The following is a 288,358-nucleotide window of genomic DNA, read 5'->3' as shown; positions in this document are numbered from 1 at the left end:
ATGTTTAGTTGTACTTTTACTGTAAAACGAAAAGATAAAGCTATCTTATTGGTTTCTTTGAATAATAGTAAAATTATATACTTAATTGTTCTTATATCGCTAGTAATAAATTAAATATCGTTTTCAGATCAAAATGAGTATCATTTTGAAAACCGGTTTTGTGAGTATCACTCAATATAAATTTCAACCACAAACCGTTTCATAAGGAAAATTGTTGCTGGACATGTCCGAGATGTAGAGGAATTAAGAACAAAAAAAACTTAGATGAAAATTTTTAAAAACCCCGACATAAAAAAAGCCGCCAAAAATAATAATAATAAAATAATTATGCACTATAGTATACCTAGCTGTTGCCCGCGACTTCATCTGCGAAGAATTCGTTTATCCTATCCCTATCCTATGATTTCCCGCAAAATTAGCCTAAGTTAATTTAGTGTACCTAGTAATATTTTTTTACCTAAGCGTCGTCGGAGTCGGGGGGAGCGCTAAGGTTAACAGGAAACTAATGTACATATGTTGTATTTTTAAAGTATTAACCTTAGCGGTCCCGCGACACCAACTGACTGTCCGTCTGTCTCTGTTTACTCGAAAACTACAAGATGTATATCAATGAAATTTGGAGTACAGATGTCTTGTCAAAGCTGCTATTTAGTTTGGTAGGTAAATTACAAAAATAAATATTTATAGGGGGGGCACTCCATACACGTAACAGAAATTGAAAAAAAATATTTAACTCGCATCAACGTGTGGCACAGTTCGACAGCTCTTTTGAAAAGATAGTAAGGTTTCTCAAAAACTTTTTTGATTAAGTGAAGATTTCCGGAAATAATCGCTCCCAAAGTAGCAAAAATTGTGCCCCCTCCTCTACCTTGTAAACCGTTTGTCCAAAAAATATGCAAAAAATATGGAAAGGTAACGATTAATAAATACTTTCAACGAAAATTGGTTTCAACATGATCGGACGTACCGTTTTTGAGTTATTGCCGAAAAACTGCGCTTCTCAACAAAAGGACGTAGGTAAGTGCCGTGAAGATACGCTCTTTTCTGGTAATAGATTTTAAGACTGTAGTAAGTGTTTTAATTGTGTTATAACGCACATAATATTACTTGATTTTTTTCGTAATGGCTACGGAACCCTATCTTGCGTGTCCGACACGCTCTTGGCCGGTTTTTATTTTTTCACCGTGGGTCTGCTGTTTTACATAGTAGGTATCTTTTGTTCGTGGTTTATTGTTGTTGTTTGCCATCCCGCTAACACTAATGTTAATTAATACGAGAGTGAAAGGGACGGCACGGAACTTCGATTTTCAAATTTCGTAGCCCCGCATCTCTCGATATTTCAAGTATTTCAACGCATTTACCAGAGTCATTGAAGGTTATCGTGTTCTATATCCTGTAGGTTATAAGTATAATTTAATTGGGCCAATCAACTTTTTTACCCACACTTATCTGTCCGCGACATTTTTCAAACAATTGCAGATTTTCGTAAGTAAACATGTTTTTTCTGTAATTTAATAGATGGTGTACATGATGGAATACATGCCATTCTACGTAAATTTAAGCTATTAAACCGTGAAATATCTTGTTGGAGGTACGATTTTTTGGTAACGCCAGAAACAATTTTGGTAACGCAGGAGACGCCCAAAGTGTCGGTAAAATAGCTGATTGACCCATTTAACTGTGAATCACGGTAAATCATTACAAACTGTTATGCTTAACACATTTGTGACACCTAAACCCGTATCTCCAGTTGGCAGCCTATATCGTTATCTCCTCGTAGCTCATAAGCAATATCTTTGACATCAGCACAATCTGCGTCGATAAAAAAAACAACGCACGATAAGATTGGGAGTAATAGGAGATTACCTACAACAGAAACAATCATTAAAATGAGAATAGAATTTTTGGTAATTAAGGTAGGTACAGTCGAGAGCATAAATATATATACAGCCATAGCGTCAAATACCTTTGCAGGTGGTAGGTATCGTGAAGCAGCAGTGCTTGATTACTGGCACTTGAGGTATCCCATCTTAGACCTTTAGGTTAGCAACGCACCTGCAATACCCCTGGTGTTGCAGATATTTATGGGCGGTGGTGATCTCTTACCATCAGGAGACCCACTTGCTCGTTTGCCATCCAGTCGAGTAAAAAAAATAAAAAACCTATATGTGGTTAGTGCCATAAAGATATAATAATAATGTAGATAGATATTTTTTTAGAGTTGGAGAGTTGGATCTTTGCTTAGACAATTAAACAGACGAACCACGAAGGTACTTTACGTATTCCTAAAGTTTTCTGATTTCCGTTTTAAGTATTGGAAAAAATATCCTTGGCCTGCTCCATATACTCGTATTGTTACAATTACAAAGGTTAGGTGTCATTGGGGCAAGATAAATTACTGTAGGTTAGGTACCTCTACATCGACAGTTGTACAACGTAATAGTTATAAGCGAGCCTATAAAGCAGGATGGCTAAGAAGCAAGATGTCCTTTAAACAAGTGTCTCAAAAGCATGACGTCTAAAAATAATTTTTCATCTCTCCTGTTCGCAAAGTTTAATTTTCATGGGTAGATAGTCGGGTGGAAAATTGCGTTTTCATCTCTTACTATTTTTTTTTTAAATTTTTCGATTAGCCACGGAGTAAAAGAAGGTTGAGTTACGTCAGTGATACTTTTTTTTCACGTTTCGGCATGGCCATCTAGATGCACGTCGTCGTGACCAAGAAGCTTATATACAAAACAAGAAATTTGATCTTTATTACGTCACGAACATATTCCATCTCATTCTTTAGTTAGGTTAAGAAAGAGATGGATGTCATTCGTGAAATGTGAAAGAAAGAGATGGAATATATAAATAAGTAATAAAGGTCAACCTTCTTCATTCGGCGTTCAACCTCCAGTTTTGTAGGTATATAAACTCCTTGGTCGTGACCAACTCAATTTTTTTTTATACTCGGCCGAGGCAAGTGGCCATGTCGAAAAAGTACCGTTGGAGGTTCGGTATCAGTAAATTCAATTTACTGAATTATTATGTACACTTCTACAACTATACAGTAAGAATTGTACTTTTAACTCAAAAAATGCACTTACAGCAACTGCTTTAAATTTAAAATTTTAGAAACTCATTTTCTCGGTTTCAACTCATTGTCGCTTGGTCGGTTATTGCATAACGCTGTCCAATTATATGTCACGCGAATATATGTGTTAGCACTTATGATTGAGGATATCCTGGTATAAATATAATTGGTAGATTAAGTGACCTAATAAAAACTATTTTTAATAGGTGACTACCTAATTGGACAGAAGCTTTCGTGTCTCAACGAACTAGTATAAGTAGTAGCCCTATTTAGATTTAGTTTACTTTTAGGTAGGTAATTAGTTTTTTATTACTTACCATAGTTTGATTGCGGTGCGTAACAAAGGATATATGCAACAATTGATATAATTTTCATTTGATATACTTAATGCAATATATCTTAAAAACCAAACTTATTTCTATTGTTATTAATTCGATTTCATGTACTTTGGGTAAGGTCAGGTTTATTTTATAAAAAAGTTCTGTGAAGTTCCTATCCTTTGAAATTATATCAAAGGTTGTTATATCCTTTGAAATTATATAAATGTTGTTATACCTATGATTACACCCGTTTGATTGCGTCAATTTAGATTTCAGTTAGGTCTTAGGTACGTAGGTACCATCTGCCAAATAAGTGGTCTATCCATTTTTAAACAAGTTCATATTCCTATCAAATGAATGTGTCGCTAAAGTCGAACTTTCAAGTTGACAGACGCGTCTATTGGCATTATTATTTTATGACATGCAAAAGATTATCAACTTTGGGGTGGTAGACCACATATTTGGCTGATGGTACAGTAGATCGAGTCGATAAAGATATCGATGCAGGATGCAGCCATATTTACAAAACTAAATATAAGTTTGGCAGGTGGTAGGACCTTGTGCAAGGTCCGCCCGGATTGCTACCACCATCTTGCTCGCTAATCCTGCCGTGAAGCAGCAGTGCTTGCACTGTTGTGTTTCGGCGTGGAGAGTAAGACAGCCGGTGAAATAACTGGCACTTGAGGTATTCCATCTTAGGCCTCTAGGTTGGCAACGCATCTGCAATACCCTGGTGTTGCAGTTGTCTATGGGCGGCGGTGATCTCTTACCATCAGGAGACCCACTTGCTCGTTTTCCATCCAGTCGTATAAAAAAAAACTGCCTTCAATAACTCTTCTGGTACATGCGTTGAAATACTTGAAATATCGAGAGATGCGGGGTTACGAAATTTGATTTCAATCAATCAATGCGTGTGAGGTGGCAACGCAACCTAAAATTAATAATAATAATAATAATAATAAATATCATGGGACACTTGACACCAATTGACCTAGTCCCAAACTAAGCAAAGCTTGTACTATGGATACTAGGCAACGGATAAACATACTTATATAGATAAATACATACTTAAATACATATTAAACATCCAAGACCCGAGAACAAACATTCGTGTTATTCACACAAATACCTATCTGCCCCGGCCGGGATTCGAACCCAGGACCTCAAGCTTCATAGTCAGGTTCTCTAACCACTTAGCCATCCGGTTGCATAATTTTAAACATAAAAACGCTTCTCATTAGTAGCTAAGGCCTGAGACCAGGCGCACTGCATAAAGGTCATCATACTGCAGCGTTGCTACGGTGAACAGGTTCGTATAGCTCCGAAGTAGGGTTGTGATCAAAGATATTAGTTGTAATGTAGCGGAGATCTTAGCGAAAGCGGAGGTTAACTGATGCCGAGGCGGAGGTGAAAGTGGAAGTGGAAAAAAATTCTAAGTGTTAACATATCGTTCCTTTGGGCAGTAGGGTAAAAACGGGCCAACGCTCGATTGAGATAATTTGTCCATAAAAGAGTAGTGAAATTTCATAAACATTAACCAAGTTCAGGAAGTAGATGATCTTTTGTGGGCTTCCATTAGGTACGAGAAAGTTTATATACGAGTTACTATTAGGTACGAGTACGTTTATATACGAGTTACTATTAGGAACGAGTATGATTATATACGAGTTACTATTAGGAACGAGTATGATTATATACGAGTTACTATAAGGTACGAGTACGTTTATATACGAGTTACTATTAGGAACGAGTACGTTTATATACGAGTTACTATAAGGTACGAGTACATTTATATACGAGTTACTATAAGGTACGAGTACGTTTATATACGAGTTACTATTAGGAACGAGTACGTTTATATACGAGTTACTATTAGGTACGAGTACGTTTTTCCTCTTTTCTCGAGTAAGAGTTAGTAGCAATATCGGCCAAGTCATGTAGAATCCCACAAAAAGGCAGATTTTTACCGTAGGTAGGTGTATTTTCACGTAGTACGTCGAAATGGTTTGAGTAAACCCCCATCAAACGTAGCAGTTTGGCGAGAATATATACTAATGTGTAGTACCTAAGTTGTAATTTGAATATATAAATAAATTAATTATAAAGATGTACGGCAGTTTGCCTAGCTCTCGAGTTGTCAGATAAACCAAAAATAAGAAAAGATTAATTTTATGAAAAAAAAACAAATAATTATATATATATTAAGAAAAGACAAATATATGTATTTAACAATAAACGTACTTTGAATTTCAACTTACTCGTAAATATCCGTTGCAACTCCACGCATATTTTACGACGTAGATGCGGAGGTGTAGGGACTTTTTATTTATTTATTTTTTATTCGACTGGATGGCAAACGAGCAAGTGAGTCTCCTGATGGTAAGAGATCACCACCGCCCATAGACACCTGCAACACCAGGGGATTGCAGATGCGTTGCCAACCTAGAGGCCTAAGATGGAATACCTCAAGTGCCAGTAATTTCACCGGCTGTCTTACTCTCCACGCCGAAACACAACAGTGCAAGCACTGCTGCTTCACGGCAGGATTAGCGAGCAAGATGGTGGTAGCAATCCGGGCGGACCTTGCACAAGGTCCTACCACCTGGACTTTCCGTAGTTAAGAAAATGGAGGTGATGTTTTATTTACAACCCTAGTTCATAGCCTCATATGGTAGCAAAAACGACGCGTGCACATTGCAAAGCTCGTGCCGCTTCGCCTATCTTCGGTTAATAACCTACCTAAGTTAAAAAAGTTCCTTGAGTTTGAATTGAATTTGAATTAACCCTTTGACCATTATTTTTTTAAAGCAATGAATCGAGAACTTTAACGATACGCACAGCATGAATGATTTTTTTTATGATTTTTGAGAAAGAGAAATGTATATATTATTGCAGGGTTTCCGAATTATGAGACGGCAATATGTTTGCCGCTATCAGCCAAGGGCATTAAGTGACAAGACCGTCATGTCAGTTTGCCGGGGGAACTACGGGTGGCACGACGTATCTAAAATAAATAAATTAAAAACCAATAGATGATAAGAAATAATTAAAACCTTTATTGAACTTAAAACTGAGTTCTTTCAAATAAATAACCGGGCAAGAGCATATCGGGCCATGCTATAGTCAGGGTCTCGTAGCTGCCCGACCTTCAGCAATAAAGGTAAAAGGCAAATTTGAAGTATTGAATTAAGCTATTGCTCCATATATAAATCAATAACAATTGTAGCCTAACCCACCCTTTCCTTTAATCAACACTTAACGGATAGTGGCAAATATATTGCAGTCTTCATTTATTAAAATTATCAAATAACAGATTTTTTTTCTTTAAACTTTATATCGCCAATCTTGTCTCTGAAAGTAGAGAATTGTGACTATCGGATAAATCCAGCAAACAAAATTTTATTTACAAACATTTTTGTTCAATTGTAAGGAATAGTTAAAAATTTAAGTTCAGGCCTAAGAATCATCATTTAACATGGGTTGGAATAACGTTTATCTGCTATTCTTTTTTTCGTAAATTGGTACGAGTATGTTCTCTTATGCGAACCAAAAGTTATATTAACTAACAACACGTTCATTGAGAAAAAAATAAAATATCTGAGTCGTATGACGGCAAATATCTTGCCGTTACCCACTAAAGGGTTAAATCATGAATATATTAGAAAGTTATTAAACTAGCCTAAGTATTAAAAACTTAATACCAACTAAATTATGTCTAAAAACGGCCAAGAGCGTGTCGGACACGCCCAAAATAGGGTTCCGTAGCCATTACGAAAAAAATAAGTTATATTTTTCTAAGGATTTCGTATTTTATACGGAATCTTCCAAGTTTAGGTATATTTTATACCTTAGATTGCTATTTACTCTTAAACTACTAATAATTCTCAAGCAAACTTAGCCGTTATAGTTTTTATTGAAAGTTTGATATGCTTACTACAATACTGATTTTTTTCAAATTTTTCCATCTACCGGTTAAGATTTTAGAGGGGGGGGGCGCTCGATTTTAATGAAAATTTGCACTTTAAAGTTGTATATTTTGCAAACAAATCACTGAATCGAAAAATCGTTTTTGCAACCCCCTAATGATTTTAAAAGACCTATCCAACAATACTCCACACTACAAGGTTGGATGAGAAAAAAAATCACCCCCACTTTACGTCTATGGGAGGTACACTAAAAAAATTTTTTTTTAAATTTTTACTGTACCCTTTTGTTGGCATAGTTTACATATATATTCGTGCAAAATTACAGCTTTCTAGCATTGATAGTCCCTGAGCAAAGCCGCGGACGGACAGACAGACAGACAGACAGACATGGCGAAACTATAAGGGTTCCGTTTTGGCCATTTTGGCTCCGGAACCCTAAAAAGGCCCCCGTGGCATGGTGCCCAAAAGGAATTTGTAAAATTTGAATTTGGACCAAGTGAGTAGGTACTTTGCCATTTTTAGAGTTCCGTACCGGAAGAATCTCAGCCCTATTGCTAGGTATCATTCACGTGTCTGTCTGTCGTCTGTCAACACATGTTTTACAAACAAACGGTTCGACAAGAATGTCGTTAAGCCAAGGCCATACAAATTGACAAAAAATATTTATAAATGTATTTAAGGAGGGCTCCTATGTATAAAGGGGGGGTGCGAAAAGGTACTTTTTTGAATGAGAGGTGTGAGAATACCTATATTTATATTCATACTTTCGAAAAAACAATTTCTAGTAAATTCGTAGTAACAATTACTAGTAAACACTTACTACTTCATTCGTTTATCGTTATCCCGCGGGAATTATGCAATTTTCCGGGAATAAAAAACTATCCTATGTCCTTTCCCGGGATTCAAACTATCTGTATACCGAATTTCACCTAAATAGGTTTTGTGGTTTAGACATGAAGATGTTACAAACATTATATGACTTAATGACTTAGTTATTCTAACTATTCTAAATCATTATTTCTATCCAACTTGTTAAATTTTCAGGCCCAAAAATTAACCCATTCAGCGTTCGACGTAGAACGACCGTAAAATTTTCGACATGATTTAAAAAAAACCTGTGTTTTAACAGGTGTTATTATTGTATTTGGAAAAATGCGATACTTTAATAGTAGTTTTGTCTGAGAAAATAAAATCTAGTTCACTAACCTCTTCCCCCGGTGCCGATCGGAGTCAATTTCTCCACCTTGGCATTTATCCTATGCTGATGCGACTCCATTCTTTTTTTGTGAAACAAAGTAAACACCACAAAAGTCACCAACAGTGTCGTATACACTATAAAACAGTGATTCTCTAACGTCCATATTGACATCGATATAAGGTTCATTTTATGAACAAACAAAACACAAGCGCCCCGCACGAAGACAACCGGCTAACTACAGTTCAGTTGGTTTGTGGATTATTTATTTCATTTACCACTCAGTATACGGCTGATAAACATAAGTTTGATCCAAACTGAACTTTACTCCCCCGTGATAAGAGTTACAGTGATTGTGGACAGGTGCAAATAGTCGGCTGTTGGTTTTATTTCTAGTGCTTTTGTAGTGACCTTGGTTTTTTTTTGTTTTTTTTTTCTGTACGCGCCAATAAAGCGCAAAAAAGTTAGCGTGCGAGTTTATCGCACTTTGTGATGTGTTATGGGGTTCCGTAAAACCCTTCAATTGTTAAGTGTGTACTTTCTTATTAAACAGCCCTTCTGGGGTTGCTTTGCGTTAATCTGTCATGGTAGCAGAAGGTTGATTATTATTTGCATGCAATAAAACATTACGAACATTTTACAAGCTTTTATTTAACTTGCCCTGTTCGTTTATTTATTAAGGTCAAATCTTGCAAGTTAAATTTGACCCACTTCCAGTAGTCCGATCGACTTGAAATTTGGTAAACTTATGTAAATCTGGTGACGATACAATAATCTGATAGTGACATCCTGGTCCGGCCAGGATCGTCTCCACAGGACAGAACTCTTCAACGGTTCATGGCATCGATTTGAATTTTGGTATTCAAATGTAGTTTGGGTGACAATACAAGTACAGTCAGCAAAAAAGCTCCTATTAAAAATGGTTTTTTTTAACCAAAAACTTCTTAATATAGGTATTTAAAAAAAACAACCGAGCACGACCCGGACTCGCCCACTAAGTTTGCACTAAGCAAAACTAATTTTGCATTAACTTTATTTTTAATAATATATTTTTTTTAACCATATAGGGTGAAAGTGACCTAGTTGGTCACCTGATGGTAAGTAAGCACGACCGCCCATGGACACCCGCAACACCAGAGTGTTACAAGTGCATTGCTACTGACATAGCTCGAAGAGCAAGTTGAAGAGGTAATGGGCGTTTTAAAAAAAAGTTTACCCGTTCTTTTTTGAAATTTTGGAAAAAATGTGGTTTTTCCTACTCAGAATCAAGAGCACAATCGATTCCGATAATTTAAAAAAAATCCCCACAAAATGAGTTTTGAGTTTTGCGAAGTTTTTTTCATACATTCAGTATTGGCATGACAAAACTGATTCATATAAATTTGTATACAAAAATGGGGATATTTTTTTAAACGATCGGAATCGATTGTGCACGGGTGTGCGCACAGGGCGCTTGACGGGTTAATAAATAATGTCATTTATTCGAAGTATTTAACTGTAACATAAAAAGATTTAAAGTAAAAAAAAGAACTATATACAAAAAATAAAATTAAAATAAAATAAATAAATAATTAGTCCGCATCATCCAATATTAATCTACTGAACCCTGGTCAAAGGAGGACATCGCGCACTTGTCGTTGTCTTTAATAATAGGTGCATCATACGCGTCGTTATTATTATCTGCTCAAACTGTTTTTGGACGGGAGAAGTAGCGGTCTAGACAGATAAAATGTCTAAGCTATTAATAAAATGCCGTGGTGGCCTGGCGGTTAGATCTATGGCCTCTCAAGCGGAAGATCGTGGGTTCAAACACGGGCCCGCAACTCTTAGTTTTTTTTTCACTTCTCGCATGCTCTTGAAATGTTACTTTAGTCTGCATATCGGGACTAAGGCTTAAGAAATCTCTAGGGATTAAAGTATTTTTTTAATTTACTCTAGAAACCCCTAAACAGCCAGTCACGGTCTCACGGTGTTTGTGAATGGAGGATTTTTACAAAAATAATTGCAAAAATACTTAAAAAAACACGATTTAATTTCGTGAAACACAATTAATGATTACGAATATGAATCTTTTCAAGTATATTCTAGTATTTTATGCAACAGTTGTATAATAGGGGACAAAGAAGGCGAGTGACGTGAGTTACGATGTGAGCGTAGCGAACATCGTAAGAAGAGACGCCACGAGCTTTTTTTGACTTATATATACAACGTTGCATACAATTTTTTTTCTACGACTACTCGTATGTACTTATTAAATAAAATACAAAATTAGAAAAAAAGTGAACAAACATTTTCATAATTTTCTATAAAGTAAGGCAAACGTAAATATAAAAATAAACAATAACAAACGAGTGGGAGATATAAAAATTACAAAATTTGTCTAAGATAAATTCTGTTTTTATTTGATGTTTACTTGCCAGTGACCATGTTAAAAAATACGTATTTTGTTTACTTATATTGGCAGCCATGAACCATGTACGGAAAATTTTTGTTATGTATAAAACCATATGAATTAAGTAAGTGGCTGCACCTTAGCCTGTCCGAACGAACATATCAAGAAAAAAAAACCGGCCATGAGCGTGTCGGACACGCCCGAAATAGGGTTCCGTAGCCATTACGAAAAATTACACACACAAACATCACGCCTGTATTTCCAAATGGGTAGGCAGAGCACACGAAACGTTACCGCTTCGGAGCCACTTTTAGCAATTTTATGCTTTAAGTTTGACAAAAACGGTACAATAGTGGCAGGTTGCTTGCCTGTCGCCTACGGTATACCTTAACCTATACTCAGTCGCCTCTTACGACATCCACGGAAGAAACGGAGAGGTGTAATTCTAACCCGACACCACACGAAAAATTAAGTAATATTTTTCCAAGGATTTAGTATTTTATAGGGAGTTTAGGTGTATTTTATACCTTAGGCTGCTATTTACTCTTAAACTACTAATAATTCTCAAGCAAACTTAGCCGTTATAGTTTTCCTTGAAAGTTTGATATACTTACTACCATCCTGATTTTTTTAAATTTTTCCACCCACCGGTTTAGATTTTAGAGGGGGGGGACCCTCGATTTTAATGAAACTTTTCACTTTAAAGTTGAATAGTTCGCAAAAAAATCAATGAACCGAAAAATCGTAATAGCAAACCCCTAATTGTTTTAAAAGACCTATCCAACGATACCCCACACTATAGGGTTGGATGAGAAAAAAAAAACACCCTCACTTTACGTATATGGGAGGTACCCTAAAAAAATGTTTTTTTTTTTTTAATTTTTATTGTATCATTTTGTTGGCATAGTTTACATATATTTTAGTGCAAAATTACAGCTTTTTGGTATTGATAGTCTCTGAGCAAAGCCGCGGACGGACGGAGAGACAGACAGACAGACAGACAGACAGACAGACATGGCGAAACTATAAGGGTTCCGTTTTTGCCATTTTGGCTCCGGAACCTTAAAAAGTAAGTGGTTACAGTAGCGTTTTAGCAACATTATGATACAGTGCTGTTATGGGGAATAGACAATAATATATCGTCCCATGCGACGAAAAAGGTTGTATGATAATAAATGACTAAATTGATTTTATTGTTTTGTTTTATTAAGCTATTCTCCAGCTTCATTTCTGTATATCAATTATTTCTCAAATCCAAGTAATTTTTGAGATTTCAACCCTAAAAAAGTTCCATGTGATATGAGCTCGACGTAGAAAGTTATACATCTCGATAGAACTTTACACGCCGGTCGCCTCGCCCCGCGGAGGGGCGCGTGCGGGGTTCTATCGTCAGTCGTCACCGTCTTCGCGGGAGATGACACGCTTTATTACTTTATGTTATTTTGTCACGTTTTCTTTGGTGTGGGTTTCTTTATAATTTTATGTTAATTTTGTGGGGCTTGAATTTAACTCCTAATAAAACGAATCGTCGCTCGAGACGACTTATAAACTTGGCACTAGACCAACGAATCAACGAAGTACAAGTGAAATTAATGATTTAATTACAAATAGTCCAACAGAGGATAGTCATCATGGTTCAGAAAGACGTAATTAGCTATTTCTTCTATTTAAAAAATAATAGTGAGTGTGTTTTTATGTTTTTACGGTTTAAGTGCTTCTGCCGTTAGATTCCGGAGTAAAAGGTAGCATATTACCTCTTAGAACTTTATTTATAGTAAATCAATATAAACCGGAAAAAAAATATTCGTAACGTATTATGATCTTAGCAATAAAAGTTTTATATAGATTTCACGATCAGAAAAAGTTTTAATAAGCACGATGTATATAGTTATGTACCATTAATCGATGGAAACTAGATAGAATTTCAGAGTTGTAAGAGCACTTGTAACCATTTACGCCGGAACAGACACGCGTTGTCGAGTTCACTTGTGCATATGTCACCTTCTTCTACGGAACTCATTTAAGTTAACACCGTTTACGTCTCAAATTTTATTTTCTATTTATTTTTATGGAATAAAATATCATACATACATACATATACGTGACGCTTTATTCCCTGTATGGTAGGAAAAGACAATAGAGCGCCATACGCTTCTATTCTGACATAGTTCTCTCGCTTCATCCACATTCATCACTCCTCATACATGCTCGACGCTTTCGGGTACTTCTAACCTATATAGCCTCTCTTCAATATGCCGCCGATCTGGTCGGTGTACGTTTTACGAGGATAATATAATAAACTAATGCCCCAGTCATATCTTCTGCAAATGTAGAAACATCACACAGTACGGAATCATGTTTGTATGTATGTAAACTCTTTATTGCACATAAAAATAAAAATACAAATACACAGAGGGGAGAAAAAAGGCGAGCTATTGATCTAGATCGTGATGCGATCTAAAATCTAGGTAAAGAAAGTAGTGTCACCGTTCAACCCGTCACTTTCTGTAGGCACATCGCCAATATTGGAACCATCGCCTACAAAGGAACTGACGCCTATAAATGAAATTTCTGATACCGAAACGGTTACTCTAACTCTAATTATGTCGCAAGTATCGTCTCGAACGCAGGCTCGATGACTTCCAGCCACCTGAATAAGCCGGGTTCCAAAAAGGCTTATAGTACCGTAGACCGCATACATACGCTGCGGCAAGTCATACAGAATACCGAAGAGTATAACTTGCCACTATGTCTAGCGTTTGTGGATTACGAGAAAGCCTTTAATTCGGTCGAAACGTGAGCGGTGCTTGAGTTTCTCCAGCGATACCGTTGACTATTGGTATATCGAAGTGTTAAAGTGTTTGTATAACAACGCCACTATGTCGGTCCGAGTACACGAACAGAATTCGAATGCGATTCCTTTGAAAACAGGCGTAAGATACGTAGATGTCATATCTCTGAAACTGTTTACTGCCGCTTTCGGAAGACGCCTTCAAGCTTCTGGAATGAAAAGGACTAGTCATCTCATCGGCGAATACATCACTCACCTTCGGTTTGCCGACGATATCGTGGTTATGGCAAAGTCGATGGAAGAACTCAGTACGCTACTCGAAAACCTCAATCGAGTGTCAAGAACAGGTGTCTACTCCTATTTTGGTTGAGAATTCGGTTCTTGAAGTTGTTGACGCATATGTATACATAGGAAAAACCGTCAACAGAGGTAAGTTCAACTTCGAGAAGATTAACCAATCGTCGAATCCAACACAGATGGGCACCGTTTGGAAAACTCAGCAATGTCTTTTCGTTCAAAATTCCTCAGTGCCTTAAGACGAAAGTCTTTTTAAACCAATGTGTATTGCCAGTGATGACAATACATATGGATCGGAGACGTGGTGCTTCACTATAGCCCTTATAAATAGGCTCAGAGTTGCTCAGCGAGCTATGGAGAGAGCTATGCTCGGAATTTCTCTACGAGATCGAATTAGAAATGAGAAGATATGTAGAAGAACAAGGGTCACCATTATCGACATGGCCAAACAAATTAGCTCGTTGCAGTCGTGGCAATAGGCAGGCCATATAGGATGGAGAACGTATGGCTGTTGGGGCCGAAAAGTTCCAACGAGATGGAAGGATGACCTAGTTAAAGCGGCGGGTTCGCGGTGGATGCAACTAGAGGGCTATGGGGGAGGCCTATGTCCAAGAGTGGACATTCTGCGGATGTGATGATCACGATGATGATGAAATACATTACTTTTAAAACTTTTTATATAATTTTCATGTGCGATCATGACAAACAAGCACAAGGAACAAGTGTCATATTGTGAGTACCTAATGGGCAATGTCGTTTGTAATAAACATTAATTATTATTTATTTCGTCATTGCGAATAATCACGTACAGTCGAGTTCATAAACATGTGAGCAAAAATTTGATAAAAAATATCTGAACATGACTCTATTGCTAACGGCGAAGAAGATAGATAGATAGATAGTCACATGTTGTTGAAAAAATTATCAAAATATCCGAGGAATAAAGTTTCATATGCCTATAGACCTCGGTTCACAAAGTCAAACTCCGACGAAGATAGTTCTATATTCTCTTAACACCGTATTTTTGGCTGTCCGTTCCCACGAAAACAGTTACATATTACTTTAAGACCCAGAATTCCTTGAAAGCCTTAACATTTAAAAAAGATTGCTACTAAAAAGTAATCCTGACAACTCTAGTAAAAACTATACTTAATTGCATTGACGAATTCCTATTACTTACAAAGCTATAATCAAATTAAACTAAGCGAAAATTCAAATGCCCCTAGTGAAAAGTAACAATTTTGCAGAAGTGACTTTATTCGTCGGATGGGACGATATAGACTTTTCCAGAATCTTGTTATGACGTATGTTTTTATATTTGATTTTAAATTGAGACTTCCCTTAAAGAAGTTTCAGAATGGGGTCGACTTAATTTAGTCCGTTTTAACCCCACAAAGACACAGGTTTGCGCGTTTACCACAAAAAAGTCTGCGTTTGTCGCATCACCTCTTTTCGAAAGCACTTCCTAGCTATCACAGCCAGTATCGGAATCCTTGGTATCGACATCTCGAGTGAAGTCCAGTTCCGCGGCCATTTAGAGGGTAAGGCTAAATTAGCCTCAAAGAAGCTCGGCGTGCTCAACAGATCGAGACAGTATTTCACTTCGGCCCACCGCCTCCAGCTTTATAAGGCGCAGGTTCGCCCACATATGGAATACTGCTCTCATCTGTGGGCAGGGGCTCCCCAGTACCAGCTTCTCCCTCTGGACCGCATACAACGGAGAGCGACTCGAATAGTCGGCTGCCAACGAGTTTCCGATCGACTTGACTCTTTGGCGCTGCGTAGAGATGTAGCTTCACTGTGCATCCTCTATCGCATGTACAACGGGGAGTGCTCCGAGGAGTTATTCGGGTTGATCCCTGCCGCATCCTTTCGCCACCGACCTACGCGACAACACTTCCATCCTCACCATTTAGATGGTTGGCGGTCCTCTACTGTGCGTTTTTCCAGAAATTTCCTGCCTCGCACAGCAAAACTCTGGAATGAGCTATCGCCCGCGGTATTCCCGGACCGCTATGACCTTCAAGTTTTCAAAAAAAGAGCGTACTCCTACCTTAAAGGCCGGCAACGCACTTGTGACTCTTCTGGTGTTGCAGGTGTCCATGGGCGACGGTAATCGCTTACCATCAGGCGATCCGCCTGCTCGTTTGCCCCCTATACCATAAAAAAATATATATATATTACTGTTCGTGATTAAGTACATCACAGAGTATTGGAGTAGAAAAAGGATTATTTCATGTTATTTAGTTTTAAAATAGATATTAATTTTGAAACTGTTGGCTAATGCAGCATTTAAAGCGTCACTTCAAAAACAATAAAAGAAAGGAAAAAACCGCGTAACATTTTTTTTACTATTTGAATTTTGAACAGATCTCCATTAGTCGAGCGTACGTCTTTAAAAAGTTATATTTTAATTTTAACAGAACGTTCTTGATCTACACCCATATAGTAAATCCTCCATTATGCGTTCAAAAACCATAGATAATGACCAGCATTACGACATTGGATTCTTTTATTAACATGGCTATATCGTAATGGTCATTACGCTACAGATATGAGATTTCATACATCACTACAGCACGGGGCGCGCCGCGCCGCGCGCACGAGCAGCAGCAGAGCAGGTCGTCGCGGGCGCAGCTCGTGGGGCAGACTTACCTACCTAGTTCTCGTTAATGCAGGTCATTCTCAATGGTTCTTGAACACATGATAGAGGATTTAATAATATGGATATTTAATATATTATGGGTACTTAGGCCAATACACTCGTGTGACCCTATTATGAATCACAGTCGTGTTTTAAAGACCGCTATTACGATACAGTTGCATAAATAACTATTTTTTCCTCGCATTCAAAGTGAAAAGTAGAACTCGAACTATAGCCACCCTTGCTCTGCTCAGGTAGCTAAGCATCTCGTGTCATTATGGCTTGTTTTACTCCCTTGTTGAACAATCTTCTATAAATTATGAGCGTTTATACCTGCCGAGCTGGCAACGTTGTATTTTTGTTAGTTTTTTTTTGTTTATTCTATATTTTTTTTATGAAAATTAATAATGTGGTCTGTTAAAACTGTTTTTAATGTATAAGTTAATGTCTACTCCAATAATTATGCGTGGTAGACTTTTGTTTTCTTTAAAAACCGTTAATAAACATTTTGTTCGTTTTGTAGTATGGCAATTGGCCACTTTCAGTGTTTAGGAGTAACACATAGTTTACTGCCACATAAACGCATATTGCTTGTATCAGCGACAATCATAGTGTATATAAGTTAAGTTAGTTTCGTCTATTCGAAGAAAACAAATAGAGACGGCATCACATTTAACCGCCAGTTAGCACTAATCAATGTATGGTGAAATAGCCCCTTAATAAATATAATCTATCTATCTATCTAATCGAATATCTTTAAACGAGCAATTCTTGTATATATATTATATTTCGGTGATCTTGGAAACGGCTCCAACGATTTCGATGTATTTTGGTACGTCGTAGGGGTTTTCGGGGTTGAAAAATCAATTTAGCTTGGTCTCATCTCTTGGAAAACGCTTGATAACGAGTTTTAGCCTGAGCGAAGCTCGGTCGCCCAGGTACCTACTATAGGTAAATATTTAAATAAATTGGACCCGCTAGATGGCGCTATGTGTTTTTTCGGGCAGGACAACGTCTGCCGGGGCCGCTATACCTTCCGCCGCCTAACTTTGCCTAAAAGTTCATTGCCCCGAGTAGTACCACTAAAACTATAAAGGTATAATTTATTCAATCAGGCGTTACTTTGCGGAGGTCCATATTAATGAACTAAAATAATTTCCTTGCTCACCCGCGACCTTACGATAGCTAAGCTTATGCAAAATATGGGTGTTCATGCAGTTCCTCCACCTCCACACTGTAAGAACACACACAAATCACACAAACCCATCTATCACCACCATCACACTACACTGACGCGTTTCGAACTCAACCAGAGCTCATCTTCAGAGTGACACACACAACCGTACACCATGCTACCAGTTGTTAGACTAACGAACCACAACCACTGTTTTAACTTGTCACTGTAACTCCCCAAGTACCCACATACGTTTTATGAAACAAAACAAAACAACCCACAAATTTTTTTTTTTTTTTTAAACCATCCTTCAAAACTACCTTGATTTTTATTTATTTACTGTCAAGGCATGTTTTATTAACTACCATTGCTGAAATTAGATCCAAGCCGTAGCAAATCATTCTTTATCGGACTCAGATTCGTATGAAGTGTTACATTATTGTGGCAAGGGGTTTCGTCTCGATGTTTTAGAATGCATGGAGATAATTAGATACAACAGTATGGGGTCTATTATTAATGAGCAGGTAAATTTAGTTTCATCTCCCTTGCTACGGCTTGGATCTAATTTCAGCAATGGTAGTTAATAAAACATGCCTTGACAGTAAATAAATAAAAATCAAGGTAGTTTTGAAGGACGGTTTAAAAAACTTATTAATATTTTGTGGGTTGTTTTGTTTTGTTTCATAAAACGTACGTGGGTACTTGGGGAGTTACAGTGACAAGTTAAAACGGTGGTTGTGGTTCGTTAGTCTTACAACTGGTAGCATGGTGTACGGTTGTGTCACTCTGAAGATGAGCTCTGGTTGAGTTCGAAACGCGTCAGTGTAGTGTGGTGGTGGTGATAGGTGGGTTTGTGTGATTTGTGTGTGTTCTTACAGTGTGGAGGTGGAGGAACTGCATGAACACGCATATTTTGCATAAGCTTAGCTATCGTAAGGTCGCGGGTGAGCAAGGAAATTATTTTAGTTCATTTATAAAGGTATAATTCCAATAATTGAATAGGCACTATACCGTTAAGCGATTCGAACACAATCCGGGAGTAACGTAAAGACGTCGCATAAAAAATGTATCTAAAAATGCGTCAAAACTGAGTATTAAGTAGGTAATGAACTTTTAGGCAGATTTATATGGCGCGTGGTATATAATAAATATATATCATAGGACACTTGACACCAATTGACCTAGTCCCAAACTAAGCAAACCTTGTATTATGGATACAAGGCAACAGATAAACATACTTATATAGATACATACATACTTAAATACATATTAAACATCCAAGATCTGAGAACAAACATTCGTATTTATATTATTCATACAAATATATGCCCCGACCGGGGATTGAGCCCGGGACCTCAAGCTTCATAGTCAGGTTCTCTAACCACTCGGCCATCCGGTCGTCAACAATTAGTGGGATTGCAAACTTTCCTCATTTAATATTCATAGAAACATCATGCAATAGCAAAAGTGGTCTAGTCTAAGGACTTGTTTGTTGACGTCCTTGACCAAGTTTTAAGTTTCCACATACATCGCCTTGCAAAAAAAGCCGCAAAAAGCCTTGGTGGCCGAGTGGTTACCTATGGCCTCTCAAGCAGAGGATCGTGGGTTCGAACCCCGGCTCGCACCTCTGAGCTTTTCGAAATTCATGTGCGAAATTATATTTGTAATTTTACCACGAGCTTTACGGTGAAGGAAAACATCGTGAGGAAACCTGCACAAACCTGCGAAGCAATTCAATGGTGTGTGCGAAGTTCCCAATCCGCACTGGGCCCGCGTGGGAACTATGGCCCAAGCCCTCTTGTTCTGAGAGGAGGCCTGTGCCCAGCAGTGGGACGTATATAGACTGGGATGGATGTATGGAAGTGGTTAGAGAACCCGACTACGAAGCTTGAGGTTCCGGGTTCGATTCCCGGCTGGGGCAGATATTTGTATGATTAATACGAATGTTTGTTCTCGGGTCTTGGATGTTCAATATGTATTTAAGTATGTATTCATCTATATAAGTATACCCAGCAGCAGCAGCAGTTGTCCAGCAGTGGTGTAGCGGTATAGCACACGGCACGGAATGCCGAGGACCTGGGTTCGATTCCCAGTGCTTGTCTTATTTCAGTTTGTATTTTCAATTTAGGTTTTACGGGATGACCGTAAAAATAAAAATTTGGAATTGAAATAAAAAATACAAATAGATTCCAAAAAACCAATCTTATATAAGTATGTTTATCCGTTGCCTAGTATCCATAGTACAAGCTTTGCTTAGTTAGGGACTAGGTCAATTGGTATAATATTGAAGCCTGCACAAACCTGCGATGTGTGTGAAGTTCCCAATCCGCACTGGGCCCGCGTGGGAACTACGGCCCAAGCCCTCTCATTCTGAGAGGAGGCCTGTGACCAGCAGTGGGAGGTATTGTACTATGTAAAACTCCTTGCGTTCGCTTAGAACTGGCAACCTATTTCTATTTTGCGAAAGGCCGCAATGGAGTTTTAGAGACTTGTTTGCGAGCCGCCAACGAAGTCAGTCGATTTACAATACACTTGAAGAATATCAAACACGCGTGGTTTTAATTTAAAATAGGGCTTTGTTAGAATTGTGGGCCGTCTGCCCACTACAGTATATAGGCTGGGGTGGTGATAATGATGATATAATCCGCCATCAAAAACGGTGTGGACTTCAAGAAAAAACAGAAGTCTTTTCGTTTGAAAGGGAAAAAGCTGTCAAGAGCGTGTCGGACACGTCCAAAATAGGGTTCCGTAGTCATTACGAAAAAATTAAGTAATGTTTTTTAAGGATTTCGTATTTTATATGGAATCTTCCAAGTTTACATTTAAAAAAAAAAATATTATTGTACTATTTTGTCGGCATAGTTTACATATATATTCGTGCAAAATTACAGCTCTCTATAGCGACTCTAGCATTGATAGTCCCTGAGCAAAGCCGCGGACAGACAGGCAGACAGACAGACATGGCGAAACTATAAGGGTTCCGTTTTTGCCATTTTGGCTCCGGAACCCTAAAAACTAGCGTAAGTTAATCAGACATGATATATTATCGAACGCGCAATATTGCAGGTGCATACCTCAGTCCTGTTGCAGCCGAGGAATGCGACTAGTTTATATGTCGTCAGAACTTTAAACCCTATCTGCAGGATAACTGTTTGCTTACATATGTACATACAACATATAGCGCTCCGCCCCGGCTTCGCACGGTCACAATTTTTAGACTAGCTAGCAGGTCCCATACTTCGAAGTGCGAAATTCGAAGTTCGTGAATTGCCGTCCCGCTTCCGCTAATATTAAATAATATATACGAGAGTGAGAGGCATAGTAAGATATGAACTTCGAATTTCTTAGTAGCTCACAGGTACCTATTAATACATAATTAGGTATTACGAAATAAATAAATTCATTATACCTACTTTCCATCGATTGTTTAATAAATTTAAGTCACACTTTGTTTTGAAAATCCTTTGTTCTATTGTTTATTTAGTTATGTAGGTTATTCTGAATTGATTGGGTTTATACTTTTGACCTCATGAAGAAATGCAAATAACAACCTCTTTAAGTATGAGTACCTAGGTAATAACTCCTTCGGGCAGTCGGGTAAATTAATAATAAAAAACACTGTGTTTGATTAGTAAGTCAAACACGGTATTAGTACCTAAGGAAATTCTTTAAAGTATTAGAAGTTCTTTAGGTAGTACAAAGTGTTTTTCAGGGCCGTCTTTAACCTAACCTCACCTCAGTAGCCAACCGGTCCCAACCGGCCACCATTTTGGATGACAATTTCCTCTAAGTCCATTCCAAACGACGCGCAACGTCGCTGAGCTGACTGAAGAGTGGTCAAGAGTAACCAGAGGTGCACAGTTGCGTAGCTATCGTAGGTTCAGGTGGTGCAGTGCACCAGGGCCCCCGAGCTCAGGGGGCCTCTAACCTAAGCTTTGAAAAGAAAGGAGCGCAAAAGAAATAGGAAAAAAAACTTGTGAGCAGGCTCAAAATTCAAATTCAAATTCAAACCATTTATTCAGTAAAAAGGCCGCAATGGGCACTTTTACACGTCATTTTTTAAACTACCAGCGCTTTCGGAAAGAACATCATTGCCAAGAAGAATGCGCCGCAAGAAACTTGGCAGAAAGTCATTTTTTCAACATTTACCAATAAAATACTTAAAAACTACAGTATACAATTAAATAAAAAAAATACAAAATAATAATATGGGGTCCCTTAGTTACAAAACTAAACACTAACTATTATCTACGTTCAGTGGAAGTGTAGACTGCTTCCACCGTCATAAATAAAAAAATATATAATAATAATTTAATTCTGAAATTTACATTTCAGGTCAAGTAACCATTAAGCTTTTGGATTACGAAGGCAAGCTCACGTCTGCTCGAATTTTTTTGGGTACCTCCCAAAGACGTAAAGTAGGGGTAATTTTTTTTTCGACTAACCCAATTGTGTGGGTATCGTTGGTTAGGCCTTTTAAAACCATGGGGGTTGCAAGGACAATTTTTCGAATAAGTGATCTGTTTGCGAAATATTAAACTTTAAAGTGTAAGTATATTTTCATTAAAACCGAAATTTGAAAAACTTAGGAGGAAAATTATAACGGCTAAGATTGTTTGAGAATTATTGGTAGTTTAAGAGTAAATAGCAGCCCAAGGTATAAAATATACCGAAACTTGGAAGATTCCGTACACAATTTCTGCGAAATCGTTAGAAAAATATTACTTGATTTTTTCATAATGGCTACAAAACCCTGGGCGTGTACGACACGCTCTTGTTTTTGCTTAAATCCAAAGAAACACTAGATTTATTGTTCACTCCCGATAACCCTTCCAATAGCGAATTCCATCGGAATTATTAGAACAGCTTCCGTGATTCCCGAAATAAATAATTTTTCCTATAAAAAAAATTGCTCATTTATAGGTATGTATGACACAGACATGTCATTATGTACGTCAAAAATGTGAGCATATACAACGTCAAATGGCCGATCACATATTAAATGAGTACTGGCACGTGCTGTGGTTGCGTCAGGATGTCAATGCTCACGTTTGCCATAAGTGTAAAAACAGTAGGCCATCTACAGTGTGTTACCGGCAGGCAGACTTGTTATAGGAGTTTAAAGTAACGTATTTCTGTAACATACGAGTAACAATACAGAGTGTTAACTTTCTAACAAAATTACAATTGCTAGCAATGTACAGTAAAGTAAATTGACAAGTAAGTGTAAATGACAGCCGACAGATACTTTGATTATTACTTACCTTGTCAATTTGCTTTGCTGTAGGTACATTGCTGGCAATTATAATTTTGTTAGAAAGTCAACAAAGTCTGAATTTTAGTTTATTAATTAAATTAATGTCATGGTTAAATTATAGAAATACGTTACTTTAACCTCCCTTTAGGTTTATTTGACGTTACGGTCTTCCTTGCAATTGGCTAAATAACTAAATGAACCAATCGCAAGCAAACGTCAAACGAACCTCACGATACTAACGCCATCTAGCGATAATTCACCTCTGTGAAAACCCTCATTGCAAGCAAGACCGTAACGTCAAACCGTAACGTTGAACCTAACCGCTCCTCCTCGCTGCGCTCGTCGTCGCACCTAATTTTTAGTTTAGATTACTTAGTACCTAAAATTTAAAACGGAAGTCTTATTAATTCAACCCAAAAGTTTAGGCGCGACGACGAGCGCAGCGAGGACGAGCGTGTTAGGTTAAACTGTGGGCAAAAAAAAAAGCGGTTAAATTTCTTATCAGTAATCGACTATTGTACCCTTCGGTATTATAGACATACGATATTTAGAATTTCGACCTTAGAATCATTCGAAATTTCAATTTTCGATATTTTATCCGTCGATATTAGGATTTTCGAAATTTTAGCATTCGATAATTGTACCGTTCGATAATTTATACTTTCGACATTTTGAATTTCGACCTTATGATCGTTCGACATTCTGATTTTCGATATTTTGACCGTCGACGTTTTAACTTTAGATATTTTAAATTTCGATATTCAAATACGTGCCCAACTAGGATCCATCAGTTGTTAGTATTACTTATAAATATGTTAGGTACATGGTGTTAGTTAAATGTACGATTTACTCTTAAACTACTAATAATTCTCAAGCAAACTTAACCGTTATAGTTTTCCTTAAAAGTTTGATATACTTACTACCATCCTGAATTTTTTCAATTTTTCCACCCACCGGTTTAGATTTTAGAGGGGGGGGACGCTCGATTTTCATGAAAATTTGCACTTTAAAGTTGAATATTTCGCAAACATATCACTGAATCGCAAAATCGTCTTAGCAAACCCCTAATGGTTTAAAACACTTATCACTCACTATAGAGTTGGATGAGAAAAAAAACACCCCCACTTTACGTCTATGGGAGGTACCATAAAAAATATATTTTTTTAGTTTTTTATTGTACCATTTTTCGGCATAGATTACATTAATATCCGTGCAAAATTACAGCTTTCTAGCATTGATAGTCCCTGAGCAAAGCCGCGGACGGACGGACAGACAGACATGGCGAAACTATAAGGGTTCCTTTTTTGCCATTTTGGCTCCGGAACCCTAAAAAGGGCGGCTGAAAGTGAAATCCAAAAATAGCCGGAAATTATTGGATACTACAAGCGCAAAGCAGCGAAGCATAGAAACACCAGAACGGGGACATGTCTTAAATTGTTATATCTGTTTGGTAAATAATAGTTATTTGTGTCACAAGGGAGCAAAATGGTGTATTTACGGCGAGGGCGTACATTGAATCCAGAAAAGTAGAATCCTGAGCGTAATGAGGGATTCAAGTGTTAACGCCCAAGATGAAAATAATTTTGCTCCCGAGTCGCTCATACAACTTTTCACACCGAGCATTAAGAAACTTGAAAAAAATAAATTCTAAATATTAATAAAGAACAACCAGCATAGAAAACGACGTGGCTTTCCAATTATCAACTTAAAAAAATGCATTTGCAATAAAACACTTAGAAAAGCCTTGAACAGAAAAGTTGCACTTTGCTCCCTCTCGTCAGGGACGAAAAGTTACTTTTCTGAAGGAGAGGTGTGAAAATTGTATTTTTAAGTGCATGGAAATTTATTATTATTATGTTCTTTATTTTTCTTTCATTCTTAGGTTTAGATTTTTATAATAGTTATAAAAAGTAAAATACAGAAAAGTACATACAAAATAAAAATATTATAAAAACCTAACCTAGTTAGAGTATGGTACTTCTCATTTGTTATTTGTTTTATTGTTGTTATTTGGAAGATCACCCTATGCACTGGATCAACAAAAGTCGCGCTAGGAAACCGCGTATCTAACCGTGCCAAAGAATCTGCCAGCGGGAAGATATTGGCAGGAGATCGAGCGGTGAGCTGTGGCCTCTAACACTGACCACTACGGCTCTGCTAAGGGTGAAATGACAAAGAAAAATATTTTTCTATCTCAGTCTAAAATATACATAGAATATTATCAACCTCATGCGCCAATGACTCTATACATGTTTCGGCAAGTTTTTTGTGACATACTGAAACTTTTGTATTGTGGTGAAGGTCAGGTATGAGGTTATAAACTACATGTATTTTAACACGGTCGCTGGGGTTTCCACTGACGCAGGTTAACAACAAGAACGATGTCTCGAAATTTGCATGTTGTTTTCAACAAATTGACAATTAACTAATTGTTTTTAAGACGTAAGGGCCGGCGTTTGAAATAAGATCCATAGATTGATCTCTATCTATACCTTTAACCAATATGAAGTCAAGAATAAAGTTAAAAGTTGGTTGCTAAAATTGACGTACAGTGATACTGAGAATCTTCTTGTATCTGTAATATAGGTCATCCCTGATTGTTTACCATTTTATAGTGCATATTCCACTTGGTGTATGTCTAATCTAGTTTTTTTTCTTTTCTGATAAGGGCTGTCCAGCAGCAGTAGGCTGATGATGATGGCTGGCCTATTTATATATTATATAAAAAAAATACGTATGAATTTAAATCGCTTTATGCACATTAAAAGCGCCATAGCTTCAAAAACTTTTATTAGGTACTCAAGTACTTTTATTTTCGCTATCGAATGACTTCTGAGATACTTACATCATATTTTGTACTTTGGGATACTTATCGATAAATTTTCAAAGAATTAGCATAAGCGCTGAACCATGGTTCGCTACTTAGTTATTTAGACCCCCTAAGACCAAATTTAATCGAAATCGTTGGAGCCATTTCCGAGATCCCTGAAATATAATTATATACAAGAATTGCTCGTTTAAAGGTATTAAATAGATAGATAATAGATTAGATTACAGAAGTGAAACGCCTACACGTTTGTTGTTGGCAAAATCTTGCGTAATTATTGTAGTTGTTGATATTTTATCAGGCGCTTGAATATCTATTGATTTGATTTATGAGTGACGATGATGATTAGGTAGGTACAGCAGTTGAGCAAAAATATAAGAACAAATTCTTTATTTCCATCTTACAAAAACATACAATTTTATTTAGAATTGATTCTTAACAAGAAACTGAACGATTTTGTAAAATCGTGCCAATTTAGTACGATAGCACAAGGGGAGGGGGAGGGACGAGGGGATATGAACATTGCTTAACTTGGCTGAAAAAGAGGTAGGGGATCAAAAAACGCAAACTTTTTGCTTTTGAATAGGTATACGTACCTACATTCAACTACAAAAAGATCGATGCGGCCAAACCCCTCACCTACGTACTCACGCGTATACTTATTGGGCTTCAACCACTACTGCTGGCTCGTGCTGAGGCACCGACTTCAGACTGGTAGAAAATTATTTTCATGGTTTTTTGTAGTCGGTTCATTATTTTGTTATAATTTTTTTTTCACGCTTTTTAGTGTACAATAAGATACAATAGTTTAATATCAACTGCTCGTCACCTTTTACGAAATATTGCTTTTTATTATTTAGGAGTCCTGGTGCTTCGTCACCCGTTCCATTTCACCATAATTATGCATTACGATGAGCTTAAATTGCTTGGCAACTGTGTTACAGTAATTGAAATTCAACCCGTGAGGTATTGTTATTGAGTAATAGCTCAGTTGGTCAAATGTGGTCTTCATCATCAGTTCCATCAGTTCCACTTCACCAAATGATGATTTTCAAGAGCAAATGCATGAGCTACTACGTACTATTAGTTATTCTGTGCTACTACTAAATCAAAATTACTATATGTCCCTACAATATTTGCAGAGTTCCCTCGATTTCCTTAGGATCCAATCATCAGATCCTGATTTGGTGCTAATGGGACCTAATTGAAAGCATTCCTAGACGAACGAAAAAAATAATGTTGAAATCGGTTCATAAATGGTGGAGTTCTAGGAGGTAACAAAAATAAAAAATAGACACTCAAAAAGTAAATAATAATTATGCACTACCTAGCTGTTGCCCGCGACTTCATCTGCGAAGAATTCGTTTATCCCTATCCCGCGGGGACTATGCTGATTTCCCACAAAATTTGGCTAAGTTAATTTAGTATAAGTACCTAGTAATATTTTTTTTATCTAAGCGTCGTCGGTGTCGGGGGACCGCTAAGGTTAACCGGAAATTAAAATAAATATGTTGTATTTTTTATACTAAATTAACTTAGGCTAATTTTGCGGGAAATCGGCATAGTCGGTACCGCTCTGCTTTTAGAGCATGACATGAGTTCGTGTGAGCTAACTTTGGGGGCGGCAGACGTGAGCTTGCCTTCGGAATCCAAAAGTTTAATGGTTACTTGACCTAAAATGTAAATTTCAGAATTAAATTATTATTATTATATAAATATATACATTTTAATTTATGACGGTGGAAGCAGTCTACACTTCCACTGAACGTAGATTATAGTTAGTGTTTAGTTTTGTAACTAAGGGACCCCATACATCCCTGTATTATTATTATTATTTTTTGTATTTTCTTTTATTTCATTGTATACTGTAGTTTTTAAGTATTTTATTTGTAATTATTTTATGTTGAAAAAATGACTTTCTGCCAAGTTTCTTGCGGCCCATTCTTCTTGGGCAATGATGGTCTTTCCGAAAGCGCTGGTAGTTTTAAAAAATGACGTGTAAAAGTGCCCATTGCGGCCTATTTACTGAATAAATGATTTTGATTTTGATTTTTTTGATTTTGAGTCCCCGCGGGATAGGGATAAATGAATTCTCCGCAGATGAAGTCGCGGGCAACAGCTAGGTAGTGCATAATTATTATTTACTTTTTATCTAGAGTCTTTTTGGCGGCGTTTTTTTTTATTTTTGCTGGCGTTGTTTTGTGTCAGGGGATTTTTAAATTTTAAATTTAAGTTTTTTTATTTCATGTTTTATAAACTGGTATATTATTTTTTCAAAAGTGTACTAGTGTGTTGGATATCCTGGCTGCAGCATCAGCTCATCCTGTTGCCACCATTGCATTGTATGTAGAATCAAATACTGATCAAAAGGAATCAAACAAGACATATCTGCTATTATTTTTTCAAGAGTATACTGGTGTTCTGGATATCTTGGCTGCAGCATCAGGCCGAGAATTCCATAATCTTGCATAGTTATATAGCATACATTCATGGGTGTTTCAAATTTTAGATCCCAAATATGTTTGAAAGTAAAGTAAATACCCATTATGCGTCTAAGATTCCTACCGCCGCGAACAAAAGAGCTGATGATCTTGAAACGGCTGAACCGATTTTGATAAAACATCCATCAAACAAACGTCTAAGATCCATCGCTGGAAAACCTGCTTTCAAATAAAAAAAACCGCATTCAAATCGGTCCACCCGTTTAGGAGCTACGGTGCCACAGACAGACACACACAAACACCCCTTTTTTTGCGTCGGGGGTTAAAAATACAACCGAATTGATAACCTCCTCCTTTTTTTGAAGTCAGTTAAAAAACCATATGTGCGGTATACCGTTTTGTCATCCTATCGCACATACTTGTTAATGCAAATTGGAATTTGCGCACGTAGGTTTTGATTGAGTGTGTAACTTGACCCATAAGTAAGTATAAGTATTTCCAGTACACAGTGCAAGCTGACGTATCACCAAAAATTCTCAAAAAAATAATCCCATGTCCGAACTTCATAAAATTCATACGAAAACCGTGACTCAATACAAAGTCCACATACACGAAACCACAAAACCATTTAGGCGGTGGACAAATTGGGAACTAAAAGTATGCGTTCCAATTTTTGCCCTTTCGAAGACAGTGGCTCCAGTGTTATGGTGAATGGATATGTTGTTCCCCTTGGTGTTTCCCCGGCTTAACATAAAGGTGTTACCACACTGTTTGTATAGTAGCCAGTCATATCAGTTAGTTTATCTATGATCATTGAGGCTTACTCACATGTTTAATATGTGGGTGCTTAATCATGCTAATCTGCATGTATGTCTGTTATGTAACTGGTAGTACGAATCAGAACTATAAATACCATGGTAACTGTTATCCGATTATTCTAAATACATGAAGGAGTTCAATTGTATAACAAACTACCAAAAGATGTAAAGGATGCCAAGTCAATGTTAATTTTCAAAAAAGCGCTAAAATAACATTTATTAAATAATAAATCTAGTTAGGCTGTCTTCTTATTTGCCACATAATAATAATGATAGTAATAATAAAACAATAACAATGAAGTATGATAATAAAATAATAGCAATAAAAAGGATAATAATAAAATAATATTAAGCAATAAAAAATGCATCTTCAAAAGCTTTTTTAACCGACTTCAAAAAAAAGGAGGAGGTTATCAGTTCCGTTGTTTTTTTTTTTTTAAATGTTTGTTACCTCAGAACTCCGTCATTTATGAACCGATTTGAATTTTTTTTTTGAGTTCGTCTAGGAATGCTTTCAATTAGGTCCCATAAGCAGCAAATTAGGATCTGATGATCGGATCTTAAGGAAATCGAGGGAACTTCAAATATTGTAGGGACACCTATGGTAATTTGGATATATTTAGCAGTAACTCGTGCATTTGCTCTTGCAAATCATAATTTGGTGAAGTGGAACTGATGATGAAGACCAGATTTGACCAACGGAACTACTACTATCAATAACAAGTATTTCATGGGTTAAATTTAAATTATCATGATTAATATACTTACCTAGATAAGCGACTAAGAAGAAGCTTTAAGTTAATGATTCTTTCGAACTGATTTGATGCTGAAGCCAGAAGGTAGGCAACGGAACTCTGTTATAAAACAACGTAACTGAGTCGTGTTTAGGCTTAATGGAATCGTTGTGAGATGGCTACGAATCACTAAAAAGTGAGAAATAAAGAAAATTTTTAACAAAAAAGTAAAATCGATTAAAAAAAAATAAAAAATAACAAAAAATGGAATCGACTACAAAACCCTTGAAAATATTTTTCTAGGTAAGTAGGTACGTACTAGCTCGAAGTCGGTGACTCAGCACGACCCAGCAGGAGGGATTTCAATACCCATAGTATGTAGGTGAGGTAGACGACTATTGTGAATTGTCCCACTCCAGTCGGTTCCATTTTTTGTTATTTTTTTATTTTTTTGGAGTCGGTTTAATTTTTTTGTTAAAAATTTTCTTTATTTGTAGTCGGTTAAATTTTTTGTTATTTTTTTTTATCACTACTGTTTACGACACTTGATTTCCTGACATAACTACGTAATACCTATTATAGTGATCAATACTTTCCAATTATAGGATAGCTAAATGAAACGTTTCTATTGGTTCATGAAAAGAAAATTCCGCGCTACACATCCTCGGCTCCTCGCACATCTTGGTGGAGACGCAACCTTAAACGTGACGCACATTTTAAATCTAAGTTGCTAGCAGTGTTGCCAGGTGTTCGGTATTCTACCGAATCGTTCGGTATTTTAGCACTGTGTTCGGTGTTCGGTACAACAAAATCAGCAGGTGGTTTGCAGGTGGTCGGACCTTGTGCAAGGTCCGCCCGGATTGCTACCACCATCTTGCTCGCTAATCCTGCCGTGAAGCAGCAGTGCTTGCACTGTTGTGTTTCGGCGTGGAGAGTAAGACAGCCGGTGAAATAACTGGCACTCAAGGTATCCCATCTTAGGCCTCTAGGTTGGCAACGCATCTGCAATACCCCTGGTGTTGCAGATGTTTATGGGCGGTGGTGATCTCTTACCATCAGGGGACCCACTTGCTCGTTTGCCATACAGTCAAATAAAAAAAAAACCGAAGTATGGGCGGTTCGGTACTTTTTTTCTAAAAATTCTTATCGACAATCGATGTTTCCGCTTCGTGCGCGCTGGAAGCGTTTTCTTTTTGCTCATTGTTCGGTATTACTCGAAAAAGACCTGGCAACTCTGGCTGCTAGATGTGAAGAGGAAACCTCAAGAATTTTCCACGCACAGACAAACAAACGTATTCTCGGTAATTTCACACATTTTAGCTAATTATTTCGTGATGCGTTCAATAATCTAAGTAAATCTACGGTTTGGAAGTTAATGTCTATTGTGATATTTTAAAAGCGTTCGAGAAAGAGATTAAAATGGAAAATTTAATATACTTAATGGATATTTATTACATATTTAACAAATACGGGATATATTTTATTACCTCATATTAAATAATAGTACCTGAGCGACCGAGCTTTGCTCAGGCTAACACTCGATAATAAGCGTTTTCCCAGAGATAAGACTAAGCTAGATCGATTTGTCATCCCCGAAAACCCCTATCGTTGAAGCCGTTGGAGCCGTTTCCGAGATCCCCGAAATATATACATATATACGAGTACAAGAATTGCTCATTTAAAGGTAGGTATTATATTATCCCGGATAAACTCACGTCTTAAATCGAGTTTAGCTGCGCGTGTTGCAGCAGCCGCCGAGTCGCGTTGCTCCTAAGAAGGGCTACGGATTAGCCCGAAACATGTCGATCTAAACTCGATTTAAGACGTGTGTTATCCGCGACAATATTATTTAATATGAGTGAGTCTCACGGTAGTTTAATGTTCAAATATTTTATTACCTACTGACTAAATGATTTGTGCAGCCAGAGGTTCCGGTATTAGTTTGGACACCGGGATAGTTGTGTCAGGTCCCTCACGGGGCGAGTCTTTGCTCATTTACATTGCGTGGTTGTTATATGTTTTAATAGTTAAGGCCTGTTTATTGATAAAAGTTCCACAATAAAAAAACATTGAAAAACAAAACAGTGAACAATAAAAATTAGCTCTTACAGCAAACGTTGTACCAAAAGGCAATGTAGACATTCAGTACGGTAAGCTGAAATGCCCATTTACTGTACATTGGAAGACGGCCAGATTTTAGTATTAGGGGAACATAGACTCAGGTTGAAATTCCTCTCTTTATCGGTTCGGACAATAGTTATAATATGTAATGATATATCTAATGACAATAGGTATATCTACTGACTCGTGCATTGAGCGGATGAGAGATCTTTTTGACACTGCAGTCGTCGACATACCCAAAAAATATCGGTTTGTAAACAGGTCGTTAATATGCAGCAAGAAGAGAGTGGAAGAAAATACTGATCCTTGAGGAACACCAGCGCTTATGTCTAGCGGGCCGTTTTCGGTCGGCCTGCTAAACATCGCCCACAACCTTAATGGACGTACCTCACAGGACGTGAGTCATTTATACATACACGTCAGCAGAAATCCCGTAAGAAGACACTTTGCCCACAAGTCCATAGTTCTTTACCCTGTTGAAAGCTTTGAAGACGTCGAGAAAAACAGCAAATGCATATTCTGTATAAATATAACGCCCAGAGCAGCATGCAATAGCGAATTAACTAGTGCAGCGCCGTGAATAATATGTTAACTATAGATAGTTTGTTTTTAAGATATTGACGCCAAGTGGCAGCTACCGAAAACTAAACCCAAGCTTATAACTCTTCAGGATAGCTACCGCGCCGCACATTTAAAGCAACGTTTGGAATCGCGTCTCATACTCCTAACATGAGAGAAACATTCCTTTCTACTTTGTAGATGGGATCACTGTCAACGGATTACGTCGTGAAGTACATCATCACTGTCATCATCTTCAAACAAAACAACTACTATAACCTGAAATGTGTTGAAAGATGGTGGTACATTTTTTCTAACAAATACATATAATGATAAATAGTAGACCACCATGTAATTTTATAATATACTACAGACAAACTAAAATTATAAATAAAAAAATGCCCAAAATCACTGCCAGGTGGTAAGGTGCCCAGAAGGCTGGCAGCATTACCACGCTGTATGGCAATGCTTAATCTTTGTGCTAAGAGCCAGCCCTCTGGTCACCAGAAGCCGTAATCAATTTGGACGACAATGATTTACAAATAATCAAAGCACTCAAACCCCAAGGACAATACAATACAATACAAAGACTCTTTATTTTACACCAGACATAGTAAGCGATACAGAAAACAGATACACAGAGAAAAAATTACAAGGTGAGCAATAGGCGCTTAAGAGCAACCTTTCAAGGACCCATAGTTACTACCCCAAACGGCTCATAAATATAGGCACTACTGATGCCTACATATTTGCGCACCGGCCCTGTTAGCTGTAGATGGAAGGTGGGACGGCGCGAGTGTGTCGACGCAAGTGGCGTCCCAAACCAACGGCCATCCCATTTTCCATGGCATGAGCTGAAACCGTCGCATGACGCTCATGCCGTCGGGCCTCTTGCCGTCATCGCTACCAAATTATTAAACTACGCTTTTTTTTATTGTTTGCACTACTACTTAACTAAGTAGCTACATGTCCTTAGGCCTGTGTCAATAATAAAAAAACAGAATTTGGCGATGGTTTGACGCTAAATAGGTGATAACTACTGTATGTAGTAATAGAATCTCGATAATTTAACTAAAACATGATTATAATATACAGACTATCGTATAAAGGTGTAAATCTACAGTAGGTATATTCGCCAAAAGTCGGTCAGTATTACAATAGTCTCGGAATAGCGACTGTCGCTTAATTATCGCAAACAATAAAAAAAAAATATTCATTCGGTATTAACTAATGCTACACAATATTTACGTTCAGCCCCTCCTTATATCCCTGTATCCCTGTTGTCATCGCGACAACTGAGTTTCATGGTACCAGACATTCAGTTGTTGTCAAACATGCGGCCCGTCGAGCGACCATTTTGCCATTTCATTTTGGAGTAGGCTTCGAATATATCGTGTGGGCGTCTACCTACGTGTTATTTTTTCAGTTTTATGATTACGAGTATGTGTTGATGAATTAGGATGGTGGTTGGTGGTATAGTAATGTCGACAAACCGACAGTAGAATATTACGTATATGAGTATCAGAAAATAGAATGTTAATGTTTGTTTGTTTTAGCAATTGCGTGTCGGTTTTACTGCTTGTTGATTTTTATATGTTAAATGTATAAATCCTGATGGTCCCAAAGGAAAACCATCACCGTTCGCAACGGCAGCATTATGCTGATTTGAGATCGTTCCATGACAGCGATACGTATTTTTATTTGTTAATTTTATTTTTTGTAATGCAAATGTTCTTAGGCAAAAGAAAAAAAAGATTAATATAACTATTAATAGTTAATATTTTAATTAGGTATGCTCATAAGAAAATACAAAATATCCATAGGACTAAAACTACTATTAAATTAAAATAACTAAAACTAAAACTTTAATTAAAAAAGAGAGGTGGGCCTCTTGGCATGGTGCCCATCACGCAGGCAGCATTCCCGCGTTGAACTGCGATTGGGATTCTTTGCGCGAGAAAGCTGCCGGCGCGAGGGTTGCCTGTTGCCTCCCTTAACCTATTGCTGAGCTCCCTGTGTAGCTCCAGCGCACCCTTACCCCAAGGACCTAGAGTCTCGACGCCGAAAGCAAAGATGATATTGGGCCCCGAGACAGCTATATTTTGTGACCTTGAGGCGTTAATAGTTAGTAGCTTTAAAGATCTTGCGGTAGATATCTTTTTTTGGTCAAAACATAGTTTGTTAAAATTGTTTGTTGAAATGATGATATCCGCAGTAGAACTAAGGTTACCGATATAGCTCGAAGAATTGCGAAACTGAAGTGGCAATGGGCGGGGCACATTGCTCGCAGGACTGATGGCCGATGGGGTCAAAAGGTTCTCGAATGGCGTCCGCGGACCGGGAGACGAGCTGTCGGTAGACCTCCAACAAGATGGAGCGACGACCTGGTTAAGATCGCGGGATCGCGGTGGATGCGGAAAGCACAAGACCGGTCTGAGTGGAGAGCCTTGGGGGAGGCCTATGTCCAGCAGTGGACGTCTTTCGGCTGACATGATGATGATGATGATTGATGATAGTTTGTTAAAACATTAACTTGCGCAAATAATAATTACGGTTTTTGTTGATGTCAAATGTGACGTGAGGTTTTTTAAGACAAATACGCCTCCATTGTGATTTAGTTCCCCGTTACACTCAGGCGGTTATTGTAAAGATTTGCTGTCAACCATTTTTTGGGTTAGTTGGTTTGACAACAGTATTTTGCAGACGTAACACAGTTAAACATTAATAAAGAATCAAAACTACTTTCTAACAAAGTAACATTGTATCAGAGTAAACAGTTATATTGTCAAATTGACATGTACAAAATTACTATTAATACAACGACAGACGAGTGTAAGTATATTTTTATTGTATGTGCGTAGTAGCACAACCAATAAAAATATACACTCGTCTGTTTTACTTTTTTCATTACACTTGCTCGTAAACAGTGTCCTAACATGCATGTTACCTTGGTTGCAACCCCCCCAAATAAAACCCTCGACCTTAATGTGCTCCTCATGAAACCCGCGTGGTCATTAAATGAGTCAGAGCCCGTACTGATGGTGCTGCGCGCGCTGCTGCTGCAGGACCACACGCACACGCACGCTGCGGCGCATGCTGAGGGAGATAGAGGGCGGCGCTGCCAAAAGCGCAGCCTAAGGTATCGCCAATATTTGGAAAAAATATATTTTTTCTTTTACAAATATAAAATTTTACTCGCAAATGTGATGAAAAACATTGTATGTCGCACGGGCGGTACTAGAATTACGAACATCGACTCATTAAAGCCCTCAGTCTTCGACTTCGAGCTTCTAATAGACTCTCGTTCGTAATTCCTTATTCACCGCCCTTAAGACACAATGTACTACTAGCGATCCGCGCAGCCGTAGGTATAAACTTCAAGAATACTGTCGGTCTACTGCCAGTTACTTGTATTGTGCTAACGGTCTCTGAGTTTACCCGCAGGCAGGCAGACGAGCAGACAGACAGATTCGAAAATCAAAATGTCGTATCGTACCGTCCCGCTGACGTTTATGTTATTTAATGCGAGAGTGAGAGGGACAGTACGATACAAACTTCGATTTTCTAATTTAGTAGTAGCCCTCCTGGCATCACTGCGCGCAACGGCTGTCTTCTCTACATGGTCCTGACTCGCGTTGAATCACGACTTCGATTCGTGAGGATTTTGTATACTTAATCAAGACACGATTTATGTATAAAGCGATGTACCGACTATCTTCTTGGTTTAATTGACACTAAAGGATTGTTTCACTATACTCAACTAATCCAATTTAAGTCTTGAAAATATAGCCCCATCTATATCGATGATTGGATTCGATTTGTAGCATTCGAACATGGCGGATGTAGACAATATCTAATTTTGCTATTTCTGTTTCTTTGGCTAGTTGAAGTATAATTTTGATAGTGTTGTATGCGGCGATTAACCTTAACAGTGAACAGTGATCACAAAATTCTATATTGCTCTCGTGTCTGGCATTTTTTAATGCGCAAGTGGTCTCCACGTGGTTTCTGGAATTTTACTATCAAGTTGCAAAAACTACAATCCCCGTACAACGTCCCTCTCAAAGAGAGTTTACCTTGACACTGGCAAAATTTTCCTATTAATTAGGATAGAAAAGCCATATCTTAAAAGAGAAGAAGAAGAAGATATCGATGATTCCGTCAATGTCGAGGTTGGAAAAGGCAATGTGAGTTAGCCGTTGTTTTTTAGCTTCAGTGCGTGGTACTCTGATGAGAACCTACAATAAGACAACACAAATTTAATATCGTTGTAGTGTTTCCTTAAATGATTGATGTTTAATTAAAGTCAGGGTCTTTTCAAATTATCCAGCCATTTACATTAAGAATTTAAACACAGTAATTATTTGGAAAAACGCACAATTATTCTTTTGACAGCGTCCAAATTTGCACGGTGCTATAAAATTCATCATACTCGAAAAAAATACAAAACGTTTATTCTGAAAGTAGGCCGACGTACAGGGTTTTTGTTTATACTACCAGCGCTTTCGGAAATACCATCATTGCCAAGAAGAATGCGCCGTAAAGGGTAACGAATAAGATGCCATAACATGTATAATTTTAAAGCAACCTTAGTCCCCTATACATATACATACATAATATTATGCAAACAATCAATAAGAATAATAATAAGAATGGTTTCTAAGTAGGGATGAACCGAAATTCGTTTTCGTAAGCCGTGGTGGCCTAGTGGTTTGACCTATCGCCTCTCAAGTAGAGGTTGGGTTCAAACTCCGGCTCGCACCTCGTGAGTTTTTCGAAATTCATGTGCGGAATTACATTTTATATTTACCACGAGCTTTGCGGTGAAGGAAAACATCGTGAGGAAACCTGCACAAAACTGCTAAGCAATTCAATTGTGCGTGTGAAGTTCCCAATCCGTACTGGGCCCGCGTGGGAACTATGGCCCAAGCCCTCTTGTTATGAGAGGAGGCCTGTGCTCAGCAGTGGGATGTATATAGGCTGGGATGATGGGATGATGATAATGAAATTCGTTTTAAATTCGATTTAATCGAAATTCGGCAGCTTGAGCCGAACTTCGGCATTCGGCCAAAATTCGGTTTGACTGTCGAACATTCTTCACTAGAAAAAAAGAACCTACTTATACTATTTTGATTGATTAAAAGATAGCATGTCTGTCATATCAGTAAAATATGCAACAAAAATTCAATAAACTTAGTAGGTACCTACTTACCTATTTTTTTAATAAACATCTTGATTACAATTCGTAAATTGAATTAAAAAAGTTTTTGGTTTTCAATTTTCACAAACTAAACATTGAGAAACATTAAGTTTTTTTAATCATTAAAGGGTGTACAAGCAAATTGTACATAACGTTAACAAATAACATTTATGCTTAGATAACGCTATTGCGTGTGTGTCTCTATTACATTATTTCATTTTTATACAATATATTTTTTAGTGTCAATAAATCACTTAAACAATACATAAGTCTTATCAGTTATCAAAAGTTCACATCATCCACAAACTACGTTCTTCCACGGGCAAACAGCTCGTTCAAAGGGTATTTTCAACAATCAAATTTAATAATCTATGTACTCATATTTAAAATTCGCTAGAGGCAGTTTATTGAACCGAAGTTCGTTTTCGGTTCAAACCACATTCGGCCCATCATTATTTCTTAGCTGATAGAATAGATACACATACAGTAACACTAGCTTCATAGGGTACACTCTTTACCGGTCCGGATAACACCGACATGGATGGGTAATTCTCTCATTTCGTACCAATCGCATGCCCATCTAAATTAAAACAAAATTACGTACTCTACAACAACCAAATATTTTTTTACGTTTTAGCTGAGTATCAAAGTGCCTACTTAAACTTTTTACTTAATATGTTAATTAGTAAGTAATTTTTTTTTATAGCCTAAATCTCAATTACCATCACCGTGCAAGGGGCGAATTTTAGTAATAAAATAACCTGATGTTTCACGGAGTTCTGTTCTTCTAGTATGTTTAAAGTATATATCAAGGATTAAAATTGTAAAGTTAAAAAATACAGCGTTTGTTTTTTACATACACTGAACACAGATAATTTTGGTACAAAAAAAATTGTCATTACCATAAGTTCTATTTGATTTAAGAAAAACAGCTCGTGTACACTTGAAGTGTTATGCCTCGCCCCTTCCGCGCGTGTGCGAATTTGACTCCTAGTCCTAGTTGACCAGTAGACAGCAAATAGAGCAGACGCTGGCAGATTTTGGAAAAAATAATGTTGACTGTCGGAATTTCACCTTTGGTACGCATTTTGTTTCATTACCATTTGCGCTTTTTGGTGCTAAGTGTTGAAGATGTCATTGTATTATAAATACTAAAATGATTACCATTAGGTTTGAATACTTTCAATGGTGACACTAAGTACGTATTGTCTTTACTAAAGAAGTAAATCGATGAAAACCAATAAAATATCATTACCATTCCTCTCATTACCATCATTTACCATTTACCACCAGGAAAATGGTAATGATAATAAAAAATGGTAATTTTTTTTCAAACAATATAAAACGTTTGTTTATTGGAGTAAATTAAGGTTGATTTAACTTTAAATGATTTTGTTTTGTTTAGTTAATTGCGTTTTAGAGTTGTGTTTTTTTAAGTAAAAAAAAACCTTGATTTGACGTGGATTTTTATTTGTTTCTGACAGAAATTTTTCATTACCGACATATGGTAATGAAACATTTCATTTGTCATTACCATACTTTAAAGAAATTAAAAATATCACATTTCTGCTAATTTTAAGTACAATTAACTGGGAAATTAATTACATATGTTCTTTTATCGCAAAACTTCTAACAAAGCGCAAATAAAAGGAATAAATATTTTCTCGCAAATTTTTGCGTTTTGCACGAAATGAGAGAAATGCCCGGATATACCGGCTCTGTTTTTGTGTACACGCCCATAGAAACTGACAGGAGCTTCTATTGGCGTATGTACACGAAAAACAGGGACGGTATTTCCATCCCGGTATTATCCGGACCGGGGAAGACTGTCACCCGCTTAATATACATGTGCATGCCTATCCCAAGAAGTCAAAATGGCCGCCAGCCCGCCACTCAGCAACTTGTCGCAGCATCTATACGTATGAAAAATGCAGGGGGGCTACTACGAAATCCGAAAATCGAAGTTCGTATCGTACCGTCCCTCTCACTCTCGTATTAAATAATATAAGCGTCAGCGGAACGGCAAGATACAGTTTGATTAATTCGAGTTAACACTTGCCAGATGGGCGTGCCTTCAGTCAATTTTCAACTTTGGCGTCATACAAATAAAGCCAGTTTTAGTATACCGCTACCCACGTTTACAGATTATATAAAAACGATTTTATTTGTATGACCTCAAAGTTGAAAATTGACTGAAGGCACGCCCATCTGTCAAGTGTTAACTCCAAGTAATTGTACGGTACGAAGTTTGAATTTTGCACTGCCTGGGGATAATTTCGTGACGCTGATTTTCAGTGACAGCAGTTACAGATAGTCTAAGATCCGAACTTGAAAAGATCTTCACCGGTCTGATAATAGAATGAAATGTATTTTATAATAAATTTAGTATTTTAGAAAATATATTAGAAATGGATTTTCTAAAAATATCCTGGACAGGCTATTTTAATTATTAAAAAAAAATGATTTTTTATTAAATTTTTGTTGCATCATCGAGATAATAAGAAAATTTTATATTAACTTAAAGTATAACACCTATAAAATATGTAGACGTTGGGTTTGCTATTGTTTACCTGGACGAACTACTGGGTTGCCAGGTATAAATTCAAATAGTTATATCGATGCCCGTTACTTTCACTTGATTAGATAATAGAATAAATTGTATATCAACGTAAGCGCTGTTTAACTGTGAACACGTTGATATAGGGTTGTCTGCATTTAATTAAAAATCATAAAAAAAAAAATTGCCTGTAGGATTTTTTAGCAAAATCATTTCTAATATATTTTCTAAAATACTAAATTTATTATAAAAATACATTTCATCCTATTATCAGACCGGTGAAGATCTTTTCAAGTTCGGATCTTCTACTAAGAGGTGGCTGTCACAAGCAGACAGCTTACTGGGTCTAAACGCGATGGAAAAATTGCAGTGCACTTGTTCATAAAGATAAGAATGACAATAGCTACTTAAAATTTCGGGAGTATTTTTAGAGGTTGAGAACCACTGCAGTAAATAGCCCAATGAAGCAAACTTATGTAACGATTGATCAATGATAGCATAAAATTGGGCACCGTCGATCGATGGTTTTTACTACGCGAGGCGTGGCGAGGGTGTGGTTTATTTAGATTAATTATTTAGAGCTTTGAATGTCTAATTATATAATGGCTAAATCTGAATTAAAATCAATATTTTGTCAATTGTATTTTGTTTCTTTTCTTTTGTATATAAAATTTACATACATACATATTTAGGTCCAATTGTGAGTTTTTAAAAGTACGTACATCGCATCAAAAACGTAACGTCATTTTATTTGAAACTTGAGTACAAAGATCTTGGTTACATTATGTCAAACAATATCTGGTATGTCGACACGAAAACGTGGTTGCTATAATGTATTTAACCTCTACATGATTTTGCGTTGTTTAAAATTATTTCATACGTAAATGGTTCTAGGCAAGATGCTGCCTACGTAAACACTGCGATAGAATTACTTCGTATTTCTTTGGTATATTTTTATACTTACTTAAATACAAAATATAAATATTTACATGTAAAAACCCAAGCAAGTACAATAGCCTACATTAATATCTGTCACAGTGGAGCGTGCAAAAATCTGACACGCCCTAGTATACTAGTAGATTCGCTGTTTGAAGTAAGGGATTGCTAATGCGGATCGGAATTATTTCCTTCTTTGTATATACGTAGAGGCACAAAGATTGACAACGTGACAAAACAGAAAAACATCAAACATTCACCATCAATTACCGTTGTCATAAAACTCATCAGAAATTCTGCATCAATTCTCAGAAAATAAAAAAAAACCTGATTTATGAGACCTGCGTCAATCGCCAATATGCAAATACGACATAGTTCAACTTTACTTTTTCTACCTTGTATGGAACTGCCAATATGTATTTGCTGCTGATAAAAAAATCATTTCGAACATAAAATAAGAATTAAATTTTTCGGCAACACATTCAGATACATTTGTGACGCTCATACTACATCCAGTTTTGACTTTTCGATGACATATTTGACGTGCTCTATCACCTCGACCACTACGAGTATGTACGTTACTGCATTTTAAATGGAAGGGAGACTTAGCGTTTATAACTGCTGAGCTGGCAACGTTGCATTTTTGTTAGTTTTTCTCGATTATTCCATAAAAATTGAATGAAAATTAAAAATGTGGTCTGATAGAACTCTTAATATAAAAGTAATGTGTCTGCTCCAATAATTATTCGTTATAGACTTTTATTTTCTTTAAAAACCGTTAATAAACATTAATTCGTTTTTAAAGAATATAAAAGTCTATCACGAATAATTATTGGAGTAGACACATTAACTTATATTATATTGATGGGTCCTACGTACAAGGGCTTAAGTGTAAAATCCTTACTTTACAGGACGGGCTTTCAAAGTCAAAAACTGTCGTAGTCTTAACTCAGAGATGGTGTATCCGAGACTTCTACAATTTGACACACTAGCTAATAGTACTCTGTCCTTCAACCACAAAGAATAAATTTTAATAAAATATTTTTTCATTAAAAGTTATTTTACATACGCCCATATTACGTGAATTTCCGGGAAATAAACTTTTGTTCAAAAAGACAGTAAAAAGATCTATGTGGTACTTTGGCTCATATACGTGTTCAACTTTAAAATCTTTGGTAAAAAATACGTTACCCAAGATACTTGGAGAAATTAAAAAAAAAGTAATACAATCACACTCCGATGTAACATCAGGATAGCGGCGTTCCGCTTGACGTACAAGTACCTAAATGGCAGTTATGCCTATAGATTAAAACCGATTAAGTCCGTAGAACCACAAAACAGATGTTACAGAAATCAATCTACATACAAAGTGCGCTCGAGCAACGCACACATAGACACTCCGTTCACGGACACGATATCTCGGACCGGTTGGGACCAGTGCGAGTGCGAGTACCATCCGCTTGAGACACGCGTCTGTGAACTTTTTTGTGCAATAATGGAGAATTTACACTTTAAAATATAATAATCGTGCAATTCGCCAATGTCGAAATCTTGTAATTATAACAATGATAAACATTTAAATATTTTAGTTATTATTAATTTATATTTCCATACCTCCCGTTTCATTCTCAACAATAAAACAAACAACTATACTTACGTGTGCTACTACCACAATAGTTTTTTGTGCATAAGCCATAGTTGACAACCCTAGAGCGACCGCCGAGCGTATGAAAAGTAAAGAGCATACATGAGATTGACTTCTGTACTTATCTGTTATGTGGTAGAACGTTCTTAATTCCCTTGACAAGCAATGCGATGTCACTATGACTTTTCTACGAAAAGTTTCCACAGTGGGTCACGATTCAATGAGGGCTATCGCGTATGAATTCGCCACTAGAGGCGCTAGTGTAGCGTGAGGTCTCCGAAATGTCAAATCTCATAGTTTTTGGGTGAGCTACGCGGGTTTTTTTATAATTAGAATAATTTTGTGAATATTTTGCAATATCTGAAATTAATTATGGCTAATATGCGTTCTGGGGCAATGAATGTCTGTGTTTTGAGACAGTTTTGTCTTTCGGAAACCTTTGTCCTCCCTTTTTTCCGAACAAAACGGGGACTATGCAACACTGTGGCATGCTCGATATTTTTATGGTACGGTTTTATGATTATTAAATATGATTTTAATCTAAACTTTGTTTTCACGCCCGTAATAACAGACTTTGAAAGCCATACTTAAAAACCTCACGCAACAGTGCGCCATCTAGTGAGACAAAAAACGATAGCCCTCATTGGTTCGAGTGTACATTGGCGTGCCATAACTCCTCTTCTCAGCAGTGGCCAGGAGGCAGCTGGGGCCACTGCGCACGTGCTTCGCGACGTCACGCGCTTGCGCATGGTGGCATGATACTTAACAATCTGCGTCTCCGCGATCATTGGCGACGCATTATGGCGCGGTAGCCCCAACGACCTTTTTAGGGTTCCGTTGCCCTACATCCGTTGGCAGCTTTAGGCAGCCATGCCATGTTACCATGTGGCCTAACATCTGTTGTCATGGCGAACGGTTGTGTTGCTCTGAAGATGAACTCTGGCTGAATTCGAAACGCGTCAGTGTAGTGTGGTGGTGGTAACAAGTTAACTTCCACTTGGATGGTAAACATATATATATGGGGCTTTCTTTTATGAGTGGGATGGATTAAGTATAACTTAGGGCAGCAATGAATTAAAATAATTACTTTGCTCACCCGCAACCTTATGATATTTACGTTTGTGCAAGAAATGTGTGTTCATGCAGTTCCTCCAGCTCCACGCTCTAAGAACACACACATAAATGTAACTATCATAAGGTCGCGGGTAATTGTTTCAGTTCATAAAATTAATGATGTGGATATTTGAATAAGAGTATAATGAAACGCTAATCTGGATGAACGAGGATGGGCTTATTGTACTACATAATCTTCTTCATCATAAATGAAAGGGTCGTAGTTCCCAAGTAGGCCCGTGCGGGTTGGGAACTTCGCACACCACTGAATTCGCAGCTTTGTGAAGGTCTATTTTGGATAAACATCCAACCTTCACCTTACAGCTCATGGTAAATTTCAAATGAAAAACTTAGATGTGCAACTCGGATTCGAAACCCACGATCTTAAAACGTTATTAATCCTCATAATTTATTGAATCAGGCGTTACTTTGCGGAGGTCCATAATAATGAACTAAAACAATTACTTTTCTCACCCGCGACCCTCATAATATCAAAGATAAATATTTTCTTTACATTAATCGTAAACAATAATTTGAATACAACGCCGGCAGTGTTTTTAACAGGCGAGTGTTAAAATTAGGGTACTAAGGGGCTGTTTCACCATCCATTGATTAGCGTTAACCGACGGTTAAATGTGATGCCGTCTCCGTCTATTCGAACAAAACAAATAGAGACGGCATCACACCTAACCGCCAGTTAACACTAATCAATGGATGGTGAAACAGCCCCTAAAAGTTAGGGTGCCCGGACCATATTTTTAATAAAGATCGAGAGTTAAAAAAAAGTTTATGCATATAAAAAGGTGAGGTGTCGGTTTCACTAATAGTACATTACTGCAGAGGCCATGAAGTAAGGGATTGATGGACGAGTTTGGGGTAGGCATGGCATCGCATCGCATCGCATCGCATCGCAGTATCGCAAATGCTTACAGAGTAGTGGTGGTTGGCTGTTCGTAATTTTTCCTTTGTCAGTTTAATGTTAGTAAGCAAATTTAAAAAGTTAGAGCAGCGGACAATAATGGATTTTCATACATACTTCATGGCCTAGGCCAAGAAGTTATGTAGGGTGGTGGTAGGGAGTCATAAATGAGAAACTTCATGTCTCCATTTCGTGACATTAACGCATACATTTCCGAGCATGTTTGAGAAAAATTTATGTTTATGTTATGATGATTGCAACAAAACCTGTATGGCCGCTTGTAGACGTCCTTTTTTTTCACCGGACAACGGAACTTTTTTTTTGCCGGACTTGCGGTGTTGTATGGCTTACAATGAATATGTGTACATGCACCGGACACTTGTCCGGCGACTTAGCCATACAACACCGCAAGTCTGGTAAAAAAAACGTTGCGTTGTCCGGTGAAACAACGGACGTCTAAAAGCGGCCTAAGGGTGGGATTCCCTATGTTTTTTCTGTGAGATTTTCCATTAACTCTCGTAATTCATATAATCTCGGGGCTTGATCCCGACTACTATTTTACTTATTATATTTTAATCCACTTATATTAAAAGTAATTTTAGCAATAAATGGTGGTTTTGTATTTATTGTTTTATTTATAAACCAATGATACAGTACTTATTACAATTTATACCAATGCGCTGTAAATTTAAAAACATGCAAATAATCACATATAATTAAACACAAAAGAAAATAATAATACAAAGTTAATATTTAGGAATTTTCATACTTGCTTCCCCAAAGCGAGGGAAGTCCACAGCCTCCGGCCAGAAGTCGGAGTGCAGGAACATCTGCTGGTGCTTAGCCGGCACTTGGAGTCTAAAAGAGCGAAAATTGTTGGCTATGATAGACTCGAGCGTGTAGATAAACAACTAAGCTCTCTTTAATGATGATCAAAGTCAAAGTCAAAGTCAAAATATCTTTATTCAATTTAGGCTATAACAAGCACTAATGAATGTCAAAAAAAAAATCTACCACCGGTTCGGAAAAACCTCTGCTGAGAAGAATCCGGCAAGAAACTCAACGAGGTATATATATATATATATATATATTTTTTTTTTTTTTTGATCTGCTCGAAGACCTTCTCTTCCGTCGTCTTCTTGTCCAACCGCGATAGATAAAGATGTCCACCAACGATACTGCAGCTTGGATACAGTACCACTACCATGAGTTTACAGTGACCGTACTCGATAGCGACGGCGTAAATTATTTGTATGGAGAATTGTACAGCGCCTCTACAAATAATTTACGCCGTCGCTATCGAGTACGGTCACTGTAAACTCATGGTAGTGGTACAGGACGACAATGCGGGAATGGTCCAACGCTGATTGCGATTGCGCTTTATACGGCATTTATTTTATTGTATTGTATTGTATAATTCTTTTCATCACACTTGCTCGTAAACAGTGTCATAACAATGCAGGCTACCTTGGTTGCAACCCCCTAAATAAAACCCTCGACCTTAATGTGCTTGTCATGAAACCCGTGATCGGTAAATGAGTTTGTTACTGCATGGTGTGCTGCTGCTCCGTGCGCGCGCTGCTGCAGGTCGAGCACATGCTGCGTAGGGGGATGGCGGCGGGGAGCTGGCGCTGCCAAGAGCGTAGTCAGCGGTATCGGCAATTTTTGAAAAAATATTAGTTTTTCTTTTACAAATATACAATTTTACTCGCAAATGTGATGAAAAACATTGTATGTCGCACGGGCGGTACTAGAATTACGAACATCGACTCATTAAAGCCCTCAGTCTTCGACTTCGGGCTTCTAATAGACCCTCGTTCGTAATTCCTTGTTTACCGCCCTTAAGACACAATGTACTATTATTGAAAATACTCGTAAAACGCATGAATTTAACAGTAATCGCGAATAAGTTCCAAGATCAGCGGCACAAAACTTGGCCCATTCTACATGTACCTATTAGGTACTGTATACATTTGAGAGCGATATTTTTTCCTTTAAAAAAGCCGTGGTGGCCTAGTGGTTTGACCTATCGCCTCTCAAGCAGAGGGTCGTGGGTTCAAACCCCGGCTCGCACCTCTGAGTTTTTCGGAATTCATGTGCGAAATTACATTTGAAATTTACCACGAGCTTTGCGGTGAAGGAAAACATCGTGAGGAAACCTGCACAAATCTGCGAAGCAATTCAATGGTGTGTGTGAAGTTCCAAGCCCTCTTGTTCTGAGAGGAGGCCTGTGCCCAGCAGTGGGACGTATATAGGCTGGGATGATGAGTATAAATTAGTTATAAGTGAGAATCACAAAAGTTTAAAACATTACGAGTATAAACTCCCGTAATGTCGCGGATTGTTTGCTTCACAAGCATCCCCGCGTTTTGACTCTTTTGACTAGGCTGCCGGAATTGCTGCATTTGTGCAATGTCTTCGCACATCAAGCTAATTGTTTTATAGATCATGCAGGAAAAAACGCGATGTAAGCAAAGCTATTCATATAAGTTGGAACTATATATGTTCGTGTATCTTTCCTTTACAATCAAGGAAAAAATCCCGTAAGCTACCAGCAAAAAATTTTTCGTTCATATACGTAAAAAGCATAGCACTTACATCACCTATGTGAATTGTAGTAATCTCAAAAACAAAGACTATAAAAATAACAATTAGATATTGACGTTAATGATGTTCACACCTTGGCGTCACACGTGGAGATAAAATACAAATAGATTTAATCGTTGAAGTCACTGCATGGCATGCTACGAGCACATTTAGGCTTACTTATATGACAAAAAGTTCAAAGGCAGTTTAAGTTGTACCTAAGCTATTTCATAAATATAAAATGAACGAGAGAGAGAGAGAGAGACAGACATTATTCATACATTTTTGACTGGATGGCAAACGAGCAAGTGGGTCTGCAGGATTGCAGATGCGTTGCCAACCTACAGGCCTAAGATGGGATACTTCAAGTGCCAGTAATTTCACCGGCTGTCTTACTCTCCACACCGAAACACAACAGTGCAAGCACTGCTGCTTCACGGCAGGATTAGCGAGCAAGATGGTGGTAGCAATCCGGGCGGACCTTGCACAAGGTCCTACCACCTGCAACACATGTACAAACAAAAATAACATAAAATAAGAGTGAAAAGGTAAGAAAATAAAACAACTGTTATAATAACCCGCCACTTACCATTCCCAGCGCAAAATTGTCCATAGCGCTGGCGGCATTACTATATACGTTGGACAGCTAAAAAAATGTGAAAATATGAAATTAAAATTATAATGAAAAAAAAAAAAGAATTATTATTATGAAATTAGACCAGGGGGCCTACCACGCTCCCTTAATACAATTCAGTTTAGGCTCTAAACTGAACTGCATCGCTATTTCGTACCACGACGTTACTTTTGCGATTCAGTTCAAGCACGGTTCAGCGACAGCGATACAGACATTTTCATTCACTCACTTCAAGCGGTTTTCGTACCATGACGCTTAACTTGAGTAGGAATTGAATCGCTTCAGTGTCAAATTTAGCGATTCAGTATAAGTTACTCATTCTGACAATCCTTTTGGATCGCTTTTTTTCAACTAATGAATTTCAAGAACTTTAAAACTTTTATTCAAGTTCAATAACTTTACCATAGGTACTCACGACATATTGTGCTTCTTAACTCCTCATTCATAAAACTAATTTTTCAGTGAGAAAAGAGACTCGTGGATTAGTGACAGCGTAAACATTTTATTTGTAATCAACACAACGGTTGCTAAGAACACGGAATGACATAGAGTTATGGTTTTTCAAAATAAAGCGGTTTTAGTATACAATATTTGGTTTGCATATAGCGGCATCCCTTTCGCGACTTAGCGTTTCAGTTTCGGACCAGAGACAATATCGGTCTTTCATTCACTTGTAAACCATTGAGACTCAGCTCTGAGAAATGAACGTCGTGGTACCAATTTCGACGATTCAGTTTAGGTGCCTAAATGAGGGCTATCGTTTTTTGTCTCACTAGATGGCGCACTGTTGCGTAAGGTTTTTAAGTATGGCTTTCAAAGTCTGTTATTACGGGCGTGAAAACAAAGTTTAGATTAAAATCATATTTAATACACCTTAAAACCGTACCATAAAAATTTCGAGCATGTCACAGTGTTGTATAGTCCCCGTTTTGTTCGGAAAAAAGGGAGGACAAAGGTTTCTGAAAGACAAAACTGTCTCAAAACACAGACAATCATTGCCCCGGAACGCATATTTGCCATAATTAATTTCAGATATTGCAAAATATTCACAAAATTATTCTAATTATAAATAAACCCGCGTAGTTCATCCAAAAACTATGAGATTTGACATTTCGGAGACCTCACGCTACACTAGCGCCTCTAGTGGCGAATTCATTCGCGATAGCCCTCATTGAACTGCTCTGCGTTTGGATCGTTTATGAAAAGATCATGGTAGGCCCCCAGTGCTGGTTTTCAACCAGCGATATGCTGAGCCGGGACCTTTTTATAGCGGCAACACTTCTTATTGATATTTTTCCTAATTATGTGTCATTGCTGTTATAAATAAATTATTTTCTTTCTTCTTTCAAATACAAAAAAAATATATAAGTTTCTACCTAATTTAGTTAGTGCACGTTAGGGATAGTGCAAAAGTTAAGCTAAATATCATAAATGTTTCATTCAATATATTTTGGTAATAAAGCTTGGAGTAGGTATTTGGAAATATTATGGAGTTCATTTCTAGTGCTGTGAAAAAAAAACATCCAAAAAAAAGTTAATTATCATAAATAGACTTTTTTGTGGCGGCAAAGGGGTGCCGCAGCCAGTTTTTCGTACCCTGGCTCCAATATCGTTAAGATGACCATGGTTTTTAGGGTTCCGGAGCCAAAATGGCAAAAACGGAAACCTTATAATTTCGCCATGTCTGTCTGTCTGTCCGTCCGCGGCTTTGCTCAGGGACTATCAGTGCTAGAAAGCTGTAATTTTGCACGGATATATAACTAATAAAAATACAAAAAAAAATTTTTTTGCGTACCTCCCATATACGTAAAGTGGGGGTGATTTTTTTTCTCATCCAACCCTATAGTGTGGACAAACGGACAGACTTACAAACTTTCGTATTTATAACATTAGGTACCTACTAGCCGTTACCAGCGACTCTAATTCTCTAATTAATGTCTCTAATTTTTCTCTCTTCTCCTATTTATGTTTTTACTGTGTTTTTGTTGTGATGTAGTGTGTTTTTGTTGTCAATAAATGTTGTGAGTTTGAGTTTGACTCCGTTCGCGCAAAATTCGTTTATCGCTATCCCGCGGTAACTATGAAATTTTTCGGGATTAAAAACTATCTTATATCCTTGCCCGGGACTCAAACTATCAGTTTCAGTGGTTTAGATGTGATGAAGTAACAAACAAACAAACAAAAAAAAACAACAAACAGACACAAGCTTTCGCATTTATAATATTAGTAGGATAGTTAAGCAAGTGGGATGTGGAAGTGATTTTGTTTGTTTGAACTATCAATGGATTGTCATGAAATTTTGCTTACATTATATTGGAGTACTGGAATAACTGGTGGGCGATAATAGTTATTTTTGTGGCGGGTGCATAATGAGAGGCATTAAAGTACGAGTGTGGTTTTATGAAACGAGCCGAAGGCGAGTTTCATAATAAGATCACACGAATGTTTTAATGCCTAATTATGTATAGCCGCATACATAACTTTATCTACATGCATATCATAAGTTTTCTATAATATGTTCAGATATGGCCTGTATTTTTAAGTTAGTGTTACTGATAACTAGTTTGAAGTACCTACCAAAGCTTAAATAAAACAGATAATAAAAAACTAAAGTTTTATTTATAATAATAATTATTATCCATGCATGTCATAAGTTTTCTACAATATGTACAGATATGCATTGTTAAAAAAAGTATTACCGATACTTTAATGTAAACATTAAGATGCACTGTACTTTAATGTGAACATTAAGATGCACCCGCAGATACCAGGTTTCTTAATAAAGGCCATTTGATAGTCGTTTCTGAACATATAATAGGGAAGTTATGATATGCATGTAGATAAACATTTTTTTTTATTTTTTCTAAAATCAAGGTAAGCGGAACAAAACCCGAATTTAAATCATAATATTAGTACCTAATGACCGCGAGTCGAGTATAGTACCTATCGGAAATTTTATTTCGGAATTTGATTTCAACGCATTTTTGATTTTGATTACAATTGAATATCAATCTTTTATAGAAATATTTGCTAACCACAGTGAAAAAATTGGATTAGATTGGATTGGATTGAATTACCTACTGGCACTTGAGGTATCCCATCTTAGGCCTCTAGGCTGGCAACGCATCTGCAATACCCCTGGAGATGCAGATGTTTATGGGCGGTGGTGATCTCTTACCATCAGGAGACCCACTTGCTCGTTTGCCATGCAGTCAAATAAAAAAAAATCTGAAAAAAAACAAGAATGTAATATTAAATTTCTCAAAAATGTCCGTAAAAGTTGACATTATTCTTTACATATTAGAAGGTGAAGTGCATAGTTGATGGTCAGCGAAAAATTAAAAAGTTAAAAAGATTGCAGGCGCGCTAGCTCGACAATAATGAATTAGCGCGCCTGCAATCAGTCACATTTTTTTTAAGTTAAGAAAGCCATGGAAATGTTGGCACAAGTCGTATACAGCCAAGTCTAATGGCCGGTATCATTTATTTTGTTGGAACTCCGGACTTTTTCTATTGGGTCTGAAATAGCTTGTGGTGTTCTCGGTGGAAAAATACACCTGCAGTTTATTTTTAATGAAAAAAGGCGGGAAAGCATAAGAAAAATATTGGAATAAAATTAAATTTTATAATATACTTTGAGAAAAAGTTTATTCTATTTCAGAATTATTCACCATTTTTGAGAAAAGCTTTATATTAGTCTCGGCTGGAATAGCAATTGCTGGCTTCGTATTAGTTAAACGGACTCGCAAGCTCGTCCGTTTAATACTCATACTCAGCCAGCAATTGCCTACTTCCAGGCCACGACAATAATCTACTATTATTGCTGTTGGTTTTTAACGGTAACAGTCATATCTGTATCTTCTCATCACTATAGGGCATTGATCAGATAAAATTACTCTCATAACCATAATTTGTCAGGTTACGCTTTACCACAAGTTTTTTTTTTTACACTTGTTAGATTGACGAGCAGAGTGGTCTGATGACAGTAGGTACTCAAGACGTACCGGATTATTTTATCTACATTACTAGTATCTTTATTTTCAATAAAACCGTGGAAGCCGTGGTGGCCTAGTGGTTTGATCTATCGCATCTCAAGCAGAGGGTCGTGGGTTCGAATCCCGGCTCGCACCTCTGAGTTTTTCGAAATTCATATGCGGAATTACATTTGAAATTTACCACGAGCTTTGCGGTGAAGGAAAACATCGTGAGGAAACCTGCACAAACCTGCGAAGCGATTCAATGGTGCGTGCGAAGTTCCCAATCCGCACTGGGCCCGCGCGGGATCTATGGCCCAAGCCCTCTTGCTCTGAGAGGAGGCCTGTGCCCAGCAGTGGGACGTATATAGGCTGGGATGATGATGATGATGATGATTTTCTTACTTTCTACAGTACGAAAACTGGTAAAGCCCACTTTAACGCGGTGAAACTGAAAATATAACATTGTATTGTTATTCAACTTTTAGCACACGTCAACGAAACGTGTTTTCTTTGACCATTTTCGTCGGAAAAACATGAATTAATATGACTTTAATGACGAACATCGTGCGTTGTTTAACTCAAAGTTCAAGCCTTGAGTTCACCAACATGTAACGCCGCGTGTCAAAATTCCAATTTTATGCAAGTAAGCAAAAGTTTGTGAATGACACCAACACACAGGTTTACAATCTTTAAACCCAGATTTTTTAGTTCCTTAGTTAATTTTCCACGAGCTCGGTTAAGGTGAAGGAAAACAAACCTGCATAAACCTATGAATACAGAATAAAATACCTCGTTGAGTTTCTTGCCGGATTCTTCTCTACACAGGTTTTTCCGAACCGGTGAATTTTTTTTACATTCATAAGTGCTTGTGCCTAAATTGAATAAAGATATCTTGACTTTGACAGATGTGCTAGTTGCAGAAAGTCTCCAAAAAGTTGGGAAAGTTCACGGAAATTTCTGGAAAGTTTCAATCCATCACATACAAAATTGTGAGGAATTTCCGAAATTTTCCTGTATGAAAAATCCCGCAATTTTAGAATGTTTCCTTTGGCATATCAGTAATTACGAAGCAATTCAATGGTGTGTGTGAGGTTCGCAATCCACACTGGGCCCGCGTGGGAATTACGGCGCAAGCCTTGATGGGACGTATAATACGTATATAAGCTGTCATGATGATTTAGACCATGCCGAGCAGATATCCTTGACGTTTATTGATGTGAAATGATTTTCACGGTACAGTTCTGTACAATTAGGTATATGTTTGGACGTTACGACGTCAACATAAACGTATTCGACGGTTTTCCTCTTTGCATGTCGAATGCTGATACAAGGAACGAAGAATCTCCAATTCCTTTTTTTATTCGCTGTAATCGATGTCAACTACTACCAAAATTACTTTCGAATAGGCAAGGAGCTTGATTTAAAAAATACTGAATAAAAGCTAAAAGGCAAAATCGGCCTAGTACGACTCAGACTCGCCCACCGAGGATTCCATACAAATTGGGAAGTATATTAATATATAAACGCTATTATATTATTTTTTATACCTAGTGAATATTATAAGATACAATTAGAAAACTAAAACTGAATATTAAGCTAAAACTACAAAGTAAAAATGAAAAATAAAAAATCGCTATAAATCCGTTCCTGTAAAAATCCCGGGTTTGCAGATCACTGCGTCTAAGCAAGATGTCCGCAGTGTATGGCAGTGTGGAGTAATTTTATATTTGGGTGGTAGGACCGTAGATGTTTTTTTTTATTAATTTTTATTATTTGCTGTTGTAGCGGCACTAAAAATACAGATTATGTGTTAATTTCAGCGGTCTATCTATTACGGTTCAAAAGAAATAGCTCCGTAACGGACAGACATACAGTTCTGCAATCATTCTGCTTCGGGCACGGAATCCAAAAATGGCGATGACCTAATGCCGCTATAATGCCACTATGTTTTTTATATTATAGCTTAAAAGTTACATCAATAGTTGAGACTCGTGCATTAGAAGGCATGCACAATATCCAGTCAAAAAAAACTCATTTAAACCTCGCTAGAAGCGGTTCGCTTCATCTTTTATAATCCAACCGAAAGGAATGGAACAACCTAGTACTCTTCAAGGCTAGAGCAAATAGACTGTTACTAAACTAGTATATACCGGGTGTGGCCTGTAATATGAGCAAATAATTAAAACATAGATCATACTCGTCAAACCGAACAACATTAGTTCAGCGACTTTTAAAAATAATTAGTTTTTCATTTTTTATTACACTTTTAAGTTTATTCGAAGAAGCAATGTAAAGCGAAATGTTTGATGTTTGTAGCGTGACAGGCGAAGTCAGTTGAGTTCTAGGATGGCGTGTAAACGTGGGTTCAAACCCCAGCTTGCACCTTTGAGTTTTTCGAAATTCATGTGCGGAATTACATTTGAAATTTACCACGAGCTTTGCGGTGAAGGAAAACATAGTAAGGAAACCTGCGCAAACCTGGAAAGCAATTCAATGGTGCGTGTGAAGTTCCCAATCCGCACTGGGCTCGCGTGGGAACTATGGCCCAAGCCCTCTTGTTCTGAGAGCAGGCCTGTGCCCAGCAGTGGGACGTATATAGGCTGGGACGATGATGATGATGATGATGAACTAATGTTGTTCAGTTTGACGAGGACGGTCTGTTTTAATTTTTTGCTCGTATTACAGGCCACACCCGGTATGAATACTCTGTATGGGATATTTTGATCTCATCTGCACTTTTTCATCAGGTGAGATAGGGGGTACGGGTCAGTTTAATGTATGAAAAAAAGAACCCTAGCTCTTCGCTTCGTTATTGTTAATGACTGAATCGTCTCGTCCGCATGAACGATTTAATGACAAGGATAATTTGTTTGGCTATCAGTTTGAGCCTTAAACGGTTGTGAACGTTTCGTGAAGGAGGTTGCCCCACAAAATGTAGTTTTATTTATTTATTTAAAAGTCAGAAATAGGCTAGTACCTATCTTAAAAAAATCCAATCAGTTCGTCAGCTGGATTATTAAAAAATATTGGACACGGATTTCCGATTTTCCCCTCCGGCCACGTGGTACGACAACGTTGTCCGACATCTCAAGGTGTTTTGATTCCTTCCAGTTCGACATGTCGGACTATCAGGAATTTTATGTTCCACTTAATTCGACCATTGGACTAAGAGGGTTGTAAAAATTCCTCTTGGTTTGACCCTCGAACTACGAATGATTGTTAAATTCAAGTTTGAACTCAAAAATACGGTATTTGACAACTCCTGATTTTGCCATATCTTAATTTTATTATGAAAATATATACAGATAGTGTTTAGCGAAGAGAAAATTTAAATCGGTCCGAAATTAGATTTATAGTGATTTTTTGAAAAATCTTTATACCTGTCTCTTTCACAAACGCTTTTCTCTATGCAGCAAGGTCTTTCTCTGTCTAATCTTGTATTTAAAACCTGTATAACTTTGTTATTTGTAAAGGTAGCTTAAAAATTGTTTTTCTATTCGATAACAGGCATTGTGTAGTTTTAAGTTATAAAACATATACAAAATAGTCAAATACCGTATTATAATAAACACCAAGTACTTGGTGTCCTCTTAGTTCGATGGTCGAACTATATGGAACATAAAATTCCTGATATATTATATAGCGATATATAATATCGCTACTTTAATTTGATAGTGACACTACTCAAAATTGTGGGGCAGTACATTTTGAAATATGTCACTATTCAACCAAAGTTCCGTTTTAACACACACACAACACAAACATCACGCCTGTATTCCCAAATGGGTAGGCAGAGCACACGAAACGTTACCGCTTCGGAGCCACTTTTAGCAATTTTAGGTTTTAAGTTTGACAAAAACGGTACAATAGTGAGAGGTTGCTAGCCTGTCGCCTACGGTATACCTTAACCTATATTCTCAGTCGCCTCTTACGACATCCACGGAAGAAATGGAGAGGTGTAATTCTAACCCGACACCACAAGGGGCTCTGTTTTAACACTCCTTTTATTTTGGATTGTGTCACTATCAAATTAAGGAGCGGCCATACCGCTGATGCTTAAATAACTGTGACGGTACGAAATTGCAGTGACGCGTCGTATGCGCACTGTTTTTTTGCATGCTTTCCACACCGCTGCTTAAAATACGCAAACGGTGCGGAATCCCAGTGACGTGCCGTAAACGTCACAAGTTTTGTTTGGTAAAGTCCAGACGTTTACGGCACGTCACTTCGATTCTGTGTTTTAAGCAGCGGTGTGGAGAGCATGCGATAAAAACGGTGCGTCAATGTTTCGTACCGTCACCGTTTTTTTAGCAGCGGTGTGGCCGCTCCTTAAAAGCAACGATATGTATACTTATCTAATTCGTCTCCGTGGTATAATTTCGGAAATCAATATTCCATCAACAATGATGACGATTATAGCCAGTTAGAGTTCCGCGTGAAGTCATGTTGTGGGACACGCTGTGTTAGCACGGCGTAACGTCACGCTCCTCCACTCCTGAACTTTGACGTGTTTCATCTTCATCTTTGGCATTTTTTGCTTGATTGACAAAAGGAAAATGAGGTAAACGTACGAGTGCTCGTCACTGTTCCAATAGTTGGCATCTTTAATTGTATGTCATTAGCAATAGAGATGACAGTAGGGTGTCGTTTATAAGGCTTTAGCGTGTCACGCACTCGGACATTTACCTTACTTCAATATTTTCTGAAAATCAAACTGATGGACTAAATAATTAGACATATTAAATATAATGACCCGGATAACTCACGTCTTAAATCGAGTTACCGGGATAGTGGTTGGACGGTACCTCCGAGTTGGAAAACGGTGTTAAATACTCGTGCTGCGTCATCGGTGTGTGTGAACGTACCTTTACAGAGCGATGTTGTTAGTGTTGTGTGCTACCCTACATTTGACAGTTGTAATGATGATGAAAACGCGGGTAGTTGTGTGCCGGTGTCAGTTTCGTCGGGTAGTCGCGCGAGCAGAGCGGCGGCGCGCAGTGCGCGTGTTGCAGCAGCCGCTGAGTCGCGTTGCTCCGAAGACGAAGGGCTACGGATTAGCCCGAAACATGTCGAGCTAAACTCGATTTAATACGTGAGTTATCCGGGTCAGAATAATCTCATTGATTATTTTCTTAAGTTTTTTTTCTATATTGTACCGTTTTTTGCCCAAATAAACATTAAACATTTGTTTTCATGATACATTTATTAAACCGTTTTTATGAGAAAATTAATACTACTTCTTTCAAAGCAATTCAACATAGGGTAAATTTAATTACAGCTAAAGAGATCTCAATAAGAAATAGCGAGCAAGAAATGTCAGAATTTTTTCATATGGCAGCCCTAACTTGTTAAGACCGGTCCTGTGCGGTCCGCATCCGACGGACTCCTACGACCGTTACCAGAAGTTTAGTCTAATGCACTCACATCCCAACCGTTTTCACTACTTCTTTCTGTCACCTGGCAATTAAAATGAGAGTAAAAAGAAATGGCGAATGACAAATTAGACAATTCGGCCACATAACAACAATCTATATTGTGAAGATTTCACCCACCCTGTGGTCGCCATTCAAACACTTATATTGACTGGAAATTGATGGGTAACATCATACCATGCCAACTATTGACTCCAAATTCAAGGACCTTTGATAGACACTAGCAGCTTGACTCAAACTGTAAACTATGACCTTATAAAGCCAGCCGGTTCATTGACTACATATTTGCATAATTAGATCGTTTATATCATTATTGGCCTTCTTAAATGTTGAGATGTAGGAAAGTTGTGGGAATCATTGAGTTTTTGTACCACTTGAATGGTAAACAGACATGGGGCTTTCTTTTTGAGCAGTGTGGATTGAGTGTGACTTTGGGCAGCGGTTTTTAAGCCCAGAAATCCGTAGCGTAATAAATAAATATCATAGGACAATAAATACCTACTATGGATACTAGACAATGGATAAACATCCTTATATAGTAAATACATATTAAACACCCAAGACCCGAGAACAAACCTATTATTCATACAAATATCTGCCCCGGCCGGGAATCGAACCCGGGAGCTCAAGCTTCGTAGTCAGGCTTTCTAACCACTTGGCCATCCGGTCGTCCACTATTTACTATTTGTTATATGTATTAATTAGCAAGGAATTTAAAACAAGGAGGAAATATGCGCTTCTCGCAAAATTTGTGTGGCAGCCGGCGTGCGCGCAGTACTACGCTGACCCTGACCGAGTTCCGGCAGGACGTCTTGTTTTTAAAACTCGAATGTTCTCAAAACTTAATTATCCGCGGTGATTCGGGACGACGTCGGCCTTTACCTCTGTACCATGATCTTTGGCAAGTACAGTGCTCCTGAGTCGATCCCCGCAATGCTGAATTGTGAGCACACAAACAGATGGAACAGTATCGAAAATACAAACTGAGACATGGATGCACAGAAAAACCAGAAAAAGAGACCAGCACTGGGAATCGAACCCAGGTCCTCAGCAATCCGTGCTGCGTGCTATAACCCCTACACCACTGCTGGACAGGAATCTAGACACGATTTTTTCCTATGCATATATATACTTCAGGTTGCTTATTTCTACTATGCTACTTAAGCAGCAGCACTAAAAGTAAAAAAAAAAACAAAAAAATACCGTAAAAGTAACAAATTTGGAGTTGAAATTAAAAATACAAAAAGACTCCAAAAAAACCATCATAATAAGATGGAACAGTCTTTTTTGGGATATACCCACTCCGTGCCAATTTAATCCAATTTTTTAATACAAACTACTGGGAGGTTTTTCCCTGTTCTTCGCACTACGGTAAAGTGGAGAAAAAATCCCAGAGCTTGCGCTGGCTGGCTCATAGTTCGCAACCGCCGTAATAAGTGCAGCTTACTGGGAATATTTTTCCCACTTGTCTGTAGTGCGAGTAATCGGAAAAAATTGCCCAAGTCGTGTGGGGCCACGCGCAATAATTTAGGGTATTAACCCTAATGCAAATATTGCCTGTGGCAAATATTAAAATTAATTTTTGATAGACTCGTTAACTCGTGTAGTCTAAGCTGTGATAGCACAAAAAATAGCACAGCTTAATATTTTGCAAATGGATCCCTAAACTGAAAAATTATCGTAGAAAAATTATAAACGATCTATCCAACGATACCCTGCTCTATGAATTTAGACGAGAAACAAACCAGCTGCACACTTTTTGTATATGGTGGATAGATATCTTAAAATGTTTCAACATTATTTCATCATCCTCTCAGCCTATATATATATATATATACGTCCCTCTGCTGGGCACAGGCCTCCTCTCATACCACACACACACACACACACACACACACACACACACACACACACACACACACACACACACACACACACACACACACACACATACATACATACATACATACAAGCCGGGCCTTGTAACAGGAGCAAAAAATTAAACCGCAGCTTCCACTCTTCATCTTGAGCTACTTTAAAGTCAAAGTCAAAGTATCTTTATTTATAAACATAGGTGGGTACATTACATATACACAAGGTGTTATAGCGTAATTATTGGTAAGTTAGTATAGGCATGTAAATAATTTGCAAGTTTAAATGTAATGCAAAAATTATAAAATTAAAATCGTCAAAAAATTAAATTAGTTATTATCTACAATACATTTGAAAAAACAAAACATTAAAATACAATACCGTAGAGTAGAATTGAATTGTGAGTATTGAATTTATTAAAATACTTAGGTCAAATTAATTAGTTCTACAACTTTTGAAAAATAACTTGTATTATGATTTTTATTATAGTTTAGTTGAATGTATTGCGAAATCAGCCATTTTGTTACGTGACAGGCGATGTCATTTAGGCTATATTGGATGCCGTACATTGAAAATACCATTTAATTTGTATGGAATAAACATAATGATAAAATTACTTATTTTTGAAAGTTGCAGAACTAAAAAGTAGTTCCATTTGAGTAGCAGACCAGTGTTTTAATTTTTTGCTCCTGTTACAGGACCCACCCGGTATAATACTCACGCAAAAATAATAAATAATTGTAAAATAATTGTCTTCTAGCACTTACTTTAAGCTAAGCCGCGGATGGACGGATGAACATGGCGAAACTGCAAGGGTTCCTTATAGGAATACGGAACCCTAAAAATCCCAGTAAGTACTTAGTTCTCAGTGCGAATTGGGCCCTTTTTCACTCACTTCGATCTTCTTCGCGTTAAATAATTTTATCACTAGTACAATTACGCATAACATAGCGTAACTTATAGTTCGCAAACCTTCAACATTGCCATTTCAAAGTTCAATATCTCAAAAACGGCTGTACCAATTTTAATGAATCATAACTAGGAACCATCGTAAGGGATTTCGCTTTCACGTAAAAAAGCTGCATCAAAATCGGTTTGACTGTTTGAGAGCTACAATGCCACATTGCAGACAGATAGACAAACATTGGCGCCAAACATATGACTGCCCTCTTTTTGCGTCCGAGGTTAAAAAGCAAACATAAAACCTTCACTGTATTAAATTGTTTGTGGCTTCTTCTTCTCTTCTTACAGGCGTCTCGTGCTGTTGCTCACGTGGATTTTATTATCCTTCTTATTCATTTCTGGGTCCTATCTCAGAACAATTTACTCGTAATATTACGCATAATATTTTTAACATTGTTTACGTTGATGACATGTGATATTAGTCACACTGTTTTGAATGTATTCTGTCATAACAGAAACTCACTCAGAAACGTGTATTTCGGCGAAATTCTCGCAGTAAACAAATTAACGCCTGCCAATCGCCATTTTTTTATAATTTGTCGATTAAATAGCAAAAACAGAAAAAAAATAGATTGGCAATGAAGGTTGAATTAAAAATAATTACAAAAATGGAAGAAAAGATTATGTCGCTCGAAATCAGAATAGACAATGTATGATTAAAATTAAGTTCACAGTAAAATCAATCTCAAATGTTAAAATTAAAAATAACTTAATAGCAATGATGGAAGCCAACAATGTAAATCTTAAAAGTAAAACATTTCGGCGCATTTCGTGTCTAGTTTCTGGTTCTGTTGCCGTTGTCCGCGTTGCAGAATTTAATTTATAATATTTATTGGTTTGACATTTGGAGACCTTATACATCTCCATTTCTTTATTTTAATAATTATTATTAGTTTTTGACCTTGGAGGCTTTTTACACCTCTGAAGATTGTATAATTTAATTAATTTAATTAGTTTACTTTGACATTTAGAGACTATTATACATCTCTGAATTATTAAGATTAGGAATTTTATTATTAACATAGGGACTTTATACATCCCCTTGCTATGTTTAAGGCTGTATATTTTTTAAGCTTATGGATTTTAAACTTTTATATTTTTAGTTTAAATTCTAGTCACAGGCTCGCGACGTCGAAGTTCCCAAGACGATCCCATAGAGCTTATGGGAACGGAAGCAATACCATGCCCTCGGTACCGCTCTGCTTTCCGAGCATGACATGAGTCCGTGTGAGCTAACTTTGTGGCGGCAGACGTGAACTTGCCTTCGAAATCAAAAAGCTTAATGGTTACTTGACCTGAAATGTATATTTCAGAACTAAATTATTGTTATTATTATTTTAAAATGTATGACGGTGGAAGCATTCTACACTTCCACTGAACGTAGATATAGTTAGTTTAGTATTGTAACTAAGGGACCCCATACATCCCTGTATTTTTATTATTATTATTTTTTGTATTTTTTTTTCTTTAATTGTATAATGTAGTTTTTAAGTATTTTATTTGTAATTATATTATTATGAAAAAATGACTTTCTGCCAAGTTTCTTGTGGCGCATTCTTCTTCGCAATGATGGTCTTTCCGAAAGCGCTAGTAGTTTCAAAAAAATAACGTGTAAAAGTGCCCATTGCGGCCTATTTACTGAATAATTTATTTGAATTATGAATTTGAATTTGAAAAACAAAAAGTTAATAAACGTGTTCAACTCATTTATTTAATTATCAATTTGATGTCATTTAATTTAATTCAATGTAAGAATGTAGGTACCTAATATAACTTACATTGAATTAGGGTAATGTGATTCAACTTATGTATTTTGAATTTTGTAATGTAATAATGGGATTAATTCTTAATTAAATATATTATTATTATTTATCTATTATATATATATAATTATTATTGTACTTATAGACGGGACTTTTTAGTTAAATCTGAGAAAACTTGTAAGAAATAAGGATTTCATAAATTTAGAACACTACCTGTTGTTCAACCGTTATGACGCCATTGAAACAAAACACACCAATCACTTGCAATATTACTTAAGTACTAAACTATAACATGTTAAATTCATTACCAATTACCTGCCATTGTAGTAAATTAGTCAATAGCTGAACATAACTGCAATAAATAATACCTGCAATTATTTATGGAGTAGCTTCTTGAATAATTAACGTGTTACATAAATATTTTGCCCGTGCTGCGCCTGTTTTAAATATATAAATAAATAATCATGGGACACTTGACACCAGTTGACCTAGTCCCAAACTAAGCAAAGCTTGTACTATGGATACTAGGCAACGGATATACATAAATACATACTTAAATACGTATTAAACATCCAAGACCCGAGAACAAACATTCCTATTATTCATACAAATATCTGCCCCGATACGGGAATCCAACCCGGGACCTCATGCTTCGTAGTCAGTTTCGCTAACCACTTAGTCAACAGAATAGGACGAACCCATGTCTGCTCCTGGGTGCCGTAAAAGGCGACCTGGCCCTAAGTATACTATGAAGTGCAAAATTCGAACTACGTATCTTGCCGCCCCATTGACGCTTATATTATTTAATACGGGAGTGAGAGGGATGGTGCGATACGAACTTCAATTTTCGAATTTCGTAGAAGCCCTCCTGATGTGACAGTGGGCAGCTCTCTATTGCCAAATAAGAACTCTGGATTTCCATATTTACCAAAGGAAGTTGTCATTGGGTTGAGTACACTTGATTCCTAACCGACGACGACGGCCACTCTGAAACTGTAGCAAATTACAAGAAGACATAAATATTAGAGGCCTGTGCCATGAGAGCTGATGATAATGAGAGGGCTCCTCCAAGCCATAGTGGGGGAGGCCTATGTTCAGCAGTGGACGTCTTTCGGCTGATGAAGATGATAAATATTAGAAAAATCTTTCTTCTTCTTCTTCTCTTTTAAAATATGGCTTTTCTATCCTATGTATGTGTAGGTATCATGATCATAAGTACTGTAGTACGAGTATGTAGCGTCTATGTGTGTGAAGTATTGTATTGTTACAATATAATGCAAATATTATTTATCGAACATTAAATGAAATTAAATGAAAAAAGCTTTTTCGGGGCACAGACAAATAATAGATAAAACAATAAAAAGAAAATTATGAAAAAAAATAAAAAAATATTAGAACGATTACAAATATTTGTTTGTGTCCGAAATGGTCCCACTTCAGCATAAAATGCGGATTACAAATCAGTATACTATGTACATAAGTAATAAGTATACTATGTATATACGAAAAGACAAAATGCAGGACAGTTAATAGGCGGTGTTGTCGCGCAATCTATTCTAGACAACCATTTCGATATAGAAGCTAAGTGATACAGAATAACATTTTTTGGGGCTCCGTACCTTAAAAGGACAACAGAACCTTTATAGGATCACTTTGTTGTCCGTCTGTCTGTCAGTCCATCTGTCTGTTTGTCTGTCAAATTTCAAAGTTAGCACGATTAAAAGCTACAGTTATTAAAAAACGTATTTAGAAAACTTATAGGATATTTTGCCTATGTCTACCCTGAATTCATGTGTTTTTGTTATACATTTTTAGTACTGATTTGTGGTGTTCAATAAATAATATTTATTTTGTATTGTATTGTATTTTCAGCTGTCCTAGAAATAGTATACAGAACAAACAAAGACCAAACAAAAACATCAAGGGACTGTTGACACCTATTGACGTAGTCATAAAATAAGCAAAACTTGTATTATGGGTACTGGACAACATGGGTAAAAATCTGAAAATCCTTTTTTTATCTGTCTCTCTAATCATCTAAAATGACCAACTGCGTACATTCAGCTTAGGGAAGGCCATAAATATAATAATATGTACGAGTACGTTACCAAGGCGTCAAAAATATCTATTATACCTTTAGGCCACTAACCATAGGGTCAATGTGTACAATATATCTGACGCTATGGCTGTATAGATATTTATGCCTTTGACTGTACTTCCAAATTTGTACGGAATCAACGGTGCGCGGCTCCGACTCGCTCTTAGCCGGTATTTTTGTAGATAAATTTACTTTTAAATTTATTTATTTTATCGATTGTAATTATAATTGTAATGACATAGTATTTAAAATAATTGTAATGTTAATTTTTTATTTTTATCTTTATTATTTTTTTAACTGCGTGTACACCTGTAAAGGTAGAGTTAAGAGAAACTTAAGTTTAAGCATATGTAACTGCAATCTAAAACCTTAATTCATACGCAATAAATTTCATTTCATTTCATTTCATTTCATTTCATTTCATTTCATTTCATTCATTTCATTTCATTTCATTTCATTTCATTTAGATGTATATTTTGCCAAATTCCTCATACATTGCAGTCAATTTTTTTCAATTATGACGTAAATACTTTCGAGCATTTCCTACCCTTACTTTTGCCCAGTCACCTAGAAACTTGATTCGTATCTAGTATAATAATGACGTCTATACAGGGTGCGTCTGCGGCATGCTCACTTTATATATACGGCGGCGGCGTGCTACTGCCAGTGATACCGTGATAAGAAGTGGCGCGGACGCCTCGGTGTTGTGCTAGTGTTATCATTTTGGATTTTTTTTTAAACGACGGTAAGTGTTCATTGTTTTTTTGATGTGTTGAAATTTTTACGGAAGTAATTTTTTGATGTAGTTATTTGATTTTCTTTAGATAGGTATTCATTTTTTTTAATTATTTTGGTGAAAATTCCTGATTTTTTTTGGTAATAATTAATATTCCAAATATTGGTAATAATGTAAATAATATGTATTTTTTTTTGTAATTCAACGACTTTAAACAAATTTCTGGACAATTAAATCGAACAACCAGTAACTATCCATTTCTTCTCAACAGAGGTTTTTCCGAACCGGTGGTAGATTTTTTGAAATTCATAAGTGCTTGTCATAGCCTAAATTTAATAAAGATATTTTGACTTTGACCATTTTAATTTGGGATGAAAAAATATTCATGAGTAAGACTGTATATTTTTTGTGATATTAACTATTTTATAGTATTAACAGATTAATAATTCCACATTGTTTTATTTACCATAAAAAAGTTTAATTCTATTTTAATTAGCAGTGGTGTAAAATATCTTAATCGTTTTGACGCCCATTAGATAATTAGATAATTAGTAACTGCTGTTTATTTTTAATTAGTTGTACTAAAAAAAAACAGTAGTCTCGCTATGTTTACATTAATCATTAGATAATATAAACAAATTAGGCATGTTTTTAAGAATGAAAAGCATATCTAATCTCCAATTAAACAGTAATATTCGTATATTTAGGACTGTAATTAAAAACATACTTTGGTTGAGCATCACGTATTCCTTTTTTATAATATATTTATGTATAATTAATAACTAAAAAATAACTGATATAGTAGCAAAGTTTGTAAATACTGTCACTAGCATACTATAAATTTCGGAGTCCCAAAAGTTATTTAACCTTATTTTTTCATGACAATTTTAGCGGTTCTTAAATAAAGCATTTTTTTAAACCTAAGTTTAAAAACTTCGATTAAGTTTAAACTGTAGCCAAATAGTAAACCTTTCTAAAACCAATGTGTTTCAATCACAGGTACGTAGGTATAACCTCTTACTATTGTCTATTACAAGTCTCTAATAAATAATTAATTATGTACGTGTACAGCACAGCAATGTTAGGATGCGGTTATACAGAAACTATATAAGTGGAAGCATTCAGAATCGATCAATTACTTTATTTAGTTGAAGTCTACGATACATTCTCACATGATTATATTTTTTACAAACTATACGCTTACTCAACGAAATCTAAGATCTTTTTACAATCAAAAAATATTATCGGGCTGTCCGGATGGAATTCGAACTAACACTTTCTTTGGTTTTACGTGCCAAAGGTGTCTAACTGTACTACCTGGAAAATCAACAAACCAGTTGAAAACTTTGATGCGTTTTCATATAAGTTCCTACCTAGTTTGTGTTTGATTTATTATTGACAATATTAACGTTGTAAATTATCCTAATTTGGTATATAATGTTATTTATTACAAAAAATGAGTTATTACTTAGCTAGACAAATTTCCTGATAGTCGTTCAAAGTTTTAAAATAGCGTTGCTTGCAGTTGCATACAAATATTAATGATATTCGTTTGCTTAAAGAGCCTCGCACCTTCACCTAAAGGCATTGACATTGTTAATTATTAACCAACACTTCTTTAGGTTTCAAAATAAAAATTTAATTTAAAATTCAAAACTAAATAATAAATAAATAAATATCATGCGACACTTTGACACTAATTGACCTAGTTATAAACTAAGCAGAGCTTGTACTATGGATACTAGGCAACGGATAAACATACTTAATTAGATAAATACATACTTAAATGGGTCCATATCGGCTCACATACTTATTGAAAGTCCGAATGTCATTTTTGTCAGAATGATCGTTTGGCATAACTCTTTTTCTCTGAATCCAATGATTGTTTAGAATTCTTATAAAATAAACCTAATCTAACCTATAGTTTAAAATTTTCAGTGAGTGAGCGAGTTTAAAATGAGTACAAAAATGTGGACAAAAATTACGGTAACACTCGCAAAGAGTACGCGAACTTTGGCGTTCCCTACTTAAATACAAATATACACAAACATTCGTATTATTCATACAAATATCTGCCCCGGCCGAGAATCGAGCCCGGGACCCCAAGGTTCATACGAGTAGTCAGGTTTTCTAACCACTTGGCCATCCAGTAGTCTGAGTTAGTCAACTTTAAGAATATTCAGATATTTTATTTGTCATCCCAAGACTCAAATGGGACTGGGCTAGATACGTTTGCCGTTCGTATACAACCAAAGGTAGGCATAGATACTCGTACCATTTAGTGGATAGGTACCCCACGATGGCTATCGGCACCGCGGCAGGCCAATGCGGAGATGGCGGGATGACCTGGATGAGTTCTCCAGCGCCTGGCCAGACATAAGTGCAGACAGGGCGAGTTTTAAATTGGGGAGAGGCATTTGCCCACCAGTGGCTATTGCCATATTAAAAATGACTTCAATTGTGTGAAGATGCCTATGCTCAGTAGGTCGTATGCCTGAGAAAATGATGGTGCCATTTTTGTTTGTTTTTACTGTACATATACAATACAATACAATACAAAGACTCTTTATTGTACACCAGAAAATACTAATAATAATTCTATTCTATCCTCCCAAAGCCCACGTCAATTTTTTTTCTGTAAAATTCTTCCTAATGATTTGAGTGAGTCCGATGTCATTTTGACATAATCGTATTAATAACACGTTATGCCTTACGAGGATATAAACATACTTAATGTTCAACAGGAAAATGGCTACGCTGAAAAATAGACCAATTAAAAAAATCCATATGTACGCACACTCAATTTGCCCGAAGTCAAAATATCTTTTTAAAGAAAGTAAAAATGAAATAATATAATCTCACAAAATGTTCCCAAATCAACAAAAAATACATACAATCGTTTAATTGCAATTTTTTGGCATCAGATATGTATTTTCATTGACCTCAAAACAAGTTAACTTTGGAGCTCTTTATGCATAGCCGTAACCCGACGAGTTACATAATGAGCGACTGTCAACTTCCCAGGGTCAATGTCAATAAAGGTTTGAGGTCCACTCTGCGTAAGACATTAACTAAATGATAGACTGTTTCGCTAAATTACGTCCAAGGGGCCTATTAAAACCACATCCTGTGAAAATAGACACTAACATACGCCAACGCACACGCGACAGCGAAAAAGCTCTTTAAAGTGGCAATGGGCGATGGGCAGGCCATATAAAGGATGTCCCAAAAAGGACGCAAGATTTGAAATTGATGAAAAACACATTTTTTTTTCGTTATAATATATTTATATATAAAATCTTGAAATACATAAAATAGGGTTATTTGTGGAATAATACGTCAGGCAAATGTCCTCCTAGGCTTTGCTGGCACATACGCACTCTTTTGTCAAAATTTTCTATGACCATTTTGAATTTATCCAATGCAGCGTCGAATTTCCTCTTTTAAAGCATTGCCATTTGAACGGCTTATTTTTGGACGACCAGTGGAATGAACTTCAGGAATTGATCCACTCTCCCTGAATTTTGCTCTCTGCTCACAGTTGATGAAGTCAAGTCAATATTCCGACCATATTTTGCACGGAATTTTCGAACCGTACACGCCAAACTTCTTTTGAAATATTGTTCAATAATAAGAACGCGTTGGTCCTTCATATAACCCGCCATTTTTACAAACCCTAAACATTCAGCTGTCAAATAGTTTTTTTTTAGGGTTGCCAGCACTAAAATACAAAAATGGCGGCAAATTGAAATCTTGCGTCCTTTTTGGGACACCCGATAGCACGGAGAGCGAATGGCCGTTGGGGCCGAAAGGGTCTCAAATGGAGACGTAGCGTAGGAAGTCCATCAACGAGATGGACGGATGACCTGGTTAAAGCCGCGGGTTCACGGTGGATGCAGGCCGCTGCCAACCGAAGCAACTGGAGGTCTATGGGGGAGGCCAACGGTGGAAAAGTCGCGAAAGAACGTCTTGAATTTGAAAATGAGGAGATTAATCTCATCATCTCTACCTGTATTACGCCCCACTGCGGGACACAGGCCTCCTTTCAAAATGAGAGCGCTTGAGCAGCAATTTCAATGCGGACAGTGCGAATGGAGAACTCCCCGCAACTGAATTTGATGGTTTCCTTCACCGTAAAGCTCATAGTAAATTTCAAACGTGATTTTGCACATTCCGAAAGACTCAAAGTAGTGAACCCGGGGTCGAACCCATGACCCACGGCTTGAGAGGTCATAGAGAACTATCAGGCTCCGTTGCCACAAGAGATGTGCGAGGATGTCTTTCGAGGAATGTGTTTTTCATTAACCAATAGGAACGCTTCATTTACCTCGCCTCGCTCCGCTCAGCTGTTTCCACCAGAGCGGTGCTGTGCGAGGATAGATAAATAAAGCGTTTCTATTGGTTGATGAAAAAACACATTTCTCGCAACACATCCACGTACATAGCTTTGGTGAAAACGCAGTCTTAGGGGCTGTTTCACCATCCATTGATTAGTGTTAACTGACGGTTAAATATGATGCCGTCTCCGTCTATTCGAACAAAACAAATAGAGATGGCATCACATTTAACCGTCAGTTAACACTAATCAATGGATGATGAACAGCCCCTTAGTCTAGAAAATTTGCCCACCATTGCAGATAGTTTAAAACCGGAATAAACATATTACGATGTTTTTTTTATCACGAAAAATTTCATAATTCTCGTGGAATAATGATAAAAGAAACCTTCGTGGATAAAGCCGTGGGCAACAGCTAAAGAACTGTATAAATAATCTTTAAGGAAGGAAATGAAATGAGCAAACTTTCAGTTCTTATTCTTCAAAGAACTTGTATTGACGTAGGTACTTGAGAGACAATAAGTTGTATGACGTTGTTAAATATATACAAATATCCGTTAGTTTTCGCGGTATAGCGATAATTGACCAGCCAACGTACATAAAAATATGTTATTGTGTTAATAATTAGGACAGGGGGCTATAACCAGAATGAATGGTTGTTTTTAATTTCATCCTTTTGTATGATTTGATACGGTGTTGTTTGAGTGTATTGGTTCGCTTTAAAAACATACTTCAAGACAAGTACATAGTTAGGATTTTAGATAGGTTATATATTTTTATGTCTCTTTATAAATATACTTTAAAAAATAACAATTAGTTCACAAAAGGATCGTCGAAGAACTATTAAATACAACCTGATGTCAGTTAGTAAAAAACATAATAATAATCGAATTTTCATTTTAATAAATAAATGTGAAAAAAAAAACTTTTTTTAGTACAGATAAGTTCCCGCTGAACGCAGACAAAGTTGCGGGAAATAGCCAGTGATTTATATAAATATAACGAAAATCACTGTTTTAACACTCATTTAAATAAATACTTGTTACTTATACCTACTTATATAAATATTTAAAAAAATAACTTTAACCTACAAAGGGCCTTGCTGACATAACGTTTATCGTAAACAGTGCACGCCAATCCAGCGGTGCCCTTAGCTCAAGTGCGCGTGCGGCGGTGGACGCGTGATGACAATAATCATGAGCTTAATTATAATAATCCTTTGCATGATCAGTAACCTATATTATTTTGTTTTACTAGAACAAAGCTTTTCAATCAACTACATATTTATTAGAAGAAAAAAATATTTCACATAATTGCAAACAATACAATAGAACAAATATACGAGTATGACAAACATAAATTAAAGCGATAATATAAAACTATCCTGAACTTAAATATTTACATAAAAGAAAATAATAAACCTAAAACTAAAACAAATGATTTAGGGGCTGTTTCACCATCCATTGATTAGTGTTAACTGGCGGTTAGGTGTCATGCCGTCTCTATTTGTTTTGTTCGAATAGACGGAGACGGCATCACATTTAACCGTCAGTTAACACTAATCAATGGATAGTGAAACAGCCAGAGTTAACACTAATCAATGGATGGTGAAGATGCTGGTAGCATTTCCTCTTAGGCAAGTACCGAAGATGCTGGTCCGCATGACACACCAACTTTGCCCGTTAAGGAAAAGTTTGTAAATAGTACATTTTTGTAGAGGCTGAAAAGTAAGCAATAGATGAACGAGTTAGTTTGAAGGCCGACCCGAAGGAGAGGCCTTCCATAATACGAGTTCATCTATCGCACTTTTGGTCGAGAGTATAAACATTGTGCTTGTCACGACCACTGCGAGGAAATAAAAAACATTTATCACAAAACAAACAATAACAATTCAAAGATTGCGTTGCTCCTGCCTTGTGACACTCGTTACCGGCCCGGATAATACCGACATGGAAATACCAACTCGATTTTTCTTGTACACGCCCATAGAAACTCATGTTAGTTTGACACGAGTTTGTATGGGCGTGTAGGTACATGAATAATCGGGTCGGTACTTCCATGACGATATTATCCGGGCCGGTTAATAGTGTCACCCCTCCAATCGATTTTAGTTTTTCTTTTGTGACATAATTATTTTTTAAACGAGTCCGTTCTTAGTGGCCTGTACCCAACCACATATTTAAAAAAATAACGTCATGTCCGACCTGCTGCGATGCTGTGGCATGTTATGCGTTTAAGAAAAAAAACACCTCGTAAAAGTCATAAATGACGCATTCTCATTGGTCAATTTAATTTCACATGCAGCAGACGATTAGTATTAATTGGTCCGATTTTCGTTTCAGCACGCCGAAAAGGAAATTCTGAAATATATTCTAAAAAGTCGTATCGTACTATGAAATACATTATATTGATACGACCTGTTACCGTAATGTGTTACATTGTTGTCGAGTTTTCCGAGCCATAAATGAGTCAGCTGTGAAATGTAATATAGGCAGTTTTTGGTACTGGATTTAGGTTATCTATGGCCACATTTTCGAGCAGTGTCGTGAAAAATAATTTTATTTTAATAAACTTAAGAGCTAAAGTGGACTAACGACATCGCAAGAGTTAGCAATTGGTAGATGCAAGTGGCGAGTTGTCGTTCATTTGCGGCGATCTAAGACCATTGCTCAAAGATGATGGACAGATTTAACGCTCGCTATTAACAGCCGCTATGTTCACTATTAAATAGCCAGCTCGCTGCGAACGGTGTCAGCAGTAGCTACAAAGTACATTTTCCAGTGACAACAACAGCAGTGGTGAAGGATTCTATTCTATGACGGTGCACCAGATCCAAAAGCGCTCATTTTGACCTTACAACCTGAACCGGACTTTCACACCTTGAATGTTCGCTTGCAGTTGTTCCGTTTACATTCTTACATAACGCATAAACATTTTCAAAGTCAAGTCCAAGGAAATTCACCCAAGTGCCAGTCGCAATGCGGGAACCAAACGTGGCCAAGTAGGTCAGTTAATGTTCGTGTTTATGACGATAACATGAGGTCAATAGTTGTTTCTTTAAAAAAATATGGCTCTGTCCATCGGAGGACAATTTCGCCAGTGTCTAGTAGTTTTTGCCGTTGTACGGTAAAAAAAAATCTAGAAAACGAAATATGAGAGGTAATGGTGGATGAAAGAAAGAAAGAAAGAAAATATTTAATTGCCAACAGTACAAACAATGCAAGACAACAATATAACCAATACAAGATAGTAGTCTGCCCTGCGGCAAAAGGAGCAAACTCAGCTAATGCTGCGCTTACGCGGAAGCTGCCAGCGCTGGATGAGCGATGACAGCGCGAATCAGGTCAATAGTTCTTAATCAAACTTTCGGGTGACACTCTTTCCCGGCCCGGATAACACCGACATGGAAATACCGGCCCTTTTTTTTGTGTATACGCCCATATAAACTGACAGGAGCTTCTATGGGCGTGTACACGAAAAACAGGGTCGGTATTTCCATCCCGGTATTATCCAAGCCGGGAAAGAGTGTCACCGAAACTTTTTAACCAGCCATTCAGGTAATAAACAGTATTACAGAGATTGTGTTTGAAATATTTAAAAAACAATGAGGTTAGCAGACGTCTTAGGGGACCGAAGAGCTTGTAGTTTTGGGCTTTTTTGGCCAAAGAATTAGCTTGACCATGCTGAGAGGGAACGTTGTTTTTTTTTAATGCCAAACGCAGACGATGTTAGTTAAGGTTGAGATAGTTAGGTATTTCAATAAATGTCAATAATTTAATTGAAAGCAATGATTAGATTAGATTTTATCACTTTACATAAATAAACTAAATTATGTAAAAAATTGCTAACATTTTGAATATGAGATTAGCTATAAGAAGATTAAATTGAAATCCACTATAACAGTAAATATATCTAGCAATTGTCTCCGTTGCATTGTGGGAAAAAATGCTTTTGTAGGTCTGTCTGGCTGTTCTTCTCTTTTCTCAACCGATTCTCGTGAAATTTTGTGAGCAGGGTCGATAAAATCTGTATAGATGGATTTACTGTCGATTTCGTTATTGAAACTTTTTCAAAATTGGAAACGTATATAAAAGCTGTTTACATTTAAAATACTCTTTGTATTTAATAAAGTCAAAAATCATTACATAATACTCGAATTTAAAAAGGTAAAAGTCAGTCAAAAATGAAACTAATGTTATTATTTCTAATCGTAATCTAATCATTGAGCTATATAAAAAAAAAGTAGCCACCCAAATGTAAATTTAAACAAGACGTGTTGTGTAGGTAGTGTCTTTGTTCTGAGCCTATTTTTTGGATTTTATTAACATTATCAAATGGATTTCGCATTCAGAAATTGCATTTCAATTCAGAATAAATCATTAAACCCGTTGCTTCTTATTAGTTAAAAAAACTCGACACTCGTAATTTCATGCGACCACGTCACTGTTTTCAAGCTCGTAAAATAAAATAAAATAAAATATAATTAACTGAGAACAGAATTCGCGAAACGGCCACGTGATGCAAATTCAAACGGGTTTCGGAAACGTGACGTTTGTAACACTCGAATTTGGCGTGAGGTGCTGCGTTCACTACACTTTTGTGTCGACACAACTCGCCCATAGTATCAAATTATGCGTTTCATTTAACTACCTACCAAATTTTCTCCTTCATCAGCCAGTATTCGTCCATCGTTACCACATACGCCTCTCCAATCTCTCTCCATCTGGATTGGTTGACCGTGTCTTCCAGACCACCGGTCCTGAGGAGGGAGGGAGGGCCTTATGTCGTCGGACCATTGGGCAGGCGCTCTGCCCACACTTCATCTGCCTAACCTAGGTCTCCACTCCAAAATGCACGTACTCCAACATTCATCGTGTCTGCATACGTGGCCGGCCCAGTCCAAGTCCAAGCTCGGGCAAATTTTATTCACTCACAAGTTATAGACAAGAAAACGGTTACAGTGAAGGAAAATATCGTGAAATCGGCTCATATGTACATGCAAAGAAATCCAATGGTGTGCATGGCTGACCCGCGTAGGAACTAGAGGTACAGTTGAAGCCTTCTCATTCTGAAAGGATGTGACGTATACAGGCCGAAATAAGATGATAGGTAATTATCTTAAAAGGAAAAATTACCGTCGTTCTATAAACCTAATTAAGTTTTCTAGTAGAGACTTCTTTACTATTTACATGTAAGTCGTAGGTAGTAGGATCTTTTGCAAAATATCTCTGGATCGTTGCCACCATTTTACTCACTAATCGTGCTGGCAAGTTGCAGTTCCGTTATGGAAAGCAAAATATCTGGTGAAATTATCGCCCCAAGAATTATTCTATCCTATCTTTCTGCAATTCTCTGTTATAGCGGGTAACATATGCTGTGCTCACTGACCATCAAGCAATCGACGTGGTTGTTTAGTATCCTATTTAATAATAAGAGATTGTGTCAATAATTTCCGAAGATCTAGATGCAAGAAACAATGTTACAGGAGCCCCATTGTATTGTATTGTATTGTAATGAACTACAGTAAATTTATCTTTCTTCTCTGCTACTAAGGCAAGTGGAGTGGAGAAGTAAGATAAAGGTATCGTTGTTCATGAAAACGTAAGTGTCAGAACAAATACTGCACTCAGAGATTCCATTCACAAAGTTTACACTCAGGCATATTATTGACTAACAGTCAACATTCTCAGTTACTGGACATACTTAGTTAAAAAATTTAGCACAACCTCCAAGCAGGTCTAGTCTAGTGCAGTTAGGTGCCCTTAGTTTGACTTTGACCTAAATTAAGTCCCTGTTTTGTTATCTGACTCATAAAGAACGTCTATTTTATACTTGGCAGTATCTTTGGCATGCGTGGAGCAACACAGTTTATTGATTATCTAAGCAGCGAGGCAAAGGAATATTAAGTTGAGTTGGTGATAGTCTAGAGTTCGAGGTTCTTTATTAGCTTTTATTTAGTGTCATCCATCTATCTCTGTGTGTCAACTTGCAAGTCAAAGATCCACCTCTAGTACTTGAAATTAACCGAAAGGTATGTATGTATGTAAACTCTTTATTGTACAAAATAAGTAAACAAACACAGATGACAAACAATGAAATATATGTACAAAGGTATATAATAAGAGGAATTATAATGTAATGTATATTAGCTGTTGCTGGCGCCACCATCTGCGAAGAATGCGTTCTCTATCCTGCGGTAACTATGCCATGCCAAAACTATTATCCTATGTCCTTCCTAGGGTCTCAAACTATCTATATATAGGTAGGTAGGTACTAAATTTTATTTAAATTGTTTCGGCGGTTTGAGCTTGAGGAGGTAACAGATAGTTACTTATTCGATTCGGATGGCAAACGAACAAGTGGGTCTCCTGATGGTAAGAGATCACCACCGCCCATAAACATCTGCAACACCAGGGGCAAGTATTGCAGATGCGTTGCCAACCTAGAGGCCTAAGATGGGATACCTCAAGTGCCAGTTATTTCACTGGCTGTCTTACTCTCCACACCGAAACACAACAGTGCAAGCACTGCTGCTTCACGGCAGGATTAGCGAGCAAGATGGTGGTAGCAATCCGGGCGGACCTTGCACAAGGTCCTACTTGCGAAACTTTCGTATTTATAATATTAGTAAGGAAGGTAATTATTGGATGACAATTTCAGTAAAGTTTATTAATTATTGGTAAAGATTTGATATAAAACTATCGCCGTATTTGAATCCACTAATAAAAAAGCGTTCTTTTTATGAACTGCCAAAATACGATTCTTACATGGATTTAGATAGATAGAAACTTTAATCCTCATTACAAAATAGCATGGCTCTATACACGTTTTTGATAAAAACAAAGGAATAAACGATCTCAATTTTCTAGGATAATAGTTAGCTATGAGATTACCTATTTGCCAATTCAATTGATTAGCAGTTTGTTTGTTTCAAAGCCATCAAAAACGAGACTTTACTATTCATTGAAAATTAATCTGGAAATTAGGGATAAAATATATATTATTTTGTTTATTTGAGTTCTTTAATGCAATAAATATTATTTTACAGTTATTCAAGCATTGTTTAATTTCGCTAAAACTTATTCAGTTATTGCTTGAAACTGTCGTGTTTTCAAACATCTTTTATCTCGTGCTACTAACTCCTAACTGTTCCACCACTGTCATCAAGTTCGAAGGGTATTGAACCTCACCAAATCGCACGGCATCAATGATGTATTTAATTTAATGTTTGTGCTGTTTCCAAACTTGAATCCAAACACGTCTCAGACAGTGCGTGCTGAAAGCATGGGATCAAAAAGATCACAGACTCGATGACGAGAAGGAAAAAAAATGTTTTTGTTAAAATCTCGTCAATAACACATACGGCATTGTTTATTACCTGCTTATTAAACTACGAAAATAGTCGGTTTATTTATTGTAGACAATAAATTCAATTACGTAGTGCGTTTTTAGGGTTCCGGAGCCAAAATGGCAAAAATGGAACCCTTATAGTTTCGTCAAGTCCGTCTGTCTGTCTGTCTGTCTGTCTGTCTGTCTGTCTGTCTGTCTGTCTGTCTGTCTGTCCGGCCGTCCGTATGTCACAGGCATTTTACTCGAAAACTACAAAATGTATATCAATGAAATTTGGAGTACAGATATCTTGTCAAAGCCGCTATTTAATTTTGTAGTTTGTAGTAGTAAGTACATACATGGAACAGAACAGAACGAAGAACGAGCAGAAAAAAACAGAAATTGAAATTGAAAAAAATATTTTTTAACTCACATCAACGTGTGGCACATAGTTCGACAGCTCTTTTGAAAAGATAGTAAGGCTTTGATTAAGTGAAGATTTCCGGAAATAATCGCTCCCAAAGTAGCAAATATTGTGCCCCCCCCCCTCTATCCTGTAAACCGTTTGTCCAAAAAATATGAAAAGGTAACGCTTTATAAATACTTTCAACGAAAATTGGTTTCAACATGATCGGATATACCGTTTTTGAGTTATTGCCGAAAAACTGCGCTTCTCAACAAAAGAACTTAAGTGCCGTGAAGATACGGTCTTTTTCTGGTAATAGATTTTAAGACTGTAGTAAGTGTAATATTACTTGATTTTTTTCGTAATGGCTACGGAACCCTATCTTGGGCGTGTCCGACACGCTCTTGGCCGGTTTTTTGTTTCTGCAAACTTTTCTGACGAAAACACAGAAGTGTTAGTTTCGTCCGTGACAAAAAGAGGAAGTTCTTAAGGGAGCAAATATTTTCCAAGTTCACAAAATATATTATTATTTCCTGTAAATAAATGATGCGTACAAAAAATGTACTTTATGTCATTGTTTCATCATATTTGGTAAAAACAATAGCTTGTATTATGTTAAACTCAACTGATTTTGTGTCAACAAGTTAAATACAAAATTACATTTGCGTTTGCATTAATATTGCTGTATATCAAACATGCGCAGCGTAGGACGTCCACCAACAAGATGGATGGTTCACGGTGTCTGCAGGCCGCTGCCAACCGAAGCAACTGGAGGTCTGTGGGGGAGGCCTATGTCCAACAGTGGACGTCCTACGGCTGAGATGATGATGATGATCAATCATGATGGTTGTCCCATGGTTTCAGCTGCTAATTAAGATTTGCAAGTTTACTTTTAACTCAAATTATTTAACAACAGCAGTTTTTGTAATGTTAAACTTCATTTTCTAGAATCACCACATCTGTTAGGGATTTGACTATGCTTGCTATTATGTTTGCTATTATTTATTCTGATGACGCTAAGTTTAACTTATTTACTCTCATGGATTTTTAAGAAATTAACCTTAAAGCGATAGAGAAGTTAGCAGTGGCATGGCTGGCGCCCTTACAACTTGATTACGATGGAAAATACAAACTGAAATATAGATGCACAGAAAAACCAGAAAAATAAGACCATCACTGGGAATCGAACCCAGGTCCTCGGTATTCCGTACCGCGTGCTATACCGCTACACCACTGATGGTCTGATGGTTGATTACGATGGTTAACCGAATTTTTCTACGTGACGTCAGTGATATCGTGTCATTGCTGTGTGTTTACTTTATGTGGTTAGTTTAAAATGAGCCTTGAACGGTTCGCTGCATGCTGAGTGGAGCACAATATTTATGCGATTCGAGTATTCTGTTAAATTTCTTCTTTCCAATTTTTTTTCCTGTGTATCGAATATTTATAAATCTCTGCCTCTCTCTCTGACGACAAAGATGGCAAAGTTGGCATATCGGTACTGCCAGTGTGGCATCCGAAGATATATCTAACTCACGCATCCTTCATACTTCAGGATTCTCCAAGCTACTTGAAGGGAGATAACAAATTTAAATTGTAAGAATTATACTTAGTCACTTGAGACCATCTGGAAGAGAACATCTTAATTTTGACAAAATATGACAGTCTATTTATTAAAACGGGGTTGTCTAGTTAATTTATACATTGTATCATATTTTGTTATTTTGTAATAGACAAACGGAGAAACGGGTCAAATGGTGATAAGCAATCTGCGATCTCGGCGGAGTATGACTTCCTGTTAAAGGTTATCATTTAACCTCTTTCTTCTAAGTTCTATTTCTGAATGATTTAGTATTATGCAGTATCTCGAATAATGTTAGTGTTGCCACTGGCACATAGCAGCATAGAGACAGCGCATAGAGACGAGGTGGGGCACGTCCGGCCGCCATCTTGCCTCTAACACTCGTACTACGGACAATGCACGATCAACAAGTAGTTAACCTTTTCCACGCCAACGACCTGTATATACGTCTATTACTTCAATGCACAAGCAATCTTCGTTCAATTGCGTTAAGGTTCAATTTTTGACATTACAATATAGAAGCCTGGCGTATGGGTGATGTCTTTTGTGTTTGACGTGGCGGCGAAAAGGTTAATAAACAAGTAATAAACAATGATTTACTTTGGCATAATCTTTTTAATTATATGAACACGTCAGTGACTGTTGCCTTCTGAATTGTTGTCTTTACTGTTAGCGTTGGTAAGGTCTAGTAGGTACACGGAGTAGCTTAACATCTCGCCATTTTATTCCGTGTGTATCTTTTTTACAAGTTTTTCACTTGCAATGTTAAATATAATTATCTGATTATTACATAATGCTTTATTAATTGCCTGCAATTACATAAGTGGGTACATTACTTTATCTTCACACACATTAACTATAAACAAAACAAATTAATCCTTGCTTATAATTTTAAACATATTTATTAAAGAGGGTTAATGATATTATGTGTTTAGATGAAATACTTTTTTAACAAATAATTATTATCAGAGAGCGGAATTTTCATGGCATTTTTTGACCTGTCACAGTGACTTCTCTCTCACTTATCGACTTCCGATATACATACATAATTATCTTTATTTCAAGTAACTGTGACTCATTTTGTTAGTAGACAGGCTTATTTCTAGAAATGCTTCGATTGTAAATGTTAACAACTGCTCCATTAATGTCTCTATAAAAGAAATACATGTTATTTTTCCTATTTTCCGGTTTTCAACTACTTTCCTTACAGTCAAATATCCATTTGTATTTTTTTTATTCTACTGGATGGTTTACGAGCAAGTGGGTCTCCTGATGGTAAGAGATCACCACCGCAAATAAACGTCTGCAAACCCAGGGGTATTGCAGATGCGTTGCCAACCTAGAGGCCTAAGAAGGGATACCTCAAGTGCTAGTAATTTCACCGGCTGTCTTACTCTCCACGCCGAAATACAACAGGTGCAAGCATTGCTGCTTCACGGCAGGATTAGCGAGCAAGGTGGTGGTAGCAATCCGGGCGGACCTTGCACAGGGTCCTATCACCTGCAAAGAAAAACTGCAGAAAAAGAACGCTCTACGTAACATTATAGTTTACGACAATCTAATTTAATGTCTAATATACCATTTAGGTAGAGTCAATAAGTGAGTTGTCAATATGACAGGTCGCAAAATGTCATGAAAATTCCGCTCTCTGGTTATTATCATTGTGTGACTTGACTACGTGATTTATTGGTTCTCAACGGAGTAATCGGAGAACGGATGTTTACTGACAATTAATAAAGATAGAAATATAGATTTTTAAATCAATATATTATATTATTTATCTGCTTTTGCAGCAGTTAAAATTATGTATAATTATCACATTAACCTACGATTTATGAGGTCAGTGTTGATTTTTAAGTTTATTGATAAGTTTAAAAGTAGTATAGGGCTTTTTATCTAGTCATGAAATTTTTACACGGTATATAGCTCGTAAATTACTTTTTCACTTCTCTTCGGATTTAGGCGACTTAAAATGACGTTTTATGCTCAAGTGCAAAAAGTAAAATCTTCGTTTAAGACCAAGGTAATTAGGTGTCTACAGCCACAAGCAAAAAAGTTTCTATATATATTTTTATAATGTTTATTTTATGTAAAACTAAAAATCAACCAAATCAATCAAAATAAATCAATAAAAATAAAAAATGATAATTAATTAAAGATATAAGATAAAAATAAATCAAAAGATACCTAGTAAGTGAACAATTGTTTCAACTGTTGCCATTTATTTTCCTCTCAATCGAATTGAAAAGCAGTGTAAAACTCGAACATTAAACCCATTTTCCCCTCGACGTGTATATCCACCGTCGCCGTACCTACCGGCTCGGGTGGGTCTCGGGTTCATTTTATGCTCTTGTTGTAAAATTCAAATTCAAATTACTTTATTTCACATAAAATGTGATGTATACAATGGTCTTATAAATAATTTGGTCGCACATATTTCTCCAGCATCTGGCAGGCAAAATTTATGTTTATGCTCATTAACTAATAGTTATCTAAATAAATGGTTAATAAATGTCATTAACAGAAAAGAAAGAAATTGCATTGCACCACATCAAACAATAAAAATAAGTGAAATAATCAAATAAATGGACTTTTATAAATTATAATTGAACAACAGTAATACTATTATCATACATGCGAATACTGAAGAACTACATTTAAATGTCAGAACAGAATTAACTTAATAACTTAGAGTAGATAAAAACGTAAAACAAAACAAAATAAAATAAAATAAGTACATTACATATCAATATAGTGACAGTCACAGACCTTATATCGAGATAGACGAAAAGAGCGCGTCAAACTGTATGAGAACCTAGCGTGTCGAATTTTTCGTACCTACGATGACGTCACGAGCGAGATTTAGTGATGGGAAATCAAGACCGCGAGGTACCGATTCAAAAGCGCGCGGAACCGATTCAAAGGCTCGACTGGAGCGGCGGCTTTTTCAAAGCGCATCGCGCATTTCGTTCAGACAAAACTTTGACCGTGGATCAAAGTGTAAAAACACGCAAGGTAGGTAAACCCTTAAGGTCTATCTCGATATAAGTGATATATCGATATAGTGACAGTTATTTGAAGAAGTCAAAATATTCGTCCACTGAGTAAAAGTAATTCTGTATTAACCATGCAGTTCACTTTTGAATACATTTTAAAGGTAAACTCTTCATTTTATCTTTCACTCTATTGTAAATATTAGCCGACATCTGCCGACATACAATATGCACTTGTTCCATATAATTTTGTTCTCTTAGCGGGTATTAGCCTATTTGGATATCTTGTATTAAATTTACAATTATCGTTACATGTTTTAAACAATTGCGAATTACTTTTTACAAAAACACAGACCTCATGAACATGGAACGGTCAACAATTTTAAATCTTTAAACAATGGTCTACAGGGAGTCAAGACATCGACGTTACAGACAGCTCTGATGCATTGCTTTTGCGCCACCAGCGCCCGTTTTGCGTGATAAGTTTCCCCATAACAGAACACCGTAGCTAATACACATAGCCGTACGTAGAAGGCTTGATGTACGGCTGCTGTTTTCGTCCTAATTTTTGTAAATCGCCATAGCGCGTACACAAATGAATTTACTTATAGCACATCATTTGTCAATGTGACTGCTCCACGAGCATTTATGGTCCAAAATACACACACACAAATATCCCGCCTGTATTCCCGAATGAGGTAAGCAGAGCACATGAAACGTTATCGCTTCGGAGCCACTCAAATTTTAAGGGATTGTTTTAAGTTTGACAAAAACGGTACAATAGTTACAGGTTGCTATAGCCTGTCGCCTACGGTATAACATAACCTATATCCTCAGTCGCCTCTTACGACATCCACGGAAGAAATGGAGAGGTGTAATTCTAAAACGACACCATACGGGTATGGTCCAAAATAATACCCAAAAATTTGATCCAATGATTGATCGATAACAAAGTCGTCAAAAGTTACATGTAAGGGTAATGCTGCCGTTTTTGTTCACGAACTGCATAATTGTTGTTTTGTTTATATTTACGCTCAGGTTATTAATATACAACCATTTTATAACAGTACAGATTGTTTTATTTACGGTAATGTTATATGTCTGCGCGTCACGACACGGTATGCCGATAGCTAAATCGTCTGCGAAAAGTACACAGTCAAATTCTGTAGCATCTGGAAGGTCGTTGATCTAAAGTAAAAACAGCAAGGGTCCCAGAATACTACCCTGAGGTACACACGACCTTGCTGGGATCAACTTTCGAAATCTCAACATACTGACTCCTTTCATGTAGGAAGTCTCTGAGTACAATCTACTAATAAACTGTCAATATTTCGAAGTCATTAAACGTATCGTGATCTCAGGTAGATTCCATAGCAACCTCAATAAAGGTATTACAGATATCGATTTGTAGAAAATTGTGTGTAATGGTAACTCACCGTAAATTATTTAAAACGCCGCAGCTATAAATGCTGCAAAGTAAAAGCATGCGAAATATTTTATTTTCTAGTCTAGTTACGGTTTTGTATTCTAACAAACTAACATTAAAGAAAAAAACCTGTAAATCTAAAATTAAATTTATATTATCTTTGAAAAAGGAAAACAAAGGATTTATGCGTTTTTGCATTTTGCTGGAGCCTTGTGTAAAGATGACTGTGTTAACAATGATTTCACATTCCTTTTTTGTTTCAGATAGGTGATTAAATTAGAATACAAAATGACGATCCAGAACGTTCCTAGTAAAGGGAGGATATCAATAATAAAGTTCCAGAATTTCACCATACAAAGAAGAAGTAAGTATTCATATGAGAATAATTTATTTTAAAGGACTCCACTAGGTTTGCCATTATTAAGCCTCCGTAGTCTGTTTGTCTGTCCTTTTGCAGGATTTTGAACAAGTTTCTAACAAATAACGCAAAAATATCATTTTTTTATCCATTTGTCTATAATACCTCTTCATGCTGAAACCTGTGATCCGATTTAATTGTTTATTTGAATTAAAATTATTATGATACGCAGATAATATTAAAATACAACAAAATTATTTAATACATTTTACTTTACTTATTTAATAACGTAGAAAAAGAAAAAAATAGTAGAGTGGATAACAATGTTTTCTTTACAATTACCTCCTTTATCCGCTTGATTTTTAGTAACGGAGAAATAAGATAAGAATAGTGTAGTTCATTGATATAAATCTCCGCAAAATAACACCGTAATCATTCAATATTTTCTTTTTCAGAGCCTGTGATTCGATTAGTATACGGAACATTACTAGTGTGCATCGGTATTATCATGGTGACCATTAATCCCATCGAGATTGTAACGAATTGGGTGAGTACTTTCCTTGGTTCTCTTTTTTTGAAATGAAATAAAAAATAAGTGAAAAGTTTTTATTGATACAGAAATAGAAGGTAACTTATATACAGTGACAGCGGGCCCCAAATTAGGCAATGCCTGTATATTGGGCGCCCTGAAAAGTTGTTATTCCAAACAAAAACGAATTACAGTGTTCTTAATACAGAAGTAATAGTTCAGAAAAACCAGAATGAACCCTTCTACGAGTAATTAGGTAGTGATAAAAATGTGTAAGATAAAATGTTAGTTTCCTTTATTTCAACAAACATAATATAGTATAAAAAGAAACGATAACAATTATATAGATTAAAAAATATCTAAACCCTGTATCTCTCCTACCGGGGCATCGTGCCTAGTATGTTTGCGGCATTCATTCGCTGCACGGCTAAGCTCAGCCTCTGGGCGAAAAAAGACCCGGCCCTGGGGTCGCCAGAGACGCCAACTAATTTATCCGATACCTCGCGAACAAATTTTTTGGTGTCGGATGACCACGGTCCTAAAGTTTCTAACGCAAGTGCCGCAAATATGTAATCATTCGTTAAGAACGCGTATTTGCGGCACTTGGTTGTCTGGGCGTGGTCGGCAGCAGTCCCTGGCTTATTGGCAGAAACCTCTGACGTAGGACGGAGCCAGCGTGTCTGAGCACGTAACGTCACGTAAAATCGTATTTAAAAAAAAATACAATAAAATGGAAACATTAAATATTAAGAAATAATACAATACAATACAAAGACTCTTTATTGTACACCAGAAATAGTAAGCGATACAGAAAACAGATACACAGAGAAAAAAATACAAGGTGAGCAATAGGCGGCATTATCGCTTAAGAGCAATAATATAATAATAAATAGAAAAAATATAATAATAAAAATAATAATGTGTAAAAAAGAAAAATAATATAATAATAGTATAAAAATTTACATACTTAATATTAAAAAGAAGCCGTGGTGGCCGAGTGGTTTGACCCCAGCTCGCACTTCTTGAGTTTTTCGAAATTCATGTGCGAAATTGCATTTGAAATTTACCACGAGCTTTACGGTAAAGGAAAACATCGTGAGGAAACCTGCACCTGCTAAGCAATTCAATGGTGCGTGTGAAGTTCTCAATCCGCATTGGGCCCGCGTGGGAACTACGGCCCAAGCCCTCCCATTCTGAGAGGAGGCCTGTGCCCAGCAGTGGGACGTATATAGGCTGGGATGACGATGATGAGCATAAAAATAAAAACCACCCAAGAGCGTGCCGGACAACCCAAGATAGGGTTCCGTAGCCATTACGAAAAAATCAAGTATTCTTTTTCTAAGGATTTCGTATTGTGTACGGAATCTTCTAAGTTTAGGTATATTTTATACCTTAGGCTGTTATTTACTCTAAAACTACTAATCATTTTCAAGCAATCTTAGCCGTTATAATGTTCCTCATCCTGAATTTTTTATTTTTTTTTCCACCCAACAGTTTAGATTTTAGTTCGCTCGATTTTCATGAAAATTTGTAGTTTAAAGTTGAATATTTCGCAAACAAATCACTAAATCGTCTTAGCAACCCCCCAATGATTTTAAAAGACCTATTAAACCATACCCCATACTATAGGGTTAGTCGAGAAAAAAAAATCACCCTCACTTTACGTGTATCGTCGTCACCCTACAGAAAATGTATTACTTTTTTTATTCTATCATTTTTTTTTTTTATATTATTATTTATTTTATTGTGTGTGTGTGTGTGTGTGTGTGTGTGTGTGTGTGTGTGTGTGTTCAATAATATAGTCAAAACAGATTCAGTAACGGAAACCGCAATGGTTGAATGTCTAACCTTGCAGGTCTTTATCTCCAGTCTACAGATAGCTTAGACGTTAAGACAAACGTACGATAATGTATTTTGATTTCCAAAGGCCACTTCGGCCTCGATATGTTTGTCTAATTGATAAACAAGTTGCGAAAAGCTAGATATACAGATGTATTCTAGTGCGTTTAGCAAAACTATTCATCATCGTCAAGCGGAAAACGTCCACTGGCGAACCGTTAAATGATACTTTAGTCAAAGTCAAAATAACTTTATTGAATTTAAGCTGCAACAGCACTTGTTCAGACCTACGTAGGGATGTTTGGAAATAATTTAAGCTTATGAAGTAATATAACAAGCTTAGCGAGCAATTGTGTATGTCTGTACGTTTATACTCGTAAATTCAATAAAGTTCTATAAAACGTTCGCGCAATGACCCTGCACATCATGCGTTTTAAAACTCGGCGCACGCGACGATTAGCGGTCAGAAGATTAACACTTTCCTGATCGATAGCCGTTCACGCATGTCCAAGGATTAACAAACAATATGAGGAAATTTTGTGTGCTTCCGTGTTTTCACTATTGTCAAAGTCAAAATACATACCGTAAACTGCTTCAACTTTGCCTATAAGAGTGCTAAGTTATCGACTCTAAATCGAATAAGGCAATGTTGGGGCCAGAGGGCAAAGTTGAAGCAGCTTACGGTACATGATCCATACCATAATATGGAAAACCGATGTTATTTTATTTTGAAAACTTGAATCTATTAAATTATCTGCAAAAAAATTCGAAATAAATAGCAAATTTTCGAAAAGACTAGATAGATTTAATAGTCCTGAGCTTATGCAAAGAAAACTATGCTTTAGATCATCAAAAAGATATTCCTTGCAACTTGTACACCGACTGGCATTGAGGTGACTCATAAAAAACAAAAACTCACTCCTAAACCTTTTTTGCTAAGTATGTGTAAAACACAAATAAAACACAAATTAAGAACTTTTACCTACATTGTACTGATTAGGTACCTACCTATCCTTATTGTAAATTAAGATAAGTTAATCTTCATTTGACCTTTTAAAAATAACTCGTAGTATAAACGTTTGGATTATTAGACAAATACGAAAATTTAGAAAGTAAATGAGAAGAACTAAGCGCATTTTTTTTTAGTGTGTATCCCTTTAGATTCATACAGCGTTATTTTAAGAACCAAATCAAATATCGCAAAAGGAAGAAGCTGAGGTTAAGACCTTGCCAGCCGACCCTGGACGTGGCCCGGCGCATACAAAATGTACATTTGCAAATTATGTCATAATCCACAATCTTGTTTAGAACTGGAAAAACACCAGTGCCAAAACATTCTGTGTGTGTTACCATTCCGCTACAAGCAAGGTATCATAATTCATAATTTCCTATTAAAATCCCCTGCCTACATCATACCTACATCGACCTATTTCTTTTTTCACGTGGGAACTACGCCCCAAACCCTCTAATCAAAATATTTAAAATAATAAATCCTCTATCCTCTAATCAAAATCAAATATTTTAAATACATTTTAGGTTAATTTTATTTATTATTCAGTAACATCACCTATCTGCCACGTGATTTCTCCATTTACTTCAAACTGATATTATGATTGTATAGCTTAAATACATTAACATACCTAGGACTTTTAATGTATTAATTATAGCTTGGTTTTTAAACTGGATGTTTAGGCCAATTATACAACATAGCGATTTGATGAAAATAAATAGGTACATTTACTTGGCAGATAACATATTATTTATAGATATAATATCGTTATTTTTCTACTTGTGACGTGACCGAATTCTTATTTAGTTTATTCTTAGAAGTTTACTTTCATAAAATAGTTCCGATTCCGAATGTACCCTTGATTATACTTTTTATTTGTTATATATAAATGATTAAATAAGTGACGTGTTACATGTTTTAATTGTTATAATTATAGTTAGTCCTTTCCAGTAAGAAGCCATAAAATTGAGACAAAAAAATAAATAATAATGTAGGCATTAAATCAAAATAAGAAACAACAAGTTTACCGATATAACATACATATTTTAGATGAGCTTACTAACTTCTTTTACAGGCTTAACTTATTTTGCAAATAAAGTTCTATTACAGACGGACAGACAACCCCAAGGAAATTTTCACTATTATGATTCCATTTTCACTATAAAATGTTTGATGAAATAATCAAAAAATATGTACAGGATGGTACCAAATGATGTGATGATACTGAAACAGGTGATAGTAATGGTTAAACTGAACAACTTTCTCCAATGAACTCCAAACATAGGTCGAAAAACGAAAAAAAATAATTACAGACCCATACAAAATGTAAAAAAGCCGTGGTGGCAGAGTGGTTTGACCTATGGCCTCTCAAGCAGAGGATCGTGGGTTCAAACCCCGGCTCGCACCTCTGAGTTCTTCGAAATTCATGTGCGAAATTGCATTTGAAATTTACCACGAGCTTTACGGTGAAGGAAAACATCGTGAGGAAACCTGCACAAACCTGCGAAGCAATTCAATTGTGTGTGTGGAGTTTCCAAGCCTCACTGGGCCCGCGTGGGAAACTACGGCCTAAGCCCCTCTCATTCTGAGAGGAGGCCTGTGCCCAGCAGTGGGAAGTATATAGGCTGGGATGATGATAATGATACAAAATATATTGGTTAGCTGATCGACTTACTATGTAAAGGCGAAAAAAACTTCGTTTTTCGACTTATGTTCCTTAGAGAAAGTTGTCCAGTTTAAACATCACTACCACCTGTTTAAGTATCATCACATCTTTTGGTACCACCCTGTATATTTTTTAAAATAAATATAAAATTTATAAATAAATATTATTTAAACTTCAACGAGAATTAAATGTAAACTTGCAAGGTCTAATTCAAATCTTTTCGATAGGAGGAAAATCGTTAAAAAAAACCTTCATGTTTATTAATTCATATTATTATTCTCTTTTCATTTAACGGGACTTCCCGGTAAGGTCAATGTCAACTTTGCCCGCGAAAGGTAAAGTTGCCTGAACTTATCTTTGACCAGGAGCAAATAAGAGCTTTTGCGAAGAGCTTTTCTCTGTAATTGTGAAGACAAATATCACTTTTAGGGTTATTTTACCCACCTTTAAACATAAAAATATTTTTGTCACGGCAACCTGATTCTGGCCATGTGTCAAGTAGGTATTTTATGTTTTATTTTTAACGATAGGTACTAAGAATGGTGCTGCGGATTTCTACGGGCGATATTTACAAAAATAAAATAAGGATACACCTAAGAATAAAATCAAAAATAAAACTTAGCAATAAACAGCTATAAATACTACTTATACTAAATTAAAATCTAAAAAAGTCAAACTAACCATATTATTATTATTTAGGTACACATGCATAGTGATTTCTTATACATCTTTAACAACAGAGAGAATATTTTGTAATTCATTGAATCAGGCGTTACTTTGCGGAGGTCCATATCAATGAACTAAAAGAATTTCCTTGCCCACCCGCGACCTTACGATAGCTAAGCTTATGCAAAATATGCGTGTTCATGCAGTTCCTCCACCTCCACACTGTAAGAACACACACAAATCACACAAACCCATCTATCACCACCACCACACCACACTGACGCGTTTCGAACTCAACCATCATATTATATTATTATTATTATATTCATAATATCATATTTTGTAGTTAAATTTATTTGTATTATACCGGGTGTGGCCTGTAATACGAGCAAATAATTAAAACATAGATCGTCCTCGTCAAACTGAACAACATTAGTTATATTAGTCTATATTATATATAGTTTATTATATAGTCTATATTTCAGTTTGTATTTTCAATTTCAGTTTTACGGGATGACCGTAAAAGTAAAAATTTGGAATTGAAATAAAAAATACAAAAAGATTCCAAAAAAAACAATCTTAACATTAGTTCAGCGACTTTTAAAAAGAATGGAGTCTTTGGATTTTTCCTTTTTCATACAAATTAAATACTGCTATCAATGTACGCCATCCTTGTACCCAACTGACGTCGCCCTGTCACGCTAAAAACATCAAGCATTTTGCTTTACATTGCTTCTTCGAATAAACTTTAAAGTGCAATAAAAATTAAAAACTTATTATTTTTAAAAGTTACTGAACTAATGCTGTTTAGTTTGACGAGTACGATCTATGTTTTAATTATTTGCTCATTTTACAGGCCACACCCGGTATAATAACTATAATAGAAACAAGATAGATTACCATGTCTTAAACTTTCGTGATTCTCACTCATAATCAAAATACCACGCACAGGACTTATCACGCTAACACATACGAGTAATAATTACCTCGACGTTTCGGCAACATACCACCACCACCACGACCACCACGACCACGGCCACTGTAATGTTGCCGAAACGTCGAGGTAAATATTACACGTGTGTGTTAGCGTGATAAGACCTGTGCGTGGTATTTTGACTAAGATAGATTACATTAACAAAACATCCCCAAGGTTCTTTCGATAATTAAATAGCATTATGTTTATTATGTCATTTATATCACACAAGGTTTTAGTACATTGATATCAAATTTTGTAAAATAGTGGCAGATTTAATTAAATATTATTCAACTGTTACACATAAAATTTTAATTCATTCGCGCCTTAAATGACATTGAATATTCAATAATAAAACTGGATCGCCAGCTTTTATTGGCAAAAACCGAGCTACCTCGCTCTTGAGAACTTGTACATTTTTAATGTTTCCTATCTTCTGTTGTTCTGCTAGGAAATAAATTATAAGTAGATATGTAAGGTAGGATATGGAAGCCGTGGTGGCCTAGTGGTTTGACCTATCGCCTCTCAAGCAGAGGGTCGTGGGTTCAAACCCCGGCTCGCACCTCTGAGTTTTTCGAAATTCATGTGCGGAATTACATTTGAAGTTTACCACGAGCTTTGCGGTGAAGGAAAACATCGTGAGGAAACCTGCACAAACCTGCGAAGCAATTCAATGGTGCGTGTGAAGTTCCCAATCCGCACTGGGCCCGCGTGGGAACTATGGCCCAAGCCCTCTTGTTCTGAGAGGAGGCCTGTGCCCAGCAGTGGGACATATATAGGCTGAGATGATGGCTGAGATGATGTAAGGTCATTATTGCTTTGACATGGTACCTTTATTTAGGTCAATTTCAATGAAATACAACCTTTTTACGTTGTTCTTCCACTAGGACGACGCACGACAGCTATGTGTAAGCGAGACATGTTTAAAATATATCTACTATTATGTGGAGGTAGAGGAAGGCGGCTTCTCTATCATAACGCACTTGTGTCACACAGACGTAGCTGCTCGTGTGGTAGCAGAGGAGCAACTAATAAAGAAGATACAACAGAATTTACCTCGTGGCCGTGCCCGTGGCTTTGTTCTAGAAAGCCATACATACATTGAATCAAACATTCTGATATAACACTTCGACAGGGGTATTTCGTCACAATAACCCAACCATTTTTATTCCAGATCAATTTTAGGCCACCTTATAGATTAGTACAATTTAGTCTGAATTAAATAGGTATATATATTGTTAAATCACACAGTACAGTAGGCTGTCCTATCAAAGTTTTTTCTTGACGTATTTATCAAGGTTCTTCATTGGTAAATTCGCGGAATTTAAGTCAAGTTATAATCTGGTCAAGTCCGAATTGGAAGGGGATGCTAGGTACTGTCAAAGTGACATTGACGGCAGCCATGTTGCCTTGTTATGCCATTGTGGTTTTTTTGCAAGTTGACTCACCGTGTAAGTACGTAAGTTTACGTACGTTAGTGACCACGGCCACTGTAACGTGGTTGAAACGTCGAGGTAAATATTACTCGTGTGTTTTAGCGTGATAAGTACCGTTTGTGGTATTTTGACTATGAGTGAAAATCATGAGTTTAAAACGTTAGCGTACGTTAGTATGTACATATTATTATGTTTGTCTTTAGCTTGAAAGTCGAATTTAACCAACTTTTAATGTCAGATCGTCTTGCTGTTTTATTTGTTTATGTTCACATATGCACAAAATATGTCGTTACTGTACAGTCGAGGGCTTAATATCTTCACATACATAGCGTCAAATATAATATACATATTATGTAAACATCGACCTTATGGTTAGTGGCATAAAAGTGGACAGATATTTTTGTCATCTTGGTAACGTACATATATTTATGCTCTTGACTGTACCTACGCAAATATGTACATAAAACAGTTAGCAAGACACTGTGAAAAAATTGCCACAATTCAACATATTAAGATCTATGAAGCATAATTTAAAAATAGAACTTGCATATGTTTACTTGATTGCTTTCTTAAACTTTGAACTTTTAAAATATTATAATTAACTCTATAAGTAATATTGGCAAATCTTATGTTTATTACTTAGATAGTAGTTTATAAACATGAAGACTAGGTTAAAACTATTACAAAATATGATAATTATAATACTTAATTATGTTGAAACTTTGAAAGCTGTCTAGCCGTTTAGACTACAGAGAGGAGCAAAGAAATACCTACAGGGTGGCTCATTTAGATCGGTCAGTATAGGAAAGTCTGAAACTATAAGACATACGAAGATCTGTTCTTAGGAATCATGACATCGATTTTAGTAACAAGAAAAACTGCATTCATAGATTTAAAAAAAAACTTGTACTCAGTACAGGAATCGAACTAGGTCGTTTTCGACCTTAATGTGCTTGTCATGAAAACCGTGGTCGGTAAATGAGTCATTGCACGTACTAATTTTCTTGTCATGAAGCCCAAGGTCGGTAAATGAGTCAATGCCCGTACTGATACTGCATGGCGCGCTGCTGCAGGACCAGCACACGCACGTTGCGGCGCATGCTGAGGGAGGGGGAGGGGGAGGGCGGCACTGCCAAGAGCGCAGCCTAACAATTTTTTTTTTTCTTTTAGAAATATAAAAATTTACTCGCAAATGTGATGAAAAACATTGTATGTCGCACGGGCGGTACTAGAATTACGAACATCGACTCATTAAAGCCCTCTTCGACTTCGGGCTTCTGATAGACTCTCGTTTGTAATTCCTTATTTACCGCCCTTAAGACACAATGTACTATTAAAATATGTGTTCTGTTTATTCGAAAAAATGCAATTAAAAAAAAGCAACAATTACCTGCATGATTTTTCCAATGTTAGATAACATCTAAAATATGCTATTTTTATCTTATTAATGTCGGTTTGGAGTATTTTGTGTACTCATACTCATACTCATACTCTTTTATTGGTAATATCATTATTACATGTCATTTTGTTAAATTAATCTAATATATTCTAAGAACTAATTAATTAAATAATTTCAGTAAATAATAGCCGTTGGCTGAAATTTAAGGAACTCATCAAAAGTGTAGAATGTGTGCTCGACAAGCCAGTTTTTCAGTCTTTTTTTAAAAATGTCTAACGACGGAGCCGAAGTAATTGACTCGGGCAACTTGTTGTACACCGTCGGGCCTACAACATGAGTCACTTGTCGTTATACAAAAGTACCTACAGGTCATCAAAGATAACGTATGGTTTATTCTGGATGTCTTTAAAATGGTATAGTAAAATGTAAAAGCAGTTCTGAGAAGATTTTGTGCATTATTCTTTATTCCTTCTTGTAGCAAACAAATTTCTACATTGAATTTATTTTTAGCTTGATCTACCCTAGCATTATGAAATGAAATGACTTAAGTAGAGGGCATACAACATAACACAAACATCTTTAAAAAACCGGTGAAGTGCGTCGGAACATAAACAGTCAAAGGTTCCGCTGTCGGAATACAACAACAATACAAAGACTCTTTATTGTACACCAGACATAGTAAGTGATACAGAAAACAGATACACAGAGAAAAAAATTACAAGGTGAGCAATAGGCGGCCTTATAGCTTAAGAGCGATCTCTTCCAAAAAAATAAAATAAAAATAAAGTTGAATAGATATTATTTTACAAAGTTTTTAAGTTACTAAAGCCGAGTTTAGACTAGCAAGAAATACATTGGAGTTGCATTACATTGCGGTGCTCGATTGACCACTTCAAACTCGTTGGCTTTACGGCCTCGCAATGTAATGCAACTTGCACGATTTTTCTTGCAAGTCTAAACTTGGCTTAACACAAATAAATAAATAAATATCATGGGACACTTGACACAATTGTCATAGTTCCTAACTAAGCAAAGCTTGTAGATACCTACTATGGATACTAGACAACGGATAAACATACTTATATAGATAAATACGTACTTAAATACATATTGAACATCAAAGACCCGAGAACAAACATTCGTACATTCATACGTGCGAAAATCGTGGTGGTTAAGTGTTCTATTGTGTAATAAAGAAAGTTTTTTGACGACATTATCTCAGTAGGTAATTATAGAATCAACATTATTCAAACTGTATTCTTTTGTAGCATATTAAGTATCCCCACTGCTGACCAAAATAGGAGACCCCTGCTCTGCCACTCGTCATTGCCAAAACCTAAAATGAAAATACTTAAATATTTTGTACGTTTCTTATGTTTTGTGACGTCACAGGAAAAATTAAGAGAGGGACAAAAAATCTACAACTTATTGAAGCTCACAGCTTCTCTTATATCTATTTAATCCAAAAATGTGCTGTGAGATGTTTTATCCTTCTTAAAGACTAATGATGCGTCATGGGTTTCCGGGAAAATGCCTGTGTCATACATACATACAGACATAGCAAAGCCTATAATGGGTTCCGTGTTTGCTTAAGGAACCCTAAAAACTAGCCGTTAAGTCAGTTCAGTTTGCAACACAGACAGAAACGTCCACGTGATTAAACACGTGTGTGTAATTGCTTAATGCTTTAACGTTTCGGCGTCCCCGTCAAATTATTTGTGACCAGTAATTTTCCAATTTATTTTTAATCCTAGAATTGAAATTTATTACATGTAACATGCAAAAAAAATATAACTAGATTTTTTTGCTGACTACACATAATAATATATTCGCAACTACCAAATTTTAAATTAACCCTATCACTTCTCGTATGAAAAGAAATATTCTGATTGTCTTAGATTCTTATGTAATCAAAGTCAAAGTCAAAATATCTTTATTCAATTTAGGCTATAACAAGCACTTATGAATGTCAAAAAAATCTACCACCGGCTCGTAAAAACCTCTGTTGAGAAGAGTCCGGCAAGAAACTCAACGGGGTATATTTTTTTTAAACAGATTTACAATATTATTAAATGATTATGTATACATCACAAGACCTACAAAATATTATAAATATTTATTAAAAGTCTAAAATAGCATAATTATTACTATTGAATGCCGTGCAGTATATTTACAAAGAATAAACTCTAATGCATCTCTAACTCAAAAAATATTTCCTAATAAAGTAATTTACGATCAAAGCCCACTAAAAACCATAATGATTTCAGCTGCAATTTCAATACTCACTGTATTGTGTATTTTAATCAGACACACGACAAAAATTTAGATTTTATTCAACTCAGAATCAGTATTTTGATGATTCTGCCCATATCGAGATTGGTTAATGACTTAGCTGGCATAAGTTCGCGGGTGAGCAAAGTAATGGTTTTTGTTCATTAATAAAGTAGGTCACGCCTGATTCAATAAATTAAAAACATTTTATTACTGTAACACGATTCGTGTATGCAATAATAAAAAAGAACCGGATTTGTTTATTACTTTAGATGCTCTAAGGATGTGCGTCATAAGCTTTAAAGGGGTTGATAGACATTGAAGCACTTTATATTGATAAATAAATACGCATTAATTTTGTCAAATCGTCGCCGCTGGTATTTTACAGATATACTTCGACAGTCGTTCATTGAAACTTTTCTCTAGATCGATCAAAAGTAGGCGGAGTATACCTTCGCTTAAAAAGTAATACGACACACTTGACACCAATTTTATTGACCTAGTCCCAAAGTTCAACAAATATAAATATTATATACTTTAATACATTAATAAACACCTTAGACATGAGGGATAAATAACGTCCCGATGACAAGGTCACCGTGACTCGCCATCAAAAGGTGTCACTGTGACTTTTGACAAAAGAACAACGTTACAAAATCACATACGTTCCTACTGTTCGTAGCGCCTAGCGCAGTCTCTGTTACTCAAATCACGACGCTGTGGAGTGATGTGACAGTCCTAAGCCTGCAAAAGTGTGACGGTTATTTTGGATCAATTACTTGTGTGATAACGGTGTGACAAAAACACAGTCATAGGCGTGACATAGTCACGTTGAAATAAAAGTGTGACAAAATAAAACGTTAATTACAGGACCGTGACGTGTCACAAATATCATGCAGTGACACGAGTAACAGGCGTGACAAAGTCACGGTGACTTTCCACTGTGACTTTTTTGGAACGGATCGTTAGTCACTAATATCAAAATGTAACGCTTTTCCCCGTGTCTAAACACCTAAGACTGGAAAACAATCATTTTTGGTACAAACATCTGCTCTGCCCAGACCGAGGATAGAATCCGGGACTTCAAGCTTTGTATTCAGATTCTAACTTGGCTATCCGGTTACCTTGAGGCTGTGTTTCCACTAGAGATGTGTGAATACCGTAAACTGCTTCAACTTTGCCCTTTGGCCCCAACATTGCCTGATTCGATTTAGAGTCGATAACTAGCACCCTTCTAGGTTTTTAAACTTTTATCCCCGCGTAATAATAATTCCCGTGTAGATAAAAGTTTAAAACCTATAAGAGTGCTAAGTTATCGACTCTAAATCGAATAAGGCAATGTTGAGGCCAGAGGGCAAAGTTGAAGCAGTTTACGGTATGCGTTGCGTTGAATATATTTTTTGTGAACCAATAAAAACGCTTCATTTACCTAAGTATCCTCCCTCCGCTTAGCAGTTCCAACTAGAGCTGTGCTGTACGAGGGTAGGTACAAAAATGAAGGGTTTTCGATGGTTCAGGAAAAACTCATTACTCGCAACATTTCTGGCGGTAACGCAGCCTTATCCTTCTTAGATAGTTCCCGGTTTCTGGATCTTCTTCCAACTCTAAAGAGATGTTAGTAACAATTTAAATTCTTCAACAGAAAATGGAGATGAGGGATGGCTCCTACGTGATGCACATGTGGGAGAATCCGACGTACCAGCTGTTCTCTGAAGTCTGGATCTTCAACTACACCAACGTGCCGGAGTACCTTGACGGCACGGCGAAGAAGCTCAGGGTGGAAGAAGTGGGACCCTTCATATTCCAGTAAGTGCTTTTGCTTTACATCTTTGCAATAGGCGAGTAACACCAAACATTGTAATTAGTGCGCTAGTAAAATTATCAGCAACGAGATGACAGATGACCTGGTTAAAGCCGCGGGTTCACGGTGGATGCAGACCGCTTCCATCCGAAGAAACTGGAGGTCTATGGGGGGTCTAACAGTGGACTCAAATTCAAATGCAAAATTCAAATCATTTATTCAGTAAATAGGCAATGGGCACTTTTACACGTCATTTTTTAAACTACCAGCGCTTTCGGAAAGACCATCGTTGCCAAGAAGAATGCACCGCAAGAAACTTGGCAGAAAGTCATTATTTCAAAATAAAATAATTACGAATAAAATGCTTAAAAACTACAGTATACAATTAAAGAAAAAAATACAAAATAATAATAATAATAATACAGGGATGTATGGGGTCCCTTAGTTACAAAACTAAACACTAACTATATCTACGTTCAGTGGAAGTGTAGAATGCTTCCACCGTCATAAATTAAAAAAAAAAAACTGAAATATACATTCCAGGTCAAGTGCAAATTTGCACGGAACCATCTGTAGTTGTATTCGACTTACACTTGGTCGCTTTTTTAAATAATCTGAGCATATTTAACAAGCCTCAAAATTGCTAGATTCGTTTATTACACTAATAAAATATATGAAAAACTTGTTATAAATATAATAAATGTCTAGGCATAAAATGTCGTAAATTCAATCACGACTAATAATGCTGTTAATCCTGCTATATTATATTATATATAAATGCGAAAATGTTTGTGTGTGCTTTTGTGACTCTAAGCCTCTGTAACGCTAAAACTGCTGGACGGATTTGACTAGAGTTTACTACGTAGAGTAGAGAGCTGCCTGAAATACACAAAGGGCACTTTTAAATGTTCCTACGCAATCGGGTTGTACGCGTTAAATCACAAAATCTCAACAGCTGACCAGAAATATAAAAGAAGTATTTATAGAAAACTCAAAAATATATTTAAAAATAGGTTAAAACTCAGAGTAGGTTAATATTTACCTACTGAAAAGTTCTCGAATGGAGACCGCGGATCGGCAAACACAGTGTAGAACGTCCACCAACGAGATGGACGGAGGAACTGGTTAAAGCTGCGGGTTCACGGTGGATGCAGGCCGCTGCCAACCGAAGCAACTGGAGGTCTGTGGGGGAGGCCTATGTCCAACAGTGGACGTCCTGCGGCTGTTATGATGACGATTACGAATGCCACGCCACGTTTGCAGTGATTCAAAGGCTTATTGCGTACGTAGTGACTTTTGTACTCTACGTGTCTTACAAAAAAGTTATGTCGTTGAGACCAATGATTTGACACAAAACATAAAATATTGTTCATGCCAAAAAGTTTTACATACAATATGATGTTCTTTTTTTATGAAAAAGGTAATGACGCACAGAGAGAGCAGGCAGGGGACGACAGTACAAATTTCGTACCTACGTCTTTAGTTATTTACCTATGGTCCTAGCTAAAATAAAGCTTCTTTAAATTGTTTGAAGCAATGAACCTATATACAATATAGGTAGAATCATTCACGATGACGCGTGCCGTCGTCGTGGATGGCACTAGGTATAACTTTGCTCACCCGCGACCTTACGATAGTGACGTCTATGCAACTTAAAACTTAACTAGAAAACCCCGTCCAAAAGATGTGCCTGTGGCAGAGTTTATGCCTTTGGACCGCAAGTACGATCCGCTGGGATAAGCCAGCTTTTGGGTTCATTGAGACGTCGTTCAACCGGGATGGCAGGGCTTTTATAATACTTCATGTCGGCTAACCAGGGTTTCAATAGCAAGCGACATATAATCATAATCCTTTAATAAGGAGGAACACGTGCGGCTTGAGAATTTGGTCTTGATCAGCCGCAGCGCCGGATTGTGAGATTGTTGCCTGGAGGAGGGACAGAGAATGCATCAAAGTTTGCATTTAGTTAGAATTTTGATGCGAAACACTTTGAACGGTTTTATTAATTGTGGTTGATACCACAATTAAAAAAGCCTGAAAAACTTTCACAGGTGTTAAGTCAAGCTACCTAACCCTACCTACCTACCTACCTATCTGCTGAAATTTCTGAATTCATTTTATGACTGTATTTTCCACGAACTAGAAATAACTTTACCTAGCTTCTTGGCTACACAAAAAGCAGAAAGTATGAAAAACTTTCACAGGTGTTAAGTCAAACTACCTAACCCTACCTACCTACCTACCTATTTGCTGAAATTTCTGAATTCATTTTATGACTGTATTTTCCACGAACTAGAAATAACTTTACCTAGCTTCTTGGCTCCGGAGGCTCCCTTTTGATATTTTGGTTACGGATTTCATATAAAATGAATGTTTCAATATTCAGCCATTCTATAGTAATTAGACGGGTGCAAAGATAAATTAGAATGCCTATAAAAAAACCCGGCCAAGAGCGTGTCGGACACGCCCAAAATAGGGTTACGTAGCCATTACGAAAAACATAAGTAATATTTTTCTAAGGATTTCGTATTTTATACGGAATCTTCCATAGTTTAGGTATATTTTATACCTTAGGCTGCTATTTACTCTTAAACTACTAATAATTCTCAAGCAGACTTAGCCGTTATAGTTTTCCTTGAAAGTTTGATATACTTACCACCATTCTGATTTTTTTCAAATTTTTCCACCCACCGGTTTAGATTTTAGAAGGGGAGGGGACGCTCGATTTTAATGAAAATTTGCACTTTAAAGTTAAATATTTTGCAAACAAATCACAGAATCGAAAAATATTTTTAGCGACCCCCTAATGATTTTGAAAACCTATCCAACGATACCCCCACTATTAAGTTGGATGAGGAAAAAAATCACCCCCACTTTACGTCTATGGGATGTACACTAAAAAGGTTTTTTTTTTTTAATTTTTATGTACCATTTTGTCGGCATAGTTTACATACATATTCATGCAAAATTACAGCTTTCTAGCATTGATAGTCCCTGAGCAAAGCCGCGGACGGACGGACAGGCAGACAGACATGGCGAAATTATAAGGGTTCCGCTTTTGCCATTTTGGCTCCGGAACCCTAAAAACATTAATTGTTACGACATAAATACAGTTAGATCTACAGGCAGATGTTAAGTTACATTTCACTTTTTTTACCAAAGTTACAAGCGGAAACCCTTCCGTTTTCACAAATTTAAACCTCCAAATGTAGATTTATCACCAAATTATGTATATCCATTTTTAAGACGAACCTGTTTAAAATTTTAAACAACCATTGACAACATTCATAATAATTTTGTTAAAAAAATTTAACGCGACCTCAATACGACGTATAACCTCATTCGAAACATTTTATTTTGCACATTTGACCTTTGTCGACTGGTCTATATAGGTACCTTCTTAAATAATTTCATACTCATAAGTAGGTATTATAATAATCATAGATCACTGTTAAATTTGGGCTGCATGCTGTTAGCAATTTAACAGGTTAAATAATAACATTGTCTTATGACGAAACTTATTAGTTTTTACAACTATATTGCAACACTATATAGTCTTTACCTATGGCTTTGCCCGCGTAATTCATCAGGTCTGTTAGTTCAATTGAAATGTTATATTGTTGTTGTTTTGTCATTGTATTGTTGTTATCATACCTATTATCATATTGTTTTGGAGTTTGCGTTTGCAGGCGAGAGATTTGCATATCAATAAACCACAACCTTTCCACAGTTACTAAGACATACTACGTATAACCTTTCACGTTGCTTTACCATACACGCAAGACACATACAAGGTTTTAATTAGTAAACTGAGAACCTCAATGAACTAAAATAATTTCCTTGCTCACCCGCGACCTTACGATAGCTAAGCTTATGCAAAATATGCGTGTTCATGCAGTTCCTCCACCTCCACACTGTGAGAACACACACAAATCACACAAACCCATCTATCACCACCACCACACTACACTGACGCGTTTCGAACTCAACCAGAGCTCATCTTCAGAGTGACACAACCGTACACCATGCTACCAGTTGTTAGACTACCAGTGCTACCAGTTGTGAGAACCTCAGACACAATAGCTGTCTTTTATTATAAGTTAGTTTTACATATACACTGAGCGGCAAAAATCTGGCCCTGAAATGTATATGCAGTAATAAGTAATTTTGTAAGAAGAGTGCCAAATTTAAAAATACCTACCCCAACTATTTAAAAAAATACTCGTGTGCAGTTGTTATGAAAATTGTAAAGTTTAAATTTTGTTACAGAGAAAGCAGAACGAACGAAAATGTGACAGTGGACAAGGAAAAAGGTGTCATGAACATAGTTCCTAAGATCACGCTCAAATTTCTCCCGGAGCAGTCCCTCGCTCATACAAAGGACGTAGAAATCTATATGCCCAACATCGCTCTGATTGTAAGTAATTTTTATAACACGCTTATAATAATCTTTAACCTTGCTCCCCTAACATAACCATCTTAATAACCAGCACTGGAAGGAGCCAAGGATTTCCAATTTCAAAGAGATTTCCATAATGTAATTGGTTACTTTACTGTCAATTTATGTTTCGGAACATTGGGTATAATGACGAGCGTAGCGAGGTGTGTTAGCTACAATTTCGACCAAATCGCGCGAGCCGAGCGAGCGGCAGCAGCCTTCGAAGCGCCGAGACCTAATAAGTTAGGATATAATTTGCCCCCTACAATTGCTGGTTATGTACGGGGAACAAGGGTATCTTTACCTTTAACTATACGTTGCTATGTATGTAACGTAATCTTCTTTCTGATGGCGCTACAATAATATGATACCATAGAGCTGATGTTACCTATGATGGATCCGGAAGTTAGACGCTGGAACTCCAAAACAGAACAACTTTTAGGCTTGATAAAATTGCCTTAGGGTTTACTTTGACTAAGAATGGTATCTAGGGTATGATGATGGAGCAGCTCAGGTTTATCATACAAACTATCATTATAGCTTGTTTTATAGTTTTTTAAACTAATATATTATACAGGTTAAACAAACAACGCAAGCAGAAGGTTAGGTCGAGTCTGGGCCCGCGCGTTTGAGGTTTTCAGTTCATGTTTTTGGTAGATTTAATTCTATCATTATCCGGTAAATTTTTGTCGTTTTTATCATCAATTTAACATTCCTCATCGGCTCTTCCTGTTCATCGCTCTTGACCCTAAGAAGCATTGAAAGTTCCTCATGAGTTATGACGCAACCATTGTTTACGAAGAAAATCCACAAGACCTAGTCCAAGGACAATTGGCGGGGTAAATAAACCAATTTATAATGAGGCGTGTCATTGATATCGGATTGGTACCTATTTTAGAAAAGGCGGAGAAGTTCTTATCAAGAGTGGGACATTTACGACAATGCTGTTTCTATTTCTTTGTGCTATTTGAACCCAAACACCTCAAACCTCACGGTTTTTCCTACGCCCTAAAGTTCATAGCGAAAGATGAAAATGGATTTTATATTTTAGACGAGGCACCTAAAACCGTATGTGGCATATGACTTAAAAGTAAATGAATCATAAAACGTTAACTTAGTGAATGAATAAAAAAAATATAACAAAAAATTGAAGCTACTACAAAAAACCATGAAAATAATTTTCTACCAGTCTGAAGTCGGTGCCTCAGCACAACAGGAGTGCACCTATAGTCGCCTACCTCACTTACGCACTACATATTGGGCTTCAAACACAAAAAAATACAACCGAATTGATAACCTCCTTTTTTGAAGTCGGTTAAAAATGATTTCAGCTGGATAAATAACATTGCTATCATTATGGAACACTTTGTAGTTTTAATCTTTGGGTCGAAGGTAATTTCGGAGATAAAATAATTTCGGACGCTACTTCGGAGTATAAGGTATTGCAGCAATTTAGATTTGTTCTTTGCGTTGTGCGGTTCCATTCAACTGGATGGAAAACGAGCCAGTGGGTCTTCTGATGGTAAGAGATCACCACCGCCCATAAACATTTGAAACACCAGGGGTATTGCAAATGCGTTGCCAACCTAGGGGCCTAAGATGGGATACCTCAAGTGCCAGTAATTTCACCGAATGTCTTACTCTCCACGCCGAAACACAACAGTGCAAGCACTGCAGCTTCACGGCAGGATTAGCGAGCAAGATGGTGGTAGCAATCCGGGCGGACCTTGCACAAGGTCCTACCACCTGCACTAGTATTTGTGCAGTAATTGTAGGTCAATGTGCTCTTTAAGAACTTAAAATAGACTAAATACTTTTATCTCCCGGATTTAAATTAGGTTAATAAAACAAGGCAGGTCAAAAGTCATGTAAATGTGTGTGTCAATAGAGATAAGACGTTTAAAAATATTTTTTATCGGTTATTGACCTTACTATGACTTCTCATTTCACGTATAAGCAAACTTTCTCATTGTTTCTGGACAGTCTCAGCCGTCATCATCATCATCATTTTAGCCGTAGGACGTCCACTTTTGGACATAGGCCTCCCCCATAGACCTCCAGTTGGTTTGGTTGGAAGCCGCCGGCATCTAAGGTGAACCTGCGGTTTTAACTAGGTCATCCGGCCATCTCTTTGGTGGACATCACTGCTGGAACGTTTATCGGTAGTTTTTTTTAAATTGTGGTACTTATAAAATAAAGTCACTTCCTGCCGTCTGGGCGCTTAAGGGGCCGTTTCACCACCCATTGAATAATTTTATTTGACGGATAAATGTGATGCCGTCTCCGTCTATTCGAACAAAACAATCAGAGACGGCATCGCATTTATCGATCAAATAAATTTAATCAATGGATGGTGAAATCTTTTGAACTACGCAACGAATTCTAATGCGGTTTTCACCATCAGTTGGACAATTTTCACGAAAGGTTTCTATAATCATGAGACTAGGGAGTGTAGATTTGGGAAAGAAAGCTGCTGTTTTTTTTGTATTTTGATTAGAAATCTTTTTCAAAATGGCACCCATGCGATGCCGGGGCGGATTTCTAATGTAAAATAAATCGAAATTTCACATTGAATAAATTATTTATCAATTTTTGGAAAGCGCATGTAAAGTATTAATTCGGGCACAGAGTACATATATAAATTCGGGCACGTATGTGAATATCGAAAATTGAAATATCGGTCAAAATATCGAACCTAAACTAACCAATTCTATATTTTGACCGTTGACTTTTTAACATTAGATATATTAATAAATTTTCAACATTCAAATACGTCCCCATGCAAGTGCTCCGATAATTCAGTATATGGTTCTAAACTGTTGTATTGATTTTTTTTTTCTTCAAAACTTGCCACTCAATTCCTTTTAAAATAGTTTAGGGTCTGACATTTATAATTTATCGTTCTTTAATTTATTTTTACCAAGTCGTCTACGAACCATGTTGGGGACTAAAATGTGCCTAAACGCAGTAATCAGCATAAATTTAAAGTGAACGGACTAAAAGTGCCCTTCGTTTTGGATATTAAGTCATGTTATGTAATTTAGCGCGTAATAGTGGTAATAGCTAGCGCTTAAACGGCAAGGTGAACGGGTCAGAGAAGGGTCCATAGTGAAGGACTAGATCAGAAGTGGTTCAGATTTGAACTAGAATCCTAGAATCTAGAAACTTCTCGTCGTATCTTTGACATCGTTGCAGTTAGTCATGAATTCTAGTATGCACGACCCTGTTTGTCAGTGCCTTGTTTATGTCTTCAATAGGCTATATTAAATGTAAACGTATTGGACTGCGGTCTTGGAAGTGATTTTCCTACAAATAAAACATCATTTAGTTTCTGAAAATAGATTCCGTGATATTAATCTATCATCTCCCAGGATAACAGGATCAAAGGAATTTGGGCACAAATTTGTGCCTCTGGGAGAGGACAGGTTAAGGTACTTTTTGTATTTTTTACAAATCTCGTTTTTTTTTCGAAAGTTATCTTTCTAGAATTACAAATACTTTCATACGAAATTTCGCCACAATAACATCTTCCAACTAATGTAGAACAACTTGTTGAACATGTCCACTGTTGATCAAACGCCTCTCCCATAGAAGACAACCGACAGCTTTCCACTTGCATCCAATTGTCTCTCTCTCTCTCGAACTCGTCTCGCGATATCGGTTCACCTAGCGATTCATCAACTCTGCGTCTTCCAACTCGTGGTCGCCACTCTTGACCCTCCACTCAGCTATCTGTGCTTGTTCCCAGGCCATCAGCACGGTCGCAGCCGACCGTCTCCCGTATCTCGCCAACGCCGGTCTCTACTACTCCATCTCCGCTTTCGGATCCAAGCTGTTCCGAAACATGACTGCGCACGAGTTCTTCTGGGGTTTCACCGACCCCATCGTGACGGCTGCGCACAATATGATGCCTGGGTGGATTGATTTTGATACCATTGGCATTATGGACAGAGTAAGTAATCTAACAAGACATTTTTTAAATAAATAAAGCAATTGACTTTTACCTCACCTGGTTACGGCTTGCATTGAGTATAGGCAGCAATGTAAGGCAGCGCTGGTGCTGGTGGCGCACGCTGCGGCGCAAACTACCAATTGACTATAGGTAGTCATTCACGATGACGCGTACCGTGGTTTTTATTACAATGACATTAATGTCTATTTTGACAAAATCACGCGTCTTCGTGGATGGCACTAGGTATTCCCTGGAATCGACCCAATGCACTTATTTATAGTACTTAAGTGCAGAAGAATCGGAAAATGTTAGTCACTGCTTCAGTAACAGTCTATTCACTCTGGCTTTTAATAAATCAACAAGATGGATAGATAGATAAAAACAAATTGTGTTGAACCCTGGAATTCCTTAATAATGTAATTTAAATTGCTAGAACTGGATTTTTGAAGGGAATGATCTTTTTTCTGTGTTAAGAATTACATCGGGGGATTATAAAGTCAGTCGTTGCTTCCTGAAGATAAAATATAAAAAATATTGTGCTCTGGAAGACTGTATTTTTTTGAGTTTACTGGTTTCAGAAAATAAACTTGATTAAAAAATAATGGAGTAGGTACTTGCATAGCAATGATACTAAAAGCCTCGTCCAGTTTGGCGGTACATTAACGTTACAAAAAATGTTGTCTTCCACTTGCCCTTTCTTTATATCTTGAAACTTCTCTTCTGCAGTTCTACTCAGAAAAGCCAGCAAATGTGGAATTGGAGCTCAAAGACGTGAGCAGAAGATGGTCCATCAACTCCTGGGACCATTCCTCTGGCATCAGCGAGCAAGGGTTCACCGATCTTAAGACCAGGTAATAGAAACTATTTGACATAATCTTTTTAATATTTTATCTAAAAGTTTAAACCAACCAACCACTTTAATATGGAAAAGTAAAGTCATGTTGGCAACTGTTGTCAACATTTAAATATTTTGCTATTCGTTTTGTTCAGTCAATAATTAATAACAATGTTTTTTTTTTAATTAATTTGTTTTTTTTTTTACTTATCAACTTGCCATCAACGTCAATGTACTTATCCAAAAGGCAAATGAAGCAATTGTTTGACAGACACACACACAAACATCACGCCTGTATTCTCAAATGGGGTAGGCAGAGCACACGAAACGTTACGGCTTCCGGTCAACTTTTAGCAATTTTAGGTTTTAAGTTTGACAAAAACGGTAGAATAGTGACAGGTTGCTAGCCTGTCGCCTACGGGTGCCTACGGTATACTTTAACCTATATCTTTTGTTCCCTCTTACGACATCCACGGAAGAAATGGGCAATTGTTCGAGTTCGCAATAATACTTAGGTCATTGACTGATTGATATTCATTTTTTAAGTTTGGGAACTTAGTTATCCTTGGTACTAAATACAAGTTTGTTACTTTCTCATCTTACTAAATATGCTGTAAATAGAACACATTACAAAAGCCACAAAAAGGTTTGCTGGAACTGGGAGTCAAAACTAGGTGTTCATCAATTTGGGAGGCGTGCTGTACACTACCTCTATGCTTTGATTTCACAGTGAAATTTCCCAATGTGTTCTCGGATAGTTAGTTTTTTTTTAAATTTACATATCGCTTTTATTGTAAAACTACTCCTCGGACAGAACTTGAACCTCTTGCCTTGCTACTTTGTAACCAACTGGATCTATTTTTATGTTTGCAGCACCTTATGCAATCGCATCAAGGGATCCTACGAGGGTCTGATGATCTCTCCTAAAATCACCAAGGATCGTATCATCCCCCTCTACCGGCGACAGGCGTGCAGGATCTTCCCTCTTACTTTCGCCAAGGAAATTAAGAGTGAACAGGGCTTTGATTACTACAGGTAGGCTTTAAGAAATTGGTTTTATAAGTGAAACATTCACAGTACCCGTACCATTCTGTCGATTTATTTCACTAAGAGCTTGTTTCACCACTATAAGTTCTTTTATTTAATCTGAGAGACAGCATCATAGATATTTGTCGTATAAGACATCAGGAACTTAAAATAGATTGGTGAAAATGATAAGAAAGGGAGAAATATGGATATTGATACGTGTGACCGTAGACAATTTTTATTAGTAAGTAACTAAAAATATTTGGTCTACACCAAATTGATACCTGGTAATACCAATTTTCATGAAATATAAAGGTAAGATGGCAACTGTTCCTAAAATTTCATAACGTACTCGTAAAGTAAGTATAAACATCCCAAAATCATAGTATTAGCTTAGGTTTTGTTAACCTTGTCTGTACAAGGTAATGTACTGTATTATTTTACTTGCAGATACATTGTTGCAAAGGATGCATTCAGCAGAAAGTCTCCTTATGCCTGCAACTGCACTTCCAACTGCCTGCCCGAAGGATTCGTTGACATCAGTGGCTGCTTCTACGGTAAATTTCCTTGTGATCCTTGTCTTTTTGTCATTGAAGGTGTATTATGTATTAGTCCTTTCTATAGCCCTTTAATAAGTTTCTTCTCATTTTCGTCATTCTGTTTACTAATGTTTACTTCAGTTAAACTTAATTTTATCGGCTGTTAAAAAAATACTACGCTTACTTACACTGTGTTGAAATTTAATGGAATGGCCAAAATGTTCAACTATATAGTTAAAACATCTTTATTGTAAAGGGCGTTAGAATAAGGTGAGTAACTTATATTTAACTTTCCGTTGACCATCTAAATCTAAATTAATTCGATGTCAAATTTTGAACACTATCATCTACGATTTCTACAGCTGACCTCTCTTCCTTAGATCAGTATTAACAATATTTCGATCGCAGTCTCACTATTATAAATTAACTGAGTTTAACAAGACACGACGTCATCGATTTTGAATACAATCATGGTGTCGTCGTAAATTGATCCGTTCGCCAAATAAGCGCTCGCGCGGCATAGTAACTTCACGGTGATTCAAGTGATACATAAATTTGGGGTCATTATCGGAATAAATTTGCACAAGTAATTATTAGAGACACTGCAACCCTGTAGTGTAGGCTAAATTAATAGTTAACACAGACTTAGCGACAAATCCATGTTGCGTCTTCCACTTCTTCCCTTCCTTGTTATTAGGATGAAAACTTCACTACATCATGGTACACATTTGTAAAATGTAATATTTTTCAAAACATGGCTGCAGTAAACTATGTTTCAGCAAATAACTTCGTTACAGTTAGAGTGGTCTTCTTAGCTGTTGCCTCGCGTAACATTTCAATTACAAGTAGTTTTGTACTGAAGGTCTTTACTTTTTTTCCCACAATGTAAAACGCATGTTCTTCAGATACACTTAGCATCATCTAAAAGTCTAAACACTTCATCAGAATTGAACAGCTAATACTTACTGTTTGTGATTAGTACACTGCAAAAAGCAGCTTACACTAATAGCTAACATTATGGAGGAGGAAAAAAACGTTGAATGCCTTTTCCGAGCTCATAAATAAAACGCATAAACATTATCTCAGATTTGTTTATGATTGTCAAGCTTAAAATTAATGAAATAACTGATTCTTTTAAGGCGACCGGTTCACCGGACCTGTTTATTGTATAAGATATGCGAATTTGACGTCATCTCGGGTCATCTTCAATCGCACACCAATCCAGAACATTACTTCTATTATCAGCTTCAACCATTACGAGGTAGCGCGGTTGGTGTGTAACCTCCAATTTATCACCACTCGTACCAGATTCTTCGTTACCTGTTTTTCTTGTCGTTTGTAGTCAACGGTCTACTTGAATTTATCTTGATTAAAACTGGCTTTTGATATTGTTATGCTCCATATTATTTAAATTAAATTCAATTGGACCATTTTTTTCCACAAACAGCTTTGATTTTTGAAAAAAAAAACTGAATAAACGGGGTACCCCAAGGTCAAAGCGTGTTTAAAAGATCTTTAGTAGATCTTGTTACCTGAACCCTTAGTGTAAGTTTTCGGTTACAAAATATGTCTCGATCGCGTTAGCGATAAAATCTCAATTTGTATGGAAACACGAACATCGCAAACGTTCCGCTAGAGGCGCTGTTCGTGTTTGCATACAAATTGAGATTTTAACGCGAACGCGATCGAGACGTATTTTGTAACCGAAAACTTACATTAAGGGCAATGCTTTATATCTACGACGGGTACTGTTCACTAGTCGTATGATATAATCTTAAACATGTATAGACTTTTTAAAATTTCATATCGCTATATTAATTAAGTAAAGGGGGTTGCATAGATCCGTACCGGATGAATGCGAGGCAAACCCCAGTACTAGAAATAAAATAAAAAAAAATTCAACGTCTGGTCGCTCTGTAGCGTGCGCGCGTGTCGCGGTGGCTGCTGGCGCTTTTTCGGAGCGGGTGCTGTTGGCGCCGTCGGAGAGTGCGCGTTGAAACAAAAGACGTCGCATCCGGTGCGCTGTCGTACTGCAGGCCGCTGTGACCCGGATCCAGAAGCCGCAGCGCCTGCGCTCGATTATGTGTAACCTGTGAATATTTCATGTCATGTTTGAGATAAGTGGTTTCCCTTAACAAGTTTTTTTTAATTTTCGGGGTTTTTGTTCGATCAACAACGGCAATTATATGCTGGAAATGCCCGGAAATATAGTCCGCCATCAGATATTTCGAGAGCAGCCAAGATGGTCTAAAATATTGGAGCATGAGCTCTAATACCTCGACAATAGAATGCATGTTCCGATATTTTCGAACACCTCGGCCGCTCCGAAATGTCTGGTAGCGACTGTACAAAACAGATGCCACTAAAAAAATTCAGTCTTTAAAACTATGTTTAAACTCTAAATACCCTTTTAATGAGTAACTTTATCTTTATTTTAGATTCTGGGTGTACCGGTAGCTATTTCATCAAAGATGCAAGTGAATGTCGCAGTTCGTATGTCATCAGGAAACCCAGTGACAAGGCCGCTTAAAGACAAGGTGCTGCCGCTGGTTTGGCTGCAACTGGTAAGAATTTGAACACTTCAGGATAAACATTTCATTTCATTTAAATTCTACAATGCTTCTCCATTGATTTCTTTCACGCACGGTTTTGGTCTAAAGCTGTCGACAATCAACCTCGTATTGAAGTTTCATCTGTTTCTATTATTGTATCTTTGGCTACGACGACTACTATCACTTTAAGTGTAATTTTATCTTATTTAATATTTTAATTAATCGTTATTTTGACGATAAAAAATAAGTCACCTTAAAATAAAAGCATGCAACTCAATAATTAAAAAACTGATCCGAATATTTAAGGATATAAATTATCTCACTCATAGCCATTATTTAACTTGCCTTTCTTTTGCAGTACTGCAAAGAAGCTCCGGAAGACGTGCTCTACCTTCTACGCTTACGATTTGTCATCGCCCCGCCGCTCGTCATCACCGTCGAAGTTCTCTTGTTCGTCATCGGCTTCATTCTCGGAGTTCAAGGTGCATTCAGGCTCATCAGACCCAAATATAAGCTCAGAGAAATCAAAAACGAGGCGAAAAACATCATTAGAAGGACCAGCTTAATAGTCAATATTTCGGAGAATAAATGCTACAGGGAGGAGGATGAGAAGGAGACGGTTTCGCTTCTCAGCTTGCCTAGGGAGCTTGAGAATTTATTAACTACCAACACGTGAAAATTTGCGTATCGCACGATTAAAACAAAAGCAAAAAGAAAGATGATTCCGATTAAGAAGATATTTTTTAATAATAAAGTAAACTATTTCATTTTTCGAAATTTGGAACTGCAATTCCTAGTCTTTTTTTAGTCGTGCGTTATGTTCAAAATAATAACCCCTGAAATATTAGCATGCTCAGTTTATCTCCTTCAGACTGCAGTAGTTCGAAAGGGACGGTTGTTAATTTCATGAACGGCCTGCCAGAGCCAGATGGGGTAGTATTGACTGTTACCGTTGTGGTATTTGTAAATAGAACGGTGGATTTCCTTGTTGATTCTGTGAATGATGAATGAATCACTACTTTAATTTAGGTTATTGGACGAGTGGTGTTGGGATCGTGAGATAGGTAGGTGCTATTAGAAAAGATTGAAAACTGAATGTTCTAATAATTCAATGAAATTATTCAATCATTCCATCTTGTTCGATTATGTCGTATCAACCTGATTGGACTAATTAGACATAAAGGAATGTTTGTTTCTTTATAGTTTTTTTTTTTTTTTAATTTCTACTTTCTATTGATTTTTAATTAATATTTAATACTTTTTCGATCTTTTTCTGAATGAACCCTCTCTCTTTTTCGTCTTAAATATGATCAAAACGATTTTCTTGTTCCATTGATAGTTTGACACCTTTCTTTGAACTTCCTAGAATCTGATTTATGATCATATTATAGTTAAGTAAATTATTGTTATAGCAATACTGAATAGATCTTCAAATTTGATATCTACATTTTTGGCTTTTTGCAGCGTTATAATATGTGACAAAATGTCAAAAATAAGGATATCTTTAGGTTTAAGAATTCACAGCTCAATTACATTAGTTCGACCGCCAACGACATAGTTGCACATGAATCTTTCAAATGATCATTTAATGTAATAGCAAACAGGGGGCTATTGTTTAACGCACTTGAAATCGAAATCGTTTTCAGCACTTCTTTCTGTCAAACGGTAAAGGAATAGAAAGAGACGGTGAATGAGACTGCTATCGCCAACGTGTTAGACGATTCAGCCTCTGTATTGTACCGATTAAGTTACCTTATATTATGAAATGTAAACCTCCTCCAATGTTCATGCTTTAACAAAATGATGTATTTCAACAAGATACATACTCTTTGTGCTACATGATTGTTAAGCTTCTGTTATTAACATTCGTTTGTCATGAGGGTGAGGGCACCAGTCATGGACGGGAACCAATAATGGAATATTTTTTCCGCTAACCCAATAATAAGAAACGGACGCTGCTTTTTCTAAAGCTAATAATACTGTGCAGATAACTGATGACCATAACTGGTAAAGTTCATGAATGGTGAGCTATAAGGCATTGAATCCTTGCTGTCCATTACTGGATACTACTGTACTTAACATGTCCATGATTGGTGCCGTCCCGTCACCCTATGATATTTGACTTTGTCATGTCAGACACCATGTAAAACATTATTTTTTGTTATGCAAGGTGTGTATTTTTTATTTAAGTGTTAGTAATGACTCTGTGGCCGAAAAAATTGAATTGAGCTAAGGCATTATAAGGGCGAAGGTTAGTTGTAACTATATTTTATTGTATACCTGAATTATTTGCTCAATTTTAAGTGTCTGCTTATTAAGTGTATTTATTTAAGTTAAAATTCATTCCGATTATCAATTAGTGACTGTATTAGTCTGCTTAATTTTAAGGCCTTATAATATATTCTTAAGGCCTTACTACCTCCAACTGTTTCGCCCCAAAAAATAACTAAGCGTATTTATGTTGCGTGTCCATGTGGCTGCTTTTTGTTATTTTTGACATGAATTTCCTGACAATCCCGATGCATACATTGTGGTAGGTACCTATACTAGGAAGGTATTTATTCAACGAAAGTCAGCTACATCAAATTTAACCTCTCGGGGCCCCACATTAAATTTCTATTTTCAGAATTCAACCGAACATTAATCAAATAAAGTTCACATTTAATTTTCTTTATGTCATATATAGTCCCGCTAAGTATTGATTGAATTTGAATTAATTTTACTTCATAAAAGCAATATCGACCTATACAAATTTATTGGAACTAGTATTCTTTTCTAATATTGTCAAAAAAAACCTTTGTAACGTGTACATTTGCAGCCATCAATGAAGCCCGGTTCACATTTATCTGTCGTGTTGTGTCGTAACGCATCAGAACGGTATCGGTTTCATACATTTTATATGGTTGCGTTCACATATCTCATGCAGTGTGTTGTGACGGCTTGTGTTGTCGCATCACAAGCATAGAGAGAGGGAGAGAGACAGGGAGCATCACGACACAACACGACAGATAAATGTGAACCGGGCTTAATGCTGTTACCTTAACTCGAAGTAATCGTGATGAAACCATTACTTAGAAATGATTATTTTGGAGTTGATGAGTAAATTTTGAAAACGTTAGTCAAATCCAAAGAGAGTAAAACTAAAATGATAATAAAATCGTCAATTGAAAATACAAACTAAAATATAGATGCACAGAAAACACAGAATTCCCAGATTCCCAGTGATGGTCTTATTTTTCTGTTTTTTCTGTGCATCTATATTTCAGTTTGTATTTTCAATTTAGGTTTTTACGGGATGACCGTAAAAGTAAAAATTTGGAATTGAAATAAAAAATACAAAAAAAAAAGATTCCAAAAAACCAATCTTAATAAAATCGTCATTTAAAATACTTATTAGTGTCACATCAATAATGAATTACTTAACATTCTCAAAGTTATTTAAATGTAATATTAAGATCTTCCTTGCCCTTTGTTTCTTAGTTTGTTTAAGCCATTAATAAATTATCAAATAGGTAGGTACATAAAATTAAAATAATTTAATTAATTAAACTGGAATATTCATCCATTGGGCATTCCAATAAATCACTTTTCGGTTCAACCTAGAACAAATTTATGAGAAACATTGAATAATTAAAATGGTCCTTGAATTAATTATGTTGGTTTTGGATTTTGTTTTCTATAAGTAAATACATGTACTAACAAAATGTACGAAAGGGCCAAGAAAATGAGCATGCAATATTTTTTTCACATAAAAATATTGCAGAGGAAACTGTTGTACCTTGGCCATAGTTGTACCTCGGACAGTCGTGAAAATTCAAATATTCCCGCATTATTTTAATATCATGTGATATGCCATTTGAATTGTCGGCGGAAAGTATCGAAGTATAGTAACGAAACGCAACGCTGAATGTGCTGTGTGAGAAAATCATGAATAATAATCCCTGTACAAAAAGTACCTAGTTGTACCTAGGACACTAAATATACGTTGTACCTTGGCCAAATGAAATTAAATAGCAAAAAAATATATATTTTTGTACCGATCATATCTTGATGCTGAAACGTATTTTAGTTAAAACTAAGCAATTTAGTCGTTTGATCAATACGATTACATCATGTAATCAGCGTCTAAACCAAAATCTAAGGTAATTTGCCATCTTGCTCGCTAATCCTGCCGTGAAGCAGCAGTGCTTGCACTGATGTGTTTCGACGTGAAGAGTAAGAGAGCCGGTGAAATTACTGGCACTTGAGGTATCCCATCTAAGGCCTCTATGTTGGCAACGCATCTGCAATACCCCTGGTGTTGCAAATGTTTATGGGCGGTGGTGATCTCTTACCATCAGAAGACCCATTTGCTAGTTTTCCATCCAGTTGAATAAAAAAAAACTTTTTGTTTGATCTATAAAATAATATGTACGAACTTGGCGGGAAAACTGCTGTGTGCCGATAACCCGCAAATAAGTCATCTCATTTAATATTTTCTTGATAAAAAATCACGTGTCCAAGGTACAACCTCGAATGTCCAAGGTACATCAGGGGTGTTGTACCTTGGACATTTTCCCCCTTTTTTTTTCGTAAGCCTACCGTCTCAAAATTAAGAAGCGAATCGCTTAATTTTTTACCGAATAACATAGCCTAATGATGTATCTTTAGATATTTTAATATCTGGCGTGTATTCCATAATTAGTTACTTTTCTAAAAAATAAAAAAAATAAAAACTGTCCGAGGTAGAATAGCCTCCCCTAATACTGAAGTTTAAAATAAAAGTAACGGAACATGTGTGATAAAGTGCAGTCTATTATATGAATATAATTAATTAAAGATTAACGACCTGAATACATGGTCATTGTGATATTATTGTTAAACACTAACAATTTTAAAGATAAATTTTAGTTTAATTGTAAATATTATTATAAGCAGTCGGTGTAGTGTTTGAAGAATAAATATTTTCTACTGTACAAATGTTTGAATTTTATTATGTTATTTATTTTGTAACTTTGTGTTTCCTTGTGGATTTAAATGTGTTAAATGCAACATTAAACACGAAATACCTTGAGTGCCAATTTTAATTTTATGTTAAATCAATAGGAAATACTTTGACGCCCTGTTTCTTACTTAAAAGCCGTATAATGAGAACTCTAGGCACAATCTTAAGTTTTTAATATAATATTTAATTTAAATTCACATATAACGAGATAAGAATATATATTCAGAAATACATTTACATTTACAATTGAATCACAGTTTTTTTGATAGGTTTTTAATTTATACTAAATAATATCTAGAGTTAATCAAAACTTATAGGTAGAACCACATAAAGAGATAAAAGCATAACAAGATAATATAGTAGACACTGCAGGATGAACTTACACAACAGTTTTATGAGTCGACAACTACATTTTACAGAACCCGCAAAGTAGGTAATACATATAATATCAATTAATTATAAGTACAAGAGATTAAAAACCTTTTAGTAGCAGATAAACTCCATGGTAAAAAACCCATTGGTACTTAATTTTATTGCATTCAGAGGCAAAAAATCGCCATCAACTATCATAATCATAATAATATTTCTATCCAACTTTAAAAACGGAGGAGGTTCCCAGTTTGTTACTGTTTTTTTAGTAAGTATAAACTTATTTAGTCGTGTTACTCTTATATTTATGTGTATGTTATATAACAACAAACAATACTTTTACTATGCCCCTATGGTTTCGAGATTAAAATTCAACATTATCATAATCATCATTATTCACCTTGACCAAAAGATGGCCACTGATATAGGTTCGACGAGGATTTACGTCAAATTATTCTTGCATTGCGATCTTTACTAGATCATACATCATTCGTCCTTATGGAAGACCTACCAATCCTTCTCCTTTTGCTACTTGTTCGTCATTTCAAAACTTCCCAACGGCCGTCAGTTCTACGAGCAATGTGCCTCAAATTCAAATTCAAAATTCAAACGGATCTCACTATACAATAGCCAACGCCATTACGAAGTAAATCCTGACACATTGCACAACTATGAAGTTTATTAATTTTGAACATGAAACTACCGTGAGACTCACTCATATTAAATATAATGACCCGGATAACTCACGTCTTAAATCGAGTTTAGCTCGACATGTTTCGGGCTAATCCGTAGCCCTTCGTCTTCGTAGTGCGCGTGTTGCAGCAGCCGCTGAGTCGCGTTGCTCCGAAGACAAAGGGCTACGGATAAGCCCGAAACATGTCGAGCTAAACTCGATTTAAGACGTGAGTTATCCGGGTTATTATATTTAATATAAGTTTATTAATATTGAAAAATGAATCATAGACAAACACTAACGCTCCATTGCAATTAAAGGCTGACCAGGAATATAAAAAACCTGACGCAAGTACCTGACGCGTACTTCTACGTTTTATATTGCAACATTCTTTACACTTAGATACTATACGGTACCTACCAGTCATATTGACAACAGTGTCAGCGATGTTATTTAAAGGAATATTTTCTAATCTAGCGGTTTTTTTCTATGAAAAATACTTTTATAGATTGTGAATTATTTTCCTTCCAAGGCTATGAATAATCTTCGGCATTTTAACGCACAAAAACACAAAATAACACTTTAAAATACCACGCGCAAACAACTTTGACAGCAATAGACAGATGACATTTGAATGTAGTGTTACCAGTGCAAGAAATTAGTTCTATTGGTTTTCCGCAATATGGCGAGGTTTTTTAAAATTCTGGCCAGCCTTTATTACTTTCTTTCATCTCCTCGCCGTATTTTTTTTGCGGACACAATTTTCCAATACGAGTATTGTATGTAGCACTCTATATCACTCTGACAGTTTTAACGAATCCAATGATACCTCATGTTCATGTGTCAGAGGATCCTCCTTCAAATTCAAATCTTTATTTGTAAGAATACGAGTACAGTAAAAAAAAAATTGGTCTTATCGTAATTGTCACTGTCGTACAAATATTTCATTAAGTAAGCTGAAGATGTTTTTATAATTTAATTGATAAATAATAATAATAACAGATGTCCAAATATAATGTCAGTAATATTGCCTATAATTTAAGTAGTCCTTGACACTATAAAAACAATTCTCCAGTAACCATTTCGCCAAATTGCGTTTTAACATCTACCGACAACACCTTAAATTTGTCTGGTAAATATTAAAAACTATGCACATTATGTTGAAGGCGTTTATTTTCTAAATATCTTTATGCTTTTGTCCGCCTCTGAATAACTTCACTGCGTTTTTTAAATATTCTGGATGGGATTCCACTTCGGGCAGTCGGGTAAAAAAAAGACGAATATTAAAATTATTTAAACAAAATGTTATCACTACAATTAAACATGTTTCATTTATATTTTACCGACAATTATAATTTCGCACCTAAGACAATTTGAACTGTGACATTATTCCTATAAAGGTTTGAATTCGTTTCATATATATATTTTTTTACATAATATAGTACATTCAAGCTCAGAGCTATATCTTTACACTTTATTGCCCTTACCTTGTTACTCTACGCCTTCTGTCAATTTTATACGAAATTTTAAACATAAAGTGACAGCAACAAGACAGATAAGTTTAAAAATACTTACCCACGAATATGATCTTGACCATTAAAAACGTTCATTAGTTTATACTAAACTACGTAACTTATTTAACTAATTAACACAAGTAATATTTTCACAATACTGTTAATAAGGTACAAATAATTTACTTCTAATAATAACTCGAAATAGACTAGAAATTACATTTACAAATGGTAATCAAACAAAACTTAATGGGAAATTGTAATTTCCAATTAAAATACTTAAGGTAGGTAGTAACGCATAGTAAATAAATTAAAAATCGGAATTTGAATAAATCGCAGGCAATAAAAAATTGGCAAATAAATAATAACATATTTAATACACCTTCCGTATTATCGAGCATGCCACAGTGTTGCATAGTAATTTCCGAAATGTCTCAAAACACAGACATTCATTGCCCCGGAGCATATTTCATGATATTGCAAAATCTTATTCTAATGTAGCTCACCCGAAAAATGGCAGCTCTTTAATTTTTATTCCCTTTTGTTTAGTACCTAGTTTTTTGTAACCATCGCTGCAGACAGCGTAAATATGGTATATTGTTGGTGTGGGTGTAGCATTTAGATCGGACAGTATGGGAAAGTTTGGAACTATAAGACATACAAAGATCTTTTCTTAGGAACCATGCCATCAATTTTAGTAAAAAGAAAAACTGCATTTATACATTTAAGAAAAAAACTTGTACTCAGTTCGAGAATCGAACCTGGCAGTCTTGAAAATAAAACTTAGTTACGTTATTTCAATTTGGATAGCAGTAGTGTAGGCCATAAATAAGCAATAAATGAATAAAATGCATTGTAATTATTTCACATTTTTTAATAATGTAAGTTTTATTTTTCAAAAAGTCCGGGCTCGATTCCCGAGTAGCAGATTTTTTTAAAATGTATGAATGTAGTTTTTCTTGTTACTAAATTCGATAACATGGTTCCTAAGAACAGATATTTGTATGTCTTATAGTTTCAGACTTTCCTATACAATAAAATACAATACAAATATTCTTTATTACACACCACAAATCAGTACAAAATTTACCATACTGACCGATCTAAATGTCACACTCCGTAAACCTAAACTCATTTTTTGGAAAATATAAACTGAGACATGGATGCACAGAAAAACCAGAAAAAGAGACCAGCGCTGGGAATCGAACCCAGGTCCTCAGCATCCGTGCTGCGTGCCTACCCCTACATCACCGCTGGACAGGAATCTAGACACGAATTTTTCCTATGATGTAGGGGTTATAGCACGCAGCACGGATTGCTGAGGACCTGGGTTCGATTCCCAGCGCTGGTCCCTTTTTCTGGTTTTTCTGTGCATCCATGTCTCAGTTTGTATTTTCGATATGGTTTCACGGGATACCCGTAAAAGTAACAAATTTGGAGTTGAAATAAAAAATACAAAAAGACTCCAAAAAACCAATCATTTTTCGGTACTAGATGTCACCACTATCGTTAGGTACCGTAAACTTTGTTGGTACAAGATGTCGCTACTATCGCTAGGTAGCGTAAACATGGGCGTATATCCACGGTACGTAATGCTCGACGTTAGTGTAGACGTCGGGGACACCGCGGCGCGCGCAGCCTGAACCGAAGGATGTCAGACCTCGGAGCTCCCATCTGCTTCCCGTGCGACACTGCAGGGGGCCGCCGCTGTCACCCTAAGAAAAAACAGCGTACAGTACGATTGGAGTTAACACTTGACAGATGGGCGTGCCTTCAGTCAATTTTCGACTTTGACGTCATACAAATAAAGCCATTTTTAGTATACCGCTACCCACGTTTACAGATTATGTAAAAAACTATTTTATTTGTATGACCTCAAAGTTGAAAATTCACTGAAGGCACGCCCATCTGTCAAGTATTAACTCCAAGTACTGTGCAGTACCCGGCGATAAAGAATGCACTTCGGTCTTCGGAAAAAGACAATTGGTTGTTCACGACGATTTCCGAGCACTGCCGACCGTCCATCTATCATCGTATTTATTAAGTGACGTTTTATATCAAATAAATACTGCACCTTTATGGACTTAATTAGTTTACGTCAAATTAATGACATGTAAACTTCGGATATCTATAGAGAGCTGTTGCAACTACTAGAAAAAGGATAGTTCCCTCTTTTGACAACCGGATGGCCAAGTGGTTAGAGAACCTGACTACGAAGCTTGAGGTCCCGGGTTCGAATCCCGGCCGGGGCAGATATTTGTATGCATAATACGAATGTTTGTTCTCGGGTCTCGGATGTTTAATGTGTATTTAAGTATGTATTTATCTATATAAGTATGTTTATCCGTTGGCTAGTGTCCATAGTACAAGCTTTGCTTAGTTTGGGACTAGGTCAATTGGTGTCAAATGTAATATGATATTTATTTATTTATTTTTCCTAAAGATGTCATCGTACTATTTAAAGAATTCAGGATAGTAGTAAGTATATCAAACTTACAAGGAATTATTAGTAGTTTAAGAGTAAATAGCAGCCTAAGGTATAAAATATACCTAAACTTGGAATATTCCGCACAAAATACGAAACCCTTAGAAAAATAATACTTAATTTTTTCGTAATGGCTACGGAACCCTATTTCGGGCGTGTCCCACACGCTCTTGGCCGGTTTTTTAAACTACTAGCGCTTTCGGAAAGACCATCATTGCCAAGAACAATGCGCCGCAAGAAACTTGGCAGAAAGACATTTTTTCATAATAATATAATTACAAATAAAATACTTAAAAACTACAGTACACAATTAAAGAAAAAATTACAAAAAAATAATAATAATACAGGGAAGCCAGACGAACCTATTTTTTTGAGTTGTGAGTCGCGTATTTTCGGTCGCGTACCTACTCGCGTAATTTTGGTTTCATTCAAAAGTCCCATTCGTCGCCGCCGTGTGGCACAAACTTTTATATAAAACCGAATGCCCATTCTCGTCTGGTTTCACCCTTATATTAATCATTAATACAACAGTAATTGTATTGAAATTCTGGAATCTAGGAGGAACATCTGTTCTTGTTCTCCGTACATAACCAGCAGTGGAAGTGGCCCATATTTCCTACCTCAAAGAGATTTCGGTAATGTAATTGTTCACTTTTACTGTCAATTTAGGTTCCGGAAAATTAGGTCCAACAACGAGCGAAGTAAGGAGGCATGTTAGGTACAATGGCGACCACTTATAATTAATTTGGAAAATAATTTGCCCCCTAAAAGGCTGTTCATTATGTAAGATAATTATAGAAAGACATTCAGAATTTTGACATTCATAAGTGCTTGTTATAGCCTAAATTGAATAAAGATATTTTGACTTTGACTTTGACTTTGAAAGAGTAGCAAACATTCACAATAATTCATATGCACACACGCCTACAAACTTTCGCATTTATAATATACAAGGAAGGGTTACATTGTAAAGTCCGCCGCATGCAACATAGAGCAGCCTCAACAATGTAGAGAAAGACGACAATGTCGATCAAAATCGATGTGACAGGCTTCTTTTTTTTGAATAATTTTCTAATGTTTAAAACATTTTTGTTTCCGTTAATGTCATAACACCCGTTGCACCTAAGAATGTTGCAACATGAAATTCCCAATGTGATAAAAACAGGATACAGTTACATTCGAAACAAGCATTCTTCGCTGAATTTATCTTCAGATCTAACAATTAAGATGTTACATACGTTAAAAATGTTTTTGACAGTCAATCAGAATCGGAATTTTAAGATCATGTTCTACGAGTAAACAAACATGCCAATATCAAAGAGCTTATCTCGATTTTCGATAAAGTTATTATTTAAGATCAAAGATACTGTCTTGTATGTTATAATTGACTTCTTATACACTAATAGACATCCTTGATTTTTAACATTGGAAAGTTAATTGAACACTTTCGCTTGTTAGACAAAAACGATGTTAATTCGTTTTTTTTGGGTTGATGTAATACTTGGGTGGAGGAAATATTTTTTGCGTTAGATACTATAAAAATTATTGGAAGTTGTGAGTTCATTTTAACTTAATTCGAGGAAATTAGTTAAGATTGCTTCCCGTACTGGTAATAGATCAACTTTAAATAAGTTTTCAAAGTAAACAATATGGTAAATTCTAGTAGGCTGACATGTCATTTAAGTTGCATCAATTGGCATATGGATAATTAAATAAATAAATATCAGCTTGTACTATTAATACTAGGCAACGGATAAACATACTTATATAGATAAATACATACTTAAATACATATTGAACATCCAAGACCCGAGAACAAACATTCGTATTATTCATACAAATATCTGCCCCAGCCGGGAATCAAACCCGGAACCTCAAGCTTCGTGGTCAGGTTCTCTAACCACTTGGCCACCCGGTCGTCAATAATTAGTAAGAGGTACTTCCTGTGTAGTTCTTAAGTTTTACTAAAATTGACTAGTTATTTTTTTCTTTAAGCCATCCTACGTTTTTCATTTCATCCCTTAGCTCTTTGCAATGAACAATTTTAGAATCATTTTTGTAACAGTGTGTTGATAAAAGCGATTCGACTTTTGTGCGACATCTATTTAACTAATTGGATAATAATATTGGTCGTTGCTATTTATTTATTTATTAGTATAGTCTAAATAAAGAGTGTCATTTCAATGCACTAAACAGATTGATTATTTTAGCTTAATTAAATATAAGAAGATTTTTGAAACTGTTATCCCGCTATATGTTAGTGGATAATTAAGTCAGTTTGACTGAATACCGTTGTAAAGAATTTCTATGGAATTTTGATTCAAAATGTATAATCACGACTTTTACGCTGAAACTGACTGAATCTTTTTACAGGGATCTTTATCTTTAGGTGAAATTTCTGAATCACGTGCTTAAATAGTATGGATTCATTTTAGGAAACTTTTTATATTGTAGCAACTTACCACACAAGCACCAGTGCTTCCGTCGGTGCTCCCTGCACACAAATGCCCTTCATTAAGAGGTAAAGTTAAAGAGTATCTTTCTCTACATATCCTTAGAGGCAGTACGGGTACTTCTGCTTCAAGCAATACATCAGTCAATGTGCCGTTAGTCTGCTCCCTGCCCCACCCTGTCGCATAACATTCATCTTTAAAATCTAAACCATTATTATCATCTATAAAAGGATCTATTTCTTCATCAAACATCAGTTTTTTATCACTTCTGTCGCTAACTTTTCTTCTATCTTTAGCTATTTTATTCTTAATCAGCTTAACTACGCTGTCTAGAGTGGCACTATCATAAACAATATCACTTTTCTTTTCATTATCAGTTTTCTGGATTTCCTCATCTGTTTTTCTATTTGTATGCCTGTTAGAATCGTTAGCTACTCTGACATTATACCTCATATTTTTGTTTTTTTTGCTGACGAATCCAGAGAAAATGGTTTTGGTTAAATTGTTTAGTTTTTCTAGGTATTTTGTGGCCGTGTCTGGATTTGGTTTGGGTGGTTTGTTAGATTTCTTCTTGGGTTGTTCTGAGCTTGGTTGTGAGAGATCCGGTCGCATGTAGAAGGTGGAGGTCCGCTCTGTGTTGAAAGTGGCTGGCTCGAAAGGTGGAAGACAAATGGTTCGGATGCGACTCCTGGCGCTCACGTCTGCTGCTTTTGTCAGTTTCATTAGAGCTGGAAAATAGAAAAACATTTTTTTATTTGTTTTAAATTTCAGTGCTTAAACGTTGTACGTACCGTAGAATATATAATTACTTATTCAACTTCATATACTTAACAGATAATAATAATACATTAAGTGACTTAATAACAAAATAGAGTTTAATTTGTGAATACCTTCTTATATAAATAAATAAATATCACGGGACACTTCACACCAATTGACCTAGTCCCAAAGTAAGCTTAGCAAAGCTTGTGTTATGTACTAAGCAACGGATAAATATAATTATATAGATAGATACATACTTAAATACATATTAAACACCCAAGACCCGAGAACAAACATTCGTATTTTTCATACAAATATCTGCCCCGACACGGGAATCGAACCCGGGACCTCAAGCTTCGTAGCCAGGTTCTCTAACCACTAGGCCATCTGGTCGTCTAAATATAGGCTTACCTAATTGTTTTTTAAATAAACTATTTTTTTACTTGCTCCTTCACTATCACGTACGCAAGACGTTTACGTCAGTGCGCCACTTATATATAAGGATTCCGCGCAAAGTAGCTTTCACGTAAAAAAATCGTATCGAAATGGGTCCCTGTTTGAGATCCACGATTTCACATACAGACAGATGGTCAGATAAACGGTCATTGGCGTCAAGCTTACAACACCCTTTTTGCGTCGGTGTGTTAAAAATACAGTGATACTGTTTTGACAGCGTACGCCCACAGAAACAGGTGCCAGCCGATGGCGACCTCACCTATGTCATGCTGGTAGTTATGGAACCGATGATGCAGCACAATCCTTTCGATGGGAACGTAGGCGCCCTTCTGTTCTGCACGGTCCCATTCACCCAGCACGGCAGTCCAGAGCGCTGGCACAGGCAGATTGAACAGCTCGCTGGAATTTTAAGGCAGAGGAATGAGAGACACGCTCCTCACTTTTGATATTAAATGTTATAGTAGGTACTTCTTCTTCGTCGGTATCTTCAATGCTGAAGGTCGTGACTAGTTTGAAAGGATGATGGCTCGTTGCACTATGCTTATCTCTTTTGATGCTTACTTTCATACTAGACTTTATGGGAAGGTAATGCAGTGGTTTCCCGCATTCTACACCAGAACTTTTAGGGAGCATTTGACTCCCCAGGCTACTGTAGCCTTTTCCAGGTTGCGCTATTGTGTAGTTTGGTTATACCGGCTTTACTCGTTCACCATTACCCCGTCCGTTATCTAGAGGACTACGACGACCCGACGACGACGACGACCTGAGGTCGCCACCGTTGGCTATTCCAAGAAGAACCACCAGGTCGAATAAGATGTTAACTATCCATTCTCTCCTTACTCCGTAATCCCTTTTTTATACAACGCTAATGAAATGGGTTTTGAAATCCCAGAAATTCACTTCAATTGCTAGGTCTAAGCCGTAGTGGCCTAGTGGTGATCTATGGCCTCTCAAGCAGAGAATCGTGGGTTCAAACTCCGGCTTGCAACACTGAATTTCTTTGAAATTTATGTGCCAAATTACAATGAAACTTACTGCGAGCCTTACGGTGAAGGAAAACAAAACTGCGCAGCAATTCAATAGTGTGAGAAGATCCCACTCCGCACTGGGCCCGCTTCGGACCTACGGCACAAGCCCTCTCATTCTGAGAGGAGGCCTATACCGTGCGCGTGTGAAGGAAATTAAATTAATGAATTAGTTACCTACTTGTGTATGCAGTGTGCCGTAGTAAGTAGCCAAAGAGGATGCACGAGCACTCCGCCGCACCAGTGCCCGATCAGCCCATAGTTGGGGTGCAGCAACTGCAGCGACACCTGGAATATATATAGACATAATCATCGAATTGCATAGAACAGCCTGCTTATACCCTACGTCAACTTATACTTGGGCGACCGAGTTTCGCTCGGGCTAAAACTCGGTACGAAGCGTTTTCTCAGAGATAAGACCAAGCTAGATCGATTTGTCATCCCCGGAAACCCCTACATACCAAATTTCATTGAAATCGTTAGAGCCGTTTCCGAGATTTTGACGTACTTATACAATTGCCCGTTTAAAGGTAGATAGATAGGTATTTGATTTAACAGGAACATAACATTTTGGTCTATGTTAAAAGGCATACAAATAACGTTCGTAATACCTAAACGGACATTAATAGGTGTAATTTTAAAGACGTATGAGCCTAATAACAAAATACAAATACTGCAATTTGCCAAATTATAAACTTTAAAATCATAAAACGACGCGGAGTTCGTTCATCATTTTATTATGACAATATTTAAAATGTTTTCTTTCTGTTATTTTATGCACGTGTTTTACGATTTTTATTTCAGTTCCTATATAAGAATTATAATAAACTATTACAAATAATAATTTTTAGTTCAAGCTTTTTTTCTGACTGTTCGTTTTGTTATACTAAATTTCAGGTCAGTATTACTTATGACCACTGGAAGTGACTCAAAATAAACTTTCAAGTTTGGTCCCTACAAAAACAACAAACTTTTGATTGATTTCTGATTGGTTTTTTGGAATCTTTTTGTATTTTTTATTTTAATTCAAAATTTTTACTTTTAGAAGCTTAAGTTTTTTTATTTATGTAGGTACTAGGTAAGTTTGTTAAGTATAGGACAGTTTTGTTTTTAGTTTGTGTTTTGTTTTGTGTTTGCTGTTTATTGTTTTTTTTATGTTGTATTTGTGTGTCTTTGTGAATGTGAATAAATGTCTTCTTTCTTTCTTTCTTTCTTTCTTTGGTTAATTATTCAGTGCCTCTTAAATGTGTTTATTTATATTTGTTTAGTCAATGTGTTTCAAGAACAATAAATTATACTATTAAAAGCTTGTAATAATAATAACGCTGATTGTAACATTGACTTTAAAGTAAAAATATCCTTTGAAGTTCATACAACTGATTTTGAACCTTAGGATGATAATGTTCTCGGTCGCAGGTGTCCACTTACCTGCCATGGCCAGGCTCCCCGCTTGGACTCCCGACCCTTTATGATACGGAGTTGTCCTGGCGTGCGCTCGCGCGGCTGCCTCGTGTGCCTACGGAGCTGGATGCCACATTCTGAAATGAAACAGGATTGAAATGACATAAAATTAAATGAAAACGAAATTAAGAAAGAGAGCTCTAAAGAAACAAAGTCAGAGTTCATGGTTTAAATAATCATCACTGTCATCGCGTCATTCAAAAAACCTAATCAACAACATCATTATATCTGCTGTAAGAGGTCCACAGTAGGATATAGTCCTCCCACATAGACCTCGAAGACCTCCAATAAATCCGAAGGGCCACATCTGGCATAATCTTATTTGTCCGAAACGCATTTAGCATAGCACGTATCGCATAAACTTTTTGACAGAATAATTACTTCGCATAAAATATACTCGGCATATGAGTAATTTTGCATAATTTCGCATAAAGAAACTATCGAACTTCGAAACTGTCTGACGACCATCCAATATAAACCTAGTTAATTAATTTAAATGTGGGTTTAATTATTGATGCGTATTTCATTCCGCCACGCCTCTAACTGTAAGTTATACTTTCCTCCATAAACATAATTTTCAGGACACTGCTCGAAAATAAATAAAAATATCATGGGACACCTGACTGACACCAATTGACCTAGTCCCAAACTAAACAAAGCTTGTACTATGAATACTAGGCAACGGATAAACATAATTATATAGATAAATGCATACTTAAATACATATTAAACATCCAAGACCCCGAGAACAAACATTCGTATTATTCATACAAATATCTGCCCCGGCCGGGAATCTAACCCGGAACCTCAAGCTAACCATGTGGCCATAGATAACCCAAATCCAGTATACAAAACTGCCTATTATTTGTACATTTAACAGCTCACTCATTTAAATAAGTGATCATTTGTGTACCTTGTCACTTTCAGTCGTTACACAATTTCGTATGGCTTTTCAAACATGACGTTAAAGTGACAAGGTGTGTGATCACTTATTTATGACGTTGACTGTACGATACGACTATTTAGAATATATATTTCAGAATAATTTTCCCGGCGTGCTGAAACGACAATTGGGCCAATCAAAAGTATTCGTCTGCTGCACGTGAAATTAAATTGATCAATAAGAATACGTCATTTTCATTTATGACTTTTGCGAGGTGTTTTTTTTTCTTAAACGTATAATATGCACAAAATGCTTAAATTTTTTTAGGTATGAAAAAACGCCACAGCATTACTTAAGCCTACTTTTATTTAAGCCTACTGCGCACGGCACTGCACTGGCTGAACAGCCAGGCTGCTCAGTGCGCCAGCATACATCCTCGTCATGTTCGACTTGCCGCCGCAGCCAGGCTGCCGTTTTTATTTTTTAAATGTGTGGTTTTGGGTACTGGCCACTAAGAGCGGACTTGCTTAAAAAAAATCTAATGTTTTAAACTGTCGTGATTTTCACTCATAGTCAAAATACCAAAAACGGTACTTATCACGCTAAAACACACGAGTAATATTTACCTCGACGTTTCAACCATATTACAGTGGCCGTGGTCACGAGTAGACCCGAGAGTCCCGTTTGTGATATTTTGACAAAAAAAAATATGTCACATACGAAAAACTAAAATCGGCGGGAGCAACGCAGTATTTGGATTGTAATTGTTTGTTTTGTGATAAATGTTTTTAATTCCTCGCATTGGTCGTAAAAAGCATAATGTTCGGTCTCGGTCAAAAGTGCAATAGGTGAACTCGTATTATCGAAGGCCTCCCCTTCGGATTGCCCTTCGAACTAACTCGTTCATCTATTGCTTACTTTCCAGCCTCTACAACAATGTGCCTTGATTCCTTCTTCAACGCAAAGGTGTTATAATAACGACACCTCCTACGTATACTGGTACAAGTGCATAATCATAAATTTACAGGAGAGCTGTTCAAAGGTTCCAAAACCTGTAACTTTCTCATTTGATGATATAACTTTTCAAAATTTTGCATTGGTTCCAAAGAAAATATTGGCTTCCTACCTGTATTCATGGAATTTTGAAATTTCTTATAGTTTTTGAGAAAATTGCAGATACACTACTATACGCGTATTTTACATCTTGTAGTTGTGCGGTATACTGAGCTAATTACCACTTGCTCCAGTATACGGCGTAATGCGTAGATTACTGATATAACGATATTTTTATATTGTATATGAATTTTTAGATGAAATACTTATATGGCTTGCAATGAACAATAAAACAGATGCTCTTTTACCTTCATCTATTGATTTATAAACGTTTTTATCACTTGCATCAATATACGCTAACATAAGCATGCCACGTGTACCAATATACCGCTAGTAATGTTTCAAACGTGCTATGCAAAATACAGAAATATACCTTTATAAAAAACCTCACTTGAAATATAAATGGTTTTATTAAGAAAAGTAATTGTATTAAGTGCTTTAAATTAATGGAAGCACATTCAATGGATTCGTATTCCTGTTCAAATGTGTACTCGTATTTTATTGTGAAAGGTTCCTCATGTGATACATATATCGCATCGCACCCATTTGTATCCACATAACGGTTTAGCTTTTTGTGCCTCTTCAGGGTTCCGTACCCAAAGAGTATAAACGGAAACCCTACTTCTATATACTACTTCGCTGTCCGTCCGTCTGTCACTAGGCTGTATCTCATGAACCATGATAGTTAGACAGTTGAAATTTTCACAGATTATGTATAACTGTAGTCGATATAATATATATATAACAAAATAGAAACCGAATAAATATTTAAGGAGGCCCCCATACAACAAATGTAATTTTTTTGCATTTTTTTGCTAATCCTAATGAAGTTGTATAGATGGTATGGAACCCTTCGTGCGCGAGTCTGATTAGCACTTTGCTTAAGCAAGCTTTGACATGAAATATTGAGTCAAAGTCAAAATATCTTTATTCAATTTAGATTGTAACAAGCACTTATGAATGTCAAAAAAATCTACCACCGGTTCGAAAAAACCTCTGTTGAGAAGAGTCTGGCAATAAACCTAGATATAATTTGAAAACAGATTTACAATCATATTTTAGTGATATCTTTACATCACAAGTATTTAGCACAACTACATATTTAAACAGTTCTCAATTCGCTATTTGGAGTAAGCACTCGCCAATGCGGATCGGAATTATTTCCAAATTTCCCTATCCATGATATAATCATTAATTTTAATAATACGCCTTATATATTAATGTCTTCTTGACAATAGATTTAAATTTTGTTTCTATTTCCGAGTCTTGGGAAACTTCTATAACTTTATACGGTTTACCCGTTTTCGCCATATTATACATAGCCAGGTACCATTTCTTAGGTGTGTATAAAAAAATGTGTATAGGGCGTTATTAAAACCTGTACTATGCTTTAAACCACATTAGGGCTACTAATTACTAATATGATCCAAGTAGAAAAATACTGTGATTCGAAAAAAAAAGTTTTGCATGGAAGTGGAGTCGCAAGAAGACTTTCTAATTTCGATGTTTTCCCACTATACCGTATTAGTAATCAGTAGCCCTAATATGGGTTACAGTATAGTACAGGATTTTTTTTATGAACCTGTAGGTATATTGAAAGTACTGTTCTCATTTTAATTAAAGCATGCATGCCTTCGCCTTCTTTTTGGGGATGCTCAACTACCAGAATGCAATGTAATACTGCAATGTTATATTTCTAGCACGCGTACATGTAGGTATAGCCGAGGAAACTGAATCACGTACTGGTACTGGGGTGGAACCGTTGTACTACCAATGTTATGTTGACATCCCATACATTTGCCAAATAAATCATAGCGAAATAGATCACGAAAAGGTTTCACATTGGATTTAGTTTCCATGACTGTCTATGAGAAATACGGCTATTGTGGTCTTGCCTCCGCAATTGTCAGACCAAACCTGTTTTTTTTATATATACTATCAAATTATGTGTTCGTAGAACAGTTTAAACGGTCCGCACGCAGCGACGGCTAGCGCGTACACTGAGGCAACTGCCAGTTACACTGGACTTCCCGGCCCCGCGACAATATCGGTGCCGCGTATAGTGTGCATGTCGGTTGCCTCAGTATACGTTGTACCGATTAGCAAAACGGTGTTAGTGCATTCATATACGTCACTTTATTTCAAAACTAATAGGAATATCCGTGCAAATTTTTTGTGGTAGGTAAATAAGGAAATATTAATCACAAAATTGCATAAAACTAAAAATCAGAAATTTGTCACTTGTTACCAGTATACGTAGGAGGTATCGATAAATCAATCTCTACATTATTGCACCAACACTATGCAAATTATGCATGCGGGAAATAAATAATGTTAATAGGCTAGTGTTATGTAGAATTATTTAAGGAAACACTGACTAATTAACTGTTTAACACGTTAATTTAAAAATCGTTAATTAATTCTAAGTTACAAGTGACATAAATTAGTTTGTTGTATGTTCGTATGTATGTATTAACAATGTAAATTAATACAACACACATTTACATTAGTTTTTAAATAGGAAGAATTTTATGTAAAAATCCTATTTTTACAAGCTTTTATTTAGTTTCACCTGTTTCGTTGTCTGTCTGTCTGTAATCAAATCTTACAAGTTAAATTTGACCAACTTCCAGTACCTAGTCAGATTGACTTGAAATTTGGAATACTTATGTAAATCGCGTGACAATACCATAATCTAGTAGTGACATCCTGGTAGTCTAGCCAGGATCGTCTCCGCAGGAAGGAACTCTTCAACGGTTAATAGCATCGACTTGAAATTTGGTATGCAGATGCAGTTTGGGTGACAATGCAAGTACAATAAACAAAAAGTGCGGTCAGCAAAAACAGTTCGTATTAAAAATTTTTTTTTATGGTAAGGTTATTTATCTTACGTGTCATTCGCTTACAGCACCAGGCTTACAAGGCTTTTTAACAACTTAAGAGTGAAATTTACCATAAATTCTTTGGTGAAAGAAAAGTTAATGAAACCTGTATCCACTACTGAAGACATTCAATGGTGTGTCTATGCAGTTCTGATGGTCCTAAAGGAAGACAAGGGCGGCATTATGCTGATTTAGGACCAACTCATGATCGTGATACTTATTTTTATTTATTTTATTTTAGTTATTAGTCACGAATAAATGTTATCGTTATTTCTTTCTTTCTTTCTTTCTTTCTTTCTTTCTTCTTTCTTTATTTCTGCTTTCTTTGTGAAAAGTTCCATATCTACACTGAACTCGCGTGCAAATCATCTATGCAATCCCATTCTGAGAGGAGTCCCATGTCCCGCAAAGAGAAGTGCAAAGGCCAAAGATGATAACAGATAGCGCTTTCTTCCGTCACTTGTCCATAATGTCCAATAGACAAAATAAACAAAAGGCTTCCTTTCTTTATAGCACCTAAATTAATGTTTCCGTGGGAAATTCAATAAACAGGTAATAAAACGCGACAAGGCGGAACGCGGCGAGTAAGGAAACTAATTACACAGAGTTGCGCACGCGATCGCACGCTCGTTGATAAATGGCACTGTTGGCTGGGGGGCATGAAATTTGAAAATCGAAGATCGTATCGTACCGTCCCTCTCACGCTCGTGTTAAATAATGTAAGCGTCAGCGGGAAGGCAAGATACGAAATCCGGATTTTGCACTTTGTAGTATACGGCCTGGATACTAGAGGTATCGTTTAAATACGCTGAATAAGGGGCCCGGCCATTCAGATATAACGTAAGCAGAATTTTAGTAGTTTTTGATATTACAAGCTTTTATTTAGTTTCACCTGTCCCGTTGTCTGTCTGTCTGTCTGTCTGTCTGTCTGTCTGTCTGTCTGTCTGTCTGTCTGTCTGTCTGTCTGTCTGTCTGTCTGTCTGTCGGTCTGTCTGTCTGTAGTCAAATCTTGCAAGTTAAATTTGATTTGAAATTTGGAATACTTATGTAAATCGCGTGACAATACAATAATCTAGTAGTGACATCCTGGTAGTCCAGCCAGGATCGTCTCCGCAGGACGGAACTCTTCAACGGTTAATAGCATCGACTTGAAATTTAGTATGCAAATGTAGTTTGGGTGACAATGCAAGTATAGCTAACAAAAAGTACAGTTATCAAAAAAAACTTGTATTAAAATGATTTTTATGGTAAGGTTATTAATATTTTATTGTACAGGGTGCACTTTTACACAAAATTTTAACATAAGATAGTTAAATAACAGTTTATTTTACATAACAGGCTCTTGTTTAACCACAATGACAGCTAGTTAACTTAAAATGTGATATGATCTAAAATTGGGCACGGCTGCCTAGAAATGAAACAAATTGAAATAGTTGGTTTTGCCATAGACACTATCAGATGCATATTCATTTTAGATTAAAAGTCATCCAGATTGTAGCATTCAGGAGCCAATTTTTTACAATATTACTCTTTTCCTAATCCGCTCCAGACCCGCGTGGGAATTAACTGCCCAAGCCCTTTCATTCTAAGAAGAGGTCTGCGCCCAGTATTGGGAGGCTAGGATGATGAGAATTCTTTAATTAAAAGTGTTACAATAGGATTCTGCGTGCTTTCAGTTTATCTCAAGTTCAAAGTAAACTGAGTCGCGGCAAGTTCATTTCACTTTCCTTCGTATTTGCGTAGCGTTGCCTCAAGAGGTGACTTGAGCAAAAATAATGGAACAACAGATCGCCAAAGGCTAACTGCAGTTTCTAATTGCAGTAGAAACCTTTATGGACATTGCTAATCGAACAGTAAATAATTAAGCTGGAAATTTCTTTGCATGGACGTCAAAAACCAGCCCAGTTTCCTGCACAATTGAATACATGCGCGTATTCCTGAGATACAAATCAAATCATTTTTCAGTAAGTAGGCCACGATGAGCTCTTTTACACGTCTTTCTTTTAAACTACCAGGACTTTTGGACAGACTTAGTAAATAATGTTTTTTCATCGTGTTTTGTCGGAAAGGTTGGCATTTGTTTTGTTACAGGTTCAGAAAGAAAGATAATAATGAACTTTTCCGACAAAATATGATGGCAAAACAATACTAACTACTTGAACACACACACACACACACACACACACACATACGCGCATTCGGTTTCCTACAGAACAGGCGTTGCTGGTGCAGGAGCCAGTGTAATTTTTTTGAAAGTAGGAACATTTTTTGAAATAAATTGATTGATTGAATTAGCTCCTTGATCATGATGCATGACACTGCGTCGAAATATCTGAAATTCATGAAAGGTACGAGTAATCACGATCTATGTACATTCTTTAACAAATCTAATAATACCTTTAAACGAGCAATTCTTGTATATATATAAATATATATCTTTCGGGGATCTCGGAAACGGCTCCAACGATAAAATTTGGTATGTAGGGGTTTTCGGGGTTGAAAAGTCGATCTAGCTTGGTCTTATCTCTGGGAAAATGCTTGGTACTTACCGAGTTTTAGCCCGAGCGGAGCTCGGTCGCCCAGATATTATTAATCATTATGCATAAAAATGAAGCCGTGGTGGCCTAGTGGTTTGACCTATCGCCTCTCAAGCAGAGGGTCGTGGGTTCAAACCCCGGCTCGCACCTCTGATTTTTTCGAAATTCTTGTGCGAAATTTACCACGAGCTTTGCGGTGAAGGAAAACATCGTGAGGAAACCTGCACAAACCTGCGAAGCAATTCAATGGTGCGTGTGAAGTTCCCAAACCGCACTGGGCCCGCGTGGGAACTACGGCCCAAGCCCTCTTGTTCTGAGAGGAGGCCTGTGCCCAGCAGTGGGACGTATATAGGCTGGGATGATGATGATGCATAAAAATAACAAGTCTACTGCTTTAAAAAAACAGTCTCCTCTTTCCATCATCTGTAATACGGAAGCATTACGTATTGTGTACGCTTGGATACACCAAATTTCACACATCGTTGCTGCCATTCAAAGTGGAGTAGATTACGCAATTTGTATGACAAATACGGATAATGTTTGTATGAATTTGCTCGTGTTTTATGACTGCAAATTAAGAAACATACGTAACTTCACGCTCTTGATGTAACAATGTAAGTTATTTTAAGTTGTTTCGAAAGCTTTTGTTTCTTTATGGTAGTAAATGTAAACAAGGAAGTTGGGGTAAGGTAAACGTACGAATGATCGTCACTGACCCAATAGTTGGCATCTTTAATTTTATAATTAGTAATAGAGATAATAATAAATAATAATAATATGTATCCATCTTTCATAAAAAACAATGAATTCAAACTTATGGGCTACACTTATTAAAAGAGACACACATTACCCTGAACTAGGAAAATTAATCCCTGACAACAGTGCCCTTAGTTTAACTTTTCGGTTACAAACTACGTCTCGATCGCGTTGGCGTTAAAATCTCAATTTGTATGCAAACATGAACAGCGCCTCTAGCGGAACGTTTGCGGTGTTCGTGTTTCCATACAAATTGAGATTTTAACGCGAACGCGATCGAGACGTATTTTGTAACCGAAAACTTACACTAAGGGTACTGGGTGTCGTCTATTAGTTATTAGCGCGTCGAGCACTCGGACGTTTACCTTATATGGGTTATTGGATGTTAGACGACGGCTAAGGAATGGCTCTTCAAAACTAGAGTCAATGTGTTGTTGCTGAATCAATGAGATACACCTTTGACCTTCATTTTCCTTCATCATCCGATGAGATAAGGGCAATCGTGTGGCATCGTAGCTCTCAAACGGATGGCCCGATTTCGATACAATTTTTTAACGTAAAAGCGAGTTTCCTTTTGATGGCCCTTAGCATGTTTGATAAAAATCGGTTCAGCTGTTTTTGAGATATTAAACTTTTAAATGACAATGTCGGGTTTTTTAATAGACAATTTTTTATAGAGATGACAGCATGATGCCATCTATTGGGCATTTAATATGTCAAACATTAGGACATTTACCTTACGCATACGGAATCTTTTAATTACAGAATTTACCTAAAGTCTCCAAGTTTCTTTTAATTACAGGCTCTTGCTGCCACCTTTTCAACATGGTGTCCTATAATTTAATACAAGCCCAGCGGTTCCCACCCGTGGGCTCCCATTATGCAAGAGTGAAAGCAAGGTCGTCGACTGCAACTGCAGCCGCGTTCAATGATTTGTCACTTTCTTGCCTCATTGGCGGTAGTTTTTGCTGATGATGATGTATGGGAATATGCTAGATAACTGCGGTATCGGTACGAGCTTTGGTTGTAGGTGATTATATAACTTATAGGTTCGCATAATTGTTGAAAGTCATAATGTAATATTTGTCATAATATATTGTTTGTCATAACCAGAGCTCGGAATTTTCGCGGCGTTTTTGATCTGTCATAGTGACTTCTCTACCTTTTTATTATCGACTCTACCTAAATAATATCGATAATGATATTCGTAATTCGTAAAATAATAAACGTAATATCTCTTATAAGGACACTAATGGAACACTTATTAAACACTATAACAGACTGACTATGAAATTGAATTATTAAATTAGAAATTGTTAACTATTCCCCGTCTGCTCGTTTGCCCCCTCGTTTTATAAAAAAAAAAAACATTGTTTTCATTGCATAATAATGCATATTTACTTATGTCTATTTTACATTTTTGACTTCTCAAAATTTAATCGAAAGAGATCGTTCATTAACAACTAAGCCGTCTATTGTTGACCTCTTGTGTATAAGTGTGTGTGTATAAGTAAGTGAGAAGTCACTATGACAGATCAAAAATGCCGCGAAAATTCCGGACTCTGGTCATAACTCTTTTATCGCTGAATCCATTTATTTTTCAGAATTGTTTTAAAACAAACCTATTCTAACCTAAAGAGTTCTACAGAGTGCTTGACCATTTAACAATTTATGAAAAATGTACGATTTCAGCGAGAAAAAATTATGACAAACTTACACTATGACTTTCAAAAATTATGCGACAAGATATGCAGATTGGGCTTTTTCAGAAAAAGTTGTCGAAATGACTTTTTTAGTGTTCCAGGTTTTTCGTATAATTTTGTGTTATACATTACAACGTGCTCCTGATTTTGAGTATGAAAACGAAGTGTCATCCAAATTTGCTTCTGCAAAACTTTTTCTGAAAAAGCCCGATTATCAATTGGCGACTGTTTAGACTGTTGCAATAATATTCATCGAAACGACTGAGATCTTTAGAACATATCATCGCTATTTAAGACGTATGTATCAAATTAATAGAAAAAAAAACTGCGAATTTACCACATGGTATTAGGTATATGTGTAGAAATAAAACTAGGAGGTAAGGTAAAGCGTTTGACATACTAATTACCCGCCCAATAGGGTTTCACCTATTAAACGTTATTATGTCAAACACCTCTGACATCTCTATTGCTAATGAGATATAAATAAAGATGCCAACTACTGAGACAGTGACCAATCTTCAAACGTTGACATTCCACTAATTCCACTAATATTTTTTTTATTCGACTGTTTTCTTTCTTTCTCACTTTCTAATATTATCAATGCGAAAGTTTGTAAGTCTGTCTGTTTGTTTGTTACTTCATCACGTCTAAACCATGAACCTTGGTATACAAATAGTTTGAGTCCCGCAGAAGGACATAGGACAGCTTTTAGTCGCTTTTAGCTTTTTTAGTCGACCGGATGGCCGAGTGGTTAGAGAACCTGACTACGAAGCTTAAGGTCCCGGGTTCGAATCCCGTACTAATGTTTGTTCTCGGGTCTTGGATGTTTAATATTATTATGTATTTAAGTATGTATTTATCTATATAAGTATGTTTATCCGTTGCCTAGTGTCCATAGTACAAGTTTTGCTTAGTTTGGGACTTAGGTCAATTGGTGTCAAGTGTCCCATGATATTTATTTATTTTACCCCGGAAAATTGCATAGTTCCCGCGGGGTAGCGATAAACTAATTCTACGCGAACAGAGTCACGGGTAACAGCTAGTGTGTACTAAAGAGTCAATTTTGTCGTGCTGTAATTTGAATAAGAGGAAAATTAGAAAGGACTGCGATTTTAGCAAGCTGTAGGCTAGTGGCTTGACTTATTATCTCACAAGCAGAGGGTCGTAAAGTACAATTCAATAGAATCTGTCAATTTTCTACATATTTAAGACACCCTATCGTGGGCACACTTGATTATATATGTCCCTGTTGTTGCAATTATCATCTAAAAGGAATCAAAAAAGAATAATAGTCACATCACAAAGCCTTAGGCAGCCCGGTGTTTATATTAGTAGGCTGGAAGTGTCTACAGGATTGTCAGATTCTATTGAATTGGAGTTTAGGTTCCCCAGGTTTGACGACATAAAATTCGGTAGGATACATGGTAAGCATAGTTAGCAAAAAAGTTGTATTATAAATGGTTGTTTTTAAGACCAAAATTAAAGCGTATGATCCCATGGAACCCTAACAACAGAGGCATCTGGGTCAGCGATGACCAGATGGTTTTTGCGATGCTATCACCAACGGAAGTGCCCGGTTGTCCACCTAATTGCTTTCATGATATTGAAAACATTCTTCGCTATCGGCTTTGAAGATACAGGGAAGCTTAAAGTTCCATCTTACAAACTGGCTAAAACCAAAAAGTCATTTCTGGGAAGTTGCATACGTTTTTATAATAAAATTCCAAAAAATATTATAAATGAAACAGATACAAAATTCAGATCTATTGTCAAGAAGACATTAATATCTACGGCGTATTATAAAGTTAATGATTATATCATGGACAGGGATATTTGGAAATAATTCCGATCCGCATTGGCTATCCCTTCAAATAGCGAACCTACTGTGTTAAAAATAAAGTTGTATTCAATACTTGTGATGTATACATATCATTTAAATATTGTAAATCAGTTTAAAAAAAATATACCTCTTTGAGTTTCTTGCCGGATTCTTCTCAAGTTGCACCTTGCAAGTTGTGTTTTTGCAAGTTGCAACCTCTGTCTTTCGTGCTATGCTATTACCAATTATATGCCATTTGTTCTAACATGATTGAAATGACAGATGCCAAGCTGACGGAACTAGAGTCCCTCCTGCTGTTACGCAAACTATCGATACTTCTGCATGCCTAGTGCTAAAAGTAACAATAGCATTATTTGTTGGTTTAAACATTACGTTATCAAATTGAAAGTCTAGTTTGAATTTTAAAAATATTATTTATTCACACTTGGAGTGTCACTTTCCGACTCTGACGAACTATATTGCAAACTAATAATAAGTTCGTTTATTTTAACGCTTTTATTTTTACCGATATAACCCCACCTCTAGCAATTGCGGCCTATTGGAACAACATTGTAAGGGCGTTCCTTAAAGGAAATAAGTTAATATAACACAGTATATTCCAACAATCAGCAGTTTTAACGTGAACTCATTTTTTTTAAGCATCTGTTGGAAAAAATAAAAAAAAATTGTTGCTGCCTTACAAAGTTTCATAATCATCATGTGTCATTTGAATTATTTTAGAACAAATAGAGTATAATCCATGGACAAAATTAACTATGTACTTGAATATTACAAGTACTTGTCTAAGATAAATCGACAGCAATAAAAATGGCATTGGGTTGAGATAATATCAGAAATATCTTAATTGGACGCCACAGATTCTCCAATAAAGATTGAACGATTGCAGCCTTTTGTTCTTAGGAAATAATTTGTTTTAGCAGTCGATGGTTCCGTTCAAAATTTACTTCTATATGCCGGCGGCCGATCGTAAAATCCGCCAGATCACGAAATTCCTAGGCACATCGTGAAATGGCGCCATTTCATTATATACCTTAAAGTTGGCCAGGCATATCACTTATATCGATTAGAGCAACGCATTCGTCGATATTCCTAGCTTTATACCGGTCACATCGTGATATGCCGAAAAAAATAATTGTGAACACAACGCACGAGCCGAGCGAGCGAAGCGAGCGTGCCGCGGCAGCGGCCGGCGAAGAGCCAGGACCGATATGGCGGCGTTTCATGATATGCCTAGGAATTTCATGGTCTGCCTCAACTGGCCAAATCATGAAGTGGCGGCGTTTCATGATATACCTAGGAATTTCATGATCTGGCTAAACGTCACTAGACAAATCGTTAAACAATGAGTTTTGAACGATATGGCGGATGTCCCTTAGCCAATTCATGTAATGGCGCCATTTCACGATATGCCTAGGAATTTCGTGTTTTACGAAATTTTGTATTAATTTTGTATTTTACGATCGGCCGCCGACATAATATAACATTGTTGAATATACAGAAAACGGAAAACCGAATAAAACGTATGCTTTACTATACCTTGTCGCTGTCACTCCATGTCTGAACTTCTGTATAAAAATTCGTCAGATGACATACAGTCACAAGGTACTAAAGTGTAAAGATATCTTTGATCTCGAGTGTTACTTTGACTGTTGGCACAATGGAATATATTGCGACAATATTGATGATTTACGTATGCATTTGATGGCCGTGGTGGCCTAGTGGTTTGACCCTATGTCCTCTCAACCATGGAACCGTGGGATCAAACCCCCCCTACCTACCCTATACCCTGAGTTTTTCGAAATTAGGTACCTACATTTAAAATTTACCACGAGCTTTACGGTGTAGGAAAAAATAGTTATGAAACCAGCATACAACTGCGAAGCAACTCACTGAAGAAGTTTCCGATACGCACTGGGCCCGCATGGGATTTACGGCCCAAGCGGTGTTGTTCTGAGAGGAGGCCTGTGCTCAGCAGTGGGACGTATATAGGTGATGTGACATGCGTGCAAGATTGAGCCAAATGACAACTCTTTTGCAAGCTCTGTGTCCTTAATGAGGGATGCTTGGATGGCTGTCTTATGTGGTAGAGCCGTAAAACCACTTGATGGCTGCAGTACGAATGGGCCGGCTCGACCGGGTTAGTACCACACTCCCACAGAATACTAGCGTGGAATAGTAGTTTTGCTACTGGGAGGTCCGGAGGCCCAACTCACCCCCCTTCCCCCTCCTCCCTTGTCCAAAAATGGTCGTATGATCATCATTATCATCATGCATGCCAGTTCACCCAGCTAGTGACGCCCAGTCGATTGCTATCTCGGGTCACCGCGCTCCCACTTTCTCCCAGGATATAGTTTCACTTTTAATTTTATTGTTTACTAGGCTTTACCCGTTAGATCAAATCAAATCGAATAATTAATTGCATAAAATGTTGTTAAACTATATGTCACTAGAATTTGCCCGCGGCTTCGCACGCTTAAACTATTCGATCTGGTACTCGTAGTTACAATTGAAATTCCGGGATTTTACAAAATTCCCCTGGGAGTTGCCAAAATTTATATCGTGGTCTTCATTGAGGTTGTGTTCAGAACAACTGTCCACAATTTCAAGACTCTAAACCCAGCAGTTGAAATTTCAAGATTTTATCCTTTTATCCCTATCCGATATTCCCACGATATCGGGATAAAAAGTAGCCTTCGTGTTATTCCAGATGTCCAGCTACCTACATACCAAATTTCATGATTCTAAGCCCAGCGGTTATTATTTTAAGATTTTATCCTTATCCCATGGGAATATGAGGATAAAAAATAGCCTATGTGTTATTCCAGACGTCCAGCTATCTACGTATCAAATTTCATCCAAATGTGTTCAGCCATTTTAGGGTGAAGGAGTAATCTGGTAGTGACATCCTTGGTAATCCGGCCAGGATCGTCTCCACAGGACGGAACTCTTAAATTAAACGATTAATGATATTGACTTGAAATTTGGTATTTAGTTTGGGTGATAATGCATGTAAAGTCAACCAAAAGTACAGTTAGCAAAAAAGCTTGTATTGAAAATGAAATTTTTTTTTTTAACAAAAACTTATTTCTCGTAAGAACCTTCTACAATATTTAATATCTACAATAATTGATAAATTTCAGATGTAAAAAACTCAGTGGTGTACGCCCGCCTTGAACCCACAACCCTCTGCTTGAGATTCCATAGGTTGAACCACTAGGCTACCATGATTACAAAAACAGTACAGTCAAGTTCATAAACTTATGAGCAAAAAAATTATCAAAAATATCTGAACACGCTTCTACTCGTATGCCGTTAAGAATAAAGTCGTGTTCAGATATTTTTAATCAAATTTTTGCTCTCATGTTTATGGACTCGACTGTACAGTCACAGTAATATCGTACAACACAACTAATCCTGCTAACATTACTTACCGGAACCGGATGCATACCCGTAAATCTCGTAATAAATCACATTTGATTGCGTTGCGTCAGCGCACGTAACGTGGCGCCGCTCGTTATAACACTTGCGGCTGCTATGCGGCACTAATAGCGCTTGAGGCTGCTTAAATGCCTTATTAAGCGTATGTGGTTTGAACAGTGATAATGACTTGTATTATTTTCGGTAAAATGCGGCACAGTGAGCTTTTTTTAATAACAGTAAAATTAAATTAATTTAGGTATTTCAGATAATAACATATCTATTTATCGATTTTTTATTCAAAGCAAGTTGTTTGTTAAAAGATCTAATGGTACTAAAGGATCATGAGATAAATGTTAATTTAGTGGTAAACCAAGTTTAAAAAAATGATAAAAACTCTTTTTTGCTGACTCTACTTTTTATTGACTGTACTGTTTTAAGAAATCATTTTAATTGTGACAACATGGAAGAAAAATAAAAACAATTTTAAATATGCACATATTTAATTACTAGCTGTTGCCTGCGACTCCGTCCGCGTAGTATCCGTTTATCGCTATCCCGCGGGAACTATGCGATTTTCCGGGATAAAAACTCTCCTATGTCCTTCCTCGGGACTCAAACTAACTGTATACCGAATTTCACATAAATTAGTTCAGCAACAAACATTCAAACCTCCAAACATCTTCACAAACTTTCACATTTATAATATTAGTAGGATGGATACTAATGGATAGGATTTATGTCACGATATGGCCGCAAACCAGCAAACTCCCAGTCTGTATATTTCAAATGGTAAATGTCAAATATACCCAGTCCTACTTATTATATTATTATCTGTTTAAAAAAATATACGTCGTTGAGTTTCTTGCCGGATTCTTCTCAACAGAGGTTTTTCCGAACCGGTGGTAGATTTTTTTTTGACATTCATAAGTTATTTTTATTTTATTTTTATTTGACTGGATGGCAAACGAGCAAATGGGTCTCCTGATGGTAAGAGATCACCACCGCCCATAAACATCTGCAACACCAGGGGTTCAGACCTAAGTGCTTGTTATAGCCTGAATTGAATAAAGATATTTTGACTTTGACTTTGACTTTATTATGTAGCTGTCGGTAGGCCTCCAATAAGATGGAGCGACAACCTCGTTAAGATCGCGGGATCGCGGTGGATGCGGAAAGCACAAGACCGATCTGAGTGGAGAGCCTTGGGGGAGGCCCATGTCCAGCAGTGGACGTCTTTCGGCTGACATGATGATGATGATGATGACTTATTATATGTGCCAGTTACAAACTTTCGATCTTCCGCTTCAGAGGTCATACGAGAGGTCGAACCACTAATGCTACTAAAGCTTTTATTTAGCCTCGTAAGCTTTTCAAAAGCTCTATAAAGCACAAACAAATCTATAGTAATTAGTTCATCGTATTATCCTTTTTGTCTTCGTCAAGCTAAGCGTCCGTTGCAAGAGCTTATTGTGTGACTTCATTTGTTTTTTGAAAGCCTTTTACTTTCGAAGGACTTGTTTTGTTTTGAAATCTAAGTCATTTGTCTCTGTGCTTTTGAAAGGATGCCAATGTATGAATGCTCGTTGAAGTGGCAATGGGCAGGCCATATACATAGCATGGAGGACAGATGGCCGGTCGGGCCGAAATATTCTTGAATAGAGACCACGGATAGGCAAGCGTAACGTAGGACGGCACCAACGAGGTGGACGGATGAGCTGGTTAAAGGTGGGGTCACGGTGCATGCAATAGGCCGCCGCTTCGAACCGAAGCAACAAGAGGGGAGGCCTATGTCCAACTGTAGACGTTCTACGGCTGAGTTATGATGATAATGGTTTTAGGACCTAATTGCAAGTCAATCCAATTAGCAAGGCGAAATTACATTTGCATGATTTGACTTTGACAAACAATGCAGGCATTGCCAGTTAAATAAGAGCTTGTTTAATTAAAGTACCTCGGCGACCGAGCTTTGCTCGGGCTAAAACTCGTTGATAAGCGTTTTTCCAGAGATATTCGTAAGATCAAGCCAGATCGATTTGTCATCCCTGAAAACCCCTACATACCAAATTTCATCGAAATCGATGAAGCCGTTTCCGAGCTTCTCATACAAGAATTGCTCGTTTAAAGGTATTAGATTAGATAGATAGATTGACTTTCGTATAGTACTTATTGTGTAATAGAGAACAGGGGGCTTACAGATATCTATGGAACTATGGAACACAACGTAACCACGTATAACTTTTGATGGGTTAGATGCGATCAAAGATACAATACAGCGAACAACATATCTCCCAAATCTCGTGTATGACGCAACGTACGACGGCGACGGCCCAAGCTAGTCAAGAATGTAAGTCGAGCACATATACGGACTAACAAGCATCCGATGATGCAATATAGCGTATGGTTCAATAGTGCGCTTTGGAGAAATGGAAAATGTTAAGCGTAAATACGATGAAAAACAATTGATTGCAGTGGCCGTGATTAAGACTAGAGTCCAATGGACTAAAACAGTGTTTTTCAACCTTTTTTATAACACGACCCCTTTAATATGAATAAATATATAGCGAGCCCACTACCTGTTGCTTGAAAAAAGAATAATAAGTATATGATGGATGATGTCATAAGTTTTTTTTTGTAAATTTGATACAAATGATTGTGTTTTAGTTAACATTTTTCGACTTGTACGAGTTGACTCGTAAGATACCTTAAAAGGATAAGTTCGCCTTTCCACATAATATATCTCAATGTTTGTGAATTGTGTTTGTTTACTTATTTTCTACAATAAAGAGTTTACATAATATATACATACGTTTAAACGTCGAGTTAATAATTACTTAGTTCGTGTTAAGTCCCGGGTGTTAGTTGTAATTATTAAGTAGTTGTTTTTCCGGAACCGATGGTAGTTTTTTTTAAATATTAATAAGTGCTTGTTATAGCCTAAATTTTTATTTCAACAAACGGCAATATTCTGCTTAATATGCGGTATGATTTATTGTTAAAAACAAACATAATAAAATAAGTAAACTAGATAGAAACTATAGCCTAAATTGAATAAAGATATTTTGACTTTTCACTGAGTTTTATGAGTGAAAATAAACAAAGTCTAAAACATTATAAATATCTCATCATAATGTCAATTTAAGAAGTCCTTGGCGTTATATAACACAATTCTCCCGACAACAACAACGACTTCTAAGCACACTAAACGTTTTTTTTGGTAAATTATCTTTATGCCCGCGTTGTCTCTACAAAAGAGACATAATCCATGCCCTTATCCGCCTATGAATAAATTCTACGATTTTTAAAATACTCCACAATAACCAAATCCAATAAATCTCTAATGTAAAAGGTAAAATGGTAAAGGTAGAATCGGGATCACAGCCGCGGGCTACATCAAGCTTCGCATAAACGTTTATGTTCAAGAGACAATAAAATTCTATCGAAAATACAAACTGAGACATGGATGCACAGAAAAACCAGAAAAAGAGACCAGCGCTGGGAATCGAACCCAGGTCCTCAGCAATCCGTGCTGCGTGCTATAACCCCTACACCACCGCTGGACAGGAATTTAGACACGAATTTTTCCTATGCATACATATCTCAGGTTGCTTATTTCTACTACGCTACTTATGCAGCAGCACTAGCGACATCTATGTTTTCGCTCTCATCGAGAGACGTCACATTCTATCGGAACCAACCGCTCACCCAGACAAGAGATGTCGCTACTAAGCAATCAAATTATGAATGGTTATTTGGAGTCTTTTTCTATTTTTTATTTCAACTCCAAATTTGTTACTTTTACGGGAATCCCGTGAAACCATATCGAAAATACAAACTGAGACATGGATGCACAGAAAAACCAGAAAAAGAGACCAGAAAACATAGATGTCGCTAGTGCTGCTGCATAAGTAGCGTAGTAGAAATAAGCAACCTGAGATATGTATGCATAGGAAAAATTCGTGTCTAAATTCCTGTCCAGCGGTGGTGTAGGGGTTATAGCACGCAGCACGGATTGCTGAGGACCTGGGTTCGATTCCCAGCGCTGGTCTCTTTTTCTGGTTTTTCTGTGCATCCATGTCTCAGTTTGTATTTTCGATATGGTTTCACGGGATACCCGTAAAAGTAACAAATTTGGAGTTGAAATAAAAAATACAAAAAGACTCCAAATAACCAATCATAATAAAATTCTAAATTACTTGTTCGTTGTTCTCAACCTAACCTCCGCACCTTCCCGCAGACCAAAACAACGACTGCAGTGAAAATGCATTCCGCCGCGTGCCGTGCGCCGGCGCCGTTTCTTGTTACGCAACAACTTGTACTTTTCATTTGCTTCCATGTGCTCTATGTGGTACTTGGTATCACTAGTTGATATTCTGCACTCGTTTTGTGACTTGACCAGCGTTACATAACGAAATGACCAGTGACACAGAATTATTAACTGGTTAGTTCTTTTTTATGTATGTAAACTCATAATTGTACAAAATTCATACTAATATTATAAATGAGAAAGTGAGTGTTTGTATGTTTGTGCGTCTTTCACGTCAAAACGGAGCGACGGGTCGACGAGATTTTTGGCATAGAGATAGTTTATGAGCCAGAGAGTAAAATAGGCTAGTTTTTATCCCGGAAAAATGCACAGTTCCCGAGGGAACAGCGCGCGATGACCGAATTCCACGTGAGCGAAGCCGCAGGTTGGATTTTAGCCCAGTATGTGAACCGTTGCTGTATATCAAACGGTGTGTTTCAATCTTGCATTAATATCTACCACAGCAGAGCATTAAAAATATCTGATACGACCAAGGCCTTAAAAATAGAGCCCTATCAGATATTTACTCACGCTTCTTCGTGTCAGATATTGGTGTCGTTACCCGTACAGGAGTGACTCAAAATATGGTCACAATTTAGTTTTTGTCTCATTTCAATCATGCTAACGCTTTTAGCCATGATTACTTAGTTAAAAAAGTATTATTACCATTTGCTAATTCAGAATTTTTGAATACAACGAAAGCTTACTCTTAGAGGCTGTTTTACCACCCATTGATTGGTGTTAACTGACGGTTAAATCGAGGGTATTCTGGCAAACGAATAAATGCAAAATTAAAAAAAATAGTTACATACATAGGCATACTCCATTTTTTCTGCTTTATTTATCTAGCAAATCCGTGTAAGTAAATAAATATTGTGCACTTATCCGGTTCTGCCAGAATACCCTCGAAATGAGATGCTGTCTCCGTCTATTCGAACAAAACAAATAGAGACGGCATCACGTTTAACCGTCTGTTAACACTAATCAATGGGTGGTGAAACAGCCCCTTAATGTATGTCAATTAAATTGGCATAACCCTGTATTGTTATACCTTTATTTAGCAGTGGAACACCATTATAGGCTAACAAAAAATACTCTATTACAGTCAACGGGCAAACCACAGACTTTACATAACTATGGTAATACGTCTCATTTCCAATCCGGGACGTGATGACTCCGAAAATGACAGTCATTTGATTTTATTGTACAGTAAAACTAGCGTAACTCGACAATCAAGCTTAATCACTTTGTCCTTTTCTAATACAACCGATATGATAGCGATGGAACGAAGAATACGTGACAGGCCGGTTTTAGTTCGAAAAATCGTTTTTGCGATTTATAACGAAAGTTTTTGAAGGAAAGTGATTTGTTATATAATAGAACAGTGCAGTGGTGATGTTACGTGCTTAGGATATAGAATAATTATATAAATTATACCCGCGCTTTGCAAGTGCAAATCATTCGATCCAGTCATTCCAGAAGTTCCGAGTGTTACTGAATCCCAATAGGAATTTTCAAAAATCATATTGTGCATCTCACTAACCTTGCATATAAAATATCTCCACCAAAGTAAAGCGGTTGAAAATTTAGGACTTTATTCCGATCGATCTCGTGGAGATATCGATATAAAAAATGGTAATGCGTTACTCATAGACATAAACGAAGACGTAGACATAACTAACTTTATTTCGACATCAGTGCCGGTACTATTTTGTGATCAGGTGTGGGTAGTTCGAAGGACTCGCGCTGCTAGGCAGACTTGACACCCCACACTTTAGTCTACTCGTGACCACGGCCACTGTAATGATGCCGAAACGTCGAGGTAAATATTACTCGTGTGTGTTAGCGTGATAAGTCCCGTTGGTGGTATTTTGACTATGAGTGAAAATCACGAAAGCTTAAAACGTTATAATACACCATTATTTACAATCCATCCAACTGTGTTAGCGTGAACGAGTAACAAACATATATACACACACCATACTCGCACACTTTATCGTATGTTGAATCCTTACTTCCTAAGTAATATTATAAACTAGCTTTTACCCGCGGCTTCGCTCACGTGAACCATACAATTTTTAAAGAAGCAAGCAAGCATGCAAGCAAGCATGCAAGCAATCAGTCAAGCAAGCATGCAAGCAAGTATGCAAGCAAGCATGCAAGCCAGTTAAACGTTATTTAAAGAACGTTTGTGTTATGTGCATTTACACTTCTAGACCGGTCGGTCAGCGGTTAGAATACAAAACAAAATTTTGGTCATCCCTCGAGAATGGCATTTTTTTCGAGATAAAAAATATCCTATTATTTATTATGGACTTATGATATGACGTATAGCCGTTACTCGCGACTCCGTTCGCGCAGAATTCGTTGATCGCTATCCCGCGGGAACTGTGCTGTTTTCCAGAATAAAAACTATCCTATGTCCTTCTCCCTCCTCCTCCTCCTAGTCCTGACTCAAACTATCTGTATACCGAATTTCATTTAAATCGGTTCAGTGGTTTAGACGTGACGAAGTAACAAACAAACAAACAGACTTACAAACTTTCGCATTTAAAATATTAGTGAGATGGCGAATGTGAGTGTACTTCCACGTTATGATTGGTTTTGGAGTCTTTTTGTATTTTTTATTTCAACTCCAAATTTGTTACTTTTACAAAAAAATTCGTGTCTAGATTCCTGTCCAGCAGGTGTCGATTTTTGGTATTAATACAGCTTTTTTTACTGACTGTTCTTTTTGTCGACTTTACTTGCATTGTCACCTTAACTACATTTGCATACCAAATTTCAAGTAGATACAATTAACCGTAGAAGAGTTCCGTCCTGCGAAGACGATCCTGGCCGGACTACTAGAATGTCACTATCAGATTATAGTATTGTCACGCAATTTATAATAATTATGCCAAATTTCAAGTCAATCTGACTACTGGAAAATGGTCCAATTTAACTTGCAAGATTTGACTACAGACAGACAACAGGACAGGTGAAACTTAATAAAAGCTTGTAAAAAGACAGTAGTTTCAAAGTTGTTGATATTAATTAACAGGATTATAGAGACACTGCTTCAGTATCATCTAATCTCAATGACTTTAACCCCTAGTGAAAGCCGTCTAGGTTTACCCACGAACTATCTAGGAAATGCAAACATAATATCTTCTCTTCCGCTATATCAAGTAAATGTCAACGAACTGTAGAGTTATAATTAGTAAATAAAATAATTATACGGAAATAATGTATACTGTTTTCTGTTGTTGATTCGGGATAATTGTAACAGATATTTATCGTGTAGACGTGTATTAGTTGGAAAAAGTTGTAACATTATATCGACGGGTTTTAAATAAATAATAATGAGTAAATAGGATTAAGAAATTGCGATTTTACATAGTGTTTTCCTATATTGTAAATGCTGAGAGAAAATAATTTTAGTACTGCACGCTCTAGGGTAGAACATATATAAGAACATCAAATTTAAAATTCAAATTCAAATCATTTATTTAGTAAATAGGCCGCAATGGGCACTTTAACACGTCATTTTTTAAACTACCAGCGCTTTCGGAAAGACCATCATTGCCCAGAAGAATGCGCCGCAAGAAACTTGTAGCACTAAGACCTTTGTATTGACTATGTTCTGGCAATATACATATTTGAATTTGACTTTGAATTTGAACGACTGATTCTGAATCAATTACTTATTATTTACTGAATAATTTTACGATTAATTAATAATAATTTATTTCGGACATAAACCATAGCGGATTAGTAACAGTGAGTAGTTACTTAATCTAAGGATTAGTTACACTTACACAGAACAAATATAAAACATACTATCAATTATTTATTCATTGAACAGTTTGTGCTTTATAAAGTACATTCTGCCATTATTCTTATTGTTAATTGTTCTTTATAAAGTACCCTAGGACTCACGAGGATATATAAAGCTTGCATAAATCTTTCAGCTTAGGTTAACAACGTATTAATCGAAAATTCTATCATTAATTCCATTACAACTCCAATTATTCCGTAATTCTATCGTTTATTTGTGTTACGCGTGCATTAAGTTGAACGGACATTACCGCTGTAGATCTCATATAACAAGCACACTTATACATAAGTTTCATAAACAAATACGAAGAGGCTCTTTTGAGAAGTGGTATCACTAGATGGCGTTAGCATCGTAAGGTCCGTTTGACGTTACAGTCTTGCTTGCGATTGGCTCATTTAGTTATAAACCAAATTTGACATATGTCAAAGATGTCAAACAGACGTCACTACGCTAACAAGACTGTCTCAGCCTCATAACATATGAATTATTTGTAAAAATATGTCGTTTGATTCTGTTCGATTGATCATTGATTTGGTTCATAATTATTCGGTGAAGCTCAAGGCGACTTTCATCGTCGTACGTGCATAAAAGTAAAAGTGCTTTAATCCGTAACTGCCGGCAACCTTGGCCGAGACTAAGCGATTCCACTATTTTCTTGGCAAATGTACTATTATGGAGACAAATGCAATTAATATTTTATTATTATAAAATAAATATAACAACTACAATACATAACACAATATACCTACACATTAAAAACCCTCACGAAGATGCATAATTTTAAGCTACATATGATTTAAGCGTAATTTGTAAGCAATACGATATATAAATGAGGTTAAAATACAAACATCAACATTATATAAGTAGATGCTGTTATAAAAAGTTCCCAGCTCAGCATGTTGCTGGTTGAAAACCAGCACTGGTGAACTAAAAGAATTTCTTTGCTCACCCGCGTATACCTTTATTTGCCCGAATTTCATTTTCCCGAATTTCACTTGCCATACTTACCACCGATTGCCGTAAAATATATAGAATCGTGCTGTTTTCCGGATTTTTTAAAATGACATCTTATAGAATTCAGTATGTTAGGTTAGGTTAGTTTCATATCAACTCTGAAGAAAATACTATTTTAGAAATAAATTACTTATGGCAATTGAAAATTATGGAAAACGATATATTATGGCATATGAAATTACATTTAAAATTTACCACGAGCTTTGTGGTGAAGGAAAACATCGTGAGTAAACCTGCACAAACCTGCGAAGCGATTCAATGGTGCGTGCGAAGTTCCCAATCCGCACTGGGCCCGCGTGGGAACTATGGCCCAAGCCCTTTTGTTCTGAGAGGAGGTTTGTGCCCAGCAGTGGGACGTATATAGGCTGGGATGATGGCATATGATATCGTGCAAGTTGCATTATATTGCGGCGCTCGATTGACCACTACAAACACGGCCACCACGGCTACTACTTGCGGTTTAGCAATGTAATGCAACTTGCACGATTTTTCTTGCAAGTCTAAACTCAGCTTAAGATTGGCACTCGTCGTGTGCAAACTGCCAAAAATGGATTACTTATTGCGTTATCTAATCATGTGACTAACAACATCTTCATTACATTATCATAGGTAGTTTGTTTATACATTTTTATTGCTATTGTTCAATATGACAATTCTAAAGTCTAATTTAAACCGTTTATTTTTTTAGTTTAATCAATTCTAAGTCCATCAGAATACGCGAGGTAGGTGAAAAACTCACAACACACCACAAAGCTCTCATATCCTCAAGCACTTCAGCGCGTCATTGTACTTAGCGAAACCGATAGCATTTCCGTAGATCCGCTGCGAGCACGCATGCGCTGAGCAGCGGCCATGATGCGCATGCGTCAAGGTCGCGGCGAGGCCGGTTGAAAACTACTCCTAAGAAGCTCGATTTTTTTATTCAAAGTCAAAATAATTATTACAACCCACTCTATTGTACACCAACATAATAGTAAGCAATGCATAACGCAACGTACCTACCATCAGCCAAATGTGGTCTACCACCCTAAAGTTGATAATCGTTTGCATGTCATAAAACAATAATGCCAATAGACGTGCCTGTCAACTTGAAAGTTCGACTTTAGCGACATATTCATTTGATAGGAACTTGTTAAAAAATTGATAGACCACTTATTTGGCTGATGGTACGTAAGCATACTTAGTTAGTAATATTTTTATTCAATTTACGAAATCACAAGCACTTATGGATGTAATGAAATAACAATTAAATGAAATAAACCATTCGGGCCACAGACAAGTAAATAGGTAGAAAATGATAACAAAAACATAATAAAAATAAGAATACAAAATACTAAACAAAAAACCGGCCAAGAGCGTGTCGGACACGCCCAAGATAGGGCTCCGTAGCCATTACGAAAAAAATCAAGTAATATTATGTGCTTTATAACACAATTAAAACACTTACTACAGTCTTAAAATCCATTACCAGAAAAAGAGCGTATCTTCACGCCACTTACGTCCTTTTGTTGATGAATGGTATATCCGATCATATTGAAACCAATTTTCGTTGAAAGTATTATTTTATTAAGCGTTACCTTTCCATACTTTTTGCATATTTTTAGGACAAACGGTTTACGAGATAGTTGGGGGGGGGGGCACAATTTTTGCTACTTTGGGAGCGATTATTTCCGGAAATCTTCACTTAATCAAAAAAGTTTTTGAGAAACCTTACTATCTTTTCAAAAGAGCTGTCGAACTATGTGCCACACGTTGATGCGAGTTAAAAATATTTTATTCAATTTCTGTTACGTGTATGTAGTGCCCCCCTATAAATATTTATTTTTGTAATTTAACTACAAAACTAAATAGCGGCTTTGACAAGACATCTGTACTCCAAATTTCATTGATATAACATCTTGTAGTTTTCGAGTAAAATGCCTGTGACATACGGACGGACGGACAGACAGACACAGACGGACTTGACGAAACTATAAGGGTTCCGTTTTTGCCATTTTGGCTCCGGAACCCTAGAAATATAAATACATGTTTTTTTGTGCCCAAAATGGTCCCGCCTCGGTATTAAACGCAGACTCCTATCAATCAATCAATATAAAATCAATCAAAATTTATCAATTTATCTTGTCAATGTAAAAAAAAAATACTTTCGTTTGTGCAAACTCATAGTCAAAGTCAAAACGTACGAGTATTAAGTAATACAATTATTGTTACGTGAGTAACAAGTCAGTAGTGCGTTGTAAATATAAAAATATGAAAATAATCATAACATATATTTACAATACCATACAATCACATAATGATGATCATCATTATACTATAATCATTATATTATAATCATTATAATTATCATAATAATATAATGATTATTTAAGGTTTAGGGGCTGTTTCACCATCCATTGATTAGCGTTAACCGACGGTTAAATGTGATGCCGTCTCCGTCTATTCGAACAAAACAAATAGAGACGGCATCACACCTAACCGCCAGTTAACACTAATCAATGGATGGTGAAATAGCCCCTTAGTGTTGAGAGGTTATAAATGTACGTTCAGATCAGTTGAACGACAAAGTCACACCTTGAAAGCATTCGAGAGTGCATCAATCAGACAAATATATTCTACCATCTCACTATCGCCGATATCACACAAAAACCCGGAATGATCAATAGACAAAGGTATACCTTTCCATTACTTTTTGCTCAGAATGAAATGATTGAGGCAAGAGGAGGGAAATGATGGATATGGCTATTAGTGCTGTAGAAACGTTTAGCTTCTAACAATCCATCGATATTGTACAATACGTATATCGAACAGTAATAAACTAGGGTTCTAATTACCACATTGATAACCTCAGACACCTCAACAGTCTTTTTTATTCTAAGAATTTATTGTATGGATTTTCTAGTACCTTAATAATTTTTAAAAATATTCGTGTGTTTTGCAGAGTCAGTGATTGTAACTACTTGATTTCTAATTCAACACTTAGGGGCTAAGCTGTTTCACCATCCATTGATTAGTGTTAACTGCCGGTTAAATGTGATGCCGTCTCTATTTGTTTTGTTCGAATAGACGGAGACGGCATCACATTTAACCGTCGGTTAACGCTAATCAATGGATGGTGAAACAGCCCCTTAGAGTTTGTACATGTCAGTTGCACTTCGCCGGTTTTAGAAGAAAATCAAACTGATAGATTTTTTTAAATGTAAACAATATCGGCTTTATCGCTTTAAAGCGATCTCTTTTAGGCAACCTTAACAATAGAAAAAGTAAGAAATAGGTCTTACCGGTGATGCAGATTAGAACAATAATAAAAATACATAAACACAGAACTCGTCACCATTTATATTTTATACGATTACACATTACAACAAATATAAATGGATAGACTCGGCAAGATATAAGTAAATAGACTAACTTTACTATGCCTATAACATTCATACACAATATGACAGAACAGTGTTCTCTAAGCATAGCATAGAGTCTATGCTATGCTTAGAATATATGCCATAGACTTAAAGGTAAGTAAGGATTTTGCGCCCAGAAGAAGAAAAGATTAAAGAGTATCTATGAATTCTTTGCATTTGAAAATATACAGCGTGGATTTTTGATAGTACCTCAAACTGAAACCAGACGAAGATTTAAGCGCTGTGAACCGATATCAAGACAAATTGTTAATTTAGAATTAATTACCAGAACGTAATTAATTTTTGAAATATTTTCGAGCAGCAATTTAATGCGTACAATAATTTGATACGAGAGAGTAGCGTTCTGTGACAGCTGTCACGTCAACAAGTGCGACGTTTTGAATAAAAACAAAGTAGTTTCACGTAGTGATACATTGCGTGCTAATTAATTTTGTAAGTAAAATAATAAGACTATCTTTTTTTACTAAAACATAATAAAATGAGATTATTAGGGCCTTCACTAACTACCCTTAAAGTTTAAGGTTGTATCAAAAATACACGCTGTATTATGCGCGCGCGCAAGAGAGATACCTGTTTTAAGCGACATACAAACTTGAAGGCAGGCAAACATTAAGTTAACAAGAATTTGTACACAACCGCGTAAGTCAATAGGTTATCGATATATTGAATTAGCAGACATCTCTATTAAACTACCACAGATAAAACATGAGAAACCGGCGGGAACGACATTGTCACTGCGTCGTGTAGTGCGAAGTATTGTCATTTGTTTAATGTTTATTTTTTAAACGTTTACACGCGTTTGCTATTGTTTACTTAGTATTAATTAAATGAGTTAATGTCATTGAGTACAAATTGATTGATTGAAAATACTTGGAATCTCGTTATATAATGTATATTTTGATTTTTCATCAAAATTATATCCACTTGAAGTTGTCTTGTATTGTATTTATATTAATAAGTTTAACATTCTAATGCTGGCTCCAAAAATCTTGCTTGTGGCGCTAGATCTAGCAGTGCATCTAAAATGTCAACAAAAACGGGATTTTAAACATTTTTTTGGTTAAACTTTTTTTTCGCCCTGGGCCCGCGTGGGAACTACGGCCCAAGCCCTCTCATTCTGAGAGGAGGCCTGTGCCCAGCAGTGGGACGTAAATAGGCTGAGATGATGATGATGATGAAACTTTTTTTCGAGTTCAGCCAGCCTTAAGAGCCAAAGACATTAGATCCTTGCTTTTTTAAATTATAGGAAATGGGAGCGTACAGTCGGGGAAAAATTTATTATGGACGGCTGGGAAGGGAAGTTCAGTCAGTGCTGGATTTTTACTGGCTAAAACTTAACTCCCTGAAGCTTACTACGGAGAGGTCAGGGTTGGAGGGGTTCCTTATCTAGCAGTGGCGAAGCATCCTTAAAACTCTATTCCCACCGGCTTGCCCAATATTTACAAAATAGAACAACAAGACATATACAGAATTTATGAAAGATGTAAGCGATCTTTGCTTTGGCTATACCACGGAAATATCTGACGCCACGCCACTGATCTACCGACAGAGTTTTGCTTCAGCCATTGGCTGGAAAGCCGGGAGACTAGCATACATCCTCTTGGAGGCTGTTTGGGGTAGCAATGTTATCAGTGGGCCTTTTCGAACTCGGATAACTGGAATTGATTCGGCCATTAACTCGAATCATAACTTGAGTTGTCTTAACTCGGATCAACTGGATCCGAAACAACTTGTTTAGAGTCGTGTTTAGAGAATCAATAGCTCGACTGAAAAGAACGACGAAAAAGACGCCGTGTTCCGGGCCGTTCCGGGACACCATGCCACAGTTGAATGCGACGTCGGGGACGGTGGCTCAACGGGGTCACGCCGTTTAGTCAACTAAGTAATTCGTTTAATCTGTCATCTCCCAGGATAACAGGATCAAAGGAATTTGGGCACAAATTTGTGCCTCTGGGAGAGGACAGGTTAAGGGTAAAGTTTAAGGTATTTATTGTATGGGCCAAGCTACCCTAAATAAATGAATTTATTATTATTATAACATCGCAACTGTGGTGTGCTTGGGTCAGTATTTTTTATTGATCCTCATTGATTCCTTGACCGACCCTCGCCCTTTTAGGTTAGAAGAAGTAGATTTCTCCGTGCAGTCATTCCATCATTACAATGAAGATGTCGCTTACAGCATAGTTTCAATTACTTTGGATTAAGCACGCGAAAGTGGTTCCAATCAGAGTCGCGGACCAGTGAGCTGGGAAGGTCACGTGCCCTGCGTTCAAAATAGTTAAATCTAATACGCATATTGATATTGTATTGTATAACTCTTTATCCTTATATTATAGATGCGAAAGTTTGTGAGTGATTCTGTCCATGATTGTTACTCCTTCACATTAAAGTGGCTGGACGGATTTCAATGATATTTAGTATGTACATTGTTGGACATCTGGTATAACACATTGGCTACTTTTATCAAAGACTGGTAACTTTTTGGCCACCTTGATCCGCTGTGTTTGCGGATGGATTTTGCATCCCTATGTATCTTATACCTCATTTATCATGGGGAGTGCTTAGGGGAGTTGTGCGATCTATTGCCTGGTGCCAAGTTTCTCCGTCGCACCACTCATAATCGACTTTATTTTAACCCTCACCACCTCAATAGGCAGACTATTACAGTTCGTTTCTTGCAGATTTTTTTGCCACGCTCGCTAAAAATATGGAATCACCTTGCAACGCCTGTATTTCCGGACCGGTACAACTTGGGGAACTTCAAAAACGGGTTTACTTATTTCTCAAAGGGCTGGAAACGCATCCGTAACTCAGCTTATGTATTTGGCGCTGATTGCTTTCCCCTTTGAGATACTAGTAGGCTTGTTTTTTAAAGTTCCCTAGGTCGTACCGCTCCGGGAATGCTGTCCTAGGAAGGTTCCATAGTTTTTATTGGAAAACCTACAACACGACTTTTGTAGCAGAGAAGCAAGTTAAGGAATGTGTAGTTTCAGAAAACATCTGTTCTATGATATGATAACCAGTCGCCTTGTGACAAAAGATTCGCTAGATGCTCAGGCGCCGACGCTTCTAACGTTAATCGTGTTAAGAGTTGCAGCGTTAATAACTTTTACTACCAAAACTGCAGCTAACTCCAAATAAAAATCAAAGACGAGCTAACTGAAGCGGCAATTTCGCAGAGTAGTCTATTATAGAAAGGGAGTTGCACTTAATTAATGTCAAAAACTTATTTGAGGAAACGTGCACAAACCCGCAAAGCAACTATGTGTGTCTAGTTCCCAATCCGCACTGAGTCCGCATGGGAACTACGGCCCAAGCTCTCTCATTCTAAAATGCCTGTGCTTAGAAGTGAGCCGTATATAGGCTGGGATGATAATAATGAACATCATTGTACGGTTATTTAATTTCCCTTCAGATATGCAGAAGAAGAAGGAAAGGATGAAGGATAGTTGTTATAGCAATAAACAAATTCTTTGCAGATGGAGTCGCGGGCAACAGCTAGTCTAAATATGAACGTCAAATTCGAAGCAAGCTCTCGTTCTAACATATTTACTTGGTTCTATAATCACGTTACCAATTCCGCTTTTTTGGACGTTTTTGCTTTCAACCGCCATTTTGTAATTTCCGTAACAGCTCGACATAATGTTGACATTAAATGTTTTAGTATTCTGTCTTTATTTTAACATTACCGGTCGTAATATAGGTATTACCGACTGTTACATAATTTAGTGACGTTGCGTAAACGGCGAATACCGATTGGGCATGTTTTTCAATTAGTTTTTAATGCCATTGACATGTTTGAGTGCGATAAGTATTAAATAGTAGATTGTTCAACGAGGGACTAAAACAAGCCATAATGACACGAGATGTTTAGCTACCCGAGCAGAACGAGGGTGGCTATAGTTCGAGTGGCATTATGGTTATTTAGTCTCGCGTTAAACACTCTACTTTTCACTTTGTATGCGAGGAAAAAAAACGATGTTTTGTTCAAAATTATAATATTACTTTTTAAAAACCTACGCTGGCTAATGGACAGGACATCTGCATCTGCATAAAATACGAGTATACCTAAACTTGGAATATTCCGTACAAAATACGAAATCCTTAGAAAAATATTACTTAATTTTTTCGTAATGGCTACGGAACCCTATTTCGGGCGTGTCCGACACGCTCTTGGCCGGTTTTTTTTAAATATTTTTGCACAGTAAGTTGTCATTTTGAGGTTATTTCCACGCCTAAAAATCCTCCATTAAAAAAAACCGTGTTGGCTGTTTAGAGGTTTCCAACGTAAATTAAAAAAAATACTTTAATCCTAGAGCTTTAGTTCCGATATGCAGAGACTAAAGTAACATTTTAAGAGCATGAGAAGTGAAAAAATAATTTTATAACGTCGGTTAAAGAAAATAATGTTTGTTTTTAAATTAATGAAGATAAGCATCATTGAGAGTAGTGTCGATTGGATGGTTATCTCATGGAGAAATTAACATACTTATAGCATCGAAATCGTATCAGTAATTCCTTTGATTCAATTTACAATAAACTGTTAATTTTTATTACTTTGACATATCAAAAGCACTTAAAGAACTTCGTTAAAAAGTTAATGAAAGGAATACTTTTATTTAAACGTTACGTGTAAAAGTAAATATCATGATTTTTGTGGGTCGAAAAACGTTGAAGTGGCTACGTATTTTGTGTACGAAGGGATAAGACTTTATCCACTTGTAAGATGAGCTTTGCCTATACATATTTCACAATATCTAAGTTTCACAAGCATTTACACAATTGTAAGGTATATTTTGAAGTAACCTCATACTCTCTCTTTCCAGGTTTCTATCTTTTGCAAGGTGGTAGGACCTTGTGCAAGGTCCGCCCGGATTGCTACCACCATCTTGCTCGCTAATCCTGCCGTGAAGCCGCAGTGCTTGCACTGTTGTGTTTCGGCGTGGAGAGTAAGACAGCCGGTGAAATTACTGGCACTTGAGGTATCCCATCTTAGACCTCTAGGTTGGCAACGTTTGTTTGCAATGTTTATGGGCGGTGGTGATCTCTTACCATCAGGAGACCCACTTGCTCGTTTGCTATCCAGTCGAATAAAAAAAAAACTCATGCGCTTATTTCCATTACATTTAAAAAGATATTCCACCTTGTTCTATTATTATATAATGTACATACAATAGCCATGTTAGCTTAGCCGACAGTATGAAGGCAATTGGATATTTTGCCGGGTAAAATAAAACTAACCAAACCAAAGAAAAGTTGGTAAACCCCCGATTTTGTCACTTCAAAGTTCAATATCTCAAAAGCAGCTAAACCGATTTTGATAAAACATGTCTAAGAGCCATTGTTAGAAAACCTGCTTTCAAATAAAAAAACGCATTCAAATCGGCCCACCTGTTTAAGAGCTACGGTGCCACAGACAGACACACATAGCGCTCAAACTTATAACACCCCGCTTTTTGCGTCGGGGGTTAAAACCATATTATGTTTAATCCGTCTATAGATTATCAAAAAATATAGGACACGATTTTTTTTTCATTCAAACAAAAAAAATTACATAGATGAAGCGCATTAAAGTTTGGAGATGGGGGTCCTTAACGATACGCCGTGCTGAAAATTGCCGCACAGCGTGACGTTAGGTGGAACTTTAACTGATTCGATAACACCAATTTTGTCTAATTTCAACTTTAGACGGTTTAGGAAATAGTTAAATACTGAATTGTCTATACTGGGATATTTAAAACGACTAATCCATCCACTATTTAATTTGCCTACCTTACCCCTATTGCTTACCTTAGAAAAATGTCTATGTATATACTTGTGTTTTCTGTACTGCTTACTGTGTTGGTGTGTAATGAAGAGTTATTGTATTGTATTGTCTTGATTGTATTGTATTATTCCGGAACTATGTCCGCACGAGGACTAGAAGCCTAGAAAGCCTAAGCGCTGTTATTCTGAGGCTCACGCCTCCTCCGGTGCCGATAATATTGGCATATCATCTTGGCAGATCATACACAGTATATTATACTGTGTATGAAAATTAAAAAAAAAACTGTTTAGTTCTACAATGTATCACAACTCGACCTATGTCAATCCCACTGCAGGGCAATACCCTCCTCTTAGAATAAGATACCTTGGGTTTTATTGGACTTTATTTTCGCCTTGAGTCCTGAAAATATTCCATATCGAATTTAAGAGCGTGCAAACGAAAAATAGCCCATTCAGTGGTTTTGAGGTTTTTCAAATACCTTATTAATGACTAAATGCTTACGTTTTTTAAGGAAAAACTAATGTGACGTATAGACAAACTGTTACTCTGATGCATACCGTGATTTCAATTTATTTCCATCAGCGGTTTTTTTTTACCAAATCATTTTGTTGGTAGGGTTTACAAAAATACGCGTCAGAGCTGTCTTTAATGCGAAATATTTCCATTATAACCCAGCACAAAGAGTGTAACTTTAGTATTCCTGTCTATATATGTACCATTTGTATTTTTGCTTAAATAGAGTGCCTTCGTATGTATAGTCGACCAAGAAAGGCTTTATCAATTTCAATGACAGTTCCCACTTCAGCAGGGCTACTCCGAAACTCGAAACTCGAAGTTCGTGTCGTGCTGTCCCTCTCGCTAAGTGTCAGAGGGACCGCACGACACGAACTTCGAGTTTCGGAGTAGCCCAGCAGAAATAAAACAACAAGGCTGATTGTCATGTTGACTTGTCAGTGAAAATAGGCATTGACGTTTTAAGCGCTACAAATGACTTTAAATCCTAGAGTGGCAAAGGAATTTCTTGGTCGACTATACCTTATAGGAATTCCGCATTCTGTACACATAAAAAAGAGTAACTTTACTCGTAGATTAAACTTGTACCTACACTGTACTGTTACCGACATTCACAGATCAAAATAAAATAAATCATACCGTTGCGAAATTGATTCAATTAGAAACTTCGAATTTCGTAATGGCAAACTGGCGATACTGTCAATTCGCACGATTACTTGCAAATTATGGCACTTGGGCAAGTGCCCAGTGGTTTCTAGTTATTATGTATTGTCTGGGGAAAACCCCGTATTTTGTTTACTATCGATATTGGAAATAAATGGATGAAAGTTAAGGTGTTAAAAGTGGAAGGGAAAATAAGGGGAGGTTCCGATTTGTCGAGTTGATGTGTTTCTTTTGTGAATGAGTAATTTTTTACGAAGTACCTAGTCCAAATTTTAATGATTTCCTCGTATTAATAGATGAGATATAAGCCAATCTTGATCTTATTTAAATATATACAAACTGCATATCCGCTCGCATACTTATTGAAAGTCCAAATGTAATGTTTTTCAGAATGATCGTTTGTCATAACTCTTTTTTCTTTGAATCCAATGATTGTTTAGAATTCTTATAAAATAAACCTAACCTAACCTATAGTTCTCTATAGGATGACCATTTAAAATTTTCAGAAATAATTAAGGTTTCAGTGGAAAAAAAATTATGACAAACGATGATTCGGACAAAAATTACGGTATGACTAGCGAAGAGTATGCGAACTATCGCCTATTGCGAGGCCGGCAACGCACCCGCAGTCCTAATAACGCTGTAGGTGTCCATGGGCGGCGGCGATCACTTACCATCAGGTGACCCACCTGCTCGATTGCCAGCTGTTCGATAAAAAAACTTTGGCGCTCCTTAAAAAAATACATAGTTACACCGAAGAACATTTACCAAATTGAAGAATATTTAGGTATGTTTGATGCTTTTTTTTTTGTTTGTCAGAGTTGTTATTTGTCAGGTAAATTAACATTTCACCGCAATATGACAAAAAATAAATTCAGTGAAATTGTACCTGTTTTAATAATAATTCGAAATAAAAAAAACTCACCTCTAGGGCTGTAAGCTTCGCTGAAGTCCAAGACATTTCCTATAATTAAAAAAAATAAAACACTCCTCCCTACACTGGCACTAGAGGGCAGCACCATTTTCACAAAACACTGCACAACACAAAATTAAAACACTAAGTTTTCATTCCAAAAAAGTTTATCTACATGACAATTTCTTAATTCAAAGTGGAAACATTTCATTTGACGTTTATGTTTTTTTAATTGTTTTTTTTTTGTGCCAGGAAGCGTGCTCAGGTGACGCTGGCCGAAATAGAAATGGCATGAAAAAAGCGGCGGTGCCAAGTTGTTGTTATTGACTAACGATATGTTTTTACTTTTTTTCCGTAGCGCCCGGCATCCCCACTGGGAAAATGTTGCTGCGGTGGGGTCGTCAACAGTTTTGTTAAGGGATTAAATTAGACTACGACTTCGCATTTGAAATCAGGAATTTAATTAAATTAAGGAAAATTTAGTTAAGTTATAAGGTTACTGATAGTTCAAATATGTATTTAAATATATAGGTCATTAATGGTTAAAATATGGTAGATTTTTTGACATTTGTAAATGCTTGTTAGAACCTAAATTGAATAAAAAATTATGACTTTGACTTTATTAGTACAATTGTTTGTTATTATAGCGATTAAAGATTTATGCTGAACTTTTCATAGTTCTTTTTACAATTACTAATTCTCATTTTATGGCTCCAAACACAAAGCGTGCCAATGGGTATATTAAGGCTCTGTTAGCTGTCCGTCCGTCCATCTTTTGATATAAGATTGTTGTTAATCGTAAAACGTCAAACAATAAAAAAAAGTTAAACACAAAAGGGTACTCTTACAATACCTTGTTTTATCCTTACTAATATTATTAATGCAAAAGTGAGACATTTTTACACTTTCACGCTTAAAGCACTCAATCAAACGATCGTAATGAAAATTGGTACGGAGATAGTTTGAGACGTTTAGAAGGCACAGGGCAGTTTTATCTCGGTAAATTACGTAGTTCTCGAGGGCGCGTGATCGACGAATTTTTCCAGACGCAGATTTCTTGGGAAAATAGTTTTTTTTTTACATATAACTGACTGTGTTTGACCCCTATCTCACCTGATATTAAGTGCAGATGAGGCCAAATGTCGTATCACTGGTTCAGTAACAGTCTATTCACTCTAGCCACAGGGCGGCCACGCCGTTCAAAAGACGCGTTCTTGAATCTACATAGGCACGGCGACGTTTGTACACGCGTCAATGTGTGCGTAAGCTGCACAGGGCTGACTATTGTACTATAAGTGCTACCAATGACATTTAAAGGTACTCATATGTAGGTATGGCTTAGATATGTGCAAATAAATGTAATCGTTAATCTTACCTATTTTGAGGGTATTCTGGCAAAACAGAATAAGTTCAATTTTTTTTAAAGTTACATACATACGCATACTCAATGTTAAAACCGTATAGAAATAAATATTGTGCACTTATCCGGTTCTGCCAGACTATCGTCGATTTATTTAAACCTACTTAAAATGTGATTTTCAAAATTAAATAAAAAATCATCATTATCATCCAGAAGAAATATTAAAATAATACCATTTGTATTCTATTGCAACGGTTGCCAATCCCTGCGCTATAGAGAGTGAAATGAAGGCTTGCGGCGCGTGCGCGAGCGCAGTCGCCGAGCGACACTGTCTCTGCGTACACCGTTTATTGGTGTAGTTGTTACACCTTGACAAGTTCGTATGTAATCCTCGGTAGAACTCTGTTGCAGTCCGTATTTGCTGCACTTATCAAAAACAATCTTGATAAGGGCAGTAGAGGCTTTCTGCAAAAGGGTTCTACTAAATTATCACATAGGAACTATTCAAGATAATTGTTGTTGAGTTTTTTATTAATAATAATATCGTTTTATATTAATTCGAAATATCTCGGCAGGTAATAATTTTAAATACAGCATGTATACAGCTTGTAATGTTAATTGGTTTAATCTGCAAACAACGTAAAATTGCGTCTAATCTTTTTTAACTTTACGTATTTAGTCTTAATAATCGAAAATGCTACCTATTAAATTTAAAGATTAGAACAGCAATCAACAGCCTAGCCAATAAAATATTACTTACCTTTCATAGTAAAAAAATCATCATCAAACAGCTAAGCCAATTTACAGTGGAGCTAAAGTCGAAGAAACTGATTTTTTAACCCCTGACGCAAAAAGAGGGGTGTTTTAAGTTTGACCGCTATGTGTGTCTGTCTGTCTGTATGTGTGTCTGTCTGTGGAACCGTAGCTCTTAAACAGGTGGACCGATTATAATGCGGTTTTTTTATTTGAAATCACGTTTTCTAGCGATGGTTCTTAGACATGTTTAGCCGTTTTTGAGATAATTGGACTTTTAAAACAGATTTTAATTTGGAATGAATTTTAAAACATTCTTGTATAAGTACTACAATAGAGCAATATCTCATTGCAAGATGTAACCTTTTCATAGCAAATTTGGTGTTGACATTACTTTCATTTGTTAAGGAAGTCATTGTGAAATTAATTGTGAAAAGGTTTTAACCTGAGGCCGTATTAAATTAAATTAAAAATATTTATTTTCGATAACAATTTGTACATAACATTGTATAATGGCTGGAGCCTTCTTTTAAGCTTGATAAAGCCTGTGTTAGGAGGCACCGCTCCTCCATAGTTATAAATATCCATAGTTATAGTCTGTGTGAGGTGTGTGGTGTTATTTTAAAATTTCTTCCACTTCCACTGAACGTAGATATAGTTAGTGTTTAGTATTGTAACTAAGGGACCCCATACATCCCTGTATTTTTATATTATTATTTTTTCTTTAATTGTATATAATTATAGTTTTTAAGTATTTCATTTGTAATTATATTATTATGAAAAAATGACTTTCTGCCAAGTTTCTTGCGGCGCATTCTTCTTGGCAATGATGGTCTTTCCGAAAGCGCTGGTAGTTTAAAAAATGACGTGTAAAAGTGCCCATTGCGGCCTATTTACTGAATAAATCATTTGAATTTTTTGAATTTGAATTTATATTGCCTAACGTTTCTGTCGCTCGCGATCGCAATCAAATGACAGATTTCTTTCTCTGGTTCACGACTTGTCTTCCTCGATTGTGCATTAAAAAAAGTTTAATTATTACTGCTACGTCTTTGTGACACCTAAGAATGTCACAATGGTAAATTCATTCTCTCCTTGGCCACACAAAACAATGCTTTTTATATCACATAGGCTCACGGCATAGGCCCATCACGGACACACAAAACCGAGCACAGTTCCGTTGCCAAACAAAACGATGGTTGTTATTACGAAATTTGACGACGTTCGTTTTGTCTGTACACATACAAGATAAATGTGTCGCACACATGCAGCTGTGCTGCACGATTAGCGAAGAAAGCATGGTAAATATAAGCATTGCAATTAATTGACATGGACCGCCATAAAGTAACGTGTCAATCACTTAGTTATTTAATCGCTGACAGTGGGTCAATTGGACAGATGGAGACGGGGTGATACAAACTGGTTGTGTTTATCACCATTTTGACTATGGCGCCCTAACAACAGCTTTAGCGCCATCTAGTCAAACAAAATGGTACAACAACGTGAGTCAACATCAATCATGATAACCACGCCATCTATAAAATTCAATCGGCACTAATAAAGAAAGTCAATGAAAGAACGCGTAGAAGCTCTTACGTTTCACCTGCAACCAATAGATGTCGTTGCTAGCACGAATTAGGTTAAACTGCATACGGTATCGTTATCTATCCCTCTCGCTCTCCACGTTAACTATAACCAATGAAAGGGACAAAAACTCCGTGTCAATGTATCGTAACGTAAACATTTCTGTTAGTCGCGAACAGAATTCCACGGTGGCGGGTATAGTCCCACAGACTGACGGGTTTAAACTAAGTTAACACGCATCTAATACAAAATATAAGTTACAAGTGGACTTAAAACGTGTTTTAAGCTGAGAAATTATGTTATGTGTCGAGTTGAGTTGGTTAATTAGTTGTTTTAAGTGATGCTGTAGGTTTTGCGGCTAACGGTATTGTTGATGGTGAACTTTGTCTGGATTTTGAGACACACCTAGTCTTTTCAAGTCTTTTTGTGTGGACACAAAAGGAACAGGATGCGAACAGCACGTGTCCGAATTGAATCGTTAGCCTGACTGGTAAGTTACATTACTTCGAAAGTATATTTGCTATATAATTATAATATAACATGTTTTTTTGACAGCTAGTTTAATTAAGACATTAAGACGCGTTGAATACGTCAAAGTTGTTTGACCTTTCATTAAATTACTTAAGGTTACATTCCAATAAAAAAAACTGCCGGAGATTTAGAAGAATCACTTGCAAAAATTATCGCTAACTACCGTTTAACTAGTCATGTAACTGCGCCAACTTTTTGCAACACATGTCTGGTAGCTCAATTTGATGTCTAGTGTTAGAGTGTTATAATGTATAGCCTGCGCAAGCGCATGGTTTGCCATTTAGTGCGACGTCGGTTAACAAACGGCCTTGCCGCAAAGGTCCGTATTGCCATTCTCCGATGGTTTGTCACGCACGTATTCTGGCTACAGATGTCAAAAGAAGTAATTGGGTCTTTTCCTCCATATTTAGGCTGTTCATTATTTTTTAAGTACCTAACTGAGATAAATTAAGTTACAGTAATTTACTCTTCCAGTAAGAAATTCATCGTAATTTGAAGTGTACTTTATAAAATACAAACAATTGCTGATTGTACTATTTAAAGTACACGTTGTTTACGGAATAAAGAACTTTAATGAGTTGAAGTAAATTCCAAAAATCAAGGCTTAATAATCGTGAATTCACAACGAGAATTCTCAAAAATCATTTATATCGTTTTGGTTTACTTTGTATGAAGAACACCCGTGCAAAATTCTATGTTTCTAAAGTTACCTATGCCTTAGTTGACAGATTTAACTGTATGCATAAAAACACCAAAATCCATTTAACTGGTAACAAAATTAGATGTTACAATTTTTTTGATTTTTTTTAAATAAATGAAAAAAAGGCTTTATGAATAATGAGTATGAGGAATGACCCTCACGTCGAAAACGCAGACATCGTGAATTCGTGACTCATTTTTTGAATATAGTATTTCTCATGACTAAAACACTGGTAAATTGTTAATTTGTCTGTTAATTCGCTGGTGGCTTTAGACTGGTTTTTCATAGTTCAGGGGTTATTTTTAATTCTGTACATACTATTTTTAATTCTTATTGCCATTAAAAGATTTTTTTTTATTGTTGAAATTTTTAATTGTACTCGTAATAAATCGTGTTTAACCTTCAATGCCGTATTGAAGCACCGAAGACGTAATATTTTTTTATTGTGGTGACCATATATAAGTTTTATAAGTTTTTCTTAAAGCGAACTTATGGCAACACAAAAATACTTCTTATTACATACAGTGCGAAAGTTTTTAAATTCCTGCATGATACTAATATAGTGAATCAAATGATATTAAATAGCTCTTTTAGTTCTGTACAGACGGAAGAGTAGACAGACAGACAGATAATGGAGGAACAGAATCTCTTGTGTTGTTTAGATGTAATTTTTAATTAAAAATCGAGTTTTAGAAATGACAATACTGGGGGTTTTTCAACCTTTCTAAGTTAATTAAGTTAAGATATTTCGAGATGACCCTTACTAATTTTATTTTATTCCTAAATCATATGTACGTGATATCTCCTTAATTACATACCTATGTAGTCATGAAGGGTAACTTAAGATTGGTTTTTTGGAATCTTTTTGTATTTTTTATTTCAATTCCAAATTTTTACTTTTACGGTCATCCGTAAACCGAAATTGAAAATTTCAATTTCAAAATTTCAATTTCGGTTTTACGGGATGACCGTAAAAGTAAAAATTGGAATTGAAATAAAAAATACAAAAAGATTCCAAAAACCAATCTTAATTTGATTGCTTAGAAACGATATCTCTTGTCCGGGTGAGCGGTTAGTTCCAAAGGAATGCCGAAAAAGTTTGAGGGCTTACGGCATAGATGTCGCTAGCGTCGCTGCTTAAGTGACTAAGTAAGAAACACAAGCAGAGATATGAGGTGCATAGGGAAATTCGTGTCGGTACCGTTGACCATCAGTGGTGTAGCGGTATAGCACGCGGTACGGATTACCGAGGACCTGGGTTCGATTCCCAGTGATGGTCTTATTTTTCTGTTTTTTCTGTGCATCTATATTTCAGTTTGTATTTTCAATGAAGGGTAACCCTTTCCACGCCATGTTAAATGTTGCCTGATTTCACAGCCTACTAAGTAACTCACTTAATTTGGAAACAAAAGTGTGTTAAGGTCCATTATCACTTAATTGGTGTGAGTAATTCGTAATAGCTTAGACAATTTGCATTTATTTCAAATTAAACAATTGCATAAAACATTAAGTTGGTTGGTGTTTTGGCAACAAAAACCACGTCGTTTCATCTCTTGGACTTTGTCTAACAATCTAACGGCAGGTATCCGTGATAAAATTGATAAAGGATTTATTTTATCGCATGAAAAAAAATATCTTAAAAATAAAGGATAGTTAAATTCGAATTAAATAAGTTTTTTTCTAAAAAAAAACTAATACAATGTTCTTTGATGACTGTACATTTTGTTGAAGGTAATTTCATTCATTCAAATTACATAATGTAAACCAAATCCAAAATTAACTGGCAAGATTTCAAACAAACAAATAAATATAAAAGGTGAAATTAAATGTTGTTGCTTAAATTTGTTTTATATTTTAATAAATTACAGTAATTAGCAAATAAACTCCTTATGAATCACAACCTCTGCAACAATCCAATTTTGAGCAAACTTTGTAACAAAATAGCCCAAAAAATAAACATAATGGTTAATGGTTTTCCAAACACAGAAGCATTTCTATGCCATTTATTATGCTGTGATCATTACTTCTGCCTCAAGCACATTTGTCAAATACGCAAAACCAACATAATTCATTGATAAATAATAAAATGCGGATCAGCTGCACTCTCAAAACACACATAAGTCAGTTAACGTTGCATAAGTCAAGTGAGCCAAGCTACGCCGGTCCGACGGCTCGCAAACTGGTTACATATACATATAAGTACCATTATGGAAATATCAATCGCCAATTATTCTAAGGCCGTGAAGAATTTTGTACTAGAAATTATACCTCCTTTGAAGCCACAGCATATTGGTAAAATAAAACTAAGTAAGTAGTAGGGAAATTAAGGTTTATTTAAATTAACGATATATAATGACAGTTAAATAAAATGTAATCAACGACCAACACTTAAAACAAACTTAATACAAAGTAATGGTTGTCTGGAATCGAACCCTGAATCGAAGTGTTTATATTATAAGTTTTTTGTACTGATTTGTGGTGTGCAATAAAGAATATTTGTATTTGTAATACGTCGTCAAGTTTTTCTGTAAAAGGCATCAACCCCAAGACACAGGCCGCGTAGGTACCTTTCTGAATTGCTAGTTTTCATCATTTTAATGTAGTCCTCCACATTGATTTCACGACGAAGGGACCGACCCAGACCAAAACGTAAAATTAATTCTAAATAAAATACAAATACTACTAAAATACAAGTGCGTGCGTGCGTGCATGCGTGTATGTGCGTATGTGTATTTTTAAATTTCCATATTTTTGATACTATTAGTAATTTTTAATGAGGTTTAATGTAATACGTGATTTGTTATAATGGATTAAATAATGATTATATTCTAAAATTAAATTAAGTTTAAGTATTAACTACTTACTGCAACTTATTTTCTAGATGATTAATAATTTATTTATCTTAAACTTCCCTAAAAGATGCACTAAGCGGTCTCCAGTTTCGTAGTTCAAAAAATGGCGACCAAAACTCAAGCAGTGTAAAACAACCATGGGCTAAAAAGTATGTACACAGATATTACCTACAACTAGTACCTATTTCCTCGACGTAATCAAGAAACTAGTTTCCTTGATGGGATAGGAACGCTGTTATGTAGTCAAGGAAGGACTGGATGCTTGATTGATAAGAAGAGCATTCACTTTTTCTCATGAAATTACTGTGTCGCATAATCTTAGTATTAGTACATACCTATAGAGAAACCATTAGCTTGGCAAAGGGTGTATGAAAAGTTTTAGGAGGTACCTACGCCACAAAGGCTACTCATAGAACTCAACCTAGATCAAATAATACCATGCTAAGTCTGATTGTAGAAGAAAATAAAGGCTATATTTAATCTTATGCGACACAGTATGAATGTATATATTGTGATACTAGCTTTTGCCCGCGACTTCACCGGGAATTCGGTTATTCCGCGCTGTTTTCTCGGGAACTGTGCATTTTTCCGGGATTAAAAATAGCCTATGTCACTCTCTGGCCCATAAACTATCACTATGCCAAAAATCACGTCGATCCGCCGCTCTGTTTCGATGTGAAAGACGGACAAATATCTCAGCATCAACAGCAACAATGAACTCAGCATATATGGGGGATAGTTCCATACACTTTGACACTAATTAACCCTGACTTAGCACTTAACTCGGAGTTATATTATAGTTATAGTACTTATAGTATATGCTCCGTGCTAGTCCACCTAAGAAACCTCAGTAATGATTGCCCTATACGAATAATAATTCTGAGAATTTTTGTTTTTTTTTATTTTTATAAACGTTCTTATACGTTTTTATTTTATAAGAATGCAGTGTCGATACGGTTAGCCTTGAGTTGAGTGCATGCGTTATGAAAGATAACCTGCTCACTGCTCTTTATTCATTTTAATCACGTTTAAAAATGCGTCACAGTGCATATCCGCGAGACAGGGCAAAAGCTAGTAGTGCATATAATTATGCTGAGTGAGGCCCACATTTGGTGGTAATTTTTTATTCCTTCCCTGTTAATGTACTTTTATATGGATCGAATATGTGTAAATAATATTAACGTTTCTCTCCCATAATAATTCTTCTTAACCCTAGATCGCTTAAACAGCCTTAACTGAATAACCATAAGTGCTCGTAGGAATAACCATAAAGTCGACTTGTTATTGTATACTAACCAGCTTTTACTCGTGCAATGGCATAGAAGCTTAAGATACGAGGAAACAATCCTTGTTTTGAACCAAAGAAGTGTAAAAGCCTTTTGGATAGCGCTACCTAGCCCACTTTCAAGAGTTAGTCATCGTATTGCCTCAGTTCTTTAAAGAGAGAACCGGAATCGCAAAGTCCTTACTAGTTATTACGTAGGTACCTACTGTATGTGTACTGTGGTACATACAGTCAACAAAATATCTTGGTGTTCATCATCATCATCAGCCGGAGACGTCCACTGAACTAAGGCCTCCCCCTTAGAATATCCCCCTTAGGACAACGCGCAACTTACTTCCACCGGTTACCCGTAAGTCTTCCGATTTCGTCAGTCCATCTAGTGTGAGGCCTGCCAATGCTTCGTCTTCCGGTTCGTGGTCGCCACTCGAGGACTTTTCTTCCGCAACAGTTCTGTTCTTCGAGCGATGTGGCCCGCCCATTGCCACTTTAACTTGTATTATTATTCGAGCGTATGTTAGATAAATTTGCCAGAATCTTTATTTCCTGGTACCGAAATTTCCATTTGCATTTTTTCCCAAATGCTTTTTGCCCAATATGATTTTTTATCGAAGCTTATTTTCACAATCGCGTTTTTCCCCAATTTGAATTGACCCGGAAACAGGTAGGTTTAGGTTATGTCAAGTTTACATCGGCGCGGAGCGGAGGGTTTAAAAGGGCACAGAAGTTCGAACAGGAGCTCGTGTTTCAGTGTCCAATGTCAATTAATCGCCAGTACGCTCACCGCTGATCTCATTTTCATACAAAAGTAGTTTCGTTCTAATTTACAAACAACACACTGAAACAAAATACAACTTTGCGACTATAATGGGAGCAGCTATTTTGATGCTTATAATTACTTTTCGTTCATATTCAATGCAACATAATAAAATCACATTAATTTTAAGTTATGTATGGGAAATGGAAATTTGTTATTGTTTTTTTCCGTTACATTTTATTTTAACCAAACCTAATTATAAGCATCGTAATGGCTGCTCCCATTATAGTTGCAAAGTTGCGTTTTGATCCGTAGTGCTGCTTGTAAATTAGAATTTACGTTTGTATGGGGACGCGAGCGTACTGAGGACTCTTAAAATTGGGGAAAATAACGCGATTATGAAAATTAGCTTCAGTAAAAAACCATAGTAGGAAAAAAGCATTTGGGAAAAAACCGAATGGAAATTTGCTACTAGGAAATAACGATTCTGGTAAATTTTTCTAACCAGCCTTTGAGCTTTATCTTGTGTACAGGTAGTATAGGTCCGCCCGGATTGCTACCACCATCTTACTCGTTAATCCTGCCGTGAAGCAGCGTGCTTGCACTGTTGTGTTTCGGCGTGGGGAGTAAGACAGCCGGTGAAATTACCGGCTCTTGAGGTAACCCATCTTGGACTCTAGGTTGGCAACGCATCTGCAATTCCCCTGGTGTTGCAGGTGTCTACGTGCGGTGGTGATCTCTTACCATCAGGAGACCCACTTACTCGTTTTTCATCCAGTCGAATAAAAAAAAACACTGTCGTCGTCTGTACTACCAAAGTACTTGTTTTATTTGTCAAACCCAATACGCCAGATGTTAAGCATTGTTTGGGGCCAAACGCGCTTTCCTTTTTCTTTCTTTCTCGACTAGGACAATGCCGATAACGCGAATGGCGTAACCAGAAACGTTTTCATTGAAATCTGACGTATTCGTTATTCATCATATTTTATATAACTCCAGGCAAGCGCGAATTGAATTGTGATTTTTAGGGTTCCGTAGCCAAAATGGTAAAAACGGAACCCTTATAGTTTCGCCATGTCTGTCTGTCTGTCTGTCCGTTTGTCCGCGGCTTTGCCCAGGGACTATAAATGCTAGAAAGCTGTAATTTTTCACGGATATATATGAAAACTATGCCGACAAAATGGTACAATAAAAAAATCAATAAAATTTTTTTTAGGGTACCTCCCATAGACGTAAAGTGGGGTGTTTTTTTTCCTCATCCAACCTTATAGTGTGGGGTATCGTTGGATAGGTCTTTTAAATAGGGGTTTGCTAAGACAATTTTTCGATTTAGTGATTTGTTTGCGAAATATTCAACTTTAAAGTGCAAATCATTTTATAGTTTTCTTGTTAAAAAATTTAATTAAGTTATCTTTGATCCAATAAATGCGTCACAGGTCAAATCATTTAGTTAGGTATGATTTGATTTAAAAAAAGAGTAACCTAAGTTGTAAGTTAAAAAAAACATACCTTTTCTTTCAAAATTTATTTAATTTTTTCATGCATTTTTTATATAGGTAAGCATATTATGTATATAAAAAATACGTCCCTGAATTGATGTTTTTTTTATTTTATTTTGGGTCATGTTTTTAAACTATCGGAATCGATTAATTCTGAGGAGGAATATCCATATTTTTTCTAAAATTGAAAAAAAGAAAAGTTACACTTTTTGTGAAAATGCCCAGCAATACTGTTAATGAAACCCCAAAAACAAAAAACAAGAAGCAGCATCTCAACGTGACTTGTTGTAAAATCTCATCTCAAATCTACATAATGCCGTGTTCACACAACACGAAGGTTAACCGATGTGTTTACAAATAGGTAACCCGCTTCTCACCGTTATGACTGACGATTGTTGAACGCTGGCCTAAGATAGTGGTTATGTTTGGTTAATAAAATATGTCGCTTTTACGGAACAGGATGTAATTTACAATTTTTTTTTTGCAATGGGAATAAAGATTTAAGAAATATTTTTTTGTAAAAAATCTACCACGTTACGAAAGAAAATGTAACGTATGTTTTACTATTCAGGAGGAAGAGAAATATAACTAAGTATTTTACATGGAATATGGTTGCAAAAACAAATGAGTGACCAACTTATAGCTACACAGTGTGTTTGAGACGCGTTCAGGATAGTTTTAATTTTTGCTGCTTGAAACAAAAGCAGCTAGCGAATTAAAATTTGATAAGAATTTTCTTTTCATAATGAACCCCATTTTCACAATGAACCGATCGTCAGTTTTCTTTTGCTGATATAACTGTCCGCGTGCGCCCGCGCCTTGCGTCAGAGATTATACAAGACTAGCTTATGCCCGCGACTACGTCTGCGCGGGATCTAGGTTATCGCGCGGTGGCGCCCTCTACCGGAATAAAAGGTATCCTATGTTGATCCTTGGGGTTTAAACTACCTATATACCAAATTTCATCAAAATCGGTTCAGTGGTTTCGACGTGAAAGGGTAACAGACAGACAGACAGACAGACAGAGTTACTTTCGCATTTATAATATTAGTAGGGATTGTTAAGTGTTTAGACAGCTATGCGGTTGTTAAAGTATGTTTATTGGTAAATCAGAAACTTCTTCTAAGTACCTACATTTGGCTAAATGCTCCACAAGCGTGAATCTATAAAAAACTAGCCAAGTCTTATACTTTGTTAGTTTAAACATTAGAAAAAAACACCACCAAGAACGGGTCGGACACACCCAAGATAGGATTCCGTAGCCGTTACGAAAAAATAAAGTAATATTTTTCGAAAGAGTTTTCCAAGTAAGCATATTTTATAAGTTTGACTGCTATTTACTTCTAAAGTACTAATTCTGAAGCAAACTCAGACGTTATAGTTTTCCTGGTTAGTTTGCTAGTTACTACCGTCATGAATTTAAAATTTCTAACCCACAGTTTAGCTTTTAGCTAAATGCGCTTTTTTTAAACATACCCGTCCTTTGGGCGGTCGAGTAAAAAATAGCGTCAGAATGAATAATTAAATTGTACGTGTGTCTGTGTATATTATTCAACAATTCTTTATTAATTCATTCAAGTATATTTGTTATGTATCTTACGGCGTAGGACGTGTCAATACCTGCGTTTAGTTTAGATAATATTATTATGTTTGTGGTAATTTTGATAATAAAATCGTTGTATGCATAACTAAACGGAATTCCATAGATAGTGGTTTACATTATTGGCTTCGATGCATAAATTAAATAAAAATTGAAACAGTAACAATACAAAAGTTACCTACATTTTTAATCGACTGGATGGCAAACGAGCAAGTGGGTTTCCTGATGGTAAGAGATCACCACCGCCCATAAACATCTGAAACACCAGAGGTATTGAAGATGCGTTGCCAACCTAGAGGCCTAAGATGGGACACCTCAAGTGCCAGTAATTTCACCGGCTGTCTTACTCTCCACGCCGAAAACAACAGTGCAAGCACTGCTGCTTCACGGCAGGATTAGCGAGCAAGATGGTTTACTATACTTACTATATACCGTACACCATGCTACCAGTTGTTAGTTGTTGGTACCAACAACTAACAACTGGTAGCATGGTGTACGGTTGTGTCACTCTGAAGATGAGCTCTGGTTGAGTTCGAAACGCGTCAGTGGTGATAGATGAGTTTGTGTGATTTGTGTGTGTTCTTACAGTGTGGAGGTGGAGGAACTGCATGAACACGCATATTTTGCATAAGCTTAACTATCTTAAGGTCGCGGGTGAGCAAGGAAATTCTTTTAGTTCAACTAATTTTGAATCAAGTTTATTACTTACATAACATTGCGTGACTTAGTCACAACAATGTAGTAGGTACTATTGTTAACCTCCTCGGTATCTCACCTACGGCCATTGTCCACAGTGGGACTTTCTCTTACACTGTAAACTATTTTAGGTAGCCCGTGAAGTTTGTTGTGTCACGAACACGAATAGTCATTATTTAGTTTCGATATTGTCAATTGGGTAAAAAAGATTCCTGCGTAAAAAACTATTTAGTCCATTATATTTAGATACCTATCAAGAAGACTTATTGGAAACGTATTGTTTTTTTTTTGGCAATGAAAAAAGAAAATTTTTAACAAAAAAGTAAAACCGACTCCAAAAAAATAACAAATAATGGAACCGACTACTAAACCCTTGAAAATATTTTTCTAGGTACCTACTAGCTCGAAGTCGGTGACTCAGCACGACCCAGCAGGAGGGATTGAAACCCATAGTATGTAAAAGTCGCACTCCTCTCTCACTTTTTTAGTGATTTGTAGCCAAAGTACATCTCACAACGATTCCATTAAGCCCAAACACGACTTAGTTACGTTGTTTTATAACAGAGTTCCGTTGCTTACCTTCCGGCTTCAGCATCAGATCAGTTCGAAAGAATCATTTACTTAAAGCTTCTTTTTAGTCGCTTATCTAGGTATATTAATCATGATCGTTTATAGACGAGCGAGCATTACTTAGCTTTGACGAGTTCCATTGGTCATCCACGGTCTTCTTCATCAGGTTCAGTTTACCAAATGATACTTTCTGAATGTAAATGCTTATCTTAATGCTAAAAATGCCAAAAATGCCATAGGTGTGCCTATAAAATTTGAGGTTTGCCCTCAATTTCCCTAGGATCCCATCATCAGATCTTGACTTGGTGACAATGGGACCAACTCAGAAGAATACCCTTTCGATTAAAAAAAAATTTTGAAAATCGGTCCACAATTGACTAAGTAATCGGTGAACATAAATAAAAAAAATACAAACATTGGAACATAGAACCTCCTCCTTTTTTTGAAGTCGGTTAATAAAAAAATATAAAGTAGGAGCCCGTGCCGTCAGTTCTTAGGAACTTGAACCGGCTCTAATGTCCATTATATATTTTTAACTTGACAATAATAATGGTAGCGGTCTTATTATTGCTTATTAGAAATTTAGCCCATTGTGACAGTCGATAGGGTAATATGGTTCTAAATTGACGACTGTGAACCGGAAGACAGAGCGTAAGCCCCAACAAGATGGATCGACGATCTGGTAAAGGTCGCAGAAACTGATGCCGCCAGTGCAGTTTTTGAGGAAGGCCACTGTTCAGCAGTGGACGTCTTTTGACTGGATATGATGACGTGTCAGCTTTAAAGAACTGACTAAATCTTGAATACTTACACACCTTTACCCAGAGATAAAACTAGGATAGATCGAAATTGTTAAAACCGTTTCTGAGATTCCGTAAAGTCGGGGTATGAGCTGAGGTCGGGGTATTTTGATCCAATAGAAGGTAACATTGACCAAAATTTAAACCACATTCACAGGGCCTAATAAATACGTGGGCGGTCAGCTAAAACGAACCATTTGGTACTGAGCCATAATTTCAATGCAAAACAATAATAAAACATGAACCAAGTTAATTCCAATTATGGCCAAAGTTACCTTTCAGGAACAATGCTACCGTACCTTACGATACAATAATAATGTTCGTAAGGTATTAAAACATATTTGGTTTTGAAATATAATTTTTCTCAAAAATGGTATGAAATGTTGCCATTAAGTCATCAAAAACGTCGTTGAAAGTAACGCATCCTGGAGACTAAGGCTAGTGGCCTTATCCAGGAAGTAATCTCGAAATGTCCAGGAAGTAAGTATGAAATTTACTTCCTGAACAGTAACGGGTTCCTTTAAAAATTTGGAACCCGTCACAAACAGCGCGCGGGCTGAGCGGCATTGTTGGGTGTAGTTAACTAGTATTTTGAAATGGGTCCATGTCATAATTATCATCATCATCTTCATCATCATCATCATCATCATCATCATCAACGACCATCATCATCACCATCACTAACAATCATCATCGTCATCATCATCATGAAAATCATCGTTACCAATACGAACCATCATCATCATCATCCTCACTCTCCATCATCATCATCACATCACAATCATCGTCATTTAATTATCACCATCATCATCATTTTTGAGAAAAGCTCTATACAAGCTTCCAGCAGTAATTGCCATCCTGGCCTCGTATCATTGATGGCCTCACCTGGCGGTTCGGCCATTAAACTTCTACTCGTCCAGGATGGCTTACTGGTCTCTGCAGTAATGTACTATTACATTGGCTGTCATTTAAGTTGCAAGCTTAATCACTTGACACACCCACAGAATTTGGCATTTATCACATATTAGTCAAATTTACATCTTGGTCATCTTTGCCAGAAGCCGTATTGTCTAACGCAATGACATTCGTGATCGCATTCTCCATCTCTTTCTACCCTCGTCTTCTACCGTCTGATAGAAAGAAGCGGTGAAAACGATTGTTATTCCCAGTGTGTTAGATAATAAAGCCTCTGATCTCTTGAGAACCCTTATTCCCTTGCAAAATAAACCTTAGGTTATCAAAATTGTTTGTAAGTCATAATTATCAACAACATTATGCCTGTTTGCGTTTCTAATCTATTTTTAACAGCTTTAACGGCCTGGGCTTTACGAGGCTTATCTAGTTGCAAAACCCAACAGAACCAGACCAACATCACAATGGAGTTGCATAGTTTCGCACGTTGCGTAACACACACTTATCTTTTAATTGGTGTTCGTGAGAATGATCTACATTTAGATGATTGATTTGATGTAAAATGTGTACATTATCCTTATGTATCTATAGTGTATCTATCTACATATGTCAAAAATCTGTGGAAGTTATGACAACATTTTTTTTATTGTAATAGTTTTTTTTCGGTGTTAACTCTACATCGAAATACAAACTGAGACATGGATGCACAGAAAAACCAGAAAAAGAGACCAGCACTGGGAATCGAACCCAGGTCCTCAGCATTCCGTGCTGCGTGCTATAACCCCTACACCACTGCTGGACAGGAATCTAGACACGAATTTTTCCTATGCATACATATCTCAGGTTGCTTATTTCTACTTTGCTACTTAAGCAGCAGCACTAGCGACATCTATGTGGCGTCAACAAAACAAGTGAAGTTTGGAGTTGAAATAAAAATACAAAAAGAATCCAAAACCAATCATAGTTAACTCTACAATCGAGCGCATAAATATCTATACAGTCATAACGTCAAATTATATGTATATACAAGAACTATGTATTCATGGTCTTTGGTATTTATAATAGTATACCTACATCGATCTTATACTCGTAATTAGTGAAACAAAGAGTATCCTTCCATTTCGCCAAACATTTTTTATAATTATTCGTTTCACAAAAATGTTTAATTTGCCCAAATGCATTTCATTCTGAAACTGTTCGCTTTTTGATAACTTAGTAGTACCTGGGTTATTCCAACTCATTGATAAACACAAATGAATGAATTTAAGCAAATCCATGTCCGATATTGAAATAGCTTACTCGATAACGAAACTCATAACTGTACTGTAATCGGCGGAGTGGGTAACGGTGGCAAATTACGGGGGTCACTCGCACGATCGGTGCCGTCGGTACGTTACTAGACACGGTTGCATGCAAAAAGTTCAAGAGTAGTTTAAACCTAGTTTAGGGATCGAAAGCTCGACCTTAAAGCAGCGGTCCCACCAGAGATGTGCGAGGATGTGTTGCGAAGGATATGTTTTTCATTAACCAATAGAAACGCTTCATTTACCTCGCCTCGCTCCGCTCAGCTGTTTCCACCAGAGATGTGCTGTGCGAGGATGTGTAAATGAAACGTTTCTATTGGTTAATGAAAATCACATCCCTCGCAACACATCCTCGCACATTATTGGTGGAAACGCTGCTTTAGATCTCCTTGTATGTATAAGTCTATGTTACTTCTACCTTTATTTATCAGAACCTTTGCACAGCGCGTTTTTGATTGTAGAGCCATGTGGGGTAAACGTACGCAGTGGGCAAGTGTACGCAATCCAAAATCCAAAAGTCCGTCAGTGTGAAATTAAGCACATGAATTTCAAAAACTCAGACGTGCGAGCCAGAGTTTGAAACAACGATCCTCTGGCCACAGGTCAAACCGCTAGAACACCACGGTTTTTAGAAGAAATTACAATTAATTGTGCAGGTTCTACCGAATGTGTTACTTAAGTTAAACAAACCGGCCGAATAATAATAACTTATTTCTGTTAACAACAAAATGGTGTACAATACAAGACAATCGTTGAGACCTTCTAGTAGGCATACGTAATGCCTGTAACAGAAGACCCCGCTCTTCCGAAATATAGAAGTGGTTTCATGTAAGTAGGTAGGAATATTAGATATCTACATAACTATACTTGATACAAAAAGCGATCTCGCATAAGAGCTGTCATTACCAAATCACAGAAACATGTTCCAGTTACCCGGGTACAGTACCATAAAGAATTGTCCACTAAAAAGTGTGCCGCAGAACCGTTTCACAACTACATAGTTTTTATTCGGTCGATTTGAGCTAATTTTTCTTCGTGTTTGGAAATTGTGGTATAATGCTCCAGATACGAGTTTTATTGGTGATAGAGTAATTGTATGATGTGATTACGTAACGTGTTTTCTTAGATCTGAATTGATAGTAATCGACTACTGCATTGGCATATTTTTAACTAGCTTTTACCCGCGGCTTTGCACGCGTAAAACATTAGGTCTATGTAGTAGTTGAATTTAAATTGGGATTGTCTAAAAAAATACAATGATTTTTATTATTGTTTTTGTATAGAAAATTAAATTATTAAAAACCATTTAGTTTTTTTTTTTCATATAAATCACTACTTTTTTGAATTAATTATTGAAACTATTGGTTGATGTCGTCAAGCGGACGAGACAGCCATCTTACTATTTTGTTCTGGAAATTCTGGAATACCTACGCTTTGGGTTTGTTTTACAGTTAGTAATTTGTATAAATTATTGTTTTTATCAGTAAAAATCATAAGCAGGCCGCATCTGTTTTAAAGAACCGCCGATTTAATCAACTCTCGTGTATTTTGTCAAATATATGATTCTATTCTATTCTACTCTCAGAGCGATCAGACATTGAACGTTACTAAATTAAATTACGGTTTTCTTACTGCAATACTGCCTTAAATGGGCCAATTTTTATTTTCTTGACGAAAATCTTTCTTTTCTCAGCTTTCAATGCAATTTGGTGAATTGGTAAAGTTACTTATTCTGACTATGTTAAGCCCAATTTCACACTATGTCCTACAAATTTTTCCATTGAATTACACAAAATGTATGGAAATTTCGTAACTAAACTGAAAATTTAGTATAAAATGAGGAACTCAAAACGAAAAAAAAAACGACAACAAAATAAAAATTCACCCAAGTATATCAATTTTTAAGTATCGACTTAAACAAAACAAAATCGAAACAAGAACGCACTCGCTTAATTTTTCTCAAAACCAGCCAGCATTAAAATTCAAGACCACGCATCTCAACATAATCTTAAGTTAAATCATAACCCACAACCTTGTCAATGTCCAAAACAATGGTAAGTTACAAAATAACTAATTATGACCAACCACGGCACGTTATGATTAAACACGATTACAAGGAGCCTTGGGGTCAATTGGAACAGTCAACCACTTAACCCGGCGCGGAACTGATTATTTAATCATTTTATTATACTTAACTAGGTAAATGTAATTGATTTGTTTACACGGTCAGACCAAATGAAAGGCTTTGTCGAAAATGAGACTAAATTCTAAATTTACTCTGCAAGCGTCTTTTCTCTCACTCACTCACTTTTTGTATGGAGATTTTTAAATCCAATTTTCTGGTCTCACAAAAAAAATCTTTCATACAAACCTACAATTACAAATGAAGTAACAACAAATCTAAATACTTAGGTATTCATTTAAAATAGGCTGGCGTTCTGCAATAATTCGCGAAGCGAATGTATTTTTTTTTAAATTACGAGTAATAAAGGTTCTTCGCGAAACTGAAAAGCGTATTAAAAATCCGCTGCGTGGTCAAAAATATCTAAGCTTACTTGTAATGTATACCTTACAATAGTTTAGTAAAAAGAGGGGTGTTATAAGTTTGACCTCTATGTGTGTCTGACTACCTATCTGTCTGTCTGTGGCACCGTAGCTCTTAAACGGGTGGACCGATTTGAATGCGGTTTTTTTATTTGAAAGCAGGTTTTCTAGCGGCAATGATTTAGACATGTTTCTTCAAAATCGGTTCAGCTATTTTTGAGATAGACAAAGTCGGGGGCTTTCCAACTTTTTATTGGTTAGGTTATTGCTATTTTGACTGCGGAACCATAATAAAAATCTATTTGGCCTATTTACTCAATTGAAGATCCATCTATATTTTTAGTAATACCGGTATCCTAGGGAAAATTGTATTTTGATTTGAGGCAATGTAGCCAGCTTATAAATACGAATAAAGATTACAAACCAAAGTCATCAATTGTTCTTTCCATCGTACCAATGCTGGTCATGACCTTGATCGCAATTGCCTCGTCGCCGAACTACTGGGGGACCCTAATTGAGAGCTAGTGCAAGAGCCATTCGCTAAACGAGCGATGAAAGGACCGTAGATTGCATAGTTTGAACGGGTTAGGTTTTCTAGAGACGTGGGGTGGCCAGAATAGGTAGACAATACAGGTACGAAGTGTATCTACCTGATAAATAGATTTTATTTATTTATTTTTATTTTATTGTTTTGGGAAACATACAGCACAATTTATTACAGTTGAAATATCACATCTTAAATTATACATTAGCCAAAACAGCTTCCACTAATACCTTGTACATTTTATGCTCTTGGGATTCAAGGCTAATCTTTGAAAGAAACATTTAAAAAAAAAAAACAAAAAAAAAAGGAATTTTACAAGATTTTTTGCTTATTGTACTTTTTATTGACTTGGATTGGTTTCTAGCCTAAATTATATATTGTACCTATATCAAATTTGAAGTCAATCTGACCGCTACTAGAAGTGGGTCAAAGTTAATTTGTAAGATTTGAAGAAAACAATACCTATATACCCTATATCCACAGTGGACGTCCTACGGCTGAGATGATGACGAACGGGATGAAGTTAAATAATTTAGTTGAAAAAAAATTGTAATACAACATTTTTGCTGATTGTTGTTTTTTGTTCACTTTACTTGCATTGTCATCCAACTTAGATAATGTACTTATATCAAATTTCAAGTGAAAACTATAAATATAAAAAATATAAAATATCATGGGACACTTGACACCAATTGACTTAGTCCCAAATTAAGCAAAGCTTGTGCTATAGACACGAGGCAACGGATAAACATACTTAAATATATATTAAACATCCAAGACCCGAGAACAAACATTCGTATTATTCATACAAATATCTGCCCCGGCCGGGAATCGAACCCGGGACCTCAAGCTTTCTAGTCAGGTTCTCTAACCATTTGGCCATCCGATCGTCTAGTATAATATAGTAATATGGTGCAACTGACGCTTAATATAATATAATAGTCTATATACTGCAATGGAAGTGGGTAAAAATGAACTTGTAAGATTTGACCCAATAACATACAAGTTAAGTTAAATAGAAGCTTGTAATAAGTTTTTATTTACTCGTACTAATCATGGTTTCACTTTGTTTCAGCTGCCACAAGATGGAGTTGCGGTGGTCACTTATCGTATTATGGGCAGCATTTGCGTGGAAATCAGGTATTATTTTCAGGTCTACGTTTATGGTCCAAAAACCCGTGATTCCTTCGCCTGACTTAACAAGTTCGGCCCCAGTGATACAACGTTGTGACTTTTAAGTTCTTACTCCTATGTCAGTGACACGTATTTGTGACTGCTGTGGTATATGCGCTATGCCTAGCGTAAGAGCTTATATAGTGGATCGAATTCGGTCCGACTACGTTCCGCTAAGCCCTTACGCTATGCCAGCCTTTAGGAGGTACGACTTATTTTGACACGACATGCGTACACTGGCGTAGGAGTTAGAACTAAAAAACCGGCCAGAAGTGTGTCGGACACGCCCGAAACAGGGTTCCGTAGCCATTACGAAAAAATTGGTAATATTTTTCTATTTTTTCTATGGATTTCGTATTTTGTACAGAATATTTCAAGTGTAGGTATATTTTATACCTTAGGCTGCTATTTACTCTTAATCTTGTTTTTCTTTGTGGGGTATCCAACGATACCCCACACTACAAGGTTAGATGAAAAAAAAAATCACCCCCACTTAACGTCTATGGGAGAGTCTAAAAAAAAGTTTTTTGAATTTTTTATTGTACCATTTTGTCGGCATAGCTTACATATATATTCTTGCAAAATTACAGCTTTCTAGCATTGATAGTCTCTGAGCAAAGCTGCGGATGGACAAAAAGACAGACATCGCGATACTATAAGGGTTCCGTTTTTGCCATTTTGGCTACGGAACCCTAAAAATCACTGCCGTTGTGTCACTGGCACCGCAGTGCATTACGTCTGTGACACGTATACGTGTCACTGCCATAGAAGTGACTGCTGTGGGATATGCGTAGGCGCAGCTTAGTGGATCGTTGCCGGGGCCGAACGTGTTAATGAAAAAGTCTATTCATATAAGCACACGGCCTTTTTTGGGTTCCGGAGCCAAAATGGCAAAAACGGAACCCTTATAGTTTCGCCATGTCTGTCTGTCCGTCCGTCCGATATAAACGTAAACTATGCCGACAAAATGGCACAATAAAAAAAATTTTTTAGGGTACCTCCCTACGTAAAGTGCGGGTGTTTTTTTTTTCTCTTCCAACCCTATAGTGTGGGGTATCGTTGGATAGGCCTTTTAAGACCATTAGGGGTTTACTAAGACGATAGATGTCCACTGCTGGACATAGGCACAGCAGGGCTACTACGAAACTCGAAACTCGAAGTTCGTATCGTACCGTCCCTCTTGCTCTCGTATTAAATAGTATAAGTGTCAGAGGGACCGCACGACACGAACTTTGAGTTTCGAGTTTCGTTGTAGCCCTGCAGGCTTCCCCCAAAGAACGCTACTGATATCTGATCATTTCCGCGCGCATCTTACTGTGAAATTTACCATTTCGAGCGGGGTTTTGCGTAGGTATCTGAAAAAACACTATCTACTAAGTAGGCTCTATATAAAATACTAGCTTTTGCCCGCAGCTTCGTCCGCGTGTAATTCGGTTATCGCGCGCTGTTCCCTTGGGAACTGTGCATTTTTTCGGGATAAAAGTAGCCTATGTCACTCTCTGGCCCATAAACTATCTCTATGCCAAAAATCACGTCGATCCGTTGCTCCGTTTTGACGTGAAAGACAGACAAACATAAAAACACACACACTCTCATATTTATAATATTAGTTTGGATAGCAATGCTGCTCTTTAACATTTTTAGTATAAAAAGCCCGCAGTAAAAGAATATCTTAATTCAATCTAAATCTGCCTCTGCGAATGTGTAATTTATTCAGTTGGTTAGTATCACAGATGATACACAATAATACAGATGGTACAAAATACTGTGTTGCTCTACATGCAACAGCTACAATATCAAATAATCTAAGTATCAATATTGAAGTTAGTTACATAGTCTAAACAACTTTTCAAAGTGTTAATGTTATATCAACACACATGGTTATCAAAATATTAGATGGATATTATGCCAGTTATTATCAACAACCGGAAGCTTTATCGATGGTAACAGTAGTAGAACAATCGGTAACGTATCTCTATCTATCTATTGTAGTCATTAGTAAAAAAACATAAAGTACCTATCCACTGAAATTTGACATAGGAGTAGCGGATGCTGCCAAACAACGGCTAAATAACCGAACAACTTGGATTTGAAAGTTTTTCCATGGATACTGTATTTTATTGGTCGCTCCGGAATTTATGGCATCTTGGAAAGACGCAAGCTTTCCTGTGTATACATACACTTACAATTTACAAGTACATCTCTATTCCGCACCATGCGATAGAGTTTTTTAAGACTGTGTTTTGGTCTAGCGAGCCGGAGCTATATAAACAAAACACAAGACAAGCAAGAAAAAAATAATTCGTTTGTTAATTAAAAGAGATAGACTGCCCGAGTTATTATACCTTAGTAATATTATAAATACGTTTGTTTGTTTGTTTGTTTGTGCCGCTTTTACGCCTGAAATGAACTACCCGAGCCGATTGCCACAAATGTTTGTACCATCAGCCAAATAAGTGGTCTATCAATTTTCAATCCTATCAAATAAATATGTCGCTAAAGTCGAACTTTCAAGTTGACAGACACGTCTATTGGCATTATTGATTTATGACATGCAAACGATTATCAACTTTAGGGTGGTAGACCACATATTTGGCTGATGGTACATCATAAATTGGAAGACCAGTATAATGATATTTTTTCTCCCGATTAAATAGTTGTTCCCAAGAGAGCGTACCTAATACACGAATTCGTCGCAGACAAATCCGCGGTCAACAGCTAGTACTTTAATAAGAAGATTAATGATACGCTCAGTAAATTTTCAAACAACTGGGTTTATTTAACTTGCTCGCGATAATTGGTACGAAAACATGAGAACAACGCATGAGTTGTACCGCGGAACTTTCTCCGAAGATGCGGCTGACCGCAGGTTGCTCGACGCTCGTCAACAAAAAACAAGCCAATGTCCATAATCTAAACGCTAAATCTTCGAAAATATCTATACACATAAATATTGACTAAATTCATACTAAGTAAGTAGGACTTTGTCCCTGGTTTATAGCTAAGCCCGAGCTTGTGAAGATTCCCAGTAATCCCAGAGGGAATTGTGATGCTTGACCGCACGAGCAGGTTATTAACAAACAAATCAAATCGTTTATTGGAAAGAAATGAGAGGTAGCAAAGATTATTGTTAAACATAAAAAATCACGGCCCATAGATGTACAATATAGTGGGTGGCACAATAAAAACAACTTATATTACTCTTAGTAGGTACAGTCAACGAAAAAGAAACTATAAACATCGGTGCGTGGATATTGGAATATCGTTATCTGACAAGCAACCTTGACATTCATTTCTCTTTGTCGGTCACTTTGCTAGAACAGACAAGAATTACATTTTGCTGCAACAATTTTGTACCTACATTTTATTTTTAATGGGGTATTGAATTTGAAGGGATGAAGGCTCGTTGCACAATGCTTCTCTATGTTCTTCTATCTTCGGCAGTCTTTAGTTCTACCTTTATGAACCACCGTGATTTTAGACAGGTTGTTTAATATAGTGAATTCAGTTGGATGCATAAAATTGTATTTTCATCGGGTTTTATATTATCACAGTTCATAAACTTTAATTTTGCAATAAAGTTACATAACGTACCTACTGCTAACCGCTTATGTTCTGCTCAATAAGTTTGGATATCAAATGAAAAACTGTAGCCAAATTGCTGGTTACAGAGCGTTTTAAAAAGAGTTTAAGGTGAACCGTTTTCTATAGTTACCTTGTCTTTGGGTAGTTTACTTATATTACTAGCAAATTGGCAGCTTTCCCTTTTATTGTATTATCTATTGTTAATCATTATGATAATATCATTCTCTGTTTTTTTTCTTAGATTAAGTTTTTATAATAGTCATAAAAAGTAAAATACAATATTATATCCTTATTATTATTATAATCATTATTTACAATGACTACAGTCAAATAAGCTTGCCTAATTTAAAATAATATTTTACAATTAGATCTTGTCCATATTTTTTTTTTTGACTATGACTTACTTTTACTTAATAAGGCTCTATATTTTCTAGATCTAAATGGAGCCGAGAATAGATAGATTTTGCTGAAGTTATCTATGATGTAAAGGATGGATTAGCAATCGATTATTGATTGAAGTCTGATGACAACCATATACCTCATTAGTTCCATATGACAATTTGTTCCTAAACTTTAATATGATTTTTAAGTGAAACCCATTTTTAATCTACCTCAATCTTCAATCTGCCACGAAGATTGCATCGCGAGAAATTGGCAGAATTAAATTATTATTCGTAGATTACGATACTATTTTTGTTTGTTTTCAGGTTCTGCCAATACGCTGCCAGCCTTCACTCAGGATATGAACAACCTCCCTTTATCGGAGAGCACGCCTGTTGGAGACGTAGTCTACACACTGAAGGGAGCAGATCCGAGCGGGAGATCGGTAATGTTATTTTATACCTATATCAGTGGTGTGGCGCCGTAGCAACTTGATTCCCACCGGGTTGTCAAATTATTTGACAAGCTTTTATTTAGTTTTACCTGTCCCGTTATCTGTAGTCAAATCTTGCAAGTTAAATTCGACCAACTTCCAGTAGTCGTATTGTCTTGAAATTTGCCATACTTTTGTAAATTGTGTGATTGCGTGACAGTACAATAATGTGGTAGTGACATCCTGGTAGTCCGGCCAGGATCGTCTCCGCAGGACGGAACTCTTCAACGGTTAATGGCATCGTCTTGAAATTTGGTGTGCAAATGTAGTTTGAGTGACATTGCAAGAACAGTCAACCAAAAGTACCTACAGTCAGCAAAAAAAGCTTGTATTAAAAATGGAATTTTTATTAAAAACTTATTTTACGTTTATGACGACAAGTGCGGCAAAGATTTCGTACATTACCTGCAACATTTTAAATATTTTTACGCCACGCCACTGATACCTCTGAAAGAGGCCATGATTAACTAACAGAGAACACAGCCGACATTAAGCAAGAGACTTAAAAGGCGTATTCCTTGAAGGTCATAAAGATGCACTGAGACTATCATGTTTATCCCATGATAATGGGTTAGTCAATATTTTATTTTTTCACGGGAACGAAAGCCTGTTTAGTATCGAAATTGAATATCCGAAGTTATAACAGATCAAAAATGCCGCGTAAATTCCAGGCTCTGCTCGTAAGGCCCAACGTGCTATTCATAGGACTATTTCGAAGTGACATAGACTCACTTAAGTCATTATAAAGTTCAAAATTCAAAGAACGAAATTTGATGTGTGTTTGAGGTTATGTGCCCTAATGTTTATATAATTGTTAAATAAATAATTGTTACTTTGCAGGTTAAATACGGCCTAGTCGGCACTGACAAGTTTTCAGTGGACCCTGTCAGTGGTGCCGTCACTCTAGTCCAACCTTTAGATAGAGAGGTAAATAAACAATAATCTACATCTAATTTATCAGCTGGATTAATCGCTTCAGTAGTCCTTGATGATGGAGAATTGCTTCGGCTATAATTCCAAGTCAGTCAATTTATTATATATCAGATGGTTATGAATTAAGAACGTCTAAAATCTACCACCGATATTGTTTGCTAAGAGTATTGGGGGTCAGACCCCAGTTTTTAATCGACACTGCCCTAGATGGTGATCAAATCACTGTCATCCAATGATATTCTTTCACTAAATAATTCCCTATTTTTTATTTACCTAGTGTAACTGTATTTTTTTTAATAAATTAGTTACTATTTTAAAATCACAAGTAAACTTTTTAATCGAGTTCGTACGCAAAAAATACTGGCCGCCAACGATTACTTCAAAAAATAAAATGTCTTTTGCCGACGCTCATTTGTTTTTTGCCGGCGTTGCGCTAAGCTAGTGTTACGCAAAAGAAAGTTTTCCCGCTAAAAAAGTTGCGGTTTTCTTATTTAAATGTGATTTAATTTTCAGATAAATGATACAATTAAATTTCTCGTCTTCATAAGAAACGAGGATAATGAGGGCCAAAGCGAACCTGTAACTGTCATAGTATGGGATGAGAACGACAATCCGCCTACTTTCAAAAACGTACGTAAAACCATATTTTTATATATTTGTATTGTATTGTAAAGCTATAGAGTACCCCACTGCTGGGCAAATGTCTTCCCTTGTTTTCCACCGCTTTGTTTTTATAAAGAGCGTGCAGGAGTGCCAATCGAGTTTGTAAATATGCATCTACTAAAGTCCCATGTCCTTTACAATTCTGCCTTGAAAACCATTATAAAATGTGTGTGTATTGTTCTTTTTTTTTCTAATTTATGTAATTTTGATTGTGTGTGTTTGCAGTAACAAATAAACGTTTTATCTATCAAAATAAATGGTCGTATTTTAATATAGGTTGTATGTAATTGAAATAAGATAGGTAATACAAACAGGAAAAAAAACATTTTATCTACAAAGTTGGTCTCCAATGTAAAATTAATCATTTTTGTCTTATATCAAGTTCTACTTATCACAATTATTGCTCACTTCTCGCAAATTTTCTTTTAATTGCGTATGAGTGGCTGTTTATTAATTAGAGCTCAATCAATTTCACAAGTCTTCTAAGAACTCTTTTATTTAGAAATACACTACGATATCAACTTACATCATCTTAGTGATTAAATCATCAGCTTCAAAAGTATCCAAGTATTGATGTAAATAAAGCAAACATAATTGGTTATCCATCTCAGCAAAGGTACGTACATAGATCTATGCTAAAACTAAACAAAATAATAAAATTGCATCGCCGTATGTTTGGACTTGATTATTCATTACATCATCCTAAGCAATGTTTTTATAATGAATCATAGAATTTTCAACCACAAACTACTTAAATCAGAATTATTTTAATTCGATAACAATTAATGTAATCGGATATGAATCGGATGAAAATAATTTTATAAAGCCGTGTTGTGTTCAAGTTTTTTTTTTAATAGGCGACATTTATAGAATAGGCAGTGTTACAAATTTAATGACAATTCTGAAAAATAAAACACTATCTCAAAATTAATGATTAGGCCTAAAGGCGTAGAAACCGGAACGGAACATTCAGAATTGTAATTTCATGGGAGTCGATGTTAGGTATTTTCAACAGAAATTTTATTTTACAGAGTCCCTATGAAGTTGACGTACCTGAAGATGAGGAGATTGGCAAAACTATTTTGGGAAAAATCGTGGTAGAAGATAAAGACTCTGTTGGTGATAATTTGGAAGTCGGATGTGTGCCGCTCGAACAAGTAAGTAAATTCGAACTAAAAGTTAATTTGCTGGCGGACTTGCTTGATCAAAAGTTATTTATTGTATGTATAACTCTGAGTTAACTGCTTAATCATTTAGGTAATAATAACTTTAATGTTAATTTCCTATCGCCAGTGGCCAGAAGCTTGCGAACTTTTCGATGTGGTGACCCTCCAGTCTTCAGCCAACTCGTACACGGGAGCTTTGGTGCTGAAGAAGCGTCTGAATTACAATGAGAAGCAGTTCTACCAGTTCCAGCTGTCTGCTTCGGTAAGATCCTTATCCGTATCCTTGTAGTGAGACAATGATGGCCGTTGGGGCCGGAAAGTTCTCAAATGGGGACCGCGGACCAGCGCAGCGTAGGACTTACCATCGGGATGGACGTATGACCTGGTTAAAGCCGCAGGTTCTCGGTGGACATCATGATGTCTGGCCGGCTGATATGATGATGATAATGATGATGAGTTAATCCTTATAAATGATATCGTCAAAAACGTTTTTGACTGTATAAAACCCCGACACAAGAAACGCCAGCAAAAATATAAAAAAAAACCCCGAAAGAAAACCGCTGACAAAAAAACGACAACTAAAAAGTAAAAAATAATTATGCACTACCTAGCTGTTGGCAGCGACTTCATCTGCGAAGAATTCGTTTATCACTATCCCGCGGGGACTATGCAGATTTCCCGCCAAATTAGCCTAATTTAGCATAAGTACCTAGTAATATTTTTTTTTTATCTAAGCGTAGTCAGTGTCGGGGGACCGCTAAGGTTAGATAATACAGCTCATCCTGTTGCCACCATTGCATTGTACGTAGAATCAAATACTGATCAAAACGAATCCAAACACGACATATTATGTGCTATTATTTTTTAAAGAGTATACCTAATGTTCTGTATGTCCTGGCTGCAGCATCAGGCCGAGAATTCCATAATCTTGGATAGTTATAAAGCGTACATGGGTGTTTCAAATTTTAGGCCCCACATATGATTGAAATTAAAGTAAATACCCATTACGCGTCTAAGATTCCTACCGCAGCGAACAAAAGAGCTGATGATGTGGAAACGGCTGAACTGATTTTGATAAAACATGGCTAAGAACCATCGCTAGAAAACCTGCTTTCAAATGAAAAAACCGCATTCAAATCGGTCCACCCGTTTAAGAGCTACGGTGCCACAGACAGACACACAGAGCGGTCAAACTTATAACACCCCTCTTTTTTGCGTCGGGGGTTAATAAAAGAAGACATCACAAATTAGTTGTTGGAACAATCTATAACAACTCTACATTTTTATTCTATGTGCCCTAGCTCTAGTAGCCGCCTCAATAATACACTACGAGTATCACATAGTATGACAGCTATTGTAATTTTCACGTATGTTATTATTACTTTAAAAAACTGCCTCATAATAATAAGTCTGCAGAAAGACCGCCTATTTTATAAACACCCGCAGGCAGTCATAATAACTTTCGTTCACACAATCGGTTAAAATAAACTTCTGACGAGACTTATAAACTTAAGCCTTTAATGACTGATTTTTCCAAAACATTGATACCTAATGAAATATAATGTTACTGTGTATTTTATACAAAAAAAATATATATTTATGCAACAGGAAACGAGCAAGTTGCCCGTCGCTTCTCTGAGAATTCATAACATCAAAGGAAATGCTCATAATTACCATAAGATAACTGCTGATGGGCTTAGTGGCGGCGATTTCCATAGTTATCATATTATCCCTTAACCATTCATATAATAAACTGGCCTTTACACGCAGTTTTGTGGGTTTCTTTGCTCACCCGCGACCTTATGATAGCTAAGGCTGGTTTTAGTGTCACGCGTACCGTCAGTACGGATCGCTCCGCACAGGCTGATCTATATGAGCTTCCTGGGAGCGTTTTAGAGTAATACGGAGGGGTCCGTACGGACGACCGTCCGCGCGGATAGGAAACTCATATAAAAAGCCTGTGCGGAGTATCATTCAAGCGTAGCGTGCGTAGCGTGGCGTGGTAGTGTCAGTTGAGTGTGGTGATAGATGGGTTTGTGTGATTTGTGTGTGTTCTTACAGATGGAGGAACTGCATTAACACGCATATTTTGCATAAACTTAGCTATCATAAGGTCGCGGGTGAGCAAAGAAATTCTTTTTGTTCATTACTTACATAGTATATAAAAAATCCTTTCAGGATGGTGCGCTAACTTCATCAGCCCACGTGGAGGTCAAAGTCGTGGACGTTCAGAACTCGCCTCCTGTGTTCAGCGGGGCTCTGAGCGGGGCCCTGGCAGAAGACGCTCCTGTGGGGACCCTGGCGTTGGTGGTGAAGGCCCGCGACGCCGACCGGGCTCAGCCTAGGGAGGTGTTCTTGGAATTGCTTACCAGTAAGATAAAAGTTGTATTCTGCTTTATAATGATTCTGTTTTATAATGTGCAGCAAACGCATAATGACGCGTAGCTGATAGTCTTACTACAGTTTATTACTTGCGGAACTGTTTGCTGCGCACGGTGCGGCCGCTTGTAGACGTTCGTTGTTATCATTTGACAACGGACCTTTTTTTTTTTGCCGGATTTGCGGTCTTGTATGGCTAACTATGAATGTGTGTACATGCACCGGACACTTGTCCGGCGACGAAGCCAATACAACACCGCAAAAAAGTTGTCCGGTGAAAACAACAAATGTCTACAAGCAGCCTGAAACTTTGGAATCAGCATGCACCCGCCAGTAATAACCTAACTTAACCGGTATAACTGACTGCCAATATTCAGTAATGGAGTGGCACTTGAAGATGAAGAGAACCGGTACAACTTGGGGATCTGCAAAAAACAAGCCTACTCTTTTCTCATACGGCCGGCAACGCTCCCGTAATTCAAATTATGTGTGTTCATAGGCGACGATGATTTCTTTCCATCAATCAGGTGACCCGCCTGCTCGTTTATCTTCTATTATTATAGAGAAAAATAAAGAAGAAAAAAGAAAAGAAGGAGTCGACACCATTTTGTGTGACTTGTGACTCGATATTTATGGTGTTCTATATTTTGAAAATGCTACGAATCATAAATGGTTGCAGTTTATCCTAAGATAGATGCGTATAGGGTTGAGTTGACCAACAATTAGTAGACCTAAATAGTTAATCAATTTAATTTTCCTGGTTTTTAGTTGATGCTAATTTCATGTTATTTACCTACTTTCAGATCCGTTAGATTATTTTCTTCTGGACAGCGCGACGGGGGAACTCAGAACTGCCAAGCCATTAGATAGAGAGGCGTTAGCTGATCCTTCATCACCCTTAAATCTTACAATCCGAGTGAGTATCAACGAGACATTTCAATTTAGGCCTTTTATATGGGCTCAGAGTTCCTTAGCGAACTATGGAGAGGTCTATGGTCGGGGTTTCTCCATGGGATCGAATAAGAAATGAGGAAATAAGGTGACCCAGGGCTATTGTAGCTGGGGGGATATTGATCCTGAGCCGTCTGACGCCAAAAGACTGTCTTCACACAACACACATGAACATGGCGAACATGGCGTCGTAAGAACGCCAGCAGACGGCTCACATACAATATCCCCCCCAGCTACAATAACCCCAGGTCACCTTACGTAGAACACCGAGGGCCATTGATAGCCAAGCAAATTAGCTTGTTGAAGTGGCAATAATTAGGCCTCTCACTCTTTCAAAAAGTGTTAGCTAGGAGAAAATCTATAATCACACACCTAGCCAGTATTTAACGTAATTTCTCTTGTACAGGCCAGTGAAATAGTAAACGGTTCTCCGTTAGTTTCGCCTCTAACATCTTCCGTCGCCATGGCAACGGTGACGATACGCGATGTGAACGACGAGCCGCCTCGCTTCAACCGCCCGGAGTACAGAGTGGAGGTGCCAGAGAGTCTACCTGTGGGCACTCCATTGCCTAACTTGGACATGGTCGTAACGGATACTGATGTGGTGAGTACTATAGGTAGTCTGTTGTCTGGCAACAGGGATGATACGCGACGAAAAGAAGTGCCAATGAATCTACCTGTGGACACTCCGCTGCCTAACTTGGACATGGTTGTAACGGACACTGATGTGGTAAGTAAGTACTGTAGTACTATAGCTAGTCTGTTGTCATGGCAACGGGATGATAAAAGATGTGAACGACGAGCCGCCTCGTTTCAACCGCCCGGAGTACAGAGTGGAGGCGCCAGACAGTCTACCTGTGGGCACTCCACTGCCTAACTTGGACATGGTCGTAACAGATACTGATGTGGTGAGTATAGCTGATATGTTATCATGGCAACAAGGATGATACGTGGCATGAACAATGAACTGCCTCTCTTCAACCGCGTAGAGTACAGAGACGAAGTACCAAAGAATCTACCTTTGGGCATACAGCAGGTCGTCGTTACAGATACTGACGTGAAAAAGATTCAGTCAGTGCCACAATTTGTGTAACATGACTTTATATAAATATGACGTACAACATTACCATTTTGAAGAGTAGGTATCCTTGATATTGCTGTAACCAAGAAATACTTTACAATAAATATAATAGACTAGACAATATAGCGACGATATATGTTAACCAATAAAATATATACAGTCGAATATAAATCTCCTCCTTTTTTTCCAAAATCAGACCAGAAAGAAAAAGCACTGCACATATGTCAGCTATCGAAAGTAGGTACTTCTCGCATGTTTGCTAATCTGTACCCATTGCTTCGTTCCCAGGGTCTTAACTCCGTGTTCTCCCTCCGTATGTCAGGCGAGATGGGTGCTTTCATCGTGGAACCTGCCACGGCCACCGGCAGCGCGTCTGTCACTCTGCGGTTGAACTCCAGCTTGGACTACGAGGATCCTAACCAAAGGAAGTTCATCTTAGAGGTGAGGACACAGAGGCCGTATTGCCTAACGTTTCTGGCTGGTTTCGCATACAAAAACTGTCATTTGATTGCGATCACGAGCGTCAGAAACGTTAGGCCTCTGGTCTACAGAACTCATGAATACATTAAGTATTATTTAGTATTATTGTAAGGTATTTATTGTATGGGCCAAGTTGCCCAAAATAAATGAATTTATTTATTTATTTATTATTTATTAATATCAAATACTCGCTGCTGAAGGTGCCATAAGTCAATAATGATTCATTGATAACCGACAAGCAATTATTATTAGTCGAGATTGAGTCCCGGTAGATACTTAGTTATAAGTATTCGAGAGAAATTGATAATAGCGAGCGCTGGCGCGTAATATTTCTGTACTTATTAATAAATAAATAAATAAATATCATGGGACACTTGACACCAATTGAACTAGTCCCAAACTAAGCAAAGCTTGTACTATGGATACTAGGCAACGGATAAACATACTTATATAGATAAATAAATACTTAAATACATATTAAACACCCAAGACCCGAGAACAAACATTCGTATTATTCATACAAATATCTGCCCCGGCCGGGAATCGAACCCGGGACCTCAAGCTTCGTAGTCAGGTTCTCTAACCACTTGGCCATCCGGTATTATTTGCTTTATCAATAGATCAAGTATAATATTAAATACAAAAATATTAATAAAAGGCAATAAAAGCCTTGCATACTCTCTTCGTTTGACATAAGTAAAATTATGAACATTTATTTGTATAATCAAGTCCGTGCTGTGCCCGGTTTTAGAATAGGACGGGCCCATTTCTTCCCAGGGCTGTTGTAATAGATGACTAAGGGACCTAATGTGAGAGTGGGCAGGAGCAGCCTCTATTGCCAACTACGAGCTCCAGACTGCAGTTCTGCAGTGTCAAATGCTAGGGGAAACCATTATACATATTTAGTGTCAATTATGGTCTACCTTTTCAGGTGATCGCAGAAGAACTCCACACATCCCCCCACCTGTCATCAAAGGCCAGTGTCATCGTGACAGTGACAGATGTCAACGACAATGCCCCTGTGTTTGCTGATGACGTTTACTCCACCAGTGTACCGGAGAACGCTCCCGGAGGCACCAGGGTCGCTGCTGTGAAGGCAACTGATAGGGATTCTGGCAGGTAAGGGGATGCTAAAATGTGATTCTGTATTCATTATCTCCAGATTGCATACATCCCACCCACTGCACAACATCCTGTTAAAGTCATAACATCCTGGAGAGATTTCAGTGTTAGTAAACAGGTGTTTTAGGTAAAGTCCGTTTGACAACTTTGAGACCTGCATCACGTTCGTGATTGGTTACATAACTAAAGGGGCCAATCACAAGCAACGCTGTAACATCGAACTGAATAGACGATACTAACGCCATCTAGCGATGTTTCGCCTGTCAACAAACCTTCATTCGATAATCTACTCATTTCAGGTATGGAACAGAAGGCATAGTGTATCAGCTGTCTGGTAACGGGGCAGAGCTCTTCAGGGTTGACAACCGCAGCGGAGCGATCACCGTCGCGCCGTGTGACACCCCTGGAATGGCGCCTTGCCTCGATTATGAAACCAGGAAGGATTACTTTTTGCAATACAAGGTACTAACAACAAACACACAATTTACAACAGACATCAAACAAACTTGTTAGAAGGTTATAAGGAGATTCTATTTAGTACTTGGGCGAGTTTTTTCCTTTTTGGTAAAGTTTTTTTTTTTGGAGAAGATTACAAGAGTAATAAGAGTAAATAATTAGGAAGGTCCCACCCTTAAAATTTATTTTTATTTTTATTACCTACTTACCTTGGCTCCTATAACGCCGCCTATTTAACACCTTTCGATGGCAACTTATTCTTACACAAAGAGTATCCTCCTACTTTACACTCGATGTAGATTGGTGTTGTCAAATAATATGTAGTGTATTACAGACTCTAACCCCCTTATGCATAAAACTTAACAAGCATATGTTAACTAACAAATGCTTTGTCCCTTTCTAACAAATACAAATGTCGAAGTGACAGATAAGGACAAACGAATTTTAGCGGCATTTTAACTAAAATAGGTTTGATTGTCGTTTATGAATAAGGGGGTAACACTTTATGCTCCCTACTAACTTTACTCATTTTCCTCAGGCAATTGATGACGATGGTTCCGGGCAAATGACTGTGGTCTCTCTCCAGATATCTCTTCTCGACTCCAACGACAACCCACCGGTGTTCACCACCAACGTATACAAAGCTTCGATTGATGAAGATGCTGACAAATTCGAACCAGAGTTACAGGTATACAATGCAGCAATTTTGGAATGAAAACTAATGAGACACAGACATAATGAGTCATTTATTAGTAGTCGAGGTATGCCCGATATGTTTCGAACCAATATGTGGCTCCTAGTCGAGAACAGAAAGCCTCTGCTACTACTCTGGATAAAAAGTCCTTGTTTACTCTGAGTTGTCTAACTTTCAATCAATCATTATCAACTTTTGCCTGTCGCAGGCTGCTAGATTTGTATACGGATTTTTAGATAAGCGAGTAGACAGATTTGTGGTAGACATTTGTTTGAGTTCTGTGTAAAAGAATCCTTGCGCAGGTTTGCCACTCAGTGGCAGGGGATCCGGTGGTATGGTTTGGAGGGCATGTCATGTCCCTCTTGGCACGAGTCGTTACTCATTTAAATCGTATGGCTGGTGTGGTGTTTTTATAGTTAAGGCCTTTGGGAACTGACATGTTCATTATCTTTTGATCAAAGTTCCATAATAAATAAAGATAAAAAAAACTTTTGCCTAATGAGGGTTTCTGTAACAGGCTAGATGGCGCTAGTAACGTAAGGCCCGTTTGACATCATTTACATTTTCAAGCATTTTTCGAGCTTTGCGGTGTAGGAAAACATCGTGAGGAAACCTGCACAAACCTGCGAAGCAATTCAATGGTGCGTGTGAAGTTCCCAATCCGCACTGGGCCCGCGTGGGAACTTATGGCCCAAGCCCTCTTGTTCTGAGAGGAGGCCTCTGCCCTGCAGTGGGACGTATATAGGCTGGAATGATGATGATGATGATGACATTTTCACCATTTTTGTGATTGTTTGAATAACTAGGGTGACACTATTCACCGGCACGGATAATACCGACATGGAAATACCGACCCGATATTTCGTGTACACGCCCATACAAACTGGTGTCAAACTGACATGAGTTTCTATGGGCGTGTAAACGAAATATCATGTCGGTATTTCCATGTCGGTATTGTACGTTCGGTAGATAGTGTCACCCGAATAACTAAATTAGCCAACCGTAAGCAAGTTATACGTCAAACGGACTATACGATACTAACGCCATCTAGCGATATTTCACATAACAAGAAATCCTCATTGATTGACTTTGACGTTACTTTGCTGAGTTCCATATCAATTCACACACACACACACACACACACAGTCAACACACACACACACACACACACACACACACACACACAACACACACACGAACACACGACCCCACACCACAACACACACACACACACACACACACCAATCAGACTCAACAGTTTCTTTGTGTATTCCTAAGTAAATTAATTCCTCTCTGTAATGGTACCTACTAGAGCGGTATTCTCTTAATACAAGTAACATGTTTACTTAAAAAGAGGCACCAGCACGGATACTGTTTTTATGTAATTTTTGTTACTGAATATATTTTTTTATTTTTAATTAACTACTTAATTTTTTTATACTTTGATTCTCCTCTACAAAAACCGCAAAAGCAAAGTAAAATAGTGTAGGTAGTTCATCAACTTTGTACTACGAAGTGCAAAATTCTTACTTCGTATCTTGCCGTCCCGCTGACGCTGATATTGTTTAATACGAGAGTGAGAGGGACGGTACGATAACTTCGAATTTCGTATTAGCCCTCCTGTTATGTTATGTATGTCGTTTTATTCCTACTAAGGTCCAAGCGCGAGACGTGGATTCATCATCTGAGATCCGCTACTCCATAATCGAGCCGGCCGTCCACCCGTTCTGGATGGACCCCATCAGTGGGAAGATCACCGTCCGGCGGGACGCCGGCGGCGTCGCTGCCAACGATAGTCTGATCGTACTCGCTGTTCTGGTGAGAAATTAGCACCTCTCTAACATAGAACATAGAAAGCATTGAATGCTGTGAAAACAAGTAGTAAATTTTACTGTGCGTATATTAATTTAGTGGATTACTAATGTATGGGCAAAAAACTTTTCCTAAAGTATCACATCCCAAAATATTTTACTCAAATTATCATTTGGCAAAAAATCATTTGTTCATAAATATTTTTTTGGCAAATTTTTGTTTCACAAATAATTACTTAGTCATGTTTCATATTACCAAGTATTATTTAGTCAAATGTATCGTTTGGCATAACGTACTCTTTCCAAAATATCGCATGACCACAATAACCTACTTTTCTGATAGCAGTTCGTTTCTGTGGAAGACGCAGTTCTAACCTAACTTAACCAACTTTTCTGGTAGCAGTTGGTTTCTGTGGTTGGTTCGTGTGCGAAGCGTCATTTTGAACAAACATTTTTTTGGAATATAATAATATAAAGAAAACGTTTGCTTAATAAACGTTTGTCGTAATAAAATTTGACAAAGTAAAATTATGGCACATGATAATTTGACCAAATAAATAAAATGCGACATGTACTCGTAAATATGCTAAAGATTCGTTTGGGAAATGAAACTACCGCGATAAGTTTTTTGGGAAGTGAAATTTGGCGAATAATATTTTGCCGAAACGGCAGTACACCTAATTTAGTTTGTGGTAGTACTTGTGGAAGAGATCGTTCTGAATCGATAAGCCTACTGCTTACCGTATGAATTTTCGCCTTGATCCCCGAATAGTTGAGGAACCTGAATCACGTGCCAGTATGAAACCCTTGTGCTAGGTCATGTTGATAACTTGCAGAGAAATCATAGCAAAATTGTTTATGAAAAGGACGTGGAGCCTTAGAGCGTTTTCACATTATCCGATCCGAGATCGGTATCGGACGACGATACGATATCGGGACAAGTAAAATGTATGAAATACTAGCCGTTTCCCGCGACTCTGTCCGCGTAGAATTCGGTTTTCACTGTCCCGCGGGATCTAATTGATTTTCCGGGATAAAAACTATCCTATGTCCTTCCCGGGGCGCAAACTATCTGTAATATAGAATTTCATCGAAATCGGTTCGGCGGTTTAGAAGTGATGGAGTAACAAATAAACAAACAGACTTACAAACTTTCGCATTTATTATACTAGTAGGATGTACCTGTCCTTCACATTGTCCGGCCCAATATCGGATATCGGAGCCGACACCGATATGTTGGCGGCACCATCGGACGCCCGTGGGCTGTCGGACGATAATGTTTGTATGTGTGCTATGCGTGTATGTAAATTGTCTCAGTGTTGCAGTTGTCTTTGTTGTTGTCTGTGTCGTGTGTGTGTGTGTGTCGCAGAACCCGATGCATGGCGGCTATTTTGAGCCGGCCGTATCGGAACGATTTTGTCGGAAATATGTGAATGTGAAATATCGATAGCGATATCGGATCGGATAATGTGAAAACGCTCTTATTATCCTTAGTTACACAATTGAACCATTCTTTAAGTACACTTAATGACTTTTTTTTCATTTTTATTGAATTACGTTTTACTTTTTTTTTATAGGCCACTGACGGCGTGCATAACGCCACTTGCAAGGTCGAGATCAACATCCGTGACGTCAACAACCACGCTCCGAGTTTTGACACTCAAAAGTACGATGCCGACATATCGGAAGACGCACCTCTAGGTTTGTATTCTTATTAGTTTAGTATCCCACTAATATTATGCAGGTGGTAGGACCTTGAGCAAGGTCCGCCCGGATTGCTACCACCATCTTGCTGGCTAATCCTGCCGTGAAGCAGCAGTGCTTGCACTGTTGTGTTTCGGCGTGGAGAGTAAGACAGCCGGTGAAACTGCACCACTGCACTGCTGCTGCTGCTGCGGTGCCAGTGCACTTGAGGTATCCCATCTTAGGCCTCTATCTAGGTTGGCAACGCAACTGCAATACCCCTGGTGTTGCAGATGTTTATGGGCGGTGGTGATCTCTTACCATCAGGAGACCCACTTGCTCGTTTGCCATCCAGTCGAATAAAAATAATAATATGTAAATGCGAAAATTTGTAAGTCTGTTTGTTTGTTACTTCATCGCGTCTTAACACTGAACCGATTTAGATGAAATTCGGTATATAGATAGTTTAAATCCCGAAGAAGGGCATAGGATAGTTTTTATCCTGGGAAATTGCATAGTTCCCGCGGGATAGCGGTAAACGAATTTTGGCGCGGATGTAGTCGCGGGTAACGGCTAGTCTTTTATATTTTTTGTGTGTCACTGCTTTTTCCTACTTGTCCCTGCTCTTTTTTCTTTTTTTTGCTATTTGAGTTCTTTTTTTGGGTACAGACAGACAGACATCAGCAGTTATGACACAATGTAACGCAATTCCAACTTAAAATGAGTATTGGCATCATGGTTTTAATCAATGTTTGAATTATGTATGTATGTATGTAAACTCTTTATTGTACAAAAGAAAAGAAACAAAACACAAATTGACAAAGATTGAGAAACTTTCATCATCATCATCATCATCATGTCAGCCGAAAGACGTCCACTGCTGGCCATAGGCCTCCCCAAGGCTCTCCACTCAGACCGGTCTTGTGCTTTCCGCATCCACCGCGATCCCGCGATCTTAACCAAGTCGTCCAAGTGAGAAACTTTAATTATTAATAATTATTTATTTCCATAAAAAGGTACAAGTATCTTAGACTAATATACTCGTATAGAAGTTAGCGAATTGATAAACCAAAATCAGACAAAATAACGTTAATATCAATGAACTAAAAGAATTTGCTCACCCGCAACCGTTGAAAGTATACTTAATAGTTCATGATATGGACCTCCGCAAAGTAACGCCTAATTCAATAAATCACTATCGGTTAAGCTTCTTGGTGGCAAAACATTCCTAAAACTCCTCCACGATTTCGGAAAAATATTATATTTTTTGAACTTTGAAAAAACTTTTTTCTCTCATTCAGGTATTGAGGTAGCAGCGGTGCGTGCCACAGATTTGGACAGTGGCATCAATTCGGAGATCAAATATGCCATACAGAAGGGCGCACTAGATTCTTTTGCGATTGACAATGTGACTGGGGTGGTCACTGTCTCCTCCAAACTAGATTACGACAAGAGAAACACTTATCGGATACAGATCATTGCTGCTGATCTTGGTGAGTTTAGTTTGATCGGAATATTTTTTCCCTATTTTAAAATTTTCGTTAAAAGAAGGTAATTTTTTTTACGAATAAAAGATAATTGTGCTTCTTTCTAGTGTACCCAATAAAGTTTGCTGGGTAGGGATAAGATAGCCTGCTCTTTTTCTTTGTGAACTATATAATTATTGTTAACAGAGTCTTGGTAGTTCAGGTTAAGTATACAGATGAATCAAGTCGTCAACATAGACGTTTCGTTCCTAGGCTTCAAACTTAGGAATCCAAAACTTGGTCAAGCTACATAGTTCCCAGTAAGTAGTTTCTACATTTAGTAAAGGGATTCTTCAATTTTAGGCATGCCCAGCTTAACTGGTACAACGGAGCTAACCGTCCATGTCGTCAACGTAAACGACAAGAAGCCATACTTCACTCCGTCCATACAACGCGCGGAAGTATCCGCAGACGCCGAAATAGGAACCGTGGTCCACACACTGGCGGCTGTTGACCCAGACATTACAGAGGGACAACTCTTCTTTGAGTTGTCTAGGGATAAAGTGATCAAAGCTGTGGATAAGAATGGGCAAGAGGTAAGAATCTACATTTTTAAACAAGAGAGTAGCTTAAACTCTTAATGGGATACCGCGTAATAGTTACCTAAGTGTATGCTTATAAAAGCCCTCAATGCAAGAGTGATCACAGATGTCTTGTCAATTCAGAGGTTATGGTATAAAAGTGTCTCTAACTTGTCGGTAATTTGTCTGTATGGAGCACAAATATGCAGGGACTCCTGTTTGGCAGTGAAGTATTCAGGCTATGGAAGGGAAATGAACTGTCTAAAAGTGGATTTTTAAAATTGTGGAGAAAGTTAACTCTACCACAATTTGCAAACTTTCTCACGAACGCGTTTATATTACAGGTTTCAGACGAAGGTATATTCGGTTCGTGGTTCTCGATACAATCGAATGGCAGCGTGACAGTTTCGCAGCGGATTGACAGGACCCGCGCGGCTGTTCTGACACTACCTGTCTCAGTTATTGATGCTTCTGCTCCAACGTTGCAGCAAGCTGATGGTAAGGGAAACTTGTCTCTCAATACCAAGAGATATGAGTTAATGTATCTGCATATCATCGGCTTAGGGAGTAAACTTCGTAAATAAATTTTTACTGATATCAAATTTTAAACTTACGAACACCATGTTTTAAGTTGTATTGACTTTAACAGCCAACGAAGTCAATTTACATTCCAGTAATTTATAAATGCGAATGTCTATAAGTGAATGTACAGTGCAGTTCATAAACTTGTGAGCAAAAATTTGATCAAAAATATCTGAACACGACTCTATTGTTAACGGCGTAGAAAGGGTGTTCAGAGTTCAGATATTTTTAAACAAATTTTTGCTCACAAGCTTATGAACTCGACTGTACCTACTGTGTGTGCATGCGTGTGTGCGTGTATTTCGATAGCTGAGAATTGAAAATAACACTAAAGCTAGCGGGATCGATTTGAGTCGGTACGCAAGAAAAACCCCTAACCTCGACCTCTAAGTGTAGAGGCTTCTAAGAAACAAGAAATTTTGCTGCTCTTCATTAACCAGAATGACATTTCTTTGAATTCCCAAGGGACTTTAATAAAATGCCGGAATTCCAGTTCAACTGCTGAACTAGATATTAATTTATTTCCCAGGTGAACTGATAATAACGATAGTGGACGTGAACCACCACCCTCCAGTGTTCTCCCAAGCCTCGTACGAAGAAGAGTTCGTGGAGGAGCAGCCGGTAGGGTCGGTTCTCAACACGTATGTTGCGACTGACACGGAGACTGCTATAGCGGCGATTCTTATATCACCTCCGAGCCCGTACTTCCAAATTGATAATGTTACAGGTGAGTTATTAATTGGGAACAACATTTTTTCGAAGAGCTAAGAATGTACTGTGGTTTAAGTACTTAGAGATATCTGATTACAAATCCTGATGTTGAGAAACGAAACCTCCAAATGGTATACTTACGAAGCCGCAGTACGCCATAGTCCTGTTTTTTAATGACTCAGCAGTGCTATGAAGAGGTGTGGTCAAGGACTCATGAGCTACAATGGAACCATTTCACAGTGAACGTCATAGTGACTTCGCATTCATTAACAAGGAAAATTGTAATGACTTTTCCTTTGAAAAGGTTCCATGGTGGCTCATAAATTAAAGTTTTTGACCCGTACGCAAAGCTGAAATTACTCTATCACGAACTTCTGCTTTACTTCACGAGACGAACTCCTTCAATTGAAGCCCTCTACATTATTACTTGGGTAGGTCCTCCACAAGGCGGTATGGTGACCTAGTGAAGGTCGCAGGAGTACGTAGGATATGGGTGGCGCTGAACCAGTAGTTGTGGCCTTTGAGAGAAGCCTGACAATAGAAATCTATTGTCCAACAGTTACCGTCTTTCGGCTGACGATAATATCGCTGATGATGACAAATTCTTTTACAGGTGTAGTAAAATCAACCCAGCGCATCGACTACGAGAAAGTTCACACTATCAACTTCACACTGGTCGCGCTCGATGCTGGTGTGCCACAGCTATCATCAACAGCTGCGGTCACAGTTCACATCATAAACGACAATGACGAGGAACCGGTGTTTGCGGCGAAGGAGTATGACGCCAGTGTTTTGGAACATGCGCCGGCGCACACTGGCGTTGTTACTGTAAATGCTGTGGATAAGGATGAAGGTTAGATAGAAAAGTATATTGCTGGTATGTTTTTGATAGTAACAAAAATAAACTATCAACAATGCAGCCTTACCCGACTCTAGAGTTAAATTTTATTATCATACATACTCGTAGCTCACACAATTGATGTTTTATTAGTTTAGTGCTTCTATCTAATAATATAATTTATAAGCTGATACGAATATTTTCCAGGCCCATACGGCGAGGTCTACTACAGCCTGACCGGTGAACTATCGAACTTATTCAGCATCGACCCCCACAGTGGCGTCGTGACAGTGGCAGAGGGAGCTGACATTGACCGCGAAGCTACTAGCGACATCTGGTTGCGCGCAGCGGCAACTGACGGCGCGCCGCCGCACGTTCGCAGGACCACTAGCGTCCCGGTATGTGGTTGACACACTAACGCCATCTTGTATTGGTGTTTGGTAACTTTAAAAATTTGATACATTGATAATTTCCCTTGCCTAAATTTTCTTTTTGATTAAATTTTCCAATTTTGCCTCAAGTAAACTTAATGTTCTATTTAAGATTTTAACAATGAACAGCTCTGCACAAGACATATGCCTTGATGCGTACTATCAATAATTAATTAGGTACAACGTTTTAGTTCCATTGGAATAGCCTAAATCCAAAATCATATTCTTGTGACGTACTTTTTAAATCATCAGAATCAATAATTTTCTATCCACAGCTGCACATAAAAGTAATCGACATCAATGACCACGCGCCTGCGTTCTCACAAAGCGTTTACAAGAGTACTATATCAGAGAATCTACAGCTGAGTCCACCCGCGGCCATATTGCAAGTGCTCGCTGAAGACAAAGACGAGGGAGTCAACGGGAAGGTGGTATACCAGATTACGGAACAGAGTGTACCAGGTAAATTAATGAAGTGGTTGAGTATCCGTTTGAAAAATTTGGGGTTGTGCTAGTTCTTACTTCTATAACAGTGTTCTTTGCATGTTTTAACTTTTGGAGCTAAATATTAATCTCAAGTAAATAATTAAAAGTATTGAAACTCAGTTTTCATTACCACTGTAGCATTTTGTATTCAATCAATGTAAACAAGCAAGTTTATAATTACTTGCAATATCTAAGCTCGCAATGCTAAAAATATTAAGTTACTATTACGAGTATGTTAGCGTAAAGCGTGAGCAATTCATTGCGGTTTATCTAAAACGATATCCATAGTTTTAAGAGATTCATGGTTAATTGTTGTATAAATATTTTCTAAGGAATATTGACAGCCTTTGATGAGCTCAGCAGTGTATATCTAGATAGTTAGACAAATCAAAGCTAACCAACTTAACTCCTCGCTTCAGGTACCTTCACAGTCGACCCAACAACTGGCATCATCTACCCAGCTGCCCCAGTCGTCGGCAACACGACGTATCACCTGACCGTAACCGGGACAGACGAAGCTGGTGCCGGGCGAGCTGACACCGCCCGCGTGGACATCACCGTGCTTAGCGTCAACAAGCACAGTCCGGCGTTTGTGCTGCCGCCTCCGGATCAAAGGCAGTTAGAGATACCTGAGGTGCATAGTCATAGTTTATACTCGTAACTATTAAACTGATTTCCCACAAGTAACTTCCTGTTTAGGAAAATATCCTTTGTTGGCTTTTGTGCTATTTGTAAACGCTGAAACGCATTTATAAGCTGTAGAACGCGCTGCTGTTCTGCAGTTTGTCTTATACGCGGTGAGTAGTCATAATTAAAAAGGTCTACTTAACAAAATGACGAGCAAACTAAACATTTTGGAGCTTGCGCGGGCTAGAGTTACTCAACCGCCAACCAGAGTTAAGTAGTGTCAAAACGTAAGTATAACTCTCAACCTAAGTCCAGGTTTAGCTATTCATTTGTTTACCCTGGTTTTGTTGGATTCTTTTGCATCAGTTAAGTATTCTTAGATTTAAAAAATGCAAATATTTTTCTCAGAACGCAGCCCAAGCCGACTACCTAATAACTACAATCAAGGCGACGGACGAGGACAGTGGCGAAAATGGTCGTGTATCCTACTTCCTCAAGGTGGACAACCAGCGAGTGAGCGAGACGCAAGAGTTCATCCTCAATCAAGACTCAGGGGAGCTGAGGACCAAGACGTTCTTGGATAGGGAGCACAAATCTGAGTACCAGGTGAGAGAAGTATTCAATTTGTGATATACAATGAATATTTTAAATCACTAGATTAAATTATAACCTTCTAGCATTAACCGTCTCTAAAATAAGCCGAGGACGGACGGACATAGCGGAGCTATACGAGTTCCTTGTAGAACGGCATTGTAGGAACTTAAAGCGAAAGTTTTTATGTACTAAAAACCAGTTAGACTCAGAGATTAAGTAAACTTGAAATACTTTTACAGCTAGTGATAGCAGCAGTAGACAACGGAACACCGGCACAGTTCGAGAGTCTCCGCATCCTCACAGTGGTGCTAGCTGATGATGATGACAACGCTCCTCGATTCTTGCAGCATCAGCACACCTTCAGCGTCATGGAGAACCTACCTGCTGGCGTTATTGTTGGTAAGGATGGCTTTTTGTTGCAGTATCTAAGTTGGTGGTGGTAAGACCCAACATGTTTAAAAGGGCGTTTTTAAATATGCAATCGAAGCAATTGAATCTTACCAGATGGTGGAACCTATTAAACATGTTGACATTTCATACATCTGCTAAAGAAATTATTGTGAAATAGATCGTGAAAGATTCCACCTCGATACACATTGAATTCTAGCGCAGGGTTTGAAACCTAAAATAAATGCTTCCACACTTCTACTTAAAGAGTATTTCCCACAGGCACAGTAAAAGCGGTGGATAACGACTCTGGAGACAATGGAAAAGTGTACTACCACAGGCACAGTAAAAGCGGTGGATAACGACTCTGGAGACAATGGAAAAGTGTACTACCACATATTGGAAGGCAACCAAGATGGCGCTTTCTTGCTCGACAGGACACAGGGCATTATCAGAGCTAACATCACTTTTGATAGGTGAGTTACCTATTTAAAGGTTGTGGCACGAGCGACGCCATCTACTGTATAATTGTAGTACTATTCGATGAACTATTGGGGCTGGGCGTATTTTGTTTGCTTGGGGACTTATATAGATGGCAGTACTTGCGGCACTGTTGTAAGCATGCTTCTGTGATGCAAACAAAATGGTGATTAAACCTTTCAAATCAACACGCATTGTTTTTAAAGTATTCAACTTTCCATAACCAAGTAGTGAAGACATTTAAAAGATTATTCCACAATTCGGTTTGTCAAACAATAAATGTATATTTGAACAAGTAAAAGAAATGATTGCATTGATTAGGTGCCTATTTACTTTTTCTATTTTTCCACATTTTTTTATTAAATCAAAAGCTGTCAAGCCAGTGAAGTTCTGCTGAATCATCACTGTTTTCAAAGAAGCTCGTATAAAATGGTGTGTCATGATTTTGAGCTAGCTGTTTCAAAATAGTAAAAAACACCCTTATTTAAAGCATCGGGCGTAGAAAAGATCTTGCACATTTTAAACTCAATTTGCAGAGAGAAGCAAGCAGAATACTCGCTCACCCTATATGCCAGCAACAATCCGATCCTGGAGCGAGCGGCTGCCGACTTCAACTCCGTGGACAACAGCACCGAGGGTCAGGAGACCAGCGTCACCAACGTGCGCATCAAGATCTTGGATGAGAATGACAACGAGCCCAAGTTTCCCGAAAAAGTTTACTACGCTGGTATGTCACTGTAGAGCAACTAAAGATATTTTTTTAAAGTAAATATACTGTAAGTGATATAATTGAACAAGCAATGAACATTCAATATCAAAAAGTATCTTTTCACTTCTCATGCTCGTAAACTTGGTATTTGTGCCGGATTTAGGCGACATAAAATTACTTTTTATGCTCTAGTGCCGCAAACAAAAAGTTTCTATTCATTTTTTTGTAATTTTTATTTTATGTAAACACAATATACAATTATATAGCAATGCATGAGAAATAAAAGGTACCTTCAGCCAAATAAGTGGTCTATAATTTTTTAAACAAGATCCTATCAAATGAATATGTCGCTAAAGGCGAACTTTCAAGTTGACAGACAAGTCTATTGGCATTATTGTTTTATGACATGCAAACGATTATCAACTTTAGGGTGGTAGAGCACATATTTGGCTGATGGCCACCTACCTACCTAGTAAGTGAACACTATTTCCACTGTTACTTTTTAAGTGTCCTCTCAATCGAAGTGAAAAGCAGAGTGTAAAACTCGAGCATTAAACCCATTTTCCCCTTGACGTATCGCACCGGCTCGGGTGGCTATATGAACGCCTCGGGTAAAATGGCTCGTTTTATGCTCTTGTTGTACAATCTACTATTGTTTATGTGCGCGCCTGGTAAAAACGAATGGGGACCAGAAGGCACGCTATTCCCGTTAACGTTCGAGCATGGCCATTCAATGCGGAAATGCTGCCTGTCTCCTAGGAACTATGCCGTTGACTGACATTATGAAAGATATTTTTTAAGGTACTTTTTGTATCTAGACGACCGGATAGCGCAGTATTAGTTGGAGAACTACACTATAAAATTTGAGTGAAACCAAGTTGCAAATAAAACCGGTCAGCCGTTTTAGCGTGAAGGAGTAACGAACACACGCAAATAAAGTCGTCGATAAAGTTTTTAATTTTTGAAAATGAGCGGTCCATGGTCTTAAACTAAAACATATCGTTCCAGGTATTAAACACACGGCGAGAATAAACGAAGCCATTCTGTCCGTGGCTGCCGAAGATCCAGACCTGGATGAGAACGGTACCTTGGTATACATGGTAGCAGCTTCTAACCTGTACAAGTTTGGAGCTTCGCAATCCAGCGGCAGTGTCGTGCCGTCACCGTTCAATATTACACAGGAAGGTCAGTATCAAAGACCAGTGGCTGTATTGTCTACCACTCTAGCGCTTTTGAACGTATTCACCATGTCTTTCTACCCTCGTCTGAAACAGAAAGTACCCTGTGACAGAAAGAAGTGATGAAAACAATGGTGATTTCAAGTGTGTTAGACAATAAGGCCTCAGACACTATTAACACAGTACAAACGTCTGCTTCAGGCCTGCCTGACTCTATAATATGCATGGTTACAAACAATAACATTCCTTTTACTTCTCAATATACTGATTAAATTCGTATTTATGCTGGATTTAGTCTCTATAAAATGCCTTTTTATGCTCTTCTCGTCTTAAATTGAAGAGCCCCACTCTTGTCGGTGAAATATCCGCCATTCTGCACTGTCTTCGGCCAGCTGTTTGACTTCCTAATATGACACGACACCTACTTTCTCCTTCATCTGGTCAATCTTGGACTTCCTCTGCCGCGTCTTCCTTCTACTTTTCTTTCCAGTAGTTGATTTATGCTCTAATGCATAATTAATCGTCTAAGGTCAACGCAATCAGGCGTCAACGGCCATAAACAGCCAATAAAAATGTTGCTGTTTATTGCCCTCGCAATCGAAGTGAAAAGAAGACTGTATTTTCAGCATGACGCCCAATTTACCTTCGGTTTAACTATCCACCCACGCTTTGATTCAGTTAGACATACCTAAATTACAGCTCGGGTAAAATAGCGCTTCCTATGCACTTGTTATACAATCTACTATTTTTGCAGGTGTGCTAATGACGGCACATTACATGGCGGAGTACAACCAGGACCGCTTCGTACTCGACATCATCGCGCGGGAACTCGCGCTGCCGCACAGAGAGGCCAAGGCACAAGTTTATGTAAGCTAACTCACTTAGTCCTCTTAGGTTATGATCGCGGTATACTGGCTTTAGCTTACTCTCTCTCTCAATTGTCGTGACGATTACACAGCAAAATTAGCATTTAGGTAATCTGTTTCACTCCAAGAGAAAATATTTATCTCTTAAGGTTGCGTCTATTAATTATCTCACGCCAATTCCCCAACCCCCCTGCGTTTTAAATGTGTGACGGAAGTAAAATAAACCCTCTAACACCTTGTGTTGACATTTTACTAGATTTGGATAACGGACCGCGCGTCTCTCATCCGCATGGTGGTGTCCCGGGGTTGCTCCCGGCCGGCGAGCGTGCCGCGGCGCCTCGCGGCCGCCAGTGGAGCCCTGCTTGTCCCCGCCAGGAGACTACATCTTGTTCACGCTGACAGACTGTATGATGACTGGTAAGGGTATTGTCATTATAATGACAAGAAACGTTTCTTACTTCATAACTTTTATTTATTAAGACATCAAGAGCCTCTGGACGTATCTAGACATCAATCTTCTTCAACAGTCATTGTCGTTCATGTTGCTTCTTTTTCAACCGTTGATTTTGATCTACGAGTATAAGAGGTTTGTTGAGTCAAGGGCTAAAAAATAAACACTATACCTGGTTTAGGAATAATAGTTTCATATACTTTAATTATACTTGATCGTGAATTACTTCTTGTACGCTCAAACCTACATAAAAGATTTATTGTATTAATTATGCAAGTAAAAAAATCCCTGCACCTCCACCAAATATGCTGATTAGTACGGAGGTTGATGATTGAGTGTTTAAATATCACACAGGTGTGAGATCCACCTGCTGCCAGTAGACCCGGTGTCCTACCAAGTACTACCCGTGGAGAAGGTTCTAGAAACCGTGGACTCTAAGTACGACGAGCTCAAAGATGTGTACCAAGAGTATGGGGTCGAGACGCTCATGGCTGCCAGTGCGACTGCTAAAGGTAAGGAAAACCATTAGCTAAAACTATCACTGTCATTTCTCATACCCTAACAAGACTCTGTACTAAATTTAGTACATGTCTAGGCAAATGTCAACTTCTCTTGATTGATGAGCTTTTGGAAGAGGCTTTGATCTTATCAAGACAGGTGCAATACCGCTTACTCTCCCGTCTGTCCTTCTATTTTGCTTAAAATATTTACGGGACGTCAGTGATGAGAACTGCAAGGAGTGCACTTTTTCACTACGCGATGTTGCATCTAAACCATACCTAGTACCTTAAAACATGCTTCACTCCCCACTAAATCGTCCATTCTAAGCTACTGTTGCCGATATACTTATTTGAGTCTCACTGTACTGTATCTTGATACTTTTTTCACAAATCAATACACTTCTTTTACAGCTCCTGACAGTTTCGACCCAGCTCTGGCGGCGCTAATAGCCCTATTGATAGTGCTCTTTACTGGCATTGTCACCTTCATTGTCGTCTGCGCATGCCTCAAACATTGGTACGTTGAAAATGATAAGACACCATCAATATTTGAATTGCCTATGAAATATTTCAATTCCCGATTTTTGTATAAAGCTTTAAGATTTTCCTGAATGAATACAAAACACACAAAATAAAATACGAACAAAAGATTGACAAATCAAAAATATGTATGCTTGTGTGCCTTATTATTACGCTGGAATAATCATCTGTGGTACCTACATTATTTTAGGGTATTGAACAAATTCGTAACTTTTACTCTCGACTGGCACACAGTATTCTACATTAGATACATTGTATACCTAAGTACTTTTAGTGACAAAACAAATTTTTCTTCCAGGGTAATCCCTCCACCGTCGCTCCAGTCCAGCAAGGGTGACAGCCTGGCTCGGCGCCGTATCCTCGAGGAGCTGAGCACCACCGAGAACCCGCTGTGGCTCGAGACCAAGCTGCGGCCCTATGAGGAACAGGAGCTCACCATGAACGTGTTCGGGGACCAGCCGGAACAGCCCGCCGTTGAAGCTGCACCGGTAAGATTGTGCTACCACAGAGCTCTGTTATGCACGTCAGTTCTGCAAGGGTGACAGTCTGGCTCGGCGTCGTATCCTCGAGGAGCTGAGCACCACTGAGAACCCGCTGTGGCTCGAGACCAAACTGAGGACTTACAAGGAACAGGAGCTCACCATTAACGTGTTCGGGGACCAGCCGGAACAGCCTGCTGTTGAAGTTGCGCCGGTAAGATAGTGCTACCACAGAGCTCTGTTATACACGTCAGTTCTGCAAGGGTGACAGTCTGGCTCGGCGTCGTATCCTCGAGGAGCTGAGCACCACGAGAACCGCTGTGGCTCGAGACCATGCTGAGGAAGTATAAGCAGCCACCATTAAGTGTTTATACAGTGGAACAGAGCTTGAAGTGCAAAAATTGTTTGACCATAGAGCTCTGTTATAACGTAGTTCTGATGACAGTTTGGTTAACAAGTATCTCTCGAGGAGCTGATGAGACTGTACTGAGACATACCGGCTCGGGAACGGAGCGACGATAACGCGGGGACCAGCCAGAAGAGCTGGATGAAGTTGCGCGGTAAGGAAGTACAGTGGCGGGCATATGTGAGAGAGCCTTATAGTCCAGCATTTGATAAAAATTTTTGACAAGTTTATGAATTGATGACTCCACAGAGACCTCTTGTTAAACGGGTGTTTAATGATTTGCTTAACAACTATTCAGTCAATTAAATATTATTTTAAGTAAAAACTGCTGCTTTATTACACTTAGATTTATACAAATTGTAAATTATTTAATCTTGCGTCAATTTTAGCTGTTGTGCCAGGTTGTACCATTTTTGTTTTGTTCTGTTCATAGGAGCGATTGATAGTTAGGTAAGGTTGCCTTTTACTTAAATAAGTGAATATCAATATAATGTGAATTAACAACATATCATCGACAAATACTGAGTACTTGTTACAGACGGACAACACGTACGCGACGATACAGGGCAGTCGGACGACGGAGCGGTTTGGCGACTACGCCACGTTGGGCGGAGACTCTCCCACGCCGCTAGAAGCTGCTTTAGGTTTTCAGGTATGTGGAAACGGCATTGTGTTTTGTGTAGTAGTAGTAGATTGTACACTAAGGGCCTGTTTCACCACTCATTGGTAAATTTTATTTGACAGATAAATGTGATGCCGTCTCCGCCTATTCGGACAAAACAAACAGGGACGGCATCACAGATATCTGTTGTATAAAATTAATCAATGAGTGGTGAAAGACATTAATATCTAAGGCGTATTATAAAGTAAATGATTATATCATGGTATTTATAAGGAAATAATTACCGCATTAGCGATAGCAAATGCTTACAATACTGTTAAAATTTACTGATGTGTTAAATACTTTGTCAACGTATATTAACAAATAAATAAAATCTAAGTAAATCAAGTTGAGTAACTTGCCGATTCTTACAGAGGCTTCGAACTGTGCATGTTTCACAAAGTTAATAGTGTATTACAGTGAATCAACAATAATTCAATGTGGTCTAAATTCAGTATTAAAGTTATACATTTGTGTCAACGTCAGAACAAAATTAATTAAATAATTACGAAAATTTATCTGCGTTAAAGCATATGTAACATAATTACCACATTTTTATGTTACATAGAAGTAATTATAATGACTGAAGATCAAACTTTTTCGAAAGTTGTAAAGTCAGCAGACAAGTAGAATGCCACGTAAGTAACTGGTCTAAATGATGTACGTGTAATGTATGTATGTAGATGATTTTGCGCTCAATAACCGTTTGTCCACTTTTGCGGCTGACTGTAATATAACGTGTTACGTGTTTAGATAATTCCGGAGGTTTTATTTCATAGCTGTAGGAAGTAATAGGTAGGATCTGAAATGTAGTAATTAATTAAAGACATTCCTTATTTATTTTTTGCACTTACCTAGATTATTTTAAAAGTGATGGAATTGAACTATGGTTCTGTGTGTGTGTGTTTATGTAATGGAGCTATGATATTGGTGCCTTGGTCCAGGGTGATATAGACTGCTTTTCGCTATTTCTTAGCCAATTACTATTAAAATATAGAGGAATTTATTAAAAATCTTCAAAAAGCGGAACTAAAATATACCTATTCCTTACTGCAAACCAATTTTGTTATTATAAGTACTTACTTATTAATTTTACGAAATAACTTCAAACGCTGTTTAATTCCTTTATACCAATTTCATTGCCATAATATTTATAATAATGTACAAAATTGTGTACAAAGTTTCAAGTTAATTTAGTTATGTTTGAAATTATTTTTGATTTTTTTACCGTGCGAAATTTTATTGTTTGTACCTAATCTCATATTTTATGTAAGAAATAGATTAATTACCTAATTTAGATAACTATTAAAAAGTCAATTTTAGATCTGTATGTGTAAATACTGAACTATTTTTATACCTAAAAGTATTATTTAACAACGAAAAATAAAGAGGTCTTTCGAGAAATAATTTTTGTCTCATTTAAAAAAAAAAGAAAATTTTTGTTACTTTTTTATTACAAAAATATGTTTGTATTACAATAAAATATGAAACAATTGTTACGTAAATATAAGTAAAAGATTAATAAAAACAACAAAATTGTACTAGTAGGTACTTTTGAATCATTTTAACCAGAAATAGTTCCGAGCTTACATCACAAAACATAAGTGGTTCTTTAATTTTTAAGTCTCTGGAACGTACAGTCGTCATCAGATATTTCGGAGCGTCCAAGGTGATCAAAAATATCGAAACATGAACTCTAATAAAGCGTAATAGAGCGCATGTCCACAAATTTAAAGTTGCTCAACATGCTATGGAAAGGGCTATGCTCGTAGTTTCTCTGAAAGATAGAATTCGTAACGAAGTGATCCGACAGAGAACCAAAGTTATCGACATAGCCCACCGCATTAGCACGCTGAAGTGGCAATGGGCCGGCCATATAACCCGAAGAACCGATAACCGTTGGGGTAGACGAGTTCTTGAGTGGAGACCACGGATCGGCAAACGTAGCGTAGGACGTCCTCAGACTCGGTGAAGTGATGATCTTCGCAGGGCGGCTGGCAAGAGCTGGATGAGAGTGGCCGAGGATCGTGCTCAGTGGCGTGCCATGGGGGAGGCCTATGTCCAGCAGTGGACGAACATAGGCTGATGATGATGATGATGAGAGCGCATGCGCCGATATTTTTGACCACCTAGCCGTTCCGCAATATCTCATGGCAACTGTACATACTTTCAAAGAACGCTTCTGGCTAAAACATACCGAGCGGCAAATAACCTGGCCCTCAAATGTATGTAGTAATTAATTTTCTATGTAGAGAGGGCCAAATTTTGTGCTGCTGAGTATATTATTTCTCTATCACAGTGTTCCTAAGTACACATGTTCTTAGCTAACATTAGTTTAGGTAACATTTTAACAAACTACCTAGAAAGCATATCACCACAGACACCACAATTTTATACAGATCCTTTAGATAAGTACAGACACCTTCAAAAAGTGAGAAACACGTTTCATTTAACTAATGAGGGCTATCGTTTTTTGTCTCACTAGATGGCGCACTGTTGCGTGTGGCTTTCAGAGTCTGTTATTACGGGCGTTAAAACAAAGTTTAGATTAAAATCATATTTAAAACACCTTAAAACCGTACCATAAAAATATCCAGCAACCACAGTGTTGGTTAGTCCCGTTTTGTTCGGAAAAAAGGGAGGACAAAAGTTTCCAAAAGACAAAACTGTCTCAAAACACAGACATGCATTGCCCCGTAACGCATAATTGCCATTATTAATTTTAGGTAATGCAAAATATTCACAAAAAAATCTAATTATAAATAAACCCGCGTAGCTCACCCAAAAACTATGAGATTTGACATTTCGGAGACCTCACGCTACACTAGCGCCTCTAGCGGCGAATTCATTCGCGATAGCCCTCATTGTATCTATCCATATCCGTGACACTCTACGTAAAGTTACACAAATGTTTATAGTCTTCCTAGTCAAGCAGATTTTATATTTTTTATCTGACGTATCATGTCGTAATGCGTCAGAAAGGAATCAATAGCACGAGGATAGCCATAAATTTACGAGTATATACTTAGTGACATTTTATAGTTGTTTGATGTCACGGCTTATGTTATGTACCTATCTCTATTTTTTATTATAATGTAGAAAATTGATTCCATACTTCCACATGTCACGCGACATCACGTGAGATAACATGTGGGATACCATCTCTTTTTTTTGGGAATTTGTTTTCTTGGAACTAACGAGAGAATCGTGACTGCAGTTTTCATCGTGTTTTTACAAAAGTAACATCGTCTAAAGGATCTCGCCTTAATTATTCATTCGGTTGATGTAAATAACCCTTTTTATTCATTTATGTTATACGTATCATAACTAGGTTTACAATTTCATATTAACATTTATTCTACACATAAGTACATGTTTTGCCAAAGCGTAAGAATAACTCAATCGTCATGAATAATTATGAATAACTTTAATGTTTATCTTATTTTTACATTTATAACACTTAGATCGCAACAAAGCTAAATAAATATGTTTTATGTTACAGTTTTGATCTACTTAATACAAACAAATTAGGATTATTCGCGATAGGACCTTTGGCTGCTTCTTCGAAGTAACTATGCATTGTTTTCGCACTAGTTCCTTCACAATACATGACACATGAAGGAAGAACTGCGTTTATTTATTCGGCTCTCTTCCTTTCGCAATAGTACCCTCAGTTCTTGCAAAGGAATAAGGGTGAAAAAATAAACAAAGTTCTTCCCTCGTCTCTGGTAAAGGGATTAGTGGAAAATAAACGCAATAGTTCCATGGAAGGAACAGTCAAAGCAACTACCGCGAATAATCTACAAATTAAATTAATACCTGCGACAGTACATCTTAAAAAAGCAATCTTTATTTTTTAGCATTGTATCTTTTGTTAATTTTCAAAAATAAGTAATGCTGTTTTTTTTTTAATTTAATGGTTCTATTTTTTTCTTTTCAAACAGTTTTTTAAGAAACATTCACAAATCACCAACAGGTCTGCTTTGCAAGTTTGAAACTTAAACAATTGGGTCTATTCACAAATTTAAGAAAAATTTAAAAATTAAAATTAATTGTAATTTTGGTATGACTTAAAGTTAAATAAAATAAATTAGTACTTAAATGAATTGTACCGATCAAAACTTGACTTTAAATTCGTTTTTTTAAACGTTTATGGCACCTCGCTGACTACAAATAAATGTATGATAATTGACAACTAAAAGTGAATTTTTATTCACCAATTTCGTTTCGATAACGTCGGTTTGATCGAGATCGGAGGCCATAGCCCATTTACATTGATTCGGGATTTAAAATTTCCATAATATTTTTACCAGCAAGCTTATAGCTTGACTACTCTAGCTTTAATTATGTTAAGTTAGCTAGTAGATGTAGTATAGAAGGTATCATACAATCGATTCAGAGTAATTCAGTCAGTTATTTAGTAATTCCCAATGGACATAGTTGCAAAGACTTATCAGTAGATAAAGCTTAATTTAAGATGGCACCATGCCTTGGGCCCGTTACTTTGAAGAACGACTAAATGTACTCCAAAATTTGTTGACGTCTTTAACCTATTCGAGGCGCTGGGCACTATAAGGTAAGGAGCCATAAGGGCTATGACCGTTATGATAAATGTTTGCGCACGTAGCTTGTACGCGTTTATGATACTTACATCTAACTATCTAATAACTTTAAACGAGCAACTCGGGGATTTCGAAAACGGCTCCAACGATTTGGAAGAAATTTGGTGTGTAGGGGTTTTCGAGGATGAAAAATGTATTTAGCTTGGTCTTATCTCTGGGAAAACGCTTGTTGTTGTCAGCGAGTTTTAGCCCGAGCGAAGCTCGGTCACCCAGGTACTAAGATTTAATATAATTAAGCCAGTTAAATACTTCCCAGTGCTCTTTGCAAACTTGTGCATTTCCGCTTTACATGATAACTAGCATAACAACAATACTGGCATCCCAAAAAACATACCCTAGGACATTATTTCCACTGAAACCCCATGTAATTAGCCCTTAGAGATAAAACGGAATTAATCACAAATAAATATCGTTCGTCCCACCTTTTATGCACTATTTTCGGATTTATAAGTGGAAAATAGCCCTATCAAATTATCCTGACAAAGGTCGATAAAACAGATTTCCACTCTGACGTTTTTAAAATTAAAACACACACAACATGAAATTTCCTTACACAATGTCAACATTCTCAGTCAATCTATTGCAGCCATGACCATCAAAGAGCCCTCAAATAATTGGGTAAGTAATGCCCTTTGCGGTAAGAGGCTTGTACTTTAAAAGCATCTTCACCAATCTGTTGGCGACTGCACATTCAATATTACATACCCCCTTTTATATTTTCTTACTCTAGACCTTTTTTTCTAAATTCTTTCAAAATTCCAATAAAAAGTTAAACAATTTCAGTATAAAGATCAAACGAAAAACTATTTTTCTCCAAATCTAAGTCCTTATGCACCAGCACACCTCTTTAATTCCTCAACCGCCTCGGTAGTCTTAGCTTTCGCCCTTTTCCGCAGATGATTCAGTTTTCGATGCGCGTGGGCAAGCAAGTCGTGGTAGGAGCGCCGTGAATGCTGGAGATCGTCGCGCACTCGGTTTATTTCTTGCATAGCAAAGCGACGCCAACGAGTCACTCGCGGCGTCGTCTGGAATATTAAAAATAATTTTTAGTTAGGTGTTTTTGTATCTTATGTTTATATTTAAGATCTAACGGACGTTTGAGCAGAAATACGCATTAGGTATAATGACAGTGGCACTACACAAGCAAAGACTATGAAACATATTTTTTAAAATTTTCAATTAAAGTTTTCCATTAGTTGACACGATTAATTAAAACCGGCCAAGAGCGTGTCGGACACGCCCAAGATAGGGTTCCGTAGCCATTACGAAAAAAATCAAGTAATATTATGTGCGTTATAACACAATTAAAACACTTACTACAGTCTTGAAATCTTTTACCAGAAAAAGAGCGTATCTTCACGGCACTTATGTCCTTTTGTTGAGAAGCGCAGTTTTTCGGCAATAACTCAAAAATATCCGATCATGTTGAAACCAATTTTCGTTGAAAGTATTTATTAAGCGTTACCTTTCCATATTTTTGCATATTTTTTGGACAAACGGTTTACAAGATAGAGGGGGGGGGGGACACAATTTTTGCTACTTTGGGAGCGATTATTTTCGGAAATCTTCACTTTATAAAAAAAAAATTGAGAAACCTTACTCTCTTTTCAAAAGAGCTGTCAAACTATGTGCCACACGTTGATGAGAGTTAATTTTTTTGTTTCAATTTCTGTTACGTGTATGGAGTGCTCCCCCTATAAATATTTATTTTTGTAATGTAACTACAAAACGAAATAGCGGCTTTAACAAGACATCTGTACTCCAAATTTCATTGATATACATCTTGTAGTTTTCGAGTAAAATGCCTGTGACATACGGATGGACGGACAGACAGACAGAGACGGACTTGACGAAACTATAAGGGTTCCGTTTTTGCCATTTGGGCTCTGGAACCCTAAAAATATACTACTTAAAAAAATACGGCACTAGACTGGTTGTTTCATGGTTGTTTGGAACATAGGTACCTAACGGCGGCGCATCAATCATCAATATTACTTTGACACAACACAACCCCTGTCACAGACGTCAACAAATTATTATTGAACGTCTGCGACTACGTACGTATAGTTTTTGATGTAAGAAACATGTAGTCATAAAATTAATATCTAAATAAAATGACCAGCGACGGTGACCTAGGAGGGATTTTTTATTTATAGGTTAGGCTAGGTTATATATTTTTTGTACATAGTCATATTTTGAAATGTTTAATGTATTGTGTTTTATTGCTTTTTGTTATATTACTCCATTAAAAAAAATGAATACTGTAGGTTATTTCTATATAATATCTAGATACCTACATTGATAATAGCGTAGATGAAGGTAAATTCACGCTATCAAAAAACGTTACGTTACCTTTACATTATTAAAGTATGTAAATACAATGAATTATTATTAAAATAATCGACCTTGGACTGTAATGAAAATCTTCACCTTGTCTGTTTTTCTGTTTACGAACTAGACAGCATAATTTTGATGAAAAGTATAAATTATTTATTATAGCCCAAGAGGGCTGTCACAACAAGTTGTGTTAAGCTGACGGCACACGACGTATTTTGTCGTCATGCGCACCGGTGTCATGCATTTAATATCAGACAAGTCTCATTGCATCAGAAATATCAATCTCACTTTAAGGGGCTGTTTCACCACCCATTGATTAGTTTTAATTGACGGATAAATGTGATGCCATCCTATTCAAACAAAACAAACAGAGACGGCATCACACCGTCAAATAAATTCAATCAATGGATGTTGAAACGGGGGTAAATTTAAAAATCGATACCTTTATGTTTATGACGCGTCATGGCATGACACGTCAGACAAAAAACAAACCGGATTTTTGGTGTACTGCCTTTTCGGCGAAATATGTTTCGCCAAATTTCACTTAGCAACCAACCTTTCGCCGAAGTTTCATTTGGCAAACCAATCCTTGGCATAACTTTGCTTCGCATTTTTCTTATTTCGCAACATTTTTATATTGCAAAATTTGACTTCATCACACTTTTATGTGGCAAACAATTATGTAGCAAATGATTGGCTAAGGCAAATAACAAATAGTCAAATAACATTTGGCCAATTTTTATACATTAGGTAGGTATATCAGTCATGATATATAATAAATTAATAAATGTTAAATTATGTGGCGGTGAGCGAGCGAAGCGAGCGAGCAAGACGAGACTAGGCAGAATCGACTTGGATAGGTTAGGTTCAGAAGGCTAAGGCGGGAGCGAAGCGTAGCGTAGCTTCCGCCTTAGCCTTCGATGTTAGGTTTTTTTTTAACAGAACGGAAAAAATCATTGGCTCGTTTACTTGTTTGCTTGTTAAATTAAGGAATGCCAATCAACGCATTTGACGAAAACACAAATGACATCTTAAAAAATCCCAGGTAATAATTTGCATAATAATCATTTATCAAATCATTAGTTGGGAAATGATATCAGTGCGAAATGTTGAGTTTTGAAATGAATTTTCGCCTAAATAAATATGGGACAAATAGTTTGGGAGTTAATAATTTGCTAAATAATTTTCGCCAAAACATTAGTAAACCCGGATTTTTACCTTATTGTTAAAAAAACTCCGACAACCTGGTATAAATTATAGTACTTAACTTAGTAAGGCAGTAGATAGAATATTTGAGTCTATTGTTATGTTTTTAAAATTAATGGATTACTCGTACTAATGTACGATGCAAAAAGAGGGGTGCTTTAAGTTTAACCGCTATGTGTGTCTGTGTATGTGTCTATCTGTGGCACCGTAGCTCTTGAACGGGCAAACCGATTTGAATGCGTTTTTTTTATTTGAAAGCAGGTTTTCTAGCAATGGTTCTTATATGCATGTTTTATAGCTCTCGCTCTCAGTAGTATGTAGGTACCATTTATTACTATTGTACTATTATATTGTATGTACTATATTTCCTTTACCTCACATGCTAGCCCGCAGTCTTTGAAAACCCTGTCGCATTTGTTGATATAGTCCTCACTCTGAAAGCATAAACAAATAATGAACGTTAAACTGATATCATGTCTACGACGTCTGTCGAAACCCTGTCCCAGCAATCAAATTCTCCATTTCTTTCTACCCTTATTCTATACCGTTTGACAGAAAGAAGCGGTGATAGCGATTTTGACTTTAATAATCTTAAGATTGGTTTTTGGAGTCTTTTTGTATTTTTTATTTCAACTCCAAATTTTGTTACTTTTACAGCCCTCCCGTAAAACCCATATCGAAAATACAAACTGAAACATAGATGCACAGAAAAACCAGAAAAAGAGACCAGCGCTGGAAACGAACCCAGGTCCTCGGCATTCCATGCCACGTGCTATACCGCTACACCACCACTGGACAGGGGTACAGACACAAATTTAATAATCTTTTTTTTTAATTATGTGATGATGAATATATTAAGAAGCCGTGGTGGCCTAGTGGTTTGACTTATATGGCCTCTCAAGCTGAGGATCGTGGGTTCAAACCCCGGCTCGCACTTCTGAGTTTTTCTAAATTCGTGTGCGAAATTACATTTTAAATTTTGCCACGAGCTTTACGGTGCAGGAAATCATCGTGAGGGAACCCTGCACAAAACTGCGAAGCAATTCAATGGTGTGTGTGTGAAGTTCCCAATCCACTCAGGGTCCCCGTGGGCCCTAGCTCTTTTATTCTGAGAGGAGGCAGAGGCCCATGATAATGATGATGATGATGATGAATCTAGTTACCTTATTAAGATGCATTCGGAACACAATCATATGCCCAAGCAGGAACTTGTGATGGTTCTCGGCGCTGAAGCTGGCAGAGCGACGGGCGGCGTACACAGCATCGGCAAGTTTGTCGTCGAATGTGGAGCGGCATTCGGGTGGCTGGAAACAAGAGGATATTGAAGGCAAAACGTGGTAATAATAATAACAGCCAAAGGCCTTGGCCCTTATTGTCTAACGCACTAGGAATCGCAATCGTTTTCACTACTTCTTTCGGTATAGAACAAGGGTAGGAAGAATCGGTAATTCCAATAGCCGCGTATCCATTAGAGCAGCCTCAGGCCGAGCACCGCGAGCCGAGCCATATTTTGTCGGTTTTTTGGCCGTGCTCAAAGGAGCCTCAGTCTGAGCCGTGCCTTTTGCAGCGTCTCCACTTGCGCGGCCTCGGAGCGAGGCAGCCGCCCGGCCCGAGGCTGCCTCTAGTGCAGGGTTTCTCAAACTTATGGCTCCACGTACCCCTGTTAAAGTTTCTAGACGACAGCGAACCCCTACCTCCCCCCCCCCCAAAGAAGGTAATAAAATTGACTGTTGGAGAAACTAAGGTCCTTTTTCATCATCATAATATAATGTACCTATATTATTTATCAATTATTTCAATAAAAGGTAACAAATATAGGTTAGAATCGTCTTGCCAACGAAAATACAAACTGAACCAAACAACAACAAATAAGTAACAAATTTGGAGTTGAAATAAAAAATACAAAAAGACTCCAAAAGCCAATCTTAATCATCTTGCCAGTTTTGCAGCCACCATCACGTAAACCTTGTCGCGAACCCCGTACCGTCGAATAGCGAACCCCTAGGGGTTCGCGTACCCCACTTTGAGAAACCCTGCTCTAGTGGATACGCGGCTAATCACTAGCGCCTACGCGGCAGTCAAACTGCCTCTTATTGTCTGACACACTTGGAATCGCAATGGTTTTTACTACTTCTTAGACAAAATTGCGTCTTATTGTATACCGCACTTGGAATCACAACTATTTTCACCACTTTTTTCTGTCACACTGTATAAGACGAGGGTAGAAAGAGATGTTAAATACGATTGTGAACGTCATTAGACAATATAACAGTTACGTGCCTAAGCTTCAGGGCATTGGCCACTACAAACTCATGCAAGTCTAAACTCGGTTTAATGTTGAAAGGTGAAACCACTACATCTACCACGACTTTTTGGAAGTAAACTCCAGAATTCAGTCAAGTTTTAAATTTGAGCGAGTCTTCTATTAGCCGTTAGGTCCACCAACTAAACAGCCAAGGTTTACTCGCTCCAAAATAGCCGGTATTTCCGTCACGCCCGCAAACATATATGTTGTGATATTAAATAATTTAGAACGCCATTCATGAAACTCGTCAATAATTATAGACGACGGGTGACCTCATTGCGAACAGGGTGGCCGCTAAACCAGTGGTTAGTTTAGAACGGCTGAAAGGCCGAAAATGATGCTTTGTTCAGGTAAGTACGTATGTGCGTATTTTCGGTGCGATTTAAAGCTCTGTGTGGAACAAAATCATGCCTCATGCGCAAGGCTCGCGAATGGAGACCCGGCTTTAAACTAAGGCTGTGTTGTGCCCACCTTTTGCTGCAAGCGGAGCATCGTATGATCGGCTGCATGTAAGCTATCCCGCGGGAACTATGCAGTTTTCTGAAATATATCCTTCCCTTCCCAGGGTGTCAAACCATCTTCATACTAAATTTCATCTAAATTGGTTCAGTGGTTTAAGTCTAAAGAGGTAACAAATAGACTGAGAAACAGACCGTTACCTTTTTTTACACAGAAATAGGCTTACGTTTGACCATTTGAGGATAGGAGGAGGAGGGAGGATATTTTATAAAGTATTTATAAAGTAGGTATTGTATAAAGTATTACGTCCTCGCTAACCCTTACTCATTTAATTAATGCGAAAGTAACCCCTTGTGTTGTATGATGCAAAGGAGTGGAATGCTCTGCCACATTCTGTGTTCCCTGATCGCTATATACTTTATATCCTCACTAACCCCTAACCCCTAACTGGTGGTAGGACCTTGTGCAAGGTCCGCCCGGATTACTACCACCATCTTGCTCGCTAACCCTGCCGTGAAGCAGCAGTGCTTGCACTGTTGTGTTTCGACGTGGAGAGTAAGACAGCCGGTGAAATTACTGGCACTTGAGGTATCCCATATTAGGCCTCTAGGTTGGCAACGCATCTGCAATACCCTCGGTGTTGCAGATGTCTATGGGCGGTGGTGATCTCTTACCATCAGGAGACCCATTTGCTCGTTTGCCATCCAGTCGAATAAAAAAAACCCTTACTAATTTAATTAATCCGTTAACCCTTCTGGAGCAAACCGCTATTTTGGCGGCCCCACGAGTGCGAACGCCCGTCACTGTCAAGGCAACGTCTTACGACGCGCATGACGCGCATCGGCGTTCGCTTGCGATACGATAATAAAGGCAATATCGTTCGTTAAACAAAATCGTTCGACGTGCTGACCAAATGACTAGAGAGTAGAAATTGTACGACTAGAACCCAATTCTAAGTAGGCAAGTTAACAATAGCACACTATATGGATAAACCCGTTTGATAGGTATCTGAACTGAAAATTGACTAGATATGGCGTACCTATGCACCAATAAGATATCAAGAAATAGCTTCAACGACCCTATGGTTCATGTGATGTTGAACGCCTTATTATCCCCCGACGCAAAAAGAGGGGTGTTATAAGTTTGACCGCTATGTCTGTCTGTGGCACCGTTTAGCTCTTAAACGGGTGAGCCGAAATGAATGCGGTTTTTTTTATATTTGAAAGCAGGGTTTCTAGCGATGGTTCTTAAGAAATGTTTTATCAAAATCGGTTCAGCCTTTTTTGAGATACTGAACTTTTTTGTTTATTTGTTTTATTCACAAATTTTCAATTATAAGCACCCAAGCCCGTAGAATGTCTTGCGCCTTGCTCCAATCGGCCATACTTTTCAAAAAAATAAAACAAGAAAATTCAACAACAATATATGTTACGAGTATAACCGTATAATTAATAGGTACGATAATTGAGATAACTAAAATGCACTTAATTGTTAATAGTGAACAATGTCCAAAACAGTATCACCATACGGAACCACAACTATACATCCTTTTCATTATATTATTATATTATTTGACGATTTTAATTTTATACTTTTACATGACTTTTACTCGCAAATTATTTGTATGCCTGTGGGCGAAACAGTGATACCAATTACGTTGTAACACCCTGTGTATATTGTAACCACCTATGTTGACAAATAAATATACTTTGACTTTACATAATGCGCGAAAGCCACAAAGATTGTACATTGTTTTCATTTGTATTTGTAAATCGGCACTCTCAACCTCGCTTTCCACAACTCACGCACTCGCTAGATTAACAGAATCTCTGCCAAATACCAAAGCTATCTTTCATAAGTCCGTATAGGATTACAAAGCCGTAAATACCAGGTCAGCGATTCATACAATCTGCCATGCATTACGTTTGCATGGGATCGCACGGTGCATTTGTGCATGATGCAACCAAATGCAACCGTTAGCACCGTTTTGATGTTGCTATAGATTGGGTTACTGATTCCGAAATAGGTGTTTCTTAAATGTATTTAGTTGCTTTTTGACTTATTTCGGTTGATATTAATTTGTTTCCTGGCGTTGTGCTCGGTTACGTTTTACTTTGATCGAGACACTTCCGTACATTAAGATTCTGGCGTCTAGTTATTTCAGTTTATGCCTAACTTTTCATTCGTAAAAAAAAACGAAAATACAATATATTTTTTAATACATATCTAGGTAGTTAAATGATGTCTTTTTTATGCAAATAAACCTATAAAAATGTAATGTGACTGACTAAAATACAACGCATAGCCATACACCATTAGTATCAGTCACGGAACAGAAAAAACAGTTTTTTCTAGTTTTTTTTCTGTTCTGTGGTACCAGTACAGTAAGCCATAACATAATAGCACATACACCCTCACACACATGCTGAGCTGAGTCCTTTTGGCATCACACTACAGTGCAACGTCTCTTATTTTTCTCTCTTCTATTTATTATGTTTTACTGTCTTTTTGTTCTGATGTAGTTAAGATGTGTAGTGTATTTGTTTATATCAATAAATGTTGTGAATTTGAAGAGGGGGATGATTGGGATGTATACTAAGAAGGGATTATTCAAAATTCTCATGGAATTGAGAATTAGATAGTCATATTTTTTATATTAAGAGTGAGCAAACGAGCATGCGGATCACTTGATGGGTCGCAACACGAAGGGTACAGTTTTGAGAGACAGATACAATTTGGTTCGTTTCTTAAAGATCCCTAATTTGTGTAGCTCTGGAATACTGAGGGATAATGCAAACAGTTAATTAAAAAAAAACTGTTAAGTACTTAGTAAGAACTTTTGTTCAATGTCATATGGAATAGGTCTAAGTTCAGTTAATCTTGATCCATTGTAGACTAAATGCTCACGGGAAATACAGTTGCGATGCATTATGGCCGGCCTCGTTCCAAGGCCAATTAGTTCACTATAATCGTCGTTTATCTCCACCATTAACATTTTATATGTTACGCTAAATATTATTTAACTGTGTAAGTACATTCAGGTCAAGTTGTTTATGAAAATGGGTACATCTTAGACTACTTGTAACTTAGACCAGCTGCTTTTTAAACGAAAAACAAAAAGGATTTTTGAATTTCAGATTTTTCAAAACCGTACTTTATACCTACTTAGTATTCTTTTATTTTAAAAGAAAAACCATATTTTTTACAGATAAACTTTTATCTAGACCATTTTCTTTTTTTTACTTTAAACAATGATCCCTAACCTTGCAAATAACTATGACCATTCTTAAATGTTTAAACAAAAAATTATAGCAGTACCTAGGTAGGTATTATTCGATGGTTTTTTCGCGTTGAATGAAGAATGACATTTCTTAATTGTCATAATTAACATTTAGAAAATGAATGACCATCTTGACATTAATCTCACGATGAAGCATAATTAAATTTGATGAAGTTTAGCGATTAACAGAATGATTTGCAACTACATTTTATTCCACGTATCAAATCAATCATCTATTAATTGAATTTCGATGAATAAATTCTACAACATTTAACACTTTAAATTGATGATGAGTTAAACTTGAAATTTGTATTCCTGTCTTATTCAATCGTCTTTTATCATCATCATCATCTCAGCCGTAGGAACGTACGTCCACTGTTGGCCATAGGCCTCCCCCATAGACCACCAGTTGCATCGGTTGGAACGGCCTGCATTCACCGCAAAACATTGCTTGTGGCCGCGTCATCCATCATTCTCGTCAATTGTCTTTAGCCCTTCATAATTTTGCTGTGGCTGAGTTCGAATCATTAAGTACTCATGGGTTCTGTAAGAATCCATCGAAGCAGAAGCAAACAAAAAGAATATTGAAGGACAACTCAGATATAAAGTGGTTGGAACATGGTTTCGACAAAGACTAGTGGCTGAAAGAAGTGGAGACTCTTGCCCAGCTGTATGGATAAAAAATATCGTAGTTTAAATTTTGTCTCTGCTTCACGATAGGCCTTATAAATAGGCTCAGAGTTGCTCAGCGGGCTATGGAGAGAGCTAAAATCGGAGTTTCTCTACGAGATCGAATCAGAAATGAGGAGATACATAGAAGAACAAGGGTCACCGACATAGCCAGCGAATTAGCTCGAAGGTGATAGCCGCTTCCAACCGAAGCAACTGCAGGTCTATAGGGGAGACCTATGTCCAACAGTGGACGTCCTACGGCTGAGATGATGAAGACGAACTTTGTCTCTGTTCTATCGTCTCTATTAATCGTAACTCGATAATATAATGTGTACACCACTTTTACGTGGTATTAGTTCTAATACTTAAACACCTCGCGACCTTCCCCAATATCGCAGCCGCCATTAAGCTGTGACCAACCATTCTTTTGAGTAAATGACCCAGAAAGATCAGACAATGTTTATAACTCTAGCAGTCATAAAATATAAAGTAGTGCATAAACTGCAAGGCCGTGTGTTATTGCATTCGAACGTATGAAAACATTTTAGACTGTGACGTCCGAACTAATGTTCTCAGTGATGCCAGCCAGTCACACATATTATATTTCAATACCTTCTGATTATAATGGAAGCTAAGATAATAAGTCTGTTGCCAAAACGAGACTAGGGGCTGTTTCATCACCCATTGATTAATTTTAACTGACGGATAAATGTCTGCCGTCTCCGTCTATTCGAACAAAACAAACAGAGACGGCATCACACTTATCCGTCAAATTAAAATAGTCAATGGATGGTAAAACAGGGGGGGTAGTGTGTCTTCCCGCGGAAATATCTCATATCGGCCTAAATACGTGCTACTGTAAGGTACGGGTCTTCTCTCAGAATAAGAGGGCTACAGTTCTCACGCGGACCTCACGCTAATTTAATCAAAATGACACCATCAAACAATAATTCCAAGACGCGACCTCTAGTAAAAAAACACTTCAAATGAACAACACCTACGTTTAGCTTCTCAGCTAAAACTGAAGAACGGTTTGTTGGAGAACGAATAAATTTATGGTATATGGTATGTGAAGTTCAAGTGTTGTGGCGCGCCATGGAAGAGGACTATGTCCAGCAGTGGACTGTTGTAGGCTGTGTGAAGTGATGTGAAGTTCCCAATCCGCACTGGGCTCGCAGGGGAACTAACGGCCCAAGCCCTCTCATTTTGAGAGAAGGTCTGTGCCCAACAGTGGTACGTATATAGGCTGGAAAGACGATGATAATTAATCTGAATCCTTGAGTGCAACGGTCTCATCCTCGTCAGTTAGAAATCAAGGCGACCACTGATTACCGCCGTCTCCGCTCGAATGATTATAATTTATCGTATGTCTATTGCCAAATGAAGCGACGAAATTAGATGGTAGACAAGAGTGATTTCTCAGAACCCCGTGTAGGACAAGCGCAATATAAATAAAGCGTTACGTAATTAGTGTTGATGATTAATCTTTATTCTTATCAGTGATTACGATTGGCTCGTCTCACGAGATGAAAGACATTTGTGTTGTTTACGAAGGCACAAATAAACATCCACATGATTGTTTTCCTCGCAAGGTCCAGCGTATCAAATTCAGGACTATAGTTCTTCCCAGTTCCTGACTTACCTACATTCGTGAGTTGAACACTTGAACCGTTTAATTTAGTAGTTGAACTTATGTAACTTTATATGGTGCTGACATCATTAACAAACCACAACGTGGTATTGGTGGTTCCGCATAATAGAACAATCGTTGCATTAGATCATTTAGATCAGAGCCGTAAAGCGCAGCCGCCAGTCTGCGGCCATTAAACATCGTTGGGGTGCGTCTACAAGCGACTGTATGGAGTTATACGATGGTCATGAAAAAGGAACGATGCTTTAGAATAAATCCTGGTTCACATTTATCTGTCGTGTTGTGTCCTGACGCATCAGAACGGTATCCGTTTCATACATTTTATATGGTTGCGTTCACATTTATCTGATGCAGTGTGACGTGACAGCTTGTGTTGTGTTGCATCACAACCATGGTGTAGACGACGCATGTACAAAGTTTAAATAAAGAGTTTGTATACTTACGCTGTCTAGCAATTGGCCACTAATAAAATTGGAAAGCATGCAGCGCGGAAAGAAAACAAAAGAATAACGAGAGTCCTGTCATAGTCCTTGCCCGCGCTGCGTGTTTAATTTTGCATTATTATTAAAAATTGTTTTCTTTAGTAAAAAAAAACAATTGTATATTGATCTTTGGAGTGTAAAGTAGTAAATTTACACTCCAAAGATCAATATACAGTCTACACATGGAGAGAGAGAGAGAGAGAGCATCACGGCACAACACGACAGATAAATAAATGTGAACCGGGCTTAATGCTCTTTTCTATAGGTAGGTATAATTTCTGAATTGTTTAAGGAAGAACAATTTTTTTTTCTGAAAATAATTTTCTCAAATTATTCATTTCCCAAACTGTTAACTATTTAGGATATATTTAAGGACTATCCTGTAGAGCCCTAAATATAAGATAGGTTAAGTTAGATTATAGCGATCCTGAACTACTTATACATAGCTTAAAAAAATAAATAAAAAAAAAACGATTTTTTTTAACTAGAATTCGAAAAGGTTTTTGTCGGGTATTTAATGATAAATATAACAAACATATCTTTTTTTAGCCACTACCTGCGTAACTATATATTTTATATAATGTATACCTAATACTTACTTGTCTTTCTAGCACTAACAGTATTAAGCTAAGCCAAGGATGAACTGATCAATGGAAAGCAAGACTTCGGAATTGTGACTGCACCTTTGCCAGCGCACGCGCCGCCCAGCGCAATACGAGCATACGTCATACGGTGTTGTACGGGATATACGTTGATGACCTATTTGTTGTATGTGTATTGTCTTTACAGAGAGCACTGTGATATACTAAAACATAGGTAATATATTAAATGTGTATACTAATCATCATCATCATCATCTCAGCCGTAGGACGTCCACTGTTGGATATAGGCCTCCCTCTTAGACCTCCATTTGCTTAGGAAAAGTCCTCGAGCGGAGTCTGCGGAGGACGTCCACCAACGAGATGGACGGATGACCTGGTTAAAGCCGCGGGTTCACGGTGGATGCAGGCTGCTGTTAACCGAAGCAACTGGAGGTATACTAATAAGAAATGAATGTTATAATGACGGAAGAGTAACCACGGGAGGGGTTATTTTGAACTTAAAATATGCCTAGTACACAATAATATTTGATATAGGTGTGTGTATTATTTAATTTTTTTTTTTTCTTTTTAGTTTACTTTTTCGGTTATGAAGTTTGTTTAATGTTTTTTTCATTTTTAAAATAAAATCTTTTTTCATACATTTTTTACCTACCTAATGTATTTTTTTATTAGCCCTAAAGGTTTATCTAAATCTATCAAGATCACCTATATTGATCAAAAAATACTTACAGCGCTGACTCCCTCCAAACTCCTCCTAGTCTCCTCCATCATCCCAGCCATCTCCTTGAGGAACACCTTCAGGTCAGCACCAGCCTGACCCGTGTACTCCGTGTAGAGGAGCAAGGCATCATCCTTGGCCGACTGAAGCTCTGCCACCAGCTCCGGAGTGTACCGCTTCTCTATGTCTTCCACATCGTTGGTTGATGGGTCTTCTTCTTTGACGTAGACGAGAGCGGATGTTGGCTGAAAAAAAGGAATATCATCAGACTAATGGATAATGAAATTTTCAATTGATTTCCATACGGAACTCCTTCATCAATAAAAAAATAACCTGCAAAAAGTAAAAGTTGTGTTTTGTTTGTACTTTGCAAAGGGTTCTCTAATTTGTCTCTCTGTCCGTCCGCGGCTTTGCTCAGGGACTATCAATGCTAGAAAGCTGTAATTTTACACGGATATATATGTAAACTATGCCGATAAAATGGTACATTAAAAAAAATATTTTTTTTTAGGGAACCTCCCATAGACGTAAAGTGGAGGTGATTGTTTTTTCTCATCCAACCCTATATCGTTGGATAGGTCTTTACCATTAGGGGTTTGCTAAGACCATTTTTCGATTCAGTGATTTGTTTGCGAAATATTCAACTTTAAAGTGCAAATTTTCATTAAAATCGAGCGTCCCCCCCCTCTAAAATCTTTGGGTAAAAATTTTTACCATTAAGGGGTTTGCTAAGAAAATTTTTCGATATAAAATGTACCTAAACCGGAAATTACTTAATTTTTAAATGGCAACGGAACCATTATTCGTGTACAATTTTCCCCTCTAAAATAGCTAAACCGGTGGGTGGAAAAATAGTTGAATAGAATTCAGGAGTGGTATTAAGTCTATAAAATTTTTAAGGAAAACAATATACGGCTAAGTTTGCTTGAGAATTATAAAAGGTAATTTATTGAGTAATAGCAGCCTAAGGTATAAAATGTACCTGCTTGTAAGATTCCAACATAAGATATACATTTACTTAATTTTTTCATTAATTTAGCCATGAACCCTTATTTTGGATGACAGAAAAATTTGTAATTTTAAGCTTGCTGTTGAATGATATTAGCATCTAAAAAATTTATCGGGAATAAATAGAAACACGAGATAACTTTATTATCAATTTTAGTGAACGAATTGGAAATAAACTTGTCCCATTTTGACTTAAAATAGATAGAAAGGAATATGTCATTGTTTAGATTCCCAGCGCTTAGCTTGATGATTCCATATAGGTCATCAACTTCCCTAACTTTATCATTGGCTAATGTCCTCGTAGCCATAAAAAAAAAGTCATCAAGTATTGATCGGAATGTGAGGTGTGTTATTTCGTCTCACATTTCACTAGGTAAATGAGGTACTGTGCTGCACTCGTTAACGCATTTTTTAATTACAACATTATGAAATATATTTCATACGAACTTGACAGTTTTACTATTAATGTCTGATTATTTTATTAGGATTCATTTAAATCGAAATAGCCATGAATGTCCTCTTTATTCAGCTGCAGACGGATAAAAAGGATGATCTGAAAATAATTTGTTATTGTTGCTAGCTTGATCACCTGGCTTCCATTTCAAATGGTTGGTTGGTTATGATTATGATTTTATGAATATGAGATATGAGTAAACGTAAATAAAGTATGTATTGAGTTATGAATGGCATTTATGTATTAGGTAAATTAGGAAAGGAAAAGTGATTAGGATATCGTATGATTTTGAAAGAAAACTAAATGCTAGGTAGGATTTTTATTAGCTGTTAAGAAGGCCACTCTTAAAAGTTGATGGAATTCTTGTGAGTTGAAGTTTTTAAATGAATGAGTATTTTGTGAGATATTTGAATGCGTTTTCTTTCTGAGAGGGTATAGGATAGGAAGTAGTTGTAATTAGAAGGTCCACCAGGATATAAGGGCAGGTAGCAGAATCCTTGAAATTGGATAATGATGTTTTGGTCGAGCTACCACTCGTGACGATTCTTGGACTGAACTGAACTACTTGAGTAAATGTTATTATAAAAAAATATTTATGAATGTGCGCGCACGAAAGTAAAAAAAAAAAACTTATATCCTGAACAAATGAATATAATATAATATGAAGTAAAAGTCCGGCCGGACACGTAATGTATAAATGTGTTGTGGCCCTTGACCTTGAATGAAGTATAAGATGTATGAAATGAGTTATATGTAATTAAAGATATGAAAGTACAGAATGATTATGTAAGAAAGTATATAAGGAAAAAGACATAAAAAAATGGTAGAAACAGAACGAAGAATTTACGAGACAAAAGTTTTTTTTTAAGTTGTTATGTTATATATTAATGATAAAGAGATAGGTAACCAGAGAGCCCAGTACCCAACATTCGAACAGTACGTACAGTCAGTTACATTTTATGGATTTAATAACATGAACGATTTTTAGTGCAAACAAAGTTTAAATTAAGAATAACTTTTTTTCATTTAGATTTCAATTATTAATTAATAAAATATGACTAAAGTGTATCATTGATTTTATAAGTCTCGTCAGCAAAGCGCACAAATGAAGAAGTAAGGTACATAATATGTGAAGTACTTTATAATTTTACATTTGTTTTATTTTTAGATTGTTAATAGTTCAAGTATTTCAAGAAAGATTATTGTGGTTTAGTATTCTAATTAAAATGTTGTTTCCCTGTAATACCTAATATAAATCAACCTAATATACCTAAAAATGTTATAGAATATATATAATATTATAATATATACAATATAAGTATAATAACATAGTCAACAATTTCGGTTAAGTAATATAAATATTTACATGATGACGATTATTTAGATTCTGCTGATGTAATATTTGTTTTTTTTGTTTTTCTTTTGACGATGAATTAAAAAAAATGTTATATTTTTTTTTCTTTTTCAAGGGGGAGGTGTAGTATGAGTTGCGTCTCACTCACACACTCTCCCAACATAATACAACATAATGCTATATAAGTTAGACCTAAGGCTTTAGAATATAGACAGTATTTACACAGCACCCGTGAGTTTTACTTGTCCCTCGATCGCCTCCTTACAACTGTTCCCGTTAATTTTTTTCATTCACCGTGTAGGTATTTAAAATTCATTGAGCATGAGTCATTCATTAACTTTCTGCCGGTTGGTTACTAAGAATAGTTTTGCATTGAAATCCATGTAAACAACTTCGCAAACTTTTTAATTTTAATTGCTGCTGTAAAGGTTATTTTCATGAAATCTTGACGCGCCGCATACCACCGTAACAAGGTTTTTAAATCAAGGTTTATGATATGAATGCTAGGTCTTAATCGCAAGACAAATTAACGGCTATCGTATAACAGTGTTACTTAAGTTATGGCGCGGATGGTACTAGACTATGAATGTTCGTGAATGTTTTTTGAATTGTTTTTGCAAAGAATGACGGTACCTTCGCTTATCGTGAACGGTTTTGCTATGGGTTGGGCTGTGTTTCCACCGTCTTTAATCAGGAATGTTTCTTTTATTTTTGCACTGTTTTTATAGTTTATCGAGAGTTATTGTAATGCATCACAAAATCATTATTATTGAAATTATTGTAAATATTACACTACAATCCTGGTCTGACTTGTTGAGGTTTAACTGTTTCGAAAATGGTTAAACTGATCGAGTGTTGCCATATATGCTTCCGGATTGAAAGTTTCTTTGCAAACTTCTTTCCGCTGGCGTTCGTGTCGTCATAGTGTGTTGTATGTTCTTTAATTATGTTTTAGTTTTTAAATGAGTCCCACTGAAAAACAGCGTTGCGGCTTGCCGTAACATTATGCTGAGTGGGGCCCACTTTATACTATTCGATGTTATTTTTATTCTTTCCATCTAATGTATTTTTATGTGTATCGAATATGTGTAAATAAATGTTTCTCTCTCTCTCTCTCTTCGTTATGAAATGGAATTCTGTTCCACTGAAGAACGTCGGATATAAATGGCATCATCAGCCGGAAGACGTCCACTGTTGAACAAAAGGACTCCTCATTTGAACGTCACATGAACGACAACTCGCCATTTGCACCCTGGTTGTCAGTCTACCCTTTACCTACCACCAGTACCTTTCCCCCATTGATTATCTGTTCTTCATAATAATATTAATTATTATAAAATTCCAAAAAATATTACAAACGAAACGGATACAAAATTCAGATCTATTGTCAAGAAGACATTAATATCTAAGGTGTATTATAAAGTTAATGATTATATCATGGACAGGGATATTTGGAAATAATTCCGATCCGCATTAGCGATCCCTTCAAATAGCGAACCTACTGTGTTAAAAATAAAGTTGTGTTAAATACTTGTGATGTATAGAATAGATATCATTGAATAATATAGTAAATCTGTTTAAAAAAAAATATACCTCGTTGAGTTTCTTGCCGGATGCTTCTCAACAGAGGTTTATCCCGAACCGGTGGTAGTTTTTTTTTGACATTCATAAGTGCTTGTTATAGCCTAAATTGAATAAAGATATTTTGACTTTGACTTTGACTTCGAGCGATGTGGCCTGCTGTTGCCACTTCGATTTAAATATAGCTATGTAGTCGGTGGATTATATAAAATGTATTCTATGATAAATAATTTACATTATCATATAATTAAATAATTTGTAGCCGTTCATAGAATCTGAATCTGTTGATTTTTTTATCTAATTTGTAAATTGCGTAGTTTACGATTACGTTTGGTAATTTTCATCGTAGACATTTTGTGAAACGACGACTTTATGAAATTACTTTATGAATGATAGTAAACCATTTTGACTTAAAGACATAAATAAAAATCACTAATGAAAAATTTAAAAGAAATGGAAATTTAATTAATAAAAACTTTGAATTAGCATATTCAACATTTTTGTATATCAATTCTAAAAAAATATATTATAAATATTTGCACGCAATTGTACAACATTTTCATTAACCTTAAATTTAATATTTTAATGACAGGTTGTACGCATTAAACTAGACATAACTATGTTAATACATGTGGTAGCTCAATAATTGTTTAATAACTGTTATTTAGCTTTTATGCCTTGTGAATGACAAGTTGTGCTTGAATAACTATAAGCTTTAAGTAATGTCTATGTTAGATATTTAATATTATGGAAAATATAATTAGATTGAAATATAAATAGTTATTGATATTTTTCTTTAATTATATGTATAAGCGTTACAAGACGTTTTAAAATTCAAAATATTTCACCAGATGGTTGAACAAAAAGTTTCACTTAACATCCTTCTAAAGATTTTTCACGTTTTTTTTAGTTTTACGTTAGTCCAGAGTGCCTAGGTGCTTTTGCCCGGTCAACTATGAACATCAACGAATCTACTGAAACATTGATCAAACCACATTAAAAACATGCTCCCCACCCTGACAAATTTTTGATAAAATTTAAGAATTTCAGCACCTGTTAAAGAAATTACCACACCCGGAAATGCCATCACCCCCAGCCGTCATTGCGTGCAACATTGTACCTTTTTGCATAGCAACAATTTTTACGACACCTTTTGTTTATTCTACAGCAATAAATCAACAATATGAAATAAAACATAATGTTACACAGGTGATAAATATAACAGAGTCATACTGTGTTTTATGCGTTTTGAAACGTTGCATCTCGTGTGCTGATTTTCAAGTAGCCTTGCTATACTCGGGCCGCCCGTAAACTGGACTGAAAATACTGAAGTTATTTTGGTGACGTCACAAAGGAAACATAAAAAACGTATTAGCTTCCTTTATGTATTTACATAGGCAAGCGGCTGGTTACGCGTGGAGTTCGGAGAGTACGCAATTTGCTGAACGGTAGCTCGGTAGGTGTTATCAACGAGGTCTAGAATAAAACTATTGTGATTTTTTTCTGTCGTGCCGTGCTTGGTTTTAAAATAGGATTAACCTATCTCTGGCTCTGTGGCAGTGGGCCGGCCATATCAGCCGAAGAAGCGATAACCGCTGGGGTAAGCGAGTTCTTGAGTGGAGACCGCGAATCGGCAAGTGTGGCGTGGGACGCCCTCAGACTCGGTGGAGCGATGATTTTCGCAGGGTAGCTGGCAGTAACTGGATGAGAATGGCCGAGGATCGTGCTCAGTGGCGTGCAATTGGAGAGGCCTATGTACAGCAGTGGATTTAGATAGGCCGATGATGATGATGATGAACCTAATCTCTTCCCTTGGGTGTCGTAAAAGCCGACTAAAGGACCTTATGTGAGAGTCGGCAGCGGCACTATTGCCAACTACAAACCCCTGTCTCCAGTACTGTGGTGTGAAAAGCAAGAGGAATCCATCACAATATTTAAATAGAATGTAAAACTAAAATAACTTGACTTAAAGTGATTATGGTATCCTTCACCATATTAGACGCAGAAAAAAAAATTGTCAGTTCCATCATCGTGTTTCTAGCTCTTAAAATAACGGAGAAAATTTTGTGTGTGAAAATACAAAACTTTTCAAATCTTAATTGCAATAACTCAATAGCACGTTTTTTTGGATCGCAGTATATAATACAAAATTAGCGGGACATAGGGCACAAAATAAACTTCTGTCACAATTTTTTACGTGAGACTTTTGTACGTTAAGAATAGAATGTCTAATCCTTACTAAATAATATTATAAATGCGACAGTAACTCTGTCTGTCTATCTGTCTGTTACGCTTTCACGCCGAAACCACTGAAACAATTTTAATGAAATTTGGTAAAGATCAACATAGGATACCTTTTATTCCGGTAGACCGCGCCACCACGCGATAACCTAGATCCGCGCAGACGAAGTCCCGGCATACGCTAGTCATAAATAAAGATAGATAGATGTTTCTCACAGATCCGTTATCTATGACGTATGTTGTCTAGTTTTACCTGCCCTAAATTATTAACTACCGTAATTAAGATTGGTTTTTTGGAATCTTTTTTATTTCAATTCCAAATTATTTGTTACTTTTACGGTCATCCTGTAAAACCCATACCGAAAATACAAACTGAAGTATAGATGCATAGAAAAACCAGAACAATAAGACCAGCGCTGGGAATCGAACCCAGGTCCTTGGCATTCTGTGCCACGTGCTGTACTTACCACTACACCACAACTGGAAATTTGGAATTGAAATAAAAAAACACAAAAGTTTCCAATTGTCCGGGTGAGCAGTTAGTTCCAATGGGGTGCTGAAAGTTTATCGATGAGGACTACAACATAGATCTCGCTAGTGTCGCTGCTTAAGTGACTAAAATAAATAAGAAAACAAACAAGCTGAGATATGTGCATTGGAGAAATTCGTGTCTGTATCACTGTCCAGTGGTGGTGTAGTGGTATGGCACGTGGCACGGAATGCCGAGGACCTGGGTTCGATTCCCAGCGCTGGTCTTATTTTTGTCCAGTGGTGGTGTAGTGGTATAGCACGTGGCATGGAATGCCGAGGACCTGGGTTCGATTCGACCAGAAAAATAAGACCAGCGCTGGGACTGGTCTTATTTTTCTGGTTGTACTATGCATCTATATTTCAGTTTGTATTTTCGCTACCGTAATTTGTCAAGCAAGGCCGCCGCTCATTTAATGAGTTCTTAACTAGAACTTAAACTGAACTAAACAAAGCATTAACGGACGGAAATAGATCGTATTGCAAACGTGTGTTTTGATAGTTGTAATATAGTTGTTCTATTGTTCTTTGAACGAGGATCGTGGTGGAAGTATCCTACCTAGCATTGTTTTAGTTTTATTGAGAACTCCTATTAATACCCACTTCCATCTTGCTTATAGAAATATTTTTCCCACTAACTGGTATCTTGTTAAGGGAGAGACCAAGTTGTAAAGAAAAATAAACGAATAACTTTGAATCTATGCTGACGATCAGATGGGTTCTGTAAAGTGCTCTTAAGAATAAGCACAGAAAGAAAATACATACAATACAATACAAAGACTCTTTACTGTACACCAGAAATGGTAACCGATACAGAAAACAGATACACAGAGAAAAAAATACAAGGTAAGCAATAGACGGCCTTATCGCTTAAGAGCGATCTCTTCCAGGCAACATTTTTTACAGAAAGAAGGAAGGACTAGTATATTACTGTTGAGACCTTTTTCATTTTTGTTTACAACAGATTGCTACCACTTTCTTGCTCGCTAATCCTGCCGTGAAGCAGCAGTGCTTGCACTGTTGTGTTTCGGCGTAGAGAGTAAGACAGCCGGGGAAATTCCATATCAACGCTTCTGAAATCCCCCTGGTGTTGCGGGTGTTTATGGGCGATAGTGCTCTCCTACCATCAGGAGACCCACTTGCTCGTTTTCCCTCCACTCGAATAAAAAAAAACTTGTACTGTAATGTAATACATGATTACTGGCAAGCCTATTTAATTGAATTGAAAATAAATTTATTTGGCATTATTTCACAGAGTTTTTTAAATAGCCCAGCTGCAAAATTGTTTTCAGTTTGTCTGTTATTGTTGAACTACTTTACGTTACGGCCACATTGCAGCGGTCGTGGTCACGAGTATACTTCGTTTTTTGTAGTATTAGAGAAAGGGTAAACAAACTTGACGGGTCTGTTTATTGAAAAAGTTTTTTAAAAAACAGTAACTGGTATGGCGTGTAAATAGCCAATTTTAATGGGTGGCGGAAGACCGAGAGCGCGCTATGCCAAATGGAATTTCCAACAGTGCAGAAGCACTCACCTGGTTAGGGCTCCGGCCGATGATGTGATGCGGAGTCGAGGAAATCTTCTTATTTTTGCGATGCGGTTTATTACGAATACAAGACGTGAGCGGAAGAAAAACTTATGTCAACGACAAGACTGACAAGACTTGAGCCAGACTGACAAGTCCTGTGCCAGAGAGCACCGCTGCACTGTGTATGGCCTAAAAAGGTTTTAGTGCGCGAACAGTAACTATTACTTATAATACCAAAAGCATGTAAATGATCATATATATTCTGTGGCTAATTGTTAAAAAAATTTGTTGTGATTTATTTTTCATAAGTGTTTTCAAACAAAAAGACACATCAAGATCGTTTACGTCTTTCTAGTGCTAAAAAAACGAAGTTATACGAAGTGCGCAATTCTAACTTATCCCACCGGTGCTAATATAATTTAATACGAGAGTGAGAGGGACAGTACGATACGAACTTCGACTTTCGAATTTCGTAGTAGCCGCCCAGTAACAGGCGGCCACACGGATGCTATTGTGGTCGCGTTCACTATCTCTTTCTACTTTTTTAAAATTTTTCTTTAATTCTACATTGTTATTTATATACGTTTACTGCGTTTGTAATTATTTTATTTTATTTTCGGACAAGTTTTTTGCGGCGCATTATTCTTGGCAATGATGGTATTTCCGAAAACAAATATACGTTAAAGAACCCTTTGCGGTCTACTTGCAAAATAAACGTTAAATTTTTATTTTTTACCACGCACAAATTTTTACAGAGTTGCCTGATTTTGATAATTCTTTTTTTATTGGAAACAGTATACCTACCTCGAAATCAGTTCCATATAAATTTGGAAAAAAACCCAACCCTATGCGTAGAAAAACAGGAGATGATTGATTGTTCACTCACTGATTAATGTACCTCAAAATTGATCCCGTATAAATTTGTTAAAAAAATCCTACCCCAAGGGTGTGAAAAAATCACAAAATAAAAACTTTTTAACAATATAATTAAACCGCCGAAAAAAAACAAAAAATAAAAAAACCTTTTATAGTTACTCTTAATCTAGGTACCAGTTTGAAGTCCTGGACCTATAGTCTTCTACCTGATGGGCTTCTATCACCCCTCCTGGCTCGTGCTGAGGCACCGACTTCAAACTGGTAACTAGATTAAGGTTAACTAAAAATGTTTTTTTTTTCTTTTCTGTTTTTATATATTTATATCTATGAAGTCTCCTAAGAACTATTCGACTATTCAGCCTAAGCTATAATGAGGCGCGGCAAGATAAGAACCGCGCTCCTTTCTCACGATAGGAATGGCGTCGAGTGTCCCAGCTAAGATTAACATAGCTACTCGTATGTTACTACAACAGTTATCTAGTTATTTATCCTAACAATCAACTCAGTTACCTTGCTGGCTGGCTTGCCGACTTCTCTAATACCAACTTGAGTATACCTTATATTAATAATATTGATTATAAATATGTATGTTAGTCTGTAAGGTATTTATTGTATGGGCCAAGTTGCCCGAAATAAATGAATTTATTATTATTATTATTATTAACTGTCTGAGTTTTTTTAGAGCAAAGTCGACTCAACTTGATTATGCTGAATACTATTCGTAGTTTAGAATATAGTAACAAAAACAGAGCGGATGTTATAGGTACCTACCCGGTGTTTTTGTAAAAGGAACAATCAATGAGGGTTTTCACAGAGGCGAAATATCGCTAGATGGCGTTAGTATCGTGAAGTATCTAATTTTGCTATTTCTGTTTCTTTGGCTAGTTGAAGTATAATTTTGATAGTGTTTTATGCGGCGATTAACCTTAACAGTGAACAGTGATCACAAAATTCTATATTGCTCTCGTGTCCGACATTTTTTAATACGCAAGTTGTCTCCACGTGGTTTCTGGAATTTTACTATCAAGTTGCAAAAACTACAATTACCGTACAACGTCCCTCTAAAAGAGAGTTTACTTTGACACTGGCAAAATTGTCCTGTTAATTAGGACAGAAAAGCCATATTTTAAAAGAGAAGAAGAAGAGCCAATCGCAAGCAAACGTCAAACGGACCTCACGATTTTAACGCCATCTAGCGATATTTCGCCTCTATGAAAACCCTCATTAAAATACAGGCATTTTATCTTATCATTAAAACTGTATAAGTAATTTTAAATTAAATCGTGTATCCATACTTATATTATGAATGCGAAAGTGTGTGTGTTTGTATGTTTTTGTGTCTGATATTTGCCCGTGTTTCACGTCGAAACGGAGCGACGGATCAACGTGTTTTTTAGCATAGAGATAGTTTATGGGCCAGAGTGATATAGGCTACTTTTTATCCCGGAATAATGCAGGGTTCCCGAGGGTAGCACTTGATAACCGAACTACGCGGGCGAAACCACACGCAAAAGCTAGTCCTGAATATATCGCACCTTCAGAACAATAGTGACTCAAATCGAAATATTTTCATTTCAATAATAAACTTTGTTCCATGTTTTGTTGGTATAAGTAGGTAATGTGAAAATGACATATTTCGAATTGAGTCAGTACAGTCCTGAAGGTTTTGAAATAATAATGCTGAGTAAAAAAAAAACACATAGTACTTATTGGCTTGAGGTAGATGAGGTATATAAAGGCCCATCTTAATTAAAAATGAAATGTTTTTAAGATAATATATTATTATGTGTAGGTACTTTTTTTATTCAGCATTATTATTTCAAAACGTTATCATGTGAAATGCTTTATCTTGATAACACATTCCTCATCGCCTTATCATTATCACAACAAAACACAGCAATCTTGTTGCATTTTATTGCAGTTGACACTGACAGCTCAAGGTCACGCAACCCGATCATCGCGTTGCATAATATGACGTCATTATACTGAAAACCACACACATACCTTTCTAGAATCCATATTCACCGCAAACTAGAACTTACGGCTTTAAAATAAGATGTATACCTGCTTTATTTAGGTGTAAAATATGTGTGCATCTCACGGTCGAAAACATTCTTCAGCGATTGGTCACAGTCTAAGGCTGTATCATAAACAAAACAAAAGCACTTACTCATGGCTTTCTTGAAAATTGTAAGGAATTCTCAGAGAGACCTTCTGTGAATAATGTTTAAGATCAACGAACGGTTTATTCACATGAAGTAGACGCTAGACTTAGAAACCGATCCTTAGAAATAAATTGTTTCTTCTATAAATTTTAAAATAACTGAACACGTGAAAGTAGTTTTGAACATGAAACGACCGTGAGAGAGAGACGTTATGATGGTAAAATAAAGAAGTTAAATTAGAGTGTTTCATTAATAGATTTAAATATATCGTATAATCGTGACCTTTTCAAAGTCAAACAACCAGATGATTATTAATTATCAATATAGTGCATGTTTTTGCCGATAATAATTGCATTTGCTTTCGATAAAACAATAATTAATAATTTTATGACCTATCGGTGCTATAGACACACAAACTAACCGACACTGAAAACGAACAAGGACACTTCCATTTATGACAGCCCAGTGGCTTGACCTAACGACTTTTCACGCAGATCGGTTTGACCCTGATTTTGCCTGAATTTATATCACCTAATTTTAAGTAAGCTAAATTAAATTTTAAATTTAATACGAGATTTTCAGCGGAGTATAACATCATGAAGACACTTGATACACGCTGTCTTTTAAGTTTTAATGTTGTGTGAAGATCCCAATTTGCACTAGGACCGCGTGGTAGCTACAGCCTTAGGCTTGAGAGGAGGCTGCTGTGAGTAGCAGTGTGGCGTATATGGATCAGAAATAAACTGTTTTTTTTTTTTTTTAGCAGGTGGTAGGACCTTGTGCAAGGTCTGCCTGGATTGCCACTACCATCTTGTTCGCTAATCCTGCCGTGAAGCAGCAGTGCTTGCACTGTTGTGTTTCGGCGTGGAGAGTAAGACAGCCGGTGAAATTACTGGCACTTGAGGTATTTCATCTTAGACCTCTAGGTTGTTGCAGATGTTTAAGGGCGGTGGTGATCTCTTACCACCAGGAGACCCACTTGCTCGTTAGCCTTCCAGTCGAATGAAAAAAAAAATGGAATTCCGAAAATAGCGGATCTGCTAATGTCACCATGCGTCAGTGACGCTTACATTTATGCTACTCTATGTAGAATAACCTTATTACAAACAATGGCACATCACACCAATGAGGGCTATCGTTTTTTGTCTCACTAGATGGCGCACTGTTGCGTGAGGTTTTAAGTTGGCTTTCAAAGTCTGTTATTACGGGCGTAAACAAATTTTAGATTAAAATCATATTTAATACACCTTAAAACCGTACGATAAAAATATCGAGCATGCACGTGTTGCATAGTCCCGTTTTTGTTCGGAAAAAGGGAGGGCAAGGTTTCGAAAGACAAAACTGTCTCAAAACACAGACATTCATTGCCCCGGAAGCATATTTGCCATAATAATCTCAAAATTGTTTCTAAATTATAAATAAACCCCGCGTAGCTCACCCAAAACATGAGATTTGACATTTCGGAGACCTCACGCTACACTAGCGCCTCTAGTGGCGAATTCATTCGCGATAGCCCTCATTTCACTGCCTTTCCATGCCAGAACATTGGTGATAGACATACGAAACTGACTGTACAAAACGAAGATTACGCACACAAAAACTGTCATTTGATTGCTATCGCGAGCGCCTGAAACGTAAGGGAATACGGCCTCTGATCATGTGCTTTAACGTTGACTATTTTCTTTGAGGACGAAACTACCAACAGCAAGTAAGGGGCGTTCAAGTATAAGTAATGCATTTTTATAGATTTTTGACCCCCCCCCCCATGTAACGCGCCGTAACATTTTTCTTTACCCCCCCCCTTCCTAAAAGTTACGTAACACCCAAATTACCATTTTTTAGCTTTTCTTTAGCAGTTTCCGAATTAAGCTGGCATTTCTTGACACAGCCACACTGGCACTTTTGAGGACATTATAGTATGTACTTGTTACAAAAAAACTGTGACGTAACGCGTAGTTTGAAACCCCCTTCCCGCCCCTGTAACGCATCGTAAGTTTTACAACCCCCCTTAACCCCCCCCCCCCAAATTGCGTTACGTAATACTTGAACGCTCCCTAATAGGAAGTTGATGAATAAAATTAGCACCTTGTTGCAGACAAGGCGCGGTATTCACAGTGCAGTCGTTATGAATTCTTATAAGGGGTCATTAGCATATTATTGAAATTTTTTTTTAGAATATGTACCTAACCTTTTCAGGGTTCCGGAGCCAAAATGGCAGAAACGGAACCCTTATAGTTTCGCCATGTCTGTTTGTCTGTCCGTCCGTCCGCGGCTTTGCTCAGGGACTATCAATGCTAGAAAGCTGTAATTTTGCACGGATATAAATGTAAACTATGCCGACAAAATGATACAATAAAAAATTGAAAAACATTTTTTTTAGAGTACCTCCCATAGACGTAAAGTGGGTGTTTTTTTTTCTCATCCAACCCTATAGTGAGGGGTATCGTTGGATAGGTATTTTAAAACCATTAGGGGTTTGCTAACACGTTTTTTCGATTCAGTGATTTGTTTGCGAAATATTCAACTTTAAAGGGCAAATTTTTATGAAAATCGTGCGCCCCCGTGCGCATCCCGAAAAATTCAGGATGATAGCAAATTATCAAACTTTCAATGAAAACTATAACGGATAAGTTTTTTTGAGAATTATTAGTAAGTAGTTTAAGAGTAAATAGCAGCCTAAGGTATAAAATATACCTAAACTTGGAAGATTCCGTATAAAATACGAAATCTTTAGAAAAATATTACTTAATTTTTTCGTAATGGCTACGAAACCCTATTTTGGGCGCGTACGACACGCTCTTGGCCGGTTTCGATTCAAAAATGACAGAGTTCTAAGGTAACAAACTTAAAAATATATAACTAGGCAAATTCGAAATAAATAAAGTACTAAGCGATTTCAATGTTGGTATAATAGTTGAATGTCATAGTCTAAATACCACAAACGGGACTTATCACGCTAAAACACACGATTAATATTTACTCGACGTTTCGACCACATTACAGTGGCCGTGGTCACGAGTAGACTGAAGTGTGGGGTGTCTAGTCTGTCTGGCTTTTTGTGATCAAATGCGGGTAGTTCGAAGGACTCGCGCTGCTAAGCAGACTTGATACCGCACACTTCGGTCTGCTCGTGACCACGGCCACTGTAATGTGGTTGAAACGTCGAGGTAAATATTACTCGTGTGATCTAGCGTGATTAGTCCCGTTTGTGGTATTTTGACTATGAGTGATAATCACGAAAGCTTAAAACGTTATAATAACTGTATTTATGTGCTTAATTTGTGAGTAAAAGTACCTAATAAAAAATTGTCACGATGTTTAAAATAATACGGTATTTGACTATTTTGTATATGTTTTATAAATTAAACCTACACAATGCCTGATATCAAATAGAAAACAATTTTTAAGATACCTTTACAAATAAAAAAGTTATAAAGGTTTGAAATTCAAGATTAGATAGAGAAAGACATACAGGCATGTGACGTCACACGCCAGTACCGCCATACTTGCTGCATATAGAAAAGCGTTCGAGAAAGAGACAGGTACATAGATTTTTCAAAAAAACACTATAAATCCAATTTTCCACCGATTTAAATTTTTCTCTTGGCTAAACACTATCTGTATGTCTATATTTTCATAATAATATTAAGATATGGCAAAATCAGGAGTTGTCAAATACCGTATTGTGTCCTTAAAATAGGCCAATGCCAAAGGGTGTCTAGTGTACACATATGTTTTGCAAAAACAAACAATGCAAAGCAGGTGATAATGAAGCGATAACGTCGGCGCGATGCACCACCGACTAATTATTTAATTGCATTGATAATGCGATGAACTTTTATCACTTAGGTGCCTAATTTAATTTAAGGTAGGTATTTTGATTATTAAATAAAAAATAATTCTTACTAATTATTATAAATCCTTTTGGATTCTGGTTTCTTGTATATTTAAGTAGGTATTTTAGTTCCACTTTCACGCCTTAACTACTGAACCGATTGCCATGAAATTTTTCACACATATTATCAGCAGGCCTGAATAATTGATAGGATACCTTTTATCCTGAAAAAATGGGCGCAATAAACGAATTTTTCGCAGATGAAACTGCGAGCAAAAATTAGGTTAAAAGAATGATTTTAACAGAAAAGGCAAGTGTTTAAAAACGCCCATTACGTTATGGTTATGATTATGAATGTGCAATTTTTTTTTAAAGTAAAAGATATTTTGAAAAGACCGAAAATCACTTTTTTATTTTCAATTTTAACATTTAAACACTGCATCGAAAGTCGATTACTTTAAAAAAAAACCACTTGAAAATTTTAACCCTAAAAATCACAGCCTCAAAAATCACCTAGCTTATTCAAACCCCCTAGTTCAAAAAATCACATTAAAATTACAACCCTAAAAAACACAACCTCAAAATCACCCCTGAATGTAACTTAATTCACCCCTAAAATGAAGTACACAAACCTGCGCGCTTGTGCGTAGGATCGCGCCGAGCGCGACGAGCGCTAGAGCGGCGCGCGCGACCATACTGCACCGACTGCAGGGTTGCTACTATAGTATAGCAATGCTGCATGCGCACGCGATGCGCGGTTTGGCAGGTGCGTGGTTACATTCTTCGGCGATGTTTACAGAGGTGGGTGATTGTTGGTGTTAGAGAATAGAACGGATAATTAATAATTATCGTGTTCTGTGAGTGAATTCTGAAAATTGGTAAGTCTAATTTTACAATGTTAAGCGGAATGATAAATAGGAGTAACGTATACCAAATAATTCAAATAGTTATAAGTGTAGTTCCAACAACGTTATTGTTTAGTTCCTGTGAAACAAATTGAAGGCAAAAAAGGAAGGAAAACATTTATTCGTGACATTCAGGGTTTTTAAAAAGTATGGAAATGAATAAATAAACAAAACACTTTTTTCAGGATTCTTCATTTGACAAAACTAAATTTTTAACTGTTTTCATAGCGAATGGCGTCATAGAAATTTCATAAAACTTCGTCGAAAAGCATTTACAGACTTGCTTATTATAATTATATCTAGTGCCATCCACGAAGACGCGTGATTTTGTCACAATTAGCCATTAATGACATTGTAATAAGAACCACGGCACGCGACATCGTGAATGACTCTACCTACATATACTAGTTACTGTACTTCAACAATTCACTGCAGTAGCACAATACAAGTAATGTGCAGTAGAATGGAAGTTTCGATGTTGTCAGTTTTTGGCGAGTTTTAAATAGTGATGTCACTTATAAAATGAATAAAAGAATGAACAACGTAACGAAGTTATTTAAGTAATTATTTTTTTACATTTTATAAAAAAAATACTAAAACACACGATCCAGTAATGAGAGCTGAAAAGTTATTTCGGCGGCGTTTCTTCTTTTTCCCTTGATTGTGAAGTTTGTTAACAGGTTTTTTTTGCAATGTAATAAAAAAAATGTTTACAATTTAATATTTAAGAACAACAGCAATTTTTGAAGTCTAGCTTCTACAAGAGATTTTTGTCCAAAATTGTTAATTACCAGAAAGGTGCTTCCTTTCAATGATATTCGTCCATCCGACGAATAAAGTCACTTCTGCAAAATTGTTACTTTTCACTAGGGGCATTTGAATTTTCGCTTAGTTTAATTTGATTATAGCTTTGTAAGTAATAGGAATTCGTCAATGCAATTAAGTATAGTTTTTACTAGAGTTGTCAGGATTACTTTTTGTAGCAATCTTTTTTAAATGTTAAGGCTTTCAAGAATTCTGGGTCTTAAAGTAATATGTAATTGTTTTCGTGGGAACGCACAGCCAAAAATTCGGTGTTAAGAGAATATAGAACTATCTTTGTCGGAGTTTGACTTTGTGAACCGAGGTCTATAGGCATATGAAACTTTATTCCTCGGATATTTTGATAATTTTTTCAACAACATGTGACTATCTATCTATCTATCTTCTACGCCGTTAGCAATAGTCATGTTCAGATATTTTTTATCAAATATTTGCTCACATGTTTATGAACTCGACTGTACGTGATTATTCGCAATGACGAAATAAATAATAATTAATGCTTATTACAAACGACATTGCCCATTAGGTACTCACAATATGACACTTGTTCCTTGTGCTTGTTTATTATGATCGCACATGAAAATTATATAAAAAGTTTTAAAAGTAATGTATTTCATCATCATCGTGATCATCACATCCGCAGGATGTCCACTCTTGGACATAGGCCTCCCCCATAGCCCTCTAGTTGCATCCACCGCGAACCCGCCGCTTTAACTAGGTCATCCTTCCATCTCGTTGGAACTTTTCGGCCCCAACAGCCATACGTTCTCCATCCTATATGGCCTGCCTATTGCCACGACTTCAACGAGCTAATTTGTTTGGCTATGTCGATAATGGTGACCCTTGTTCTTCTACATATCTCCTCATTTCTAATTCAATCTCGTAGAGAAATCCCGAGCATAGCTCTCTCCATAGCTCGCTGAGCAACTCTGAGCCTATTTATAAGGGCTATAGTGAAGCACCACGTCTCCGATCCATATGTATTGTCATCACTGGCAACACATTGGTTTAAAAAGACTTTCGTCTTAAGGCACTGAGGAATTTGAACGAAAAGACATTGCTGAGTTTTCCAAACGGTGCCCATCTGTGTTGGATTCGACGATTGGTCAATCTTCTCGAAGTTGAACTTACCTAATTTGATGGTTTTTCCTATGTATACATATGCGTCTACAACTTCAAGAACCGAATTCTCAACCAAAATAGGAGTAGACACCTGTTCTTGACACTCGATTGAGGTTTTCGAGTAGCGTACTGAGTTCTTCCATCGACTTTGCCATAACCACGATATCGTCGGCAAACCGAAGGTGAGTGATGTGTTCGCCGGTGAGATGCCTAGTCCTTTCCATTCCAGAAGCTTGAAGGCGTCTTCGAAAGCGGCAGTAAACAGTTTCAGAGATATGACATCTACGTATCTTACGCCTGTTTTCAAAGGAATCGCATTCGAATTCTCTTCCTGTACTCGGACCAACATAGTGGCGTTGTTATACAAACTTCGATATACCAATAGTCAACGGTATCGCTGGAGAAACTCAAGCACCGCTCACGTTTCGACCGAATTAAAGGCTTTCTCGTAATCCACAAACGCTAGACATAGTGACAAGTTATACTCTTCGGTATTTTGTATGACTTGCCGCAGCGTATGTATGCGGTCTACGGTACTATAAGCCTTTTTGGAACCCGGCTTGTTCAGTGGCTGGAAGTCATCGAGCCTGCGTTCGAGACTTGCGACATAATTAGAGTTAGAGTAACCGTGTCGGTATCAGAAATTTCATTTATAGGTGTCAGTTCCTTTGTAGGCGATGGTTCCAATATTGGCGATGTGCCTACAGAAAGTGACGGGTTGAACGGCGACACTACTTTCTTTACCTAGATTTTACATCGCATCACGCTCTAGATCAATAGCTCGCCTTTTTTCTCCTCTCTGTGTATTTGTATTGTTAATTTTTATGTGCAATAAAGAGTTTACATACATACAAACATGATTCCGTACTGTGTGATGTTTCTACATTTGCAGAAGATATGACTGGGGCATTAGTTTATTATATTATCCTCGTAAAACGCACACCGACCAGATCGGCGGCATATTGAAGAGAGGCTATATAGGTTAGAAGTACCCGAAAACGTCGAGCATGTATGAGGAGTGATGAATGTGGATGAAGCGAGAGAACTATGTCAGAATAGAAGCGTATGGCGCTCTATTGTCTCTGCCTACCATACAGGGAATAAAGCGTCACGTATATGTATGTATGTATGATATTTTATTCCATAAAAATAAATAGAAAATAAAATTTGAGACGTAAACGGTGTTAACTTAAATGAGTTCCGTAGAAGAAGGTGACATATGCACAAGTGAACTCGACAACGCGTGTCTGTTCCGGCGTAAATGGTTACAAGTGCTCTTACAACTCTGAAATTCTATCTAGTTTCCATCGATTAATGGTACATAACTATATACATCGTGCTTATTAAAACTTTTTCTGATCGTGAAATCTATAAAAACTTTTATTGCTAAATCATAATACGTTACGAATATTTTTTTCCAATTTATATTGATTTACTATAATAAAGTTCTAAGAGGTAATATGCTACCTTTTACTCCGGAATCTAACGGCAGAAGCACTTAAACCGTAAAAACATAAAAACACTCACTATTATTTTTTAAATAGAAGAAATAGCTAATTACGTCTTTCTGAACCATGATGACTATGCCTCTGTTGGACCATTTGTAATTAAATCATTAATTTCACTTGTACTTCGTTAATTCGTTTGTCTAGTGCCAAGTTTATAAGTCGTCTCGAGCGACGATTCGTTTTATTAGGAGTTAAATTCATGCCCACACAAAATTAACATAAAATTATAAAGAAACCCACAAAGAAAACGTGCCAAAATAACATAAAGTAATAAAACGAGTCATCTCCCGCGAAGACCGGTGACGACTGACGATAGAACCCGCACGCACGCGCCACTCCGCGGGGCGAGGCGACCGGCGTGTAAAGTTCTATCGAGATGTATAACTTTCTACGTCGAGCTCATATCACATGGAACTTTTTTAGGGGTTGAAATCTCAAAAAGTACTTGGATTTGAGAAATAATTTATATACAGAAATGAAGCTGGAGAATAGCTTAATAAAACAAACAATAAAATCAATTTGGTCATTTATTATCATACAACCTTTTTCGTCGCATGGGACGATCTAAAAGTAAAATATAATTTATTTACACATATTATAAACTATACATAGAATGATACATTAGAAAGTAATCCCTACTAATCCCTACTAATATTATAAATGCGAAAGTAACTCTGTCTGTCTGTCTGTCTGTTACCCTTTCACGTCGAAACCACTGAACCGATTTTGATGAAATTTTGTATATAGGTAGTTTGAACCCCAAGGATCAACATAGGATCCTTTTTATTCCGGTAGAGGGCGCCACCGCGCGATAGCCTAGATCCGCGCAGACGTAGTCGCGGGCATAAGCTAGTAACAAATAAAAATGGAAGACTAATAAATTGATTACTTAACTAAGAAAAAATGGTCAAGTCAGTCTGTCAGTCGGAGTGTGGTAGGGCAGCACCATCATCAAAGCCAAACAGCTTCGCTGCTGGCTTCCATTTGTGAATATCTTACAGACAGGACAGCCATATGGAAAACGAAGTGAATCTACAAATACCTGCCTTATATTAGAGCAAACGAACAGTAAGTCTCTACAAAATCAATAAAATATCTGGTACATTGTAAAGTTGTTTGTTGAAACGCATCAGACGTGTCGGAACGTGTATTCCGATGGCGTTTGTCAGGTAACTTGGCAGTGAATACATGGGTGAGTCACGGAGTCTGCTCTTGAGGAATTACTAAACAAAACAATAATTTAACCATAAATTAAGGTCCGCCCGGATTGCTACCACCATCTTGCTCGCTAATCCTGCCGTGAAACAGCAGTGCTTGCACTGTTGTATTTCGGCGTGGAGAGTAAGACAGCCGGTGAAATTACTGGCACTTGAGGTATCCCATCTTAGGCCTCTAGGTTGGCAACGCATCTGCAATCCCCCTGGTGTTGCAGGTATCTATGGGCGGTGGTGATCTCTTATCATCAGGAGACCCACTTGCTCGTTTGCAATCCAGTTGAATAAAAAAAATGAAATGCTCCTCTGTGAGCGAATTCTATTCATGTAGCCTAATGTAGTTATTGTATAGTAGTATATAGTAGTAGTGTGGTATTAGTGTGTAGTATCTGTATTAGCGGTCCGAGTATCACTAACGGTGCTGGCTGCAAATCAGCGCTGGGGTGTTGTTATAAACGGTTTAGTTTTACCACAGAATAGATAATAGTACAGTCACCAGCATTAATATCTGCCACAGCGGAGCGTGCAAAAATATCTGACACGTACTTCCCACCCTAGAAATAGAGTCGTATCAGATATTTATGCACGCTTGTTGTGTCAGATATTGGTGATGGTGACTGTACAAGTAGTTCTATGGTGACGAGGCCACATTGTCTAACGTTTCTGACGCTTGCGGTCGCAATCAAATGACAGATTTCTCGTACAAAAACTGTCATTTGATTGCGATCGTGAGTGTCGGAAACTTTAGGCAATACAGCCTCTGGTAGGTATCCAATTCGCAACCACAATGACACACTCTCTATCGTTCTTGATGTCTTTGTATTTTTTAATATTGTTGTGTCTTGTGTTATTTACAAATAATGTTTTTCCTTCTTTCTGCCTTTCTTAATTTGTAAACTAAAATCTAGCTAAGAACTGTAAAGATGTAAGGGTCTACTATTTTTATGCACACGGGTTTTTTTTTAGATGCAAACGACGCAAGTTAACGTATTTTAAATAAGATTGGGTGTAATAGCTTTTTGAAAATTTTCGGCGCCTGTGCCTAAAAAAGGCGTCGTGTGGTCCTTAGAGACAACTGATCATGTAAGCGCAAAATTAATCCAACTACTATTGTAAATAGCACATGCAGGGAATTCCCATGGGAATTTAGTAAAATCCCCGAAATTCAATTGAACTGCCGGATCTAATGGTTTATGCATGCAAAACCGCGGGTAAAGTCTTGTAGTACCGTAACGTTTTTCGTCGCATCGTAAATATTTACAGACGATATTTATTCAGCACTACAGTTTTCCCGCGGCTTCGCACGCGTAAACCATCAGATTCAGCAGTTGAATAGAAATTCCAGGATATTACTTTTTCACGGATATAACGAAAAATTAAATTGTCTACTTAATGTCTTAACGTCGGGAGACCTTTGCTCAGATTTAAGGACTGCGCTAAGCGAGACATGGCCGCCTTGAAAATTGACCACCTTGACTGGGAAATGTTGGCGGAGAAACGCACAGATTGGCGCGGACGTGTATTGGAGGGTCGCAAGTATTGCGATGAGGCCTGGCTCAAGGCACTTGCTGACAAGAGACAGAAACGACACCAAGGCGGTTCTGCACCAACATCCGCAGACTTCTCTTGTCTGGCCTGTGGGCGAACATGTCGCTCTCGCATCGGTCTGGTCAGTCACCAAAGATGTTGTGCACAGGCGCCACGCCAAAATTCGTTTGGAACAGACGCGTAGGCCTGATGATGAATGTCTTAAACTTTCGTGATTTTCACTCATAGTCAAAATACCACGCACCGGACTTATCACGCTAATAGCACTAATAGCGTGATAAGTCCTGTGCGTGGTATTTTGACTATGAATTAAATTGTGGTCTTCACTGACGTTGCATCAAAAACTACTCTGCCAAACGACTCTAAGCCCATTGGTTGTTATTTCGAGATTTTATCCCAATCCCGTGAGAATATCGGGATAAAAAGTAGTCTATGTGTTTACATAATTGTTTTTTTTTTGTTTTAATTCAATGGAGTTTAATTACATATAATAAAATACAAAATATCCATAGGACTAAAACTACTATTAAATTAAAATAACTAAAACTAAAACTTTAATCAAAAAAGAGAGGTGGGCCTCTTGGCATGGTGCCCATCACGCAGGCAGCATTCCCGCGTTGAACTGCGATTGAGATTCTTTGCGCGAGAAAGCTGCCGGCGCGAGGGTTGCCTGTTGCCTCCCTTAACCTATTGCTGAGCTCCCTGTGTTATTCCCTGTATTATTACTTATCGATATACCACATCTCAATCTCATCCAAATCCGTCCCGCCGTCTTGTTTTAGCTTAAAGGAGTCAGAAATACACACACACACACGAAGTAGAATTTTCCGTCGCTTCACATATATTTACAGATAATATTTATCTAGCCTATAAGCTACAAAATGAATGTGACCATCAGTACATAAGCATGCTAAGCACCATGTAAACATAAATGCAGCGATGACCACTAAATTTTATTTATCTAAGTCATTATCTTAACAAGACCTAGCCATTGTCTGCTGCGTGATTTATAGGTATCATAGGCTATTATGATCAGAGTTATGTAGTTTTATTAACTACTATTATTTACATACAGCTTTACTCTTGTAAGCTATTTCATAGTGTGTTGTATGTTTTTAAGTTTTAGTTTTCAAATGGGTCCCACTGAAAAACAGCGTTGCGGGTTGCCGTAACATTATGCTTAGTAGGGTCCACTTTATACTATTCGATGTTATTTTTCTTCTCCATCTAATGTATTTTATGTGTATCGAATATGTGTAAATAAATCTCTCTCTCTCTCTATCTATTTGACTAGCATTTAAATTTGAATTCCGGGATTTAAGAAAATTAAAAGCCGAGGTGGCCTAGTGGTTTGACCTATCGCCTCTGAAGTAGAGAATCGTGGGTTCAAACCCCGGCTCGCAACTCTGAGTTTTTCGAAATTCATGTGCGGAATTACATTTGAAATTTACCACGAGCTTTACGGTGAAGGAAAACATCGTGAGGAAACCTTCGAAGCAATTCAATGGTGTGTGCGAAGTTCCCAATCCGCACTGGGCCCGCGTGGGAACTACTGCCCAAGCCCCCTGAGAGGAGGCCCGTGCCCAGCAGTGGGACGTATATAGGCTGGGGTGATGGGATGATGAAGAAAAATAAGATTTTCTAAATGCTCTACTTTATGTATACCTAGTATGAACATTTATAATATTAGAATGCTGAACCAGCGCCTGTTCTTCAGTGCATCACATGGCTTCTCATTTATGTGTCTGATCTGTTTAATTGTTACTTAATTTATATTTTTATTAGCTTTCGTAAGTACCTTGTTTCGGGCATAATTTTAAGTGCTGAATTGTTAGTTTTATTTTACTTTAGTTACTAAGCCATGTCTTTGTTTTGAATACCTAATAAAGATTATATCTATCTATCAAACTAACTTCTCCTTCATGTAAATTAAACCAAACATCCACCTCGCAGCTGAACTATCCACTTCAGATTCAATTTGATATCTCGAGCACGCTCTCAATTCCGTTTTGAACAATACAAGTAATTTCAATTACATATCCACTTACAAATAATCTTTACTTATTGCTATCACTTCAAGATAATCGACTACGTAAGTAAGCAAGCGAGGAAATGACGTAATTTTTCTAGGGATTTTATTCATCGTTGAAAGAAAATATATTTAGTTCATTCATCATAGTTTTAAATTACCTTGTATTTATTTCTTTGTTACTGCATATTACTGTTACTAATTTGGAACAATTCGACGGTCCCCCCGAATAAACGTGTAATATCAAAACATCAACTTTACAGGAAAAATAAAAAACGGTAAAACAGGAATAGCTCTTCATCTGATGGATTTAGTTTGAAAAAGTCGATTTCGCTTTACCAATTGGCGGTAGACTGAATGAGTTCGGTTTATTACGATCTCAAAAATGTATCCACTGTTGGTTGGCGTATTATTTAGTCAAGTAAGATACTTTTAATAGAAATACCTGTGTTTTTGTTTTTAAGGAGTCAAGTATGTAGTATGTTGTTTTTAAATAACCATTTTAACAGTAATATGCATTATTCATATTTGCAAAGTATACTTTTGGCGGTTTAAGCCGGTGTTGCCATACAATTTAATATTTGTTTTATTTTATTTTAAATTTTTATTTTAAGTTAGTTTTTAGATAAGGTCCTCACTGAAAATCAGCGCCACGGCTTGCCGTGGCATTATGCTGAGCGGGGACCTGTTTAGCGTCATGTATGTCTTTATTTGTTCTATGTTTGTTCCTATGTTTGTTTTTTATGGCGTTAAATAAATGTATTTTCTTTCTTTCTTCTTTCTTTCAAACAATGTAGGTATGAAGAAAATAAAGAACATAAATAACCCAAAAATACCGGGTGTGGCTTGTAACACGGGCAAATGTTTAATTAAAACATAGATCGTACTCGTCAAATTGAACAACATTAGTTCAGGCGAGTTTTAAAAAAAAATGTTTTTTTATATTTTTATTACACTTTAAAGTTTATTCGAAAAAGCAATGTAAAGCAAAATGTTTGATATTTGTAGCGTGACAGACGACGTCAGTTGGGTTCTAGGATGACGTACATGGCGTACATTGATTCATCACTTCATCATGTCAGCCGAAAGACGTCCACTGCTGGGCATGCCCCCCCAAGGACATTGTACAAGTACATTGATTGCAGTATTTAATTTGTATGAGAAAAGGAAAATCTAAAGACTCCATTATTTTCAAAAATCGCTGAACTAATGTTGTTCAGTTTGACGAGTATGGTCTATAAAGACATTGAATTTACGATTAAGTTTGTTACAAAAAAAAGTTAAGTTTTAATTCTAATTAAGTTGGACCCCGATGATCCAATTACTGGTGACCTATAGAATCTCTGTTTTTAATATTATTCCCGGTTTTCGGCCACACACTGTATATGCCTCGAATGAAATTTTAAACAAAAAAAAACACTAAAAATTCCCACGAGGCTCCCCTCCTGAAGTTTGACGCGTTTTATCTTTGCAATTTTTTACTTGATTGATAAAAAAAAACTTCTCCAATAGTAGATATCTAATAATCTGCCCGACGGACGACATAATAGCAACTGTCTCCAGTTTATAACGTAGTATCTCAATCGAACCAGCAAAAACCATGCATTTTACAATGAATAATTTTATTCAGACAAGCATTTAGGACTAAAATTATGTGGGAGAACTTTATCACGGTTTAAATGTAATGTGCACTATTCAGTTATTTGTCAATTAGTTCAGCCAATGATAGAAGCCTGGTACATGGAGAGGATCAGGAAACCAAACGCGTATACCACGAGGATGACGTCCATAGCTGTGGCGAAGCAGTCCCGGGCCACCTGGAAGAAGGTCATCACATCAACAAGGGTACAGTTGAACAAACTGAATTATGTATACAAAGGTTCCAACCTGTGTGAATTTAAATCATAAAAATAAGTAATCACCGCGTTAGTCTCAAAAAATCGCTAAAATTACAAAACTAGGTACTCTTTTTCTAAGTTGCTACACTCTTGACAGAATGGTCATTTTGGTCATGGTCGCCCTCCATGACATCTTTCTTGGTAAACTAGGGTTCACTAATGTTTCGCAACTAACGTTTGGCAACCTGATTCATTTCGCAACTTTTCATTTCGCAACTGTTTAATATTTCTGAAACTGTAAATATTTCAGGATTTTTATAAAACCAACCTAACCTAAAGGGTTCTACACAATGGTCCTGAAATAAATCCTGAAATATTTACATTTTTAGAGTTTGCGAAATGATGCCCTGAAGGCGTTATAGTACTGGACACTCAGGGAGCTCAGGTTGCGTGCAGCTCGCCCACAGCCCTGTACACATTACCCGAGTAGATTGACGTGCAGTATGCTCTAAAGAGCGTTATCTTAACTGCACTCGTACACCGAGCGAACCTGCGTGCCAGCATATTCGCCCGCACCGCCAGCGCCCTGCGCTCCCGTTCTACATCTACATCATCTTTTAAATTGTCAGTTAAATAATGGCCTAAATATTTAACCTGACTCACTCTGGTAACTGAAGTCCCGTCCAGCAAAACGGGAGTGTCAGATCCAGGGCCTTCCTACCTGAGGCCTTGAAAGTCATATACACAGTCTTTTTCAAGTTGTACAGTAGTCCATGAGAGGTAGCGTATTTATGACATATACCAAGCAATTCGTTGAGCGCTTTGAGTGACTCCTTGCCTTCCAAACCGCAGTGCTGGAGACCGGAATTTGAAGTTGCCGATAGAGAGTGGCCACGATCACATCAAATACTTTTTTTCTTATCGCTTTTACGACACCCACGGGAAGAGACGGGTCCGTTCTAATCTAAAACTGAGTTTGGCACGGACGAAACTCCTAGTGTCCCTACAGCCGAGGAAACTGAATCGCGTATGACCTTTTCACCATAAATTTAGCTATGATTTCTTTGGCAGATGTACAGAATGTCCTTATGACATCAGTAGCACAAAGGTTCCACAGTGGTATCTGATTCAGTTTTTACTGCATGTACCTGCTGGCGAGCTAGTCTTGCGAGGTGCACACGACCACGATTCGCCAAGTTCGAGAATTGAGTCACGAAGTACTCCGCTGAGTTGAACAGCATGCTGGGAATTAATAATAATAAGTAGGGCCCGGCATTTTGCGTGCGGCTATTGACAGATTGTAGGGAGAGAGCACCGCTTTTTATTATCGATGTTATCGACAAATCGATAGTTTTTTTATGTTGTAACTTTATTACATAATTGTAAATATATTTTTGCTTGGAATATTATTATTATAAAATACTTTATATTGACTATGGTAAGAGCTGACAGAGTACAAAATAATATTTTCTCTTTTATTTTATCAAAGGGTAGGCAAACAAACTACCTAACGACAGAGGGATATTTTCTCAAGTAATAAAATATAAAGGTGTTCGTAATTATAGTGATTTCAATAAAGCAATTTAAACGGATTATACTTTCCGATATTTCGAACTTTTTTCATCATTGACCGCTGAAAAAAGTATGTCGTCCCCTTACGACCAGAATCGCTTAAAGTCACTTTTGGGCAAAACTGAGTTAAGTATATCGTTAGAATGTACTTTCCAAGATCTACATGCTGTTGAAACCCGTTTTACTGTACGATACTCCAATACCGAGTTACGTTTTTCTTAAGCTCACTTAAAGCCGATTTTTAAGAAAATCAACAGCCAAAAACAACTACGCGTTGGTTAAACAGCATTTTTTTTATTTTACAACAGCAAAAATATTTTAATGTCAAACAAGCGATTTTGGAATGTTAAGATTTCAATAAAAATGCAATTTGAGTACTGCCTAAAAGTGCTAAAATAATGTTAGTAGGTTTCGCCTGTTGAGCATTACTTTATATTTCAATTATTGCAACAGCGAAAACAAACTAAATATAATATAGGCGATATTGCTTGTAACAATGTTTGCTTCGACCATAAGAAGCGCTACAGCCAAAATCGCTTAAGTATCGCTTAGACGTTTCGCGCTGTATTGTAAAGTAGTGTGCACTTTGTATAGGCTAGCTTAGTCGGTTCGTACACGCTTGAAAGCACGATTCATAATAAGTAATTTTTAAAAACTTATTTAGTTAATTATAGATCTGTTCACTAACGAAAGTCTGCCCCTCCACATTCTATAATTGTAATTGTACCTAAACGTATCCGTACGACAAGTCTATGTGTGCGTAGCTCGAACTTGTCCTCGTGGCTTCAGTCGCAAGCGTACCGTCAGTCACGCACACTAAGACTAAGACAATGTGTAAGTACTTAAGAGGTTTTCTCGTGTACATTAATAATTAGCTGTGGAGGGGCGCGCCTTCGTGAGTGAACAGATCTATGTATAACAGCGATTCACTTGCCGTAATTTAACAGTGTTTTTCTTTCAGGTGACGATAAGGAGCATGGATATTCAGGTTTCGATGAACTAAATAAGCCGCGTATCCACTAGAGGCAGCCTCGGGCCGAGCGGCTGCCTCGCTCCGAGGCCGCGCAAGTGGAGACGCTGCCAAAGGCACGGCTCAGACTGAGGCTCTTTTGAGCACGGTCAAAAAACCGACAAAATATGGCTCGGCTCGCGGTGCTCGGCCTGAGGCTGCTCTAATGGATACGCGGCTATAGAAAAACATATAACCAGATCCAACAGACCGTCAAAATGAACCGTGATTGTCATTTAGATAACCTACTTATTTACTACTTCGTATCGTAGGTACGTCGTATCAATGAAAAGCTTATCACGGCATAAAACATTTACGTAGTCACACATTTTAAATGTTCTTGGCTTAGGTAATATTAATTATCCATGGCTGGTTTGAGTAGCCACAGCTAAGACAAGCAGTGATGAAGAAGAAGACTGAAGATTATTACCATTAAGGTTATTTTTCATCACTGCTTGTCTCAGCTGTGACTACGTACAGCACACGCTCAATAACGTCTTCATCACAGGCCAGTGCAACCAGCCATGGTGAATCTCCGGTATAACATTTTTTTTGTAAAAAGTCATTAAATCTTTATTTTTTTAGCTGCGCTTATTGGCAGTGGATTAGTGTATAGCTTTTTAATGCAGGTAGTTTAAATTCCTCTACTGAAAGAGGTTCAACAGAGTTTGGATTCGATTTTCTGTTGCCTTGTCTTGTTCGACGGTTGGTTTGCAAAGTTACAGGCCTGGTATCAAAACTCAAAAAGTCAGACGACATGTCGTAATTGATAAAAATATTACCTATACAAATATTAAGCCAAGAACAATGAAAATGTGTGACAACGTAAATGTTTTATGCCGTGATAAGCTATTCAATGATACGACGTACCTACGATACGAAGTAGTAAATAGTAGGTATCTAAATGACACTCGCGGTTCATTTCGACGGTCTGCTGGATCTGGTTATACCTATGTTTTTCTATTTAGTTCGTCAAAACCTGAATATCCATGCTCGTTATCGTTTTGATGAAGAAGAAGACTGATGGTTATTACCATTACGGTTCTTTTTTCATGACTGTTTCAGTGGTTACTTTGAGCCTTGAGACGCTAAGTGCCTTTTTATTAAAATGTTTGAATAAAATATGTTTTTTGCTGTATGCATGTAATCAAAAGTTCCATAATTAAATGTATTAAGCAGCACATAATATGATATTAAAGGAATAACGTAATATATCTCACATATACTAGAAATATACTACTATATTTAAGACTTTAGCTCGCTAGTTTGAATTTATTTATATTTTTGGGCTATTTGAATTTATTTATATTTTTGTTGAAATAGATTGATGGAACTCTTTCGAAAAATACAAGTTATATGTCTTTGAATGATAAAAACAAAACAGAATAATGCTACATTGCATATAAGATAGAAAAACAGAAAAAAAGCCTAGAGTCAAAACATCTTAGAAATATTTTGCACTTTTAAGCGCGCTTAAGAGGTAAATTCCGATTTGTTTACAGCCAATACCTCTTATTTGCGCTGAGACTTAACTAAAAACTTAAATTGTATAAAACATGTAAGCATTTTAACACTGTATTCGGCGAAAAATGCTTCAATTATGGACTTAAAATGATAGTTTATCCAATATATCTGCATAAACTTGCTAGTTTAGAAGATAAAAAAAAAACGTGTCTACAGGCAAAATCGCTTATCTGCAGTACCTTTTGAAGAAAAGCCGTATTTTAACCTACTCGGCGCGAGTATAGAGTAAATAACATAGCCCTATCCTATTAAGGGATAAATTATCTAAATAGAAACACAGAGACGTTTTTAGTATAACTAGCTTTTATAGGTTTTTAGAGCATGCAAACCTTTAAATGCGTTTTTCTCGAAACTACATTTCATGCAGATAAGCGATTCTGGTTGTAAGGGGACGATGTATCAAAGGATACTTTGAGGTTTTATTTAATATAAAAAAACTATCGATTTGTCGATAAAATCGATAAAAAGCGGTGCCCTCTCCCTAAATCTGTCAATAGCCGCACGCAAAATTCCGGGCCCTAATAATAAGGTAAGAGTCAGCACAGTTAAAGTAGCTTTCTCGGATGCTGCAATGCTATACGCAGACACAGAAAAACTCTAAAACTTATTATCTTCCCTTGGAAATAGATACAAAAGTATCAGGGGTCATTAAGTTACATTGCCTTTTTCGATGTTGTTAGTCACGACACGAGCGTTAATTTGGGACTCACTTAAGGTCAAATATCTGTCATTTTGTATGACAATACAAAGGATTTTTTGGCGAAATGGGTCCCTTAACGCTCAAAACCATACCTTTATCATCAGAACTTATTTTTTCCCTATAAAAGGTTACAAGTGACATCTAGCGCCACGAAAGTAAATTAATATAAAAGTGTAGAACAGCGTCATCTAGCCATTTTCACGAGAAGCTTCTGCGCGCAAGGCTGACGCAGCGCTATGGAATCACTCACACGCTAGTTGGGAACTCGCAACTTGGCTGCTTGCCATTAGCTCCATTTGACGATAGATGGCGACACCAGTTTATTTTAGTCTGATTTAATGAAAGCTATAAATGTTTGTTTTGCAAGAGACAGTAAAATTATCGTTACAAATAAAATAATATAACCTTAAAAATATGCTTTGATTGGTAAACCAAATTGCAAATCTTACTGAATGCTCCATCACCAAACTTGGATGCCATTCTTAATCAAAGTACATCGTAGCCTCAGGCTATTCTACCAAGCAAGCCTAAACATGGATAGATTACGTTATTCTGCCTTAGAATTCCAGTGTCTAGCTTATAATCTAAGTCACAGCTACCACTGGCATCTTAATAAAGACATTTATACCTTGGAGTACAGCGCCAGGCCCTATTAGCGTTGCCGTTGAAGAGTGGCAGCAGCAGAGCCAGTATGCACCACACTTGGGCCATGTTGAACGAAGACGTGGCCACCATGGCCGAACGCTGCGCCAGCGAAGCCCTGTAAAAATGATCAGGTTGAAAGACTGAATCGAAAATTGAATAGGTACAGTCGAGTTCATAAACTTGTGAGCAAACATTTGAACAATAACCTAACCAACAAAAAGTTGGAAAACCCCCGACTTTGTCACTTCAAAGTTCAATATCTCAAAAACGGCTGAACCGATTTTGATAAAACATGTTTAAGAACCATCCCTAGAAAACCTGCTATCAAATAAAAAAACCGCATTCAAATCGGTCAGACACACATAGCGGTCAAACTTATAACACCCCTCTTTTTGGGTCGGGGGTTAAAAATATATAAACACGACTCTATTGTTAACGGCGTAGAAGCGTGTTCAGATATTTTTAATCAAATTTTTGCTTACAATTTTATGAACTCGACTGTACAAAGTGCCGCGGTCGGCGCCCCTAACATCGGTGCGCCCGTGTGCAACGGACGCCCTGCATCACAAGTAAATCCGTCTCTGAAAAAACTGCTCGGCATCTTCGTACCTTCTGTTGTTGCTGCTGCTTTGCACGGCAGCTTCGGCGGACGTGGCGCCCAGAATCCATTGGTCTACGTTGTCAGCCATGTGCCTGTCTGTGGCAAGGACGTAAGAAGAGTCTTCGTCTTCAAGTTGATCCTGCAGAAAGATATTTTGGACGGCATAAGGTAGATCGGCAATTACTGGCCACTGTTCAAAAACTGATGATGACAAATTCCCTTGCCCATTCACCCTAGATTTGAAGACAGTCAGGTTGTAGCGTTCAGGGAAAACAGAAGCTAGCAGAGCGTTCCACTCTTTAGCTGTCCCCTAATTATATAGGTACCCAGTTTCCAATAAGCACTGGCCTCCCATGGGAAATATGGCCCAACTAGAATGAGAATTCTGATAGGGAGGCCAGGACCGAGTACTGGGACGTTATAATTATAGACTGGAATGATGATGATGACAGGGTTAACACACTGGTAACTTTAGCCTCTTTAGTTATTTGGTCAGTTTGATATTTCAGTCAGATATTTGTATGAATAATACGAATGTTTGTACTCGTGTCTTGGACGTTTAATATGAATTTAAGTATGTATTTATCTATATTATGTGAGTATGTTTATCCGTTGCCTAGTAGGTACCCATAGTACAAGCTTTTCTTAGTTTGGGATTAAGTCAGTTGGTGTCAATTGTCCCATATTTATTTATTTCAACATTTTATGAGATAGTGTTCACCTGTGACCATTGAAATGACTGACTGACGCTTTTTGCTATATGATAATTTGAGAATAATCTACTTAAAAGAGTTGTAAGCCCGATATTGTCATTTCAAAGTTTAATACCTCAAAAATGGCAAAACAGATTATCAAACATACCTAAGAACCACCGCAAAGTAACTGGCTTTCACTTTAAAATCGTTTTGAAATCGGTCTATCCACTTAAGAGCTACGATGCAAAAGACAGGCCGGCAGACAGAATTGAAATTAAACTTATGTACCTATTGCAACCCTAACTTTTGCGTTGGGGGTTAAAAACAGTTTGGAATGTGATACTTTGGGGAAAGTTTTTTGATCGTACGGGCAAGGACTTTAATTCCTGACCTACTAAGGAACCATTTCACAGTAAACGTCATAGTTCTCACATTAATTAACAAGGAATTTTGTAATCTCCTTTTCAAAGGAAAGAAAAAGTTCCGTGGTGACTCATGAAGTAAAGTCCTTGACCGTACATTAGTAGGTACGAGTAAATCGCGGTTTGAGATCCACCAACGAGATGGAAAGATGACCTGGTTAAAACAGCAGGTTAACAGATGCAGGGGGCTTCCAACCGAAGCAACTGGAGGTTTATGGGGGAGGCCTACGTCCAACAGTGGACGTTCTATGACTGATATGATGATGGTGACATTAGTAATCCGTAAATAACGTGGACCCATCCTTACTTGCGATGTTTCATGCGAGCCCGTTGTAAAGGATATTAAGGACGAGTTGCCTTCACTCAGATTCAGTCCCCCGAAAGACCGCCCTAACCCCTCTAGCGAGTTCCTTTCAAAGTTTCGGGGTCTCAAGTTGTTTATAGATATGCCCTTGATCTCCAGCGCCATATCACTAAGGTCGGCGTCCAGTAGCATGTTTAGTTAACAAACATGGCCGGAAGAGATCGTGAGAACTATTCCATGATTGCTGTGGTTTATTTAGTGTTGGAATTAACGAAAATTTCTCTTCATTTGCAAGTACTGTGACATTGTCAAAGTTGTCACAAAATAGGTCATAGACTATAGAGTAAGATAAGTGGATAACCAAGGCTATCTATACTTTATGGATTTATAAAACACTAGCCGTTTCCTGTGGTTTCCTTTGCGTTAAATTAGGCTTTTTAAACTTACTTATTATTTCAAAGTTTCTTGCAGTTTTTTTAACCGACTTCAAAAAAAGGAGGATGTTATCAATTCGGTAGTATTTTTTATTATGTTTGTTACCTCAGAACTCCGTCATTTATGAACATATATGTTTTTTTTTATGTTCGTCTAGTATACCTAATGCTTTCAATTAGGTCCCATAAGCACCAATCAGCATCTGATGGTTGGATCCTAAGGAAATCGAGGGGACTCTTCAAATATTGTAGGAACGCCTATGGTAATTTTGATATATTTAGGAGTAACTCATACATTTTCACTTGAAAATCATCTTTTGGTGATGTGGAACTGATGATGAAGACCAAATTTGACCAATGGAGCGACTACTCAATAACAAGTACTTCACGGGTTGAATTTACTTTAACGCAGTTGCTAAGCAATTTAAGCACATCGTAATTCATAATTATGGTGAAATGGAACGGGCGATGAAGCACCAGCCTCAACAATGAACGTCTCTGCATCGGAAAAAGCAATTTTTCATAAAAGGTGACGAGCAGTTGATATTAAACTATTGTATCTTAGATCATTTACACTAAAAAATAATGTTATAACAAAAAATAGAACCGACTACAAAAAACCATGAAAATAAGTTTCTGCCAGTCTGAAGTCGGTGCCTAAGTACGAGCCAGCAGGAGTGATTGAAGCCCAATATACTCATATAGTTGTAGGTAGACGAGGTAGACGTGCTGAGGCACCGACTTCAGACTGGTCCAGTTCTATTTTTTTTATGGTATCCTATGATTTAATCTGAACTGGACTTCTAATGTATGCAAAATTAAAACTGAAATAGGTTATAACAAAATGAACCCATTTGTGAGTTGACGATCCTTTTGTGTTGTTCTTGTAATTAACTGACATGTGTTTATAATGTATTTTTTCAAGAGGTAATAAATAAATCTAATCTAATCTAATCTAATTAGCTTAGCACTAGAGTTAGGAACAATAAAATAATTTGTAATCATCTATTAAAAACTAAAACGTTTTTCACAAAAACTGAATTGCTGTCAGAATGTACTAGTGATAAAAACACAATAATTATGGTTAGTAGTTTTCTTACATCATGGTAGGTTTATATTGCGTTGTTTATCCACTGACCCAAATTCCCTTCACACTTGCTCAAAATTAATTAAATTAAAAAACACCATCATCACATAATTAACCTGTTAATTCAGTAGCCCGTGTCCGGACGCAGAACATGGGTAAGTACAAAAGTTATTTTTTTCTCAATTTCCTTAATTCGTTAGATGTCATTCGCGGCGACGTGAAAAGGCGCGAACGGTTGGGTGCCATTGTTGGAATTCGATTTGAATTTCGAACACGGCGTCCCGCCGTCACATTATTCGCGGTTGCCAGTGTGAAAAAGTTTTTTCTACAATCGATTCTGACTTTTTTGACGATTGACTTATTAAATCGTATTTATGCTTTGTTTCGTATCATCAATTTTATAGGAATGTTACAGATTTTTTAACAAATCTCAAAGTATATAACTACCCAAAATTACAAATAACATTTTTCTTGTATTAAGCTTAGGTTATTTACAAATAAAGTGAAAAACTTTTTATGCCTTTCAATTAAACTCTGGAATTCCTTTTCTTGTTAAATGTCAACTTAAGCAAAATTTCAAATAAGTGCAACACAAATTATACCGTTAACTCGCTGATTATGTCATTTGAAATGCAGAGTCATGCCGCAGAATCACAGCAAATGACTGTGCGATTCCGCCAAGTGTCGATTGTCAGGCATCAAGGAGATGACTTAATCAAGACCGTCCTGCGATGAGAACTGCCGTTAAGCTTGATATGTTTATCTTAGTTGGAGTTGAAATAATTCATGTGGTTTTATTAACTTTAGGAATCATAACAGTAACTTTTAACGACTGCTACAACAATACAATATTATTGTATACTTTCATATGTATTTAATTCAGCTATTTCAGTCGTATCCACATCTAGTACAGTCGGTGTTCTATCCTATCATACTTACTTGTACGTATTCATTTTTCTATGTAGTTAGTATAAAGAGTGGATATACTATAATTATGCAAGGTAACCCACCATAATAGCTGTTGCGGAAAAGTTTCAAGATTCATTCTGAATCCAACATCTAAGAACCATCGCTAGAACCGATTGCTAAAAAAAAAGATTTCAAGCAAATCGACATCACCAGCAGATTTCAAGAGACAGACACACAGACAGACTGACACACATAGCAGTCAAACTTATAACACCCTTCTTTTTGCGTCGGGAGTTAAAAAAACTGCCAATGGTACCACATGCTATCTGACCGATCAACATTTTTAATTAATTCAACGTAGTATTTTGCACATTTTTTCAACCTGTCACGCGTATCAATATTCTTTCAACAACTCTGACCACTGAGTGGGCGTGCAAAATTGAAGCCAGAAAGTGAAACCCGCAGTTTTTAGGGTTACGCCCCTGAAAAAGGTAAAGGTCTGTTTGTCAAATTTGGACACTGGCAATAAATAGGTATAATATTTTAAGTGTCTATTCTCGCTCATAACATAACTAATATTTATCGGGACTTAGTCGAGGTAATTTTATCCATAAATAATTCGTGATTAAGTCCCGATAAATATTAGTTTTAATCTCATTTAAGTCATAATCTTTACGGTACTTCAAATTGACCTAGAGTCATGTAATTTGACTTAAAGCAAAGGCTTATAGCACAAAAAAAAAACAAACAAAAACGTCATTTAATATTTATTTCTATTCTACATCTCTTATTCTACCCTACTTTAAAAAACGTTCAATGGTTCGGTGTTCCCGTTATGCTATTTATAATAAAATTGTAATTGAAGCAACGCTTCGAGATTTAATGGATCTGAGTTGTGTTATATTGTGTTACGGAACCAACGAAGAATGAATTCGACTTGCGCTCGGTCAGTTTTTAGGAATCAATCAATTTTTTGTGCTGACAACACCGCGGTGGCAGCGGGACATCGCTACCGGAGGAATTTGCAAGTTTTACACTTACCCAGTTTTGTCTTGATGTAGGTTAGTGACATATTTGAAGACGTGGGACTTTTTTTAAAGCATGCGAAAAATGGAAAAAAAATATTAACAAAAGTGAAAACTAAAGAGTTTTATTACGTTTCTTAATTATAATTATTATATTTAAAGCAGGCTGAGGTTTTTTTTCTTTATTATGAGCGAGAGGCAAATGAGCAAGCAGGTATAGGAGGTGACGAGATGACGTGAATGCAGAACTAAGCGAGTGGTCAAATATAGTTCTAGATAGGGAGATGTGGAAACAACGTTCTAATAATAGAATGTAGAGTTGAAATTGCGATTATTGATGAAGACATGGAAACAATTTGTATAACACGTAGCAACTTAGACAACCTCAACGAACATACAAAACACATCGATAATAAGGCGCTTACTGATTCTATGGCGGTAAAGCGGTAAAGGTAAAGTCTGTTAAAATAAAGGGAAGATTTTTGGATATTTATAAAACAGCCTTACCAGATGCAAATGACACTTTAGCTACAATATTAACAATTAATGATACCTTTACCATCGATATCATCAACGACTTTCTCGTTTATAATCTCATCAACAAAAAAACAAAATTTTTCACATCCCATCGTTTACCTAAACCAACAACGATTTAAAATTTGGGCAAATAAAAAACGACCGTATGTTAGCTTAATAAATCGGGGCAACCCTTTATTTACAGAATATTTTAGGCCATTATAATATTTAATGTTACACAAACAAGGGACTTGACCAAATGACTTCATCCATTTTACGATTTTATAATCACCAGAATGAATTGACGGGGAATGGTTTGCTTTTGCGTTTCGATATAAAAATATTTAGAGCCAAAGCTAAGTACTATCGAACCAACTGAATCGTGACCCACTGTGGAACCTTTTCGTAAAAAAAGTCATAGGCTACTTAAAATTAGTTTTTGGAGTCTATTGACCGTAAAAGTAACCAAAGTTTGGAGTTGAAATAAAAAATACAAAACCAATCTTAATTTGATTGCTTAATAGCGACATCTCTTGTCCGGGCGAGCGGTTAGTTCCAATGGAGTATTGAAAGTTTCTCGATGAGGGCTACAACATAGATGTCGCTAGGATCGCTGCTTAAGTGACTAAATAAGAAAACAAACAAGCTGAGATATGTGGCGCATAGGAGAAATTTGTATCTGTACTCCTGTCCAGTGGTGGATTTTAGTATTGAATTTAGAATCAAATTTTTGATGAAACATTACACAACATTAGATAAAAAGATTGCACTATAATGTTTTTGTTTTAAAAATAGTAGATTGTACAACAAGAGCATAGAACGAGCCATTTTATCCGAGACGTTCATATAGCCAAAATGGGCTACATTCTGCTTTTCACTTAGATTGCGAGGAAATAAAATAGCAACATTGGAAACAATTGTTCACTTTCTATGTACCTTTTATTTTTCATGCATTATTATAAAATTATGTGTTTTTTTTAGTTTTATTTGATTGATTTTTAGTTTTATATAAATTAAAAATTATTAAAAACAATGAAGAAACTTTTTTGTTTATGGCTGTTGACACCTGATTACCTTGGTCTTAGACTAAGATTTTACTTTATGCACTAGAGCATAAAAAGTCATTTTATGTCGCCTAGATCCAGCATAAACACGAACTTTACGTTCTGCCAAGTTTCTTGCGGCGCATTCTTTTTGGCAATGGTCTTTCCGAAAGCGATGGTAATATAAAAAAGGGATATGTAAAAGAGTCCTTTGCGGCCTTACAGAATAAATGTTTTGATTTTTGATTATGAGATTTTGTCACAAAAACGTTAAACGACCATTTAGTCCACTACATAGTTACTTCGCGCTGATCTACGACCATTTGTGTAAGTATTTGGGTCAGCGGAGACTTTGATCCCAACTGATTAAAGCTGATCATCTTTTTTTAACTGATTTCCTTTTTTGCTGATAGTTTTAGGATGGAATATTTTAATTTTTTCATTAGGTGCTTGGTGATTGACAGTGAGTTGTTTTGGCTGTTCACGTGTTGTACCGCTATCTGTTAGGCTCCTGATATTTTATGTGGCGAATAAATATGTAGATGTCGTGTCCTGAACATAATCAACGGAATAAGTATCACTGATATCTGTGACATAAAATCATCAACTCTGTCCTATACACTTGTGACATCCATAAGAACATAAATTTTAATTAACGACAGCTTTAACTATTGAGAATCGTTTTATCGAAAAAATATAACAATTACCTTTACTAATGGAGTTATTATTATTTTTTTAATTTTCTCGAGCAGCGATGTAATGCAAACATTTATTTGACGTTTCAGAGAGGCAGCAAATGTTAACTTAGTGTCAGGTTTACTAGCTTTGTTACCGATACATTGCGTGCCGAATTAATTTGTATGAAAAAAATATGTTTCTTTTTTAACTACAAATACTAATTTACGTTCATTAGGGCTTACGCTTTCAGCCCTTAAAATATTTGTTCTTATGGAAGTCACACGTTGTATAAGTCCAGTAGTTGGAAGCACCTAACCCCACTGCTGGGCACAAACCTTCTCTCTGAATTAGAGGGCTTTGGCTGTAGTTCTTACGCGAGCTCAGTGCGGTATGGAAACTTCACAGAAATCTTTTAATTGCTTTAGAGGCTGCTGGGCACAGGCCTCGTCTTAGAATGAGGGGAAGTGGATTGTACCACCCTTCGAGCACAGTGCGATATGGAAACTGCACAGAAACCTTTTAATAGCTTCAGAAGTGTATGTAGATTTGCCTTCACTGAAAAGGTCATGGTAAATTTTGCTTGTAATTTTGGACATATTATTATACGTACAGTCGCGAACAGGCATAATTGAGCCACCAGCTTGCTCGCTTGCTGTTCTTAATTTGGCCGTGGAATGCTATTTTATTTTATTAATGACAATATTTACTCGTACTACAAGTATCTATAATACAGCTGAATTAAGAACAGTAGTACGATGATCAACAATTCCGGTTCGCTAGGGTACCATATAACTAAGAGCTGTAAGCCCAAAATCAACGACCCTAAGACAAATTTCGAAAAGTGTGAAATTTTTACGGCTCAGAAATTTAAATTTAGCAAACAACGAAATAGTGACAAAACCTTTACCTACCTCATCCCTCATTCCATACCTGGGATAACTCGGGGCAAGTTCTAGGGATTTGATATCGATAATAAAAAAGATGTCGATATAATAAATTATGACACCATGAAAAAAGCAAACAGTCTTATAAAAACCAATATGAATAAGAAATTGGCTTAGAGTCATTATAATTATTTTAAGATTTTTTTATACGTTGAGATAGCGTTTAGCAGTTCAAAGTGGATATTTTCATCTAAACGGCAATTATTAATACCGACAAATATGGACAAAATATTGATTATATATTATGAAAACTATTTTTAAAATAAACATATAAATACACGTTTTAATTTGTTTATTTTTTTATTAAAAAATGAGGAGAAAATAAGTAATAATAAAACTTAGATGTTGGCAGTAACATCGATATATTTTTTGTCGATAAAATAATTCGCTACATCACTTTCGTATATACTCCGTTTAATTTAAGGTTTGAATTAACGGTTAAATTGTAACACACGTTTCACGATATTTCGAATACAAATGGACTAAAAATACCTACATGTACGTTTATATTAGCGGTATTTATTATGTTTTTACATAACACACAATTTTAAATAGTTCCGTTGTTTTATTTAAAAAAGTGTGGAAAATTTATCGTTAAGTTTCAAATGTTAAAATAAATGGAGTATAGATGCCCCGAGTTCATTACTCCTTTGAAAAAACTGTCTTATTAATTATCTGGATCTGATACATAACATCATAATACGTTTCAGAAACTTTCTGACAGGAAACTTGCTTTAAATTCTCATGAAAGTTTCAGGAAATATCCTAATTTCCCGCGTATTGGCTATAGGTCAAAACCGCTGAGGCGACCAAGCTTTTATCGAATGTTTAATTATTTTTTTTACGAACATTTTCTGGATATTGCCCTGGCGGTAAGCTAGACTAACCGTTAAATTGATAACAACGAATTGAGTTCAGTAGCCAATTATTAAAGTTATAAAAACAAACAGAAATTGACAATAATAACAGTAATTCGTTTACGAATCGATTCTCCGACACGAGTAAAGTTGGAAGTCTGTAATATTCGTTTAAAAATCGAAGAATCGATTGGCTCAATGACGTGTAACGTTCTTTGATTATTTGACGGATGATTGCAGTAAATTATCAATTTTAATAAAATAAATAAACTCATCTAAAAGAAACCGAGCATTAAAATAAATTAGGTACCTAAACTAAGGGTACATACATAATACATAATAGTAGAGAAACTAAATCACATACCAGGTTACCTTAGTGCTACTGATGTCATGCTGACAGCCCATACATTGGCAAAGAAATCATAGCGAAATTGACTATGAAAAGTCTCATCTTGGTACGTGTTTCGTTTCCCCGAATGTACAGTCAAGTGCAAATATATGGACAACGCCAAATTTACAAAAATATGTATACACGACCTTAATATGATAAGTGCATAAAGTCGTGTATACCTATTTTTGTAACTTTGGCTGTGTCGATATCTTTGCACTTGACTGTAGGTAACAGTCGACTAAACTGAATCTTTTTCTTAATCGTTGAAATTTTGTTGTACAAATGTCGTGTGACATTTTATTATGATCAGTTGAGTAAGGGAGAAAGCGTAACAAAAAACATACTCACAATCGCATAATAATATTAACAAGACTTTACCCGCGGCTTCGCACGCTTACTCCATTAGATTCGGCAGTTGAATTTTTAATTCTGGTATTTCACTTGTGCTATACGCCAAAATTCACACAATAACCGCAACTTAACATTACTCCCTACAACATGTGACGCACGTAATTGAGTAATAGCTAGTAATCACTAATTAGCTAATAAATATGTGTAATTAATCTTTAAGTCCGTGCTTATACTTAGACTATCGAGAATACAACATCTCTGATACTATGAGTGATTTTACTTAAACTCCTCGATCTCCCTCAACCTACTTCACACTGAATTCCCTTTTGAATCCCCAAAATTACATCGTGGATTTCTTTAAAATTGTATATAAAATAACCGCGGGAAATTTCATGACACTAAAACCTAGCGGTAGAAATTTCAATATTTTATCCCGATCCCGATGGAAAATTAGAATAAGAAGTAGCCTATGTGTTCTTCCAGATGTCCAGCTATCTACGTACCAAATTTCATCCAAATCCGTCCAGCCGTTGTAACGTGAGGGTGGAACAAACACACATGAACTTTCGCATTTATAATATTGCTACTTAGGACTTATTACTTCAGGGTTTTCTTTGTCTATACCTTAACTAACCCTACATCTGTCGTTTCCCGGAACCCCATCGATTATCGTCCCAATATCCTGTTCGAATTCAAATTTGGAATCGAAATTCGCGCCAAAGCCTACGCACGTGCGCGTACGCAACAAACAATACATTTTTTGCGACTACACATACAACTACCGACTAATGAATCATATCTCCATCTTTGTCTAGTACACGATTTTTTTTATAAGCCAGAGAGGGATGGCGCGAGTGACAGTTGGCTTAGCGTCTGCCGCTGCCATATGTTGTTTGAGGTTTTGGAAATTATCCTCCCGGTACAAAATGGCTATTTTACGTTCGACTGTTTCATCTATTCATTACTGACACAATTGTTATTAATGGATATGACAGTTTGGGACACGGGGAAGTACTTGTACTATTTCATTTTTTTACAAGGAAGTCATACACATAAGCTAATCTTAACTATGCATAGTATGGAACAGATTTACATTTTTAGGGATCCGTAGCCAAAATAAACTATGCCGAAAAAATGGTACAATATAAACTAACCTCCCATAGACTTAAAGTGTGGGTGTTTTTTTCCCCATCCAACCCTATAGTGTGGGGTATCGTTGGATAGGTCTTTTAAAACCTTTAGTGGTTTGCTAAGGTGTAGACAATTTTTCAATTCATTGATTTTTTTGCAAAATATTCAACTTTAAAGTGCAAATTTTCATTAAAATCGAGCGTCCCCCCTCTAAAATCTAAACCGGTGGGTGGAAAAATTTGATTATACTCAGGATAGTAGTAAGTATATCAAACTTTCAAGGAAAACTATAACGGCTAAGTTTGCTTGAGAATTATTAGTAATTTTACTCTTAAATGGCAGCCTAAGGTATAAAATATACCTAAACTTGGAAGATTCCATATAAAATCCTTCGAAAAATATAACTTATTTTTTTCGTAATGCCTATGGAACCCTATTTTGGGCGTGTCCGACACGCTCTTGGCCGGATTTTTTAATAGAAATCAGATTTTCTAGCGATGGTTCTTAGACATTATGCGTCAAAATCGGTTCAGCCGTTTTTGAGATATTGAACTTTGTAGTGACAAAGTCGGGAGCTTTCCAACTTTTTGTTGGTTAGGTTATGGGCCTACAAAAGCTACCACATAACAAATTTCGTCAAAATCGTTATAGAAACGTTTGTGAGATCCCTGAAATATATAAATATACAAGAATTGCTTGTTTAAAAATGTAAGAATATTATTAATACATATGTACCGTAAACTGCTTCAACTTTGCCCTCTGGCCCCAACATTGCCTGAGTTGATTTAGAGTTGATAACTTAGCACTCTTATAGGTTTTAAACTTTTATCTACACGGTAATTATTATTACTGGAGGATAAAAGTTTTAAAACCTAAAGGGTTAAGTTATCGACTCTAAATTGAATCAGGCAATGTTGAGGCCAGAGGGCAAAGTTGAAGCAGTTTACGGTACATACATACATAAAACCACTTGCTACTATGAGTATCCGGGCATACAACTCTCGCTTCCTCTACATTATTATTAATGCTATTTATTTATATTACCTGTATGTGGTGAGACGACCTGGACGCGTAGGCAAGGAGTTGGGCCTAACATTACGATAGACCAGAAGGTGTAGAGGTCAAGAGAAATGGGACACTATGCCAGGTTGCTTAAGAAAAAAAAAACTTTTGACGACTTTAATATAATTTGTTGTTATCTTATTTTCAGTACTTTAAAAAAAATGTGTGGACCCATTAGTTTGGGATATAAAGGGGGAATGGTTAATATTCGCTCATTTTCATAAATAACTTCAAAATTATTTATCAATTATAATAAAACCGGGCAAGTGCGAGTCGGACTCGCGCACCGAGGGTTCCGTACACATTTATAGGTATGTAAGTAAACGGGAATCGTCTCTTGAAGATATTTCTCGCTTTTTCCGAGTGATTTAATACATCCAGTGTATGCAGAGCCCTAGTTTTAAGTGTGGGGTCAGATTATATTGCACATTGATATTTACAGACTTTTCCGACTTTTCTAGTTGGTTGTGTTATGTTAAAATAGTTACCTTCATACCAAATTTCAAGATTCTGAGCTCACGGGAAGTACCCTGTAGGTTTTGATTCCCTTGCGAGTTTCGAAAATTTGCGGAAATTTGCAGCATAAACGGCTGCATCTTTTGATTGCGTTGGCGTAGAAGTTTGATTTTTTCGCAGCTCCAAGGGACAGTAAACCTCAGTATTTGATATAAACAGCTTGATACCTCCACGCGTTCCCGAGTAAAAGGGTCTTGACAGACGGACAAAGAGTTTAAGGTACGGCGAACCCTAGAAATATACATTTTTCCCTTATAATCCTCACGAGCACTTTCGTTTGATGTGTCACACAATATGTTTTTTTTTCCAATTTACCTCCCTAAAACATATGTTTAAAATTCCTTAATTTATTTACTTCTATTTTTATGTGTCCCAATTTTAATCCAATCGGTCCAGTAGTTTCAGAGCATTATGACTGCGACTGACGAATGGACAGTCAACTAAGTGATCCTTTGCATCAAAGCACTGTTCGTAGAATTGCAAAACTGAAGTGGCAGTGGAAGGGGCACATTGCTCGCAGAACTGATGGCCGATGGGGTCAGAAGGTTCTCGAATGGCGTCCGCGGACCGGGAGACGAGCTGTCGGTAGGCCTCCAACAAGATCCGACACGACACGGTGACCGTCTAAAATGGTCTCGCCGGAAGACCAGCGCTGGCTCCACCAAAGGAGTCCGCATTTTATGCTGTGGCGGGACCATTTCGGGCGCATATATATAAGTATATATATTTTTTCTTTTTTAATTATTTTTGTATTTTGTAATCTCATTTTATTTTATTTCACTTTATTATTATTATGTTTTTGTTCTGTATCTATTATTTATATGTGTGTGTCCCGAATAAATCTTTTCATTTTAATTTTTTTCATTTTCAAGATGGAGCGACGACCTGGTTAAGATCGCGGGATCGCGGTGGATGTGGAAAGCACAAGACTAGTCTGAATGGAGAGCCTTGGGGGAGGCCTATGTCCAGCAGTGGACGTCTTTCGGCTGACATGATGATGATGACTGTCTGACTTCTAACTACCCTTAACAAAATGTTCCTTTGTATCAAGTATACTTTCACTTCCCTGCAGAGGGCGCCATGTGGGCGACGCGTGCGCCGGGCACGCGCACCTGGGGGGCTACTACAAAATTCGAAAATCGAAGTTCGTATCATACCGTCCCACTCACTCTCGTATTAAATAATATTATGCGTCAGCGGGACGGCAAGATACGAAGTAAAGTAGAAAGAAAGTAAGTAGAAAGCCCTGATGCCTTTTGTTTGTGTGTGTTTGCCCGCTATTGTATGTAGATGGCAATTGAGTTATTATTTTTTTAAATAAGTATATTTTTTATTTAAATTCGAAGGCCACGCATTTAAAGTAACATTAAAATATTTATCGATACTTCAAAAACACCGTATGTTCCATGAAAAAAACTATTTGGCAGTGTGGCAAACCCGTATATCATTTTAAACGGCGCCTTACGGGGCAGAGCCCTAGGACTCCGCCCCTACCTCGAATGTTTTATAACTTCACTTGTGTGGCCCTTACAATGGAATCGGAGAGTGAAATGTAATATGGAGAAATGATTTATCTGCTTACTTGTTTGTAAAAATTATAGAAAGGGACAAGATACATCGTTTAAGCGTAAAGGAGTAACCAGCACTCGCACGATTGTAGAGTCAACCAATTTAATTTCTAGGTCACTATACAAGTAGAAACTTGCCATAATAAATAATTTTAGTTTGTCTATGGCAGTGCTTATTGGATGACGTTAATTTCACAGTGACAAGGTTCTGTGGTGGCCTAGGAATCAAATTGGTTCACTGTACATACATAATACGTATTTATTATAATTAGTTTAATTTTTCCATTAAAACAAAGCCTCAAGCCTAAGCTAGTACAACAATAAAAGTAAAAACCGTTTCAAAAACAACCTTGACCGTTAAAAATGAACTTTCTGCACACATTTGCAATGGCCCCGCTCAAATATCTTAACGACTCATCACCCAGTAGTATCAGTAACTCACAGAAGTCGTTTAGATACAGCGATAGCTTCTAATTTTATTGTTTAGGAAACTAATAAATTTCACCGCTTTTTTATAAACTCTAATTCGCTTTAATAACCCATAAAGTTGGCCAAAAAAAAGCTCCTAGTTCCGCCTGTTAAAATGTCGCTAAAATGGTTTTAGGTGCTTTTAGCTTCGGGCGGTAGCTGTTTGATAATTTGCTATTAGAAGAAACTTTTGAGTAGCATTAAGTTTACAAAAGTTAGAGTTTGTTATACCTAATATTTATAATTATCTATATTTTATAATACTTATATTTCTTCGTTGCTGTTGGCACCTGATTGCCCGAGGCAAATCTTAGACAAAGATTTTACTTTATGCACTAAAGCATTAATAACTATGTATTTTATGCTGCATAGTTGAAAAAATTGTTTTGCAGTCGAATTTTGTACTAATAAAGTAATATGTATATCTTTTGATAGTTTGGATGACATTTGTTTTTGTATTTTGTAAAAGCGATAAATATGTTTTTCGATGCAAGATCAAAACTCTATTAACATTTTTTTTAATAATTACTAGCTAAAATGGTCCCTTTTTTAACTAAAAAAAGCGTGACTTTTAAAAGTCAATTAAAATGTCCATCTCACACTTTTTGGAAAACAATCGGCTCCAACAAAGACATTGTCAAAGTTACGTCGCTGGGTTAACAATAATTTAACATTAGGTGTTAATTTCTCTAAGATACCACACATAATATCCCTAAAACAGAATAACCACCATATCCTTAACACAAGATAATGATACCTCAGTCCATTGTGCTAGAGTTTTTATTGCCTCTAAAATCGAAAGAATGCAACCCTAATTCTATCTCCAACTCTACGGTCAAATGATTAATAGATTAACTACCTTTAGTTCTTTTTAATAAGATTGAAAACTGTTCAACCGATTGATGCTCTAGGGATGCAACATTTCCGATACAGTGTCACACAAATAGTTGAAACCATTTTGTCGTGTGGACGCAATAAATTCAATTTTATGGTCGCACGCTACTTGAACGACAAAAAGTCAATGGTCACTGATAGTTTTGACCATTGAGGTTGTTGTCAGTTAATTTACTTTGTCTAGACAAAACGGAGTGAGATAAACTTCACTTTTTGGCTTGAGTGTAACAAAACTCGATTTTTTAATACCCGGTTCCATACTGAGTTTTTTGACATTTTTTTTAGTTGATTGGGTTTTAACTTGCAAGATTTGCCGCGCACATACACACATACATACTTTGCAAGTTAAATAAAAGCTAGTAAAGTGTTGTATTTGAAATAAGATCAACTAGTTTAAAATTTAATTTGGGGATTTTAATCACTTTTGATTCGTATTAAAAATGTTTTTTTCTAAATCAGTAACCGTCCTTATGCGATTGCGTTTTTCTCGTCTTTATTCTCAGCTTATTTAGGTGCTTGCACGGTATATTATTGTTCTATTTAAAGCATCGATAGCTGTTTGCAAATAAAAACATTAAAGCAGCAATTTCATTCCTATCAACCTGTCAAAATATCAAATCCAAGCATATATTCTCACGATATTTCTGTACCATTCATTCTTCAGAACTCAAAATAGTTTCGACATCGATTATCGAAATCGTTGGTGGCAGAATACCACAAAGATACTTATTCATAATGGTTCATGCACTTCACAAACCTGTGCAAATAAAATCTTATAAAAACCACTTAAATGGAATGGAGTTAAGGCTTTTAAGATGGTATAGGAGTGCGGTAGAACACAATGGAATCGATTTATCGCTCTATCGAGCTTAACTCCCTAAATATACTTTTAATTATAGTTCTAGTAGCAACCCCCTATTAAGTGGTTGCAAAATATCAAAATATGCGTGTTTTTCTATTATAGTTTTAGACAAAGGCGTTCCTAGACCCACCCTGAGCTGTATGGATTTCTTTAAAGGTGGGTTGAGTTTTAGTATAATTAAAGTACGTAATTAAGTAGTAGATGAATTTTTGATACGCCATGGAATTTTGCGTAATTATTTGACGGCGAATCAAAGCTTCTTGAAATTGATTGGATTCTGTGAAAATTCAGCAGAAAATAAGATTGTGCTAAGTAGCATTTCTATGAAAAAAATTTTTTTTTGCCATTTAGTGCAATTTTGTATTTGTTATTTATTTGTGGGTTTTGATGTTATTTTTTGCTAAATTTCAGAATTTTATGACGACCGAAGCATTGACAACCGGATGGCTGAATGGTTAGAGAACCTGACTATGAAGCTTGAGGCCCCGGGTTCGATCCTCGGCCGGGGCAGATATTTGTATCAATAATACGAATGTTTGTTCTCGGGTTTTGGATGTTTAATATGTATTTACGTATGAATTTATATATAAGTATGTTTATCCGTTGCCTAGTATCCATTTATCTTCACATTTATATGATACTCGTATATAGTTTGAGGCCGTTGGAAGGTACATAAGGTAGTTTTATCCCGGAAAATTTGATTAGTTTCTAAGTGATAGCAATAAGAAGAAAAAAAGACAGAAAGATTTTAAGCTGCAGCCAAAACTAATTAATCGCAAACGGAGTCGCAGACAACAGCTAGTTCACAATAATCTTAAGCCAAGTTTAGACTTGCAAGAAAAATCGTGCAAGTTGCATTACATTGCGGCGCTCGATTGACCACTACCAACTCGTTGGCTTTACGGCTTCGCAATGTAATGCAACTTGCACGATTTTTATTGCAAATCTAAACTCGGCTTTAGAATCACACGTTCAACCCGTCAACTGCCGCCTTCTCAAAACTGGCCCGATCGATTAATTTTTTGCCACGCGTGCCTACTTCAATAGAACCATAAATTTGACCGTCTGTCGGTAAAAACTACTGGCCAAAGGATTTATGACTAAATCGCATTGTGCTTTCGACTTTTTTGGTCACGGTTCTACAATGTCATGGGTTATGGAGAGTAGAGTTTTGGGATTGTGTAGTCGACATTTTGATGATGTAATTTGGATTTGATGTAAGGATTTTACATTCTCCTCTCAGTATAAGAAGGCTTGAGCTGTAGTTCCCATGCGGGCTCAGTGTGGATTGGGAACTTCATACACATCATTGAATTGCTACACAAGTTTTTACAGGTTTCCTTACGATGTGTTCCTTCATCGTAAAAGCTCTTGATAAATTTCTAATGTACCTACATATACTTTTGCACATTCATTCCGAGAAACATAGAGGTGGACCTTTGGTTGAGAGGCCGTAGGCCCCAGTAGGCTATACCTTGACGTTTTCCGTTCACAGTTCAGTTTTATGTAAAAAAAAATGTTTGCTGCCATTACGTTTCTATTACTCATTATCATTCTATTAGATCCTTCCACGTGGTGCATTAGCCAGAAAAATCTCATCAAAACATCCAAAATACCCTTTATAAGTAACTGTGAAAACCGGGATTTGTCCGCAGGCCGATAGAGTTGTAAATTACTATAGCGTGGATTTTGCTGGCATTAATATACTTTTAATGTGCGAACTACGAGCTTAATGTGATATTAGGAGAGGTGTTAAAGATTTATTTACTGCTTCGGGCCAGAAAGAGAGAGAGAGATTTATTTTAGAAGCATAATTGGCGCGTAATGATGCCACAAAAATCCCTATGGTTTTCGTTTTGGGGTTGCATGCCTGAAGTGACAAACGGAATGCAATCGAGCACTGGACTTCGTAGTCCTTCTGTCCGTCTGTTCGTCACAGTATATACATGTATAAGTCATGTGCGAAGTAAATTTCATGTTGTTTAGTAATCGCAAATGCAAAATTTACGAATTCTGAAATTCGAAGTTTTTAAAAATGGGAATTAGCAAAATTCGGAATAAAATATTTCGAAGAATTTGATGAAAAAGCCCGGGCTCTAATTAACGACCCTCTTCATGAGAGACCATAATCTAATTAGGCTACCACGACATTTTTTGCAATATTATTTGGACTGTACAGTCAGAAGCAGTAATTAATAAGCGGTTACGGTGCTCAACATGATCTACACACGACTCTACTACCAAAGTATTAATAAGATAATGTATCGATAATTTTGTTCATCTACTTTTGATGCTGACTGTACATCTTCAAAATCTTGATGCAGATCACAATATTAGTTTTTTTTTGTCTGACATCAAAGAAGCAGTCATTTTGGCACTTTTTGCCACATTAGCGACTAGTTGCGGGTTGCCCATAACGAGGTGTAATTTTCGAGTTTGCGGTTAGACATTGCGAATTCCTAATTGAATTAGATGCTGGGCTTAACCGGAGAGAATTATTTCGACTGTCGACAATGTCGATAAGTGGTATCGATTTAATATAAAAAAAATGGTTTATTAAAAGCAAAAATAAATTACAAGAAGGGTTTTCGTTGGTTCCACAGTAGGCTAAGCCTGTCACGTGGAAACCTGATAGGCAAAATATTTTGGCTCACCTGACAAACAAAGAATGATGGCAGTTTTAGTTTGCTATGACAAATAAAAACAATTAAGACATATTTCATTGCAGACAGTAAAATGATAACTCTATCGATATAGACCACTACATTTTCTGTACTCGGGGAATTGTTTTTTTTATTTATTAGACGAATATAGAAACTGTCAGCGGTTGATTTTTACTCAAAACTTAATAATATTATAAAAAATTACACTACTAAAGAAGCATTTAGGTGGGTTAAAAAATTACCGTTTTTATAAAACCCTTTTCAATCAAGGTTTTCTAGCTGATTATTTCCATTTATTTTTGCACGCTAGGTAGCAAAGTAAACAAATTTCTCTATTTTCGACAGTCCATATCGACATTCGTCATCGATAATGGGCCAGCCGGGAACCTCCTTAGGGATAACTACCCTCTGATGACAACTGCTAACCCAAGATCCCAATTTCACTAATAGAATTTGATTCGCTATAATTCTAAGTTAGCGAAAAAATTACATACAATTTTGGGATTCACTTTGTTCATTAGAACTTCCTGTTTTGTTTTAAGTTTTTAGTGGGAAGTTAGTTCTAATGCTCGACATACTGATGCCCAATAGATGACACCTTGCCTTTAAATTTATTGCTAAGGATATAAAATTAAAGATAGCGACTTTACGATAATATATCAAAAAATACCCACCGCTGTTCAGAAGTTCAAATAATACCTTACCAGTTTTCACTCATTGTTACTGGGAATTTTTGAGCTGGTCACTATTTTTTCATCACACTTGCTCGTAAACATTGTCGTAACATGCAGGCTACCTTGGTTGCAACCCCCCAAATAAAACCCTCGACCTTAATGTGCTTGTCATGAAACCCGTGGTCGGTACCTAAATGAGTCATTGCGCGTACAAATTTTCTTGTCATGAAGCCCAAGGTCGGTAAATGAGTCAATGTGCGTACTGATGGTGCTGCGCGCGCTGCTGCAGGACTAAGGTATCGCCAATAATTTAGAAGAATTAATTTTTTTCTTATAGAAATTAAATATAAAATTTTACTCGCAAATGTGATGAAAAACATTGTATGTCGCACGGGCGGTACTAGAATTACGAACATCGACTCATTAAAACCCTCAGTCTTCGACTTCGGGCTTCTAATAGACTCTTGTTCGTAATTCCTTATTTATACCGCCCTTAAGACACAATGTATTTAAATGGGTCCCGATTGTTGAGCTTTAAGTTACTGAACAGAGTTATAGACTACTAAGCTTATTTTCTTCTTTTTATTTTTTTTAAAGCGGTCAGGATTTTTTTTTATTTGTCCACTACAGTTTTTGCCCATTAGTTCCGGGAACGCGGTGCGCCGGCGCGTGCAAAACGTAGCATGTCCGGCAGCATCAACGTGACGTGAAATTGCTTCCCAAAGTCGCACGGTTTTGATACTAGTTGCTGTCCAAAAATAAATAGACAAGAAACGAATTGCCCGTGCCGTGCCCGGTTTTAGAATAACAGACTCATTACTTCTCGTGGGTGTCGTAAAGGTGACTAGGGCCTAGGGCTCCCACTTATAGCTTATAGCACTTAGTTATGTTAAAAGTAGTTATAAGTTTAATGTGTTTATGCTTATTAATAATGTTTATGTTGCTCTAAGTGTGTTAATAAAGGCTTATTCTATTCTATTCTATGTGTATGTGAGAGAGAGCAGCATTTATTCTTATTCTTATTCTTACATAATTGCTGTCAAAGAGGTACTAAAATTTGTGGGTCCAAATCGTGAAAGTTACAAAGCAAGCATCATTCTTTTAGTTTTTTAACTTTCTTTTAATAATTTCTTATAAGTAAACTCTGGGGCGTTCTTCGATTACACCGTATTAACTTTAGATCACGTCATAGAGTCATTTTTAATGAAAATGAAAATTTTATTATTAGACACAAGCAATATTACATTTTTAGTAGTAACAGTAGACCCGAAACTATATTCATAGAAACAGTTTTAAACACTTTTAGTTATACAGTCTCCAATAGAATAGTAAGAAAATATAATAATAATTAAGATTTTAATTAATAAATCATGATTTAAATTACACGATTAAAGACTACACTAACGTATTATTCTCCTGATACGTGAAGTATTTTAATTTAATTGGAAATTTACCACAAGTACCAAAACGGCATGTGCTAACTATATCATAACAATATCGGCTATTGCCTATTGCGGAAGTGCGATATCTTACAAATTCTGCGACTTCCGGTGAAACCTTGCGACGATGCAGTATCATAGGAAGTCCCAATTTTGACGCTTTGGATATTATACGAACTTTTTTTGAGCCAAGTAGATGTGGTACATGAAATTAGTACATCTTTTTATTTTAATATTTATTAATGAGATATAGTACAAAATTAAATTAAATGACAAATAAGCAATTTGTTGATTTTAACTGTTCTATTTTGAGTGATTGAAGCCATTAAAGATTCAAGGTGCATTAAAATAAAGTTTAAACATTTAAGTTAAGTTATCGGTGCATTCCAGGCAAACGTCCGAGTATTGGTACTGGGACAGTGACCAATAGGTAGGTACTCAGAATCGGTCACTGTCCCAGAAGTTGTCATTCTGGTATTATAAGAGTAATGTCATATAAAGGTTACACCAATGTATCATGTCAAGCACCTTACCCGTTAAAAGGTAAGTATTATGATAAAAAATATATTGTTTAACTATTTCTCGTATGTACTGCAGAACCGTTGAAAAAGGCGCCACTTTCAAACCTCACTTAGAAGTTTTCAGAATGTTTAAGCACTTGTGAGAATGACGGTAGGTAATGTATTTAATAAATTTACCCTTTAAATGCTCAAGTTCAAAACTCATACATCAAAAACAAAAAAATAAGATGATGAGATGAATAAAATAAACTTTTTTTTTTATTACTTTACTACCTTAAGATGTTCATCGTATCCTGTCCAAGTAAAAGTAGGCATTATAAAAAGCGCATCAATAAAGTGCTCCAGCCCCACCTCTCTTCGCGTAGGTATTAATACAGTGAAGTAGATACACATAATACGTAAAATTCGGACCAATTGTGGGCATCTGTCGACGCATGCGCGATGCGCGGAAGCCCCGCGACCGCCATTGCGGTCGAATCGTCCCAACTGTCACTTTTCGCGCCTTTTTCTTATTTACAAGATGTTCTCGCAAAGTTAGCTACGCCGGTGGACCAATTTGGAACTAACGCAATTACATACTAAAATTGCGTGTGTGGTGCAATCACAGCGCTGCAAGTAGTGGATAAGTTAAGTTGGTGTTGCGATAGTAACATTTGGGGCAGATGTCCTAGATTTTTTGCTAAAATCTCAGTTTGTGGGCTAATTTGGTTCAATGGATAGGTAATTGGATGGGTAATTGGTGTGATGAGGAGTCTGGGGTATTTTCGTGTGAATTATGACAGATGTAGGTCAGTTTCGTGGGAAATATGTCTAGAATATTTTAAAACATTTCTGATAAGTTTAGTTGCGTATTATTGTTTGTCGATGAACTACCTACGCTAAATCTGAATGGTTGAATTGTTTTTTGATAAATTGTGTGAACTTTTTACACAAGACATCACAAAACAAATGGAATGCTGTCATATGTAATAACATGTAATAATAATAAGCCAGTATTGCCATGGCCCAAAAGTTTCTAAAAACGGTAGTTGAGAAATTACAACCGATGATTTTTAAATACATTTCCCGATGTTCATGTAGCCGAGATTCAAACCCACGATCCTATGCATGAAAGGCCATAGACCAAACCACCCAACCACAACTACATATAATACATTTAATTCATCCGTGGTTTTGTTGTAATAAAATCAAACCACTTACTCGACGCAGGCGCAGGACAAAACACGCAGAAGTGATTGGAGCTAATGAACCGCGTAATCACCGCTCGTGTGGCCGAAGCCTTATAACCATGTGCCCTACTGCGCTGTGTAAACAGCTTTACTTTTTGTGATTTTTAGGTTTTGACAGCTGTCATGCAAAACTTTTAATTTATAGACATCGCAGAAAGATTCGCGCTGTCATCGTTCATCCACCATTACCTCTCATATTTCGTTTTCTAGATTTTTTTTACAGTACAACGGCAAAAACTACAAGACACTGGCAAAATTGTCCTTCAATGGACAGAGCCATATTTTTTTAAAGAAACAACAACAACATAGACATCGCACGGTTTTTTTGGGG

General features: G+C 36.9%; 5 protein-coding genes and 1 pseudogene across 6 annotated transcripts; 2 read left to right on the top strand and 4 right to left on the bottom strand.

The window, feature by feature from the left end:
• Positions 1-8,751, bottom strand: part of LOC141434283 (iodotyrosine deiodinase-like) — a 19,247-nt pseudogene extending 10,496 nt beyond the window's left edge.
• Positions 8,752-64,930: 56,179 nt separating this feature from the next.
• Positions 64,931-115,598, top strand: LOC141434536 (scavenger receptor class B member 1-like). The gene is made up of 12 exons (XM_074096957.1): positions 64,931-65,015; positions 83,342-83,438; positions 83,888-83,979; positions 96,863-97,026; positions 101,291-101,438; positions 105,208-105,411; positions 106,138-106,262; positions 107,120-107,281; positions 107,723-107,973; positions 108,951-109,084; positions 110,250-110,375; positions 110,722-115,598. Exons 2-12 carry the CDS (start codon positions 83,363-83,365, stop codon positions 111,037-111,039), a joined length of 1,800 nt encoding a protein of 599 aa, XP_073953058.1. The 5' UTR covers positions 64,931-65,015; positions 83,342-83,362; the 3' UTR covers positions 111,040-115,598.
• A 3,613-nt stretch (positions 115,599-119,211) lies between these two features.
• LOC141434277 (chymotrypsin-like elastase family member 2A) lies at positions 119,212-162,376 on the bottom strand. The gene is made up of 6 exons (XM_074096675.1): positions 162,104-162,376; positions 126,510-126,619; positions 125,263-125,369; positions 124,316-124,455; positions 122,848-123,566; positions 119,212-119,615 (listed from the first exon to the last, which is right to left on the bottom strand). The coding sequence occupies exons 1-6, from the start codon at positions 162,198-162,200 to the stop codon at positions 119,454-119,456; spliced, it is 1,335 nt and encodes a 444-aa protein (XP_073952776.1). The 5' UTR covers positions 162,201-162,376; the 3' UTR covers positions 119,212-119,453.
• A 3,586-nt stretch (positions 162,377-165,962) lies between these two features.
• Cad87A (cadherin 87A) lies at positions 165,963-214,487 on the top strand. The gene is made up of 35 exons (XM_074096659.1): positions 165,963-166,278; positions 183,455-183,519; positions 187,845-187,963; positions 188,852-188,938; positions 189,458-189,574; positions 190,639-190,764; positions 190,901-191,035; positions 192,952-193,144; positions 193,956-194,068; positions 194,510-194,707; positions 195,473-195,625; positions 196,596-196,783; positions 197,086-197,248; positions 197,781-197,930; positions 199,593-199,754; positions 201,325-201,448; positions 202,732-202,923; positions 203,260-203,492; positions 203,822-203,975; positions 204,589-204,786; positions 205,384-205,623; positions 205,816-206,006; positions 206,315-206,501; positions 206,945-207,159; positions 207,561-207,758; positions 207,986-208,145; positions 208,474-208,609; positions 209,150-209,340; positions 210,331-210,507; positions 211,255-211,367; positions 211,623-211,783; positions 212,172-212,329; positions 212,729-212,834; positions 213,156-213,345; positions 214,281-214,487. Exons 2-35 carry the CDS (start codon positions 183,465-183,467, stop codon positions 214,470-214,472), a joined length of 5,475 nt encoding a protein of 1,824 aa, XP_073952760.1. The 5' UTR covers positions 165,963-166,278; positions 183,455-183,464; the 3' UTR covers positions 214,473-214,487.
• Positions 214,488-219,657: 5,170 nt separating this feature from the next.
• Positions 219,658-249,039, bottom strand: LOC141434284 (uncharacterized). The gene is made up of 5 exons (XM_074096680.1): positions 248,940-249,039; positions 232,749-232,982; positions 223,732-223,872; positions 222,943-223,002; positions 219,658-220,050 (listed from the first exon to the last, which is right to left on the bottom strand). Exons 1-5 carry the CDS (start codon positions 249,000-249,002, stop codon positions 219,853-219,855), a joined length of 696 nt encoding a protein of 231 aa, XP_073952781.1. The 5' UTR covers positions 249,003-249,039; the 3' UTR covers positions 219,658-219,852.
• A 9,945-nt stretch (positions 249,040-258,984) lies between these two features.
• LOC141434448 (uncharacterized) lies at positions 258,985-268,396 on the bottom strand. 2 transcript variants are annotated; one of them, XM_074096868.1, is made up of 5 exons: positions 268,300-268,396; positions 265,353-265,483; positions 264,727-264,858; positions 260,442-260,535; positions 258,985-259,272 (listed from the first exon to the last, which is right to left on the bottom strand). In XM_074096868.1, the coding sequence occupies exons 2-5, from the start codon at positions 265,430-265,432 to the stop codon at positions 259,171-259,173; spliced, it is 408 nt and encodes a 135-aa protein (XP_073952969.1). In that variant the 5' UTR covers positions 265,433-265,483; positions 268,300-268,396; the 3' UTR covers positions 258,985-259,170. The 2 variants fall into 2 exon arrangements, with proteins under 2 accessions (XP_073952969.1, XP_073952968.1); XM_074096867.1 differs by lacking the exon at positions 268,300-268,396 and adding an exon at positions 266,769-267,073.
• Between the last annotated feature and the right edge of the window lie 19,962 nt (positions 268,397-288,358).

This window comes from Choristoneura fumiferana, chromosome 13 (genome assembly GCF_025370935.1).
Source record: "Choristoneura fumiferana chromosome 13, NRCan_CFum_1, whole genome shotgun sequence".
Classification (NCBI taxonomy): Eukaryota; Metazoa; Arthropoda; class Insecta; order Lepidoptera; family Tortricidae; genus Choristoneura; species Choristoneura fumiferana.
The sequence above is the reverse complement of the archived record's forward strand: the minus strand, read 5'-3'. Positions and strand labels throughout refer to the sequence as shown.

Excerpts from the sequence above, each read along its gene's own strand:
- LOC141434284 (XM_074096680.1), bottom strand. The coding sequence starts at position 249,002 with ATGGTCGCGCGCGCCGCTCTAGCGCTCGTCGCGCTCGGCGCGATCCTA. Across the intron at positions 223,003-223,731 it reads TCCGAATGCATCTTAATAAG|AGTGAGGACTATATCAACAA; the intron begins GTAACTAGATTC and ends TTATGCTTTCAG. Across the intron at positions 220,051-222,942 it reads ACTGCGGGCTAGCATGTGAG|ACGACGCCGCGAGTGACTCG; the intron begins GTAAAGGAAATA and ends TTAATATTCCAG.
- LOC141434277 (XM_074096675.1), bottom strand. The coding sequence starts at position 162,200 with ATGGTGCTGCCCTCTAGTGCCAGTGTAGGGAGGAGTGTTTTATTTTTT. Across the intron at positions 126,620-162,103 it reads CGAAGCTTACAGCCCTAGAG|AATGTGGCATCCAGCTCCGT; the intron begins GTGAGTTTTTTT and ends GTTTCATTTCAG. Across the intron at positions 119,616-122,847 it reads GAAGCACTGGTGCTTGTGTG|GGTGACAGCGGCGGCCCCCT; the intron begins GTAAGTTGCTAC and ends GTTTTTTCTTAG.
- LOC141434448 (XM_074096867.1), bottom strand. The coding sequence starts at position 266,957 with ATGCTACTGGACGCCGACCTTAGTGATATGGCGCTGGAGATCAAGGGC. Across the intron at positions 260,536-264,726 it reads GCCTGGCGCTGTACTCCAAG|CATGCTGTTCAACTCAGCGG; the intron begins GTATAAATGTCT and ends ATTAATTCCCAG. Across the intron at positions 259,273-260,441 it reads CAAGACTAGCTCGCCAGCAG|GTGGCCCGGGACTGCTTCGC; the intron begins GTACATGCAGTA and ends ACCTTCTTCCAG.
- LOC141434536 (XM_074096957.1), top strand. The coding sequence starts at position 83,363 with ATGACGATCCAGAACGTTCCTAGTAAAGGGAGGATATCAATAATAAAG. Across the intron at positions 105,412-106,137 it reads CCATTGGCATTATGGACAGA|TTCTACTCAGAAAAGCCAGC; the intron begins GTAAGTAATCTA and ends TCTCTTCTGCAG. Across the intron at positions 109,085-110,249 it reads ATTACGAGGTAGCGCGGTTG|ATTCTGGGTGTACCGGTAGC; the intron begins GTGTGTAACCTC and ends TCTTTATTTTAG.
- Cad87A (XM_074096659.1), top strand. The coding sequence starts at position 183,465 with ATGGAGTTGCGGTGGTCACTTATCGTATTATGGGCAGCATTTGCGTGG. Across the intron at positions 188,939-189,457 it reads TCCAACCTTTAGATAGAGAG|ATAAATGATACAATTAAATT; the intron begins GTAAATAAACAA and ends TTTAATTTTCAG. Across the intron at positions 212,835-213,155 it reads TGCGCATGCCTCAAACATTG|GGTAATCCCTCCACCGTCGC; the intron begins GTACGTTGAAAA and ends TTTTTCTTCCAG.